General features: G+C 44.9%; 3 protein-coding genes and 1 pseudogene across 21 annotated transcripts in view; 2 read left to right on the forward strand and 2 right to left on the reverse strand.

The window, feature by feature from the left end:
* The window catches only part of YWHAH (tyrosine 3-monooxygenase/tryptophan 5-monooxygenase activation protein eta), a 10,038-nt gene extending 6,615 nt beyond the window's left edge, over positions 1-3,423 (reverse strand). The window contains exon 1 of the mRNA XM_066370443.1: positions 3,153-3,423. Within this exon, the coding sequence (XP_066226540.1) occupies positions 3,153-3,239 (87 nt within the window). The 5' untranslated portion in view covers positions 3,240-3,423. The remainder of the gene's footprint in view (positions 1-3,152) is intronic.
* A 34,891-nt stretch (positions 3,424-38,314) lies between these two features.
* On the reverse strand, positions 38,315-149,692 carry DEPDC5 (DEP domain containing 5, GATOR1 subcomplex subunit). Of its 9 annotated transcripts, none has more exons than XM_066370427.1 (42): positions 149,656-149,692; positions 148,683-148,800; positions 144,173-144,260; positions 142,582-142,628; positions 140,148-140,233; positions 138,904-138,987; positions 137,248-137,297; positions 128,982-129,051; positions 123,258-123,336; positions 122,142-122,203; positions 116,349-116,418; positions 115,967-116,039; positions 114,308-114,411; positions 113,953-114,027; positions 112,201-112,335; positions 111,331-111,392; positions 111,108-111,181; positions 105,294-105,363; positions 103,185-103,221; positions 102,543-102,663; positions 98,592-98,812; positions 96,587-96,790; positions 94,807-94,942; positions 92,483-92,580; positions 86,307-86,372; positions 83,745-83,928; positions 83,111-83,271; positions 77,798-77,915; positions 76,787-76,954; positions 75,828-76,047; positions 73,814-73,947; positions 67,784-67,892; positions 58,233-58,387; positions 56,045-56,122; positions 55,100-55,232; positions 53,577-53,685; positions 52,083-52,307; positions 46,742-46,911; positions 44,131-44,302; positions 41,307-41,367; positions 39,236-39,318; positions 38,315-39,066 (listed from the first exon to the last, which is right to left on the reverse strand). In XM_066370427.1, the coding sequence occupies exons 2-42, from the start codon at positions 148,738-148,740 to the stop codon at positions 38,774-38,776; spliced, it is 4,743 nt and encodes a 1,580-aa protein (XP_066226524.1). In that variant the 5' UTR covers positions 148,741-148,800; positions 149,656-149,692; the 3' UTR covers positions 38,315-38,773. The 9 variants fall into 9 exon arrangements, 7 of the variants coding, with proteins under 7 accessions (XP_066226524.1, XP_066226525.1, XP_066226523.1 ...); XM_066370428.1 differs by lacking the exon at positions 149,656-149,692 and adding an exon at positions 149,488-149,631 and having other exon boundaries at positions 83,745-83,901; XM_066370426.1 differs by lacking the exon at positions 149,656-149,692 and adding an exon at positions 149,488-149,631.
* A 5,183-nt stretch (positions 149,693-154,875) lies between these two features.
* On the forward strand, positions 154,876-204,731 carry PRR14L (proline rich 14 like). Of its 11 annotated transcripts, XM_066370415.1 has the most exons (10): positions 154,925-155,079; positions 156,804-156,926; positions 167,172-167,691; positions 177,698-177,770; positions 185,674-190,807; positions 195,137-195,208; positions 196,408-196,579; positions 197,147-197,253; positions 199,875-199,946; positions 200,447-204,731. In XM_066370415.1, exons 3-10 carry the CDS (start codon positions 167,221-167,223, stop codon positions 200,721-200,723), a joined length of 6,378 nt encoding a protein of 2,125 aa, XP_066226512.1. In that variant the 5' UTR covers positions 154,925-155,079; positions 156,804-156,926; positions 167,172-167,220; the 3' UTR covers positions 200,724-204,731. The 11 variants fall into 11 exon arrangements, with proteins under 11 accessions (XP_066226514.1, XP_066226519.1, XP_066226512.1 ...); XM_066370417.1 differs by lacking the exon at positions 156,804-156,926 and having other exon boundaries at positions 154,876-155,000; XM_066370423.1 differs by lacking the exon at positions 167,172-167,691.
* On the forward strand, positions 160,174-161,266 carry LOC136393339 (transcription elongation factor A protein-like 8; annotated as a pseudogene).
* Positions 204,732-209,380: the final 4,649 nt, after the last annotated feature.

Below are 209,380 nucleotides of genomic sequence, written 5' to 3' on the forward strand. Positions count from 1 at the left end.
CAACCACAGTTTGGTACACCTCAAAATCATCTTTAGCTCTGCAACACAGGTTCTGTCTCAGCCACGGCACCCGGCCGTGCTTTCCTTTTACACACCACCTGCTCATTTCCCCACTTCCCATAATCTCACAGCTGTTGGAATAAGAGCCCTTTGCCACTGGCCGGGCCAAGTGCCTCTTCCTCTCCGATTGCCGTTTCCTGAAACTGCATTTGTTTCCCGCATTTAAGATTTCTATACATATACAAGTCCTTCAGATGTATTTCTGTCCAACCTCTGTTAGTTCTAAGAAAGACTTGGAGTTCCAGAATCTTTCAAAGTTTCTTCCCACTATTATAGTCTATGTAAACTACTAAAGAGATGAGAGGAGCAGAGCTTAAAGATATGCTTCTATTTCATCTCAGAAACATTTCTTCCCTCTTCAGATTATGGAGTGAGGCAGGGAACTACCGATCTCGCCTGAGGTGAGACAACACCATTGATTACAATACGCAAGATTTTTCTTATAGCTTACCGACACAGTCCTCCAGGTGACGCTGGTAGCATAAAAAACACCAATCATTACCAGCAGGCATTATTATTAGGTGACAGTTTAGATTATAAAGAAAAAAAGAAAACAAGTTAGAAGAATGAAGACTGAAAACCAACTGGACAGTAACACCAACATTACTAGTTTTACACTGCAGTGGTCCCAAAGCCGAGATGTACATTTCAAGGTCACAGAATGATGGCATCAGAACACCCCTTCCCTCAGGTATGCTGCTCCGTCCTCCTTAATGCAGTCTACTTACATGCCCCAAAGAAAACTCACATAAATCCAGAGGGTTACTAGAATTCCCTTTTTCCAAAAGCTCTTAAGGACTGTAATGTTAATAAAATGAAGACTGAGTCTTCTCAATCACATTAAGAATTCAGCGTACAAACATCAACTTAGGTTTCCAACTAACCCCTGCCAAGTCTTTTCTATTAAATATATTCCATTAATTTAGATGACAAGGGAATTTTTTAATAGAAGAAACAGGCATATTGACCAAAAAAAGTTCTTATTTTTTAACAGGAGTTACCTTGAGGAGGTGGTTTATCACAATTCTGAGATGACAGGATTATAGTTGGGACTCAGTTTTCAATGCTGGATGGCTTATTTCAGATACAGATATCAGATTCCCAACACATGGAGGAATCCATTAGTTTGCAAAATGCTACTACCTTAAAAGCCTCAGTGAAAAACCACAAAAGTGGCTACAGGAAAGCATTTTTTCAAGCCTGCATATAAAGTACAGAAAGTCATTTTCTTCTCTCCCCACACTGTATTTTTTTTATTCTGGTTACATCTCCCAATTCTTCCCTTACTTCCCATTTTAGGTTGCCTCAGGTTTCCGGAACATACCTTCTAGTCATTCTCCTTTAACCTCAATTCACCTTTCTTCAATCCTCATCCCTTCATTCCCCAAAGGGATCCTAAGACTCACAGGGTGAGCAAGGGCCTCACTATAATGTCCAGAGAAGACGCATCCTGCCTAATCCCACTCAGTTACCGCAGAGAAGATGCTCACTCAAGTAGGACTTGCTGTGTGGACAGAAGTGGCTTCATCACAAAGAAATTAAAGCTCATGACCTCTTCCAAGGAAACAAGTTTCCACAGTTCTGTTTCTGAAAACTTCCAAATTAATATATTTTACCTTTTTTTTTTTTTCCTAAAGAGGGCCTCCAGAATTGCCTAGACTTCAGTACTAAACCTAGATTGTCCCTGATTTGGATGAAAACTCCTATCTAATCCACACCATGCCATGTCACCCACTGAATCAACAAATGGGTTGTGGTGATACTGGTGGTTTCCAAACACAAGTGTTATAAGAACACCACAGGAAACACAACTCTTCAAGTATTTTTCTTACCTGGATAATCCTAAACATTGACCTCAACAACATACTTCATATGATATTAATATCAAAAGCCTTTAAAGGAGCTTTTCAAATAATTATGGAATGCTATGACACCTCGGGATTTGTAGACAAGGCTAGCAAAAAGGGCAAATGGGTATAACCCTGAGAAGTAATTCTAAAACTTAAGCCCCCTAAAATTTGTCATGAGAGCTGGTTAAAATGCAGATTTTGGGGTCCCATCCCCCAGTCTCAGAATTTTTAGGTCTAAGGTGGGGCTGAGACGGATCCTCCCAGGTCTCAGGAGGTCATACAAGAAATGAACATAGGTATGTTGATGGTCAAAGTTGTAGCTCTACCACTGAGTGACCTTGAGGCGGAGAGAAGTAATGTGTATTTCAAGAAAATGTAAAAAGGTTAAGAAACAGGGACAGTAACAGGATAACCGGAACTCTCAGAAACGCAGGTGGTGTCTAATCCACTGCCACTTGCCAGGGTGTGGCTGCCCCCCCCCCCCCCCCCCCCCGGTCTCCTCCACCGGAAATCAGGCTGCAGAATGGATCTGTGAGGGTCTCGGGAATGCAAAGGCACACTGGCTTAGAAGTCACGCCTCATTTTAATCTCCAGGCAGATGAGCACAGACTCGAACCTGGCAGTGGGGCCCCACGCCCGCCGCCTTCCCGCCCGTGTCCACGCCCAGACTGCAGGTTGGGGGTCTTTGCACACAAAGCCAGACCTCGAACGTGGGAAGATGCAATGAGCACGATTCGGGCGAGCAGAGCAAAACAGACTGGTATTACAGACCTCAGTTCGTGGCAGCAAAAACCAAGAGAAACAGGGCACCACTAACTAGGTGATTCTTTATTACAAGCTGGGGTACGGAGGAAGACAGGAAGGGAGTGAGTCCCAGGTCTGGAAGAAGGAATGTGTCTGCCTCACGTTTCCTCGGGTGCTCCCTCCCCCAGGAAGGGCTCCGAGATAAGATGCGGAGGCTCTCGCCCGCCCGCCCGCCCGCAGGGGATACCGTCACCCGCCCGTCCCAGCAGGGCTGCATGCGCGACCCCGAACGACTCCCTCCCCGGAGACCCCACCCGGGTCCGGCCGCAGGAAATGGCGGGGCGCCCGGCGAACGCAGGAAGCACGGGCCACGGGCAGGCAGCCGCGCCCCGCGGGGTCGCGAGGTCGCCCGGGCCAGGAGGGAGACGCCGCCAGGCCGCCCATCCCTCCCCTACGTCGGGCCCCCCAGCGGGCCGCCCGGGCTCCCGGCGCGCTCACCGCCTTCATGGCGGAGGCCATGTCGTCGTAGCGCTCCGCCTGCTCGGCCAGCCGCGCCCGCTGCAGCAGCTGCTCCCGGTCACCCATGTCGCTCGTGGCTCGGCCTCGCTTCGCGCCGCGCACCGCTCGCTCGCCCGCCGGTCCACTCCCCTGTCGCCGAGGAGGCCGACGCCGCGCACGCGCACTGGCTCGCCGGCCGGCCCAACGCTCAGGCTACAGACGGCGCCTACGCTCGCGCCCTCTCGCTAGCTCGCCCCGCGCGCAGTGGCTCGCGCCGCGGACGCCGCCGAGGGAGGAGAGGCGGCCGTGCTCCGGGGGGAGGATGCGAGGACTAAAGAACGCCTGCGCAGTGGGAGCGGCCGAACAGGGCGGTGAGGAGCGGCGGGAGTGGAGGGTAGGGAGGGCGGGCCGGTCCTAACGGTCTATTTCAAGGTGACGTCACCTACTATAAATAGCTGTCGCCGTGGCTCCGCCCAGATCCGCGCATGCGGCCTGGGGGTGCTGCATTTTACCGCCGCAGAGGTGGAGGTGGGAGTGGGGAGTGTGGGGTGGGGACTGGCGACGGGGGGCTAGAGGAGGGGGCGCGGTGGTGGCAGCGCCCTGGCACAACCCCGCTCAGGAAAGCTCCTCTGATTCCAAGTTAGAGGTCTGGCTTGAGAAGGACCCAAAAAGCAAATTTAAAATGCTTAGAGAATCCCGAAGGCCGCGTGCCCCGAGGGGTGGGTCGAACACGCCCCAACCCCCTTGGGCCTGCGCTCCGCAGGACCACGCCCTGCACTGGCCTCGAGCCTTTGACACACACACACACACACACACACACACACGCACACGCACACGCACACACACGCACACTCGCTCACTGCCCCACCCTGATAAGTGGCGTTAGGCATACAGTGCCTTTCCTTGAGAGATGGGACACACCTACTAGGAGTCAGCCCAGTGCTATGCCTTTACAGGTATAATTCTATTTAATTGTCATAACCCACCGTGCAGGTGGACACAGGTAGGTTCTCCATTTTTTTTTTTTAATAAGTCTAATTTATTAATTTTTTTTTTTTTAGAGAGAGAAGAATGAAGAGGGAGAGAAACGTGGATTTGTTGTTCCACTTATTTATGCATGCATTGGTTGATTCTTGTATGTGCCCTGACCAAGGATCACACCTGCAGCCTTGGTATATTGGGACAAAGCTCTAAACAACTGAGCTACCTGACCAGGGCTTTTTTTTTTTTTTTTTTCAAAGCCAGGTGAGTGCTTTGCTCAAGGTTACACAGCCTATAAGTGGTGGGACCAGCATCTGAGTTCAAACTCAGGCTGGACTTCCTCCTGTGGCAAAGAGAGGAATGAAAGGCTGACTGGTCACTAAGCCCATCCCAGTCCTGGCATTGGATACTGAGGGTGCCCCGTGCCAGGCCCCAGGCTGGGCCCTGGACAAGCTAAGAAAACCCCAGTGACTAAAAACAGGCCCTAACTTAAGTACAACATGCCAAGGACAGCAGAGGACAAGGGGCCTCAGGCTCTGAGAATTTTACTGAGCGCCTACTGCATGCTCAGCACTGGGGGGAAGAGTAGCTACAAAATAAGTAAGAGATAGCCCTGCCTCAGGAGCTGAGATCTAAATACCTGTACACAAGAGCTCAAGTAAGCTGGACCTAGAAGGACGTAACAGTCAGGGAAAGGGTGTTAGGGACGGGTTCAGCATGGGCAAAGTCTTGCCAAGGAGGACAGAAACAAAATGGTGAGAAGAGAGGCCTCGCCATTGGAAATGAGGTGGGGTAAAACAAGATTACTTAGTGTTTTAAATGATAGGCTGAAGATGTGAGGCATTGTCCTTAGATAATGGGGACTCGCCAGAGTTGTGAAGCAACAGGAATCTTGCTCTGAAAATAAGATGCATTAGAAGAGAAAAGAGAGTTACTGGAGAGTGGGTCTTTTAGCATCTGGAAATTGGACTTGGAAGGACTGTTAAAAGCACTGTAGAATAGAAATCTTGGACTGTCAAAGCTGACAGGGCACTTAGAAGTCACTACTGTCCCATCCTTTATCCTGCATAAAAGGAAACAGATCTGAGTGAGGGTGGCCCCAGTTTGTACAGCAAGAGAACAGAGCTGAGGCCTCCATATGAGATCTCCTGTATCCCAAACCATCTGTAAAGCCAGTTGCCACAGTCACCATGACAGCCACCTGGCCCATGCAGGTTCGCATTGGATTCGGACAGTTGGTAAAGAAACAATGGAGCCAAAAGCTGGTTGGCCATCATCTTTAATCCTAGCTTGCACCTGGTGGGCAAGTAAAAACACACACTGGGCTCCAAAACCCACTCATTCAGTGTTCACAAAGCTACTGACTTATCCGAGTTTCCTAAAATCAAAGGTTTCTAGCTCACCAGACTTATTCACCTCTGTTCCCCATCTCCCTCTTTCTCCCTGCACAAACTCTGCACAAACTGGCTTCTCACTCAGCATTCCACCATCTTGGCTGCTTCTCCTGTCCTCCTCCACGTGGCCTTTCCCTGCTCTCCTATCTAATGCTAATAATCCCAGGAACCGCCTGACCTGTGGTGGCGCAGTGGATAAAGCATCGACCTGGAACACTGAGGTCGCTGGTTCAAAACCCCAGGCTTGCCTGGTCAAGGCGCATGTGGGAGTTGATGCTTCCTGCTCCTTCCTCCTTCTCTCTCTCCACTCTCTCTAAAAATGAATAAATAAAAAATAATAATAATCCCAGGAACCGAGAGTGCAGGCTCCCGGTCTGCCCCACTTTATAGTGCAGAAATCAAAAACCTTTAATCCAATATACAAATAGGGAAGTCTCTAATACAAAGTCACTTATCTGAGGCATGATGGGATTGTACCACCCCACATCAAAAAAGGTGGGAAAGGCTTAGTCCTAAAACCAACCCCCAGGCTACAAGGATCCTGCCTGCCCACAGCCTGCCCCCAACACACATTAATATCATCTGGGCGACGGCTTCCACGTGGACAGCAGTATCTTTAACAAAGTGAGCATAATATATTTTATCTGCCCAACACCATCTTCTTGTTATGATGCTAAAATTCAGACCTCAGTATCCATGAAATAGGATTTGAGTGTGGGTCTGGGAAGAGGCCCCTACCCCAGGCTTCACCATGCTTTGAAGTCACCTTTGTTAACAACAAGTGGAAATGAGGTTAACAAACCAGGATTATGTTTCTCCTAGTGAATATCTTTAAAGAGCCTGATAGATAATAATTGTCCACCACCAGCCCTGCCCTCCTTGAAGATAAGGTTCCAGTGAGAGGTAGGAGGAGGAGCAGCACTTGGGGGATCTCCACATTAGTTCCAACTCTTAACGAGGATAGAGCCCTTCTAGTTTTTCTAATCTTGTTGGACTGAGATTGATTTCAAAACAGTGAACATTAGGTAGACTGGAGCATTCTAATCAAATTTAATTCTAATTGATTTTGACAGTCATAAATGTCCAATGGGAGACACTTTGGTTCTTCCACAAAGCTTTCTTCTCACCAAACTTCACTGCCTCCACTGCCTCACCTTCTACCCACCCCTCAGCCCAATACACTCTGGTGCTGCCCTCACTCCACTCTTCTACTGTGGCCACTAGTGGGTCCTATTCTCAAATTCAAGGTTGCTTCATAGTTCTCCTCTTCTTGGCCCTGTTAGCTTCCATGACCTTGCACTCTCCTGCCTCCCCTCTGCTGCTCTGGCCACTCCTCTTCTGTCTCCTGTGTGAGCTTGTCTTCTCAGGCTACCCCCAAAATGCTGGAGTTCCTCATGGCTCAGCCCCAGGCCCTCTTCTCATCTACCCTATCATGGGTTACTTCATCCACACTCACTAATTTTTTGTGTATGACAGAGACAGACAGAGACAGAGAGAGGGACAGATAAGGACAGACAGAAAGGGAGAGAGATAAGAGGCATCAATTCTTTGTTGCTGCACGTTAGTTGTTCATTGATTGCTTTCTCATATGTGCCTTGATGGGGGAGTGTTGGGGGGGCTACAGCAAACTGAGTGACCCCCTTGCTCAAGCCAGCATCCTTGGGCTCAAGCTGGTGAGCCATGCTCAAACCAGATGAGCCTACGCTCAAGCAGGCAACATTGGGCTTTTGAACCTGGGTCCTCTGCATCCCAATCTGACACTCTACCCACTGCACCTCTGCCTGGTCAGGCCATACCCACTCTTGAGGGGAAGGCAACGTCTACCATATTCCCAGTATGGGCAAGAAGATTTGCAGAAATAGGTATGTTGATTTCCTCAAGATACCACTGTAAAATAGGCACAGTTCCCATTCCCATTTTACAGATGAGGAAACCAGTTCAAAAAGTTCCATGACTTGAACAAAAGTCACACAGTCAGTAATCAGCAGAGCCAGGATTCAAACTCAAGTCTGTCAGACTCCAAAGCCTGACAGCCTCACAGTGCCCTGTAGCATTAGCTGAGAAGGACTCCCTTTGGAGGGTTATTCAGATTGTGAAAAGCACACACAAACCTCCCCACTTGTAGCCTACACACTCCTAGTAGCACCCATCTTTTTCACCCTTAAGAGAGACCTGCTAATACCTGATACCTCACAAATAAAGACCAGGGCAACCACCTCGGACAGGTCACCTACTCCCATCATTCTAAGTCTCATCAAGAAACATGGCCTTTGAACAACTCCAAAGAGCTGACTAATGATTAAGGTCAAATATGCTGTGTTGCCACAGAGCTCAGATCAGGTCCCCAGTGCCCGGGCCAGGTCTGCTGCATCTGCTCCTGGTACAGGTCTCAGGGAACAGAGTAAGCCCCCTTGGCTACCTGAGGATGTGTGTGATAAGAGAGAATCATCTGGATTTGGGTTGGAATCCTGCTCTACCTGTTACCAGCTGTGTAGCCTTGGGCAAGCCACTTGCAGAATGGGACTAACCACACCTATTTCTTAAGGCTGGAGATCAGCAATAGCATGTTTGTACCGCGCCTGCTTGGTGCCAGCACATGGGAGGCACCAGCCATTACAGCTATATAATAATTCCTTGCTGTGACCCACCCTGAGTCAGTGGTAATGACAGCTCCTCACACGGGACTGGATTTCTGAAGCATTGCCAGAACCCTCTGCCAGAGCCCAGTGAATGGGTGACCCAGAAAAGGCACGTTCTGTTATATCTCTCGGGTACTCTATGACACTCTGAGCTCCCTGAGAAATCTGGACACCAAGGGACATATTACAAAGAAGACTAAGTATTGTTCTGGAAGAGACAGTGTTCATATTGTTGGCATGGTTACCATCTTGAGCAGGAGGGGCCAGCTGCCCACAGAGTGGTGTCACCCAGATAGGATTTGATTTTTTTTCCCCCCAATACAGGTCTTCTGCTGCCCAGGTGACCTTGCTGATCCCAAGCCAGTGATACCACCATCAACAGCAGCTTAGTTGATTAGTCAATGGCTCTCTGCCTGGCGTGGGGGTAAACACTTTACCCCCATATATCATCTCACAACTCTTGGATACAGATAGTTATCCTCATGATATAGATGAGGAAAATGAGACCTGGAAGGGTCAGGCACTTGCTCAGTGGTCAAGGCAGTCACCCACAGCCCTCCACCCATGCCCACTTCCTGCCACTTGCTTTGGCCCCACTGTCCTTTTGCTGGTACTAAATTCCACCCCCTGTGTCTAAGATCAGCCCAAGAGCACAGATTTCAGGATCATCTGCAGGGGTCTCAAACTCAACTCAGCATGTGGGCCGCAGAGCAAGATCACAGCCGTTTGGCGGGCTGCACTAGGTCTACAAAAGGCAACTGTTATGCAACACTTTTCTCACTGCAGTTGAAAACAAAAAAAAAAATCAGTACAACAAGCACAATCGTACATGCAGTTTACTCAGTGTCACAAAACGACCAGAAACTGTAGTTCGCATCACAACTGCTGTTAACTAAGCTAATATCTAGCTAGGATGCTAGAGAAATGAAAAATACAAGTAGGCCCCTAGGCTTACTTAATTTTATCCAAAATATTTTGAACTTCGTGGATTAGTCTGCGGGCCGCACAAAATTGTTCGGTGGGCCGCATGCAGCCCGCGGGCCGCGAGTTTGAGACCCCTGATCTAGATGGAGCCTTCTACCACTCTTTCAAAGCCTGCTTTGGGAGCAGATTGGCTCTCAAAGCAGCTTGTGGCACTACGAAGTGTGAAATGTCCTGGTAACTGCAATCTGTGAGCTGGTGGCGCTCAGAGCCCTGTTCCCAGCACCTGCCCCCCTAAAGCTCGTTCAGAGGAGCTCAACTCTGGGGGAGAAGGCAAAGCTGTGGGATCTCAGTTAAAACAGGTGAAAAGACTTTTGCTTCAGTTCTACAGATGGTCAAGGAGCTTGTGTTTCTTAGCCAGAAATTTCTAGATCCTTTGGCTAGAATCATCAGGATAATTCCTACAAGGTGGGCCCAGGTGGGAGGGGCCGTGTGGTCCTGGAAAGATGAAGGACAGGGCCTGAGAATGCTGTGACTTCCCGTCTCTGAGCCTCAGGTTTCTTATCTGTGAAATGGGAGGCTGTGCTGCGGGTGGCAGAATTATTTTCTTTTTTCCAGCCCTGACTGATATTTCACTATTGGCAGTTCAACAAACTCAAGAGGATGAACGGGGATGCACCACAGGACCTGTGTTGGGATCATGTCAGTACATGGAGTGAAGGAAGGGGACAAGCACCTCCCCAGAGCAGGCTTTGGGGCAGCGGTTTGCCAGTGAACTCCCCGTTAATTAAGGTAAGGTTAGTATTATTGTTTCAATGTCATAGACAAGGAAACTGAGGCCAGGGGAAGTTAAATGTCTTGCACAACTGCAGCACAGAGAGCAGGGGGCAGGAAGCAGAATCCAGGCGAACTCCACCATTACTGTTCTTTCCTCTGCTGCCCCTGACCTTCTGACAGCCTGAGAAAAATGCTTTTGGTTGTTGAGCTGTGAGCATAGCTGTCATCACCCGCTGCTTAAACAGTACAAACTTGGGAAGTCAGGGGAAGGGAGAGGGTCACTGAGTGTTCACCAAAGTTCCCTGCCAGGCAACTGTGCAAAAAAACATCTTTTTCCTCCCAGTATGTGCGTAGGAGGCAAGCAGATTGCCATGGCCTTCTGCCTCCTTCCAGACAACAGTGATGGCTGGCCCCAACTCTGGAAACAAAGGGATCTGGGAGAAACAAAGCCACAGGAGAAGGCTGACTCCAGGGGCTGGCCTCTGCAGACTGAGCTGCCGCTGGGGTCCTAGGCAGGACCTCTGAAAGATAAAAGTTCCTCCTCCTGGCCCTTCATAACCTGACCTGGCTCACCTTTCCAAGCTTAGCACCTATCCCTAGATATCCTAGCCCCACCAGCGTTCCGAGACACACTGCCCATGAGTTTCTACCAATGTAGAAATGTAGGATGTCCTTTCTGATTCCTCCGCCTCTCTGTTCCTTAAGTCCTTTAATGCCCAGCTGAAATCTTACCTCCTCTAAAGAACTTTCCCAGTTCTCCATCAAGAAGCACTCTCCCCTTCTGCCCACTCCCTCCATAACTCTGATATTTACCATCTGCATACAGTTCTTTTGGTAGGATTGGTGTTTGCTGGCCAGCTACTAGGCATCAAACGCTATGCTATACAATTTAATCTAATATATGCTGTCACTTAGTCCTCATGAAGACTATCAGGTAAGGATCCCTCTCATACCCATAAACAGAAGGGGGAACTGAAGCCCAGTTACCCCAGATCATGTAGCTTCAAGGTACAGAGTCAGGATTTGAACTCGTTATTTCTGACTATAAAACTCGCACTCTCTCTTATATAACTTGCTTCCTGCTCTCTTGGGAAGCTGACATTTCCCTTGTAGAATGTAAACACCAAAGGATAAAGCCCGTGTTTCTTTCATCATCAACTCTCCAGAGTATACATCTCCATGGATGCCAAATTAAATCTGATCATACCTTGTGCACATTGCAGAAATGCCACCACGAGAGTTCTCTGAATGGCCAAGGTCTTTCAGAAGCAGGAACATTTAAAATGGGCTAACAGTTAACATTAATTGACAGCCGAATGGAAGATGGGACATGGGAGGGAGCAATGGGGAGGAAGGCAAGATGGCAGGAGTCAGGAGGGGGTTGAAAGGAGGAGAAAGACTCCAGGTTGAATTTGGCCACCTTGCAGTTACTCAGGTCAGACCCTGCCCAAATCACAGCTCTTCCACAGTAGCTGGGGAAGCCTGGGCCAGTCGCTGCACTTTGTCTGACTTTCAGTTTTCTCATCCATAAAATGGGCATATTGCAACAGTGCTTGCTGTTCCCACCAGACCCCCTTGGCTGCTGCCAGGAGCAATGAGGTTGTATCTGAGGGAGAGCGTAGGTGCTGCCCACTGGGCTCTTGTGCTGTTACTTCCCTTAAATGGGGACAATTGGAGAATCAGCCCAACCTGAAATGTTCTTCCCATAATATCACTGGTACCTGAAGGTTGGGAGACAGCAGGGAACTCACAGATTCATAATAAGGATCTTGGAGATCACTCAGCACAGCATGGCAGACCGATAACCAGCTCTGCCAGCAACCAGGCCTAGCTCCAAATCCAGCTCCCATTTGCTGTGTAGCCTTGTGCCTGTCACCTTGCCCCTCTCAGACTAGTTCCTCATTTTTAATATGGAACCAAAAATTGTTCCTTTTCCTCAGCTCTGTTGGGAGGATCAGAGATCCAGGCAGTGACAGCTGGTATTATTAGTATTAAGTATGGTGAACTGAGGTTCAGAAAGGGAAAGTAATTCACTCATAGTGACCCAGCAGGTTAGGAGCAGAATCAGGTCTGTGCCCAGGCTTCCCAAAGTCATAGCCTGGGCTTGTCCTTGGACAGCTGCAGCCTTACCTTGAAGAAGGCTGAGACCACCCTTGAAAATATAGCCAAGGACCTCATACTGAGCTCGCTGGTGGAGTCTGTGTCCAGCTGAACTGAGGCAGCTGCTTGGATTGCCTATGGCTAGAGAAGGGCAATAGGCCCAAGTCAGAGCCTGAGGTTGCATGCCCAGCATGGGATCTAATCCACAATATAACCGTGGGCATGTCAGGTCGCTTCTTTGAGCCTCAGTTTCTCTGCTCACCAAATGGGGATAGGATTCTTGGCAGGGCGAAGGATTTATATAAAGGCACAGAGTTCTTTTAATTTGCCTGACCTGTGGTGGTGTAGTAATGGATGGAGCTTTGACCTGGAATGCTGAGGGCTCCTGTTTGAAACCCCAGGTGTGCCCGGTCAGAGCACATACAAGAAGCAATCAATGAACAACTAAAGTGAATAACAGCCCCCATGCCTAGCTCTCACTGTGCATCAAGCCCCGTGCTATTGCTACCCATGGCTTCGCTCAGTTCTCCTGGCAACCCTGTGAGGGGGGCCCAATTTGCAGATAAATGGCTAGGAAAGGGTGTAGCCAGTATCTGAGCTCTGATCCTGTTCTCTCTGCCTGAAACACTTCCGTGCCTGTTACCATACCTAACTCAAACTCCTTCTTCAGGTTTCAGCACAACCCTAACCTCCTTTGGAGGTATCCCTCAGCCTCAGGCTGGGTGGGCACAGCGTGGGCTTTCCCTTCCGCATCCAAACTACTTCTCCATCTCATCTGACAGACAGGGAGTCTCATGATGCAAGGGTCTCATCACACTCACAGCCGTATCTCCAGAGCCTAGCACTGTGCTTGGCACTCAGCAGGTGCTCAGTAAATACTTCCCAAGTGACCGAGTGAATGCGCTGTGTAAGCATCAGGAAGCCAGCAGATGCTGAGCGATCCAGGGAGATGGGAGAAGAGCATTAGAACTCCAGCCACGCCTTACATTAGCAGTCTCTTCTAAGCCCTGACAGCCAGGCCCCAGGGATGCCATTTGAGCCAGCTGAATTCCAGTCACTGCCTCACCTTGGAAAGGCAGCCACAGTCCTTACCAAGCAGCCCAGTAACTGACGTCACCGTGGTGCCAGGAGCTGCCCTGTTAATATTTAATGTGGCCTTCACTGCAGCAAAGCTACAGGCTGAAAGAGCTGTAGGGGGCCGTACAGAGTCTCTATGGGGTCGTGAGGAAGGCACAGCTGGGAAAGAGCTTAATAAACCGGAAAGCCCCCAGCAGACGAGCATTACACCCACCCATTTTAGCCCCTGGATTAACTTAGAAAAAGCCAGGGCAGCATGTGCCTGCAGTGGGACAAGGATACTGCTGACTGAGCCCAAGTGAAAAATGTATGGGGGATTAGGGGCTCTGCGGGGAAATTTCCTGGAGACAGTGGGAGGGCAGAGCAGTGGCACTAGCCAGACCTGGACTCCACTCCAGGTTTGCACTGTGCAGCTGTGTGACTTGGGCAGCAGCTGTACCACTACTGAGCATCAGTTTTCTGATCTGTGAAATGGGTATAATAATATCTTTCTTGAGGGCTGCTGTGAGGCTTAAATGAGTTAAGTGATGTAGAGCAGTGGTCCCCAACCCCTGGGCTGCGGACCGGTTCCGGTCCGTGGGCCATTTGGTACCGGTCCGCAGAGAAAGAATAAATAATTTACATTATTTCTGTTTTATTTATATTTAAGTCTGAACAATGTTTTATTTTTAAAAAATGACCAGATTCCCTCTGTTACATCCGTCTAAGACTCACTCTTGCCGCTTGTCTTGGTCACGTGATACATTTATCCGTCCCACCCTAAAGGCCAGTCCGTGAAAATATTTTCTGACATTAAACCAGTCCGTGGCCCAAAAAAGATTGGGGAACACTGATGTAGAGGACCTAGCTCAGCACATAGTGGGACCTCAGCAAATGCTGAGTCTCTTCTTCCAAACCAGGCATGGGTCCTGAAGTTGGAGAGAGGGGACATGAGGGTACCACACACATTCATGAGCCAGAGTGATAGTGGAGGGGAAGAAGGAATGAGGGGGCACAAGAAGGGTGACACTGAAGCCAAACATCTAGAGTTTGGACTTGTCATCATGGTGGGGCAACACCTAGGAGAGGTGTCAGAGAGAGAATGGACAGAAAGCCCAGGATAGCGGGAGCAGAACAGCCCTCATGGACCATCTTGTCTGATTGACCCCTTCGTTCAACAGATGAGGCTGCTGAGGGCCCAGGAGGGAGCAGATCAGCCCAGAAGCTCCCACAGTAGAGCTAGAGTCTGACCTGGTCTTTAGTCACCTGTATGAGATTGCATCAGCTGAGGGATTTATCCAAGCCTGCCCACCAGGGCAGGGAGGCAGGTGGCATGATGAGATACCCCATTCCCCAGTGGCAACCTCTGTTTCTATGGACAAAGCAGGACCCTCATCTTCCTTCCTTCCTGGCTCTTTCCAGTTTGTTTCCCATAAATCCTGGGAGCTTCCCAAAATGTAAATCGGACCGTGTCATTCTCTGTTTAAAACCCTTCTGTGGTCCCACACTTAGGGATGCCAGAGAAAACACAGGAGACCCAGTTAAAACTGAATTTCAGATGAACGATTAATAATTTTTTAGCATAAAGATGTTCCAAATATTGCATGTACATAATTATACTAAAAATATTACTCATTGTTTATTTGCAATTCGGAGTTAACAGGACAACCTGTGTTTATTTGCTAAATCTGGCACTCCTATGCAAACCGCCTTCAGGAAAAAGGTCAGTGTCTTTCACTGATCCCCAAGGCCCGTCTGGGGCCCAGACTCATCCTTTCCCTCTCTTCTACATGACCTCTATCTCAGACACAGCTGTCTGCCTTTACTTGAAAATCCCAAGTTCCTCTTCCCTCTGGCCTTGCAGATACTGTTCCTTCCACTGAGACACTCTCAGTACCTCCTACTCCTCCATCTACCCCACTGCACTTGACCTCACTCATCCTTCAGGCCTCTGAAGTGTTATCACTTCCTCCTGGAAGTCTTTCTGGCTTTCCAGGCCTAGGTGCTGCCTCCTCTGAATTCCCACCATGCCATGTCTGTTCTGGTCACTTAGTACAGAGTAGGGGTTCAGCAAACATTTGTTGCATTAAATGACTAAATATCACAACCACCTGTACGTGCCCTGTCAACAGTTTCCCCTCCTTCAACCAAAACCCTATGTGCCCTGCAAAACCCTATTGAAATCACACCTCCTCCAGGCCTTCCTGGGGCCCACGGTCCTCCCAGCTCCTCACCATCCTGCTCAGCAAATAAGCAGCTCTCAATTGTCCCGTGACCTGCAGTGCTCTGCACTGTACTTTCCTCCAGATGGTGGTCCACAAGCACTAGTGAGCTTAGAGGATGCCAAACCGAGCTCTGTGTTTCATTCTCCTCTCACTCAGTGACTGTAAGCAAAATCCTAACCCTGCCCTGAAGCAAAGCCTCCTACATCCTGTATACCTATAAAGGAGGCACAGGGGCAACCTCAGTGCCCATTTGACAGAAGAGGCAACCGAGGACCTGGAGGAACCCCCGTTGGTCAAGGCTAAGGTCTCTGGACCCCATTCTACTTCAGGGCCTTTGTACCTGCTCTTCTGTCTGCCTAGACTACTCTTCCCAAAGATCCTCCATGGATGATGTGCCAGGTTAAAAACGGCCACAAATGCTTTGCCACAACCTCCCCCCATCAAAAAGTGATGTCTCTTTCCCATAGCCCTTGAATGCAGGCTGACCCTGTGACTTGCTTTGACAACAGATTGTGACAGAAGTGACCCTTTATGAGTTCAGGAGTCTAGCAGCTTCTGCCTTCACCCTCCTGGGGTGCTCCTACCCCTTAACTGCCACGTAAGGCAGCCAGCCATTCTGGCTGGCTAGAAGATGCGGGCCTGGAGGACTGGGAGCTGAGGTGCCCCAGCCAACAGTCAGCACCATCTTTTAGATGCAAGAATGAGGCCTTCTTGGACCTTCCAGCCCAGCTGGGCCTCAGGCTGCATGCAGCTACATGCGTGGCTGGGAGAAACGGGAATAGGACCCACTCAGGCCAAGCACAGACTCACGGGAAATACATAGTTGTTGTAAGCCGCTAAGTTTGGGGGTTTATTACACAGTTTTGGTTTGTTACACGGCCACAGATAACTGATATAACTGCCTCTTGCTCATTCAGGTGTCTGCTCAGATGTTACATCCTCAGAGAGACATTTCCTGACCATCCTGGCTAAAACAACACCCCCTCAGTCCCCACTGCTAACCACTCTCTATCCAATAACCCCGTTTCATCCTGCACAAGGCATTTATCTATCTGAAATCATGACTTTTTCACTCGTGGACTTATTGTCCATTTTCTCCACTAAGCAGCAGATTCCATGAGGTTTGTTCCCTGCCTTCTCCCTAGCACCTGCATGGTGTCTGGCACTGGGAAGATGCTGAGAAATGTTGGCAGTGGTGAAATTGTATGCCTGCCTCTTGCTGGCATGGCACTTACGGAAGCAGAGTGGCAGGTGAGCTCCCACCTTGCCGCATCCTCCAAAACCAGTGCCCTTTGGAGGGGGGCCTAACCAGTGGCAAGAGCTTCAGGGAGCCCGAGTGGAGCAGGAAGGAAAGGAAACTGCCAAAATGTCTATTTCATCTGGATTCTTGCGCCTCCACATCTACTGCCAATTATCAGCAGCCCAGCCATGCCTTCCTGAAGGATCCCAAAGCTGAGAAACTAGGCCATGTTGGGGACACTGAGTCACTCCTCAGGGCCAAGGATTTCTAAGTCCCTAATACAAAGCAGATCCTTTGAGTCTGCTTTTTTTCAGTGCCAAAAAATAGGTCTAGCCACAGCCTCAACTGAGGATAAAATGCACAGCCAAGAACAAAAGAATCTGCCCTCAGATGCCTCTTCAAGCCACCATTCCACATTCTATGGGAGCAGCGAGTGTATCACCTCTGTTCCAGGCAGCTTGCTTTCAAGTCAGGCAGTCTGTGTTGGAATTCTGGCTGCGCTGTTATCTATGTGACTTTGACCTGTGGCCTGACCTTCCTGAGCACCAGTTTCTGCATTAATACACAGTGGACAATGGAGATCTAATACCTAAGGTTGTGATGGGGACTCAGTAAGCTCCTGAATGCTCAGCACAGTTTCAAGCACATAGTAAGACTGATTACAGTTAAACTTATAAATATTTCTCCACTCATCGGTGTATTGGGGCTGGGGGTGGAACCCAAGGTTTTCAGCAAAACACAGACCCTTCCCAGAGCCACATTTAGGAGTTGCCTGGCAGGAACTAGGGTTATAGCGTAAAACCCTTGGTTCACATTAGAATGCCTGATTTTACTTGGCATCATTCTCTAAACAGATGAGAAGATGCCTCAAAGCAGCCCCCAACCCTTCTGGATGGCTCCTGGTATAGATAAGTCAATGGTTTGAAGTTAGAGCCCTGACAAGAATTCAGGAGGCTGGGGTTGGCAGTCCAGCTCTGGCATCAATATGCTGTATGACATGAAAAAAACTACTTGCCCTCTCTGGACTCTGGTGTCCTCCTCTAAAAAATGAGTCATTCATCCCTGACTTACCAAACCCATAAGGTTGTTGGGAGGATCAGATAACAATTCAAATGAGAGTGCACTTTGGAAAGCTTTAGCTGTTTGACTAGTAAAAGGAAAATTAAAATGAAAAGCAACCAATTGGAAAGCTCTGCCTTCTGCTCAATTTTATGTAAACATAAAATTGCTCTAAAAAATAAAATCTATTTTCAAAAAAAGACCCCCTGGATCCTCTAGCAAGACCCTCTAAAGCTTTTAAGTCAGGCCTTATTATATGGGTTCAAATACTGGCTTGCAACTTATATGACTTTGGGCAAATAAGTTATCCTCTGCCAGAGGCTTGATTTTTCTTCTGCAGAGACAGGAACCCTGGGGCAAGAGAAGGACTGGGAAGATGCTACAAGATATAAGATAGATGAGATGAGAAGCCCACCAGCCTGGGCAACCAAGTGGAAGAGTTCCCCACATGACTGTGAGAGGAGGTGGGGGCTACCTATTCTTCTGTGCATCCCCCTCCCTTATCTACAAGCGGCCTCTCATCTCTGCCTCAGGTAGTTGGTGACTCAAGTCGTTCTGCAGAGACTGGTCCCTCTGCCCCTGTTGCCATGGCGCTGCAGTACAGCCTGACCAATCAGGAAGGAGATGGGTATCTGAGCCTTTGTTGCTAAAGCCGAAGCAAGATGCCTAGCCAATGGGAAAGGCGGCAGAGTGGAGCCACCATGGAAACCTCAGCCCCGAGGTTCCAACCAGGATTTTGTTGTTTGCAGGGGGTAGGCTGGATTTTCTGCATTCCTTTGCTTGCAAAAAAAAAAAAAAGTGTCTTGCAGCCCAGGAAGGACATTCAGGAGTCACAGCAGGGGTGCATGACAAGAAGCATCTTTAAATAGTCAGCAAGAACTCAGCTTCACAGGGCAAGGCTTCAGATGTCCCCTTGATTATTCTTCCCCCCAGATGCTCAGCATCATCTTTGTCTATGATCTTAGTCCATCCCCTCAGCTCTACCCAGCCCCATCTGTCCTAAGAAATGGCTGTAGGATGCAGAAAAATCCCCACCTCTAAAGAAAAGGAGTGTGGAGCTCACCTCCAAGTGGTACTCTTCTACCCTTTAGCTTTGTGACTTTGCACAGACTGCCCCACCTCTCCTACCTGCAGGGTAGTGCTGGAGCATAGAGATAAAGGACAGATGCAGGTGCTTCCCTCTCTGTAAAAGTCAAAGATGGAGCAAATGGGCTCTGTGATTCCTTTCAGATCTCACATTCAAGACTTAATGCTGTCTTAACCTTCAGGCTCCGGATAAAGTGGATCTACAAGGAGTAAATTTCCAAGGGGAAGCCCTCTTAGTAGTCCAAAGGACACTAATAAGACTCAAGGTGCTTTTGCCCTTAAAATGCCAGACCAGCAGGGCTGTCAGTTTTAGGGTGGAGACCCAGATGGATGAAGCTGTCCCAAGGTCACACAGCTCCGTGGCTGGGGAGCCATGACTGGAAGCCCCTAGTCCCAGGCCCAGCTCTCCAGCCGGTAATGTACAAGTTCCTCCAACCCACCTTCTCACGCTGGGGTAGGCAATCAGGGCACTGTGCATGCCCACATTCTCAACACCCCTGATTTTGCAAACCCCTGATAATAGCAACTGCAAGGGGAAGTGTGACCACCCCTTCCCAGCTCTCTCTTGGCTTCACTCTGTTGCCTGGCAACAGTTCTATCCAGAAACTTAGGTGTTATCCTAGACAACTCCCCCGTCCTCATTCTTCCTATCAAACACATTGCCCAGTCATCTCCATTTTATCTTCTAGATGGCCCTCAAATCACCCCACTCCAACTGTCCCCATCACTTCCCCAGTCCAAGGTTCCATCATGGATTTCCTGGCACACTGGCTTCTCAGAAGCTTCCTGCTTTTACACGTGCTCATCCCATCCCTGGCTTCCATTTTTTATAACCACAGCCAGACAATCTTTTAAAAATACCATCTGGGCCCTGGCTGGTTGGCTCAGCGGTAGAGCGTCGGCCTGGCGTGCGGGGGACCCGGGTTCGATTCCCGGCCAGGGCACATAGGAGAAGCGCCCATTTGCTTCTCCACCCCTCTCCCCCTCCTTCCTCTCTGTCTCTCTCTTCCCCTCCTGCAGCCAAGGCTCCATTGGAGCAAAGATGGCCCGGGCGCTGGGGATGGCTCCTTGGCCTCTGCCCCAGGCGCTAGAGTGGCTCTGGTCGCGGCAGAGCGACACCCCGGAGGGGCAGAGCATTGCCCCTGGTGGGCGTGCCGGGTGGATCCCGGTCGGGCGCATGCGGGAGTCTGTCTGACTGTCTCTCCCCATTTCCAAAAAAAAAAAAAAAAATACCATCTGATCATGTCACCTGATGCTTGCTTAGAACCTTTAAAGATAAAAATTTTTTGAATTTGTTTTTCTTATTATAGTGTACATTCAATATTAGTTTGTATTAGTTTCAGGTGTTCAGCACAGTGGCCAGACAACCATACATTTCACAAAGTGCTCCCCCCAGTATTTCCAATACTCACCTGGCACCATACATAGTTATTACAATATTATTGACCATACAGTATTCCCTATGCTGTAGGTTACATCCCCATGACTTCTGGTACGGCCAGTTTGTACTCCTTAATCCCTGCACCATTTTCACCCAGTCCCTCAACCCTCCCCTCTGGCAACCATCAGTCTGTTCTCCTTATCTATGAGTCTGTTAAACACCAAAAGTCTTAACAAGCTCAGGTGGCCCTGCATTGTCATGCTGACACCTTCAAGTTCATATTGCCCTGAATATGTTCTTCCCTCACTGACTGGAACATTCTTCCAGACCTTTGAACAATGTGGGTTTTAACTGTGGGACTCAAATGAACTGTGGTCATTTGGGAAAAAAAATCATGTGGAAATGGACCCACAGAATTCAAACCTGTGCTTTTCAAGGGACAGTTGTACTATGTGCCAGAGACTACTGTCTGCTCTTTTCCTAGGAAGCCCCCCACTCCTTTTTAGGTGTTGCCTCCTCCAAGAATTCTTTATGCCTTCCTTTATTTAATCTTTATATTCATTCTCTGAGGTGGCACTGTTATCATCCCCATTTTACAGCTGACAAAACTGAGGCACAGAGGAGTAAGGTAACTTGTCTAAGGTCACACAGCTTGATAGTAAAGCTGGCAGGTGAGAGACATATAGAAATTACTGTCTTAAGTCATAGGACAGGGAAATGCTGTCCTACCAAAGAGTCTGGAGACAGCAGCCTAGAATAAGCTTGATTGGGAACTCAGGCCCTTGGTCCACATCGTGGTTCTCTGAGCAAACACTCATTAGTACCTACGTTAAGCACACTGTGGTAAGTACTGAGAACATGGCAGGGATAAAGTCTTGGAACTACATGTCAATGAGAAGAAAGGACAATGCACAGTGAGCAATAATGCAGAAGGTTTCATGTGGTGACAAGGGCTGTGAGAGAGGGGCAACAGAGATCAAGTCATTCTTTGTCCACCTTGGCACTCCCAGGGCTAGCCAAGTGTTTGCACATAGGAAGTGGTCAATAAATACTCAATGAATGTGGGAATGAGCCTGACCTGTGGTGGCACAGTGGATAAAGCGTCAACCTGGAAACGCTGAGGTTGCTGGTTCAAAACCCTGGGCTTGCCTGGTCAAGGCACATATGGGAATTGATGCTTCCTGCTTCTCTCTCTCTCCCCTCTCTATAATGAATAAATAAAATCTTAAAAAAAAAAGAATGTGGGAATGAATGAGTGGTGAGAAAGCTCTTGGGTTTGGGGGGGTAGCCCCTCAGGTCAAGCAGAGAAACCCCCTAAGACAAAATCTACTGCCTGTGCATAACCAACTGGCTTTAGGCCATGGAGCTGGAGCAGCTCTCCTGACCTTTCCAGTGGGTTCCACTTGTTAACAACATAGCCATGGGCGGCCCCTGCCTGCTGTGCTGTTTTCACAGGGAGTCCACAGACACATGAGCAGGGAAAGCCTTTGTTCACCTAAGCCAAGATAAAAACTGGACATAAAGCTGGGACACGATGGAGAAGCCTACCTCACTTCCTGAGCTTGGCTGTCTCCTTGCCAGACACTTTCAGAGAGGGAAGGCCCCTTTCCTTCCCTCTCAGAATAGGGTGACTCCAGGGTCCTGCTGGCGGAGTGCTCTGCTCTGGTTTTTCTGCCCAACAGTGTTTGCTTTTTTTTTTTTTTACAGAGGCAGAGATAGACAGGGACAGACAGACAGGAACGGAGAGAGATGAGAAGCATCAATCATCAGTTTCTTGTTACGAGTTGTGACTTCTTAGTTGTTCATTGATTGCCTTCTCACATGTGCCTTTGACCATGGGCCTTCAGCAGACTGAGTAACCCCCTGCTGGAGCCAGTGACCTTGGGTCCAAGCTGGTGAGCTCTTTGCTCAAGCCAGATGAGCTCGCGCTCAAGCTGGCGACCTCGGGGTCTCGAACCTGGGTCCTTCCGCATCCCAGTCCAACGCTCTATCCACTGCGCCACCACCTGGTCAGGCCGGTGTTTTCTTTATTGGTTGGAGCAGAGGTCCTTGTAGGCTACAGCCCTGGGTTGATCCTCCATAGTCTGCATCAGGACACGGCAGAGTGAGAGGAATCGGGACGATGTAGGGAGTATTCATAAAGCTCAATTAATTCTCAGATTGCCCTACTTTTTGTGTGTCGGGATGCTCTTTCTTTTATGAAACATCGATGATGGGAGGTGGTGATAGGTTGGGTTTTTTGAGGTGGGGGGGATGTCCTTGCTTGTCAAATCACCTACTTTTTTTTTTTCTTTTTTTTTTTAAGCAAGAGAGATAGAGAGAGGGACAGACAGGCAGGAAGGGAGAGAGATGTGAAGCATCAATTCTTCAATTGCATCACCTTAGTTGTTCATTGATTGCTTTTTCATATGTGCCCTGGTCAGGGGGCTCCAGCCAAGCCACAGTCCCCTTGCTCAAGCCAGCAACCTTGGGCTTCAAACTAGGGACAATGGGGTCATGTCTATGATCCCACACTCAAGCCAGTGACCCCACGCTCAAGCTGATGAGCCTGTACTCAGCCAGATGAGCCTGTGCTTAAGCCAGCAACCTGGAGTTTCGAATCTAGGTCCTCTGCACTTCAGGCCAACACTCTATCCATTGCGTCACTGCCTGGTCAGGCCACCTACTTACTTTCTTTTGAAATGTATTGGTCCATGGACAGCAGCAGAGCCAGGAGAGAACCAGGTTTCTAGTTCAGGTTAGCACTGTCCACTCTGCAGCCCCCCCGGGAGGAATAACATATAAGGGAGACATGAGAGCTGGCTGTAAATTATTGACAGGCTGCCATGTGGAAGAAGGGACATGCTTGTTCTGGTTGCACCCCGGTGACAGAATTTGGGTCACTGGGTGGCATTCTCAGACAGGTAGGTATTCAACAATGAACCGGCTGTCCTCCTCCTACAACCCTCCCCTCCGCAGTGTTCAGATACAGGTGGAACGACTACATCCAGGGCCACTGGATTAACTATTGGGGCCTGGGGTACCAATGAAAGATTTTGCTCTTAGATTCAAGCCGGTTTCACCATAAGTTTCACCATTTACTCTCTGTATGACCTTGGAGAGATCAGTTTCCTTCTATTTAAAATGGGGATCATCCTGCCTTCCTGAGGGTCCTATGATGATTAAAAAGGGGTGTGTGTGTACAGTGTTCAGTTCACAGGCCTACCCATGGGACGTGAAACCTGTCCCCAGAAGCTTAGAGTCTGGTGGAGAGTGAGAGTCACAAAGAATAACATGCAGTGGCCATGCGATAGGCAGTGACAGGCAGAGGGGTTGGTGATGCTTCTCTGGACAGGGTGGTCAGAGAAGGCAACAAATGACACCAACAATGAGGAAACAACTGGACACAATCTTGGGAAGAGGATTCCAAGAAGAGAGAAGAGATGTGCAAAGGCCCTGAGGCAGGGGCAAGCTTGGGGTGCTCATGGAATAGAAAGGGGAGATGTGGCATCATTCTGAGTTAGCAGGAGCAGGTGAGAACGGAGAGGGAGGCTTCCAGGAGCCTTCATGGGCCATGGCAAGGAATTGGAATTTCACCTAAACTGATGGGAAATCACTAAAGGGTTTTCAAGCAGGGGAATGATGCAACAAATTCTGTGTTAAAAAGAGCTTATTGGTTGCTATGAGGAAAATAAATTCTTGAAAGCAAAAGAGAATGCAGGAGGACAAGTTAGGTTGCTGTTGCATCAGATAAGAGTGGAGATGGGGAAAAGGGTCGGGTTGCAATATATTTTTGCAAATAGATTACGTGTCGGGGTTGAAGGGAGGAAATATAGGCTAACTCCAAGACTTTCAGCCTGAAAAATGGGGGAGCTGTTGGTATAGTGACTAAAACGGTGAAGGCTGTGGGAGAAGCAGGTTTGTGTGGGAGCTGGGAGGACATAGGTAAAGCAGAAAGTGTGTTTTCGACATATCTGGTTTGATATCCTCTTAGATTTCTAAGGAGAAGGCAGCTGGACAGACAGGTTGGAGTTCAGAGGTCAGGTCAGGGCTAGAGATCTCAGGTTGAGATTCATAGGCATGCAGATGGTAATTAGAACCATGGGACTGGGTAAACTAAGGAATGAGGTGTAGAAAAAGAGACCTGGGGTCCACAGGGTGGGATCCTCCAATGTGTGGAGACGGGACAGAGGTACAGAGGCCAGCAAGGGAGTGTGGGAAAGAAGGCCAGCAAGGGGGCCAGAGGCCAGTCTGGCCTGGCCCAGCTCTCTGCTGACCAACTCTGTAACCGCAGGCAAGTTGCTCCCTGACTTGAGGCCTCAGTTTTTTCTCTGTAAACAGGGATGGCCCCACCCATCACTGAGGTGGCTTCAGCTGGATCATTCTGTGACATTCTGTGGCCACTTGCCAGATGAAGAAATCAAAGCTCGGGTTTGCCCACCTTGTTTCCAAGCCTTCTACAAATCAACTCGCATTGGATGAAATAAAAAAACACAACAAAACAGAGCCCAAGGCCTGCCATTGAGGGTCGGGCAGCAGTACATCATGATGGTAACCGAGAGCAGAATCCAGACCCTGCTATTTGTTATCTGGGTGACCTTTGATGACCTCAATCTTCAGTTACCTATCTGTAAAAAGTAGCCAACAATACCCATCATCAGGGGTTGTTGCTAGAACTAAGCAAAGTAGCAAGAAAGGCACCCAGCACAGCCCCACGCATGCACGTGATCAATGGCAGCTTCTTCTTTTGGAAGATTTCTTCCCTGAATCAGAAGAGTCCAGGTGGCTCTACCCTTTCAGAAAAATGCAGTCCTGCTGCAGGTCAACCCCCAGGCTGCCAGCTCTGTGTCACCCTGTCTCTCACTTGCACAGCACATGGCTACCTTTGAAGTCATCAGGAGACTGCAAAGACTGACTAGGTCATGGAGCCCTAGCCAGGAACACTACAGGGGGCTGGCGGGAGGGAAGGAAGCGTCAGCTTCTGGGGCTGACCACAGCTGCGGAGCGGGGCCTTTCCCAGGCTGCATTAACTTGGCTGGCAGAAGGCAGTGATGACAGCAGAGAAATGCTTCCTCAGAGAGTGAGTTGAGCCGGGGCCAATGCGGTCAGCCCTGATGACAGCACCTGGCTCCATGTCTCCTAGAAGCGGCCCTGGGGGAAGGCAGGAAATGCAGAGGCAGCCGCTGCAGGGGAAGCTGGGCTGGGAGCCCCGATTCCTCGTCTGGCTCGGTGACAACTATTAGACTAATGGCTCAATTTTTCGGGCACCTTCACCATGCCAGCTGCCATGCTAGTGTACCTAAGGGCTCTTCAACAACCTTGCAAGGATGGCGAATGTGTTCCTATTGAAAAGATGAGGAAACTGAGGACAAGGGAAGAGAAAGGCTTACCCAAGGTTACCTAGCCTCCCACACAGCAGGCAGGACCCCTTACGTAGTCTGCAAGGTTTTATGTGATCGGTCTCTGCTTCCTTCCTCAGCTACCCTGGCCTCAGCCTTCTCCCTTGGTCCCATCAAGCTGCTTTCCAATCTCAGGGTCTCAGGGTCTGCAGAGTAGGAGCTCCCCCCCCCCAATTCTGCCCTTTGCAAACCCTGTCATCCATCAGAAATGCCCTGGGCCTGGCCTGTGGTAATACAGTGGATAAAGCCTCGACCTGGAATGCTGATGTCACCAGTTCGAAACCCCAGGCTGCCTGACCAGGCAGTGGTACAGTGGGTAGAGCTTTGGCTTGGGACGCTGAGGGCCAAATTCAAAACCCCAAGGTCACTGGCTTGAGCATGGACTCACTAGCTTGAGCTCAGGGTCTCTGGCTTGAGCAAGGGGTCACTGGCTTGGCTAAAGTCCCCCAGTCAAGGCACGTGTGAGAAAGCAATCAATGAACAATTAAGGGGCCACAACTATGAGTTGATGCCTCTCATCTCTCCCCCTTCCTGTCTGTCTGTCTGTCTCTCTCTTTAAAAACAAACAAACCCCGGAGGACCCGGGTTCGATTCCTGGCCAGGGCACACAGGAGAAGCGCCCATTTGCTTCTCCACCCCTCCGCCGCACTTTCCTCTCTGTCTCTCTCTTCCCCTCCCGCAGCCAAGGCTCCATTGGAGCAAAGATGGCCCGGGCGCTGGGGATGGCTCTGTGGCCTCTGCCCCAGGCGCTAGAGTGGCTCTGGTCGCAACATGGCGACGCCCAGGATGGGCAGAGCATCGCCCCATGGTGGGCGTGCCGGGTGGATCCCGGTCGGGCGCATGCGGGAGTCTGTCTGACTGTCTCTCCCCGTTTCCAGCTTCAGAAAAATGAAAAAAAAAAAAAAAAAAAAAAATGAAAAAAACAAAACAAAACAAAAAAAAAAAACAAACAAACCCCTGCCCTGCCAAGGCACATATGACAACCAATCAATGAACAACTAAAATAAGCAACTATGAGTTACTTCTCGCTCCATTCCCCTCTCTCTTTGTAAAAAATCAATAAAAATCTTTTAAAAAAGAAAGAAATAAAGAAATGCCCCGGAAGGCTCCCTGATCCCTAAACTAGGTTGGGGGACCCAATCATCTCACAATGACTTCTCCTTGGCCTTTGGAGCACTCTTCACAACTATATTATTTCACAACCACAACCATAGTGGTCTGCGTTCATTTGTGTCTGCAGTCCTTCTCCCTCATGTACTTGCACATAGATGGTTCTTAATATAGTTGTTGATGGAGAACAGTGAGTGAGCGAATAAATCATAAATGAATCCCCTCTTATAGTGATGGGCTAGCTGTGGTTCTGCTGGGAAATTGTGTGTGTGTGTGGGGGGGGGGCTTATATAAAGGGCTGCTTCCCTGAGAGTCTAAATCATAAAACCTGATAGAAACAGTAAACAGTATCTTCCAATCACATGGATGCCAGCCACAGAGACGTGTGTGAAGAGGTGTTGCCCAAGATGTGTGTGTTAGGAGGGGACATGGGTAGGTTCCCCAGACTAGACCGGCTTCTCTTTGTCATCTCCCCATTTCAGACTCCAGCTGTGGCAGCCAGCCTCCTGGTTCCTGCAGGAGACGGTAGCAAGGGGATAGTGAGACTTGCCTCCTGGCTTGCAAGGGGAAGTGTGCCCCGTTTCACTTCTGCTTTGAGGTGAGACACATCCTGTGTGTCAGACGACCCCAGGAATGCTCCTGTCCTCCTGTGCCAACCACCAGCCACGGCCAGGGTGGTGATCAGGCACTGCAGGGCCTTTGGACTTGGCCCTCATCGTTGTGCAGGAGCTCAGGCCCCAAGCCCTACTACCCTCCCTCCTTTCCAGATGCGGCTCCCCCACTGTGGAAACCACTCACAGTGTGCTTCTTTCTCCCATTTCCCAACTCCTTCTCTCCAAGGAAAGAGCCCTGGGGTGAAGAACCCCTGAGTTAAAAGCCTTCCTTTGCCATGTGTGTGCTCAGTTGCCCTGAGTAGTTCCTCCTCTTCCCTGAGGCTTGGTTTCTCCTCTGAGAAGCAGGGGTGGCATCACCCACCCCTCCCTCAAGGCTGTTCTCAGGCTTGAGTATGACAGTGGGGCATACTTGCATGGGTTACATATAAAATATAATATAATACATATTATATCATAATATAATAATACCTTTCTTCTGCTTGCTTTCTCTCCCTCCCCAAGTTTCAGATCAGCTGGTGATATACCAGATTCCTAGAGGACCTCTTGGCACATTCAGAACAGAATGTTTGGATGGCCTCTGTCAGGGAAGTGTTTATAGTGCTACCTTAAAGTTATCCGTGGAGACACCTTTATGAAGCTGATGTTATTGGATCCTCACCATGACCCCTTGAAGGATGCAGAAGAAGCACCAACCATTCACCCACCCCTAAACTTGAGGTCCAGTGAGGTGAATGAACTAGCACAGGACCATACATGTAGTTGGCGCTAAAGTCAGACGAGAACAGCAGGGACTCCACCTTCAACTGTGCAGTTTGGTTCTCAAATTGTTCCAAATTCTCACACCCATCGCCTCAGGCTCAGTGCAGTTCCAGGAGTGTAGCAGGGGAAACTGGGAGCAGGGATTATGGTTCCCTGAAGAGAAAGGGGGTGAGGAAGAGGCATCATTCCCAACCAGCCAATCCCCTTGGGGTCTGGGTGTGTTTAAGCCTGTGTTGTACCCAGTCTAGGGCCAGAGAAAGCAAAGCTGGACAGGTAAGCAATGTGTGTCCCTTACCACCAGTGATGTGACCCCAGGGCCCCAGCTGGCTCAGGGCTCCAAACAATGGCCTGTTTGTCACTGTGCATCCTGGAACTTGACAACATTCACCTCTCTCTGGAAATCAGTTATTGAAAATGCAGGCTGGGTGGGGCAGGGCAGGTTTGGAGAAATCTCTGAGTTTTCTCTCTTGAGTTCTCAGGCTGTCACCTTCTCTTGTTTGGTTTAGTTCCAAAGCCCTTTAGCCCTCCAGAATCCCCTTCTCCACCCCTTCCTTCTTACCAGCCAGAACTCTTATACAGCCTTCAAATCCCAGTCCAAATGCCCCTTTCTCCAGTCTTCTTCCCCAGCTCCCTTTGGCAACAGTAAGCCCCTCCTATATTCCAGTGTTTCATGCACAGCCCTCACGAGGCCTCTCCTGAGCGCCACAGCTACTCTGCTTGTCTGTTTCCCTTCACCAAGACAGCAGCACCCACATTGGTACAGCTTTGTGCAAGTATTGGCTGAATGAATTCAACCAATTCTGCACGAGCACCTCTGTGTGACGGGCACTTAGGGTGGAGGATACAAGGATGAACAAGCTGTGCTTTCTGCCTTCAAGGAGCTGATAGACAATTGGTGAAGCAGCCTGTGCATACAAAGAAAAGAGAAATACTGCTTCGTTGTGAAGGAAATGTTTAACTCATGTTCTTTTCTTCAACTAATTCCCAACCCCCTTCTTTTGGGTACCTCCAACCAGGGAGTAGTATGAGAAATAACTAACTTGTTTACCAATCCCTCAGCCCCCCTTGTCTGGTTATCCGGTTTTTGTTCTTCCGACTATTCCCCAACCCCCTTACCTGGTTAATGATATCCCCATCTCTCCCTTCCACCTTGGCATGATCATTTAAACTAGCCAATCGAGAAAAAATAAGATTGTATGGCCTGACCTGTGGTGGGGCAGTGGATAAAAGTCAACCAGGAGCTCTGAGGTCACCAATTCGAAACCCTGGACTTGCTGGTCAAGGCACATACGGGAGTTGATTCCTGCTCCTCCCCCTTTCTCTCTCCTCTGCAAAATGAATAAATAAAATCTAAAAAAGAGAGAGAGAAAAAAAACATATAAAAGATTGTATGGTCAACACTCCAGCCAATGGAGCGAGACCCAGTGTCCTAGGGCCTGCGTTAGGGATAAAAACAGAATTTACTCTCTGCCCGCATATTTGCTGGCTAGCTTTCAATAGCAACAGCACGCCCTTTTGCAGAAAAAAAAGTTATTAAAGTTGCCTTGCCGAGGTATTTTGTCTCCACGAGTCTTGCTTAATTCCATCTCTTAACATGTGTGAGCCCTAAATATCACCAGGATTCAAATCCCAGTTCTATCCATAACTTGCTGTATGGCTTTAAGCAGGTATCTTAGCCACCCTGACCTTGGAACCTAACAATAGTAATTACTACCGGGCTGGGTAATTCAGTTGGTTAAAGCATCATCCTGACATGTCAGGTTGCAGGTTTGAACCCTGGTCAGGGCACATACAAGAACCCTGGCCTGACCTGTGGTGGCACAGTGGATAAAGGATTGACCTGGAATGCTGAGGTCGCCGGTTCAAAAACCCTGGGCTTGCCTGGTCAAGGCACATATGGGAGTTGATGCTTCCTGCTCCCCATCCCCCATTCTCTCTCTCTCTAAAATGAATAAATAAAATACTTAAAAAAAAAATCTACCAATGAATACATAAATAAGTGGAACAACAAATTGGTATTTCTCTCTCTCTTCCTTCCTTTCTCTCTAAAATCAATCAATACAATTTTTTTTTTAATTATTGTCTGCTTATAAAAAAGAAAAGGTTCAGACCTCCACAGTCAGGGCAAGTGGCAGGTTCCTCTTCCTCTAAAGTCACAGAAGGGAGGGAAACTCTTACCTAAACAGAATTTTGTTCAAGATGTCTCAACATCAATACTGCTGACTTTTGGGGACGGATAATTCCTTGTTATAGGAGCTATTCTGTGCATTGTAAGGTGTTTAGAAGCGCCCATTAGATGCCAGTAGCGCTTCTGATAGTTATGCCAACTAAATGTCTCCAGATACTGCCAAATGTCCCTCAAATGGGGATCAGAATCGCCCCCTGTTGAAAACCCCTGGCCAGCTCCCGTTCTCCCCCAGTACTGTACCCAGGGGCCTGGAAAAGGGTGGGGGTGTTTTAAGACAGTGTCAGGACAAAAGTTTTATAGGTTTGCCTCTGGCAGAGCCCTGCCCACCCCCTCGAGCTTGTCATTCAGGTTCTGAGGACACACAGCTTGAGAAGAGGCAGGACATTTCACCTTTAACATGGGCCCCCTTCGCAAGACAGCATCTGAGCATGCCAACCAGATGCTCAGACCGTGGGGAGGACCCAGAAACGTGAGCTATGAGGATTGGATGCACATCAAAGGCACAAGGAAATGCTTCTCTCTTGGGATGCAATGGGCTGAAAAACAAAATTTTCTGTCTCTTCAGAGAGAACTGAGGATTAAAGGGGAAACTGAGCCTGGATAAGCAATCTGGTAGAATTCAAAGCACACAGAATGGAGACTCAGTTCCTGTCACACTGCCATGTGCTGCCTGAGATGGACAGGGACTCTCCTGTCCGTCAAGAAGGCAAAAAGTCTGAAATCTTGTGGCCCCCAATGTTTGTCCCAGACTCACTGCCAGTTGAGTTCAGATGAAAATTCTGGGGCTCGCCCTGGCCGAATAGAGGGTTGGTTAGAGCATTGTTCTGAAGCACAGAGGTTGCCAGTTTGATCCCTGGTCAGGGCACATGCAGGAACAGATCAGTGTTCCTGTCTCTCTCACTGCCTCCCTTTCTTCTTCTAAAATCAATAAAATTTCAGGGAGAGGGAAGGGGGAGGGGGAGGGGCACAAAGAGAACTAGATAGAGGGTGACAGGACAATCTGACTTTGGGTGATGGGTATGCAACATAATTGAACTTTAAGATAACCTGGACATGTTATCTTTGAATATATGTATCTTGATTTACTGATGTCACCCCATTAAAAATAAATACAATAAAAAAAATAAAATAAAATCAATAAAATTTTAAAAAACGTAAAAAATAAAAAGAAAATGCTGGGGCTCGGATAGAAGGGGGTTTGCTGGGAGTCACATGGCAACCCCTTACGTCCCCTTGCCCCCATGGGGACAAGATTTTCTTCTTGGAAGGACTATGTGCTGATTCACTGAGAAACAGATGACTCGCTGCAGTGAAGAAGCAGATAGGAGTCAAGTCTGAAGGCTGGTAGGACTGAGTTCTCTGCACCTGCTTTGCCCCCACAAAGGCGTAGGGCAAGTGTGAAGGCTCGGAGCTGCTGGGAGCACTCAGGAGCACTCCCGGGCTGACAGCAGGGACTGTGGGCCAGAAGGAAAGAAGCAGACAGTGCATTCGGAAGGAGCCCAGGGGAGAGGAAAGGCCACTGGCCCCAACCCAACCAGTGACTCTTCACTACCAGAGGGCCTGTATGTGAGATCATGTCCACGTTACACAGCACCTGTACCCCAGCAGGGCTATACCACATACGGACCACAGTCCACTGAAATGAATAAAAAGGTTCCCCAGCCAGGGCTCCAAGACAGAGCTGCAGGTAGTGCCTCACTGACTCAGCACCACTAAGAGGTAAGGGACGTCCACTGGCAAGGCTCTGTGGTCCCATAGACCTGATTTCTAGCTCTGCTGCTGGCTTTGTGGCCTTAGCTCCACCTCCTGGGGCCTTTCACCTCTCATCTGGTATGATGGTGGGTGATAAGTTTATATAATGAAAAGGCACGTAAAGTATGCTACATGCCCAGACCAGAATGCAGGAAACATTCAAAAACTGGAGCAACCATTTCAATCTTTGGTCAGGACACATACAGGAACAGCTCGATGTCTCTTTCTCTGCCTCTCTCTCTCTAAAAAAAGGAGCAACCATTATTCATGTACCTGAAATTTTCTGGGTTAAAAGGAGGCCGGTAATTGGCTTCTATTCAGCTTTCTCTCCTACTGTTTCCTATCTACTTGAGCAAAGTCTCAGATTTTCTTAGTGTCTAAAGTGTATCATGTACAGTGACCCTCAAATATTTGTTTCAAGATATATATTTTTTTTCTACAGAGACAGAGAGAGTCAGATAGAGGGACAGATAGGGACAGACAGGAACGGAGAGATGAGAAGCATCAATCATTAGTTTTTCATTGCAACACCTTAGTTGTTCATTGATTGTTTTCTCATATATGCCTTGACCGTGGGCCTTCAGCAGACCGAGTAACCCCTTGTTTGAGCCAGCGACCTTGGGTCCAAGCTGGTGAGCTTTGCTCAAGCCAGATGACCCCGTGCTGAAGCTGGCAACCTTGGGGTCTCGAACCTGGGTCCTCCACATCCCAGTCCGATGCTCCATCCACTGCGCCACTGCCTGCTCAAGCGACCCTCATATTACAGGTTTGAACTGAGGTCAATTTATACACAGATTTTTTTTCTTCAATAAAATATACAGTCAGCCCTCCACATCCCAGGTTTCACATTAATGGACTCAAGAAACTGGGATTGGGAATCCACATGAGCTGAGGACTGACTTAAATTATACACAGAATTTTTTTAAATTTTATTTTAGCCTGACCAGGTGGTGACGCAGTGGATAGAGAATCAGCCTGGGACACCGAGGACCCAGGTTTGAAATCCCAAGGTCGCCAGCTTAAGCGCAGGGTCGCTGGTTTGAGCGTGGGATCATAGACATGACCCCATGGTCACTGGCTTGAGCCCAAAGATTGCTGGTTTGAGCCCAAGGTCACTGGCTTGAGCAAGGGGTCACTTGCTCTGCTGTAGCCCCCGCTCCCCCCCCATCAAGGCACAAATGAGAAAGCTATCAATGAACAACTAAGGTGCCGCAATGAAGAACTGATGCTTCTCATCTCTCCCTCCTGTCTGTCTGTTCTTGTCTGTCTGACCCTGTCTCTCTTGGAAAAAAAAAAAAAAAAAAGTTATTTCAGAGATGAAGGGTAGATAGATAGAAAGACATCAACTTGTTGTTCCACTTATTTACGCATTCATTGCTTGATTCTTATCTGTGCCCTGACCAGGGATTGAACCTGCAACCTTGGCATGTCATTTCACTCTGCTGTCATGTTCTCTGCCTCTATGTTGCCTTCTAGTTTGCAGCTTCTAGCCTGCTTTGGTCTGAAATTCAAGACTTCCAGGTTGGTTAGAACTGCATGGATAGTGGGTAGGAAGAAGCCCAGAGGACTCTGGGGCAGGTTGCTCAAATGGACCACCGACAGCAGAATCACTTGGGTGCGTCTGTTAACATGTAGAGCCCCAGACCTCCTGAACCAGAATCCTGGGGGAAGGCTCTGAAAGCTGGAATTTAAGCGAGCTCTTGGAGAACCACAGATGGAGAACTAAGACAGCTACCTCTCCAATTTTGAGGCCTTTCTGGCTTTTTTTTTCTAGTTCCTTTGGTGAAGGGACATGTTACCCTATTTTCTTTTCCCATAATGGTGGGGTTGTTTTTTTTTTGCATCCCACACACCCTGTGTGGTTCCTCACCCCAGACTCATTTCTAAGTTCGGGAGGCTGACTGGTGCTGCCCCAGGTGTACCTGGGCCTGTATGCAACCCCAAGCATGACCACAAGCCCGAAAAATGTCTCCAGAGCTGCCTGGCCTCGGGCAACAACCCTGTTCACCAGGGGAAGCAGCCAAGGCAATGTGGCCAGGAGGGCCTTCTTCCTGCTCTTAGCAGCAGGGTGCCTCTGCCAACAAATTTTTTTTTTTCGAGAGAGAGAGACAGAGAGAGGGACAGATGGGGACAGACAGAAAGGGAGATGAGGCCTGACCTATGGTGGCACAGTGGATCAAGCGTCAACCTGGAACACTCACGTCACCAGTTCAAAACCCTGGGCTTACCCGGTTAAGGCACATATGGGAGTTGACGCTTCCTGCTCCTTTTCCCCTTCTCTCTCTCTTCTCTAAAATGAATAAATAAATAAAAATAACTTTAAATAAATAAGTAAAAATAAAATATTGTTTCAAAAAAGGGAGCTGAAAAGCATCAATTCTTCATTGTGGCACTTCAGTTGTTCATTAATTGCTTTCTCATGTGCCTTGATTGTGAGGCAGGTGGCTAAAGCAGAGTGAGTGACCCCTTGCTCAAGCCTGCGGCTTTGGGCTTCAAGCCAGCAACCTTGTGCTTCAAGCCAGTGACCTTTGGGCTCAAGCCAGCGATCATGAGGTTATGTCTATGATCTCATGCTCAATCCAATGACCTTGCGCTTAAGTTAGTGAGCCCACACTCAATCCGGTGACCTTGGGGTTTTGAACCTGGGCCCTCTGTGTCCCACACAAATGCTCTATCTACTGCTTGGACCCAGAAAAGCAGAATGGACATAGCAGCTACAGGAGACCAGCCCTCCAGCCTAAGTCCAGACATTGGGCTCCGCCTCTTAACCACTCTGACTCCTACACATCCCACAAAGCCCAAAGCTACTTCCTCTTTAAAGACTATCCTGTCCACTCTGGCTCTCTGTGGTTATTTCCATCATCATAACAGCCAATGTTTAGGAAGGGGTCACAACCTTCCAGGTATTGTCTTAGCTCTTTACCGGCATTCTCTCATATGATTTTCATGGCCCTATAAGGTGACATCATCATCTTATTTTACAGATGAGAAAACCAAGGCTCCGAGAGGTGCAGTAACTTACTCAGGGTCCCACACTGGAAAGCGGTCCTGCTGGAATCTGAATCCAGCCACCTGCCTTCTGAGCCTGCCCTCTTAACCACCATGCTAGTGACTGCAAGAGAATGCCTAGAAAGGTGCTGGGCTGGGAGCCAGAGGCAGGTACTCTGTGTCTTTATCTGGGAAAAAATGAAAAGGTTGGACCAGATCTCCAAGAACCCCTCTGCTCTAAGGTTCTTGTCATTGGACCTCCCTCATGTCCACCCGCACCGGGGTGATCCAAGGCATGCCACGCACATGGTTTGGCCTTGATGGCCTCATTTCTCAGTATGAATATGTGCCTTCCATGATTTGATTTAGGGAGCAAGACTGGGTTATCCCATCAAGTTCTTTTTTTTTTTTTTTTTTTTTTTTTACAGAGGCAGAGATAGACAGGGACAGACAGACAGGAACGGAGAGAGATGAGAAGCATCAATCATCAGTTTCTCGTTGCGTGTTGCGACTTCTTAGTTGTTCATTGATTGCTTTCTCACATGTGCCTTGACCATGGGCCCTCAGCAGACTGAGTAACCCCCTGCTGGAGCCAGTGACCTTGGGTCTAAGCTGGTGAGCTCTTTGCTCAAGCCAGATGAGCCCGTGCTCAAGCTGGTGACCTCGGGGTCTCGAACCTGGGTCCTTCTGCATCCCAGTCCGACGCTCTATCCACTGCGCCACCACCTGGTCAGGCCTTTTTTTTTTTTTTTTTTTTTTTTTTTTTAAATCATTTTAGAGAGGAGAGGGAGACAGAGAGGAGATACAGAGAGAGAGAAGGGGGGGGGAGGAGCTGGAAGCATCAACTCCCATATGTGCCTTGACCAGGCAAGCCCAGGGTTTCGAACCAGAGACCTCAGCATTTCCAGGTCGACGCTTTATCCACTGCGCCACCACAGGTCAGGCCCATCAAGGTCTTTTTTTTTTTTTTTTTTTTTAATTATTTTATTTATTCACTTTTAGAGAGAGAGAGAGAGAAGGAGGGAGGAGCAGGAAGCATCAACTCCCATATGTGCTTTGACCAGGCAAGCCCAGGGTATTGAACCGGTGACCTCAGCGTTCCAGGTTGATGTTTTATCCACTGCGCCACCACAGGTCAGGCCAATCATCAAGGTCTTTCTTACAGCTCATGTGTCCCTCCTACATGCTGGGCCCAACTCCTACACTCCCACCAACTCATTCATTCAACTCATTGACTGAAGAGTGTCCTGCAAGAACTTCTCAGCCTAGGGAGCTGAAACTGGTCAGCAAATAATTTCAGTGTCACAAGATAGAAGAACAATACTCTGAAGTATGTGTGCAGGTACGTGTGTGTGTGAGAGAGAGTTGGGGAGAAAGCTAAGACCACTTCATTTCTATGTAATAGGTTACAAAACAGGCTCAAGAGACAGCACTATCCTAGTTCTCACAGCTAAGAAATGGCCGGGCTAGAATTTAAACCCAGGTACTCTTGGGCCAAAGCCTGGTGTTTTTCTCTCTTTACCAAGGAACGGTGTTCACATCTCCATGTCTGGGGGGTGGGCTTGCAATAAGCGCACACACATGCTCCATGTCTAAGCAAACCACACACTCCCTGAGGGCCGGGCTCTGCAGCCAGGTGCAGGGATGGAGGGAGGTGGGCAGTTTTCAGGGAAAGGCAGGAAGCATAGGTGGAGGACTGGATGAAGATGGAGGAGGAGGACGAGGATTGAGCTGGACTCCCAGATTCTGGCTTGGACAAGTGGTCAGAGAGAGGAGGAAGGCGGGGGAGCAGCCAGCGGGGGCTCTGGGGCCCGAAGGCATGTACATCTCAGGCCCAGCTCTGAAAGATGGTGACCCAGCATTCTAACTTGTCAACTACCTCTTCTCCCAAATCATTCTTTGAGCCTTTTTCTCCTGGCCCATCTTTGCAAGAGGGAAGAAGCCCAAGGTGACTGCTGGCTTCACACGCAGGGTACTGAGTATCACAGATGCCTGTGAAGGGGGTTCCTGGATGGGAATGTGACAGTAGCCTGTCTGTTTACTGCCTGCTGGCTAGCAAGTCCTTTCATATACATCTGTCTTTTGATCCTCCAACCACCTTGAAACAGCCTCCCAATTTATAATTGAAGGATATTGATGCTTAGAAAGAAGCAAAGATTTGTCTGAGAGAAGGCAAGGTGAAAAAGGAAAAGAGAATGGATTTTTATCAAGGAGGTGCTCCATGCCAGGAATCAACCAGTATACTTTCACATATATTAACAGGCCTGTTCTCTCAAAATATACGTGCAGCATCAATAGTTGAATTTTACATATTGAGGAAATAGCCTCCATAAGTAACTTAGGAACCCAGCTAGCTGGGGAGAGATTCAGATCTAACACCCAGTGCCCGGCCCTCGAGCCCAGAGATCACTCTTCAATCCACGCATTCAGCCAACAACCATTTTCCCATCATCTGTTATTACCAGCACATTCAGGAACAGAGATGAACACAACAGGCAAGCTTCTGACTGGCTGAGTGTCAACATGTGTTGAGGGAGAAGTCTAAGGGCTCTGGGAAGATGTCACAGGGCATTCTCCTGTGCTTCTGTGAAGAAGTGACATGAGCTAAGAGCTCATGGATGACGACCAGGAGTAGCGGGTGTGGAAGGAGGAGTATTCTAGGCAGATGGAACAGCTTGAGCAAAGCGCTGAGACACTCAAGAGTCTTGGAATGTTCCAGGGGGCTGGAGAAACAGTCCAGGACAGATTGTGCAGGGCCGCATCAAAGATTTTTAACATTCAAGCCATCAAAGAAGTCTAAGTAAGTGGTGGGCACCATTAGAGTAGCTTTTAAAAAAGACGCTGAGTGCCAAGCGGGGAACAGCCTGGAGTGAAAGCAGAGCTGAGGCCAGGGGCCTTCCCAGCCAGCCAAGAGGAAGCTGAGGAGAAAGAGGTCTGGGCTGGGAGTGGCAGCAGGGGGCCTGGGAAGAAGTGGACGGACTCGTAAGCTACTGAGGTCAGTCATCAGGGTTGGTGACTGACTCTGAGTGGAGAGATGGAGAGGGAATCAGTGTCAGGGACTGTGAGGTGCTGCTCTGGCCTGCAGCCCTGTCCCACCCCCAGCATGTTAGGCTGGGCGCTAAGGTTGGGACACCATGCTGAGCTTTACCCTGTTAAACCAGGTGCTAACACCTGATTAGAATTAAGGCTGCCTTTCCTTTGATTTTTTGCAGAATGTCATGAGGTCTGTATGCCACAGCTGGGCTCACCCACTTAGCTGGATGCACCTCCAACTACAGAAGCCTGCAGTTTCCTGGTTCTGTTTGCTCTCCAGGCCTGACCAAAACTTTCCTTGTTCCAGTCCACGGACCTGGGATAAGACATCTTTTAGTAGACTCACATTGAGACCCTCCAAGACAGTGAATTCTAAAGTCCTCCTCACCATCTGTGGCTACCTCACCAGCCAAGACAGCCCCAGGGACCAGGCACAACTGCCCAGCTGAGGATGGGACAGCAGACACCAGGCTGGGGCAGAGATGCCACCCGTGGCATTTATTCCAGCTTCTGATATGTACAGGTATATACAGTTGGTGTGAGCCTATGGTACATTATTTCACAAAATTATCTTACATCCCGTGAATACTTCCGAGTGGGAGGAGGCAGATTCTGCTCCGAATAGCCCACTGATGGTGGAGGGCAAGGACGCTCCAAGGAGCCGCCCCCTCTCTGAGGACATTCATGGGGGCTGCCTGTCCTCTTCCCCAGTACTAAAGCCCTCCCACAGGCCATCTGGGCCTCCCACCTGCTCTGGACGCTAGCTGCTTCCAAAATCTTTCTCCCCAAGGGAGAACACTGGTGGGGAAGAGCAGCGGCAGTGGCCCCCACTCGCTGACAGCGGCAAACACATCTGACGCCCAGAGCCTTACTGATCCTATTGAATATCAATAGCAGGACAGGAACCCTCCCCATCCTCTGAGCCCAGCACAGCCTGGTCTCACGGGGCGCTGGCATGCATTTTCTCCAGGCAACTCGTCCAGAACGTGACCAGCCGGTTGTCACGATTAGTGCAGAAGTCCATGAAGTCCTTCAGCAGCCGATCGGCAAACTTCTCATCCCCCGTGGCACTGGAGCGCCAGGTCTTGGTCAGCATGGTGTTGTAGGCCCAGTTGTAGCCAATCCGCTCCTCGCAGAACAAGTTCTGGCTGGTGGAGCTGGTGGAGTTCCTCCGCCGTCGCGGCTGCCCGGAGAACTTGCGCTTGGAGTAGGGAAGCTGCAGGAACACTGTTCCTGAGGGGAAAGTGGGGGAATGGGTGGCAGCCACCAGGAGGGTGCCTGGGTTTGGCTGGGGTGGGCCTGCAGCCACAGGCTTGGCTACGAGGGAAGAACCCTTGTGCATGGGGCCAGGCCGTCCTGCCACAGGGACCCATCCACCCACTTTCTGCCCGGAGCGCCTCACCTGTAACATGGATGTACTGAGGCTTGTTCTCAGCCGGGAAGTTAAAAGCAGATGCAGAATATTTATCTTGCACAAAGCCAAACCTAAGGAAAGAAAGGAAGGTGTACTGATTAAGGCCCCTACAGGGACAAGGGGAGAGAGCGTGGCTAACAGGACTCTGACAGCCTGGGCTAAAGGGGATCTGGAACGATCTCTTTCAAGGTGGAATATTCAGGCTACCCACTCTTGTCCACACTACATCTCGCCTCCACCTCTTCAGTGGCTCACCAGATCACCTCTGGACTAGCCTCCTTTCGTCTCTGGGGTGGTTGAAAGCCCTCTCACCCACCACACTCTCTCATCCAGCCTTCATCTCTGCCCAGCTACCCCCTCCTCCTCTGCTCACCAGCCATCCCATTAGACCTTCCCACTGTGGCCACTCACATACTTGAGACCGTCAGGTCCTCCAGAAAACGGCCCTACTCTTTATTTACCTAAGCCACACCTTTCTCCCTTTCCTCGGTGTCTCCCACAGCAAGCACACAGTAGGCCCTCAATAAAGGCTTTGAAGTGAAATGAAGTATCTTCATTGAAATTGTTCTCCTAAAAGCGAGGAACACCAGTCTGGGGCTCTCTGCTTTGCTGCGCTCTGGCAATGGGCAGGAGGGGCCATTTCTCATCTGTGGCTGTCCTATTCTGCTTCTCGACTATGGCTTGATCTATTCCTGGGTTTTCTATTTTCATAGAGCCCATTTATTACAACTTTACCTGCTAAGTGCTGTAAAGGACATTTCATAGATGTGGCTCCTGCCCTGAGTCTAAGGGGTTTATGTAACAAAGGCAGGAATACAGGTAGATCTAAGGGGGTAAAATGAATGTCTCTCTCCTTTCCTGGGCCATGTTCCTCAGAGAGCTGCTGTGTTGTGGTCTCTACGTAAACTGCCAGCTTCACATTGGCATTTGATGATTATTTACTGAAGGATACACCAGATATACAAATTAAATGGATCGGCTAACATGCACCATACCATCTACATGCTGATTTGATCACAGGTAGAAACGGTCCTGTGCTTTGCCTTTCTTCCTCTCTACTTTCAATCAAGGTCATTTATTTCCTCAGCATGGACCAGCCTGACCAGATTCCTGCTTCATCTCTTCCTTGTCACCAGGAAGGACCTTTCATTTTTAACCACATGGTCCTTGGCCCCCTCACTGTCCTCTCAGATCAAAATGAGGCAGATGAGCCAGGCCTGTCTGCTTCCCACGCCAATGCCCTTTCCACCAACCACTGTACCCCCAAACCGGCACCCCCTCCCACTGGAAGGAGGACACTAGCTGGCCTGGCATTCATTCTACAGCCTTTACTGAGCATCAGAGCTAGGTGGAAGAAGAAAAGGCCAGCGTAAGGTCTAAGGCGGGGGCCAACTTGGGTGAGGGGAAGATGAAGTCTGGAGCTCTTCCTACGGCTGTGAAAGGCCGTGTTCATGGGGGGAGGGTAACAGTGGAAGGTGCTTGAATAAGGAGACAATATGATACTGAAGAAGGTTGCAGCAAGAGGATCTGAAGCAGAAACAGAGAAGGCTTTGCCTACACCATTATTAATAAGAAGCAGCAAGTGGACACTGAGTGATGTTCAGGAGACAGAACTGTACTGGCTCGAAGGATGGACAGGCTTTCCTTAAAATACATATTATGTGCCGGTAAATACCTACTGACTTATCTATTGCTTTTTAACCACTGATTATCTTTTCAACATGTGTTAAGGGACTCGAGAAATTTCAGTGTTTTATTTCATGTCATCTCCTAGATAGCTTGTCTCAGGGTCTTGTTGGAGGCTAAGGAGGGAGCGCTCTGCTCTCCTCTCAACTGGAAGAAGACAGAAATCAGGTCTGAAAAACAGCCACAGAAACTGGAGAGGTAGTGCTTATCTTTGAAACCAAGGCCCGACCTATCAGAGATAAGCAGCGAATCAGTCATTGGTGGACTAGACCTGTTTCCCCAGAAATGAAACAAACTGGATTTTGCTTTGGTAACTGCTATTCAAGACCAACATGAACGTCTTCCCACTATTCTCTCTTGCTAAGGGACAAACCTGTGTGCAATGGCTTCTTGGAAAAGGTGCATTCGATCCCAGTATGTTTCCGGTTCAAAGCCTGAAAGGAAAAAAAAGAATAAATGCTGAGTTGTGATCCCTAGGTATGTCATTCTCCTGGGGTCTGGCCTTCTGTGCCCTTCTCTACCCTGGGCAATTCTTCCCCCTTGGCCACAGGCTCTGCTGTTCCACACTACCTGCTTCCAGAAAGACCAGCCTCACCCTGGCCGGTTGGCTCAGTGGTAGAGCGCCGGCCTGACGTGCGGGGGACCCGGGTTCGATTCCCGGACAGGGCACATAGGAGAAGTGTCCATTTGCTTCTCCACCCCCGCCCCTGTCTCTCTCTTCCCCTCCCACAGCCAAGGCTCCATTGGAGCAAAGATGGCCCAGGCGCTGGGGATGGCCCCTTGGCCTCTGCCCCAGGCGCTAGAGTGGCTCTGGTTGCAACAGAGCAACGCCCCGGAGGGGCAGAGCATCGCCCCCTGGTGGGCAGAGCGTCACCCCTGGTGGGCGTGCCGGGTGGATCCCGGTCGGGCGCATGCGGGAGTCTGTCTGACTGTCTCTCCCTGTTTCCAGCTTCAGAAAAATACAAAAAAAAAAAAAAAAAAAAAAAAGGAAGACCAGCCTCTATCTCAAGGAGGGATATCCTAAAGAAAGTGACAGCTATACATTCTCACCATTCCTTCCCCTAAGCTCTATCAGGATCTATAAGGGGGATGACTATAAGTCCTCAGAAACCAGTGTGAGCGACCAGACCTTGATATGACTCATCCTAACGCCCTCCTATGCCAAAGGCGGAAAGGAGCATGATATTAAAGTGCAAACAGAAGATAAGCTTTAAATGCATGTTATCTAATTCTAGAAATAAAAAATAAATAAAACAATGTTTTTTTAATTACTGATCTTCTATTTCCCTATAAGGAAAGGCAATATTATAAGCTTCACTTTAGGGGTGGGGAAATTGAAGCAAATAAATACAAAATGATTTTGGAAAAGTGATCCCCTAGGGCCTCACTCCACTGCTCCTCCTGCGGGGCTGCTGTGAAGACCCCGGGTGGGAGGTGGGAGGGCCGAGCAGCCTGTCACACAGCAACAGGCCACGGGCCAGGGCTGCTCTCGGGACCGAGGTGCTGAGGGCTGGAGCAGCAACTGCACAAGACATCCCAAAGGCCACAGGTGCCTGCGGGGGCCTTGTTACTCCTTCCACATTTGCAATCTACTATCTAGACCAGCTTTGAAAATTCTGGACACTAAAGAGCAAGGAAGAAGAAAGACTTTGGCTTTAATAGTAAAACACATGCACACAGCAGATTCTTGTCAGATTCCTAAGGTTCTGACTTCACCATTATCAGAAGGAGTGATAACAGGAAGAGAAGCAGAACAGAAGCAAGAAAATCGATTTTTAGATTCAAATCCTTATTCTTTGAAGCTACGACTCCTTTCGTTCAACTGTAACCATGGCAACCAACAGAAGAGGCTGGTCTTGAAGACTGGGTTATAACTGGCAGGGAAAATCATCAGCTCACATAAAAATGTTCTGCAGTGCCAGCCCCTTAAGCAACCTTGTGCTATTTCCATGAAGGTGGAATACCCCAGAAGAGTCTCTGATGGTGTGAGGGACGATCTCTCTGTCCCCTCAACATATTAAAAACAGCACCATGAGGAGCGTGTGTGTGTGTGTGTGTGTGTGTGTAGTGCTTTATAAACTCTAATAATCACTCAATCACTGTGGGGACCTGCCTTAAACCCCAACTGTCACTTAAAACATTGTGTCTCTATCAAAACGTCCCCCAAAATATAAACAAAGAATATACAGATGGGCCTTTGGAACGAAAGTTGTTTTTACCCTGGAGCAGCTGCCACAGGAAAAGCGCAGGGACACTTAGCTTGGCCTCACCAGGCCTCTCACCCTCGGGGCCAGTCCTCTGCCACCAACCATGATGCAGACTTATAAGGGCGCAGGAAGAAAGCATCTTCCTTACATCCAAAGTTTTTTCTTTCACATTGTTTTAACTTTGGTATCTGAGAAACGAAAGGGGCTCCAACTGATTAGCAGCAACTCTAGCTTCTTCTGGTTTTAAAATGTTCACCTGTGAGCTCATCGAAAGCTCTGGATTTCAAGCTATTTATGTTCATCACAATGAGCAATGGTGATAAAAAGTTCCATCCTATGTGAAGTAAGATGCATCCTTCACGGGTCCCACACCTGCCCTCAGAGTTCTGGTGGATCAGGGTGGAGCAGCAGGGCGGGGTCACCCCCTGTGCTCTCCCTTTCGGGCTCTGTCGGGTCCTGCCACCCTCCCGTGAGCCTCCTCCTGCTCTGTCTTCCTTGAGATGCAGGACTCCAGTCACACTCAGAGTTCCAGGTGCTGACACACCACAGCTCTGCACAATAGGACACTGTTTCCTGTCTGCTTTCAGCGCCTCCCTTTTTAGCATTTCTGCCTGGAACAGCAGATTCAAGCCTCCAGTGAGGTTCAATTCCTGCAGCCCAAACCAGTTCGGTTGGAGCACAGGAAGGACGGTGTGTGGAGAACACCAGGCCGTTTGTGATCTATAGAGCGTTGCACCCTCTCCCAGCCATCACTCTGCTCTGGGCCTTTTGAGGGGCTTCCTGAGTTGCAAAGCAGCTCTAGCCACCCTTATTTTAGGTATAAAGAATTTGAGGCTCAGAGACATTAAGTGACTTGTCCAGGGTTGCCCAGCCACTAAGTGAAGAATGAGGGTTAAGATCCATTCGGCCCCCTGTCCAAAGACTCCCTCTGTGTAACAGCCTATGTGGCTACCAAGAGGGGTCCTTGGGGGAAAGAGGAGTGTCTCTTACTATCAAACAGGTGTTCGCTGCCTTCCTTGAGCAGACAGCTGATGTTGAGTGGGATGAAGAGCTGGGCGCGTAGCGGATCGCCATACAGGTAACTGGGCAGTGCAAAGGGGCCCTCCAAAACCGGGACCAACAAAAAGCCACAGGAAGTAGCTTTTCGATGCCAACCTTGGACCTGGTAGAAAGCACAAAAACAAACAGTGTCACCCCCAACTTCATCCAGATGAGAAAACACTGCTGGAGGAGCAAAGCTGCCAGAGTGGCGTCATGCATTGGTTGGCATGTTCATTTATATTAATAAACTGGCTCTGAACCAGTCCTGGGCAGCAAAATGCACAGTCTAACCTCCTGACAAATACTCAAAAATCTGTAAGTGAAGCAGTTCCTCTTTACAGCCCAAGCTCCGGCAATTTCCGTGTTTCTTTCAGAAGGAAGAGATCGGAGGGAGCTATTTATTGCCTCCTAAAAACCCTTCTCATCCTATAGGATGTTGGAGGAAGGTCACAGGATATAGGTTAAGCCCTTCTAATTTTGTCCTTTATCAAAAATTTACTAAGTCCAGAGTATCAAATAGGAAAACAATCCACTCAAGCTGGCTGAGTGGGACATGATGCAGGGTGCAAGATGACTGTGGTGGCCTCTGGCCAAAGCGATAACCCTGACCTGGCGGAATGAGAGCTGCTCGCTGGCAAACTCCCAGCAGCTGTCTGTCTGAAGACTGACCAAGAACAAAAGCTACTTCGGTGTAAAGAAAAACCTTTCCCTTAATAACATTTTTAGGAACAGTAGCAATGTTCTGAGTCATAATTTTCCTTTTTAACCATAAAACTGACAAACATACATACTTTTTAAGGCTGATGCATGTGGCTCTGGCATACAGATAAGATTTCTGTCAAATACTGTATCAAAAAACTACAGTTGGAGCCCTGGCTGGTTGGCTCAGTGGTAGAGTGTTGGCCCAGCATGAGGAAGTCCCAAGTTTGATTCCCAGTCAGGGCACACAGGAGAAGCAACCACCTGCTTCTCCACTCCTCCCCCTTGTTTCTCTCTTTCTCTCTTTCTTCCTCTCCTGCAGCCATGACCCGAATGGTTCGAGCAAGTTGGTCCTGGGTACTGAGGATGGTTCCATGGTCTCGCCTCAGGTGCTGAAATAGCTTGGTTGCCAAGTAACAGAGCAGCCACCCCAGATGGGCAGAACATCACCCTGTAGTGGGCTTGCTGAGTGGATCCTAGTTGAGGTGCAAGCGGGAGTCTGTCTCTCTGCTACCCTGCCTAACCACCTCTCATGTAATTTAAAAAAAAAAAACAACTACAGTCTGGGCCATCTCGATTAAACAAATACACTTATGTTAAAAACTAAAGGGGACCACTCTTAGTCTTCCTAGGAACATTTATAACAGTAACAGCAGAACAGCAACATAAAAACTAAGCTCTCTGTTTGACCAAATTAATTTCTAAGGCTTAGTCAATAACCTTTTTTAATTTTATGTAATAGTTATCCTAATAAAATCTGATTTATAATAATTTTGGAAATTTCCTTAAAATAATAATTGACATGTACTAGAGACTTATAGAAGCTTTAAATAATGATAAAAGGATTAGCAACTTGCATTGGGTTTCTTATGAATTGATATGAAAAGTACATTTTTAATTTTTTTAGAGAAAGAGAGAAAGGGAGGTAGGAAGAAAGAGAAAGAGAAATATTGATTTGTTGTTCTACTTATTTATGCATTCATTGTTTGATTCTTATATGTGTTCTGATGGAGGATTGAACCCGCAACCTTGGTGTATCAGGACAATGCTCTAACCAACTGTTCTACGTTGCCAGGCCTGAAACGTGTATTCTGAAAAGATAGTTGCTAAATTCCTCTTAGCAAATATACTGCTCATAAAAATTAGGGGATATTTCAAAATGAATATGAAGCTATAAAATATCCCCTAATTTTTGTGAACAGTGTAAATACTCTTCTTCTGGCTAAATGGTAACTATAAGTGTGTGAATGTTATGGTTGTGTTGTTATGAGACAGGCTTGTCTGGTAGGGCTTCCAAGGAGAAGGCTTAGCCGACTGGGTAGAAAGGGTTTTAACGCTGACTGGAGGGAGTGGTCATCCCAGTCAACCAGCTGGGGAAGAGCTGGTGATCTCTGCAAGCTGAGCAAGACAGGGAACTGGGCAGTCTTTTTAAATGTGGACCTTAAATATGTTCCTGTGATGAGAATCTCTCCTGGGGAGGGGTGCTCAAAGGTGTTAATGTTCCCTCTCCCTGGGGACATGTGGCAATGTCTGGGGACATTTGGGGCTGTCACAAGGCAGGGGTGCTACTGCCATCAAGTGGGTAGAGGCCAAGAATGTTGCTCCACATCTTACAACACACAGGATAGCCCCCAACACAGAGAATTACACAGTCCTAGATGACAATAGTGCCAAGGCTGAGAAATTCTGATCTACACCCTTTCTGACTGCTTGGATTTTTTACTATTGTTTAAATTTTTTAAAGAGGTTATTGTAATAATAGGAAGCATGAACTAAAAAAAAAAAAAAAAAAAAGGTACCATGAATTGCTACTAAGCATCCACCACGTCCTTCTGCAAGGTGAACCAAGGCCCCATCTTACCATCTCAAAGAGGACCGCAGCGGTCACCGCCATCCAGTGGAGCTTGATCTCGAAGGCTGCATTCAGGGAGAAGTTGCCATGGTAATAACAGCTGCACCACTCCAGCCGGTCTGTTCGGTTGTTCACATCCACGTCCAGGGTCACAGTCCTCTGCTCCGGGACAGTGGCAGCTATGTCAGCATATAGAAGGGGCCCCGAGAGGGAAAAGGAGTGAGATGAGGAGGAAGAACAAATACCAGATATGAAACTGCAGAATTACCTAATAGAAAAATCACAGATTCTAGAAGCTTCCTGGAAATCATCTAGTCCAGGGGTTGGCAAACTTCTTCTATAAAGGTCCAGATAATAAACACTTAAGGTTTTGCAGGCAATATGGCCTCATATGGAGACTGCTTCAACTGCTCAACTCTGCTCTTTTGGTACAAAAGCAGCCACAGACATTACACAAATGATGGGCTTGGCAGTGTTCCAATAAGACTTTATTTACAAAATCAACTGGGTTTTTAGGGTGGTGAAACTACTCTGGATGATACTATGACGGTGGGTACATGTCATTATACATTTGTCAAAACTCATAAAAGGTACACACCAAGAGTGAACGCTAATGTAAACCACAGACTTTGGGTGATAATGATGTCAATGTAGGTTCATAGAACATAACAAATGCCCCACTCTGGTGGGAGATGTTGATAGTGGAAGCTGTGTGTATGCTCATTGGGGCAGGGAGTATATAGAAAGTCTACTTTCTGATCAATTTAGCTGCAAGCCTAAAAGTGTTCTATAAAAAGTATTAATCTGGCCCTGGCCGGTTGGCTCAGCGGTAGAGCGTCGGCCTGGCGTGCAGGGGACCCAGGTTCGATTCCCGGCCAGGGCACATAGGAGAAGCGCCCATTTGCTTCTCCACCCCCACCTCCTTCCTCTCTGTCTCTCTCTTCCCCTCCCGCAGCCAAGGCTCCATTGGAACAAAGATGGCCCGGGCGCTGGGGATGGCTCCTTGGCCTCTGCCCCAGGCGCTAGAGTGGCTCTGGTCGTGACAGAGCATCGCCTCCTGGTGGGCAGAGCGTCGCCCCTGGTGGGCGTGCCGGGTGGATCCTGGTCGGGCGCATGCGGGAGTCTGTCTGGCTGTCTCTCCCCATTTCCAGCTTCAGAAAAAAAAAAAAAAAAAAAAAAAAAGGTATTAATCTGCTCACAAAAATTAAAAGATATTTCAAGATGAATATGAAGCAATAAAATATCCCCTAATTTTTGTGAGCAGTATATAAAACAAAAACAAACAAAGAGATAGCAGGCCAGATTTGACCAGTTAAGCCATAGTTTACCTCCCCCAATCTAATCCAACCCTCTCATTTCTACATAAGGAAACAGAAGCCAAGATGGGTGGTAAATACCTTAGTCAATATCACAGAGTCAGACCCTCAGCCGGCTGGACTCCTGATCTTCTGATTCTAGTGACCCACAAAGGGATACAACTGGACTAGCAACCCAGACCACAGATTAGAGGAACTCAAGTCTCAACTCAGGAAGGCAGCAGTTCTATAATCTTTTCTCAAAAAATGAAACTACATAATGAAGCCTAATGCCCTGTTCCATCAACTGTGTGTTGCTAAAAAATTCCAGGTCAGTATCAAACACTAGCTCATCCTATCTGGGACTCCTGCTCAAAAATCCTACACAACCTAGAGAGGGATATTTTAGAGACGGATCATAAAGTCAGGTTCCTGACCAGACTAAAGGCCTATAACAGGCTCAGAAATACAGAAAAGAGCAGGGCTCTGCTCTGCTTGGCTGGGCACTGCCAGACCTCAGGTTGCTATAAACATTTTTTTTTTTTAATTTATTGTGTTGACATGGTTTCCAGTTCTATAAATTATTATCAGTCCCTGGTTCTCCCCTACCTCTCTCCAATGCATTTCTTAATCTTTTTTATTTGTTTGTCTTTTTGAGAGAGAAAGGGATAGACAGACAAGAGATGAGAAGCATCAACTCAGAGTTGTGGCACCTTAGTTATTCATTGACTCTCATATGTGCCTTGACCAGGGGGGGCTCCAGCCAAGCCAGTGACCCCTTGCTCAAGCCAGTGACCTTTAGGCTCAAGCCAGTGGCCTTGGGGTTTTGAACTTGGTTCCTTAGTGTCTCAGGTTGATATTCTATCCACTGTGCCACCACTGGTCAGGCCCTATTTCTTTATCTTAAGGAGTCAGCTTAGTTCTGAGTTCTGCAGGTAGAAGACCTCAGTGGCTTTTATCATTGGTAAGGATAAAATAGCTCCTTAGCAATTTTAACAAACTATTATTGGGAGGCAGGAGAGCTATGGCTGGGATGCTCAATGGCATCCAGGCAGAAGAAAGCCAGCTGCGTGGGGTACAGTTGACCATTCTCTCAAAAGCAGAACATGCAAAATGAAAAGCATTCTTGATTTGCAGTCAGAACTAAGCTCTGCTTTTTACTGACCATGTGCCCTTGAGAATATGGCCTTAGCTTTCCTGGTTCAGCTCCTTGTCTGCTGAGATAGTGCCAGCCTGGCTGCTTCAGAGGGCTAAGGATCAATGAAACATGGATGAGAGCTGCTCTGTTCTTCTCTAGCCACCCTCACATGTTAACTCTCCTTTCTTCCTATTCCTGTTTTTCTTCCTCCCAGCTTAAGCCATGAGCTCACCAATGCTCATTCCAAGGCCTGTCCATGACTCCTACAGACACTACTTAGAGCTGTCTGTGATACTTAAGGCTAAGTAACTTGGTGGCCCCAATGCTAAGAGTTTCTTTTAAACTGGTTTCTGTCTCTGCCTTGTGTTCCTGAAGCACGATGCTGTCAGAGTAACCATTTATTTAGCCCAAATCAAAGGAAAAAAGCTTTGCTCTCTGATCTTGGACACTGTGTATTCCTCTGCAGGTGAAAAGCCTCTGGTCACAAAAGAAAGGGCACCCAAAACACCAGCAGTGACCTTGCACATCTCTTCTCTTCCAACTAGCATGTCAAGTTCAGAACAGGCTGGTCTGAGGAAGCCCAAGAAAGTACACTGCTCAGCCAAGTGCTTAAGATGTCACTGGCTTCCTGCTCAGGAGTCAGACCGGACAGGGCGATGCTGCCAGAAGCTTGTAATGTTGACAGAAGAGTAAGCCCAGCTGAGCTGCAGCTTTCAGTGAGTTCCTTGAGTCACTACTGGAGTTCCATGAGAACCGACCTAACTCACCTTGGGACAGGGAGATACGGAGAATCCAACAAATACATGACACATGGGGGTGTAGTGGCGGATGCCACCAGCATCTAGTGGGCAGCTATCTGAGGTGCTAAGCATGCTGCGATGCACAGGACAGCCCCCCACCACAAAGAATGGTCCAGTCCAAAACAGCTGTAGTGCTAAGGTTGAAAGCCCTGTCTATGGTTTTGCACATTCTACAGGAAACAGACATCAGAATAAGTCCTTTCAGTCAACACTTTAAAGGAAAGAAGTTTACTAATTAACTGTTATTCACCCCCCTACACACCTAAAAAGAGCCAAAATCTAACAGATTTGTTCTGCCAAACATTTTTCTAAAATGTGTTATGTTAGTACATTTGCTGCCATCGGGGGCCCCTAATTACCTGCTTCTAATCTGAGGTGTACTTGATTATGACATGTAACCAAATTAGTAAGAGCCTAGTAACAGCAAACAGCTCAAGGTCCTGGTCTGAGGGACACTCACTATAAGAGGTGACACTTGAATTTCTGGCATTTATTTGGGTTCTTTGGAAATCTTATGTGCTTCCTTCAGCTCTCAGGTAAATAAAGTATCACTATACACAGTCCAATATTTATTTAGAGCAACTCCTTGTGCCTCTATCTTAGAAAATGACCTTGAAGAGAGTGGGGTGCTGACTTTTAAACTATCTCTTCATATGCTTCTAAAACCACCTAGCTTTTAGGCTTGTTCTTTTGAGCAGATGAAAATTCTTAACTTTTAACTGTAAGGCAAAAGAGGGCTTTAAAATGTGGCTAGTAAAAATAAGCTTGATTTGTGGGGGGGCAGGGAGGGATGGTGCAAAACTTAGTTTCTTGACAAGCTTCCCATATGTGATGCAGCACTAGAAATGAATGACCTTACGAGTTCTTGAGCTTGTTATATGAGTACTAGGTTTTCCAGACTCCATCTTTCTTTGTTGTTAGACTATTGGCTTTTGCTTTCCACTGGCATCAGGTTACCTACCATTTTATTTGCTGCTTCTAATGGGCTGCTAGGCCCTTTTGTGGCATAAAATGCACCAGCTTGCTGCTTTGCCCTTCTAGGTGAACAAAGACCTTTGGTATCAAGCCCTGGGTGGTTTAGGCTGGAGGTGACCATCCCAGGCTAACAGGGAGTATATGGCCTCTTTGGTCCAGAAGACTTCAGGGAGGTGGAGAGTTAGAAATATAACAGGGAGGAGAAGATGCTTTTCTCTCGTGGGTGGCTTTGTTCCCTCCACCTGCCTCCACTTCTCGCATGCAATCCTGGACACACTGGCAGGAGGGCATAAGGCAGGGTCAAAACCACATCTGGATCCAAGTGAATCTGAGGATCTAGAAACCATTGCACCAGCTAGGTAGCATTCCAGTTATCTGGGCAGTTATAAGCTAACTAACTAGAAGGTGGAATTTCACTGGAGTTTAGGCTATTTAACTTTTGCATCCTTCTTCCCAGAAGGTTTTCAGGATCTCTCCAACCTGACTTTGAGATAAATCTCATGCTGCCTTGCCCAAAGGATGCATTTTTTGAAGATGCTCATATCTCAGCCCCTCATGCCATCCTTGAAGTAGCGTTCTCCATTTCCTGAGGTCGCCATCATTCAGTAAGTAGGGGTTCACCCTTACCTTACAGCGGCACAAGGCGAGGAGACGAGGAACGAGTCCTAGTTTACATCCCTTGATGGGGGAAGCACATTTGGAGAGGAGGAAGGGCAGAGGGAGATTCATGCTCAGCCTGAGTGTTTGGAAAGAACCACCTTTGAGGTCCCTTCCTCTTCTGAGGTCCTAGGATGCTGCAGTCCTGGGGAAGGCCTTTGACAGGAATGAGACCAGCTCACATCCCCTGATGTGACAAAGGGGCCACATTGTCTACTGTTTTCTGTTCGTGCAGGTTCAGCACCATGCCCTAACATAAGAACTGCTGAACACTGTTTGTTGGTTGGCTGGGACAATAATGAGCTATATCCGCTCAGAAAGCAGAAGCTAGCACAGGAGCCCAGATTGCCGACAGACAGAGGGTCAGTGCGATAGCCATCACGGCTCTAATCCTGGTTCCCAGGCATTGTTCCCTTGGCTGGCGGCCACTCTCCCTCAGCCACCCACCAGCGCGGCCCCAGGCCCTATCTGGGTCGGAGACCCACCTAAAAGCGCAGCTGCCTGGCTCCGTCCCCCAAAGCTGCGGCTGAAGGAGCTGTGCCTGCTTGCGTAGGAGGCCGGCCGGCTGGGCAGCCAGGGCAGCAGGAAGGCAGGAATCTCGGAGTGCAAGAGCTCCTCAGCCACAAAGGCCACCTCAAACCACTTGCGCTGGAAGCTGGCGAAGTCGTCCACCGCTGTCGTGTGCCAGGTGGTGGGCTGCTGCATGGCCACTGGGAAAGCGAAGGGGAGGGAAAGCACCTTCAGCAAAAATGCCTATTTTCTTACTGATGCGGGCTCCGTGGATTAACCTTGAAAACATTATGCTGAGTAAAAGAAGCCAGACACAAAAGGCCACATATTGCATGATGCCACTTAAATAAAATGTCTAGAATAGGCCAATCTTTAGAGACAGACAGCAGATTGGTGGTGGCCGGGGGGTGGGGGGAGGAGGAGTTTGGGACTGACTGCAGATGGTGCAGGGTTTCCTATCAGAGTGATGGAAACAGCCTGGAGCTAGACAGAGTGGTGGTGGCACATTACTGTGAATGGAGTAAATGCCACTGAACTGGTCACTTTAAAATGGTTCATTTTATGTTATGTGAACTTTACTTCAAATTTTAAAAAATCCTTTATTCTCAGTTTCAGACCTCTCATTTCACAGCATATAATGGTAACCGGGACTTCTCCAACTTGAAGGTAAAATAGGTACGTAGTGGCCAAACTTAAAATTTCAAGGAAGAGGTGGCAATGGACACACTAGTGGTTACAAGGGGAAAGACCTGCACAGATCCACTTCTGACAGCTCTCTGGATAAGAAAGCACAGCAAGTGGCACAGGCTGCCTCATCTGACGTACGACTCCTGAAACCCAGAGGCGGAGAAGCCATCGTCTGCAGGGTGGAAGTCACTGGCAGCCCTGTACGCTCGGGGTGCACTAGAGATACGTGTCTGAGTGCTGGCTGCCTCCAGCACTGTGCAAGCCGGCTCTGGCCATGCTAGAAATCACTTTCCTCTTAGGAATTACTTTTTCTTATTAAAAAAAAAAAAAAAAAGCCTTAAAATATGTCTTGGAAAACCTGCTAGGACTTGATAGTCTTCCTAATGGAAGAAATGGGAGTCTGCAGGCCCAGCAAGCAGAAAGTGCTGTTATAGGTTAGAGTCCGTCATGTCATACTCAGAAACACCTGCACTGAAAAGGGGGGTGAGTGTATGGAATGGGGACGGGGTGCTACAGTTAAAAACCTCTCACCAGGTCCCTTGGCCTCTTTTAGGTTTATCTTTCATCCACACTGTTCTCACCAAGAACAAACGGTAGCTTTAAGAAACCTTGTCACTCCAGTTATCCTTAAATTAAATTCAAATGCTCAAGGAAGTTGACAGATCTGTCAACTTGGAATACAAAGCAACACAAAAAGCTCAAGAAGCAGCGTCACTGGAAAGAGCAAGTCACCAGGCAAAACACCAGTCGCTGTGGGCAACAGCATATGCCTCATCTCTGACCTCGGTCGGGCTCTTTGTCCATGACTATCTTGTAGAAATAGAAGCCGTAGATGAAGGTCCGCCAGACTTCACCAGATGCGTGCATGATGAGCTGCTCTTCCAGCATTTTCTAGAGGGAGAAACATTGAAACTCTGAATGCCTGCAGAGGGAAATCTTAGAGGTGCAGCCCTTAGTCATGTGCTGGAGTCAAGGGAATGAAAAGGGCACTAAGGAGACCTTACCCTCCACCCTCATCAGCCATAACCACATTATGCTTAATGTTGTGCCTGGTGCCGATTATACTATAAAATATAAATGCATATTATGATATCATCAAATATTTCAAACATACATAGAAGTATAAAAATCCAGTCATACCACCATCCGACTTCAACGAATCTAATATTTTGCTACACTAACTTCAGATCCTTTTATTAAAAAAAAAAAAAATCTTCATGTACTCCAATGTCCCAGTCCTCTTCCTCTCTCTCCAGAAATGAACGGTAAGTGTAATGTTATTCTCATTCATGTTTTAAATAATTTTATTATCTAGACATGTGTTAATAAAGAATATGAGGTATTTCACGGGATTTTAAATTCTAAATAAAGGGTGTAATACCATTATCATTTTGTGAATTGGATTGTCACCCAGCATCATGCTTCTGACATTTATCCATGTTGGTACGTGAACCTCCAGCTTGTTTAATGCTATAGCAGCATTCCTTGTGCGAACAAGGAAATACAATTCTCAGGGAGATGGTAGTATAAAGGAATCAGGCAAAGGCTACGAAAAACAGCCTGCTGAGACCCTCCAAATGAGAACTGAAGATCCATGTACTTATTCAAATCAGTTACATCTGAATAATTGAAATGTGACTTCACATTTCAGTGAGGACAACCCAGCTGGTCAGCAAATGGTACTGATTTCTCTGTGTGGGCAGGATGGTGAGGCTGCTTCAGCAACTCAACCTTTCCATTCCTCGCCTCTGGAGTTTAATTCCAGTTCTGCACAGTGTAATTAAATTCGGCAAGCATTTGCTGAGGGCTCTGTACAAACTACACGGCAAGCCTTGGTGACACGGCGATGCACAGGAAAATGTGGCCCTCGAGGAGCCTGGTCGAGGTGGGCGATGAACGAGAGGCACACAGAGTCTTCACTCTCTGAAGTGCAGGGCGCCAGGAGGCCCCTGCGCCACAGCCTTAAATCCAGCCTTGAATCCTGAGCAAGCAGGGGAAATCGGGACTTGGAGTCAGAGGGACGGCTTTCCCGGCAAATCTTTCACAGAGATTCCTCCCAGGTTCAAAAGTGCAGATTCCTTCCAGAATATTTCAGTTCAGACAATAAATTCTGCCAGATTTTTAAGTCAAGGTATGTGTCTTTCAGAGCAAGACCTGCTTTTTCATCAATTCCAGACAGTCCTCACACTTATTAAAAACAGATCCGCACCCCCACCTACAGACCTCGTTTCTGGAAAGGGCGGCTCCTTCAGAGACAGGCCCCGGTTTCATGCAGGCTGAGCGGATAATTCCGTGGCCGTCTCACCTGCATGATGTCGATGGCCATGGCCGGCGTCTGGACCCCCTCCACGTTGTTCACCAGCCAGTGCACCACCTCGGCGCTGATGAAGCAGCACGGCGAGAGGCCCTTCTGCTCAGACAGCAGCTGCACTCCTGTCCTGAGTTCCAACACAGTGGGCGGGGAGCAGGACACGCGTGTGCACGGTGGCAACCGGCAGAAAGAGAAGATGACAAACAAGGGACTTGTGCTAAAGCACTTAATATCGGAAGTGAGGGTCCCCATAGTGCAATTTCTCGGCACTATTTCTAGACCCAGAGAAATCCCCATGACAGAAAGAAAATGGTGTAATGGGGGGAAAGGAGAAGGGGAAGGAAAAAGGACCTGACATTTAGAGAATATCTATACTTGTCAGGTCTTATACTAGGTAATTTACATAGTTATTTTATTTAATCCTTATATCAAATCTGTGATTTAGCCACTATTATCCCATTTTACAAACAAGGTAAGTCTCAGGGATCAGAGAGGTAGCCTGACCAGGCGGTGGCACAGTGAATAGAGCGTTGGACTGGGATGCCGAGGACCCAGGTTCGAGACCCCGAGACCGCCAATTTGAGCGCGGGCTCATCTGGTTTGAGCAAAGCTCACCAGCTCGAACCCAAGGTAACTGACTCAAGCAAGGGGTTACTCAGTCTGCTGAAGGCCCACAGTCAAGGCACATATGAGAAAGCAATCAATGAACAACTAAGGTGTCGCAATGAAAAACTGATGATTGATGCTTCTCATCTCTCTCTGTTCCTATCTATCTGTCCCTATCTATCCCTCTCTCTGACTGTGTAAAAAAAAAAAAAAAAAGAGAGAGAGAGAGAGATCAGAGAGGTCAAGTAACTTGCCCAAGGTCTCACAGCTAGTGAGTCAGGTATTAATCCCCCAAACCACACTGCCCAGCATCGTGTGTGCTAAGCCACTTACGAGGGGTGCTTCATGGCTTCCAGGATCTCTGCTAGAGTGGAGGATGATGTCAAGGTGCTCACCACCAGCTGCTGAGAGCTGCAACACAGAGTGGTCAGCAGAGCTAAAGGGCACACACATGGTCAAGAGCACAAATCTGAGGACCTTTACTTCTGCAGAGCTAGGAACTTTGACAATACTGATACTAAAGGCATTCTAGCAAACTGTGGATAGATACATCCTGGGGCTAGATTACAGGGGGGTTCTACTTTCAAAGTGTGTATGTTAAAAATAAAAGAAATTCAAACTGGTTTTATGTTCACAATTGCTTATTTTTAATAGGCACCTCTCCTTTTAATAATCTGCCTCAGGCCTGACCACTTCCAAGAACTCTCCCTGGACTATTCTGGGTTTGCCCCAGAGGCCTTTCACGGGAGCGCCAGGTAAGGTCTAAGAGCATGGCGATAGCATCCCTGTACCATTACCTGCCAGCTGCAGGGCCTCTCTCTAGCTTTTCTCAGCCTTAGTTTCTTCATCCGGAAAACAGAGACCATACTATTCCTGTCTTTCAGGGCTGCTGTGAGGTTACTGTGTATAAAATACTGAGCATGGGACTGATACCCACAAAGTCCAAAATGGCAAACAATACTAAACATAACAACAATAGCATCAACCCTTTGGAACTCAGATGTTAAAGAAACTGGTGAAGATCAGAGAGCTGGGCAGCATCAGCCTCCCAGATTCGAATCCAGGTCTGTCTGACTCCAGAGCCCACAATCTTTCTATCTCTTGCTGCCCGAGTTCTTTCTCAGTGGTATGCCAGTCTCTTAAAACATGCTTAACAGTCAGCAACTGAGCCCAGACCACAGAGCATAGGAGATAATACGGCCACCTCCCAGACCAAATTGGGGTTATCTGGAATCTCCTCAAACTCCTTAAACCTCTCCCTTTCCAGGACCTTCCTATTTGGAGGGTGCAGGTCCCAGAAGAGCACTTCAGAATCTCAGGGCTAAAAAAAGCCTTTAAAGACCCTGGAAGTGAACTTCCTTCTAATGCCTGAGCCCCCACTGCAGGGGTCTGGAGAGGAGGCTGTCCCAGCGTGTGAATATCCTTACAGGCACAGAACCCTGCTCCTCTGCAGCAGCCCATTTCCCTGGGGGAGCACCAACTGCTAGTGAGTTCTTCACCATGAAATGGAGCCTGTTCTAACTTTCAGTCATTGATCCTGATTCCTGTCATTTTTGGTCTTCTCATCTCCAGCTTAAATATCCCCAGTTCCTCTTTTCTTCCAAAAGCAGAAGAAAACCTGCCACCCTACCTTGGTGAGCAATGGGGAAGCGGAGAAGCGCACTCCCTTCCTGTGAACCAGGCAGCCCCTCCAGTCTCCTTCATGGCTCAGTGGGGATTGGAGCCTGGGAAGACGACAGACTAGAGAAGTCCAGGCCTGCTTGTGCCTCTGAACTGATCATCTCTACGGGCCAGTACGAATGAGGTACAGTGCGTGAGACCTGGGAAAAACCGGCACCCAATGTGCGACAAAAAGGAAACCAAGAGACTACTGACAGCCCCAGGCACGCTGCCGCAGAGGCCCTCTGCTCTCAGGGCAAGGTATGCAACAGAGGCTTCTTAGACCACCTGGCCAAGGGCTGCTCAGTCAGTGCAGTCAGGAAACAAGGACAGACTGGGCAGATTATTATAAAACAAAGAAAATAAAAAAGAAGTCTCTCAGGTTTGTCAACAGGATAAAAAGCCATGGCACTTCCTCAAGCAAATGAGGTCCAGCTTCTTTATCCTCCGGATTCTCAGCAGTAGGAACAGTATGGCTCTGTTTGGTCACAAATAGTGACTCACTCACTATTTGTTCATTTCCACAAGTGTTATCTACTTAATTTCACACTATTACAGGCAAGGCCTCATGACAAGGGGGTCACGTTGAACAGGTCAGACTGGGTCTGGGCCCCCTTCCCAAAGCCCACCCCTGCATGGCGACTGACACTGCTCTGCGCCTCTGTGGGAACCTCCTCGCTGTCCTGTGAGGAAGGCAGGGCAGAGAGCATTAGCTCCAGCAAACGGGTACTGGTAAGAACTGACTAGCCACAGCTCACAGATATCACCCACAGCAGTCAGTACTCCAGCCTCCCAGGCTCTGCAGACTCTGAGGTTAGACCACCGCCCACCCAGGGGCACAGTTAGCCGTCCTGAATCTCACCTGCTGTCACTGGGGTTTGCGGAGATGAAGCTCTGTTCCCCTGAGCTCTGGGAGTTCCCAAAGGTCTGGCTGTTGCTTCTGTCCACGGATTGGCCCGTGCTTATCCCCAAACTGCTGCTGTCCAACACCGGGATGGCCGTCTGGTCCACAGACACCTATAGGAGATTTTAAAATTGAAACAAACAAACAAAAAGCTCTAAGGCTATTTACATTTGTGGTCCTTTCTGTTCCTCTCTCATGCCCAGTTCTGGCTGGTCCTCAGTGGGGATCTAGGGACCATGCCCAGCTGTGGAGCTGCGTTCTGTCAGAGCAATGGAAATACTGCGCTCTACACCAAGGCTGAGAGGCCACCATCCACAGTAAATGCCCAGACCAGACAAATAGCTCCGGCACCTAACTCAAACCACAAGATTTACACTAAAGAAAAACCTTCATAGAAAGCAAAAAAGTCACAAGCATTCCTTGTGAGGGGACTGGGAGGAGGGAGAGAGAACACAATTAGAGACAAACAGGTGAGTATGGCAGCAGGCACCCTCCGCTTCCCAGGGCTCACCCTGTCACACCCAGTCCTCACCTGCGGTCCATCTCCAATTTCATCTTCCTAAAGGGCAGTTCCAATCCCATCGCTCTGTTACTCTGAAATCTTTCAATTCTCCCCAAAAGAACAACTCGCAGGACTCTGAGGGTCCTGCACAAACATCCCTGACCTATGACCTTGCTGTACCACCCACCACTCACACATGTGCACATTTCTAGCCAAACCAAACCCTGCATGTTTAATCCTGTCTATATGCCCCACCACCCTAAGATTCCTTTCCCCAAAGTTACAGGCTAAACACTCATTAGTCTCAAAGGGCCATTTCAAATGCTGTTCCCTTAGTAAAATGTTTCCTGAATTGCTCCGCCCCAGCCCCCCAAACAGAAGCCGTCTTTCTCTCCCGTTTGGACCTCTATGACCCTCTCCTGTAGCTGCTGGATTTTGATGTCATATCTGTCTCATTCCCTTTATAGCTCCCGGAGGGCAGGACTGATCTGCTTACTGGGAAAGGCGCACCCACAGCAAATACCTGGAGAGAATGGTAAGCTTTCCAGAGCATTCCTGGAAAAATTTGACTCCTAGTCCCTCTTATGTGGGACTTACCAACATTTACATCACTCCTGCAGTTTTATTTTAGTAGAGATGTTGTTAGGAGCTCTCCTCTTAATCAGAAATTGGCATTTTCCATAAAGAATCCCTCTTATGTGGGACTAGGAGTACTTGAGTACTGCCAGCACGAAGACTTATCAGATATTTTGTTAGATGATGTAAAAATTGCTCCTTCTGTGACAAGGTGTCTCAACCTCAGCACCATTGTCACTTGGGGGCAGATAACTCTGGATGGGAGGTTGTCCTGTAGAACAGTGGTCCCCAACCCCCGGAGCCGCGGACCGGTACCGGTCCGTGGGCCATTTGGTACTGGTCTGCAGAGAAAGAATAAATAACTTACATTATTTCAATTTTATTTATATTTAAGTCTGAACAATGTTTTATTTTTTAAAAATGACCAGATTCGGCCTGACCTGTGGTGGCGCAGTGGATAAAGTGTCAACCTGGGAATGCTGAGGTCGCTGGTTCAAAACCCTGGGCTTGCCTGGCCAAGGCACATATGAGAGTTGATGCTTTCTGCTCCTCTCCCTTCTCTCTCTCTCTCTCTCTCTCTCTCTCTCTGTCTCTCTCTAAAAATAACTGAATAAAGTTAAAAAAAATTAAATAGAGTTCTTTAAAAAAAAAATGACCAGATTCCCTCTGTTACAACTGTCTAAGACTCACTCTTGATGCTTGTCTCGGTCACATGATACATTTATCTGTCCCACCCTAAAGGCTGGTCCGTGAAAATATTTTCTGACATTAAACCAGTCCGTGGCCCAAAAAAGGTTGGGGACCACTGCTGTATAGGATATAGAGCAGCAGCCTCAGCTTCTACCCACAAGATGCCAGTAACACTCCTCTTATTACTCCCCCTACTCAACTTGTGATGCATAAAACTGTCTCCAGATATTACCAAATGGCCCTTGGGAAGCAAAATTGCCCCTACTTCTGAAAGAACCACTTTGCTCTCCCGCAACAGGCTCAATGTTTTGAAGGAAAAAAACCCACAGAGACTCTGCTAGCACCATAAATACATGGAGAAATACAGCAAGAGGCAGCATGAAATTACCAATCACCATCTGCTTCTAACCAGTGAGACTCAGAACGGGTACCACACTGCAATTTTAGATTAGAAAAAGTTAATGGGGGACTGAACCCAGCTCTTAGGCACAAAAGAGTGGCTCTCCCATGCTGCCTTCTAGATCCCTGTAACAGGGTTTTCTCTCTCATTTACTGCACCCTCAGAACTTCCCCAACAGCCTAAACTAAAAGATGTTACCAACATTTACATCATTTCTGCAGTTTTATTTTAGTAGAGATGTTGTTAGGAGCTCTCCTTTTAATCAGAAATTGGCATTTTCCATAAAGAATCAGATAGTAAATATTTTAGACTTTGTGGGCTGTACCGCCTGTGGCAACTACTCAATTCTGCAGGAAAAAGCACAAAAGCAGCCATAGACAATGTAAACAAATGGGCATGGCTTTGTTCCAATAAAACTTTATTTATAAAAACAGATGGTGGGCCATATTTATCCATTTCCTGACCCCTGCTCTCTATCACATAATGTCCATCTTTCAAGAGGCTGCACAGAAAGGCATTTTGTTTAGATCTTCATAGCAGGAAAAGTTATGCTTCTCCTGGTAAACTGGTTTATCTTCATCTTAAGAACTCTCTGAATCCTGCAACAAATGTTTTCTACTTTTCTTCGGCTACCAGGAAGTTTAGGGTTAAATTTAGCATGAAACTCTAGGTATTTTATGAGACCTCACATATGTTCTATTATATTTTTTCTTTTACTGAATTTCCCCCAAATGTAAAAATCTAGTCACATTTTTATTCCGAGTTTGTGTTTACTTTCATAATTCACCTGAAGTAACTTTTTGAAATAAGACCAAGCCTGACCTGTAGTGGCGCAGTGGATAAAGCGTCGACCTGGAAATGCTGAGGTCACCGGTTCGAAACCCTGGGCTTGCCTGGTCAAGGCACATATGGGAGTTGATGCTTCCAGCTCCTCCCCCCTTCTCTCTCTCTGTCTCTCTCTCTCCCTCTCTCTCTCCTCTCTAAAAATGAATAGATAAATAAATAAAATAAAAAAATAAAAAGAAATAAGACCAGTGGAAAACAGAGACAAGGAAGGCTAGATGGACAGCATGGTAGTCTTCTCACACAGAGGCCTGGAAAAAGCCAAGTGGAGGAAGTGTTCGGTCTAGAATGCATTTCATCTTAGAAACCTTGTTTATGATCTTTCTCACAGAGGATTTGATTTAACCTATGCAATACAGTACTCCCTCTTCCAGGAGGAGGGTTTAATCTCCCCATCCTCTTGTGAGTGGGCTAGATTTAATGACTTGTTTCACTAAAGCTAGTATAGATTTCAATCTAGTATAGAAAGAGAAACATAGTAACTTCATATTGGAGAAAACTGGCAAATATTATATCACCAAGTGATGAAGATTTATGTCACCAGTGATGTGTGAGCCTTGTGTACCCCAAATACAATGTGACAAGATGTACTTCACCTCTGAGGTGTTCTTTTAAAAAACCCATAATTCTAGTCTAACCATGACAAAAACATCAGGCCAATCTAGATTTGGAGAAATTATACAGTATATCTGAGCAAAACTTCTTATGACTATCAAGGTCACAAAACACAAGGAAAGACTGAGAAACTGTCACAGATCAGAGAAGACCGGAAACATGACCACTAAATACAATGTGGGGTCCTGAACTGGATCCTGAAACAGGAAATGATTAAATACTGGTGAAATCTAAATAAAGTCTGGCAGTTAGTTAATTAGACAAACAAACTCTGACCAGCAACACCAATCACCAGTCTCCTCCCACTTTCCCACACGCACAAACTGGGAGAGGGTGAGGGAGGGGGCTCTGCCAGGAATACTTTGGAGATGAGCACCAATCACAACAGGCACCCCCAAGGGCCTCCAACCTGTGTGCCTGCAGAACCCCATTTTCTCGTGCTGGAGGACAATCAGCCACCAGGAAGCCAGATCTGCCAGCCCCGTTCTCCAGCTGCTCCTTGAGGCTGGTAGACAAATGGTAAAAGGACTTGTGACAGAATCCCACATACTTTGTAGAGCTAGAGAGCTCAGGAATAACTCCCAGTCAGATAGCAAGGATGTTTTCTAAGATGTATAGTAGCAGGGAAGGATGGTATATCATTCCAAATCAAAGCCCTCCCTCTGTCCTCATGGAGTTAGCATCTAGGGGAAGGGAAGGAAAACAGACATTAAACAAGTAATGTCCTTAAAGCGTTGTGGTCACCCCTATATCGCCCACGACACTTGGCACAGCTTCATACCCAGCAGGTTCTCAGGATCTGTGATCTCAGTTGACCTGAATTTTCTCCACAGGTTGAGCCTTCTTCCTATGATCCCTCCTAACCCTTTATTCTGAATGATTATTATATGCTTATATCTTATTTCATTCCAAAAGATATGAGGCTATCGATAAACAGACAAATAATAAGATAAAACAAATACATGAGAAAATCCAATAAACAAGGGTTGAAAAAGTGTGAGAAAAGAGAAAAGAAGCTTAGGGAGTGTGTGAAGTTCTACAGTCTAAAAATGTATATTAATGAGAACATTTCAAATGTCTAGAGCTGTGCATTGCAATATAGTAGCTTTTAGCTATATGTGGTAGTTTAAATATCAATTAATTATGTTAAATTCTAATCTAAGCCCAAGAAGGTCTGTTGTTAGGAAGTAAAAGGTTAAAAAGTCTGACCTGAGATTGTTTTAAATTAAAAACAGTCTCCAATACTGAGAGATCAGTTTCTTGGATTAGGACTCAGAGACTCAGAGCTGCCAGCAGGGACCTGCCCAGAGTCAAGCAGCACCCTGGGAAGAGGTAGCGCTGACCTCTGAGGACCTGCAGGCAGATGCAGCATCCTCTCAAGCCGTCAGAAAGGAAAGACTCCAAAGTTAATAAACTCCTTTTTCTCCCATCATGGTGAGCAGGACGGTGCCAGGGCTCAGCCATTCACTAGTTAAATGCTTTTTGACCAGGTAACATCTTTAAGCTTGTTTCCTCATCTGGAGAGTGGTGTGATGATACCCGCTCCTCATACACAGTTGTGAAAATTATATTTGCAGAACTCACCACATAGTAGCTTGCAGAGAAGGTACTTAATCAGTGTTGGTTTTCTAACTCCCACCAGATAAGGATCCTTTAACCTTTACCCTTAAATCTCCCAAGTCCCACTCTCCTTAGCTTGCTGCTCTACGTAAACCTTGTCAGCTCTTTCAAAATCTCTGTAACTAAGGCAAGTTCATATATGATACTTAAGGGTCTTGATGAAGGGCTGGGAGCCCAGTTTATCTTCACCTAGGACCTGTAAGAAGAGTAATTGCTAATGCTAATTACAGAGCAGGGGGCACATGAGTCAAACCTGTTGATCCTAGAATTAAATCCCAGCTCAACACCACACCGTGTAAAGCACAACTTCTATGTCCCTCAATTTCTCCACTTGTAAATCTGCTATAAAACTTCTACCTAACTCATAGGTTATGGCATGAGAATAAAATGAGATAATACTGCGTGCTTGGCACATAGTAACTGAAGAATGTTAAGGTCTGGAAGGCCCTTGGAGACCTGGTCCAAACCCTTTATTTGACAAATGTGTTAAGGGAAGTCCAGTGGCTAGACAAGCCTGCCCAGGGCCACACACCATTAGTCTCTGACAAAGCACATGCTTATTAGTAAATGTCTGCTTGTTTCTTTTACCACTTCCTGTTTTTTATCACACTACTATAATTTTATCTGGTTATATTAGGAGGAAAAAGTTAAGTGTTTATTTCTGAAGTAAGCATACTTCAATTTGCTTATGTTACATGGACAAAATCACCTAAAAGGGAAGAAGGCAAAGATTCAGTGGCAACTATGTGAAACAGAGAGGCAGAGACAGGAAACACGTGAGTCAACACTGATATGACCATTTGTTTTCTTACATTAATCATTTCCATCCCCCTTTGCCATGGCCAAAACCACGGATGGAAATGTATACCTCTGAGACAAAATTCAATGTCAGCTGCCCTTGAAACGCAGTTGCAGCCCAGTTCCATCTATTCAGAGCCAAGCAGAAGGCGTCTGCTGACAGGACAGGCATGCATGGGCTGCAGAGTTTGACTGACCTGCGGGTGGAAGGCAGATGACGCTGTGCGCGGGCTATGGACAAACTCCATAAAGAAGGCCCCATCCTGAAGTCAGAGGAGGAGGAAGCAGTGGCAGCAGCAGGTGCAAGAGAATGAATGAACGAAAATGTGGACCAGTGGTGAACCATCAGGGGAAGGAGAGGGGTATGAAAGAGAAAAATAAAAACAAGGAGGGAAGGAGAGAAACAAGGGCACATGAAGAGAATGGGAAGAGAGAGAGAGAGAGAGAGATCCACCCAGGAAGACAATATCCAAATACAAAGCATTAGCAGGAGGAACTCACACCTTCTCGGGCAGAATATCCCATCATGTGGGAGCAAGCTCCTGGGTTAGAGGAGGTGGGTCCAAGCTCCCTCAGGTCTCCTTAGAGCTGGCTTGGATGCTTGCACCTTCCCACATAGCTCTGAACTTCCTTCAGACCTATGCTAAGGGGGAGGGAAAAGGCCAAAAAGCAGCTTGGAGGGGGTGGCAGGGAAGATGCTTTAGGCTACTTCTTGGCCTCCTGCCTGCCAGGGTGACCAGGAGCCCTCTTAGAGACATACACAGAGACTTGGGGCTTTCACTTCTGTCACTAAACATGGCAGCCAGATGGGAGAAGAGGATTCAATGCTAGAAAAGTTCTTGCTTAATTTTCTGAGCAAACAGGGAAAACAGAAGCAGCAATCCCTTCTCCGTCACAGGTTGTGTAACAAAATCACTGAGACAAAGGTAGTATCAGCTATATATGCACTCGTGAGGAGTTTCCTGGAGCTGTCTTCCTCTCCCCAGCCTATACTTGTAGGGTACAAGTTGCCATGTATTTGAAACAAAAATGACAGAGGACTTTTCCAAAGACCCCACCTTCCACCTTTCTTAAGGTCAAGAAGGTCTCTCTTGTCCCATCAATGTGTTTTTACTTTTTATGCATTATCACTGAAATTCAGAAATGGTACTTGATAAATCTGAAGGCCTCTGCTTGCCTACAACTTCTAATTCTATAAGTAGAAGCACTGAACTGTTTGGCTGTTTTAGCAATACTGCTGCATTTTTCCACACGCTGCCATGAACTCAAGTAACAAACCATGGAAACACGCGGCCATAGAACTGCAGATCCAGGCGCCCTTCCACACATCCCAACACAAGTGTTGACTGAAGACACTGCTGGTGCTTTGGAGTATGTCAGCCCGGGCTCTTCCCTGTGGCCATCTCGTCACACTCTGCTTCTCCATGACTACGTGGGAATCTACATCGGCATGGCTGAGGGCCATCCGGCTGGATTTTCGTGTTCAGTTGGAAGATCAGGACAGTGTTCTAAATAGCAATCTAATATTGGGTTGCTGGCACATTTTGACCTTAATACTTAAGGCTCTAAAATGTCTTTACTTTTCAGTCCTGTCCCTGACACTGTTTCTAATCCTCAAAGATGACAATGAGCAGAGGCCAAAGCTAGGATACTTATGGCTTCTCACTGTCCATCTGTGTCCCTTCTCTGCCACAACATACAGAAGCCAAGAAACTAATACTGCTGAGATTGATGTACATGTAAGTGAGCACAGGTGAGAGGTCTCTTCCATGACAAACAGATCATTCTTTATGTACAGAATATCCTTAAAACTGCACCTACAGTCACTGCCTGGCGTTGGGTCAGTGAACTCCAGCCAGCAGGCCAACTCCAGCCACTGGTTCATTATGGCCTGTGAGCTGAGAGTGAGTGGGTTTTTGTATTTTTCCTAAGTGAGAAGCGGGGGTACAGGGGTGGGGGGTGGGGGTGGGTTGGGGAAGCTGACAGACTCCCATATGCACCTGACCAGGATCCACTCGGCATGCTCACCAGGGGGCGATGCTCAGCACCTCTGGGGCATTGCTCTGCTGCAATCAGAGCCATTCTAGCACCTGAGGTGGAGGCCATGGAGCCATCCTCAGCACCCTCAGCACCCGGGCCAACTTTGCTCCAATGGAGCCTTGGCTGTGGGAGGGGAAGAGAGAGAGAGAAAGAGACAGAGAGACAGAGAGAAAGGAGAGGGGGAAGGGTGGAGAAGAAAATGGGCACTTCTCCTGTGTGCCCTGGCTGGGAATCGAACGCGGGACTTCCACATGCCAGGCCGATGCTCTACTGCTGAGCCAACAGGCCAGGGCCTAAGAGTGGGTTTTAAATAGCTATGGAAGTACCCACACAAAATTCCTGATCCGGCCTCTTAGCCCGCAAAGCCTGTATTATCAAGGTTTGCCAACCCCTGATCTATAGATTATATAAGTTACCTAAAGCCTCAATTACACTTTTCCTCAGATTTTAATCCGTCCATCCTTAAGTCTAATTCTACTAATTTATCCTAAAACAATAATCAGAGAAGTGGTCAACTAATTACCTGAAAAATGTTATTTGCAGTATTATTGATAATTATAATGCATCATAGAATAATTATAAAAAGATATGGAAGAATTATCAACTATTTTTACAAACCAGACACTAATCTACATATTGAATCAAAAAAGTCAGTTATAAATGAAGGTGTATCCATATGATGAAATATATAATTATTTTTAAAAAGCATTCTTTTGAAAAATATTGCATGATATGGGAAAGTTTTCATAATATGGAAGTAAAATAAATAAATATATAGGTGGATATACAATCTGACCACAATTTTGACAAGAAAATACATCTATTGAATCTCCTTTATTTCTTAGTAATAGAGACCAGGTAAAAGAATATAGTCAGCTCACCTACCACATCAGAATGATCTCAGATTCTGAATTACCAGAAGAAGCTCACAGAGCCACACCTCTGAGTCTTAAAAGATATAAAAAGCCTGACATATAGAGTTTCCGGCCCCTCTGCTATATTTGCTATTCTGTATAGAGACCCAAAGCCTCAGGTTTGTTTGTTTTTTCAGGAGTCTAAGCAAACTGATGAGAATTTCATTATCAGAGAGTGAGCTCTCATGGAAGATGCTTCAGTAGCTTCCTACCTACCCTCCAAGAAAGCCAGAGATGTGGCTAAAAACCAGATGGCCTATTTCAAACCTTAAGCCAGATTTTGGGCCTTGATCAATACCATTTAGCTTGACCGTTTTATATTTGCATTTATCTAGCAGTTAACATCCTTAGAATTGTGAGCAGGAAAGTTCCTCCATAAAAATAGCAAGCTTAAGAAGGCCTGGGGCAGAATTCAGCCAAATCCTCAGTATTTAATCCTAGACTCGAATGGCTATCCACTCCCCCTTTCATATCCGGTCTCTGAGAGCACGTTCCCTGCAGCCTCCTTTACCTTTCGTGGGCTGTCCACATAGGTGGGAGTCATGGCAACACTGCTGCTCTCGGCTGACTGGGCGGAGCTCTTGCCACCATGCATGGCTGCCTGCTGGTCTCCCAGACACCTAAAAGGAGGAAAAACGCATGACTGTGGTTCACTCAGAGCTCCTGATGGACCCGTTAGTCAAGATAAAATGATGACAGCTCTGCTGCGTCATCTTTGAAACACACACTTTTGTTCTCTCTTTTGGACCTTATATGATACCCTTATTTTCATTCATCGCGAGCCCTCTATGGTGAATCAGAAAACAGCCCAATTTAAAAAGCATCTTGGCAGCATCTGGTGCTTAAGTATCACTTTGAAAAGGCAAGTGACATACATGGTTTCAGTGACTTCCATCCACAAATATCACCTTTTTAATCAGCTGGGAAAGACTTTTTCTCAGTTTTTATTAAATATACCAACAGAAGCACATTCTGAAAATTAGGGCTGCATTCAAATGCAGCACACACTAAACAGGGGAAATGTGTTGAAAATATACATTTTGAAGGCCTATATGTTAAAATTTCAGACATACATATTTATATCCCTCCTACTCAAAGAAAACCACATATATCTAACAGCCATTATCTCATAGCACCAGACAACTATGGTTTTCTGATCACATCTCGTTCCATCCTGGTTCTGATGTCCATAAAGCCATACTTTCATGTTTATTTCCCTAATTTTTTTCAGCACTAAAGTTAACTATGAACTAGTATCATTTAAATGTTCCCCCAAATAGGATTGTTTTACTTTACCAGTGAATTTTTATTTAGTAAGTTTCAGAAGACTCATATTATAGTCTTGAAAGCTTCATTATGATTGCAACATATACTTCTTGTGGTGGACACTGCGAGGTGCCACCCAGATCCCTCTGCTGTGCCCTGCTGTCACAGTAGCTGGGCGTGTTGTCCTGGTGGCTCTGCTGTCAGCCCCTTCAGGGACAGCCCCAGCTGCAGACCAGCCTCATGCAGAAGCTCTCTCCCTCCCCGGGCTACCCACAGACAATGATCAGTGAGGGGCAGCCAGGCCTGGCCATGTTGGTCCAACCTGCCTCATCTCTGAAGGCTGTTCCAAGCTTCTGGGCTCGAGTGAGGTGGACCGAGGTGTCACGGCCTTTCAGGCATATTAGCTTCTTTCTCTGTCCACTCCTGCTTCTTCCCCTGCCCTCCCATAGGTGCTGAGCCCAAGATGTTCCTTAATAAACATCCTACATGTTAAACTCTAATTCTGTCTCTGCTTCCCCAGGAACCCAACCTGTGATATTTCTCTAGCCTTAAATTCTGACATTTTTTTTAAGGTGAAGTAATATCATACCAGAAGTTAAAAACTGGTTTCCACAGTACCTGTTATACTCTCTTTTCTAAAGTTTTAATTATAAAAATTTCAAACATATACAAAAGTAAATAGGATGATAGAATAGAACCCTAACTATCACAAATTATTTACTTAGAGCCAATCAATTTTTTTTTTTTTTCATTTTTCTGAAGCTGGAAACAGGGAGAGACAGTCAGACAGACTCCCGCATGCGCCCGACCGGGATCCACCTGGCATGCCCACCAGGGGCGACGCTCTGCCCACCAGGGGGCAATGCTCTGCCCATCCTGGGCGTCGCCATGTTGTGACCAGAGCCACTCTTGCGCCTGAGGCAGAGGCCACAGAGCCATCCCCAGCGCCCGGGCCATCTTTGCTCCAATGGAGCCTTGGCTGCGGGAGGGGAAGAGAGAGACAGAGAGGAAAGCGCGGCGGAGGGGTGGAGAAGCAAATGGGCGCTTCTCCTGTGTGCCCTGGCCGGGAATCGAACCTGGGTCCTCCACACGCTAGGCCGACGCTCTACCGCTGAGCCAACCGGCCAGGGCGAGCCAATCAATCTTGTTTCACCTATACCCCAACCATCTACCTTAATTATTTTGAAGCAAAACTCACAAATATTATTTCATCCATAAACACTTCAGTATATACTGTATCTCTAAAAGAAAATAAGTTAAAAGAAAAAACCACAATTCCGTCACCACACTCAAAAATATTTTTAAATTTTCTAATATCAAATATTTCTCCAATCATCTCCAAAAAATTTCTTTGCAGTTTTGTTTGTTCAAAACAGAATTCAACTAAGGTCCCTACATTGCCATAAGATGTGTCTCTTAAATCTCTTTTAAGCTATAAACTCCTTCTAATCTCTCTATATCCCTGCAATTTATTTGTTGAAGGAAGTAGCTTGTTCATCCTGTAAACTTAAACAGTCTGGATGAGCTGATTATATCTCTTTATTGCTCATCATGTTCCTCTGTGCCCTGTACTTGCTGAGAACTAGAAATCATATTGAAAGGTTTGAGACTTATGTTCAATTTGGGGCAAGAATTCTTCCTAAGCATGTGTGTACTTCGGTCTGGAGGCCTATAGTGTCTGGTGGTCTCTCTCTGGTGATGGCAGCTGCCACTGATGGTCTCTGCTAGATCTCCTAGTCCATTAGAGACCACACATGGTAATGTTCTATCATCCTTCTATACCTATTAGCTGGAATACTGTAAAAAGAAAAACTTCCCCACACCAATTACTTGGTTACTCTGTGGTGTAATTCATACAGGAAAAGCAAGATAAATGCTTCATTTTTTCCCTTGTCCACTTACACCTCTCTCTCTCTCTCTCTCTCTCTCTCTCTCCTCCCTTATCGCAGGGTGTTTTCCTGAGCCTCACACACAATCATATACTCTGACATTCTCTTGCCCCTCCCAAAGGCCAAGTGGCAGGCCATGAATGGAGAGCAGTGGCAGGAAGTCTTGGTTACCCCTCAGATGTGTCATCTGATGCACCTGTCCATCCCCATTTACTGAGCTGCTGTGCTGACCCCTGGACTAGAAGTCAGGGATTCAGAGACCCTGTCTTTGCCCTTGGAGGCTCCTTGTCTAATGGCTCAGGGGAGGGAACTGCCACAAAATGACCGGTTATTTGTATTGTACATGTATATGCATGAGAACTTACATAAGGCCACACAGCCCGTGCCAGGAGGGGTCACCAGAGGCAGTAACAACTAACTGCCATGTGGAGGTCTCTCTGCTCTGACTCAGTCATCTCTGATTATCCTCATCTAACAGGAGCAGTGAAGCCCCAGACTGGTACCTACTGCCCGATGGCTCATGGCCATGCTGCTAATCGGCACGAGGCCAAGATCCCAGGGGCCATTCTCTTCCAGGAGAGCCTGACTGACTGTAAACGCGACAGAGACTGGCTGGAAGGGAAGGGGAAGAAATAAACACAGTTACGGTAGGGTGGCAGGACTATAGATGGCATTTAAAAAAATTCTTTTTCATATTGTTTCTCCCAATAACTAAAATTAGATCAGCTTGGTGCAGAAAAAAAAAGCACACAAATTAAAAACGTCATGTGAGCAAACACTATACAAAGGTCTGCTCCCTCTGCTCTAACTCCAGCGTTGAGAAAATGTACCACGTCACCTAGAACAGTCACGGGGCAAGGAGTTCATCTGCCTCTCTGCCCTGCCTCTTGCTCCGGGCTAGCTGAGTCTCGCCCTCACACGGGACACCACCAGCCAAGCCACCCTCCCTCTCCCGGCCGAGCAGAAACAGGCTCCCTGGAGCGTACTAGATGATGATTCACTGACAAATTAAAATAAGATCTCCCCACCCCCAGCTTCACACCCTTCCTAGCAACATATGTTCCTTGTTCTTTTTCCAACAGGAAAGGCCTATGATTAGTTCTTGGGAGAACCTACCAGGCAGAGTTCTGGGGTCTTTCCTTGGGCACACGAAGATATTTTTTGAAAAGGACCCGGTGCCCTCAGTAATGAGCCCAACTCTCTCCTCTCATTTGCCCCCCAGTGCTCCCATTATGTTCTTCTCCTCTCCTTCCCATGTCATTAACTCCCTCCATCCAGCCTCTGTAGCCGCCTGCCTGGACCAGAGAGAGCCCACCAATGAGTCTCTGCCTCCTGGGCCCACCCACCAGGCCTTCGTATACACATGGGGCTCATCCCTGACAACACCACTTCTGGCAAAAGAGACTGAATGGATTATTTCATGATGTTAAGAAATTGTAACTTTTTATGTAAATGATGGTATTATGGTTTCACTTTGTTCATTTTAGAGTACTTATCTTTCAGAGATACACATTGAAATGTTACAGATGAAGGGATATGATGTCTGGGACTTAATAAGAAATAAAAAAGGAAGATTAGAGCAAGTAGGATATAAATGAAACAAGACTGGCCATGAGATGACAACCATTAAAGCTGGGTGATAGGTACACAGGGATTTATTACACTAGTTCGTCTACTTTTTTAATCTGTTTGAAATTGTCCATTAAAATTAAAAAAGCTTCCAAGGGATCGCTCTTGCTGTGAGAATGCGTAAGGACGGCCTGAACTCGGCCTCCCAGGCAGCCTTGTAACCACCTCTCCCACTGTGCTCGTGCTTCCTCCACATAACTTTCTGGAAGCGGAGCGTGTGCAGGCTCCTGCTGGGCATACCGCGGACCCTCACACCAGACAGGCATGCCTAGTCTCCTCCAACATCTTGTACAGCGACCCTCCACACCCTTTGTCCATCACTCACATCTATTGTCCACCTACTATGTGCCAGACACAGCCTCCACCCTCAGAGCACAGACAGTGAGTCGGGAGAAGGTAAGTAAACCAGGCGTGGCCCTTACAAGAATACTGACGCCATAGGCCCAGGGTGCTGGGCAGCACAGAGGAGACTGTGGCTGGGAGACTTAAGGGGACAGGGAACGCCCCCCCAGAGCAGGTCCCACCTGCTCATGCCAATGTTTCTCCTCTTCCCCAAGTGCCTCTTCCCCTCTATACAAATGTGTCCCTTCCTACAAGGCCAGTTTAAATCCTACCTCCTGTGGCGCTGTCCCTGTCCTGCCACCAGTGTCCTAGGACTATAACATTTACTGTTTATAAAGGGACCACACACTCAAATGCCTAGAGAAGTTGTTCAGGTAGCATGACTGAGGTTGCAAGACAAGTCCAAGAACAGAGGGCACACTGCTCTTACGGTAAACCAGAGGGCACATGCCCATTCTAAAATTCTAAAGTGCTAGCCCACTTGCCCTGGCTGGGTAGCTCAGTTGGTTAGAGCATTGACCTGATACACCAAGGTTGTGGGTTCGATCCCTGGTCAGGGCACATACAAGAATCAGACAATGAATGCATGATTCAACAACAAATTGATCTCTCTCTCTCTCTTCCTTCCTCTCTCTCTAAAATAAATCAATCAATAAAAATTTTTTAAAAATTAAAACAATAAATAAAGTGCCAGCCCACCATGGCTGAGTGGACTGTGGTTCCAGTATTATATAATTTAACCATGCATCTTGTTATGTACTAATATTTTTTCATATAAAAATTCATGTAGAATCCAGATTTTTAAATAAAATCTTCAACTAAAAAAAAGTTTTGGCTCAAATATTTAAAAAAGATTACATGTTCTCAGGGCCAGAAGCTACTCTAACAAATTGTCTAAACCACAGAATGTAAAACACCAAGAAGGAACTGTGATGTAAATGAACTATGGACTCTGGTGGTTACAATGTATCAGTGTAGCTTCATCTGTTGTAATAAATGTGCTGCTGGGGGGAGGGGGATCTTGATAGATGGGGAAAGATATATATATGTGAGGACAGGGTGTGTATGGGAAATCTCTTACCTTCCACTCAATTTTGCTTTGAATCTAAAACTGCTCTAAAAAATAAAATCTACTAAAAAAAAAAACCAAAAAAACCAGACCTAAAAAATCACTCTGTGGGCCAAACCAAATGTTCAATTTATGCCCCAGACTACAAGTTTATAACTTCTGACCTATTTCATGTTATTCAACACTTACCACGTATTAACCAGCTTTCTGCTCTGTATGTATATTTTTGTATAATATAGGCTCCTTATTAATAAAAATCATATTTCAACCCAATCACAACAGTGGGGCACTGAAAATCCTCAGGGTCTGTGGGTGGGGACAAGTCTCTCTCCCCCCAGGCACTTACTTCTGACTGGCCTCCATCTCCAACAGGGCAGACAGAGCTGAGGTCCCCTTCTTCCCCACCGGGGGGCCAGTTGACTCGAGGGAGTGCGTGGAAATGGGTCCAGTCATCTGTAAGCCTTTCATGGCGGCCCCTTTCTGAAGCAGAGAAAAGACAAGGCCATATGCCTGAGTGGACACCTCAGTGGACGCCACTCACGCCCCTGCACATACTGCTACATACTTCAGGCTCTGGGAGTCCCCTTAACCGAGGACATAGGTTCTCAGTATTCGGTAAATGCCAGAAAACCGCTCTTCACTTGAACGGAAGCTCCCAAATGCCTGTTGACAAACTGCCTCTTTGAGGTGGTTTGCACATATCATCTCATGTTGTTCTCATCACAACTCTAGGAAGTAAATAACGTTACACCTAATTTACAGCAAAGAAACCGAGTCTCAGAGAATTAAACTGCTTATCCCAAATCCCATTTGACCTGGAATTCAAACTCCAATTACCCGACTTCAAAATTAAGGTTCTTCCCACTCTCCCAGAAATGAGGCTGTGTACACTCATAAGTGATGCTGGTAGAGAAGGCAGCTAGATGTGTTAGAGCAGTGGTTCCCAACCCCTGGGCCGCGGGCCGGTACCGGTCTGTGGGCCATTTGGTACTGGTCCGCAGAGAAAGAATAAATAACTTACATTATTTCTGTTTTATTTATATTTAAGTCTGAACGATGTTCTATTTTTAAAAAATGACCAGATTCCCTCTGTTGCATCCATCTAAGACTCACTCTTGACGCTTGTCTCATAAGTTCGACAATTATATTTAAAAATACCACAGTTTTTATGCTGGTCACACAATTTTATTTTGTGTATTTATCCGTCCCAACCTAAAGGCCGGTCTGTGAAAATATTTTCTGACATTAAACCAGTCCGTGGCCCAAAAAAGGTTGGGGACCACTGGGTTAGAGGACACTGAACTTGAGGTTAAGAAAAGAAAAGTAAACACATGGCCGATGATGGAGGGCTACCCAGCAATGAAAAGAAATGAACCACCGGTGCAGTTACAACTTAGATGAAGGTTACATGTTGTATGATTCCATTCATATGACATGTGGAAAAGACAAAAGTATCATGACGGAGAACAGACCAGCACCTACCACGGATTAGAGATGAGGGGAGAGTGTGGCTACAAAGGGTGGCATGAGGGAGATTTTTTTTTTTTTTTACAGAGAGAGAGTCAGAGAGAGGCATAGACAGGGACAGACAGGAACAGAGAGATGAGAAGCATCAATCATTAGTTTTTCGTTGTGCATTGCAACACCTTAGTTGTTCATTGATTGCTTTTTCATATGTGCCTTGACTGTGGGGCTACAGCAGACTGAGTAACCCCTTGCGCAAGCCAGGGACCCTGGGTCCAAGCTGGTGAGCTTTGCTCAAACCAGATGAGCCCGCGCTCAAGCTGGCGACCTTAGGGTCTCGAACCTGCGTCCTTGGCATCCCAGTCCGACGCTCTATCCACTGCGCCACCGCCTGGTCAGGCGAGGGAGATTTTTTTGAGTGATGGAAACTATTCCATATCCTAATTGTATGGCGGTTACATGAATCTGTACATTTATAAAACTCATAGACCTGTATACACACACAGCTGGGTGTCCTCAGATATATCATATAACCAACACGGGCCTCAGTAAACTCACTGGGTAGCATGTAGTTCAATGAATAAATGCTCAAGGGTGCTGGGAACTCTAAAAGTAATATTACTGACATTAAGCTAAACACTGAGGCCCCCTTGGGAAGCACGTGAAGGCCCTATGTCCTTAGGTCACCCTATACCAGAGAACACTGCCCAGTGGCTGACTGCCCAATCTCTCCCTTCCTCACCTTCCCTGGAAAAGAACACACTGTTTGAGAGTTAAGATAAATGCTGGACAGTGGTGAGTAAACAACCCAGCCCGTGAGAGGCCTCTGAGATAGGAGGAGACAGCTCCTGCACCCCAGACCGAACACAGTCCCCCGGGGCCGACAGAACCCTCACCCGCATCATGCGGTCTGAGCGATGGCGCCTGCGGATCCGGTTCAAGCCCTCCACAAAGCGGATAAAGCCATCCAGGAGCTGCCACTCCTCCTCGTCTGCCCGGGGCCTGTCCCCATAGATATCACAGTGGACCTCCCCTTCTGTAATGCGCTTGGTGGCAGTGACACAGGCTGGCAGCAGCAGGAAGCGGGTCCTCCAGAACTTCAGAGACTCAATCAGGCTGTGGAAGGAACAAAAGGAGGCGGTGGTGAGAAAAAGCAGATCATGAAAGCACCACCAATGCATATACCATCTCAACCCTCTCCGGGAGGCTGGCGTGTGAGGGTTTCTCTCCCCATGATCTGCACTCAAAACAGAACCTCACTGTATGTCAATGATCATTTAGAAATAAATTACTAAAAAAACAAAAACATAAACACAAGCTCAGAAGGAAGAATTCAAAGACTACATTTACTTTACATCCCCAAGATGCTAGAACGCTTCTGTGCACCCAGGCCCAGCAAAGTTGTGGCTTTTTAATCATCACAATCGTAAGTCACACATGGAAACGAAAAACAAGACACCACAAGTAGTGAGGAAAATGTTAAGAATGTGATCAAAAAAAAAAAAAAAAAAAAGAATGTGATCTGCACTGACATTCCAGCACAGAGCATATCACCACCAAGTTTTTTTTGCTGTCTGTTTTTATGCAGTAAAATACACATAACAAAGTTTACCACTTAAATGATCTCTAAGTGTATATTTCTATGACATTAAGTACATTCATACTTGTTGTGCAACCATCACCACCATCCATTCATCTCATCACTCAGTTATTAACCCAATGCAGATGTGCTTTTGTTGTTCCATGTTTTTCTGAAACAGACATCATTTTGTAATAAGAAAAAAAGGGCTGGAAGTGTTAAAATATGGCTACACCCAAGGCAGTCAAAACGGAACACCAAAGCACACTTTCTGACCTGAAGTCCTCAGAGCCAGCGGAACAGATGTACTGGTCTAAGTAATTCCACTTGTACTCCTCCAGCCGTTCATGGGAGAATTCCACCCAACAGGACACAAACTCCGAGTCTGAGTGGGAAGGGCAGAGGCTGTAGGTATAGTGGATCTGGGCAGATTCATAAGGGTACCTGAAAAAAAACCCCACAAAAACCATGTCCAGAAGTCCAAAAGAGAATCTTCCCTGATTCTTCACCTTTTCTGTCTCAAAACACTTAGCACCATATTTGGCATTCAACTCTCGACTACAGTAACCAACTCATCCCCAGTGACTGATAATGAGATCTCTCAGATCTTAACTTTCTCTCCTCACATTATTTATTTATTTATTTATTTATTTATTTTTATATTGAGAGAGAGAGGGGAACAGACAGGGACAGACAGAAAGGAAGAAAGATGAGAAGCATCAACTCATAGTTGCAGCACCTTAGTTGTTCATTGATTGCTTTTCCATATGTGCCTTGACAGAGAAGGCATGGGTGCTATAGCTGAGCCTATGACCCCTTGCTCAAGCCAGCAACCTTGGGCTCAAGCCAGCGACCTTGGCTTGAAGCCAGTAACCTTTGGGCTCAAGCCAGTGATCATGGGGTCATGTCTATGATCCCATGCTCAAGCCAGCAACCCCATGCTCAAGCCCAATGAGCCCATGCTCAAGCCAGCAACCTCAGGGCTTCAAACCTGGGTTCTCAGTGTCCCAGACAGACATTCTATCTACTATGCCACCAACCTGGTCAGGCCTCACATTCTTTATTTTTACTTGGCTTGTTGAGAATCAGGCTAAACATTATAAGCTAAATCAAATTCCATATGGAAGTATGGGATTATAACCATAAAATAACCATAGAAACAGAACAGTAACTTCAGAAGAGAAACCACTCAACCTCCTCAGTCTGAAATCTGTGTGACACACATAATTCAGCATGTGGGCACAAGTCAGGACAGTAGCTGAAAACCTTAAATATCCAAAGACTCACTTGGGAAGGTATCGTGTCACTGTGATCATCTTATCCTTCAGTGTCACTTTGTGAAAAGTTCTGCCCATACTCAGCCAGTACTGGTCCTCCTCCTCAGGGCGGTTTCGGGAAATAAGGCCTAATAGAAAGAAAAAAAAAACCATTCCTGCCATTAGGTTGAAGGTCATTTGTTAACAGGCAATTGCTTCTCTTCCATGTAGATTCAGAAAAAGAAAACCAAGCCTGACCGGTGGTGGCATGCTGGATGGAGCGCTGACCTAGGATACTGAGGACTCAGGATCAAAATCCCGATATCGTTGGCTTAGTTGCAGGCTCACCAGCTTGAGCATGTGATCATCAAAATGATCCCATAGTTGCTGGCTTGAGCCCAAGGTCACTGGCTTGAGCAATGGGTCACTGGCTTGGCTGCAGCCCCCCTAGTGAAGGCATATACAAGAAGCAATCAATGAATAACTATAAGAGTGACACAACTACAAGTTGATGCTTCTCATTTCTCTGCCTTCTTGTCTCTCTCTCTCTCTCTCTCTCTCTCTCTCTCTCTCTCTCTCTCTTGCTTACACACATGCACACACACACACACACACACACACACACACACACAAAGAAAGAGATAGATAACTTAAAGAGGCAACACTTTCTTTTGAGTAGCAGTTTCATGGAAAAGTGTTATCTATGGTAAAAAAAAAAAAAGTCCTTAAGTTGGTGGATTTTTCTGTTACTGACTAACCAGCAGCAGATCAGAGGCTGGGGCTGCAGATACTATCTGGACAACATACTCAAAGCTGAACAACAGCCTGATGCTGTTCTGGAGATGTTAATAGGCTGAGAGACAAAATGGAACTCAATTCCACTCAAGTATATGTTAGTACCCTGGCACATTTGAGGTCCTTACCCCAGGGTGGCAGCCAACCTGGATTTCTGGCCTTAGCTCCTACAACTACCAGACACCCACACCATATTTCAGTCTTAAAAGACCAACTTATTTATTTGCTATAATTTCTTTCTCCAAACATTTGTTCCTGTTGCTTTCTTTGTCTTCTCTCCTGGACCACCATCAAAATCCTATGAATCATTTAAGGCAGCGGTTCTCAACCTGTGGGTCAGTCACCACCCCGGCGGGGGTCGAACGACCAAAACACAGGGGTCGCCTAAAGCCATCAGAAATACATATTTTATTTAAAAATGTATTGTATAATAAATATGTATTTTCCGATGGCTTTAGGCGACCCCTGTGTTTTGGTTGTTCGACCCCCGCCGGGGTAGCGACCCACAGGTTGAGAACCGCTGATTTAAGGTAACCATCAAATGCCACTTCCCCTAGAAAATTCTCAGATCCTATCAGCAATTCTGAATTCTACCCTGTATGTAGCTTCTTATATGTGTGTCTCATGCCCTTACAAACTAAAAGTTCCAGGAGGCCAGGGCCCAAATCTTTTTTTTTTTTTTCAAATCTTTTTTGTCTTTGTATTTTCTGTAGCACCTGATAAAGTGCCATTCCCACAAAGGATATTCAAAAAATATTAATTGAATTCAGAACATTAAAAAGGAAAAATAATGAAGAATCAAGAAAAGACGAGCTTTTCTACAAGAAATGTGTACCTGAAACCTATGTACTCTAATTGATCAATGTCACCCCATTAAATTTAATTTATAAATAAATAACATTAAATAGTATTAAAAAAAAAGGAACACTACAATCTTTACAGAGAGTAAAAATAGCTCCTCAGTGAACAACTGAGCCAAGACAATTCCCGTGATATAGAAATGAAACAGACCCCTTGTTCGGCTCCGAGAGACAGTCACACAATGGCAGGCAGAGTGGGAGTTGCCAGAAGACAGGATGGCAGAGGTCTAAAGGATCTTCACTGTGAATGTGATTTCCCAGATGACAGTTGAGGCAGGCAAGTTGCATGTAAAAGAGGCCAGGTTTTGACTCCACGCACCCAAATTAAACCCCAGCACTTTCATTCATCAGCGGTGTGATCTTGGGTACAAATCTAAGTCTCACTTTCTGTACTTGCAAGCAAGCTGGTCCCAATCCCGGCATTTCATGCAACAAACACCCAGCTGGTCATCAGGAAGACAGTGTAATGGGATAATGGTCATGACCATCTTGCATGGTACCTATATCCTATTCCTAATTAGGTAAACCACTGTTATTCTTGTTTTTATCCTGCATGGCACTCTTCATAATCTGTGATCAAATATACACTTGGGGTTTATTACTCGAACATCTGTCTTCCCCAGAACCCCAGTAAACTGTATACTCCAAGGACAGCACCGATGCTATTCTATTCACTACTGGTACTGGGTCCCCGCTCACAATCAGTTTTTAATAAATCTATGATCTGTGAGTAGCACAGGTCACTTATGGTGGCTACTTTTCCAGTAATTATAATTATAATGGTACCATTTCTGTTGCTATAGAAACAAAAACAATTAAATTTTTTTTTTTTTTAATTTTTTTTTTTTTTCAGTTTTCTGAAGCTGGAAACAGGGAGAGACAGTCAGACAGACTCCCGCATGCGCCCGACCGGGATCCACCCGGCACGCCCACCAGGGGCGACGCTCTGCCCACCAGGGGGCGATGCTCTGCCCATCCTGGGCGTCACCATGTTGCGACCAGAGCCACTCTAGCGCCTGAGGCAGAGGCCACAGAGCCATCCCCAGCGCCCGGGCCATCTTTGCTCCAATGGAGCCTTGGCTGCGGGAGGGGAAGAGAGAGACAGAGAGGAAAGTGCGGCAGAGGGGTGGAGAAGCAAATGGGCGCTTCTCCTGTGTGCCCTGGCCGGAATCGACAATTAAATTTATTAAAGAAGAAAGATTGCCAGAAAGGGTACAGTTAGGTGAGTAGCCTAACTAGCCATGACATGAGAGTCACGATCAGCCAAAACAGAACTGGATGCTAGAGGAATTATGGACCACTAAGGTACATCAATCAGCTATTCCAGAGAAAAGCAAGTAGGCCAGGTTGGGACCATTGACACTAATGGCAAATTCACTCCACTATTCTTGGGATAAAAAACAAAATCCTTCACATGATCTTATAAGGTCTGAGTCTCCTGATATTAACGGCCACATCTCTGCTTACTCCCTATGCTTCACCAACCAGTTTTCTACTTGGTGCCCAGAAAGTGTCATAGTGCCTCCTGCCTCGGGCCTTTGCATAATGCATCCCTCTGCTTGGTATGCTCTTCTTACCTGATCCTGTCTTCCATCCCCACCTGGTTCCCTTACTAATAACTCCTGCACATGCTTCACATCTTAGCTCAAACATCACCTTCTCAAGGAAGCCATGCCTGCTTTCTCCAGACCAGATCAGGTCCCATATTAAATATTCTCACAGCCCTTTGGTTTTTCCTCACAGTTTTTATCACAACATGAATTATATTTCAGAGTTTTTACTTTCCCCCGCTGGCCTATAAATCCCCCACAAAGCAGGAGGTTCAAAAAAAAACTGCTGAATGAATGAACAGATGACTGAATTCATATATTTATCAACCCATATTGTTGTATGCCAGGCACAGTGGTAGAAGATAAAAAAATGAAGCTAAAATAGTCCCAGACCCTGGTCGGTTGGCACAGCAGTAGAGCGTTGGCCCAGCGTGTGGAAGTCCTGGGTTCCATTCCCGGCCAGGGCACACAGGAGAAGTGCCCATCTGCTTCTCCACCCCTCCCCCTCGCCTTCCTCTCTGTCTCTCTCTTCCCCTCCCGCAGCCAAGGCTCCACTGGAGCAAAGTTGGCCTGGGCACTGAGGACAGCTCCATGGCCTCCACCTCAGGCACTAGAATGGCTCCTGCCGCAGCAGAGCAACACCCCAGATGGGCAGAGCATTGCCCCCTGGTGGGCATGCCGAGTGGATCCCAGTTGGGCACATGCGGGAGTCTGTCTGACTGCCTCCCCGCTTCTAACTTCGGAAAAATACAAAAAAAATAATAATAATAATAAATAAATAAAATAAAATAAAATAGTCCCGGCACTCAGAAAGGTTACTATTCAGTAAAATCTAGGATATGAGAAGACAGCAACATGTGATAAATATCACAAGGAAAATCCAGAGGGAGTCCAAAGCTTCATCCTAAACAATGGGACCTGGACCAGAGGACCACTGAGCTCCCTCTAACAAAACCTCACTTCTCTGGTCCTCTGGCCAGAGGAGTTTTAATGAAGCCAAAGATGACCTGAGATCTAGAGCTGGGTGCTTAGGGGAATTGGGAGTCTCATTAGCTATAGGGAAGAAGCAGAAGATTAACGGTTGCTCATTGATTGTTCCAGGAAGTGAGTGCTGCTTGCAGACTCCAGGCACCCACACTTAATTTTCTCTCCCTGAATTATTGCAGAAGAGCTTTCTAGAGCCTGGCTCTAACTCAATCGGCGTCACCGAGTCTCTGTCACCTTAGTAGTCTCTGTCACTCACAGATGACCCATTCTTGCTCCAAGTCACTAAGCTTCAGTGACAAACAACAGATGAATCCAGAATAGGAAAAAAAAAGTATAAACTTCATGTTTTAGGTAACATCTGAGAACCTGCTGTGTGCCAGGGGCTGTGTTAGAAACAAATACAAGTTTCTGGGTCTAGAATATTCACTATGTGCTCTGACATCTCTGTCATGGCTCAGCTGCCCACTACTCCAAGAACCTGCTCATATTCTCTTCCTTAAAAGGAGAGTTATAGACCAAAGAGAGTTTTAAGATAAATCTGTGCCTGGTGGAGACTTTATTCCTCCTATAAAATAAAATTTAAAAAGAAAAATTTTGTGTTAAAAACCAATTACTCGCCCTGGCCGGTTGGCTCAGCGGTAGAGCGTCGGCCTAGCGTGCGGAGGACCCGGGTTCGATTCCCGGCCAGGGCACACAGGAGAAGCCCCCATCTGCTTCTCCACCCCTCCGCCGCGCTTTCCTCTCTGTCTCTCTCTTCCCCTCCTGCAGCCAAGGCTCCATTGGAGCAAAGATGGCCCGGGCGCTGGGGATGGCTCTGTGGCCTCTGCCTCAGGCGCTAGAGTGGCTCTGGTCGCAACATGGCGACGCCCAGGATGGGCAGAGCATCGCCCCCTGGTGGGCAGAGCGTCGCCCCATGGTGGGCGTGCCGGGTGGATCCCGGTCGGGCGCATGCGGGAGTCTGTCTGACTGTCTCTCCCTGTTTCCAGCTTCAGAAAAATGAAAAAAGAAAAAAAAAACAAAAAAAAAAACAAAAAAAAAAAAAAAAAAAAAAAACCAATTACTCCTAAATTTATCTATCCTTTACCATCTTTAGAGTCTACTTGCACAAATTTAGTAAAAATAAACAATAGAAGGCCAAGGAGAAAAGCTCACCTCGGCTGTATAGGGGACTGCTGCTCAGCGGGGGCGGCACCGCGGGGCTGGGTTTCTGCACCTTGGGCTGCACTATGATTTGATAGCCCTGCATGAGACGCTGGCAGATGAACTCTTCAAACACCTGCTGGGCTGTCATCTGCACACCCTCTTCGTCCCTCCTGAAAAAGCAAACAATTGTCCACATGCATGTGCTTGGCCCAGGGCAGAGTGGCACTCAGAGTCCGTGGTCCCATCCTCTCCTTTGCTTCAACCCCATTAATTGTTCCGACCCTACAAGTCAGCCCTGAGAACCATTCTGCGGTGGGTCAGAAATTTGTAAACAAGTTTTGGGAGAAATTATCAGTTCAAGAGTTAAAACAAGGAGGCAGGTAATTGGATGGCCAAATGGGTGATCTTAGAAAAGAAGATCAGATTTGTGTGCCCAGAACAACTGTCATAGAAAATATGAGAAAGGATTAATGAGGAGAAATGGTTAAAGGAGGTAGGTCAATAGAACTCCAAAGAAAAATAAACAGTTGTTACATCATAAAATTTCCTAAATGTAAGAGGGCACGGGTTTGAAAATGCGGTGTTTTGATGCACACCTGGCCATACCTGGACTCCCTGCAAACACCCTTCCCCTGACACCAACCTGTCCATGTCCGCTTCTGGGAGGAGGTCATAACAGCCCTCTGTGTAGTCATTCTGCAGACCCTGGCGGTCGGGGAAGTAGTCGGTGGTGAGGGGTAGGCACGCCGGAGTAGTGAGAGACTTCCAGTCCACTCCAACTGTGCAACAGAAGCCTGGCACTACAGGGGGAGCAGACAGTGTCAGAACTGCCTCGTGTAAACAGGGGAAAGGTACATGTGGTCACCACGGCAAGCGTGGAAAGTGGGAGGTGGGAGAGGGAAAGGAGGGGAGGGTGGGGGAAAACAAAATTCATGGTGAAAGGTGACAAAATTTCCAGGCAAGGGGATGGGGAGGGAGGAAGAGAAAGAGAAAGAAACAGTTTGTTAGACAAGGCAATGCGCGTGCTTATCCAATCCCATCATGCAAATGGGATTCACAGCTGATACTTTTCATTTTCTGCTGATCGTGAGCTACAAGCTGCAATGCCAAGGAGGTTACCGCAGGGCAGGCAGAGTTACACATCGAAGCAAATCACATTCCAAAAGCAGAGGAGAGCTCAAGCTGGAGCCTCTCCCGAGGACTGCAGAGCGGCTGGGTGGAGAAAGGAGGAGAGCTCAGCTGGATTTTGGAGCAAACAGCACACAGTAGCAGAATTTAGGAATACTTTCAGAATTGTAAAAATAAGTTACAGATCCAAAAGTGGAGGAGGAGAAACCAAGGATGTCTGGGAAAGTTATAAGGCAGAACTTTAAGAGACTGAGTTTAACAATCTAGAAAGGTAGAGTGGGCCTAACCATACGGGTCTGCCCAAAATTGCCTGCTCTTTGGTTAAAGCAGGGTTTCTGCACCTTGATATTACTGAGGTTTTAGACTGGATAATTCTTTGTCGTAGTGGGGGCTGTCCTGTGCATTGCAGGACGTGAAAACAACATCCATGAACTCTACTCACTAGATGCCAATGGCATCTCCTGATGGTAAAAACTCAAAATGTCTACAGACATTGTTACATGTCTGCTGGGGACAAACTCATCCCCAGTTGAGAATCCCCAACTGAGTTAAAATATTAGGGTGATTATTTCTTTAAAGTACTTAAATGAAGAATATTTTACAAATATTTACACAAGAGAATGATATGAAACAGAAACACTCCACCCCTTTGCCTCTGAATCACAGGTGAGATCCTCATACACCTTATCTCTGCAATGTGCTGTGTGGCTTTGAATGTGGTATACCTCTGTTATCTCATCAGTCCTCACTGATGAGAGGACTGATGCCTTCTTGGGAGCAGGTTTGCTACTTTTATCAACCCCTTTCTACAGTTGGCCAAGCCAAACTTCCCAGAGGTTACAGGATCAGAACCCTCTCTGTTCAGGAATCTTTCCACCATATAGACACATACCAACCAGCACAATAGAGTCCCACTGAACCTGGAGTTAAAGGGCAGGAAGAGGACTTGTGTGCTCAGTCACAGCGGGAAATATGCCCTATGCAGCACACTGCCTCAGGAAAGATGATCTGACCTGCAACAGGCCTAACTCCATTGTCTACACAGGTCTTGGGGTGATTCTTAGTCTGTTTGTTTGAATTATATTATGGTAAGAACACTTAACATGAGCTCTACCCTCTTAACACGTTTTTAAGTGTACGATACAGTATTATTAACTGGGGCACAATGTTGTACAGTGGATCTCTTGAGTTGATTCACCATGAATAACTCAAACTTTATGTCCATTGATTAGCAGCGCCCCCTTTCCACCACCCCCTCAAGCGTCTGGCGACTACCATCCCACTCTTTGATTCCATGGCTTTGTCTATGCTCAGGTCTTGTTAACTCATTAACATTTTAAGAATTCAAAACATAGCCCAGATGGCCTAATTAATTGCCCCAATTTCTCTACATGGCAGGTGAGGGGGTTGAGCATATTCCTACTTCCTGGTTAGATATCATAGCAGAAGGAAGCTTTTCTCTAGCTTACCTTATTGTAAGAATATAGTACATAATACATATATAAAACGTTTTAATTGACTGTTTATTAGTAAAGCTTCTGGACAACAGTAGGCTATTGATAATTAAGTTTTGGGGGAGTCAAAAGTTATATGTGGATTTTTGGTGCACAGGGGCCAGTGCCCCTGACCCCCATGCTTTTCCAGGGTCAGCTGTAATCAGTTGTCTAGCTATTGCAATAGAAAAGGATGATCAAAACAAACGTCACCCAGTCAAACATTTTCAGCTACAGGTATATAAACAGTTCCAGTTCTTATTACTTCTTTCCAGCTTTTCCCCAAAGTCATCATTAGGTATTGAAGGCTAAGGCCCACTCGGGACCAGCACAAAAGCCTCATGAAAATTCTGTTATCCTTCCCATGTTCCTCTGAATAATATTCTGGTTGTTTGGCCACTCCCCTCTCATTTTGCATCTGAGAGGCTGAAGTCTTCCCTCACCACCCTGCCGGCAGGTATCCCAGAGCCCTGTGGACTTCCAGACCATTCTCTTCCCACAGGGCTCCCTCTTGCTTCCTCAAGCTCGGCCCCCTGCAACCCCCACCTCCTTTCCACCTTCCCCAGTCAGCCGCCCCCTCTTACTTGGTTCTGGAGAGGTAGAAATACTGTCCTCTAGAGAATCTTTATTCTGGGTCCTAGGATTCATACCTATGGAAAGATGAAAACAGCTTGTTTTAATGAGGCTCATTCTTCAAAAAAAAAAGTTCTGACCAGTGTGGTTTAAAAATCCCAAAACTAGAGCTAAAACGAAAAATGTAAACCAAGTACAAAATCTGTGCTGAGTATTTCCCACAGCACAAAGATTCAATCAAAGAAAGACGATCCCTCTAAAACCTGAGAGTGAGCCAGAACTTTACTCTGAGGTTATCAATACTATTCTTCGCCTGATGAGACCTTGCAAAAAGCAACTTGCCACTTATAGTAAGAAAAGGGACATATTTCAAAGTCATTTTAACTAATTGAAGCAATCTTTAGCAAACATAAAATGACCCATTTAAATTTAGTCCGCTCAACCGTCATCTTCTCGAATTTTCTTCCCCAAATCATGGCTTTCTGAAGTATGACACCAAACTCACTAAAGAGAAGAAAATGATTTTACCTATAAGTAGGCTGAAAAAAACAGAAAGATTCTTTGAAATGCAACTTATTTACTGAGATGTAACAGAACTAATTTTAAAACATACATATAAATATTTAAATGCCCCTTTCAAAACATATATATTTACTAGAAAGTTACACTGTAGAAAAGATTAGAAAGACCCTAACCGAACTGTCAACAGTGGCTACCTCTGAGAAGAAAGCTGGAGGAGGCAGAAGATAAATGAGAACTTGTGCTTTTTACTTAAAATACTTCATGTAACCTGAATCTTTTATAACAAGAACGCACATTTATAAATCCCTTGTGAAATCTTAGAGAAGACAGGACAGGCTACAACCTGGGAAACAGCATCTGCAAATCACATATCTGGCAAAGGACTTGTTTCCAAAACATATAAATAACTCTGAAAACTCAAGAGCAAAATAACACCTGATGAGAAAATAGGCAAAAGATTTGAACAGAAACTTCACCATACAACATACATAGAGCGCAAATAAGCACATGAAAAGATGTTCATCATTATTAGCCATTAGGGAAATGGCACATTAAAAGCATAGCGAGATATTTCTACATGCCTCTTTGAATAGCTAAAATGACAGGTCACCACCAAGGGCTCAGAGACTGCGGAGCAATGGAAACCTTTATCTACTGATGGCAGAAATGCAAAATGGTACCCCACTTTGGAAAACAGATTTGCAGTTTCTTTAAAAGTTAAACGTACATTTACCATTTGACCCAGCAACCCCACTTTGTGGAATGTACCAGAGAGATGAAAATTTATGTACGCACAGAAACCTGTCATGTAAATGTTTAAAATGGCCTTATTCACAACTGCCAAAATGTAGAAACAACCCAACTGTCCTTAAGTCAACTGGCAAATATAACCAATGAAATATGACTGAGCAATAAAAAAGTAATGAGCATTACCATTGATGCATGCAACAACTTAGATGAATCTCAAAAGCATGATGCTGAGTGAAAGAAGCCAGGCTCAAAGAGCCACATACTGTATGATTCCATGTGCATAACGTGCTGGGAAAGGCAAACCAAAGGGAGGCAGAACAGACACCAGTGGTTGCCAGGTGATGGGGGAGGGGCTGACAAAGGGGCAGCACAGAGGAATTTGGGGATAATGGAAACACTGTTTCTTGATGTGTTTGTTGGTCATTATTACTAGGAATTTGTCAAATCTCATAGACCTGTACATTGAACAGAGCGAGTTTTACTATATGTAAATTTTAAAATAAATATATATATTTTTTAATTTAAAATGATGATGTCACTTGGCCAAAACAATTTTTTAACTTCTTTTTTGGAACTGCCTTAAGCAGATTTTTACAATTTACTAATCATCATAATAAGAAGATACAAATTATTAAGTCAGACAATGTAGCATTTCATTTTATTCAAACCCACACTGTGAGGCAGACATGGTATGGGTATTATCCCCTTTCTACTGATAAAGAAACAGAGGCTCAGAGAAGTTAATTTAGTGAGAAATCACCCAGGAAGTAGGTGAAACCTACACTGAAACTCTTCTGCTTAAGTCTACAGATGCTCTATTTCCTGCCCACCCATCTGGGGAACCAGTTTTCAGCTATTGAAAATGTCATCTGTTCTTTGTCAACAAAAGCCATTTGGAGCTAAAGTTTCTGGAAAAGCTAGCTCAGTTGATTGCATCCATTTTCACGAAAACACAAAGCAATGAGGTAGATTTTCTCGTTCAGCCTAAGAACTGGTATGAAGGCAATTACAAAATTGGCATTCTTAAAACACTCTGAACAACAGAATCATTAAAACACATCACCTCACAGTTTTTTATGCTAAATTCGAGTATTAGATCACTTTTTCTTTTAAGAAAACCCCATCCAGACTTGGTCTATAGGAACTGAATGAAATTCTTAGACTAATAAAGAAACAGTTCAACTTACAATTGCACAAGCAATAATTGTTTGAGTTTAAGGAGCCAACCAATAAAAGGGTTCTTAGAGCAGCTTTGGCTCCTAGGCCAAAAGTAGACTTGTGCCATTTTTAATTGATACAAGCACATTCATGGCCACCAGGTGCCTTGTATGTTACATACACACACACACACACTCTCTCTCTCTCGTTCTTATTTTATTTTAAAGGAATAGCAATGAAAAAAATGAAAGGAATACATATTTTTAGGGCTTCTGCTAAGCTTACACACAGCTTGGTAATTCCCTGCCTCTCCCATGAGCTCTGTCTTTGGGGCTAACTTTCAGTCACAGAGACTTGCTATTCTCATGTAAAGATCCCCAACAACTGAGAGGACAGACATGAGCCCTCCTGGTCAGTCAGCTACACTCCAACCCCATATCTGGGGATGATTCTCTCACTGTCAAAGTTCAAAGCAAAAAGGGTGATCAGTGTGGGCCTTTGGGAGCCGGTTCCAGGAGGTATCTACAAACCTGTGCCTGGGGCAAGTCCTTTCTCCTTTTTGGGCTGCAGAGATGGTGCTTACCCTTAGACAGCCCAACCTGCCTGGGTGGGTGAGTCTGAGTCCCTGTCTTCTGGTCTCAGTGTGCTATGATTTACTGTCTACTTTAGTTCTCAGGCCACATCTGCCTGAGACAGTACGAATACCAGCTTGCAGCTTCTGGACCCCAACCAAAGAGAAATAAAACTTGGTATTGCTTATTTTCTTTTTCAAAATTATCTAGAGCACTTATGTCCGATGAGGAGAATGGCGCTGACTAACAAGTTATACACTGGTGCCCAGTTAAAGAAATAGAGGGATAAACATTATCTGCCCAGGCCAGCAACCACTTGGTCCCTGCTGAGCCGCATGAGAAAAACAAATGAACAGTCCAGGTGTGAGGCCTGAGCCAACAAGGTTCAAAAGGAACCTTGCCAGGGCCAGGAGGGAAACCCACAGAGACACCACTCATGTGAATTCTGAATCGTGACTCATGTACGGATTAAGTCCAAGTGCAGGAGAAAATCTGAGTCATGCCAGAGTGCCTGCAGATGGTACAAACTGTCAAGACCGGGAGGTGAAGGTGAAGTCACAGATGAGGTCTTTTATTTTTTTATGATTGAAATGTTAGCTAGTTGTTTGTTTAGACCCCATCTTGTCCCAAAACAAGAACCCAGGGCGACATTTTCCCTTTAGGCAACCCAACCTACTTTTGATCCTTACAACTTTGTGAGGCAGGTAGGCAGGTGAAGATCTTCATGTCCATTATACAGATGAAGAACTTGAGGCTCAGCAAAGGCTGAAGGCTAAACTCTAAAGACCATGAGGAGAAGAGCTGGGTACTTGGTTCCAGTCATTTTCATCACAGCATGCTACCTTATCTACCATATTATAATTTAGGTCACACATTCCAATCACATGGTAGCAGTGGAACCACTCACAGTCCAGCTCCCCACAAGAGCGCTGACCTTTCGTGGCTGTTACCCCACATGGAACTGCTTCAAATAGAACTCCAAGCCAGAGCTCCCTGAGGTGAAAAGAATCAGTCTCTTAATCATTTTGTTTCTTCTCAGGCTTTAGCACAGTGCCTAAAGTTCAAGAAGTATTTCTGGCATGAACAAGGGTTTAGTGGGTCTGAAGGAAGCAAAACATATTCTTTGGGGATTGAGGACGGCTTGAAAGGAGTCAATTCCAAACCGAGACAGCCCGACACTTTGAGGAAAAGAATCCAGTTAATTGTTCTGGAATGAGTACTAAAGATAATGAAAGAGAAGGAAAACATTCGCAGAGTGAGAAAGCTAACCGTAGAAGGCTTTAGCATTCATTAAACTGTCTGATATATGCCAGGAACTGTCTTAAAGTCCAGAAACACAACCATAAGCAAACAAACAAAAGAATGAAAGAAAGAAAAGGAAAGCTCTCTGTCAGGTGGTACTATGAAGAAATATTAAGCAGGGAAGATAGGTGGGAATTGCCAAGGTAGACAACGGTAATTCAAGTAAGACCTGAAGGAAGAGAACAGGAAGGGTGGCCATACACTTTGTCATCTAATCCAGAACTCTTCTGAGAGAGAAAGGAGGTAACGGGAGTACTATTAAAAATCATATAGAACAAGGAATTTAAACCAGGACTGTCCTGGGCGAACTCAGATTGATGGACCTCAGCCACGAAGCTCTCTGGTATAAGGGCACAGCAGAGGATAGAGCAAGAAAATGGACCCAGATTCTGAGTGGGCTTGATATTTGGGGAACCGCTGGAGTGAAGTGAGAGGGCGAAGGGACCACATGACGCAAGGGGCTCTGTTGGCTACTGCAATGCCAATAATGGCTTTTACTCCGAGTACACTGGGAAGCCCTTGGAGGATTCTGTGCAGATAAGTTTCACAATCCGGCTTCCAGTTTTGAAGGATCATCTTGAATTGCTGTGCTGAAAATAAACTATATGGAAGGGCAGTTAGCAGGCTACTGAGATAATTCAGGCAAAGGATGATGGATACTATGTTGGACCGAGCTAGGACTGGTGGAGGTGATGACACATGGAAAGAGTCCAGATAGATCCTGAAGATAAATCTGACATTAATTGGTTATTGCACATGGTAACAAAGACATTACTTGGTTATTGCACATGGTAACAAAAATTAGAATGATTTTGTCTAATTTCTTTCTGTGGCTGGCTAACACATTTGATCAGAAAGCACAAAATCAAAGATGGGAGTTCAATTCCCATGAAGCCAATGCTACAGACCACCTCCTGATGGACCCCTGGCCCCTGTGAAAACAATGCTACTGGTCATAAAGGGACTGGGCAAGAGTAAGGATGACCCCACTTAACTACAGGACCTTGACTAGAAAAAGAACCCAATACCTTCTCTAAGAAGCTAAACATTCTAGGACATATTTATGTAACTGAACACTTGTACACCAATTAGAATAATTTTGAGGTCAGTAAGATACTTCTCACATACGGCAGCTTGGTCTTGAAAGTATAAGTTCATTTGTCAATAGTGTGCTAAACAATTTGGGGATGAATCAAGAGAAGCTCTTTTAATCCAGTGGAGAGACAAACATGGAAGCAGTGGGGTCAGGGTGTGCCAAGTGGCACAACTGGGTTTCTCTACGTGCGTGAAGCTGTAGAGAGAAGTGCCTCACGTCTCCTGGGAAGGGTGGGGAGCAGAGAGAAGCACCAGACAGGGCTTCAAAGAAGAGGCATTGTTGGAGCTGATGCATAAAGAGTGGGCTGAGATCTCCCAGGCAGAATCAGGGACTGAAGCTAGAGAAAAAGCATATTCTGTACAGTGAGACTACTCTATGCAAAGAAGAGGACAAAGTACCACACTGTTCGCCTCTGGGCCTCTCCTGTTTCTATGGAGGTGGGCTTGCCCCCGCCCCCACACACGCAGCTGAAAGCTCTTCTGGAGCAGAAATCACTCCTGCTCTGGCCCTGGTGTTGACCTCAATGCCAAGTTCATAAGACGCCCTCAATCACGACTCACAGACTGATGATAAATGTGGCTTGACCAGCATGTTCCCGGCTAAAAATGTAACGTTTAGCCCATTTATAATTCTATGCATTTTAAAGCACTGCTTCTAAATAGGTCACCCAAAATTGTGGCTGAAATGATCCCAAAATAGACGTGGCCCTTCTTTTCTGGTCCCCGGACAGTTCTAGATGTGAGCCTGCTCTGAGCATCCCAAGTCTGTTACCTCTTGGACTGGTTACCTGCACCACTGTTGCTAAGCAGGTTGACCGAAAGCTCTTCTGTTCCACTGAAGTTCAAGAAGGACATGCTGTCGCCAGGCTGGCGAGGAGTGCTGTGCCTGCAGAGAACAGAGCCCAGCCTGGCTTAATGCAGATTCACCTCTTTTATCCTGCTCACCCTGTATTCCGGGGGGTTTTCACAAAAAACAGGTCTGACTACTCAGGCACACAGGCTGGCAACCACTGGGACCCACAGCACAGGCTCACAGGCCGCGGCCCTCGGCTCGTGAGCCAGCTCTGGCCTCCTGTGACCAGCTCCTCCTGCCCTTGCACCTTAGCTGCCATTGCCGTGCTAGACCGTCGGCCCTTTTTGTCCTAAGCCTCCCCTACTAACACCGACAGGAAGATGTGAGGTGACTGAACGGAGGTACCAAGTGAATCTCGTAAAGATGGTCACATCTGTCTGTATCCCTCATCCGTCCCATGGTATGGTGGGGTGAGAGAAAAGGGGGCCAAAAATTGCTCTTTGAAAAATGTTTCCTAAAAGAATGACAGTGAGCCATGCTTGTCAAGGCTTAAATGATTTTCTTCCTGTACTGAGTCTCAGCATGCTTATAACACATTCAGAATTCTGGTTCAAAAGAGTTACTTTTAAAAACACAGGCCTTTTGGCCCTGGCCGGTTGGCTCAGTGGTGGAGCGTCGGCCTGGCGTGCAGAAGTCCCGGGTTCGATTCCCGGCCAGGGCACACAGGAGAAGCACCCATCAGCTTCTCCACCCCTCCCCCTCTCTTTCCTCTCTGTCTCTCCCTTCCCCTCCCGCAGCCGAGGCTCCACTGGAGCAAAGATGGCCCGGGCGCTGGGGGTGGCTCCTTGGCCTCTGCCCCAGGCGCTAGAGTGGCTCTGGTCGCGACAGAGCGACGCCCGGGAGGGGCAGAGCATCGCCCCCGGTGGGCAGAGCGTTGCCCCCTGGTGGGCGTGCCGGATGGATCCCGGTCGGGCGCATGTGGGAGTCTGTTTGACTGTCTCTCCCCGTTTCCGGCTTCAGAAAAATACAGAAAAAAAACAAAGACAAAAAAAAAAAAAAAAAACACAGGCCTTTTGCCTGACCTTGGTGGCGCAGTGGATACAGAGTCAACCTAGAACGGTGAGGTTGCCCGTTTGAAACCCTGGGCTTGTCTGGTCAAGGCACATATGACAAGCAATCAATGAACAACTAAAGTGAAGCAACTATGATTTTGCTTCTCCCCTCTCTCAAATCAATAAATAAGATCTTTAAAAAATAAAAACAAAAACGAAAAAGGCCTTTTAGCCCTGGCTGGATGGTTCAGTTGATTAGAGCATTGTCCTGAAGCACAGAGGTGCTGGTTCAATCACTGGTCAGGGAACATACAGGAACAGATTGATGTTCCTATCTCTTTCTCTCTCTCCCTTTGTCTCTCACAAAAATCAATAAACATTGAAAAAAAACACTGATCTTTTCCTTTTTTCTTTTTAATTTTATAGAGAGAGAGGGAGGGTATGAAGGAGGGAGGAAAAGTGGGAGGAAGAAGAGAGAGACATAAAATTCTTGTTCCATTTATTTATGCATTTATTGGTTGATTTTTGTTTTAAAGACCTAATTTAGTACTCTGTAAGCATTTTTTAGATATTTTATTTATTTATTCATTTATAGAGAGAAAGGAGAGAGAGAGGACGGGGGAGGGGGGGAGCCGGAAGCATCAACTCCCATATGTGCCTTGACTGGGCAAGCCTAGGGTTTCGAACCAGTGACCTCAGCATTCCAAGTCGACGCTTTATCCACTGCGCCACCACAGGTCAGGCTATTGGTTGATTTTTGTATGTGCCTGACTGGGTATCGAACCCACAACCTTTGTGTATCAGGACAATGCTCTAACCCACTGAGCTACCTTGATTTTCACTGTGTTTAGCATTAACTTATTCTAAACTCAACAGTGAAATTTCTCAATGACCAAAATGACAGAAGTCATAGACTGACTGCCCCAAACACACATCATGAACCATCTACCTCACCACCTGTTTTCACCCTTGAATGAGGATTAGAAGTAATTCATGTGTGAGGTTTACAAGTGTGCTCTGAATGACACGTCAAACTAAAACAGGCCTACGTAACATTTCCGGCAAAAATGTCAGGCTGTTTGCTTTGCACTTGGCCCTCACTGACAAAGGAAAGGAATGACACTGACTGACAAAGGAAGACCCTGATCTCACACTGTCTCTTCGAGTCTTATAAACACGACATTTTGTCAGCAGTCTGTTCTGCACATTGTCTTGGGTGCCGAAGAGTGTTCTCAAGGTGCCATCCAGAGCCCTGTGCACATCTCACCTTCCAGCAGCTTCATGATAGGCTAACTCCAGCAGCTCTGCAGAGGAGTGAGTTGGGTCCCTCTGCCTGCTGCCCTGCAGCTCCGCCATATTCTGCCGGGTCTGGTGATGGATCTGGATGGCCTCTCCGGATGGTCCTACCCAGACAAAGGTCCACTGAGCATCGTTCCCACCCGACAGCTAGTGCTGTGCACTTAGCTTCACTCTTCCTCCCTCTGGCTGCTGCGATACGGGTATTGGAGAGATCGAAAGAGCACACCACAGACCACACACACAGAGGAACATTTATACATACATGTTACCCTCTGGTTCCCACACAGGACATCTCCTCTCCCGAGCCGAACTCATCCTCCTGTGTGGCCTCATGTTTGTCATCCTGTTCAGCCGAAGATATTTAAGAACCTCTGTCTCATGCATGCAACCGAGACACCATAAATATAGAAGTATAGGACGCAAGGCCCCTCCCCAGGAAGGTTAACACAAACCAAATGAAAAGGAACACACAAGTGAAACACCAATGGCGCTGTCAACCTGTAAGAGAGCAACAACTGTGACCAAAGAAGCAGAGAATACCAAAGTGCAAAAAAGACCAGTAGGAGATAACTCAGAATTAGTCAAGGCTAGGAAAAAATGCTTCCTAGAGAAAGAGAGTTTCAGAGTGTTACAGTTAGCAGGGGTTGAGGGAGAGGGTATCTGGGTAGGGGAAACGATTTGACTGAAAACCCAAGCGTGGAAGAGGCGAGACCCCCAGACAAGCTTGGGAAAGAAAAGAACCTCTGAGCATGTCGTGAGGAGACAGAACATGGGGGGGCAAAGGAGGGCCTCAGCAATTAGGGTCCCAGGTGGGCAAGAAGCTGCAGTTTTGGAAAATATGGTTTCCATAAAGTGTTCATAAAGTGTTATGTGTTGAGTGTTTGGAGAGGCACAGAAGCAAGAAGAGCAGAGAGTTGTGGAAGAAACATCAGATGTTCTCCTGAGAACCCAAAGGGAGCTGGGGGGTAACAACCGAAAGAAAGAGACACAGAAAGAAACAAGCCATGTGACTGATTATGGCACAGACAAAGAAGGCACAAGGGGTTTGAGAATGACCCCCAATCACAGCCAAAAGAACCAGATTCATTGCTCACTTATTTAACTTTTAACTAATGCAAGTACAAAATAATAAATTATAATAATAGACATTTCTAGGCATTAGGCAGAATGGCTTCCATAAAAAAAAAACCCTGGAGTTTAATGCGTCTGTTCCTTCCCAGCCCAGTAAGAGCCCATTAACTGAAGTTTAATTTTAGCCACAGCTTTATAAAACCTCACTGTCATCTTTAGGATAGAATACAGATAAAAAAGAACAGAAAAAAGTGAATTTGGAGAAAAAAAAAGTTCTCTCAGAGACCCTTGAAGAAAACAAAGGAACATATAGCTGTGTGACCAAAACAGTAATATCAATATACTGTTGATATCGCCAGGAAAGGAAGGAATACAGAATACACAAGAATGGGGGACATCAATCTTAGGAAAGAAAGCAGGAAGCAAAGCACAGTGTCTTTCAAACAGAATAATGAAGCCCTCAGGTTGACGCAGCTAACTGCAGTTACAAAGTCCATTCTTAAGTGTATCCTCAGGATGTGCACAGGAATCCCCGAGGCAGGCAAAGTGGGCATGGTTATCCCCATCCTACTGGCAAGGCAGGGGAGGTGCAGAGAAGTTTGGGTATTTGACCAAGGCCACAGGGTTGATTAGTGCTGAGCTCCCAGACAGGGCTCTTTCCTGAGCCATCAACTTACCCACAGGAAAAGTGTGCATCCAGCGCCTTCTGTTGGATGTGAGCTTCATGGGCATTCGTGAGGGAGCAAAGGGGTTGATCAGCGCCCGCTGGGGTGTGTATCCCCCAGGTCGAACATGGAGCATGGATTCTGCACTGCCCACATGGAACCGCCCTGGTGCGCTGGAGTCTCGCTGTGGTGGCTCCATCATGTTCTCCAGGACATCTGCCAGTCACCAAGAGAGAACACAGAGCCACAATTAAACCAGAACTTGGCAGACTGATCAGCCAAGGCTGACAAGAATCTTAGACATCATTCATGCTCATCAGTGAGGGAAATGAGTAAAATCACTAAACTAAGTTTTGGTCCCCAAATGACTGGCCCAATGAAACCACACCCAAACTTGATAGGAAGGACCACACATTGCCTAGAGATCCTGAACCTTAAGCTGTTTCCTGTGTTACACTGAGTGGATAGATGGGTGAGAATCCTTAAATAAAATAAAGAAACAAGAAACTAAGGGATGTACTGCCTTATAATAGTCCAGTGAAATGCTTTCTGTCTTTTCTAATAAACTCCCAAATATCTCTAAAGGATGTTGAAATCAATTCTACTATTCAGATCATTTTGAAGAAAACTTTGCAAAGCTACTTGGAGTAAGACCAGCATTACCTTCTCAGAGGAGATCTGGCTTGTAGAATAGGAAGGGTTTTTACAGGATTAACATTTAGTTGAATTTAGCTTTTTCAACAGATTCTTCTAAGAATATTTTCAGCAAAATGGGAGTCACTGTCACGTAAACTTAGAAATTTCCAGAAAGTGGGAAAAAGCTAACCCAGAAATTGTCAAATGTATTAAAATTCTTTTCAATACTAACATGAATTAATATAGGAAATGTAAGTTATTTTCTATAGTCATATAATTAAATATCTTCTCCTTTGTCTTTCAGAATTCATTTTTATAACTGTACTTTGAACCAGTAAAAAAACAAACAAACCACATTTTTCTCAGCAGCCAAAAATGTTCCTAGGCCCTTGGCACAGTGCGTATTGTGCTAAGCCTTAAGGGATAAAAATCTATCCTGAGGCCACACTGATGGCTTCCCCTTCAACATGCTGGGTCATGGAAAACACTCCTCGCCATCTGGGAATCCTTCCAGGGCAACAGGAGATGGCTGGGTGTGTATATAACATGCCTAAGTCACTGACCGAGTAAGGAGGGGTATGCTTCAATTTATATGACATTCTTGAAATAACGAAATTTTGGAGAAGGAGGGTAATTAGTAGGAAGGCGTAGCTATAATGGGGTACACGAGGGAGCATGGCAGTGAAGTAATGACTCTGGATTTGAACTGCAGTGCTGGTTACATAGAACTACACATGATAAAACTGTGTGCGCAAGAACACTCAACAATCTCTGTGGATTACACCAATGTCATTTTCCTGGTTTTGATACTATACTCTAGTTACACAGGCTGTCACCACTGGGGAAAATGAATGAAAGGTACACAGGGCCTCCCCATATTTATTTTTTGCAATTTCCCATGTAGCCATAATTATTTCTAAATAAAAAGTTTAAAAAGTGAGGAGGGGTCTGTGTACTGCAGTTGTTGGTTCTGATGAATAGGCAAAATAAGATACAAGAAAAACAGCACTTGTGTTCCCTAGTGCGAGACAGGTTAACAGGTAACCATGAGGACAAATCTTGAAGTGGAATATAGGATAGAGGCTGTTTAAGTATGGCACAAGTGGAAATAATACGGAGATAAGCGAACACTTTTGACCTGAGGCCCAAGAAAAGCTCTATATTAACACACAGAAATATATGAAGTTATAGGGACAGGGGAAGAAAGGGAAGAGACAAAATTAATTTAACATACACATATACAGACAGCTCAGGTGATTTGTTCTCATTGCACTGACATGGAACTGTTTAAAATGTGGGGCTTATACCCCACAGCTGGCCACAACCCCACCCCCTCCCTTACTACAGGAAGAAAGCTATGCCGGAACTTTGGCTCTCTGACCTCGAGTGCTGGTGTAGCCCAAGGAGCTGCTGACTTCATACTGGTGCAGGTGGGGCAGTGGGATCATGAGGATGTTGGCGCTCCTGCCTAGGGAGCTGTCATCAGAAGCCTGGCTCCTCACTTCCTCCGCGGGCAGCGCACGGCTGGGCACGGACGGGCTGGATGAGACGTCACAGGAGCTGGCACTCTTTCGACTGTGGTTTTCCCGCTCTCGCACCGACCTGACCCGAGAGAGACAACAAGTTACCACCAAGTAAGGCAAGTTGCCCACCTAGATTAAAACACCAAAACCTGTCACCAGCCCAAGCTACTTGAGAAACCAATAACCAAAATCTCCAAGGAGATCTACAAGTGGGAAATAATATAGCAGGTACTTTGTCCAGAGCAGCTTGTAAGAAAGGGGAGAAGTAACTGATAGTTCTCAAATGGCTGAAGTCCTACGATCATAGCTGTAAAGAAGTAATGGTTCTGGTCTAATACCACTGATCGATTTCATCACTGACACTAGACATCACACAACACGATGCAAGAGGAAGTATACAACGCTACCTGAGGAGTCTTGTTGCACCCAAAACTGAAACTATGTCTAATCAAGCCTCTGGAGGTAACTGCCGGTTTATAAAAAATTTAGAGAATAGAGGAAAAGTTCAACTTTATAAAGAAACAATCAGCCAAATAAAAAAAGAAAAACATTCTATGGTCATAGAAAAAAAATATTACAACCAAACATGACTAGTGCATTTTCTTTGGATCCCAATTCAAACAAAACAATTGTAAAAACATAGTTTTTAGTCAATTAGGAAATCTGAATATGGACTAGCTATCAGAAGATAATAAAGAATTAATGTAGCCTAACCAGGTAGTGGTGCCATGGATAGAGTCTCAGACTGGGATGCAGAGGACCCTGGTTCAAAACTCCAAGGTGCTGGCTTGAGTGCGGGGTCACTGGCTTGAGCATGGGATCATAGACATAATCGCGTGGTCACTGGCTTGAGCCCAAAGGTGGATGGCTTGAAGCCCAAGGTTGCTGGCTCGAGCCCAAGTTCACTGGCTTGCGTAAGGGGTCACTTGCTCTGCTGTAGCCCCCGGTCAAGTCACATATAAGAAAACAATCAGTGAACAACTAAGGTGCCACAACGAAGAACTGATGCTTCTCATCTCTCTCCCTTCCTGTCTGTCTGTCCCTATCTGTCCCTCTCTCTGTCTCTGTCACACAAACAAAAAAGAATTAATGTTATTTGGGTATCAGTGATATGGTACCATTTTGGGGTGTTTTTTTTAATCCTCATTTGTTAGCGACATATATTGAAATACAGATGGAAAAAAATAGAATGTCTAGGGTTTCAGAATACTCGAGCAAATTTAAAATGCAGAGAAGTGATGAAACAAGACTGAGAACATGCTGACAACTGTCCATGACACCAGTCTCTCTATGTGAACATGTTTGAACATTTCCTTAATAAAACTTTAAAAAACAGTACACCCCGATTACAACATAAAACTCCCTTAGGGAAAACCTCTGGAAACAGTAGTTGGAAGGATCAGGAGAGATGCCCAATGAGTAGGAGAATCCACAATGAGTCAGCAACCATTCATAGGGCTGTCCCTCCGGCATCGGAGAGGTTCTCTTTCTACCTGGAAGGATTCTGTTTTAAGTAAGAGCCTGAACAGAGCTTGAAAATAGATCCCAAGGGTTGACTACATGTTCACTATTTCAACAGTACATATCTGAGTACAGTATATGCCCAACCCTGCATGACAGACAAAGCAAGATCTGGACCCTCAAGGACTACACAACCTGGGTGTCTGAAATGCCAGGTCTTGCCATCTTTGATTAGAGAAAAGAAAACCACAGATTTTAGACTCTAAAATCATTTTAAGATAAGCACTACTGAGCCCCTAAGCAGAGTCTAGGTGTACATGTTAATAGCACTTGTTGTAAGGGCCAAACATTCTCTGAATGAGACAATAGGGCAGGATGAGGGAAAAGGACAGAACACAATCATGTGTCCACTATAAGCTCATTTGTCACAACGTGAAGAGACAATCTTGTTACAATCAGTTGTGCTTAGATCAAGTTTGAATATTAAAGAAATCTGGTAAATTTGGTCAAGTAGGAAAAAAATAAGTTAGATCTCTGTTTCACCCATTAATCATAAACTTCTACATAATGAGCTAAGCCCCAAATCAAGACAATAAAGTATTAGAAGAAGGTGGGTACTAGACTTTACTTAACAGAGGAATCACTTTGGAAGTTTTATAAATGTCTAACCACTATGTTATACACCTGAACCTAATAATATTGAATGTGAACTGTAATTGAAAAACATTTTTTTAATTTTTTAAGTATTAGGAGGAAATATAAAATATATATCTCTAATCTTACATAGGACCCAGAAATGAATACACTGGTAAATCGGACTATATCACAATTACTATATTTCCAAAATACCATGGAGCAAATTTAAAAAGCAAGAATAAGCCTGATCAGGTGGTGGCGCAGTGGATAGAGCGTCGGACTGGGATGCAGAGGACCCAGGTTTGAGACCCCGAGGTAGCCAGCTTGAGTGCGGCTCATCTGGTTTGAGCAAGAGCCCACCAGCTTGAACCCAAGGTCACTGGCTCCAGCAAGGAGTTACTCGGTCGGCTGAAGGCCCGCAGTCAAGGCACATATGAGAAAGCAATCAATGAACAACTAAGGTGTTGCAATGTGCAATGAAAAACTAATGATTGATGCTTCTCATCTCTCTCTGTTCCTGTCTATCCCTCTCTCTGACTCTCTCTCTGTCTCTGTAAAAAAAAAAAAAAAAAAAAAAAAAAAAAAGCAAGAATAAAAAAGAAAAAAAAACCTGACTAGGCAGTGGCGCAGTGGATAGAGCGTCGGACTGGGATGTGGAAGGACCCAGGTTCGAGACCCCGAGGTCGCCAGCTTGAGTGCGGGCTCATCTGGCTTGAGCAAAAAGCTCATCAGCTTGGACCCAAGGTCGCTGGCTCCAGCAAGGAGTTACTCGGTCTACTAAAGGTCCCTGGTCAAGGCACATATGAGAAAGCAATCAATGAACAACTAAGGCGTTGCAACAAAAAACTGATGATTGATGCTTCTCATCTCTCTCCATTCCTGTCTGTCTGTCCCTATCTATCCCTCTCTCTGACTCTCTCTGTCCCTGTTAAAAAAAAAAAAAAAAAAAAAAAAAAAAAAAAAAAAGTCTCTTGCCCTTTGGGAATAAAAAACCTAAAATAAATTCTAGGCCCTAGGATATAGATATATTAGTGGTGCCCTGGCCAGTTGGCTCAGTGGTAGAGCATCGGCCTGGCGTGCTGGAATCCCGGGTTTGATTCCCAGCCAGGGCACACAGGAGAAGCGCCCATCTGTTTCTCCACCCCTCCCCCTCTCCTTCCTCTCTGTCTCTCTCTTCCCTTCCTGCAGCCAAGGCTCCATTGGAGCAAAGTTGGCCCAGGTGCTGAGGATGGCTCTGGGGCCTCTGCCTCAGGCGCTAGAATGGCTCTGGTTGCAACAGAGCAACGCCCCAGATGGGCAGAGCATCACCTCCTGGTGGGCGTGCCAGGTGGATCCTGGTCAGGCACATGTGGGAGTCTGTCTGACTGCCTCCCCGTTTCCAACTTCGAAAAAATACAAAAAAAAAAAAAAAAAAGATATATTAGTGGCAGCCCAGTGAGAAAATTCCAGAACTGTGAATTGCTTTTCTTGGCTAGAAAAAGCAAAATAATGCTCTCTTTGTTTGGGGACAATACTTCATGGCAAATATAGTTACCAAAATGGCTGATCCAGAGATCCTTAAAACAAAATTATTAATGACCTGTATGGTATGGCTTCTATTAGGCTAATTTTAATTTAAAACATTTTCAAGGTTGTTCTCATAAAGGTCCCTGCAGGAGCTCACATTTTCCTAAGCAATTTTTATATCCACCCCCAAGTGAATGTGGCAGAACCTGCAGGTGGCGAAGCGCTGGGCCCGGGAGGGGCCTGGCAGCCTGAACACCTGAGCATCGTAGGCGTCATAATCCACTTGGATGGGAAGGGTGTTCTCAGATTCTTTTGGAGTCCCAAGAGCTGAAATACACAAATAATATGAATTGTCATCAAAGCAGACTGCAGCCACATGCCTTCAGAGGGTCCTCATCAAATTCTGCAGGTGATCATCATCACCATCTCCCCATGGGAAAAAAAATGGGATAATAATAACCCATTTATCAGGCTGTTGATATAAATGACTTATGTCAAAGGAGGGAGAAAGAGGATAGTACTAAATAAAGGCAAGGTGATAGCAGCATTTCATTCTGTGATCCCACTTTTAAAGTATCATTTTAATATATATATGTTTAGTACTTTGAAACTTTCTACCTGACCCCTACAATTGACCTATGGAAAAGAAAAACAAGGTTTTATTATCATCCATTTTGTAGTTGACAGGACAAAAATACACAAGGTGGTTAAGAAAACTTCCAAAGGTCCCACAAGGGGAACTCAGGTCTCCCAACTTGGCTGTGAACTTTTTATGTGACCTCACATAATCTTGTTGCCATGGGTTGGCTGACTCTTTCTAAAAGAGACAAAAGAAGAAAAATACTCACAAGTATCACGGCCATTTTTGGCTTTCTCAGAGGCAGGCTGTAAAATCAAATAGAGAATTAATCATTCCCTTCTCTGCTAGAATAGAACTTATCACAAGGCAAAGTGTGTAGGCGGCTGCTCCCCAGGGCAGAGACCATGTCTGGTCCTCACTGTAACCGATGGAAGGCAGAAGCTAACACCAGACACCTACATACCATGGTGTCAGGCCCTGCTAGGTCCTCTACTTCCCATGTCACATCTTGTTCACTCGTTCACTCTCACAATTCTATCCAGTGGGGGCATGGACCCCACTTCACAGGTGAGGATATTAAATTCTAGAGAATAAAGGACTTGTTCAAAGTCACACAATTAGCAGGTGGCAGAGCCAAAATCCAAACTCAGCTCTTCAGACTCTTGGTCAGTCAGTCCACTGTTGTGCCTGTCCTATGATGACTAGGCTTCTCCCAACCCCAAAGCCTGCATGCTTTTCCCTTCACCACAGCCTTCTCACCTGCCTGCTTACCCCCATAGCTGAGTACTCAGTAGATCACCCAATTTGATGGAGTACAAAGGAATAGGAGAAAGAGGAGAAAACTAAAAGAACTATCACTTTTTTTTTTACAGGGACAGAGAGAGTCAGAGAGAGGGATAGATAGTGACAGACAGACAGGAACAGAGAGAGAGATGAGAAGCATCAATCATCAGTTTTTCTTTGCAACACCTTGTTCATTGATTGCTTTCTCATATGTACCTTGACCGCAGGCCTTCAGCAGACCGAGTAACCCCTTGCTCGAGCCAGCAACCTTGGGTCCAAGCTGGTGAGCTTTTGCTCAAGCCAGATGAGCCCGCGCTCAAGCTGGTGACCTCGGGGTCTCGAACCTGGGTCCTCCGCATCCCAGTCTGATGCTCTATCCACTGCGCCACCGCCTGGTCAGGCAAAGAACTATCACTTTTTTTTTTTTAACTATCACTTTTTAAAAGTAATTTTTTTTCAAGATCATTGAACTTTCCATAACAATACTCATTCTTTCTTCTTTAAAATGATGGTGTCGCAGAGAAGTTTCTCCATGTCCCGCTTCGCCGAGAATGGCTGTGGTGAAGGCATAAAACCTCAGCAGGCAGGAGAAGGACCTTTCTGGGAAGAGTCCCATTCTCCTGGCACTTCTCTACTAGACATGGCCTATTTTAAGAGTTTTCATATTTCCAAATTAATATTCTCCTTACTAGATGATTAACCACCCCAGGGAAGAACTGATCCCGATACTACTAATGTAATAAATGGGGAAACTTGGAAACTTTTAGAGTTCAGCTCTGCTAGAAATAGGCAGATGGATGGGAGCATCCTAGTGTGGAGCCTTTGCACATAACAGCCTGCTTTCTCTTCATATGACATTAACAAGGCCTTTTCAGATTCTTAAAAGTGGCCTTTTTATTGGCTGCAAATATATTCCATCAAGTGGATATTTCATAGTTTAGTTAGCCATTTCCTTATCATTTTCAACTTGTCACTATTACGAATAAAACTAGACCAAGATCTGTGTGGATTCAATATCCTCAATTATTTCCTTGGACCACATGGTCCAAAATGAAATGATCTGGTCAATGGCATGACTGTTTTGCACTGTTCTTGGTATACTAGACTTGCTTTTCATAAGAAGCAGACACTAACCAGGTTTTCAAACACCAATTTCACCACACTTTTCAATATGCTTATGAATATGTTTTAAATGTTTGGTAACCAAAAACTGAATGCCCTTTCCTGTTTGAATTTGCCTTTCTTTTAACTACCTGTCATTTTCTCATCACACTTCCCCTTTGCTGCGACATGTGTTGGTGTCTCTGTCCCAACCATGTCTGAGAGATCTCAGTATCTGAATAAACCGGTCACATCATACTAAAACATAGTTCTTTTGTTATTAAAAAACTAAACATAGTTCTTTGTCATATTTTTGCCAAAGATATTTCTTACATATCAGGATTTACCTTGTTATCTATCTATTTAATGTGGAAATTTGTAAAGTTCTAAAACAAATTCATTATTACCCGGGGGAAGGGGAATGTCTCAGGACCAAAATAACCACATAGGTGTGTGACAGTCCCTGAAGGCTCTGCTGGTTGCCAATACCTACCTTTTGTCCTGCCAGTTTTATCCGTGGGGTAAAACTGTTACAAAAGAGCTGGCTTTTGGATGTGTAGAAACTGTAAAAGAAATAAACAAGTTCACTCATCTATACTTTTTTCTTTTTTTGACAGAGACAGAGAGAGAATCAGAGAGAGGGATAGATGGGAATAGACAGACAGGAAGGGAGAGAGATGAGAAGCATCAATCAGTAGTTTTTCATTGCGACACCTTAGTTGTTCATTGATTGCTTTCTCATATGTGCCTTGACCGTGGGCCTTCAGCAGACCGAGTAACCCCTTGCTTGAGCCAGCGACCTTGGGTCCAAGGTGGTGAGCTTTGCTCATCCAGATGAACCTGTGCTCAAGCTGGCGACCTCGGAATCTCGAACCTGGGTCCTCCGCATCCCAGTCCGACGCTCTATCCACTGTGCCACCGCCTGGTCAGGTGACACCCCTTTTGTTTTACAGCTCGAGACACAGCTGAAATCCCAGCCACAGATCAGCCTTTTCATAAATACCTGTCTCACTGGTCTTCTTGATTCTAACCTTTTTTAGTAATTACTAAAAAGCAGTGTTCTATTCTCCCCCTACATAAATTGTTTCATGGTAGGTCCGATTCCTAAGTGGATTAGAATCCCCTTCTAGGGCAGACATAAATCTATTTACACCTCAATACTTTTTCACCTAGACACCTGGCATGATCCCTGATTGATCAACACTGAGTGAGCAAGAATAACCCAGGCAAAAAAATAAAAAGATGGCAGAAACCATCAAGTCTCAATCCCTCTGAAAATCATACTGTAATTAAGTCATATCCGGCCTACAGAAAAATTGGAAGCCTGGCCTTGCCCTGGGTACCTGCGTATGTTGAATGAATATGTGAATAAAAGCTGTACAGCCTTTTCTATTCCTTAGGCATCTCTATGTAGTCTTTTTTTAATCTACATTAACCTGTGGTAAAGAGGTTTTGAATATTAACTAATCTCTATCTTGAATCATAATTCTGATCATAAGAATAAAAAAGCAGTATCAATAGATAACCAATGGAGTGTGGAGCAATCCTAGTGCCATATTAAGTGCCTAAGAACATTAAGAATATTGCCTGCGCCTGACCAGGCGGTGGTGCAGTGGATAGAGCGTCGGACTGGGATGTGGAGGACCCAGGATCGAGACCCCGAGGTCACCAGCTTGAGCATGGGCTCATCTGGTTTGAGCAAAGCTCATCAGCTTTGCTGGCTCGAGCAAGGGGTTACTCCATCTGCTGAAGGCCCGCAGTCAAGGCACATATGAGAAAGCAATCAATGAACAACTAAGGTCTTGCAACGAAAAACTGATGATTGATGCTTCTCATCTCTCTCCGTTCCTGTCTGTCTGTCCCTATCTATCCATCTCTCTGACTCTCTGTCTCTGTAAAAAAAAAAAAAAAAAAAAAAGAATATTGCCTGCAATCAGACCTGGAGTCGTACTAACGCCTGAAACTTGGCCTCACAGTGGTACCAAGAAAGATATCAAGAAGAGGATGCTACTTTTTTTCCAGACATTAACTATAAAAGATCCGAGTGGGGAAGTGAGGTCAGTCAGAAGAATAGGTTTCTATTAGATTGAACTATATGAAGACAATTTGATGATGCTTAGTAGGGTCTCTGGTCTTACTACGATGGGAACATTTTGTCTGCTTCTGAGGAGGCTTTGCTAATAGGCTGAGAACAATGGTCCCTGTGAGCAGCCATCCATCTCAGGCCAGGAGTCCTCTTATTTCTGTCCCCTTTTTCCTGTCCCTGAGTGGCTCAGGCAAACAAGGCTCAAAATGAGCTGGGAAAAATATGCTTTGAGTCCTCTTAGCTCTTAGACCCTGAAGCCCCTCAGATATAGATCCATCCTTCATCTTAATTGGAATCACAGAGTCAATTTAGGATAAAAAACAAAGTAACAAATCAGGATACTTTCAAGTTATTAGGAAGTAAAGTTTGAGGAAATTATAATACTTAAAATCAAATACAATTTTGTTTGTGCTATAATTACTTTTTCCCTTAATTATTTCCTAAGCCAAACTTAAAACCAGGATATATGGTATAGAATTAAATAGTAGCTATTTTCTTATTGGCAAAAGAATTTGAATGTCTATTCAAAGACTGAAAATCCAAAAATAATCAGAGGGCTGACAAAAAAGAAGATACTTTCATCTCTGAAATACATGAAAATGAAAGAAGCACAAAATACTCTTATTTTACCTGAATGGAGTTTTTAAAGTAAGAGTAACATAAACACAAGATGAGGAAGATTCAGAAGGCATTTTATTATGAAGTGGTCACTTCTTTTTAAGATGACTTCATTGGGAAATACAATGACAACTTTCAAAATTGAACATCATTAAACAGTCGCATATACATATATGTAAAGGAATAACATGGATGACCAGCCACAGAATATCTCACTGGGCCCCCTGAGAGCATGAGACATACTTTTAACAGGATAATTACAATGTGACCACTCATCATTATGTGCTGGTCAAATGACTATTCCTAGCTCATGAAACTGGTTCCTCACTTATGAATGATTATAACTGACCAGTAGCAACCACCATACCAGGGCAATGTGGCCCATAACAAAGATAAAGAAAATACAACAGGCTGAAATCAACATTTATGATTAATTTTCAAGCTGGTCTCCAGCAAAGATATGCAACTAAACAGAAGCCAGAACTGAAGGTTATGGTGAATGTAAGGCACGAGCCAAATGGTCTTCAGGCCCTCATGAGTCCTGCCTTAAGACAGACAACCCAGCTCTGGCCGGTTGGCTCAGTGGTAGAGCGTCGGCCTGGCATATGGAAGTCCTGGGTTCAATTCCTGGCCAGGGCACACAAGAGAAGCACCCATCTGCTTCTCCACCCTTCTCCTTCTCCTTCCTCTCTCTCTCTTCCCCTCCTGCAGCCAAGGATCCATTGGAGCAAAAGGTTTGCCCGGGCGCTGAGGATGACTCCATGGCCTCACCTCAGGTGCTAGAATGGCTCCGGTTGCAGCGGAGCAACACCCCAGAGGGGCTGAGCATCGCCCCCTGGTGGGCATGGCGAGTGGATCCCAGCCGGATACATGCGGGAGTCTGTCTCCCTCCCTTCTCACTTTGGAAAAATATAAAAACAAACAAACAAAAAAGACAGACAACCCAGAGAGGAGTAGAATGCTCTGTGAACACTGAAGGAAAAGCAGCTATTGGCTCCCAGGGGCAGCGCAGGAACAAGAGAGATGTTGGGGCTGGTTGTTACAGGATAAATAGGCATCTGGGAGGGAAGAGGCAAGTGGCAAGCCCACTAGGAAGAAAAGCTCAGATGGGTGAGCTGTGGGTGTGTGCCAGGCAGAATATAAGAGGGTGAGTGTTGAAAGAGAAACCTCAGGTGGCAAGTGCTTTAGTCTTTATTAAGCCGCATGAGAAACCGGAGGAAAAAAGCCATAGGATTTGGCTCTTCTAACAAAACAAAACAAAACAAAACAAAAAAATGACAGGCTGAAATCAACATTTATGATAAATTTTCACATAAAAATGACTCTGGCAACCAGGTACAGCGGTACTTGGCAGACACTGGTCCACAGGCCCCCGGAATTCCTTGTTGTTACATCAGGGCCTGCCATGCGAGGGCAAGGAGGAACACTAATACTTTTTTGCTTTTATATGCTTGGATCCAAGTAAGACTTTTACTTGAAGAAAGGGCCCTGTTGCCGAAGGAAGAAAAAAAACTTCAAAGGAAAAAGAAAAGTGATGATCTAAAGAAGGGATTCTCAAAAAAAAAAAAAAGAATGGATTCTCAATAGGCAGGCAGGAGCATTTTATCATCCAGGGGACATGTGGCAACATCTGCAGACATTTAAAAATTATTTTTTAGCCCTGGCTGGATAGCTCAGTTGGTTACAGTATCATTCCAAAGTGCAGAGGTTGCCAGTTCAATCCCTGGTCAGGGCACATACAGGAACACTGATATTACTGACTCTCTCTCTATATATACATTCCCCTCTCGCTAAAATCAATAAAGAATTTTTTAAAATTAATTCTTAGTCCCTTCGTTGTTTCCAATGGTTTCAAATGCATTCTTCATAAACCTGCAGTGATTTTTTAAGAATCACAAAACATTAAAAAGAAGTGATATTCCAAATCTTTCCACTTTTGGCAGGTTATTTCAGAACATCTAGTTCTCATAATTAGTTTCCAGAAGGTAAGAGCTCTCCTTCCAGTGTTTCCAAGGAAGAGTTGAACTTTCTGTAGGATTTTGATAGGAAAATTCACTCAGCCACTGTTTCTGCAAACATTTTTGGTTGTCACAACTGGGAGTATGTGCTGGTGGTATTTAGTGGGTAGAGGCCAATCAACATCCTACAATCCACAGGCCAGCCCCCCAAAAACAAAGAACCATCTGGCCCAGAATGTCAGTAGTGTCAAGGTTGAAAAACCCTGGTCTAAAGGATGGGCTGAAGGAAAGAGATTAAAAAAACTTCAAAGGAAAAAGAAAAGTGATGATCTAAAGAAGGGATTCTCGCCTGACCAGGCGGTGGTTCAGTGGATAGAGCGTCAGACTGGGATGCGAAAGACCCAGGTTTGAGACCTCGAGGTCGCCAGCTTGAGCGCAGGCTCATCTGGTTTGAGCAAAAGCTCACCAGCTTGGACCCAAGGTTGCTGGCTCGAGCAAGGGGTTACTCGGTCTGCTGAAGGCCCGCGGTCAAGGCACATATGAGAAAGGAATCAATGAACAACTAAGGTGTTACAATGCACAACAAAAAACTAATGATTGATGTTTCTTCATCTCTCCCCGTTCCTGTCTGTTTGTCCCTATCTATCCCTCTCTCTGGCTCTCTCTCTGTCTCTGTAAAAAAAAATAAAAATAAAAAAAATAAAGAAGAGATTCTCAATACAAAGATTATTGCAGTTGTTAAAACCAATGAGGATCAGGATAAGGTAGCGGCACTGGCAGACGGATGGGACACCGGCCCTGAGCTGGAATCAGCAGGAATGCAGAGACCACCTTCCATGTGAAGAAGAGGTGGGGATTTTTCTACAAACAGAGGAGGCAGGCACAATGTTGGTCTGTTATGGTCTGTGGGAATGGGAGATAATAGGAGCTGGGGACAGTAACAAAAACAAGCCTCCTAAAATTTGTTTTTATTTTATTATTTTTATAGGATTTAAAAAAATATTTTATTTATTCATTTTAGAGAGGAGAGGCAGAGAGAGAGAAGGGGGGGAGGAGCAGGAAGCAGCAATTCCCATATGTGCCTTGAACTGAACAAGCCCAGAGTTTCAAACCGGTGACCTCAGCATTCCAGGTCGACACTTTATTCACTGCCCCACCACAGGTCAGGCCTATTTTTATATATTTTTTAACTGTAGACTGTTCTTACATTACTGCCATTGCTTTGCACATAGAGAAGCTATAAACAAATGTGAGAACTTTTGGTTGCCACACCTGGACAAAAGATTTTTTTTTTAAAATGCATTCAAAGCTCTCAGCTGCCGCTCACAGAAGGTGTATATAGTTTTATTTATTTATTTATTTTTTAGAGAGGAGAGGGAGAGAGAGAGAGAGAGAGAGAAGAGACAGAGAGAGAAGGTGGGGAGGAGCTGGAAGCATCAACTCCCATATGTGCCTTGACCAGGCAAGCCCAGGGTTTCGAACCGGCGACCTCAGCACTTCCAGGTCGACGCTTTATCCACTGCGCCACCACAAGTCAGGCTGGACAAAAGATTTTATAGTAAGAACTTAACAGGAGTTGAAAAGAAAATGGCTTGAAAATTATTCAAAATTCTTATCAACTACCATAAATCCAAATCACACCTACCTGTGGTTGATCCAGTGAGGAATATTATAGTCATCACCCAGATGGGAATCACGAGGAGCGCTCCGATTATGCAACTGAAAGGGGACAAGTCAGGCACAGATCAGCTGAAATAACAAACAGGGCATGGAACTGATCCAACTTCTGTTTTTAAAATGAAAACTATTGTCAAGATCACACTGGCCCTGGAAGCTGCCCTTGAGTAAGCAATCCGAAAGCGAATTACCTTGAACAACGGGACAGCATGTAACGGTTGCTCCCCCATACACACCAGGTCCACACCAATTCCTAAGAGAGAAATGACGAAAGGGTTTGGGTAGGGGTCAGAGATAAGTGCTGCAATCTGTTATCGATGTTATTTCACTGTGTCAGGGCCTGAGGCAAAGCCAACTTACCATCCAATGATCTAACCTCCTCAGTGCTGCCTATGCAGCAAAGAAATAAATGTTCTTTTGTTCTTCCTCTTTACCAAGTCCTGTCACACCTGCCACTGCTCAGTGCTTGACAGTCAGCCTCTGACTGCCTTGCAGATCACAATTTGTCAAAAAGACAACTGAGCCTCCATTACTAGTGTCAAGGCCAGAAAGGAAAAGGAATCTTGTCATCTCAGTAAAAAGCAAAACAATGCACATCATTTAACAGAGCTTCTTTATTGGCAACTAGGATTTACTCCCCAACTCCATCTTGTTGTTGAAATACAGATTAATGGAGGTCCGAGGTGCGAGCTGGGGAAGCATGGCCCATCACAGAGGAAGGGCTGGACTAGACGATCTAATGGTTCTTCCCAATATGGGCTAATGGACACTGGTTCTTTGAAACAATTTTCCCAAAAAAGGGTTCTCCAGTGTCAAATATGTTTGAGAAATTCAGAGTACCAGTTAGGCCCTTTAGAGATAAACAGGATACACTAACACATTAAAATCTGCAGTTAGGGAATGGGCCTAACTATATATATGACCGAACATCTCCCAAACAGATTTGACCATGGAATTCTTTTTGTCACCTAATTGCATGTATATTCCCAGGCCTGCAATGCCCAGAGCCAGAGAAAGCTCAGAGTTCTAAGTGAAAGTAAGCATGAACCAGGGGGCATTACCGTTATCTATCATCCGCTGCTTGGTCAAGATCATGAGTAGACGGTCCACTTCGAACACACCCACCCCAGGCGTGATCACCACGGACATCTGCCCAGTTCGGTCAAAGTTTCGGTTGATATAGTGCTTGTCAAACACTTGAAACAAAGCAAAAAGTCCTCCAATGAAGATGTTACAGCTCTTCAGAAACCAGCCACTGGCAAGCATCTCTGTGCTCTCGGAGCACTTTATCCATATTTCTGCTATAGCAACTGCCATATTCTGACTTGATTCCTACTTAGGTGCATGTATTTCCCCTTCTACATTAAGAATTGCTTCACACAAGACTATGTTACTGTCACCTTTGTTAATCTCTCCCTGTTGATACTTGCCTTGAGCAGCTTTAAAGGCTCACATTTCATGGCATTAATTTCCATAAATGAGTCAGCATTGAAACTTATAAGGATCAAATATCAATTTCAGACGATATTTAATAGAGATGGACCAGAATCTTAATGATGACTTAATAAATTTGAAAAGCTAATTTTTATTTCTAGCCTGTGTAATTATTCCTCTGGAAAAATCAGGGATGTTTAAATATTACAAAAATATTTACTAATAAAAGACCTCATGCTCTAGAATCCTAGCACCTGAGTACACACACATGGGAAGGTGATACGCAGTGAAGTGACCTCACATGATCACTTCCGCCACTGGCCAGTGCCGGACAGATGCCTAACTGGAGCTGGTCCAATCAGATGCTCTCTGCTGGGAACGTGGCAATCTGAATAGAGCAGAGGCAGGGCTGCTGGAAGTTCTAGGGCAGTGGTCCCCAACCCCCGGGCCGCAGACCGGTACCGCAGAGAAAGAATAAATAACTTACATTACTTCCGTTTTATTTATATTTAAGTCTGAACGATGTTTTATTTTTAAAAAATGACCAGATTCCCTCTGTTACATCTGTCTAAGACTCACTCTTGATGCTTGTCTCGGTCACGTGATACATTTATCCGTCCCACCCTAAAGGCCGGTCCATGAAAAGATTTTCTGACATTAAACCGGTCCATGGCCCAAAAAAGGTTGGGGGCCACTGTTCTAGGGAATCCTGCGGCTGTGATTCCTGGAGCCACCCTGGTCCACACATTCTTCAGCATAGTGTTCAAGCCTTTCCTGGCTGCCCCACTGAGCTCCTGTATCCTTAAGAGTACATTTTCCTTTCTGCTTAAATGAATTTAATAGGTTTCTGGTATTCGCAAACTAAGTATCTCAGCTAACACATAAATATTAGGGACAAACATTTGGAAGATATCACACCATACTCTTAACAATGGTCTCTCTTGGAAGGAGCCTGATGGTGGAAGGGGCAGGGAGATGCTCATTTTTACTCAGTACACCTCTCTATTACTTGAATTCTAAGCATACAGGTCGTTTTTGCAATTTTTTAAAGAAGTAGTGTGAAAAGAAATTACCTAGAAGCAGTTAGGGGATGGGGTAAAAAAATAAGACGAACATAGTTTAGTAAAACAAGGAGCCCAAGGAAGGTCCCTCTTCCCCTTTTTACTCTCAGCTACCATGAGACACAGATTAGAACAGTAGGTTAAATTCCCAGCAGAAGACCTAAGAGTGAGATGTTGGCCATCAGTAGTTACTGCTTTCAGTTAATTTGGGGGTAGGTGGGTATAGACATCATCACTAGGTCTAGGTCATTAGTAGACAAGTTCATAGTCACGAGGTCAGCACGATACATGCTCACCATGGCTGGTGTCCTTACTCACCATTGAACGATAGATTGATGGCCTCTAGGTAGTTACCCTGGGCTGAGGTAGAATTGTCTCCTTGAGGAAAGCCCTCTTGCAGCAAAAGAAATAAGAGAAGGAAAAACAGCTCATAACAGATAAATTCTTAAAAAGCATGTAAGTGGTTCCTGGCTCCACAGGGCCACCCACCCTGTAGAAGGGACATTATTGGACTAGCATGCGTAATGAACAGTTGGACCCAACCAGAGAGAGAAACCGGGCAGAAGCAGACTACACACAGCCCTGGAAGAGGAACAAGCGCAAACCTGTCCCCTCCCAGCCCCGTCCTGCCCTGCCTTTCCCGGCTGCGCCTTCTACCACGTGGATGCAGTACCTGCCTGTTCCAGCCGCACCAGCACTGGATACTGGATGAAGAGTTTTTTAATGGTCACCAGGAGTGAAGTCCACTCTTCCCGCCTCTCGTTCTGCACCACCACTCTGAAAGGAGTGTTATCATAAAATAGGTATCGAGCAGCTCTGGCACCCCGGACATCAAGTCCCTTACAGGGTTGCAAGAAAAGGAGAAGACAGGATTCCCAAAGTTAGGGGAATTTATCATACGATCATATAATTATAAGTGATCAAGTCAGATACATTTAAAACAAACATTAACAAAAAAATGGAATCGCATCAATAGTCACATAGATTGAAAATAAGAAAATATTTTAAAATTGCCTTGACTCTAGGATGGGGGCCATATTACCATCGTATGCCCAACTGGTGCAGAGCCTTCCCTTCAAACAGCCAAATCGCATCAATAGTCACATAGATTGAAAATAAGAAAATATTTAAAAATTGTCTTGACTCTAGGATGGGGGGCCATATTACCCTCGCTTGCCCAACTGGTGCAGAGCCTTTCCTTCAAACAGCCAAAATTTTGACTGTTTGGGCCTGATCAACTCTGCAGGTCTCAGCCTGGTGACTCCCTGACACCGTGCTCTGCCAGTGGGTAGCAGCTAGACTTGGTATACCTGCCGAGTGGCCTCAGCCCCAGCACTGCCACCGAGTTTGAGCCTGTATCAATCTGGTGAATAGCACTTGCCCCTACCTGGTGACTCACTGAGGACCTACCTCATACCCCTGGGATACTGCTAGAATCTCGTTCAGTAAGTGAGCCTAACAGACAGCCAGAAGTGGTGGCAGATCTTAGGGTGCCTTGGGAATTTTGCTGACCTGTCCCTGGGCCTGGTAAAAGCCAGCCTTAGTGCCCAGTTCGGTCCTTCCCACATACACTCAGGCCCAGTAGAGGCAACCACAAACTGTAGATTACTTTGAGCTCCAAACACGTTGCCCAGGGCCAATCACAGGCCCTTAACAAGACAAAACAAAAAGTTGTTTTGGAGACAATCAAGGAAATCTGAATATACACTAGACATTGGATAATATTATAAAATTACTATTAATTTTGTTAAATGTGACTATGGCTATATAATTGTGGTTAATTATGTGGTTATCTTGTGATATATATGAAAATGTCCTTACTCTTTAGATATACATAGGAACAAAATGTTATCATAGCTATAATTTGCTCTCAAACAAAATTAAGCCAAAAAGAATGACAGATGAAGTGAATATGGCATAACAACTGCTAAAACCAGGTGTTGGGTGTATGGGTTCATTAAATTGTTCATTTTTCTTTGCTGCAAGTTTGAAATTGTTCAGAGTAAAAATTTTGGCAAGTTATTGCAACGTAGTATCCTAGATCGGATCTGGGGACAAAAGAGTACATAAGTAAAAAAAATGATGAAATCTGAGAAAAGTCTGAAACTTAGTTAATAATAATGTTCTTGTAGTTTTGACAAATGTCCTTGGTTATGGAACGTTAACAGGAAAAAGTGGGCGAAGAGTATACAGAAAGTCTGTGGATTATCTTTACAACGTCTCTGTAAACATAACATTATTCTAAAGTAAAAAGATCATTTTTTTTTAATGTTAGGAAAGAAACTACCCAAAAAAGGGGAGGGGGTGTGCCTAGTGAAGGACGCAAACATACTTATAAAAGTCTTCATAGAAGCGTCCCTTGTGATCCTGTCGGATTGAGGCTCGATTTACTTCAGGAAATTCATCTGAAACAGAAAACAAAGGACATAGATCAGATTGAAAAGAGAAACTAATGGTTTCTCTGCTCCCTCTTCTGGGCTGAACATTTGCATCGCATAAATAAATAAATATAATTATATATCTATGAAGTCGGTTTTAAGATGACTCATTGCCCACAGACTTCTTGCAGCCACTAATGGGCTGTGCTATTTGCTATGTTCCCATCCACATAACAGGAAAGGTAAGAAAGATGGAGCAGTGCAAAGGGAAGAAGACAATAAGAAACAGATGGGGGGAGGGGCGTGAGAAGCTTAAAAAATAACTAGGAGACTTACCCAAAGACTTTGCATCATAGAAAGTTCTAGAAAATAAGACCACTGTCACTTCATGACTACAGTTCTTCTCCTAGGCATGAGTAGAGAAAAAGAAAGCTCAAGGTTATTATGTTTACTTTAATATGAAGCAGCTTATATGAACATAGTATTCTCAATTCTAGGAGGCATCATGGCAATATATAGGATTAGATGACATCAGGTAATTGTAGGTCACATAATGCAATGAACAGAGCACTGCTGGGAGTCAGAATACCTGGATTCAGTCCAGGCTTATCACTATGTGACCTTGGGCAAGTTACCTAAAGTTCCAGGATATGGTAAATGCTCTTTTTTTTTTTTTTCTTTTTTGAGACGGGGGTGTGGGGGGAGAGAGAGACAAAGACAGAGAGAGAAAGAAGTAGGAAGGAGCAGGAAGCATCAACTCCCATATGTGCCTTGACCAGGCAAGCCAGAGGTTTCGAACTGGTGACCTCAGCATTCCAGGTCAATGCTTTATCCACTGCACCACCACAGGTCAGGGTAAATGCTCTTAAAACTGAAAATCCCTAAAGTATGAGTCCTTGTCTCCAAGCTCTTGATTTGGCATGAAGTAGATGAGCCCAGTGTTGGAGGATCATGGTGTTGGTATCCACTTCAGTGCTTTTTTAATTTCTACATACGTGTAGTTTAGGGAACAAGAACAGAACTGATGGTGGTGGATGTAAGAATCAGAGACACTCCCATATTCTAGTACTGTCATAAGATGAGGACTGGGGGCTGCTCAAGATGCAGGGGTTAAAGCCAAGGCAATGAATTACCTTTGAACTGAGATAAGGACTAGTGAGAATAAACATTTCCATGGAGTATGGAGAGCAATGTTCTGGAAGTAGAGTGTTTACAGATGGCATGAAATTTGGCTTGTTCCAGGGAGCCAGCAAGCTCAGTTTCAGTTCCTCCTGAGTGTTTGAAGACAACAGCCTATATTGACTAACCCCCTTTCTAACCCCAACTTTACTTACTGCCTACACAATTCAGCATTCACCCTGAAGGTCTAGAACATGGCCTTATATTTTTCCTTGGATACACAAGTAGACAGAAATTCCTAAATGTAAAGCCACAGTACCAAGAGCAGGGTGCTACAAAAGAGAAGATCTATATCTTTTTTGTTTTTTGCTATAAGTGATAGCTAGGAAAAATGCCTTACAACAGGCTGGTGTGGACATATGAGCTTCTAAACTCACATGTAATGGGAAGATAATATACAACAGTGGTGACATAGACAGGACAGCACATAAGTTATGGTTTCAGGCCAGCTCTGGATGAATGGATGGAACAAGATTAGAAGCCTTAGTCTGTTTTTATAGACTATTGATCATGGATGAGTTACCTAACCTCTTAGAGGTGTACTTTCCATACCTAGGTATTAGGAACAAGAGAGTTAAGTGAGATACCATGAGTGAAACACCATGATACCTGCTATGTCAAAATAACAAATATTAACTAGGACTACTACTATCACCTCCACCACCTAACTATGTGCATACAATTTAAAACACCTTGTGAGGTAGGGACTAATATTATCTCCATTATGCAGAAAACAGAGGCTCAGACAGATTGAATACTTCTCAAATATAAAAAGCTAATCAAAACAGAACCATAATTTAAAACCCAGTCAGTGTGTTTTAATCCAGACTCCATGATCTTTTCTGCTATATTTGTGACCTCAAATACTTTTTTTTTTTTTTGTATTTTTCTGAAGCTGGAAAATGGGGAGGCAGTCAGACAGACTCCCGCATGCGCCCGACCAGGATCCACCCGGCACGCCCACCAGGGGACGATGCTCTGCCCATCCGGGGTGTTGCTCTGTTGCGACCAGAGCCACTCTAGCACCTGGGGCAGAGGCCATGGAGCCATCCCCAGCGCCCAGGCCATCTTTTGCTCCAATGGAGCCTCGGCTGCGGGAGGGGAAGAGAGAGACAGAGAGGAAGGAGAGGGGGAGGGGTGAAGCAGATGGGCACCTCTCTTGTGTGCCCTGGCCGGGAATCGAACCCGGGACTTCCACACGCCAGGCCTATGCTCTACCACTGAGCCAACCGGCCAGGGCTCAAATACTTCTTGATCTAGTTGATGTGTCCATGTAAATCAAGGTAGGATAACTGATTCCAGTAATTTTTGGTGTTTTTCTAAATTAAGGTAAAACACATATAACATAAACCTCGCCATTCGTGACATTTAGTACATTAACAGTATCGTACAACCATCACCACTATCAAGTTCCAGAACATTTTGATCCCTCCAAAAGGAAACTCCATATTGATTAAGCACTCATTCCCCATGCCCAGCCTCAGGCAGCCACTAATCTATTTTCCATCTCTATATACTTTCCCATTCTGGACATTTCATATAAACAGGATCCTATAACATGTGGTGCTTTGTGTCTGGCTTCTCCACATAGCATGTTTTCAAGGTTCATCCATATGATAGCACTCCTCTTTATTACAGTCTATAGATAACACCACATTTTGTTTATCCATTCATTTAGCTGACAAACATCTATATAGTTTCTACTTTCTTGCTGTTATAAATATTGCTGTTATGAACACTCACATAAGTTTTTGTGAGAACATATTCTTTTTTTTTTATTTTTACTCATTGATTTTAGAGAGAGGAAGGGAGGGAAGAAAGGACAGAAACATTGATCTGTTTCTGTATGTTCCCTGACCAGGGCTTGAGCCAGCAACCTTCGCACATAGGGACCATGCTCTAAGCCACCAAGCTATCCAGCCAGGGCTGAATATATTCTCAATTATTTCAGGTATCTATCCAAGTACAGAACTGTTGGGTCATATAGTAATTCTGTTTACCTTACTGGGTGCCACCAAACTGTTTTCCTCAGCACCTGCACCATTTTACATTCCCAAGAGAAATACAAAAGGATTCCAATTCCTCCACAGCCTTTCCAACTTTTGTTATATCCCATTTTTAAAATTATTATTATAGTCATCCAAGTGGGTATAAAGTGGTAGATCATTGTGGCATTAGTTTGCATTTCCTTCATGACTAATGAGCTAGAGCATCTTTTCACGTGTTTATTGGCCACCTGTATAGCTTCTTTAGAAAAAATGTCTATTCTAGTCCTTTGCCTATTTGTTAATTATGTTCTATTTTTGTTGCTGAGTTGTAAATATTCTTTATATATTCTGGATAGTAGACTCTTATCAGAGAGAGAATTTCCAAATATTGTCTCCTATTCTGTGTATTGTCTTTTCACTTTTTTATGAGTGTCCTGTGATATACAAAAGTTTTTAATTTTAATAAAATCCATTTATTTTATTTTTCTTTTGTTGCTTGTACTTCTGGTGTTATATGTAAGAAACCCTGATGAAGCTCAAGTCAGAAAGATTTTTCTTATGTTTTCTTTATGATTTTTATGGTTTTAGTTCTCATATATAGGCCTTTAATCCATTTTGAGTTAATTATTTTTACATGCTGTGAAGTAGAATCCAAATTCATTCTTTGGTGTATGGATATTTTTTTGACTCAGAACCATTCATTGTTGAAGAGACTATATTCTTCGCCTCATTGAATGGCATGATATCCTTGTCTAAAATCAAAAGTATAGATGTATTGGTTGATTTCTGTACTCTCAATTCTATGCATTGATCTTTATATGTTTATATGCCAGTACCATGCTGTTTTGAATACTTTTAACTTTGTCATAAGTTTTAAAATGAGGAAGTGACAATTCCCTCAACAATCTTTTTTCAAGATTGTTTTGGCTATTCATGATCCCCTGCAGTTCCACATAAATTTTATAATCAGCCTTTCCATTTCAGGGGAAAAAAAAGAAAAAGGTCACTGTGATTTGATAGGGGCCGTACAGAGCTGAGCAGTAGCCTACTTTGGGTAGTATTGCCATTTTAACAATATTAAATCATCCAAACCATGAACATGAATTAGTTTTCATTTATTAAGGCCTTTGTTAATTTCTTTCAAAACAGCAATGTTTTATAGATTTTAGTGAACAAGTCTAGCACCTCCTTGGGTAAATTACTCCAAAGTATTTTATGCACTCTGATGTTCTTACAAATGGAACTGTTTTTCATTTCTCTTCTTAAATTTTAATTACTTGTTTCATTTTATGTTCAATTGTACGTTGCTGATGAAACATAACTGATTTTGTGTGTTGATTTTGTATCCTACAACTTTGCTGAATTCATTTAGTAGTGCAAATAGGTTTTTAATAGATTTTCTAGGATTTCCTACATATAGGATGTCATCTGTCTTCTTTTCCAACATGGATGCCCTCTAGTTCTTTTTCTTACATAGTTGCTCTGTCTAGAACTTCCAGCACAACACTGAATACAAGCAGGGACAACAGGCATCCTTATCCTGTTCCTAACCTTAAGAGAAAAAGTTTTGAGTCTTTCATCATTGGGTATGACATTAAATATGGATTTTCCATAAATGCCCTTTATATAATGTTGAGGTGATTAAAGTATTTAAATCTAGAGTCTTGTCAAGTTAGTCTTTAGCTAAGATACCTCAATTAAATGCAGCTTAAGGCCCTGGCCGGTTGGCTCAGTGGTAGAGCGTCAGCCTGGCGTGCAGAGGTCCCAGGTTCGATTCCCGGCCAGGGCACACAGGAGAAGCGCCCATCTGCTTCTCCACCCCTCCCCCTCTCCTTCCTTTCTGTCTCTCTCTTCCCCTCCTGCAGCCGAGGCTCCATTGGAGCAAAGATGGCCCAGGCGCTGGGGATGGCTCCTTGGCCTCTGCCCCAGGTGCTAGAGTGGCTCTGGTTGCAACAGAGTGATGCCCCGGAGAGGCAGAGCATCGCCCCCCGGTGGGCAGAGCGTCGCCCCTGGTGGGTGTGCCGGGTGGATCCCGGTCGGGCGCATGCGGGAGTCTGTCTGTCTCTCCCCGTTTCCAGCTTCAGAAAAATACAAAAAAAAAAAATGCAGCTTAATAGAAATAATGCATTCTTTAAATCTGCATTGAGCCTGACCAGGCGGTGGTGCAGTGGGTAAAAGCGTCGGACTGGGATGCGGAAGACCCAGGTTCAAGACCCCGAGGTCGCCAGCTTGAGCACGGATTCATATGGTTTGAGCAAAAAGCTCACCAGCTTAAGCCCAAGGTCGCTGGCTCAAGCAAGGGGTTACTCGGTCTGCTGAAGGCCCGCGGTCAAGGCACATATGAGAAAGCAATCAATGAACAACTAAGGTGTTGCAATGTGCAATGAAAAACTAATGATTGATGCTTCTCATCTCTCCGTTCCTATCTGTCTGTCCTTGTTTATCCCTCTCTCTGACTCTCTCTCGCTGTCTCTGTAAAAGGAAAAAAAAAAAAATTAAAAAAATAAATAAATAAATCTGCATTGAATAACGTTTGCTCAGTGAGATTTAGTGCATAAGAAGAAACATACCGCCCTGGCCAGTTGGCTCAGTGGTAGAGCATCGGCCTGGTGTACTGGAGTCCCGGGTTCAATTCCCAGCCAGGGCACACAGGAGAAGTGCTCATCTGCTTCTCTACCCCTCTCCCTCTCCTTCCTCTCTGTCTCTCTCTTCCCCTCCTGCAGCCAAGGCTCCATTGGAGCAAAGTTTGCCCGGGTGCTGAGGATGGCTCTGTGGCCTCTGTCTCAGGCGCTAGAATGGCTCTGATTGCCGCAGAGTGACGCCCCAGATGGGCAGAGCATCGCCCCCTGGTGGGCATGCCGGGTGGATCCAGGTCAGGCGCATGCGGGAGTCTGTCTGACTGCCTCCCCGTTTCCAACTTTGAAAAAATACAAAAAAAAAAAAAAAAAAAGAATAAACATACCTTCCACTTGGTAAAGAGATCGGCAAGGAAACCATTCACAGCTTTCTCAAAATATAGATCCCCTGTAAAGAAACAAGAAGAGGTGAGGATAATCTATATTTCTTGCTTACAATTTCTTCTCTCAGTAAAGTTAACAGGATGGGTCTAGACAAAAAGAAGGTGGGTTCTGCTATATCCTAAAACAAGATCATAAAAGCCAGATAGATAAAAGTGGTTTGCATCTTCCAAATGAGGGAAAATCTAACTTTTGAACATGATTATTTTCATAGTGATGTTTCCAGTCTGTTAGAAGATGATCTGGTATACCCTGGGCATTCACTGAATTACATTTACAGTTCCTGCTGTTTTTGAGTGACCTTGATGACCTACAGCAAAAATTAACGTATAGTTTTTGGGGGTTTTTTTTAGATTTCTTTTTTTAAACTTTTTTTTTATTATTCATTTTAGAGAGGAGAGGGAGAGACAGAGAGAGAGGAGAGAGAGAAGGGGGGGAGGAGCTGGAAGCATCAACTCCTATATGTGCCTTGACCAGGCAAGCCCAGGGTTTCGTACCGGTGACCTCAGCATTTCCAGGTCGACACTTTATCCACTGCGCCACCACAGGTCAGGCAACGTATAGTTTATAATAAATACAAATTTGAATTCCATGCGCCATGAGGTCTGGTGGTTTGGACACAGTATCCCCACCTCATAGCAACTTTATTGTTCTCTAGTTATTGTGTAGTAATTCTATTAAAGGGAGACAAATTTAGTGATTTCTGTGATGATAGGATGAGAAATGAAAGCTATAAAAGAAAGTCTTGGTTGCTAGCCACAGAGTCATTCTCTCTATGACTTTGGACCCTGTAATAACACAATAATAAAAGATCTATTAGCATTATGAGTTGATTGTGCTTTTTTCTGGTTTATCTTTTTGTTTACCTTCTAATACTTAACCACATGTCATGTAATTTACTATCTATATAAAATGTTTGTTTATTTTAGCATCTGAGGATTTGTAAAAATCTTAGGATACATCATTAAAAATGTCAAGAGCTTACTGCAAATGACAACAACTTGGGAGAAACTAGAAACTTCTCCCCATTAGCAGCTACAAGCAGCATTTAGGAACAGTACCATAAATATCAAAATCCCACATTTCACAGCTCATCTGAATAAATATGTAAACCATAGCCGACGTAGAACGAAACACCACCTGAAATACATAAAAACATAATCACATTAAAAAAGCAATGATGTCGAGTTTTAACTCTGCAAGATGGAAAAAATGCTGGGGAATCTGTTTTACAAACAATGTAAATATACTTACTACCAAACTGCACACTTAAAAATGGTTAAAATGGTAAATTTTACATATTCGTTTCCCACCAACAACAAAAAAGGTAATGATGGACAATTTCTCTTTTTTTTTTTTTTTTTTGGATTCTTTTTTGACAATTTCTCTTAATTGTGACATGAGTCTTCTAAAAGCAAGCTCTCTCCCCGGCATCACAGGCCTTCAGTAGAAGATCCTGTTCCTTTATCCTCTACTATAAGCTCCCACTAGGAGCTTTATAGTAGAGGATAAAGACATGCAAAAGATTGCAACATATACAAACATTCCATGAAGCTTTCTACTAGAAACATTGGAGAAGCAGCAGGAAATCTACCTGGTAAAGTCAAGGAAACCTCATTATGGAAGGAGAATTTGGACTAAGACATGACAGTTGATGAGTTGCCAAGTCTAATAAATAATTCACATTGTACCCCAACTCCATACCCAGACCGCCTCCAGAAAAAGTCTCAGTGGTTTTCAGGGCCAGTGTGCTTTATCACAAAGCCTTTTATCCAGCCCTTCCCTCCTCCACAAGGCTCTAAAGACATCTGGAAAGCAAAATGTAAGTCTCTGACACTCAATTAGTTCACAGGAGACCTTGCTTTTTAAAGACAGAAGCATATTAACATTCACTTCCCAGGGCCTTCCATAGTCTCTGGGGCATAATAGATACCACTTGATAAATTCACTCTCCCTCTCTAACATATAGAAATGCAAAGCCTGAAAGAAAATATACCTTTCAAAACGCTGTGATCATCTCTTGGTATTGGCATTATGAGTGATTGCGATTTTTTTTGTTTATCTCTTCATTTACTTTTTAAATTTGAAATATTTCAGAGAAACAAACAGAACGATATACTATCTAAATTTGTATAATAAATATGCAATGGTTTTGTAATTAATTAAGTTCTTTTTAAAGCTACTTTTTTAGGCAAAATTATTCTAGTGACAGAAGTAGATCAATGGTTGCCTGTGTGTATGGGGGGTCTGACAGCCAACGGGCACAAAGGAACTTTGGGGGTGATGGAAATGTTCTAGATTTAGTTATGCTGCTATATACATTTGTGGTATATACATTTGTCAAAATTCATACTATACAGATATAATGGACGTGTTTTACCGTATGAAAACTATAATTATCCTCCTAATGGTCCTTTTTTGTTTCGTTCAGATCTTTTTAAAGATAAAATTCATATAACATAATAGTGACCATTTTTTGTGAATTTGGTGGGTTTTAGTATATTTACAATGTTATGCAACCAATTAGCACTAATGTCAGAACATTTTACCACTCCGAAAAGAAACATCATACCCAGTAGCAGTCACTCCCTACTACCCTCTCCCCGGCAACCACTAACCTATTTTCGGTCCCTATGGATCTGTCTCTTGTGAACACTTCACATAAGTGGAATCGTAATATGTGATCTCTCGTAACTGGTTTCCTTCACTTAGCATAATGTTTTTGTTTTTTCCAAATTATAAGAGAAAGTGTACTTAGAAAGTTACAGAGGTAGTAAAAGTGAGCCATCTGGGCTGTTCAGGCTCAGGAAACAAGTTACAGAGGCAGAAGAAAAGCCCCTGGAGCTCAGGAGAGAGAAGAGAGAAAGGCAAAGGTAATGCACCTGGGGGTGGGGATTTAGAGAAGGGGAGCATTTGTGCTAGAGAGAGAGAGCACATATCCCTTAGCATGTTTTCAAGGGTTAGCCATTGTGTTGTATGAATCCTCAATTCTTTTTTTTTTTCAATGCATCTTGTTTTCTTTTTAAAAACTTTTTTTTCTTTTTAAAAAACTTTTATTTATTTATTTTACTGAGGGGAGAGATAGAGAGAAGAGGGGGAGGAGCATGAGGCACCAACTCTCATATGTACCTTGACCAAGCAAGCCCAAGGCTTTGAACTTGTGACTTCAGCATTCCAGGCCAATGCTTAATCCACTGCGCCACCACAGATCAGGCTAATTCTTTTTTTATTGAGTAACGTTTCATTGTATAGCTACACCATATTGTGTTTATCTGTTCATCAGCTGATGGACATTTCTAGTAGTTGTTTCCACTCTTTTAGCTATTGTGAATAATTCTGCTACAAACATTTGTATGCAAGTTTTTATGGGAACACATTTTCAAGTCTACCAGGCATATACCTAAGGGTGTAATTACAGAGTCATTTGGTAATTCTCCATTTAACCTTTTGCACAACCACCCAATTGTTCCACAGTGGCTGTAACATTTTACATTCCCTCCACCCCCAGAAGTGTATGCAGGTTCTAATTTCTCCACATCCTCTCTAATGCTTATTTTCCTTTTTAAAAACTTTTATTTTTATTATAGCCATCCTAGTGGGTTTGAGGCAGTATCTCAGTGTGTTTTGACTTACATTTCCCTCATGACTAATAATATTGAGCATATTTTCATGTGTTTATTATCCAATACATCAGCAAATTCTGTGGACTGTACCCCAAAATGTATCTCAAATCTGCCCATGTCTCTTCAATGCTGTAGCTCCTACCCTAGTCCATGCCATCATCTTCTAACTTGTCCTTATGCTTCTACTCTTGTCCCGACCAACAACTCTCTGCACGAGAGCTGGAAGGCTACAGTAGGTACTATGGATGCCTATCCAAAATCCTTTCTTCCTGAGAAACGAGAAGCTGATTCTATTCTGGAAGGCAAGGGATCCGACCAAAAGACTAAACCTCCCATCCTCCTAAGCAGCTACACACAACTAAATTCTGTCCAGTAAGATGTAAGTGGGAGAATGCACCTCTCTTCCCTTTCTTCCCTTCCTCCCTCCTTGGCCTGCAATATGGATGTGGCTACAGCAGCTACAGATGGATCATGAAAGCCTAATCCTGAGTATGACCCAACAGGGAGACAGAAAGGAGCCTTAGATCACAATAACTGAGACACTGTCATAGCAGCCATGAATTGCTTACCCATGTACTTCCTTTACAGGAGAGAAAAAAGTGGACTTTTAAGCAGTTAGCCACTGTTATTTTGGGTTTTTTGTTCAACAAAATCCAACTGAATGGGCCCTGGCCAGTTTGCTCAGTGCATAGAGCATCAGCCCAGTGTACGGATATCCCAGGTTCAATTCCCAGTCAGGGTGTATAAGACAAATGGCCATCTGCTTCTCTCCTTCTTCCTCTTCCCCTTCTTTCCCTCTTTCCCTCCTACAGTGAGTGGCTCGATTGGTTTGAACATCAGCCCCAGGCACTGAAGATAGCTCAGTTGGTCTGAGCACATCAGCCTCAGATTCTAAAAATAGTTCAGTGGATTCAAGCATCGGTCCAAGACAGGGTTGCTGGCTGAATCCTGGTTGGGGAGCATACAGGAGTGTCTCACTATCTTCCCTCCTCTCACTTAATAAAAAGAAAAAAAAATCCAACTGAACGAATAAGTGAACTTTTGAAAACATAATTCATATATCATACCCACACTTAAAATCCTTCATTGGGTTCTAATTGTCCTTAGAAGAAACAGCCCTCAAGGTCCTGCATGAATTGGCTGAAACCTGTCCAGCTCCTTACCAATATCATTCTTCCTACTTGTCTCCTATGTTTCTGCCACATTCGCCTCTTCAAACTGTTCCCTCTACCTGGAAAATTCTTTGTCTCAACCTCCATATGCTGGCTAAGTCTCCCCTTTCCAGAACCTTCTCAGAGAGCCTCCCTTGCCTACCGTTGTAAAGGGTCTCCCGTTTTTCTCTATCTCAATGCCCTGTTTCCCTTAGAATTTTTCATTTATCTGTTCACTAAGGAGGCCACCTTCAGTTAGTCCTTCTCATTACCCAATTAATTTCCTTTGAAGTTCTCATCATAATCGGTAATTACCATATTTATGGCCTGAGTGTCTAGTTACAGCTGTCTCCCCACTTGGGTATAAACTCCTTACCAGGAGGGATCTTGTCTGTGCTATTCACCCCTGAATGCCCAGGGAATGGGGATTCCCTGCTTTGAATTCCACTCTAGAATGAAGGTTGTTCACTGATAATGTTCTGCACATGTATTTTTTAATAGAGGAAAAAGCAAAGTAAATGACACATATAAAGTTCTTCTAGATTATTTGTTAAATAAATGAATGAATGAGGTTGAAGAGGTAAGCAAATGTCAAATTATCATGATCTTTGTAAACCATACTTAAGAGTAAATTTCTAGGGGAAAGAAATCAAATTAAGGTCACTATGAAAATACCAACTTATGCCCACTAGAATTGCAGAAACTTTAAAAATTTAAGACAAGGTATTAGAATTTTTTTTTTTAATTCAGGAGATTTTATACATTGCTACTAGGAATATAAACTGGTCCAAAATATTTGAAAAACAATTTGGCATGACCTTATAGAATAGGACCTATGACCCAGCAAATAGACTGCTAGTTATAGATTTAAAACATAGTATTGAGTACAAACAAGCTAGCTCAGAAAAAGAAAAAAGACTGCATACATTTTTATTCCATTTGAATAAAGCTAAAAAAAAAAGCAAAACAAGTAATATATTACTTAGAGTAAAACATACAAGGTAGACAAAAGTAGTTTTACAGTTGTGAGTACACAAAATAGTTTATTCTTGTATTATTTATTAATTTGTATTTTCCCAGGCGAAGAACTGTAAACCTACTTTTGCCCATCCATATTATTACTACTATGTAAACAAGGAAATTACAAAACTGAAATTCAGATAGTGGTTACCTATAAAGGCACTGGTTCTCACTTGGAGCAATTTTGCTCCCTCAGAGGACATCTGGCTATGTCTGGAGATATTTCTGGTTATCACGACTTGCTGGGTGGTAAGTGGAGGGTGTTATTGGCATTGAGTAGGTAGAAGCCAGGGATGCTGCTAAATATCCCACAATGCACAGGACAGCCCCCCACACACACACACATTATAGCCATTGGGGGCCAAATATTTCTTTATTGGCTGCCCTATACATGAAGCGTGTTTAAAAGCACCTTCCTAACATGCCCAGTTATGAGAACCAAAAATGTCTCCAGACACTGCCAAAGGCCCCTGGGGAGGCAATATCACCCCCAGTGGAGAACCACTGCTCTCAGGGGAGACAGGCGTGAGAACAAAGACAAGCAGGTGGGTGGTTGCCTACCGTGGGTAATGTTCACAGGTGTTAAGTTTGGATTTTTCCAACCAGAATAGACAGCAGAAAAGGGGGTTCCCTTGCAAAGGGCTCTCTTCATGTTTACCAATGCAGTCAGCTACTGTGTCTAACCTTTGCTGTATACTTGTGGGCAGAGAAGCCTGCAAGTTAGACACTAAATCTCTATGCCTGATATTAAACTGACTTCCTTCAGAAGAAGAAAATGAACATCAGTCCCAAATTGAGAGTTCCAACTATAAAACATTAGAATCTCAGGAGTCCCTGATGATATTACAACATAGTCCACCTGAGAGGGCAGACACACAGTGGCCATCATGAGATTATCAGTTTTTGCTTGTTTCTGTTTTGTTTTTGACTTTAGGACTCAAACATAATGATATGAGGAAACAAAACCAAAAAAGGAGTTTATCAATCTTACCCTGGTATCTTCACTGATATAACCGCACATGACTTTCTCATTCTTGACCCACAGCTCACCAGCCTGTGCCCTGAAAGAAAAACACACAAGTTATTACAAGTCTTCCATAAACAACGAAGAAATGATGGTGACTTCAGGGTGGATCACTCCACTCTGTTACTTATCCCCAAATGACGGAGCCAGGTACAGATTTTTAGATAGTGCCATGTACAAATTATACAACATCAAGAATTTTTTTTTTTTTTTTGTATTTTTCTGAAGCTGGAAACAGGGAGAGACAGTCAGACAGACTCCCGCATGCGCCCGACCGGGATCCACCTGGCACGCCCACCAGGGGCAACGCTCTGCCCACCAGGGGGCGATGCTCTGCCCCTCCGGGGCGTCGCTCTGCCGCGACCAGAGCCACTCTAGCGCCTGGGGCAGAGGCCAAGGAGCCATCCCCAGCGCCTGGGCCATCTTTGCTCCAATGGAGCCTTGGCTGCGGGAGGGGAAGAGAGAGACAGAGAGGAAGGAGGAGGGGGGTGGAGAAGCAAATGGGCGCTTCTCCTATGTGCCCTGGCTGGGAATCGAACCCGGGTCCCCCGCACGCCAGGCCGGCGCTCTACCGCTGAGCCAACCGGCCAGGGCCAACATCAAGAATTATTAGAGCAAGGCTCCTTACCCCAAGGTTGCAAGTTCGATCCCCAGTCAGGGCACACGCAAGAATCAACCAATGAATGCATAAATAAGAGAAATCGATGTTTCTCTCTCTCACCTTTTCTCTCTCTAAAACCAATAAATAAAATAAAATATAGCCTGACCTGTGGTGGCGCAGTGGATAAAGTGTCGACCTGGAAATGCTGAGGTCTTCGGTTCGAAACCCCAGGCTTGCCTGGTCAAGGCACATATGGGAGTTGATGCTTCCAGCTCCTCCCCCCTTCTCTCTCTCTGTCTCTCCTCTCTCTCTCTCTCTCTCTCTCTCTCTGTCTCTCCCTCTCCTCTCTAAAATAAATAAATAAATAAAATAATATAATAAAATATAATAAAAATAGAATTCTTAGAGCATACTGAACAAGTACAACAGGAATTCTTAATTTGAGAGTCCCTAGGCAACATGTGGGTCCAAAAAGGGGCATCAGAGAACCCAGGAACCCTCTGAAATACTGCAAAATTTTCTGGGCAGACTATTACAGCTTCTGTCAAATCTTAAAAGGGTTCATGTCACAAAAACCAACTAAGAAGCACTGATAAAGTTTTGGTAACCCCAGTTTTAAAACAGTGAGTTTCAACAGAAACAAAATCCATCTTAATATCAGAGTTAGAAGACAAGTGGTTAGGAAGCATGAAGGGACAGGGTTCCTATTCAACAGAGCCCATTCTACTGAATAATTTTCATGGCAACTTGCTATCATATTTTAGGGCTTGTTCCTAAAATATGCAACTTCTTAAGATTATGAAATGGATAGTATAGTTCAAAGAGCATGTCCTTCAGAGCTGTCCAGCCTGAGTGTATCAGGTCTAAGGATCAATCTCAACTCATGGCCTACGGGGAAATAACTCTGTGAGCTCAGTGCCCTTATCCTAAAAAATGAGATAATGATACCTCCTTAGAGTTGTTTTGAGAATTAAAACAGATAATCCAGAGAAACTGTTCAGGACAGTGCCAGGATAGGAAATGCTCAATTAAAAGTAGTAGTGGCTATGTGTATTAGAAAGAACTGTAGCCTGACCAGGCGGTGGCACAGTGGATAGAGCGTTGAACTAGGATGCAGAGGACCCAGGTTTGAGACCCCGAGGTCACCAGTTTGAGCGCGGACTCATCTGGTTTGAGCAGAGCTCACCACCTTGGACCCAAGGTCGCTGTCTTGAGCAAGGGGTTTACTCAGTCTGCTCAAGGTCCACGGTCAAGGCACATATGAGAAAGCAATCAATGAACAACTAAGTTGTGGCAACTAAAAACTGATGATTGATGCTTCTCATCTCCATTCCTGTCTATCCCTTTCTCTGACTCTCTTTCTGTCTCTGTAAAAACAAATAAATAATTTTTTTTAAAAAAAGAAAGAAAGAACGGTAACAATGGGATACAGGTAACACAAAATGCTATCCCACAGAGGAAGTGGTAACTATTACCCGAGGACCCTATAATTAGCTCTCAGCCAACCATGTGTGCCCTTCTCTTCTACCAAACCCAATGCAGTTGCCTGCCTGGCCCTAAGCAATCAGATAAGATAAAAACAAGGAAAATGCTGTGTACCATTAGTCACAGCTCAGCCAGCCAACATGAGAAACAAGACCACAGTCTTCAAATACACTGCTCAGGGTCTCAGCTGTTTCTGCCAAGAGGAGTGCTTCTTAGTACTCCTTCGCTCAAGTGTGTCTGTGAGTGGACAACTGCAGCAACTCTGACCTGAGAAGGGACTTACATTTCTTTAACATTACTAGGAAGGATTCAATGGTCCCATGATCTATGAGATCTGTTAGCAGGAAGTACTATACATACAAGCTACCAAGCACCAAAATAACCAGACCTCTAAAACAAGCTTGTTGTTAGTGCACTCACCCACCAACTTCTACCTGTATAGACAAAGTTTTACACAATGCGAGCTTAGATTCTTGTGCCTCTGCTCCTTGTGGTCAAGTCATAATCTTACCAAACTCTAGTATTTTTACAGAATCAATGTTTTTTGTTTTTTTCTTAATAAATATGGTTAAGCCTGACCAAGTAAGTAGTGGCGCAGTAGACAGAGCGTTGATCTGGAAAACTGAAGATCCAGATTCAAAACCCCAAGGTCACTGGCTTGAGCGTGGGAACTAATAGATATGACCCCATGGTCCCTGGCCTGAACCCAAAGGTCACTGGCTTGAAGCACAACTTCACTGGCTTGAGCAAAGGGATCACTGGCTCATCTGGAGACCCCCGTTTAAGAGAGAGACAGTGAAAAAGAGAAAGAGAGAAAGAGACAGAATGCAGTCCTGACCTTTGCTAAAACTAAAGCCCTTGCCCTAACAGGAGCAGAGAACGGCCCGAAGGCAACATCTCCTCTTTTCTACTGGTTCAACAGAATGAGAAATTCCACTGATGAAGCAAAGGCCAAATCCATATCGCCCAGAACACAACCCAGGAGCACAGAGGTCTTCCCACAGGAGAAACAGACTGGCACACTGCTAAGCCCTAGACCAGGATGAAGGTGACCTGGGGCGCAGGTCCTTGATTATGATCTTGGGCAGGTCACTTTCCTCTCTTTCTCTATCAACCAAGCTGTTGGGGATCAGTGATCTCCACTATCCTTTTTCAGCTAAGTGTCATCATTCTGTGAATAAAGGGTTAAAATGAATGCAAAGTATGGTCACTGTAGTGTTATCTGAATCACACAGCTTTGAACACCTAAATGTCTAGCAGTGGCAGGCCAGTTAAGTAGATTATGTTGTATCCAGACAACAGAATATCATAGAACCATTAAAATAATGTTTACATGGTGTTTTAATTCAGCAGAAATGCTTATATGCTTTTAAGTGAAAAATGATACAAAATAGTACACAGTATCATCATCTAAAAAACATGTATGTAAGTATGTGTATGTATGCAGATAAAATACTGGAAGATCACACCAAAATTTGATAGTGCCCTGGCTAGACAGCTCCATTGGTTAGAGCATTGGCCCGAAGTGCAGAGGTTGCGGGTTCGATCCCTGGTAGGGGCACATATAGGAACAGACTTATGTTCCCATCTCTCTCTCTCTCATACCCTTCCTCTTTGGCTAAAGATCAATAAATAAATAGATAAACTTAAAAAAAAAGATTTAATCGTAATTATCTGTAGGTAGTTGGCTTATATGTCATTTTAAATTTACTTATTTATACTCTGTATTATCCAATTTTCTAGAATATATATTTTTTGAATTATGAAAACAGAGTTTTGGGATTAAAACAAATAGTATATAAAACTGTACATATTATATGATCTCAAACCAAAAGGGAAATAAAAGATGTACTATTTTAGGCCCTGGCCGGTTGGCTCAGCGATAGAGCGTCGGCCTAGCATGCAAGAGTCCCAGGTTCGATTTCCGGCCAGGGCACACAGGAGAAGCGCCCATCAGCTTCTCCACCCCTCCCCCTCTCCTTCCTCTCTGTCTCTCTCTTCCCCTCCCGCAGCCGAGGCTCCATTGGAGCAAAGATGGCCCCGGCGCTGGGGATGGCTCTGTGGCCTCTGCCTCAGGCGCCACAATGGCTCTGGATGCAACAGAGCGACACCCCAGAGGGGCAGAACATCGCCCCCTGGTGGGCATGCCAGGTGGATCCCGGTCGGGCGCATGCGGGAGTCTGTCTGACTGCCTCCCGTTTCCAGCTTCGGAAAAATGAAAAAAAAAAAAAAGACATACTATTTTGACAGTACTAGGTCCAATGCTAACAGGGGTTGCTTCTGAGTAGTAATATTTTGTTTCCTGCTTCTTTATTCTGCTCTTTGAATTCTCCACAGTGAGCAAGCATTATGTATAAAAATACTTAGCACATTGCTTGGTATATAGCATGTGCTGAAAAGTAGTACTTAATAGTATTAATTCTGCCAAGGTTGCAGGTTCAATCCCCAGTCAGGGCACATACAAGAATCAACCGATGACGGCATGAATAAGTGGAACAATGGATCAATGTTCCTCTATCTCTGTCTCCCTCCCTTTCCCTCTCTCTAAAAATCAATAAATTAAAAAAAACTTTTTAAATAGTATTAATTCTATAGTGAATTAATTAAGAGAATGGCCACTATAGAAACAGAGTTCAAGTCAGAGAAGATCCTAGAAGATCCTCTGCACTGGAGCAGACCCAGCAGGTAAACACCGAACTGTGGCTCTCCTCCACACAGTTCTGTCTATTCCTGGACAGCTGAAAAGCGAGGGCCAGAAATTATTCAGTGTTGTTCCTCCTGGAGTGTGAGTTAGAAAAAACATTTTTTTAAGTAAAAAAAAACCCAGCTAGTTGGCAGTGCCAAAAACTATATCTGGGAAAAAGAGATCTATTTATAAAGAGATAAAAATAAACTAAATGTCTAAGTTCAATATTTTTAAAAAACAAAACGCTAATGGTTAGAAGGTAAGATTTAGGTGCAATAGTTTTCTTTTGAAATTTTCTTTACTTTTCTTTTAAATACTGATTTTTTATTTAATTGTTTTTTCTTTTTTTTACAGAGACAGAGAGAGTCAGAGAGAGGGATAGATAGGGACAGACAGACAGGAACGGAGAGAGATGAGAAGCATCAATCATCAGTTTTTCATTGCAAGACCTTAGTTGTTCATTGATTGCTTTCTCATATGTGCCTTGACCGCGGGCCTTCAGCAGACCGAGTAACCCCTTGCTCGAGCCAGCGACGGGTCCAAGCTGGTGAGCTTTGCTCAAACCAGATGAGCCCGCGCTCAAGATGGTGACCTCGGGGTCTCGAACCTGGGTCCTCCGCATCCCAGTCCGACGTTCTATCCACTGCGCCACCACCTGGTCAGGCGATACTGATTTTTAAAAATACATTTTAAAGAGTGCATGAGAAATTTACTCAGAGAAAATCAAAATGTTTATCTTTAAAAAAAAATAATGTCTCAAAGGCAGGTTTCAAGGTAATAAAACTCATCTATTCTTAATTACTGACTAAATGACCAGGTTAAAAAGGCTAAATTACAGAGAAATTCCTTACTGATTTATTATGACTTTATTTTTTTTTATTATTTTTTTTTTTTTGTATTTTTCTGAAGCTGGAAACGGGGAGAGACAGTCAGACAGACTCCCGCATGCGCCCGACTGGGATCCACCCGGCACGCCCACCAGGGGCGACTCTCTGCCCATCAGGGGGCGATGCTCTGCCCCTCCGGGGCGTCGCTCTGCCGCAACCAGAGCCACTCTAGCGCCTGGGGCAGAGGCCAAGGAGCCATCCCCAGCACCCGGGCCATCTTTGCTCCAATGGAGCCTTGGCTGCGGGAGGGGAAGAGAGACACAGAGAGGAAGGAGGGGAGGGGGATGGAGAAGCAAATGGGTGCTTCTCCTATGTGCCCTGGCCGGGAATCGAACCCGGGTCCCCCGCACGCCAGGCCGATGCTGTACCGCTGAGCCAACCGGCCAGGGCCTTATTATGACTTTATACAAATGACTGTACTTTTTTTTATCACATGAGGCCCAGAGCATCTTTTTCTTTTTCTCCACGCCTTCATGTGGTTAGGAAAAATGGCCTTTGATTCACTATAGGAAGACTATAAGTATTCTGGAAAAATAGAAGATTTATGGTTTACATTTAACCATGAATGAATAAGCAAAATATCAGGTAGATGTTTAAAAGTATAAAACTGCTTTTATAGGCATTTGCTACTAGAGCCTGTCTGCCCTCTACATCCCTGAGGGCATATTGTTTCTTTTCACCCCAATAAATCTTGCCACCACACTTAAAAATAAGTAAGTAAATAAATAAATAAAACTGCCTTTATGCCAGTGTCTGTATTTCTATGTCTAGTACCATCCATATGCAGGCATTTACATTGTGAAACAAAGAATTTAAGAATTCATAGAATCTGGGCCTGGCCGGTTGGCTCAGTGGTAGAGCGTCGGCCTGGCGTGCGGGAGTCCTGGGTTCGATTCCCGGCCAGAGCACACAGGAAAAGTGCCCATCTGCTTCTCCACCCCTCCCCCTCTCCTTCCTCTCTGTCTCTCTCTTCCCTCCTGCAGCCAAGGCTCCACTGGAGCAAGGTTGGCCCGGGAGCTGAGGATGGCTCTATGGCCTCTGCCTCAGGCGCTAGAATGGCTCTGGTAGCAACAGAGCAACGCCCCAGATGGGCAGAGCATCGCCCCCTGGTGGGCATGCTGGGTGGATCCCGGTAGGGCGCATGGAGGAGTCTGTCTGACTGCCTCCCCATTTCCAACTTCAGAAAAATAAAAATAAAACACCTCTTCATGGAAAAAATAACTCCTTCATTCTTTCTTTCCCACTCAAGTAGTTCAGACTAATCCAATAACTCTAGTTGCTGGTAAAAGTTCTTTTCAAAACAATTATGGCTAATAAAAGTAGAAAAAATGGGCCCTGGCCGGTTGGCTCAGCGGTAGAGTGTCGGCCTGGCGTGCAGGAGTCCCGGGTTCGATTCCTGGCCAGAGCACACAGGAGAAGCGCCCATCTGCTTCTCCACCCCTCCCCCTCTCCTTCCTCTGTCTCTCTCTTCCCTCCCGCAGCCAAGGCTCCATTGGAGCAAAGATGGCCCGGACACTGAGACTGCCCTGTGGCCTCTGCCTCAGGTGCTAGAATGGCTCTGCAACAGAGCAACGCCCCAGAGGGGCAGAGCATCGCCCCCTGGTGGGCATGCCGGGTGGATCCCGGTCGGGCGCATGCGGGAGTCTGTCTGACTGCCTCCCTGTTTCCAGCTTCAGAAAAATGGAGAAAAAAAAAAAGTAGAAAAAATGACTGAATTAGAAAACTACCATCTTGCAACCATCATTAATGGATAAAATCATTAGGTAAAATATCGATGGGGCTACACTACTGGAAGCCACCTGTCAATCTCAGCATCATTAAATGAGTCAACCAGAAGCAAACATGCTTTTATATACAGTAAATTTCAGGAAAGACAGTTTCTCCTAAGGAGGATTTTTTAAATTAATTTTATTTATTTATTCATTTTAGAGGGGGGAGAGAGAGAGAAAGGGGGAGGAGCAGGAAGCTTCAACTCCCATATGTGCCTTGACCAGGCAAGCCCAGGGTTTTGAACCGGCAACCTCAGCATTCCAGGTCGACGCTTTATCCACTGCGCCACCACAGGTCAGGTTCTAAGGAGGATTTATATTCCATTATATACCTCTTTGTACAGACAGCTTTACTGTGTGGATGTTACACTTTTTGAATTTAAAGGGGAGTTCAAAAAGTCCCATTTTCTCTTAAGTTGAAATATAGAAATAATTTTAATAAATCAAGAGTAGTTCAATACAGTTAAAAAGGCAGCAAATCAGAACTATTGTCCTAGTCATCTATGTCTCCAAACTTATTTTCTAATCTGTAAAACAAGGTTTGATTAAATATGTTCATCTAAGGCTTTTTCCAATTCTCAAATTATGAGTCTAGACCTTCTCTGTTACAGAACAACAGGAGGCTTCAGCAACTTCCAGTACTCTAAGGCTTTTTGGTTTGTTTTGGCTACAACAACTTAATATTTTAAGCTATTGTGTATTTTATTATAGGGACATCCATATATCTCAAACGCTGTTTGTAGCCCCATTTCTGCATTAAATCCCACTCACCCTTACTAGCAGATAAGAGTCATGTAATATCTACCTGATGCCAGCAAATTCCACCTTCTGCGTGATATAGGCACATGTGCTGACCTAAGGGAAGAGAGAGAGATTCAACAATACATCTAGGCCATAAAAAGTCAGAAAGAAAGTCTCCTGGCTTTCTAGTCTCCTCTAACAAGCCAAAGTTCAATTAACATGGGAGTAATAGATTTATCCCATTCAAAAACCTGCTGGGGCAGGTATAACAGTAGGTTCTTAAGAGTTTAGCAAGTTTAAACAATATTAAACACCAGGTGGATAAGGGGCCAGCTTCACCAATATAATTATCCTCACATATGTTTGCATACATAGCTGCATTTACATACTCACTTAAATACAGAACATTTATTTCTCATTTTAGCTCTCATTTTAGCAAACAGAACCCTCCTTCTACCAGTAAACATGAGCAACGACTTTCTTTTCTGAAAACATACACTCTACGCAAATTCTACCTTTAATTTGTTGTTTTATATTACTCAAAAAGTCCAGTAAGGAGAACTTTTAGCACCACACCCACAATTTTGATGAACTCATCATTTTAAATGGAAATTTTTAATTAAAATCAAGGAAAATGGGAGGAGGGTACAGCAAAAGCAGTCCAACCTGGAAGCAGCAAGATCTGGATTTCAGTTCAGTGTTGACTGCTTACTAGTCCTGGACAATCACTTACCTTCTCAATCTCCATTTCACAGCTATAAATTAGGGGTACTAAATACCTGTCCGCAAGGAGGAGATGTGAGGTAAAAATAAAATCAAGTGAAAATTAAAACTAGAGTTTTATTCAAAAGTAAAAAAAAATAGTATTAGGCCCTGGCCAGTTAACTCAGTTGATTAGAGCATCATCCTGATATGCCAAGGTTGCGGATTGGATTCTCAGTCAGAGTACATGTAGGAATCAACCAATGATTTCATAAGTAAGTGGAACAACAAATCGACATCTCTCTCTCTCTCTCTCTCTCTGTCTTCCCCTTCCTCTAAAATCAATAAACATAAATATTAAAATATATAATTTTTCATTCAAACCAAAAATGCAGAGTAAAAATCTGACAATAAATAAGCAAAACAGGCCCTGGCCGGTTGGCTCAGTGGTAGAGCGTCGGCCTGGCGTGTGGAAGTCCCGGGTTCGATTCCCAGCCGGGGCACACAGGAGAAGCGCCCATCTGCTTCTCCACCCTTTCCCCTCTCCTTCCTCTCTGTCTCTCTCTTCCCCTCCCGCAGCCGAGGCTCCACTGGAGCAAAGATGGCCCGGGCGCTGGGGATGGCTCCTTGGCCTCTGCCCCAGGCACTAGAGTGGCTCTGGTCGCAGCAGAGCGACGCCCCAGAGGGGCAGAGGATCGCCCCCTGGTGGGCAGGGCGTCGCCCCCTGGTGGGCGTGCCGGGTGGATCCTGGTCGGGCGCATGCGGGAGTCTGTCTGTCTCTCCCCGTTTCCAGCTTCAGAAAAAAAAAATAATAATAATAATAAAAAAATAGCAAAACAAAGCTCAAAATATTATGTCAAGAGAATAGAAGATCATAAAGTGTTTAGAATTGTCTGTGATGCTGTGATTTGAAATGATCGTAAACTCTCCTCCTTTACTAGATTTCCTAATGTCTATGAAAACACAAATTATTAATATAATGGAAAAAGTCATAGACTTCTTAAAACTCGTATCTTACCAAACTTTTCTTCAGTCGCCACATATCCCCACGGCCAATATATTGATCCTTAAAGGTTAATTCCACTAGATCAAGGGTCACATCCTAAAATAGATAATCAAATACATCTCTCTGCATTACTCTACATACTTTGTAGTTATAAGATAATGCCCACTCCCATGGAGAAGCCTTTTGGCAACAAAGAACTACTGAAAGACCATTCAGTAGCAGAACCCTGACAAACATATTTTCTCCTGCCCGAAAAGCCTTTGAGAACAGATTTTATAGCAGCTGTATCATGAGTAAGTTCAAAGAGGACCAGAGTACTAATTTTATGTTTTAGTCTTGTTTTGTTTTTCTGGTTGTTTTTTTCCTTTTTATTGAATTTATTGGGGTGACCCTGGTTAACAAAATTATACAGGTTTCAGGTGCACAATTCTACAACACATCATATGCCCACTGTATCGCGTCGTGTTTTTGTCTTGGTTCCGGTACACAAACATGACATTGAGCTGTGTTCTTTATTTCCCTAAATAACTAGGTAAGTCAGTAATATCTCTTAGATCAATGTATTGTATAATAAATATGTATTTTCTGATGGCTTTAGGCGACCCCTGTGTTTTGGTCGTTCGACCCCCACCGGGGTCGCGACCCACAGGTTGAGAACCGCTGTCTTAGATGATGTTTTTTACCTATTATAGCTTTGTTTCTAGACATGTGAGAATATGTAAAGGAATTTAGTACTCTAATTAAAAATTTTACATTTAGCTTCACAATCACACATACATATATATACAAAATCTTTAAAAGGGGGAGGCAAGTCCTGATTGGATAGCTCAGCTGGTTGGAACATCGTCCTGATACACAGAGGTTGTTGGTTCAATCCCTAGTCATGGCACATACAGAAACTGATTGATGTTTCTGTCTCTCTCTCTCTCTCTCTCTCCCTTCCTCTCTTTCTAAAATCAATCAATAAAAAAAATTTTTAAGGGGTGGAGCAAAAAAAAAAAAAAATACATACATACATACATATATAAAGTTAAAAAGAAAGACTGCAGCCTTACAGAAAGAAGGGCAAAGGGGGGGAGCCCTTTAAATGTAACTTCCATACAGTACTACATATAATCCAAATGACCTGCATATGACTACATATTTAGTAGTCTAACACTGCACACTTACGTAATTTATTATTTCCTTTAAGACCTAGTCTTGAGGAAGGATGCTAATCATCTCCAAAAGAGAGTCAAGCAGAGAACAAAATATACCTTAGGGTCTACTACATTCACATAAACATCTTGATAAGGTCTGAGACGAAACACTTGGGTCACGGTCTGGTCCACACTGATAGTTTCTGAAACAGAGAAGAAATCTAACAATACATTCTGGAAAAAAGCAAGTATATATATTCTAATCTATAAATACTCAAAAATTCAACAAGCAATAACACTGAGCCTTTGCCATGTGCAAGGCATGTTCTCTGCCTCCCAAGAGCTTAAAATTTAGAATTCTCTGCTTTCCAGGTGATACGAGCAGGTAAAATAAGACCTGAGCCGAAGCAATTAAAATAATGAGAGAGAGAAAGCTATAAGACACAAAGAGAAGGGGAAAATAAAGAATTTAAAACTCTGGCTAGTTAGTTCACTTGGTTGTGTCATCCTGAAATACCAAGGTTGCAGGTTTGATCGCCAGTCAGGGCACATACAGTAATCAACCAATGAGTGCATGAGTGAAACAACAAATTGATGTTTCTCTCTCTCTCCCTCTAAAATTAATTTTAAAATTTTAAAAACACCCCTGGCTGGTTGGCTTAGTGGAAAGAGCATCGGCCTGGCGTGTGGACCTCCTGGATTTGCTCCCTAGTCAGGCACATATGAGAAGCGACCATCTGCTTCTCTTCCACTCCCTCTCCCCCTTCGCTATCTCTTTGCCTCTTGCAGCAGTGGCTTGATTGGTTTGAGCTGAGGATAGCTCGGTTGGTCTGAGCGTCAGCCTCAGGAACTGAGGACAGCTCAGTTGATCTGCGCATCAGCCCCAGACAGGGTTGCCGGGTGGATTCCAGTTGGGATGCATTCAGGAGTCTGTCATTTCTCCTCCTCTCACTTAAAAAAATTTTTTTAAACATAATATTTAAGAAAGCATGCTTTGGAGAAGACAAGATGGCGCTGGAGTAGGCGGACATAGCAACATCCACCTCCCAGAACCAAAGTAGATTACAAACTAATTTTAAGAACTATCATCTGGAAAAACCAACTTTGGACTAAACTAAGAGGACTCTTCAACCAAGGAACACTGAAGAAGCCACACCGAGACTGCTTAGTGTATCCCAAGGTTCTCTTTACCATGCCACAGTCGCAGAGCTCCAGGGAAAAGCAACCTGGCCTCATCTCTCCAGGCAGAAGAGAACAGAAGCTCCATCTCCACACATGCTGCAGATGGCTTTTCCAGTCTACCTGAATCATTACCAGCTAGAAGCAGCAGTCATTGGGACTTGGATGTGAGCTGCAAAGTATAGAATTGTGACAATAATTCCAGTGCCCTGCGGACTTTTCCTGGATGTGGACTTTTCCTGGACTCCTGCTCCTTGTGACAGCTCATAACAGACTGAACTGGGGTTGGGTTGCATTTTTCAGGGATTTGGCATGGTGTCGGGGCCAACTTGGACTTGGTGAACATGTTAAGGACACTACTCTTTTATGGATTCTTGCTGTATTGGCCAAGAGTTTGCTTAAAGGCTTTAATCACTGTAAAAAGAAAAAAAAATAGAAGACTGGATAAAGAAGATGTGGCACATATACACCATGGTACACTATTCAGCCATAAGAAATGAAGACATCGAATCACTTGCAACAAAATGGTGGGATCCTGATAACATTATACGGAGTGAAATAAGTAAATCAGAAAAAAACAAGAACTGCAGGATTCCATACATTGGTGGGACATAAAAACGAGACTAAGAGAAAAAAAAAAAAAAGAAAGCATGCTTTGCCAACAATTATTTTGGAGTTAAGTGTAAAGTTCACCTCTTCAAATTAATTTTCCTCCTAAGCCCTGGCCGGTTGGCTCAGCGGTAGAGCGTCGGCCTAGCGTGCGGAGGACCCGGGTTCGATTCCCGGCCAGGGCACACAGGAGAAGCGCCCATTTGCTTCTCCACCCCTCCGCCGCGCCTTCCTCTCTGTCTCTCTCTTCCCCTCCCGCAGCCAAGGCTCCATTGGAGCAAAGATGGCCCGGGCGCTGGGGATGGCTCTGTGGCCTCTGCCTCAGGCGCTCGAGTGGCTCTGGTCGCAACATGGCGACGCCCAGGATGGGCAGAGCATCGCCCCCTGGTGGGCAGAGCATCGCCCCTGGTGGGCAGAGCATCGCCCCTGGTGGGCGTGCCGGGTGGATCCCAGTCGGGCGCATGCGGGAGTCTGTCTCACTGTCTCTCCCTGTTTCCAGCTTCAGAAAAATGCAAAACCAAAAAAAAAAACCAAATTAATTTTCCTCCTGACACTAAATTAAGATAGTTTCTTCAGTGCCAGATGCTGACAGTGAGATTCATTGGCAGTTTTGATAGAGGAACACATTTTACAGGAGAACACAATTTGATAAGGAGAGAAGTACTGTGCCCGCACTCCCTGAGATTGTGAGAGAGGTTACTTGCAATTTCTGGGACAGTAAAGTGTAAAAATCCTAGAGAAGAGAGATGGACTTCTTTCTTACCTTTCTGTAAATCTTCCTTAAGTGACTTGACCTGCAAAAGTAGAGGGCTAGGGAAAAAAGGCAACAAAAAGATGGGATGCTATAAGCAGAAATTAACTAGTTTTCCTCACCACCCCTTACCCCAAAGGCAAACAGACCACTCTGGACATACTGTCACTTGCAGCACAACAATGGGAGAAAGTGCCCATAGAAACAAAGAAACTCTGCACTTATTCTCAAGGACATGAAAAAAATGCTACAAAGTTTTCATAAAGTTGTTATCTCTGCTTTAAAATAAGAAAGAATTGCCCTGGAGATAGCTCGGTTGGTTCAGAGTATTATCCCGCTGCGCAAAGGTTGCCAGGTTGATCCCTGGTCAGGGCACACACAGAAACAGATCAATGTTTCTGTCTGTCTCTCCCTTCCCCTTTCTAAAATCAATAGATAAAATTTAAAAAACACAGAAAGAATGTATCATTTTAAAAAAGATTATTCGTTTGTCCTGGCCCGGTAGCTCTGTTGATTAGTGTCATCCTGATATGCCAAAGTTGAGGGTTTGATCTCTATTCAGAACACATAGAAGAAGGAACCAATGAATGCACAACTAAATGTAACAACAAATCATCCTTTCTCTCTCTCTCTCTCTCCCTCTCTCTTTCTTTAAAATCAATCAATAGCCCTGGCCGGTTGGCTCAGTGGTGGAGCGTCGGCCTGGCGTGCAGAAGTCACAGGTTTGATTCCCGGCCAGGGCACACAGAAGTGCCCATCTGCTTCTCCACCCCTCCCCCTCTCCTTCCTCTCTGTCTCTCTCTTCCCCTCCCACAACCATTGGAGCAAAGATGGCCCGGGCGCTGGGGATGGCTCCTTGGCCTCTGCCCAGGGCGCTAGAGAGGCTCTGGTCGCAACAGAGCGACGCCCCGGAGGGGCAGAGCATCGCCCCCTGGTGGGCAGAGAGTCGCCCCTGGTGGGCGTGCCGGGTGGATCCCGGTCCAGCGCATGCGGGAGTCTGTCTGACTGTCTCTCCCCATTTCCAGCTTCAGAAAAATACAAAAAAAAATCAATCAATAATTTTTTTTTTAAATTTCAGGCCCTGGCCGGTTGGCTCAGTGGTAGAGTGTCAGCCCAGTGTGTGGATGTCCGGGGTTTGATTCCTCGTCAGGGAACACAGGAGAAGTGACCATCTGCTTCTTCACCCGTTCCCCTTCCCTCTCCCCCCCTCCCACAGCTATGGCCTGATTGATTCGAGAGAGTTGGCTTCGGGTGGTTCCGTGGCCTCTGCCTCAGGGGCTAGAAAAACTGCTCCGTTGCTGAGCAATGGAGTAATGGCCCCAGGTGGGCAGAACATCACCCCTAGTAGGTTTGCCAGGTGGATCCCAGTCAGGGCACATGCGGGAGTCTGTCCCTCTGCCTCCCTTCCTCTCACTAAAAAAAAAATAAATTAATTAAAAGTTAAAATAAATAAAAATAAACTATTATTGGTTTACCGAATCCTAGAGGACAGGAGCATTTTTATCCAAAGACAAAGAGCTGTCTTGCCCTTCAAGCCCCTTAAACAAAATATCATCTGGAAACAGCCACCCAGTTAGCTACCTTATCCTAGTCATATACTCACCTGTATTCATCGTTGGGGTGAGCAATCTCCACAATGTCTCCAAGCTTGATGTGAGGAAACACTTTGGGGTTCACAACCAGCTCATCGTCTGAAAGATTCAGCAATCCCAAACAAAAAGTACACCTCACTTAGTGACAGGTTGTGGAGTATGATCTAACATTGGGCCCTCACAACCCCATCAGGCTGGTGTTATAAGACAATCTCTTATACTTATCCAAGATTATCCCAAAATACTGTCTTATATGACCCTCACAATAAATCTTTGGATCTAGCAGAAATGAGGAAATAACCTAGAATAGGTTAAGGATAGACAGCTAGTCAGAGTGCAGCCAGGACTAATGACTGACAAGTCCAGAGCTCCTTCTACCTAAAGCCCACCACCTCTCATATGTCATAAAAATCAAGCCCAGTAAAATGCTCTGGACTTTGGAGAACAGCATCTGATCAGGGAAAAACTTCAGATACCAGTTCACATTAGAAGCCAAGGAGACCATTAAAATAAAAGGACATAGTTTCATATTTTACCCCTGCCACATATTGAGGCTCGGGGAGAACTCTTTCAAATATTCAGACCACAAAGATGGAACGATTTATTTTCCTCTTTTGATTTTTGGGGAAAGACATGGCCTTTAGTTATGTTAAAGTAATCACAAATGAATATATCTAGATTTCAAATACAATTGGACCCAATCTAAATTCAGTCTGGGAAAACAAAGCACTTGGTTAATCCCAAATTTTATTTGGTATATTGTTCCCATGAATAGTTTTATGCCAAATCTTCTGTAAAGTCTTCCCCTAACGTTCATAGTCTGAATTAAGTAAGCTCTGTGACCATGTATTCCGTTCAGCTTCCTTTTATCATTTCCTTTTTGCACGTCTGTTTCATCAAGCTGAATGCCCCTTAGGGACAAGGGACATTGTCATATTCATAACCTTTATGTTTGTTTGTTTTTTTGCTTGTTTGTTTGTTTTTTGTATTTTTCTGAAATTGGAAACAGGAAGGCAGACAGACTCCCACATGCGCCCGACCGGGGTCCACCCGGCGCACCCACCAGGGGCAATGCTCTGCCCATCTGGGGCGTCGCTCTGTTGCGACCAGAGCCATTCCAGCGCCTGAGGCAGAGGCCACAGAGCCATCCTCAGCACCCGGGCCAACTTTGCTGTAATGGAACCCTGGCTACGGGAGGGGAAGAGAGAGACAGAGAAGAAGGAGAGGAGGAGGGGTGGAGAAGCAGATGGCGCTTCTCCTGTGTGTCCTGGCTGGGAATCCAACCCGGGACCCCTGCACGCCAGGCCGACACTCTACCACTGAGCCAACCGGCCAGGCCTGTTTGCTTTTTGACAGAGACAGAGAAAGTCAGAGAGAGGGACAGATAGGGAGATGAGAAGCACCAATTCTTCATTGTGGCATCTTAGTTGTTCGTTGATTGCTTGTTCATTGATTGCTTTCTCATATGTGTCTTGACCGGGGGCTACAGCAGAGCAAGTGATCCCTTGCTCAGGCTAGCAACCTTGGGCTCAAGCCAGCGACCTTGGGCTTCAGGCCAACGACCTTTGGGTTCAAGACAGTGACCATGGGGTCATGTCTATGATCCCACACTCAAGCCAGCAACTCTGCACTCAAGCTGGTGAGCCGGTACTCAAACCAGGGACCTCGGGGTTTGGAACCTGGCCCTCCGCGTCCCAGTCTCACACTCTATCTACTGTGCCACTGCCTAGTCAGGTTCATAACCTTTATGTTTGGCACAAGTAAGCACTTAATATCTATTGGATACATTTTTACTTACAGTCTTGCAGGAAACTGGTTACAGCACTTAACTACCTTTGTCTCATGGACATGAAAAAGCAGGCTTGTATACATTGTACATATTACTATATATACTATATCCTTGTATCCTTCCCTCTACCAAAAGTTATTTCTGTTGGCTATTCAGTTCTTCTTCACCAATGTTCAGGCAGCATCAACTGTATTCCAAGTATAATTTTAATCACAGACTGTGTGTTTTAGCAGAAATTGTTTTAAATATAGCAGTGCTTGGTACATCTTTGTCCTGGTAATTATAGTGGTTACATTTATTAAGCTGCACTAACGAGCCAATGCTCTGCTAAATACTTTACATATATCATCTAACTCGATCCCCATAACACCTTATGACATGGAAACTATTATTTTTCCTTTTTGGCAGTCTTTGACTTTGGAGCAAATGTATACTAAAATATAATTTTAAAAAGTCTCATTGTGTTGGCCCTGGCCAGTTGGCTCAGCGGTAGAGCATCGGCCTGGCGTGCGGGGGACCCGGGTTCGATTCCCGGCCAGGGCACATAGGAGAAGCGCTCATCTGCTTCTCCACCCCTCCCCCTCTCCTTCCTCTCTGTCTCTCTCTTCCCCTCCCGCAGCCAAGGCTCCATTGGAGCAAAGATGGCCCGGGCGCTGGGGATGGCTCCTTGGCTTCTGCCCCAGGCGCTAGAGTGGCTCTGGTTGCGGCAGAGCGACGCCCCAGATGGGCAGAGCATCGCCCCCTGGTGGGCAGAGCGTCGCCCCCTGGTGGGCAGAGCGTCGCCCCTGGTGGGCGTACCGGGTGGATCCCGGTCGGGCGCATGCGGGAGTCTGTCTGACTGTCTCTCCCCGTTTCCAGCTTCAGAAAAATACAAAAGAAAAAAAAAAAAAAAGTCTCACTGTGTTAATTCCAATTGCTAAAGCAAATAAGATTGTTAGGACAGAAGGGAAAATTATTTATTTACAGCCTGACCAGGCGGTACGCAGTGGATAGAGCATTGGACTGGGATGCAGAGGGTCCAGGTTCGAGACCCCGAGGTCGCCAGCTTGAGCGCGGGTTCATCTGGTTTGAGCAAAGTTCACCAGCTTGGACCCAAGGTCCCTGGCTCGAGCAAGGGGTTACTCGGTCTGCTGTAGCCCCCTGGTCAAGACACATATGTGGCCCTGGCCGGTTTGCTCAGTGGTGGAGCGTCGGCCTGGCGTGCGGAAGTCCCGGGTTCGATTCCCGGCCAGGGCACACAGGAGAGGCGCCTATCTGCTTCTCCACCCCTCCCCCCTCCTTCCTCTCTGTCTCTCTCTTCCCCTCCCGCAGCCGGAGCTCCACTGGAGCAAAAAGATGGCCCGGGCGCTGGGGATGGCTTCTTGGCCTCTGCCCCAGGCGCTAGAGTGGCTCTGGTCGCAACAGAGCGACGCCCCGGAGGGGCAGAGCATCGCCCCCTGGTGGGCAGAGCGTCGCCCCCTGGTGGGCGTGCCTGGTGGATCCCGGTCGGGTGCATGCGGGAGTCTGTCTGGCTGCCTCCCCATTTCCAGCTTCGGAAAAATACAAAAAAAATAAAAATAAAAATAAATAAAAAAATAAAAGACACATGAGAAAGCAATCAATGAACAACTAAGGTGTCGCAACAAAAAACTGATGATTGATGCTTCTCATCTCTCTCCGTTTGTCTCTCTGTCCCTATCTATCCCTCTCTCTGACTTTCTCTCTCTCTGTTAAAAAAAATATATATTTATTTACAAAAAAAAAAAAAAATTGTAATACTGTGTCATCCAGTTCTGCAGATTTATAGAATTAAGATATAAAGAGAAACTAAAGTGCATGGATTTGTAGATATGGGTAAACTAAGGGCTTGCCATTGGGAACGTTAGAGGCAGAGCTGATACTCTGGATTCTGGTTTAATCTAAGACAACATGCTGTGTTTCTGTCCTTTCTCACTGTGCCTCAGAGCCAAGCAAAGGTTCATACTTTGATCATACCTATGCATATCTGCTATTTCTCTCTCACTGAATGTAAATTTCTCTTTTCTGCCAAACCAGTACAAACTGGAATTTTATGGAACATAAATAAGTAAATATGTAATACAAAATATAAACAAATGAAAGGCAGTAAACTGGCAATATTCACAATGTTCCTTAAAAGTCAGAAGAAAAATGCTTTTAGAAAAGGCCTGTGTTGCCTGACCAGGTGGTGGCACAGTGGATACAGCATTGGACTGGGATGCAAGGGCCCAGGTTCAAAACCCCGAGGTTGCTGGTTTGAGCATGGACTCACCAGCTTGAGTGCGGTGTCGCTGGCTTGAGCATGGAATCATAGACATGACTCCATGGTCACTGGCTTGAGCCCAAAAGTCACTGGCTTGAGCAAGGGGTCACTTACTCTGGGGCAGTCCCCCCCACACCCCCACCCGCGGTCAAGGCACATATGAGAACACAAACAATGAACAACTAAGGAGCTGCAATGAAGAATTGATGCTTCTCATCTCTCTCCCTCATCATCTCTCTCCCTTCCTGTCTGCCTGTCCCTCTCTCTGTCTCTGTCAAAAAAAGAAAAGAAAAGGCCTACACTCTCTGCTCCTATTGCCCTCCCACTACTGTGTTATACTTGCTGCTTCACTCAGACAAGTTGCCTGTCTAGCCTCACATTGCCACATGAGCCAGTGTGTAATTTCCACAGCACTGGACATACCAGAAACTCAGCCAACTGACACAACTCCCAAATACCAATCAATACTGACCACTGCCCCCAAAGCCCTTCTTGTGGATGACCAGTTTGTAGACCTTTGTTGTTCTCATCTTGTACTGTTGTTTCCTTCAGCTGTTCCAAGCCTGGAGGAGAGAAGTCATCTTGCCTCCCTGTCATTGAAACACAAACAAAAAGGCTGTCAGACTTTTCCTTGTAATTGCTCTTCATTTTAAGCTCATAAAGATACTGGTGTTGCTCAGCTAAGAGGTGGCACCAACTCGGATGAAATCATTACTCCAAGTATAAGGAGAGATGGAGAACAAATAGAACCAGAGAATCTGGAAACAAAGGGGATTTCGGGCCAGGCTCTCCTCCAACATCCAAGAAGACATTCTCTCTCTCACACTCCTAAAGGGAAAACTTGGAGTGAATGAGGCATTCATTACTTTGTTTCTATTTAAATAAATAACACTCAAATAATAGAGATCTCAAGAAGTAAGCACATTCATTCTGTAGATGAGAAAATCGTGGGTCAGAGCAAGTGACTTGGCCAAAGTCACTCAGGCTGAGAGGAATTCCCACAGTTCAAGTTTCACAATCAATGTTTTGGGCAAATAGAGTATAAATGGAGGAAGGCAAAAGGGTTCAGTCCCCAAACCTCCGTCTGCATAAACTCTCAGCGGTTCCTCCCCACAGTCACTCATTTCACAGCAGAGGACACTGCGGTTCAGAAAGGTAAAGAGTCTTGTCTAAGGTCACACAGCGGGTTGGGGGTGGGGTCAGGATTTGAACTGAAGCCTGAGGCCCCCTTCCTTCTTGTTCCGCAAACCCCGGCCCCGGCTGGCAGCTCCACTCACCCGCAGCTCCGGAGCCACTTCCCGCTTCAGGCCGGGGCCCCGAGATTCGGTACCTCTCCAGGCCCCCCGCGCCTCCTCGGGACGCCCTCCCTACGCCCCGACAGCGGTGCAGCTTTCGTGCCGGAGCTCTAGGCGCCGATCGGCCCGCCCCAGCTAAGGAACGCTCACCTGAGAACCCGCGCCGCTCCTGTGGCTCCGCCCCGAGGCTCCGCCCCCTTCCCGCCCACCTGTCCCGGGCCTCTCTGGCCCGGCCTCCTCCTCCTCTCGGTGTCCGCGCCACTTCCTCATCCGGGGCTTGCGGGGCTTGTGGAGTCTTGTGCGGCCTCCAGCTCTTACTGCCCTCTGCATTTTTTGCTTGCTGGCCAGAGGGCCACCAGCCCCGAAGAAGAAGTCCTTTATCTTCTGGACGTTCCTAAATAGGTCTGTTTCCGAGATCTTTGTTTCCAATTTAGTGACCCTCCAGCAAGGCGAACTCGGGAGTCTCCCGGGATCTCTAAATGGAATGTTATAGACCCTCGTCTGGCGTTATAGCGCTACTGAGAGGTGCAAAATAGTTTCTGGGAGAACTTTTTTTAAATGCAAAAGACTGAGCACGTGCGACTTAGTGCCATAGCCCCTTTTGGGAAATAATCCGTTTTGGAGGGCTTTTCAAATCCTTCCAAACACCAAATGACGTTTGTGCCTGTCTGGCATTAATAATAAGTAACTACCATAGCTTTCACATACACCCTTAAGTAGTCACATCCCTATCAAGTAGCAGATACTGTACTATCATGTTTCGCACAAGGAGAAACAGGCTGGGGACACGAAATTCCTGGGAAGGAAGCAAGGACGGATCCTGACCTTGTCTAGTCCAATTTGGCTCCGAAGGCTAAGCATTTTATCAGCATCTCCCTGTCATACCCAAGGGCTTATTGGTGGGGCATTTTTGTCTTATTCCAGGAGAAAATCAGAGCTTGTATGTTGTGCCTGAAACTGGCCAAAGGTTCCTGACAACTTGCCAGCTCCATCTGATTGACATACGGTTTTGGGAAAAATTCTGAATACCGAAAGAAAAAAGCAATCATACCACAAGGATACTTGGGAGTGGCAAGACAAATAAGAGCTTTCTTAAGCATGCATGCTTTTACTTTAGAATTCAGAAGTTAAAAATTAAATCATTGTCATTTTTTTTTATTTTTTATTTTTTTGGTATTTTTCTGAAGCTAGAAACGGGGAGGCAGTCAGACTCCCGCATGCGCCCGACCGGGATCCACCCGGAACGCCCACCAGGGGGCGATGCTCTGCCCATCTGGGGCATCGCTCTGTTGCAACCAGAGCCGTTCTAGCGCCCGAGGCAGAGGCCACAGAGCTATCCTTAGCGTCTGGGCCAACTTTGCTCCAATGGAGCCTTGGCTACCCGAAGGGAAGAGAGAGACAGAGAGGAAGGAGAGGGGGAGGGATGGAGAAGCAGATGGCCACTTCTCCTGTGTGCCCTGGCTGGGAATCGAACCCGGGACTCCTGCACGCCAGGCCAACGCTCTACCGCTGTAATATTTTATATTTAAAGGAAACATATAATCAAGTAGACTGCAACAGTTACAAAATTTTTCAAGGACAATACGTTACAAGTGAGAGTTTTAATGTTGCCAATTCAGGGACAAACCCAGATTCCCCCAGGCTATTTTCGCTCCTTAGCAGTAGTGGTTGATGGGAAGTCCTTTCATTCCGGGGGTAGCTAATGAGATTCTCTCTCCCTGAGCCTCAGGAGAATATGATTCCTTCTCCTGAGAGATGTCCATACTTGGTATATATATATTTTTTATTATTATTATTATTTTTCACAGGGACAGAGAAAGAGTCAGAGAGAGGGATAGACAGGAACAGACAGAGAGGAACGGAGAGAGATGAGAAGCATCAGTCATCAGTTTTTCGTTGTGACACCTTAGTTGTTCATTGATTGCTTTCTCATATATGCCTTGACCATGGACCTTCAGCAGACTGAGTAACCCCTTGCTCAAGCCAGCAACCTTGGGTCCAAGCTGGTGAGCTTTTGCTCAGATCAGATGAGCCCGCGCTCAAGCTGGCGACCTCAGGGTCTCGAACCTGGGTCCTCTGCATCCCAGTCTGACGCTCTAGCCACTGCGCCACCGCCTGGTCAGGCCATACCTGGTATATTTTAGAAATCAAATATCCCACTTTTTAATTTGGCAAAAACTTGTGAAACACCTTGACAAGTTTTGAAAAAAAATTATTTTTTGAGAGAGAGACAGATGGAAGAGATGAGAAGCATCAACTCATAGTTGTGGCTCCTTAGTTGTTCATTGATCGCTTTATCATATGTGCCTTGACTGGGGGGCTACAGCCAAGTCAGTGACCCCTTGCTCAAGCCAGAGATCTTGGGCTTTAAGCCAGTGACCATGGAGTCCTGTCTATAATCCCACACTCAAGCTGACGACCACATGCTCAAGTCAGTGACCTTGGGGTTTCAAGCCAGGGTCCTCAGCCTCCCAGGCCAATGCTCTATCCACTGTGCCACTGCCTGGTCAGGCAAGTTTTAAGTTTTTTGTTGTTTTTTTTGTTTGTTTGTTTGTTTTTTAGGTGAGAGGAGGGGAGATAGTGAGGCAGACTTCCGCATGTTCCTCCCACCTGGATCCACCTGGCAACCCCGTCTGAGACTGATGCTTAAGTACTAAGCTGTTTTCAATGCCTAAGGCTAATGTGCTCAGACCAACCACTGCTATTCTCAGTGCCCAGGGCCACGCTTGAACCAATTGAGCCACTGGCTGCAGCAGGGAAAGACAGAGAGAAGGGGGAGAGGTAGGGGTGAGGCAGATGGTTGCTTCTCCTGGGTACTCTGACCAAGAATTGAACCTAGGATGTCCATATGCTGGGCTGATGCTCTATCCACTGAGTTACCAGCCAGGACCAGCTTTGAGATTTAAAAAAAACTTGTCTAAAATTGGTCACGGTAAGGGGAGATGCTCTCAGACTGGGAATCCAACAGCCTTGGTTGTACAACCATAGTGTTATAACCACCTACATGATGTACCCAAAAGCTCAATGAGCAAGATAAACAATATTTATTTAATGCAATATTTTCAAATCAACTAATACAAAAATCCATGGTGTAGGCCCTGGCCAGGTGGCTCAGTGGATAAAGCATCAACCTGGCACACCAGAGGTCGTGGGTTTGACCTGCAGTCAGGGCACATAGGAGAAGCAATTGAAGAGTACACAACTAAATGGAACAAGTAAGTGAAACAACAGGTTGATGCTTCTCTTTTTCCTTCTCTTTCTCTCTTTCCCCCAAACAATGGAAAACAATTAAAAATCCATGATGTACAAAAATAATCACATTTTAAAATAAAGACAAGATCAATAATTGTCCTGTGTAGTCATGTTAGATCCTGAGGCAGAAGGACAAACCAGTAATAACTGAGTTTCTCAGATCTCCTACAGTGAAATAATTGCCTGAGGAAGTAGATTCTATAAATGTAGAAATATTTTTAAATGATTTTCTAGTTAATTTATCCCAATAGCTTCTGTAGTAGCCTATAAATGAACTGTGCAGGTATACAAACAATATATGGACTCAAAGGTTGTAAATAGTAGGGTTAGCATTTGGGTTTGTATATCTCCAGTCCTAATTAAAGCTGGAAAAACCATTAGCTCCACCAAAATGGTCCACATGTTGGCTGGCTCAAAGATATCTTGATCAGAAAAGGGAGAATTAAAGTCTCTCCCAAACTTTCAAACCTGTAGCTGCTCTAAAGTCCAAGAAGCAACAGATTTCTGTTTTAAACACAAAGCTGTGTTATTTGGGGCAAGTTGATTGCATTCTCAGGACCTCCTCAATTCCATATTTGATGAAGATTATTTTCTCTCTTTCAAATGTCTGTTGAACGTCTGTGTATGTAGGACACCACTAGGTGCTGAACAAAGAATGAACAGAACACACAAGAGTGCCTGACCAGCGGTGGTGCAGTGGATAGAGCGTCGGACTGGGAAGCGGAGGACCTGGGTTCGAGACCCCGAGGTCACCAGCTTGAGCTCGGGCTCATCTGGTTTGAGCAAAGCTCACCAGCTTGGACCCAAGGTCACAGGCTTGAGCAAGGGGTTACTCGCTCTGCTGAAGGCCCTCGGTCAAGGCACATATGAGAAAGCAATCAATGAACTACTAAGGTGTCGCAATGAAAAACTAATGATTGATGCTTCTCATCTCTCTTTGTTCCTGTCTGTCTGTCCCTATTCATCCCTCTCTCTGACTCTCTCTCTCTCTCTGTCTCTGTAAAATAATAAAAAAATTAAATTAAACACACACACACACACACGGGTGGAAAGGGACAAGAACAGTCAAGAAAGAGATGGAGCATACTCTTTGGAGCATGCCTCTCCCCACTCCCTTCCTCTAGGGCAGGGGTCTCAAACTCAGCTCAGCATATGGGCCGCAGAGCAAGATCACAGCCGTTCAGCGGGCTGCATTAGGTCTACAAAAGGCAACTGTTACGCAACACTTTTCTCACTGCAGTTGAAAACAAAAAAAAAAAATCAGTACAAGCACAATCGTACATGCAGTTTACTCTGTCACAAAACGACCAGAAACTAGTTCGCATCACAACTGCTGTTAACTAAGCTAATATCTAGATAGGATGCTAGAGAAATGAAAAATACAAGTAGGCCCTTAGGCTTACTTAATTTTATCCAAAATATTTTGAACTTCGTGGATTAGTCTGCGGGCCGCACAAAATTGTTTGGCGGGCCGCATGCGGCCCGCAGGCCGCGAGTTTGAGACCCCTGCTCTAGGGGCCTTGTCTTTGCCTCTCTCTCTCTTAAGTTCCAAGAGCCCTTCTTTTTGCCTCTGTAACTTGTTTCCTGAGCCCGTTTCTTCTCCAGTTTACTTATTCTACAGCTGTGACTTTACAAATAAACTTTCTCTAACAGTTTGAAAGAGAGAGAGAGAGAGATATAAAACACAATTTCAGCTGGTGTTAAAGCTGTGACAAAATTAAAACAAGATGCCTTGCCTTGAAGGACTGGAAGCAGAGAAGTGCCATTTAGATTTAGTGGTCAATGTGATTAGAACAAGGAGGGGAGTAGCATCACATAAAACACTGATTCCAACTATATATAAAGACCTCTTGGGCTGCCACACTGAAAGGCGGAAGGCCCATACAGTTGCAGCACTCAGGCCAGAGAAATGGTGGACTGGACCAGGGTGTGGGCGGTATAGACAAACATTAGGCCCTTAGAGCTCCTCAGGAGCTGGATAAAAAGGTCCGTTTGCCTTTAAAAGTACGGGCCGCAGAGGCGGTGCCGAAAGAGACGCAAGGTAGCGTAGGGCGGGAGTCCGACGCTGGACAATCCGCCCTTGGGAGTTGCGCGCGCACTGTGAGGAGGCGGGACTTGGGTGAGCCCGCATGGTTGTCTTCGGCCCCGGATGAGGAAGTACGAGAGGAGGGGGGAGGACCATAGAGACGAAGAGGTGGCGGCGGCCGGAGCGCCCGTGGGCTCTCTTGGCTTCGTAGGCTCAGGTAGACTTGACGGCGGCGGGGCTGCAGCTGCAGAGGCTGGGCTGGCGGGGCGAGAGCGGGCCGTGGAGCAGGGCTCAGGGTAAGAGGCTGGGGGCGGGAAGGCTTCGGGCGCAGTCGCCCCGCCCCACTCCACCCCAAGAGGACCATCCGCCGGGAGGTGCAGGTTGAGGGGGAGCCCAGTCCCCCGCTCTCGGGGTGCTGAAGGGGACTGAGGCTACGCGGCGTGCGGCAGAACGACCTGGGGAAAGGGAGGAGACCAGGCCCTGCGTCGCGAGGGCGAAACGGCTTAACCGAGTCATGGCTCCGGCGGGGGAGATACTCTTCTTCAAACTCGATACGGCAGGAGACCCCCCAACTTCCTTCGGGGAGAGCGACGCCTTTTTCCGTGGGCGTACGCTCTTCTCCAGCTCCCGTGCGTTTATTAGCAGAGCAAGACCCGCTCCCGGGGTGCGAGAGGGTGATTCTGAACTTATTTTAAGGAGGGTATGAAAGGTAACCCCCAAACAAGACCTCCCCCCCCCGAATTTGGTCAGCACAGCCCCTCAAGTGAAGAGCGAGGCTCAACTTGCCTAAAAGTGACAGAGATCTCCCTTCCCTGTAAAAGAGACTTAACTCCTTTATTTTTCACCTTTACCCCGAGATATAGGGAGGAAGACTCTGAATTTACCTCTTGGTATTACAAGTCAGTTTTTTTTCCCTTCCCCCAGTCACGTCCACAGAAGGAGCCTAACTTCTCTCTTAACCCCCGTCTCTCGGTGTGCAGTGAGCTCCTTTCTTTGCACGATTGGCGTTTGGAGTGTGATATTTGCAAGCCTTGTCTCCCAGTTCCCGTCTTTGTGACCTTGACTAATAGCTTAACCTTCCTCACCCAGCCCATCTCTAATTTGGGTACACTTTTCATGGAATTGTCATAAGGGCTAAAGAAGAATTTGTGTGAGTGATTAGTACATAGTAGTAACCTTTTGGTCAATTCTTGCTATTACTGTTACTTAGTTTGTTTTTTAAAGGAAACTAATATCTAATACAGGAAACAGATTTTTCTGTGCATGGCTCCTTTCATCACCCTCACCTCAGCCTCCACCCCATAGCCCCCATCGCAAGTATTCAACCCAACCTTTCTAACTGGAAAGAAGGCTTTCCCCCCTGGGGTACAGAAAGAGGCACTTCTAATCCTCTTAGATCCTACCATACTTCCCCAATTAACAAAAAGGGCCTCAATTAGAATTATCAGGAAAATAGACTTCGTTTTTGGAAACAAGTCTGTATTTCAAGAGGTAAGGAAACCTGATTTCAGAAGCCAGCCTTTTCTTTGTTTACAGAAGCTATCACTTCCTCACTGGTTAGAGATGTCCTCTCCCACGAATACCTACCTCTACTTGCTCTAGTGACCAAAGAGCTTCCTAATAGCTACATATCCCCTCCCCCAAAGAGGGAGATTCCAGTTTGTTTCTCTTGCTCTCTCAAGAAAAATACCTTTGAGAGGAGGACTCTTTCCTGCTATATGTTTAGAGCAACGCAGATGGTTTCTTTTCTCTTCCTTTGAAAAAGAAATTAGTCTTTCTATGCTGAGAGTCTGTCAGTAGAAATCAGGAGCATTTCACTCCACTCCTCCGGTGAAGACAGGGATCCTTTCTCTGCATGCTAATTAAGGAACGAAAAGAGAAACAGTGTTTGATGCTTTTGAGAGTCCCTGCACATTCCATGTTGAAGAGTTGGGACCTATTTAGTATATGGGCTTCCCTGCCCCACTTTCAGTTTGTCTAGAGATCTTATTAAAAGATTCTTCTTTTTCTGTCTCTTAAGAAGGGCCTCTTCTCCGAATTCCCTCATAGAGGGATTGGTTCTAGTGTCTGGATATTTGGAAATGAAAGCCCTTTTCTCAAGGTGAAAGGAGTGTTGTGAACTTCTGAGGGCCTGATCATTATTGTGAGTATTGTCAGTGTCCAGTGTTATTAACTATTTTTCTTTTCACTAAGAGCAGCCCCTTTGCTTTGGAATTAAAGGGAGGGGAGACCTTCAGAGTCAGGATTATTGGGGCACATGGTTTTTTGTTCTTTTGTTTTCTTTGTTTGATTTCCCCCCTATTTTTTCTTAGTGCTACAAACATTTTACTCCCAGGATTTTTGTTTTAGGGACTGTTTGAACGACTTAAGTAAAAATTGCCACTTTGTCACGTTTTTAGTATTATAAAATGTATTCTAAGGAGATCTAGAAGTGCAATGTCATCTTTCACTGGTTGTCATTTTCCCCCCTCGCTTTTATTTGGTGGGATAGAAATAAACACTGCCAAGTTGCCTGAAGACACGTTAAAAGCTTTCTATCTTTTTTGTTTAAGTGTTCTTAAATTACCTCTTTGCCCTTGAGTACTTGTAGTGGGAATTAGTTTGAGTTCTCTACCCTATTGTTGATGTGTTATAGTTGTGCTTTGTTGAAACAGTGAAATAGAAAAGTTTTACTTAGAGTCAAAAGATTTTTATGGGTGGCAGGACCTTTGAGATTATTCTGTTTAATTTGTTAATTTTGCATGTGAAAAACTAGCCTAAGCGAGTTAAGAGACACATTGCAGGCCTTGCAGGTAGTAAGTGCATGATAGAATAGGGACCCTGGTCTCCCCACAGGGAAACCATCATCTAGATGCTTCCAGCACTGCTTCTGCATTTGAAACACAAAGATCTGGAGATGATTGTTCTCACTTCAAAAGAATGCCTTCTTTTATTGGAAGTACTACCTACTCTCTATAAATATTTTTCCTCAAAGAAAAAAATTAATTCTCCAGTCTAAATCTTCATTGTATTATAGTAAACAAGACAAGCCAAATAGCAGCTGGCAAGAGTTGGCTGGGAATCTCTGGGTTGTTTCTTGCTTATACTTCAAACTAGATAATTATCACCCAATTGGTTGTTTATACGTTATTAGCAAGAATTAAACCCTAAATCCTTGTCTACATTTTATAGGCATGTGTTACTCTTTTTTTTTTTACTTGAAGTTTTAACATTTAATGTAAAGACTTATGATTGAGGCAGAGAGCTAACATTTGGGAAGATAATGATAGATTTTTAATTTATTGATTGATTTTTTTTAGAGAGAGAGAGAGAAGCAGAAAGCATCAACTCATAGTGGTTGCTTCCTGTATGTGCCTTTGCCAGGCAAGCCCAGGGTTTCGAACCAGGGACCTTAGTGTTCCAGGTTAATGCTTTTATCCACTGTGCTGCTGCAGGTCAGGCACAGTTAGTTATTCTTTATTGTTACATATTTGGATCTTGGGAAATAATGTTTAAAAAATTTTTAACATATGTGCCCTGGCCAGGTAGCTCAGTTGGGTAGAGCATAGTCCCAACACGCCAAAGTTACAGGTTCAATCCAGTCAGGGCACAAGAATCAACCAATGTATGCATAAGTAAGTGGAACTACAAATCAATGTCTTTCTCTTTCTCTCTAAAATTGATAAGTAGATATAATTAAAATTTTTTTCAACATATGTAATACATATTCCTTGTAAAAAAAGAAAAAAGTAAAACGTAAAGATAAGCCATTTGGGGGGGGTATTTTTCTATTTTTTATTAATTATTTTTATTGATTGATTTTTAGGGGGGGGAGAGAGAGAGAGAGAGAGAGAGAGAGAGAGAGAGAGAGAGAGAGAGAGAGAGAAAGGGGAGGAGCAGGAAGCATCAACTCCCATATGTGCCTTGACAGGGCAAGCCCAAGGTTTTGAACCAGTAACCTCAGCGTTCCAGGTCGACGCTTTATCCCACTGCGCCACCACAGGTCAGGCGAACTTAATTATTTTTATTATTTTTTTAAGATTTTCACTCTAGCTGTTCATTGGTTGCCTGTCGTATGTGCCTTGACCGGGCAAGTCCAGGGGTTTTTTGTTGTTGTTGTTGTTGTTTTGTTTGTTTGTTTGTTTACAGAGAGAGAGTCAGAGAGAGGGATAGACAGGGACAGACAGGAACGGAGAGATGAGAAGCATAATCATTAGTTTTTCGTTGTGCATTGCAACACCTTAGTTGTTCATTGATTGCTTTCTCATATGTGCCTTGACTGCGGGCCTTCAGCAGACCAAGTAACCCCTTGCTTGAGTCAGCGACCTTGGGCTCAAGCTAGTGAGCTTTTGCTCAAACTAGATGAGCTCGCTCTCAGGCTAGTGGCCTCGAACCTGGGTCTTCCACATCCCAGTCCGACGCTCTATCCACTGCACCACCACCTGGTCAGGCAAGCCCAGGGTTTTGGCCCAGCAACCTCAGCCTTCCAAGTTGGTGTTCTATCTACTGTGCTACTATAGGCCAGGCAAGTTTATATCTTTCAAACATTTTCCTATATGCTATATATTTTACTAAGAGTCCTGATGTTTATGTAGTTTGCTAAAATTTGGGTGTTTTTTTCTGCAGTCTTGGTGGCATCACCAATATCTTGATAGATGGCAATTATTGAGAGAAGAGTTTAGTGATGCAAGCTAGTGAGCTGAGAATAATTTTAGGTTTGCATCTAAATATTACTCCATCCTTACACTTGATCTTAGCCAAAAGGCTGAGAAGCAATAAAATATTACTCCATCTTTGAGGGTTCCAGCCAAGGCACTCAGCTATTCTTGGTGACTCAACTGCAGATGCTTCTGAGAAACTTAAGGACCCAGAATGGGCTGGGAGAACAAGGAGGGTGTGTCTGTTTTGCTTCAGCAGCCAATGTGCCTAGTTGTTTTCCAGGTTGAGAATTATGACTCTAGCAAACAAGAACATCAAGAGATGGTGATAGCTTTGTGGTGTTTGGTTTTTGTAAATTGGAAGTTATCTTTTGGTGACCAAAGCATTTAAAATTTTATTTTGGCAATGATGTTTACAATGTATGTGGAGGCATAGGAAAGGTAAAGCTACTCTTTTCCCTGAGGAATATTTTGAGCCATTTTATGTGATTATCAGTATTGCCTCTTTGCGATAAAGATGTTTAGCAAATTTGTATTTTTGCATGAATTTGTGTTCAGAACAAAACCTTGAATTAGAACCATGGGGATGTTAAGAAGTGGCATTTGTTAGACACTGCTGGATTTGTGTCTGTGGGCTACCAGTTGCTAATTAAAGGTCATATAGTTATGTTTGGGGAATCAAGTCTGAGCTCTAGGATAATGGAGATCATTACTGAGAGAGACAATTGGATCAGAAATAAGCGTGTAGGCCTGTTTCCCTGTAGCAGCTCTGTATCGCTGGAGGAGAGAAGTGTCCGGATCCTTTCAGGACTCCTGGTCTGTTGGGCGCGACGCAAATCGAGTGAGGGAAGAAGGAGAAAAATCTCCCGGATCCCTACAGGATTAATTTATTTAAAAAGGAAATAATAGAAAAATACTCAACATGCAGACGTCTTCTGAGGAAAATGAAGGAAACCCATAGAGCGTGCCAAGGGCCGGCCAAGAGCACCCTTCGGAGGATGTACCCCAGGAGGCAGGAGGGGATCCTCAACCTCCCCGGGACGGAGTGAGGCAGGAAGCAGCAGGAAACCTTCGAGGCGGGCCCACTCAGCCGGTCCAAGAATTTAAAGAGGACACTCCCGTTAGGTATTTGGACCCTGAAGAAATGCTGAGAGGAGTAGATGAGTTGGAAAGGCTTAGGGAAGAAATAAGAAGAGTAAGAAACAAGTTTGTGATGATGCATTGGAAGCAAAGACATTCACGCAGACGTCCTTATCCTGTGTGCTTTAGGCCTTGAATTCTTTTTTAATCTGATAGTAAAATCTGGCCCCTGCTTTCTTTCTGTTAGCATTTTCTGACATATCTTTTACCTTCCTTTTACTTTTAATCAGCTGGTGGAATTTTGTTTTAGGCAGTTATTACCAGCATCTTACTGGATTTTGTATTTTGATCCATTCTCCAGGCCTTATTTTTCAATTGGGCAGTTTCACACAAATGCATGAAAATATGTTAAGTCCATATTGTGTAACACATAACAAGTTACAAAGCAGTATATTTAGTATCAGCTCTCAAATGTAGGATAAAAACGCAAACGGTGTGTACGTGTGTGTATACATACATACATCCAAAACTTAACTGCATATTTCTGTGTGATGTGAGTTTTCCTTTTGCTTAATACGTATTTTTTAATGAACACGTGTTGCAAACAATTAAAAATTTTTTTAATAAGAGAATCAAGTAATTTGCAGCCAGCTTATAAGGGCAATGGGGGCACCTAAACTCTTGATTGAAGTAACTATTAAAATGTAAACCTCAAATTACCTCTGGATCTCTTAAACAGAGGAATAAAACTGGCAATTATTACAGACAAAAAAAAAAAAAAAGAAATAAGCGTGTAAGTTTACTGAGGGCATCTTACTCATTCCTGTAATAAGGCTCATTCTTCAGATTGAATAGGTTCTTTCTTAGGTTTGGGGGGATGCCATCCTTGTGAGTAAAACTGGTCAGGAACTTGAAAAAAGGTTAAGGCTAGGGTTAGATTTCTCTTTTTTTATATTAACTTTATTAAGATATAACATATATCATACCATTCAAGAACTTAAATTATATGATTTAGTGGTGTTTAACATGGTCACATACAGTCATCACTATAATAAATTTTAATTTTTTTTCTTCTTTTCCACATGAGAGACAGACTCCACATGCGCCCCAACTGGGATCCACCAAGCAATTGCCATCTGGGGCCAATGCTCTGCCCATCTGGGGCCCTTGCTCCATTGAAACAGGAACCATTTTTTAGTGCCTGAGGCGGAGGCCAGGAAGCCATCCTCAGCACTCAGGACCAACTTGCTCCAATCAAGCTTTGGCTGCAGAAGGGGAGGAAGAGAGAGAGAGAGAGAGAGAGAAGCGAGAGGGAGGGGTGGAGAAGCAGATGGGCGCTTCTCCTGTGTTCCCTGACTGGGAATCAAACCCAGGACATCCACACACTGGGCCAACAATCTACCACTGAGCCAACTGGCCAGGGCCAACAGCAGTCTTTTTAAAAAGCCATTTTAATATGTGTATAGTGGCGTATCTGTTATTTTAATTTATGTGATTCCCCAATGACATATGATTTGAGCTTATTTTCATATGCTTGTTTGCCATGCTCACAACCGAGTTATTTTTAGCACCTAAGGTAGAGGCTCCACAGAGCCATCCTCAGGACCCAGGGCTGATGCCCTCAACCCAACTGAGCCATGGCTGTGGGAAAGGAAGGGAAGAGAGAGAGAGAGAGAGAGAGAGAGAGAGACGGGGAAGGGGTGAAGAAGCAAATGGTCACTTCTCCTGTGTGCCCAAATTGAGAATTGAACCCAGGACATCCACAAGCTGGGCCAGTGCTCTGCCATTGAGCCAGCCAGCCAAGGCCTATAATCAGTTTTAGAATATTGTTATTGATCCCAAAAGAAACTCGATAAGTAGCCGCCTCCTATTTCTCTACCTCTTCCAGCACTAAGGAACTACTAATCTACTTTCTAAGTCTGTGCTTATCTATTCCAGACATTTCATATAAATGGGATCACATGATATATGGTCTTTTGTGACTAGCTTATTTTCCATAACACTGTCAAGATTCATCCATCTTGTATCATAAGTTAGTACTTTGTTTTTATAGTTGAGTAGTATTCCGTTGTATGGATAGACCACATTTTGTTTATCCATTCATCAGTTGATGGACATTTACATTATTTCCACTGTTGGCTCTTATGAATAGTGGTACTATGAACACTTGTGAAAGTTTTTGTGTGGTTATATGTTTTTGGGTATATAACTAGGAGGGGACTTGCTGGGTCATGTGGTTACCCTATACTTAGAGGGACAGTTTCAAGTTATCCTCATAGCAGAGAGCTGTAAGAAAATGTGAGGTCATCTAAAAAGTGAAGCCTGAAAAGAAAGGTATAGCAGGGATTAAATTTTGGAGAATGCCTGACCAGGTGGTGGTGCAGTGGATAGAGCATCGAACTGGAACACAAGAGGACCCAGGTTCGAAACCCTGAGGTCACTGGCTTGAGTGCGGGCTCATCCTGCTTGAGTATGGGCTCACTAGCTTGAGCGTGGGGTTACTAGCTTGAGCTTGGGATCATAAATATGACCCCATGGTCGCTAGCTTGAGCCCAAAGGTCACTGGCTTGAAGCCCAAAGTTGCTGTCTTGAGGAAGGGGTCACTCTCTCTGCTGTAGCCCTCTGGTCAAGGTACATGTGAGAAAGCAATCTGTGAACAACTGAGATGCTACAACAAAGAATTGATGCTTCCCATCTCCCTTCCTGTCTCTCTGTCCTTATCTGTCACTCTCTTTGACTCTCTGTCTCTGTCAAAAAAAAAAAAAATGACATTTTATTATTGCCTTGGCCGGATAGCTTGGTTAGAGCATCATCCCCAAGTTCAGAAGTTGCCGGTTCAATTCCTGGTCAGGGCACATACAGGTGCAGGTCAATGTCCCTGTCTCCCTCTCCCTTCCCCTCTCTCGCTAAAATTAATGAAATAAAAAAGATGAAATAGCTTTTAAAAAAGTGTTTGTTTTTTTTTAAGAACACCACACTTTGGTGGCATACAGGGAGAAGAGCTCTTGAGCATAAGCAGGTGTACAGACCCACAGAGCCGATCTCCATCAACAAACCTGCTCTTAGTGCGGTAACCTCCTGTCCTTTTATACAGGGTGGGGCAAAAGTGGATTTACGATTGAAATACTTTATTATATTATTACTATTAATTATTGTATTATTTTCCATATGAACAACTATAAACCTACTTTTGCCCCACCCTGTATGTTGTGACAAACAAAAACTGGATTTTGTTATTGGGAAGGAGAAACTGAACCAAATTAAAATTGAGCACTTCCTACCTTTTTTTTTGGGGGGGGGGCTTCAAATAGCAATTCCACTATATCTCTGCTAACCCCTATATGGTCACGTGCGCACGCACACGCGCCCCCAGAAATACGCAGGAGATAGAGGAGAGGGAAAGGCTGTAGCTCCAAAAAGGGTGCATTTCTCTAAGCACTGTGTGAGTCTCATTTGATTTTTTAAAAAATTTTCTATTGATTTGAGAGAGAAAAAAGAAGGGACAGAGAGAGAGAAAAGCATCAACTTGCCGTTCCACTTGGTTCCAGTTAGTTGTACACTCATTGATTGCTTCTCGTACATGCCCTGACCAGGGACTCAACCCGCAACCTCAGTGTGCCAGGACAACACTTTATCCACTGAGCCAGGGCTGGATTTAAGTTTATCAGCCCTCCTGTATAACCTAAACTTTATGGACCAGAAGCCTGATTTCCTATAATTTCTAGTATTTAAGTAAATAGTGGAGTATTATATCCTTTTATCTTTGAATGGGGTTTCTTTTTTTTTTTTTTTTACAGAGAGAGAGAGAGAGAGTCAGAGGGATAGACAGGGACAGACAGACAGGAATGGAGAGAGATAAGAAGCATCAATCATCAGTTTTTCGTTGTGACACCTTAGTTCATTGATTCCTTTCTCATATGTGCCTTGACCGTGGGCCTTTAGCAGACCAAGTAACCCCTTGCTCGAGCCAGTGACCTTGGGTCCAAGCTGGTGTGCTTTGCTCAAACCAGATGAGCTCTCGCTCAAGCTGGTGACTTTAGGGTCTCGAACCTGGGTCCTCCACATCCCAGTCCTACGCTCCCATCCCACTGCGCCACCACCTGGTCAGTCAAATGGGGTTTCTTAAATACACTAAGGGCATCCAGTGAATGAAATCATAGGAACATGAAGAAACTATCCACCATGGTTTAGAAAGGCAGAGTGGTCCACAATGAGAGGACCTGTCATCTGCCCTTCCTCAGCCACCAACTTGGGTCCAAATAGCACAAGTGAAAGGATGGGATCTTTTGTGCATGGAGGAATGATAGTCCAAGAGTATTCAGGATGAGTACTTCTTCATGAGGAAACTGAGCATGTGCCTTTGTGTAAGTGACATCTGTGGGCTTCCCCCCACATAATCAGGTAGGAATAGAGACAGGGACCGAGGAAGCTGAGTTGTACAGATTGATGTGGTGTGTTGGAAAGTCCCTCCTGCTCAAATCTAGTCATAGTCAGTGAAGAGAAGGTGGGATGCGTCTTTGAATAGCCAGCCCTGGACTTCACTTATCTGGGGGGAATACTGGACTTCAGGAAGTGGTAGGAGTGGAAATCGGCTGGTTTTCTGAAACATCCTTTCCTGTGTGCATTTTGACCAAAGGGATTTGCCATCAATACCTCCAGTAAGTCCTTGTTACAAACCCTGAGTTGCTGAATATTTCTTCTCTCTCCTTGTTTAGGATTAGGCAAAACAAGAATGAAAGCATGCAGAGTCTTATCTGGTTAACCAGTTTCCACCTTGGTCAGGTCAAACTGAATTTTGTGGAACCTGCACATACAGTGTGTCCGTAAAGTCATGGTGCACTTTTGACTGGTCACAAGAAAGCAACAAAAAATGATAGAAATGTGAAATCTGCACCAAATAAAAGGAAAACCCTCCCAGTTCCTATAGGATGATGTGGCAGCATGTGCGCATGTGCAGATGATGATGTAACACTGTGTATACAGCGGAGCAGCCCAGGCCATGCCAGTCGAGATGTGGACGGTACAGAGGAAAGTTCAGTGTGTTCTGTGGCTCGCTAAATTTGAATCTGTGACCAAAGTGCAACGTGAATATCGGCGCCTTTATAATGAAGCACCACCACATAGGAATAACATTACTCGGTGGGATTAGCAGTTGAAGGAAACCGGCAGTTTAGTGGAGAAACCCCGTTCTGGTAGGCCATCAGTCAGTGACAAGTCTGTAGAGGCTACGGGATAGAACCCTAAAAAATCTGTGCCTGAGCCCACATCAAACTGCATTGAATAGGTATGAAACTGGGAGAGTTTTCCTTTTATTTGGTTTAGATTTCACATTTCTGTCGTCTTCTGTTGCTTTCCTGTGACCGGTCAAAAGTGCACCATGACTTTTCGGACACACTGTATTATTGCTAGACTAAAATGGAAAAGTTACCAATCGGGAAACCCTGGTCGTGAGTGTACCATTTCCTAGCTTGGTGTGGAATGAATGAGGTGTGTGTGTGTGTGTGTGTGTGGTGACTATTTTAATCATACAATATTATAAACTACCTAGATACATTATTTCAGTAAATACGCTGTGTTTCCATCACCCTATGCAAGAAATTAAACATTCCCAGTCCCCTGGGTATCCCCTTCTGTCCTCTCAGATAACCATGTAATATTTTAAGCAGGTCATTTTAACCTCTTCAGGTGTGATTTAAAGATCTATAATGGGCAAAGAAAACCAGTTAGAAGGTAACGGAAGACAATTGGACTTTGGGTGATGGGAACGCAGCATAATCAAATGTCAAAATAACCTAGAGATGTTTTCTCTGAAAAAATAAAATCTATAATGGGAAGATGATAGCGGCCCTGCTTAGCTCAAAGAGTTATGAAAATCAAATGAGTGATGTCTGTGAAGGCACTAAAGAAAATCTCAAGATGCTGAATAAAAGTCAGGAAGGATCCTGGTGAAGAGCTGGTTTAGTAGTGTCTTGTGCCCGCCGGCGTAGATCCTAGCTTAAGGGTTCGGTAAGCACTGAAGGAATGGAATTCTGTTTTCTATCTTTCAGAAAGTATCTTAATGAATAAAAGCCAGTGAATCAAATCCTTCAGAGTCCCTTAGTATATCTGCATTCAGCAAATATTTACAGAGTACCTACTGTGTGTCATATGCCTATTCTAGGCAGTGGGAATATAGCAGGGAACAAAATGAGCAAGGTTCATGCCCTGAAAACAAGTAGAAAACTGTTTTGATCTTCTGATTTACAGATCTATCCCATGGCTGCTTAGACATGTCTTATTCCTACTAGTATTTAAATCTGGCTTTCCAGATTTAAATGGAGAATATTTCATAAGGCAGTATTTGACTTGAGATTAGACAGGTGTCTATTAAAACTTTAAGGAATTTTTCCACAAATTCAGGCTCATTTTTTATTGAATTTATTGGGGTGATAGTTGTTAATAAAATTATATAGGTTTCAAGGCTACAGTTATATAATTCATTACCTTTATATTGTATTGTGTGTTCACCACCCCAAACCCACAAATTCAGTCTATTAACGACAATTTTTTGATGCCAGATAATGCCAGCATTTGAGGTAGAATTTATTGTCCTTGTTTTTGCCAATTTGAGCTGAGACAACTTTCTTCTACCCTGCCAAGTTTTAAACTTTTATCCCTTTGATTTGTGTCAGGGTGAACCGTTTGATGTAAGACTTGACTCCATAATCTCCATCTGCCCTAATGCTGTCATCCGGAGTAGAGACTCAGCCAGTTCCACTTGATTCCTCCATGTCTGCCGTGGTGCAGGAATTATACTCTGACCTCCCAGTAAGTGTCTCCAAAGAGCTTCATGCTGACCCTGAGCCAAGTGTGATTCCAGATGTAAAACCTGGAGCCTCAAGCTCTCTTGTAAATCAGAGTAGGGCAGTGCCTGTGGAGCTGCAGAGGACTCATGTGGAAAGTTGTGAAGAAACCTCTGAGACCTTGCGTCATGGGGGAGAGCCTGGGAGGTGTGGGCTGGTGGACTCCACAGCAGGAGTTTCTTTGGCTTCTGAGATCTTGGCTAGGGAAGAGAAAACCAAGAGCATGGAACTAACGGTCTGCAGAGATCGAGGGGACCAGGTGGAAATTGTAAGAGACCCCTGTGGGGCAGCAAAGGAAGACCCCTGTCAACATTCCACAGCTGCTGGAGAAAAGATCAGCCCAAGTCAGGTAAGAAATGACATCTTGATTCAGAGGAGTTGAGTATGAATGATAGTTCTCCTGAGTAACACTTCACATGATAAAGGACAGATGCTGACAGGTAGCTTATGATCTATTCTTGAAACATTTTCAAAATGTTGATTTTGGTGTTAACTTTTTTATTTTTTTGGCTTTTTTGAAACACATGCATCACATTAGACATTTGAAGAGAGAAAGTGCTTATTTAATGACAAAGTGTCACTTCTCTGAAGCAGCTACCGTACATGAAATGTTGAGTGTCTTTGTGATAGTGATGTGGTATTGCTGCATCCGATGTTAAGGAATGATGTGTACTTGTTCCTTAAGTTTGGGTAGAATCATTATTAGTGATAGTATCGTGGAGTGAGATGTCCCAGAGGTGTCATTGAGGGAGGCTGTTGATTCAGGTAGGGCTTCATAGAATGGATGGATACCCCGGAAGTGTTGCTATATTTTTGAAATGAGTCCTTAGCTTTACAGGTCCAAAAACTTGACTTTTATTTATTTATTTTATATCAGAGGTAGTGGTCTCCAAAGGACTGACCCATGCTAACCCACGTCATGAGAGGCTGAGGTGTAAGCCAGAAAGCTAGTTCTTTAATTAGTACACAGTGAAAAGTGTGATTATTACTTGGTAGGAAATAGGAAATCAAATCTCTCTTTGTGAGTTTGAACTTAGAGTAAGAGGGGTTAGTTTTGTGAGACTAATGGTTAGTGAGCTCTGATGGACCCCAATTCCTAAAGGAATATGCCTGCCAATTAATTGGACTAGAAAACTTACTTTCTCCCCTCGATGGTGCCTTAAACCAGGAGTTAACAAACTTTATCTGTAAATGGCTACATAGTAAATATATATTTCAGGCTTTGCAGGACACATTATATCTGTCGAAACTACTCAACTCTGCCGTGATACAGTTGTAAAGTGAAAGTAAGGAAGCATAGACAATATGCAAATTGATGAGTGTGGCTATATGAATAGAACTTTATTTATAAGCACAGGTGCTGGTCTGCAGGCTATCATTTGCCAACCCTTGCTCTAGACCAGGGGTCTCAAACTCAACTCAGCATGTGGGCCGCAGAGCAAGATCACAGCCGTTTGGCGGGACGCACTAGGTCTACAAAAGGCAACTGTTACGCAACACTTTTCAGTGTCACAAAATGACCAGAAACTGTAGTTCGCATCACAACTGCTGTTAACTAAGCTAATATCTAGCTAGGATGCTAGAGAAATGAAAAATACAAGTAGGCCCCTAGGCTTACTTAATTTTATCCAAAATATTTTGAACTTCGTGGATTAGTCTGCAGGCCGCACAAAATTGTTCGGTGGGCCGCAAGTTTGAGACCCCTGCTCTAGACCCAGTAATAAATTTATATTTTCTGGACTTTCTGGTCTCAGCTCCATTTCCCACTTCATAAATACATAATTTCTTTACACAGGGTATCAGTCAGTTGATTGTTTTAGTGGGTCTGTATAATACTAACTGTAACTAGGAATGAATTAAGTAACAGTTGAATATGATAATCAGATTTTATCCTGTGGCAATCTACTCTTAAAAATACAGTTAAATGAGTGAGGTAACAGATTCAGGGTCTAAAGCAGGGGTCTCAAACTCAACTCAGCATGTGGGCCACAGAGCAAGATCACAGCCATTCGGCGGGCCGCACTAGGTCTACAAAAGGCAACTGTTGTTACGCAACACTTTTCTCACTGCAGTTGAAAACAAAAAAAAATCAGTACAACATTGTTTGGCGGGCCGCGAGTTTGAGACTCCTGGTCTAAAGGTTTCTTCTTGATACGGTGGGCCGAATCTATCTAACAGGATGAAAGTTAATGTAATATTCAATATAAAATAAAAGGATGCATATATAAATTGTAAAGTATAATAGTGAACACAACTTATATACATCTACACATGTGTGTATATACCACCTAACCAAAGAACTAGAAGATTACTGTCTCTTTTTTAAAACCATCCCTTTCTCCCAACTCTACTATAGGTAAATACTATGATTTTTGTAAGGCAAAATGAAATTTAATCGATACAAGATTTTGTACTTGGCTCCATAAATTGAATTCCACAAGTGAAAAAAAGTATGGAGAAACAAGATCTACAGGTTTTTGCTGGTCACTTAGAATTAACTTTGTGGTATGGCTGCCAAGGAAAGCCAATTTGCTTTTAACATACATTAACAGAAATGTGTTTTCTGGACTGAGAGATGGTGTCTGTGCTCTGTTGTGTTCTGGTTAGCCTATGGTTAGAGTAACATACTCACAATCTCCTCCCCCACAGCACTCAGATGAGTTCAAGATGCCCCTGGGATTGGTGAGAGAGTAGGGTGAGAGGGGAAGCCAGAAGAGTGTCAGTATTCCTGGCCAAAGAGGATCCTGTCCCCTCCTCCTGATGCTGAGCCTGGAGTCATATGTAGAAGGACTATAGAAAACCAGGAATGTACTCCTGGATAAAATTCATGTTAATGACACAACCTGAAAACACACCATTGGAGGCTGAGTTGCTGGGCATGTCTTCCTAAGAAAGAGAAAAATCAAGAGAAGTGAGAGAAGCCTTCAGGAATTTGGGGGCTGTTAGTTAAAAGTAGTTCTGTTGAGCCCTGGCCGGTTGGCTCAGCGGTAGAGCGTTGGCCTGGCGTGCGGGGGACCCGGGTTCGATTCCCGGCCAGGGCACATAGGAGAAGCGCCCATTTGCTTCTCCACCCCCCCTCCTTCCTCTCTGTCCCGTCCCCCCCCCCCCACAGCCAAGGCTCCATTGGAGCAAAGATGGCCCAGGCGCTGGGGATGGCTCCTTGGCCTCTGCCCCAGGCGCTAGAGTGGCTCTGGCGCGGCAGAGCGACGCCCTGGAGGGGCAGAGCATCACCCCTGGTGGGCGTGCCGGGTGGATCCCGGTCGGGCGCATGCGGGAGTCTCTCTGACTGTCTCTCCCCGTTTCCAGCTTCAGAAAAATACCAAAAAAAAAAAAAAAAGTAGTTCTGTTGAGCACATTTGGGCTTGTGGAGACATGGCAGTGATAGCTCCTAATCATTTTCAGGTCACAGAACCCTTTGGAAATCTGAATGAATGCTGCAGACCTCTCAGAGAATCAGACATACCATTTCCAAAGGTTTGCAGAGCCTTGACATCCTTGGATCTCAAGATGAGAACTCTTGCTAGATTGGCACAACACCAATAGTCAGAAGACACTGGAGAACATATTTAAACATATATCACAGATTAAAGGGCTTGTATCTTTAACGTATAAAGAATACCTTAATTGAGAAGTGTAAAACCCAATAGAAAGATGGAGGAAAGACTCGGATAATTCAGTGTGTGTGTGTGTGTGTGTGTGTTTTGTAAACACATGAAGAGACAATCAACCCCACTCATAATTAGAGAAGCAAATTTAAACAACATGTGATACCACTTTTTACTTAAGAGAATGGTGAAAATGAAAAATGATGACAGCATGTTTGGTTGACGGGTATTCTTATGCATTGCTGGTGGGAATATATACTATAACCTTGCTTGGCTGCCCCTAGCAGACCTACATATGACCTGTTGACTAAGCACTCTTAGTTCTAGGTATCCACCCTGGAGTTACACCTCTAACAATGTGAAAATACATATATACAAGGTTATTCTTTGAAGCATTATTATTGAAAAATATTGGAGGTAATCTAAATGTTCACATACAGGAGAGCAGTTGAATAAACATATGTAAACATCCATAATGGAGTGCTATGCAGCTGTAATAAAGACTGAAGGTCTCGCCTGACCTGTGGTGGCGCAGTGGATAAAGCGTCAATCTGGAAATGCTGAGGTTGCCGGTTTGAAACCCTGGGCTTGCCTGGTCAAGGCACATATGGGAGTTGATGCTTCCTGCTCCTCCCCCCTTCTCTCTCTCTGTCTCTCTCTCCCTCTCTATCTCTCTCTCCTCTCTAAAAATGAATAAATTAAATAAAATAAATTAAAAAAAAAAAGACTGAAGGTCTCCATATACAGATGTGTCAGGGGTCCCCAACACCTCTAGGTTTGATGATTAATTGGAACTCACAGGACTCATGATTATATTCACAACTAAGATTAATTACAGTAAAAGAATATAAAGTAATCAGGAAAAGAAAGAGGGGCATGGGGCAAAGTCTAGAGGAAATCAGATACAAGCTTTGAAGAGTCCTTTCCCAGGGACATCACACACACTTAACTTGCCCCAAGTGCGAGTTGTGACAGCACATGGGAAATGTCTGCCATGGAAACTTGCCAAAGCCCAAGGCTTTTACTGGGGCTTGTCACATGGGAATCCTCTGGCTAGCACACAGGACAATTCCACACCTTCAGAAGGAAGGCAAGGGTTGTGTAGGTGCCGTGAGCTATTCTTTTTTTTTTTTTCTTTTTTGTATTTCTCTGAAGTTGGAAACTGGGGAGGCAGTCAGACAGACTCCCGCATGCGCCCAACTGGGACCCACCCAGCACGCCCACCAGGGGGCGATGCTCTGCTGCAACCAGAGCCATTCTAGCGCCTGAGGCAGAGGCCACAGAGCCATCCTCAGCGCCAGAGCCAACTTTGCTCCAATGGAGCCTTGGCTGCGGGAGGGGAAGAGAGAGACAGAGAGGAAGGAGAGGGGGAGGGGTGGAGAAGCAGATGGGCGCTTCTCCTGTGTGCCCTGGCTGGGAATTGAACCCGGGACTCCCGCATGCCAGGCCAACGCTCTACCACTGAGCCAACAGGCCAGGGCCTCCTGTGAGCTATTCTTATTTAGGAAATAGTGGAAACTCCTGAAACCTAGGTTCCCAATTGGAAGTCAGGAAAAGCTGGATGAAGACGACAGAAAATTTTTGAACATTTGCAAACTTTTGTGGGGGGGGGGGGAGGGAGGGAGAGAGAAGCATCAATTCCTGTATGCTTCACTTTTTTTTTTAAGATTTTGTTGATTTTAGAAAGAAGGTGGGGGGAGTGGGAAACAACTCATTGTTGCCCCCCTTTTTTTTTTTACAGAGAGTGAGTCAGAGAAAGGGATAGATCGAGACAGATAGACAGGAACAGAGAGAGATGAGAAGCATCAATCATCAGTTTTTCGTTGTGACACCTTAGTTCATTGATTGCTTTCTCATATGTGCCTTGACTGTGGGCCTTCAGCAGACTGAGTAACCCCTTGCTCTAGCCAACGACCTTGGGTCCAAGCTGGTGAGCTTTACTCAAACCAGATGAGCCCGCGCTCAAGTTGGCAACCTCGAGGTCTCAAACCTGGGTCGTCTGCATCCCAGTCTGACGCTCTATCCATTGCTCCACCGCCTGGTCAGGCTCATTGTTGCTTTTTGTATGTGCCTTGACCAGACAAGCCCAGGGTTTCGAACTGGTGACCTCAGCATTCCAGGTTGATGTTTTATTCCCTGTGCCACCACAAGTTAGGCTCATGTATGCTTCACTTTAGTTGTGCATTATTTGCTTCTCATATGTGCCTGGACTGGGAATGGACCTCGGGTTCAAGCCAAGACAGCAACCCCTTGCTCAGGCCAGCAATCTTTGGGCTCAAGCTGGTGACCTTGAGATCATATTTGTGATCCTGTGCTCAAGCCAATGAGCCCATGCTCAAGTGAGCAACCTTGGTGTTTTGAACCAGCAACCTCAGCATTCAGGTTGATGCTCTATCAGTCAGCCTGCAAATTTTTTTTGTATGTCTGAAAGAGATTCTAAATCAAATGTTTAAAACATTATTATTATTAAGTTGGAGGCAGAGAGACAGACTCCCACATGCACCCTGACCCCGGGGCCAACTTGCTCAAATGAGCCATGGCTGCAGGAAGGGGAGAGAAAAGAAGGGGGGGGGGTGGAGAAGCAGATGGTCGCTTCTCCTGTGTGCCCTGACTGGGATTGAGCCCAGGGCATCACATGCCAGGCTGGCGCTCTACCACTGAGCCAACCAGCCAGGGCCTAAAAACATTTAAAAATTTTAAAATATAATGCTAGATGTCTGACCTGTGGTGGTGCAGTGGATGGAGTGTCCACCTGGAATGCTGGGGTTGCTGGTTCGAAACCCTGGGCTTGCCTGGTCAGGGCACATACAAGAGACAACTACTATGAGTTGATGCTTTCTGTTCCTGCCCCCCCTTCCCTTCTCTCTTCTCTCTAAAAATATCAATAAATAAAACCATTAAAAAGGTATATGTAATGCTAGAAGATGACAGAATTGAACTCAATATGAGAGGTACTTATTAGGTAAGTCTAGAAATGGGTTAGGTTGCACAAGAAAGTCATGTTTATGAAGAGGCTGAGTGACTATGTCAGGAGTATAGCAAGGGGGATCTAGTTTGGACAGGCGACCTCAGAGGTGTTCTTTTCCATCCTGACATGCTATGATTTTTCCAGTAGTCTTTGACTTGCCTTTAGCAGCACTCCATGAAGTTTTCCTTAGCCTTCCTTCAGTTCCTCATCTCAAACCATGTTATTTTTTTTTCCAAATACATGTTACTTTCAACTTCTTTTTAAATGTCTTATATTTTGGCCCTGGCCGGTTGGCTCAGTGGTAGAGCGTCGGCCTGGCATGCAGAAGTCCCGGGGTCGATTCCCGGCCAGGGCACACAGGAGAAGCGCCCATCTGCTTCTCCACCCCTCCCCCTCTCCTTCCTCTCTGTCTCTCTCTTCCCCTCCTGCAGCCAAGGCTCTATTGGAGCAAGGATGGCCTGGGCGCTGGGGATGGCTCTGTGGCCTCTGCCTCAGGCGCTAGAGTGGCTCTGGTTGCAACAGAGCAACGCCCCGGATGGGCAGAGCATCGCCCCCTGGTGGGCGTGCCGGGTGGATCCCGGTCGGGCGCATACGGGAGTCTGTCTGACTGTCTCTCCCCGTTTCCAGCTTCAGAAAAATACAAACAAACAAACAAACAAAAAGTAAATGTCTTATATTTTATTTTTGAGAGAGAGGAAGGGTGTGAGAGAGGGACAGACAGAGAGAGAGAAGCATCAACTCGTACACCTATTGATTATGTGCCCTGACCGAACTAAACCCCGACCCCAGGACTGAGCCAGCGACCTCGTCTCTCCGAGTTGACACTATCCACTGTGACACAGGCCTGGGCTTTTTTGCTTTTTTATTGTGCTAAAATACACAAAACATAAAATACACCATTTTAATTATTTCTAAGTGTACAGTGTAACTGTCACCACTGTCTATTTCCAGAATTCTTTTCATCTTCCCAAAATGAAATTATACCATTAAGCAATAACTTACCTGATGTTTCCTCATGTTAGACTATGCATTCTTGGGGCAGGAATGTACAGAAGTGATCCTGGTTCTCAGTGCATCCTCTCAGGAAAGCAGATGACATTGGGGTACCTCATTCCTGGGGAGGTAAACTTTCCTCACTTGGTTCTGGTAGGTTACCAGGTTTCTTTACTGTGAAGTTACTATTTTCCCACTTGTAATTAAGTATCTTGTGGGAAGATACTTTGAGACTATGTAAATATTTCTGTTTCTCAAACTTTTAACCAATACTTTCAACACCAGTTTAAATACCTATTGATGAGGTTTTGAGATAATTATTACTGTGATTGTTGCCAAATGGTGATTTTCTAATTCCATCCTTCTGTAGTAAGAGCTTTCTCTTCTCCCCATTTACAAATAAAATAAGTTCAGTCTGGCATCATGCTTGAATTCATTTTGTGTACATGGTAGTGTTATGCATATGTTACCTGGAAGATACTTGTTTTTTATTTCATGCTCTGTGAAAGCTTTACACACTAAAGCTTCACTAGAAAATGAAAGAATAGTCTGCTTTATATATGATAGGCCATGCCAGTTCTCATCTCTGTTTCATCATGATTCATTTTTTTAAGATTTTACTTATTTTACAGAGAGACGAGAGCAAGAGGGGTGGGGGAGTTAAGAAGTATCAACTCATAGTTGCTTCACTTTGGTTGTTTATTCATTGCTTGTTGTATGTGCCTTGACCGGGCAAGCCCAGGGCTTCCAACCAGCAGCCTCAGCATTCTAGGTCAACACTTTATCAAACACTGTGCCACTGCAGACCAGGCTCAGTGATGATATATATTTTTTAAATTTTATTTATTTATTTTTTACAGAGACAGAGAGTGAGTCAGAGAGAGGGATAGACAGGGACAGACAGACAGGAACGGAGAGATGAGAAGCATCAATCATTAGTTTTTTGTTGCACATTGCGACACCTTAGTTGTTCATTGATTGCTTTCTCATATGTGCCTTGACCGCAGGCCTTCAGCAGACCGAGTAAGCCCTTGCTGAAGCCAGCGACCTTGGGTTCAAGCTGGTGGGCTTTTGCTCAAACTAGATGAGCCCGCACTCAAGCTGGCGACCTCGGGGTCTCGAACCTGGTTCCTCTGCATCCCAGTCCGACGCTCTATCCACTGTGCCACCGCCTGGTCAGGCTCAGTGATGATATTTTATTTCTGCTTGTGTCCCACAAGTATTTGCCATTGTTTTTATCTTCTCCCCTTCATGAGTTCTATTTCCATCATAGAACTTTGCTTAGAATCCAAATAGCTTTTGCTTGTTATTTTTGTTTTGTTTTGTTTGTAGGGTTTAAGTGTTATAAAAATTATCAAGTTTTTTTTTTTTTTGAGTCAGAGAGAGGGATAGATAGGGACAGACAGACAGGAACAGAGAGAGATGAGAAGCATCAATCATCAGTTTTTCGTGGCGACACTTTAGTTGTTCATTGATTGCTTTCTCATATGTGCCATGACCGCGGGCCTTCAGCAGACCGAATACCCCTTGCTCTAGCCAGCGACCTTGGGTCCAAGCTGGTGAGCTTTTGGTTTAAGCCAGATGAGCCCACGCTTGTGACCTTGGGGTCTCGAACCTGGGTCCTTCCACATTCCAGTCCAACGCTCTATCCACAGCGCCACTGCCTGGTCAGGCAAAATTATCAAAAGTTTTAACAATGATGTCACCATCTGTAGATTTAAATGAATGCTATGTGAGAATCTTGTGCTTACCAATTAAATCACTGTGAAAAAAAAAAGTTTTAATCTTCGGGCTGGGAAAAAGAAATGACTCAGATGGAGTTTAATGTGAGCAGCCATCTTTGGTCTCTCAGTGTCTCCCAGCTGAACCTGATAGAGCCCTAACCTTCAGGCCATCTACTGCTGTGCCATGCACATTCTGCCATTGCCCCTTCCCAGTTTTCTGAATTCCTTCTGTAGGAGAACACTGGTTGTTATTAGTAGTGTTTTCCCTTATCCCCTCCTATGAAGGGGGATGAAATGAAAAAAATAGCTTTTCTAAGAAGTTTGGGATGAAACTGGGGAAGAAAATTGTGTATCTAAAATGGTTAAGGATTGCCTGACCAGGCGGTGGTGCAGTGGATAGAGCGTCGGACTGGGATGCCGAAGGACCCAGGTTCGAGACCCCGAGGTCGCCAGCTTGAGCGCGGGCTCATCTGGTTTGAGCAAAAGCTCACCAGCTTGGACCCAAGGTCGCTGGCTTGAGCAAGGGGTTACTCGGTCCGCTGAAGGCCCGCAGTCAAGGCACATATGAGAAAGCAATCAATGAATAACTAAGGTGTCGCAATGCGCAACGAAAAACTAATGATTGATGCTTCTCATCTCTCCGTTCTTGTCTGTCTCTCCCTGTCTATCCCTCTCTCTGACTTTCTCTATCTCTGTAAAAAAAAAAAAAAAAAAAAAAAAGTTAGGAATTGATACCAAATTTCCTGCTATTTTCCTTTTGAATAAAATTTAAGACTACATTGCTGCAATTTGTTTCTTGATTCAGAAGGTATTTGTAGGGTTTTGTATAGATCTGCAGGCCAATATTTTAAACCTCTATTATCCCGATCTTGGGAAACTTCGCTTTTCAAGCTCAAATTCTAGAGAAGTGGAAATTTTTATTGATAATATTTATTTAAATTTGAGGTTTCCTTTGTGACTGCTAGTAAATTTCCAGGGTCAAAAAGAAGTCTCTCAGAGGATAATATGCATTCATGAGCTCAAGTATCTCTGAATCTTCCCTGACCACTGATTTTCTCACTGCAGGAGGACCTCCTAATGCCATCACACAAAGAACTTATATGTATGGACCTCCCTGGAGATTGTCTGAGGAGCAAAGGTATTCATTTTTCTCAAATCTTTTCCTTTTTCACTTATACACAGTTTTAGTTCACACTTCCCATTTTGTATTGGGAATGTAAGGAGCATAGGCCCTTGCGAGATTGACTTAACTAGAGAAGTCTTAATATAGCCTGTGGGCATACTTGAAGACCCCTGGTATTATCGAACAGTGCCTTATTTTTTGACAGTAGTTTACTTTCCACTTTTTCTATAATGATTCTTTATTGACAATGTGTTGAACCTTAACTGCTGATGTGTAATCTTTTATTTGAATTTACAAAATGAAACTGCCTGTTTGGAAGGGTTAACATGGTCAGGGGAGGAATCCACCACCACAGTTCCACACTGTTGCAGCACCTCTGTTTTTGTCTTCCTAGGCAGGGATGGGAGAAGGTGTTCTTGCCAGGTGATCTTCCGAGTTTTGAAAGCCATTTCCTTTCCACTACTTTATTTTGCTCCTCAAAACAATGTTGGGCTATAGGCATCTGAGATAATGTCTTTAGTTTGTTTGTTTGATTGATTGACTAGGAAGCTGAGATTCAAAAGACATACTTAGCCAGGATTCTTCTTCCCCCACCCGAGGCTGAAAATAATCTTAGGTATTTCAGCGAGGACTACATGCATATATCATATAATTAAGGTTAATAATATAAAATAATCAGAACTAAAAAAAAAAAGTTGATACAGCAAATGTTTTTCATTATATTTCCCTGTTGTAATATCAGATTTGACTGCTTCTTGGCAGCCTAGACAGAAAAGGAAGTACAAATCGACATTATGAGAAAAGACACTTGTCCCAGTTTATCACCCTGCTTCCTGCTGCTGGACATTTTCTCTAGGCTCAAAGGCTTAGCTGTCCAGTATAGATGAAAAAAAGCTCTGAAGATGAGAAATGTTGCTTTGTGCATAAGTCCAACCCAGTTCTCAGATCCTTGCAAGGGATGCATTTAGTGCCACTCCCCTTACCCCTCGTAAGATCTTTTTAGTGGGACTCGAGTATTACTGTACTGAATCTTTGGTATATTGGTATATTTTTACCCACAGCTTAAGCTCAAGTTTACTCTGTGTGTTGTTTGTTTGTTTTTAGTGACAGACAGAGAGAGGACAAAGAGGAAGGGAGAGAGATGAGAAGCATCAATTCTTCATTGAGGCACCTTAGTTGTTCATTGATTGCTTTCTCATATGTGCTTCTACCAGGGGGCTACAGTCAAGCCAGTGACCCTTTTCTCAAGCAGCAACCTTTGGCCTCAAGCTGGTGAGTCCACACTCAAGCTGGTGAGTCTGTGCTCAAGCCAGCAACCTTGGGGTTTCAAACGTGGGTCCTCTGCGTCCCAGGCTGATGCCCTGTCCACTGTGCCACCACCTGGTCAGGCTTACCGTATGCTCATTTAACAACTGAACTGGCCTTTTATACAGGAAAAGTTCTTGGACTTAACCCAGTTACTGTCCCCTAAAGAACTGGCCCACATTGAGCCATGGATAAGCTGAGCTCTTCTGAAAAAGATTATCTCAGATAAACTATTTTATGACACTTTTTTCCTGTCCTAATAAAACCATTCCTCTTTAATGACTTAAATTGATAAAATGAATTATTTTTCTCCCCCAAAGCATATGCGAGGTTCTCAGTTTGAGATAGGGTTTTACTAGTTTTTAGCAGCAATGACCTGGTGCCTGACTGTTCAGTCCTCCGCCTTCCATGGTGTCCCTGTGTTACGTATGAGGAAACAAGGTTAGCTGTTCAGAGTCCCAGCCAGTCAGAAAGGAAGATTCCATGAAGGCAGATCTGTGAAAGAATTGAGCCCTTGGGAGCACAAAGTTAGGCCATGCGGTCACCATGGATCTGAATTAAACAGACACGTGCTCTAATGTAGTGCAGTTAGCATTTCAGCTTGCTTTGCCAAGGTCCAAACCAAGCATCTACCAACCTCTCATTTACTAGTGAATTGAGAAGTAAGTGAGTTTCTTAGAAATCTAGTGTAGCCTGACCAGGTGGTGGCGCAGTGGATAGAGCGTTGGACTGGGATGCCGAGGACCCAGGTTCAAGACTCCAAGGTGGCCAGCTTGAGTGAGGGCTCATCTGGTTTGAGCAAAAGCTCACCAGCTTGGACCCAAGGTCGCTGGTTTGAGCAAGGAGTTACTCGGTCTGCTGAAGGCCCGTGGTCAAGGCACATATGAGAAAGCAATCAATGAACAACTAAGGTGTCACAATGTGCAACGAAAAACTGATGATTGATGCTTCTCATCTCTCTGTCCCTGTTTGTTCCTCGCTCTGACTCTCTCTCTGTCTCTGTTTAAAAAAAAAAAAAAAAGAAAGAAAGAAAGAAAAGAAATCTAGTATATACTCTCTCTAGGGACCCAAGTTGCCAAAATTTTCACTCTGCCCCAATCATAGCTGCTAGTCCTGAGCATATTATATTTAAGTTTTCCTGATGAAAATATCTTTGCTACCTTTAAATGGCTGCACTGTTGAGCACCATGCAGATTGCTTTACTAGTTTCATTTCTATTATGTTTGTTCTTAATGGGGGCATCTTGAAGGTCAGTGTTCTGCAAAAATTTATAAATTTTCTGAGGAATGAATTGGGATCCCCTGCACTGAGTTGTTTAGTCAGTGAACGTAGGCTGCTACACCCTCCCCATTGTGCATTGGTTTTCCTTCTCTATAAATATGTCCCATTCATAGTACTCCCGAGTTAGCATGGGGTTTTAGAATTTTGAGACCCTTTATAATCATGTACATCATTGCTGTAGCTCATTTAGGTGAAATGAGAAGAAGCTTAATCCTTTTAAAGGACTTCTGTGTTGACCTTGACCACGTTGGTTAGAGCATGGTCCCAATACTCCAAGGTTGTGGATCAATCCCTGGTCAGGCCACATATAAGAATCAACCATTCAGCCTGACCAGGTGGTGGCACAGTAGATAGAATGTGGATGCTGAAGACCTGGGTTTGAAACCCCAAGGTCACTGGCTTGAGCTTGGGCTCATCCAGCTTGAGCGCAGGCTCACCAGCTTGAGTGTGGGATCATAGACATTATCCCATGGTCCCTGGCTTGAGCCCAACGTCACTTGCTTGAGCAAGGAGTCAATGGCTCAGCTGGAGCCCCCGGGTCAAGGCACATGTGAGTAAACAATCAATGAACAACTAAGGTGTTGCAACTATGGAGTTGATGCTTCTCTTCTCTCCCTACTTATCTGTCAGTTGGTCTCGCTCTTTCTCACTAAAAAAAAGAATCAACCAATGAATGCATAAGTAAGTGGAACAACAGATCAATATTTCTCCTCTTCCTCCCTTCCCCCTCCCTTTCCCCCTTTCTATTTCTCTAAAATCAATAATTTTTTTAAAAGGGACTTTTGTGTGCCTGACCAGGCAGTGGCGCAGTGGATAGAGCGTTGGACTGGGATGCGGAAGGACCCAGGTTCGAGACCCCGAGGTTGCCAGCTTGAGCGCGGGCTCATCTGGCTTGAGCCAAAGCTCACCAGCTTGGACCCAGGGTCCCTGGCTCCAGCAAGGGGTTACTCAGTCTGCTGAAGGCCCGCAGTCAGGGCACGTATGAGAGAGCAATCAATGAACAACTAAGAAGTCGCAACGCGCAATGAAAAGCTGATGATTGATGCTTCTCATCTGTCTCCATTCCTGTCTGTCTGTCCCTGTCTATCCCTCTGACTCCCTCTCTGTCTCTGTAAAACATAAATAAATAAAAGGGACTTTTGTGTTAACCAAAAGGAGTCTTTAATTGATAGGATGCTATTTAGCATTTCATTCCTTATTTCTTTTTTTGTTCTGCTTTGGGCACCTGAACAGGGACATTCCTTATTTCTTGACTGCTGTAGGACAAACCTAGGAGAAGCAACATGGGGGAGCAGTGATGGCTATTAGTTGAGGGGTCATTTTACAAAGCGAGTGTGTCTTCTTGTCAGGCACTCTGGTACCTCTCCCTTTCTGCCATTCTGAGTTTTGTTTAATATTTTTAAAAGCTGGCATTATCAAATTTTGTTTTGTTTTCAGAAAGTTTCTTGTAACTGGGCTTCTTTGGGAAGGTTGTATGTAGAAGAAAGATGAAATGGGCACTAGGAATAAAAACAGTATCAGTTCCCGCTAATTACTGTGGGATTTAGTTCCCACAGTACCAATCTCCCTTAAAGCTTATTTGGGAATTCTGATATAGGAGAGTCACCAGAAATTGGAATAGCATTATGGGAATACATTTTGATGCAGATGTGAAAGCAATGAAGAAGGGGAAAATTGCCTTATATATAGTTCTGGAGTCTAAATAGTTTACATTTTTTTTTAAATTTTATTTATTCATTTTTAGAGAAGAGAGAGACAGAGAGGGAGAGAGAGGAGAGAGAGACAGAGAAAGAGAAGGGGGGAGGAGCTGGAAGCATCAACTCCCATATGTGCCTTGACCAGGCAAACCCAGGGTTTCGAACCGGCGACCTCAGCATTTCCAGGTCGACGCTTTATCCACTGCGCCACCACAGGTCAGGCCAGTTTACATTTTTTTAAATAATTAAAAGTTGAGCTCTGGCTGAGAGGCTCAGTTGGATAGAATGTTGTCCCAGTGCAGTGAGGTCACGGGTTTGACCTCTGGTCTGGGTATGTACAAGAAGCAATCAGTGAGTACAAAACTAAATAGAACAGTGAGTTGATGCTTCTCTCTTTCTCTCTCAAATCAGTGGGAAAAATTTTTTAATTTTAAAAAAGACTTGGCCCTGGCCAGTTGGCTCAGTGGTAGAGCGTCAGCCTGGCATGCAGGAGTCCCGGGTTCGATTCCCGGCCAGGGCACACAGGAGAAGCACCCAAGCTTCTCCATCCCTCTCCCTCTCCTTCCTCTCTGTCTCTCTCTTCCCCTCCCACAGCCAGGGCTCCATTGGAGCAAAGTTGGCTCGGGCATTGAGGATGGCTCTGTGGCCTCTGCCTCAGGCACTAGAATGGCTCTGGTTGCAACAGAGCAATGCCCCAGATGGGCAGAGCATCGCCCCCTGGTGGGCATGCCGGGTGGATCCTGGTCGGGCGCATGCAGGAGTCTGTCTGACTGCCTCCCCGTTTCCAACTTCAGGGAAAAAAAAAAAGACTTGAATCCAAAAAAGAAGCAAAGAGAGTAGAGTGAGAGTTAAATGAGACTCATACAGTGCTTAGTGAAATGCACCCTTTTGGGAGCTACAGCCTTTCACTTTCTCCTCTAGCTCCCGTGTATTCCTGGGGACACTTTAAATTTTAGGCCAGTGTGTGTGTGCGCGCGCACATGCATGTGCGTGCACGTGTGCATGGAGGGGTTAGCAGAGATACAGTAGAAATTGCTATTTGAGGCCCTTGAAAGGAAGGAAGTGCTCAATTTTAATTTGGTTCAGTTTCCCCTTCCCAACAACAAAATCCAGTTTTGGGTTGTCACAACATACAGGTTTACAGTTTGTATGGAAAATGATGTGATATATGTATGTAAATAATATATGTGTGTGTATTTTTTACCCATTCATCTACCGATGCACAATACTTTGTTTCCATGTCCTGCCCACTGTGAATAATGCTGTAGTGAACATGGGAGTGCAGATACTTCTTCAAGATAATGATTTTGTTTCCTTCAGATGTATACCCAGAGGTGAAATTGCTGGGTTGAGTACACCTAATACTTTTAACAAATTCCCTAATCTAATCCCTCACTTAGCCAACTCTATTATTACCGGCCGTATGCCAAGGTTAGTGTCAGGTACTGCATCCATAGCAGTCATTAGGATACAGTTTCTTCCCCTCAGTAGCTCCAGTCGTATAGAGGTAATATATTAAACAATAATTGAGTAGCAGGATTACAGAGGTTTTTATAGAGATGTTGTGCAAGGGAGTGATATCCAAGGAGTGGCTAGCACTAACCAAGCATGGACTCTGAAACAGAATTCTAATAACTTGATGCATATTAACTTATCTAATCTTTACAAGTCCTGTGAAATAAGTACCATCTTTCTCTACAGCCTTTTGAAAACTTTTTAATTAACATGAAATTGCCCCGAACTCTTCTTTAAAGTTCAAGAGTGGGCAGAGTATCATTTTGTTTTCAAGCTAAACACAAGGCTTCTTCCCCACCCCACCTCCTGTCACACCACCTGGGAAATGGCTGCTGCCCTACATCCTCCCCAAGATGCTTGACTAAGTGGAGAACGGGCACTCTTTCAGCAGGTAGGGGCTTTGAGGGAGAGTTTTACACAGTGTCTTGCATAGTAAACAGTTGGGGGTGGGGTGGATGAAGGGTTTTAGCATTTCCCTGAGCAGGTATAATGAGGAATACAAGAAGGATGTTGCAAGAACAGGGTGGGAAGATCCAGAATATACATGAACAGTTTGATGAATGCTATAACATTCATTGGAGAGAGATAATAAAACCATTTGGAGTTTTTCATGCTTAGAAATCCATACATAGGGTCTGCTGTGATAAGGAAAGTAGGCAAATTTTAAAAAGCTATATATGGTGTGGAGTGTTAGGATGTCAAGGCTGCCTTTGTCAATGATTGGTGTGTGTATAACTTTACCAATTCTAGTATACATGTATCCATTTACTATTTGCTGACTCCAAGTATTTTTAAACACTGTGTCCTAGCCTAGTTACTAAGTGTATCATTTTAGCTATTCTCAGGTCCAGTAAAATAAAAATCATAGAAAACAGAGCAAAGGAAAGCACCTTTCCTTTCAATGGCTATTTACTGAGTGCTGTTATGTACCAGGTGTTATGCTATACTCTAGTTAAGAGGCAAGACCAGGTCATGGAGCTTACATTAATTTCTAAAAAGGGAGGAGGGATGAAATTTTTTCTGTAGATTAACAAGCCTGGGGAACTTTTTTTTTTTCTTTTTTTTACAGGGACAGAGAGAGAGAGTCAGAGAGAGGGATAGATAGGGACAGACAGACAGGAATGGAGAGAGACGAGAAGCATCAATCATCAGTCCCTCGCTATGACACCCTAGTTGTTCATTGACTGCCCCCTCACACATGCCTTGACCGCAGGCCTTCAGCAGACCGAGCAACCCCCCGCTCGAGGCAGCAACCCTGGGTCCAAGCTGGCAAGCCTTTCACTCAAGCCAGATGAGCCTGCGCTCAAGCTGGTGACCTCGGGGTCTCGAACCCGGGTCCTCCACATCCCAGTCTGATGCTCTATCCATTGCGCCACTGCCCGGTCAGGCGCCTGGGGAACTTCTTTATACTGCATCCTATACATGTGATATCAGAGAAACTCTGTACAATAAAAGTCTTTATGAATTGAATTTAGATTCTGCTTAGAAAGGTTTATTTTTTTTGTCTTTTAATGTTTCATAATGGAAAATTTCAAATTTATCCAAAAGTGGAGAGCATACTAAATCACTCTTTGGTGATTACTAGCTCATGACCAGTCTTGTAGGGAAGCAGTTATTTCTAGTAATTGGGTTTGAGATTAATATTCAACTTACAAATTAATCTTTTACAAATAAGGTTTTTATGTATAACAGTTCTTTTTCAAAGAGCTAACTTATCTTTGACTTATTTAGTATTCAAGTAAGAAGGTAGTAGTCTAATAACATAAGCTGTAATATTGTGAGTCTGCCTTGTTAACATTTTAGAATGGAAGTTTCTTAAGACTGAAATAGTCGTACGTCTCCATGTTGTAGTCCTTTGTCCAGCTAAGTAAGTACATTTAAGTACCACTCAGAGAAAGGCATTTGTTCAAAATTACCTGTTTCCGCCAGGTACACTTTTGGCCCTCTGTCACATTCCACAGAGAAGAAGAAAATCAATGGTATAATGAACTAACTTTGCAGTTCTCTTTTTGGGTTGGGCATTTTTGTTGTTGCTGTTCATTGCATGATTAAATTCATGAAGGTAGAGCAAATGATTTTTTATGATTACATGCTGATTTGGATTTATTTCTCTTGTACAGAAGGAAATGTAAAAATTGCAACTGAAACTTTGCTAAGATCTACTGAAGAAGTACAAGGTATGAAGGTCAGTGGGACTAAGACGGATAATAATGAAGGACACAAGAATGGCAATGTGAGTAAAGGTCTCTCAGCCGGGTGCAGCGATTACCCACAAGTAGACAGGATCATGACCAGTGGTGAGGTTTCAGAAACCAGCACATTAGTTTCCCTAAAGCCTTTAAACTTTGTGGACCCTGGATTAACAGAAGCAACTCCTAAAGAAAAAGAATGTGAAGAATTAAAAACTTGTTCTTCTTGGTTGTCATTATTACCAGGGAGCAGTGCCATTTCCAAAGTGGACAGTGGGAAGGAAGAGTTGTGTAAATTAAGCCTTGTCTGTGAAGCAGATGACAATCACCATCAGATTCTTGGCCACCATAATGAAAACCACCTAGAAAAAAATTCTGAAGTTTCATATTTCCAATCAAGTTTACCTGGTCCAGGATCCAGAACAACATCCTTAGAAAAATGTGGTTTTGAAGGTGATGCCTTGCTAAAGAGATCTGCTGAAAAGACAGACAATTCCTCTTTTTGTGGGGACGATCAATGCAAGAACTTGGCTTCTAGAAAAGAAAATGAAGGACAGTGTTTGAACCCCAGGAGTGAGAGGGGGGAACCCTTTCTTGTTAATGCCAGGCAACCAGAAGAGGATGCTAGTGAACACTATTCTGGAGAAAAAAAGACTGTTGCCTTCCCAAAAGAAAATATTTACGGTAATGATTATATTCAAGGCAATATCCATACAGACGACTCTAGTTCTTTAATGCCCAATTCTTTTACTGAAGACACAGAAGTAAAGTTTAAAAAAACAGATTTAAAAATCAATTTAGATGTTCAAGGTAGCTTAACAAACCATGAGGACCATAGAGAACCTTCTGTTAATATGAGCCACCCAGGCAGACACTGTAAAGAAAGCAGTTGTTCCTTGACGCAGATTGGAGAGCCAGAACAGACAACCACTATCGAGTTCGCTATGTTAAGTGAAAAGATTTACAGTAAAGACCCAAACTCCTTAATCAGCACTCAGAGACATCTGGAAGGCAGCACCCAGTTAAATGAAGCATCATCTAATGAATTTATGACTGAAAAAACATCCCTGGTGACTTTAATGCTGGAGGACCAGATAAGTCCTATAAATGAGGAATCAAAACCCAAGAAAGATATTTCTCAGTTATCACCATCCCTAGACTTCGGTTACAGACCTGAGTCAGAAAATGCTGTAGAAGCCTCTCAGGACAATGTGCCACATTTAGATGAACAGAGCATTGCCTGTGAGAGGAATGGGCTTCCTTGTATGGATGAACTGGTTCTAAACAAAATAGAAAGTGAATGTGTTTTAAATCAAGTGTCCCTTAATTCTCAAGACCATGCAAAGTTGCCAACTGACAAAGAGATGCCTTTAGCAACAAGTGAGGATTTTCAACAGAGCCATCAACCTCCATCAGAGGATGGAGCCAGTGTCACTGCTAATACCCAAACCATTTCCATGAAGACAAAAATGAAAGACATCTCTCCACCAGGTGACAAAACCTGGGGTGCCTCTTCAAGCAATCCCACCTTAAATATCAAACCGGGAAGCCAAGAAAGAAAAAACGAAATGGCTGGTTCAGGAACAGAAGATCTACATTCCAGACTTCCCTCAAGTAAGAAAGAATCAACAATCTTTCCTCCAGTGGTCTCTGTCATGGAATGTGAAAGTGTTCAATCTCAGGATCTTTCTGGCTGCCATTGTGCGGGGGGAAATGCATCACAAGAGAGTACGTGTTTCACGCATGCTGCTTCTGAGTCCAGCAGAATCATCCTGGAAGTTGAAAACTCTTTGATAACCAAGTGTGAAAATGCATTTCAGCACAGCAATCACCACTCCGCAGGAAGCAAAGACTCCATGGCAAGTAGCACTCATAATGTGAGTTATACATCAGAGGAAAATGAACCTAATGGAAGAGAAACCAAAGGCAGCCTTCCAGGAGATAAGATCAGAAACGAAAAGACAGCAGGTATGTTAAATAATGAAGCTTCAAACAAAACCATTCACACCACAAATCATATTCAACTCAGTGAGGAAGGGCTAGAATTAAAGGAACAGGATATACCCAAAGAGACTATGTTTTGTAAATATAACATCTCTGATTGTGCTACACAAGAACTAAATCAATCTGTAAACATTCCAAATCCTGAAAAACTGTTGGACCAGTCTGCTGCTACTGAGTTCTCCAGTTTTAAAATCATGAACCAAGCAGTTAAAACTCTTGTTCAGGAGACAGATGAAGTCCTTGACTGCCAGAGTAACCCAGACACTCCCGATGAATGCAGAAGTGAAGGTAAACCAGCTAAGGAGACACTAGGTAGTAACCAGAGACAGACCATCACCGAACCTGACACAGAAGTAAGCCACAACCAAAAGGATCTGCCATTTAGTTCAGGCAGTAATGACTCATTGTCTGGCAGTAGTCTGAAAAAAGGTTATTTGAAAGGAGCCTTTGAAAGGATTTCCAGTTGTGAGGAGTCCACAGATGGTATGGTAGACATCATCTACACAGACAGTAGTAATGAGCCTCCAGAAGGGATGTTGGACATAAGAGCATCTAGCACACTTGATGGTGGTACATGGCAAGGTAAACGGGCATTACCTGAAACCTCAAGGACTACTTCGTCTCCAAGAGGCTGCTTGAATGCGTGTACAGGAAAGAACGATCAGGATTCAGATTTCCCAGATGCTGCTTCCTCTGCAGTGGACTCCCTTGAAATAAAAAAATCACGTGAAGAGACAGTCTGCAGATCATTAAAAGATTGTGAAATGGAAGTGTGTCCACACTCTTGTGCCAAGGAGATAGAATCTGTTGCAGATCATGAATCAAATATCAGAATATTGGACAGAGTAAATGTGTCTTTAAGTCATATTCACCGTGAACAGCTAGTTAAAGAAGTATCTCTGAGAGAAACACTAGGAATGATTGAAAGGTCAAGACTAGAAATACACTCTGAGTTTGACAAGGAAAATATCTTTGGAATTTCTTCCAAAGAGTTGATGTCTTCTAGACACCACGATAAGAACTCTGTTCCCACAGAGAGTCTGAAATCCATTGAGACCAAGCCTTTTTATCTGTTGTCTCAAGAAAATTCAGATGCTAATATTAACAGTGAAGAAATTGGCCTGAAACATACTTTTAAACCAAAAGATGGTGAAATGCTCTGTGATAATGTGGAGGAATTTTTGCCTGAGAAGAAGGAAGGAGCACTAAGGAATGTGAGTAATCCTGGTGACGCAAACAGTGTTGACAGCAGTGTGAAAGTTCTGCCTTTGGTGATGGAAACAGAAACTAAAGTGAAAGGAAAAGAAACCGAAGAACATCAGAGGGGACCACCGGATCACCTGACTGTTGGGGAGGTGTCTGAGGAGATGATTACCAGAAAAGATGGTCATGGTGATCATACGAGTGAGCATTCTCAGACACACTTGAAATCCCTGAAGATGCTCGGTGATGCTGAAGAACATCAAAGCCAGAGGGATTTGGACTACATGTTGCAGAAGGAAGAGGAATCAATACATCAAAAAGAAGCACATACTATATTGGAACAATGCACATCATCTAATATGTTGTCAGATGAGGTGCAAAATAAGAACCAACCTAAGGATTACAAATACGAGTACACCATGATGAAAGAAATCACCCCAGCAAAGCTGGCCACGGGTGACGTTACTGCACAGTTTCAGAGGTTGAAAGACCCAAGGAAGGAAAACTTATGTCATCCATTAAAAAAGGACATTGAGTTGTGCATAGGTCCTGTCCTTCGTGGTCCCTCCCAGAAAGCACAAGACCCCAGTTCTGCTAAGTGTGATGAAATATATGGTGCCTTTGGGAACACTTCACGACGGAAAAGAGTGCTTCCCTTAAAGAAGCAACCTCATCGGACATGTAAGAAAGTCTCCTGTCGGGAGCAAGTCAACATGGGGAGAATGATAAGTAAAATCAGAAATTCTGCCTTCTTAAAGAGTTCCTCTGAAACCATCCCCACAGAAGCACACAGATTTCTCAGTTCACATGCTATGTCTGCACCCATACGACTGGAACCCGAAATAGTACCTACCAGGAGCTTAGTCAGCCACATACCAAAGCAGAAGGCTACTCCGTGCCATCTCTTGAGGAGGCTGAGTGTCAGAAAGCCTACCAAAGAATCAACCTTACTCAGCAAGCTATCCGTCCTCGCCTCCAAACTGGCCCCCGCCACAAAGACCCAGAAACTGAGGTATCGGCGGTGTTCCTCTGAACTTCTTCCAGTAGCTAAAAGCTACAAGCGGCTCAGATATAAAAGGCTCCTGGATGGGTTTTCTTACAACACAATGCAGCTGAGTCCATATATGACAGCTAGTGGATGGGATAAGAGGCCTAACAGTAAGTCCTTGACACTTTATCCGATTGAAGCTGTCAAAATGAGCTTCATAGATTTGAGCAACAAGATGCCATTGCTGCTGTTTGGTTCTGAAATCTTGCCAGTATCCTTTCATGTGAAATCAGGCCCAGAGAGCATAAACGAGTCCCTGAGGACTTTTCCTGAGCACTGTGCTCCAGCGAGGCTTGCCTTAGGAGAGGCTGCCCAGTGCTCTTCTCAACCTCCCAAGTGGACCTTCTCTTTCTTCTTGTCCCACGGTTGCCCTGGGGTGGCCACATTCAGGGAAGACACTGGCCTCCATGCTCAGGCACATGCCCAAGCTCCTCCACAGCCTCCAAGTCCCCTCCAGGACTACGGAGGCACCGCCATAGTCCAGACGAGAGCAGGCTGCTCTGTCCTTGGCCTTCACACACTCCTAGCACTTTGTTCCCCGGGATGTTACCGAATCTGGACAAAAAAACGTAGCTTTTCCAGTCACATGCCTGCCATGCAGAGGCTCTTCATGGCCCAGTTTACACAGGGCTTGAAGGGGTTAAGGTCTCCAGCCTCCATAGCAGACAAGATCTTCTGTTCTCTGCCCTATTCTGTGGGCCGAGTGCTATCCATTTGGAGCCAGCATGGGCCTTCTGCCTGCCCCTTCGAAATCTCTGCTCTTCATTCAATCCACAGCAAGCGACAGCCAACTCTGGGCACCACAAACAGGTAAAGTCTGTCTCATTCTTTGCAAATGTCCCACCTTTGCATCCTGCCACTGGGGAGAGGACTGGAGCACTATTGGAAATTCAGGGCTATTGGGAGTCTTTGTCTGCATTTTGTTTGTGTCTTGCCAGATCTCTGCTGAGAAAATGCAGCAGTAATTCTGAACTGTAGACCCCTCTAATTTCCTGCAGAACCTAGATTTTCTGCAGAATCTTTTATTTAGTATCAGTCTCTGTTCTGTCCATTCATTCTACAAACCATCAAATCTTCTGAATCCCTTTTCTCTGCTTGTCTTGACCTTGCAAAGAACAAACACCATTACAAGTTAAAGACCTTTTTTTTTTGTGACAGAGACAGAGAGAGTCAGAGAGAAGGACAGATAGAGACAGACAGACAGGAAGGGAGAGAGATGAGAAACATCAATTCTTTGTTGCGGCTCCTTAATTGTTCATTGATTGATTTCTTATATGTGCCTTGACGGGGGGGGGGGGGGGGGAGAGGAGGGGGAGGGGCTACAGCAGACCGAGTAACCCCTTGCTCAAGCCAGCGACCTTGGGCTCAAGCTGGTGAGCCTTGCTTAAACCAGATGAGCCTGCGCTCAAGCTGGTGACCTTGGGGTCTCGAACCTAGGTCCTCTGCATCCCAGTTCGACACTCTATCCACTACGCCACCGCCTGGTCAGGCTAAAGACTCTTAAGTAGTGACAAATAATGACTGTTAACTACAACTTGTTCATAGAGTGTTACACAGCCAGCACCTAATTCAGAGTTTGGTATATAAAGGCTACAGAAGAAATACTTTTTAAATAATTATATAGGCATCACCAAATCTAGTTTATAAACCTTTGCATTTCTGCCTGACCTGTGGTGGCACAGTGGATATAGCATCGACCTGGAACACTGAGGTCGCCGGTTTGAAACCCTGGGCTTGCCTGGTCAAGGCACATGTGGGAGTTGATGCTTCCTGCTCCTCCCTCTTCTCTCTCTCTCTCTCTCACTCTCTCTCTTTCCCCCTCTATAAAATAAATGAATAAACCTTTGCATTTCTTTCTGGAGCAAAGGGGCTTTGAAAATTGGCATTTACATACTGTAGTTGTAGAATTTATAAAATTTTAAGTGAACTTGGAAAAGAGTTCTTGTGGTTTGACCACTAAAAAAAATAATTTCCCCAGTATCATTTTACCTTCTAATTGAACATAAGAGAAGAAAAAGAATTTGAGTTATATCCCTAACATTAAAAAGCTGCTGGTGCAGCCTGACCAGGCAGTGGCGCAGTGGATAGAGCGTCGGACTGGGATGTGGAGGACCCAGGTTTGAGACCCCGAGGTCGCCAGCTTGAGTGCAGACTTATCTGGTTTGAGCAAAAAGCTCACCAGCTTGAACCCAAGGTCGCTGGCTCGAGCAAGGGGTTATTCGGTTTGCTGAAGGCCCACGGTCAAGGCACATATGAGAAAGCAATCAATGAACAACTAAGGTGTCGCAACGAAAAACTGATGATTGATTGACTGATGCTTCTCATCTCTCTCCATTCCTGTCTGTCCCTATCTATCCCTCTCTCTGACTCTCTCTGTCTCTGTAAAAAAACAACAAAAAAAACCCCTAATGATCGATGCTTCTCATTTCTCTCTCTGTTTCTGTCTGTCTGCCCCTATCTATCCCTCTCTCTAACTCTCTCTCTGTCCCTGTAAAAAAAAAAAAAGAAAGCTGCTGGTGCAGCCTGACCAAGCGGTGGCACAGTAGATGGAGCGTTGGACTGGGATATGAAGGACCCAAGTTCGAAACCCTGAGGTCACTGACTCAGAGTTGAGCCAGAAGGTTGCTGGCTTGAGCAAGGGGTCACTTACTCTGCTGTAGCCACCACCACCACTTCTCCCACTGCCCGCCCCTGTCAAGGCACATATGAGAAAGTAGTCAATCAACAACTAATTAATGCTTCTCATCTCCCTTCCTGTCTATTCCCTATCTGTCCCACTCTCTGACTTTCTCTGTCAAAAAAAAAAAAAAAAAAAAAAAAAAGCTGCTGGTGCATATTGTGAAGTTCCCAAGCATGTTAGTAGAAAACTAAATAAATAAATGGGTTTCAGAGAAACTCCCCTCCCAGAACCTCAAAGTGGCTGATTGAAATTGAAAGATGAATTAATATAAGTTCTTGTCCCGTAGTTAATAGAAATGTTCGCTTCTTATAATGCAGCCATAAAAATACATTAGAATGAATCAAATTGTTTTAAATGATGGTGTACTACTTTTACTGTTTAGTTTGTTGGTATGCTCTCTACTCTGTGTCTGTGAAACACAATTTTTAATCATGTTACCTCCTTTAAACTGTTCATTCCGGAGGTTCATGTAGAGGGAGAGGAGTTACTTATTTCACCCTGGGGATGAGTGTGACCCCTTTAGTGCTTTCTCCTCTTCCAGAGCTTGGTCCCACCTGAAATGTCTGTTTCCTGGTACCTTCTGTCTCCCTTGCTTCCTGTGTCTGGCATTTTATTTAATTTTCTAATTTAATTTTACTTTAATTTTGAAAATTAAATTAATTTTATTTATTTTTTAATTCAGATGGAAGGTGGAGAAGTGATGTTTATAGGGACTTTTCTTTCTCATTGTCTCTAAAAGGGCCTTAACATCATATTCTTTGGCTTTGAGTCTAGAAGTTTTCTGTTTTTCTAAACACACTTAGAAATGGTAAAAATGGTAATTGGGTAGCCTCAGAAAGCAAGACTAAAATTAATGAAGATTAAATGGATTTACTTCGGTAGCATTTTTCTTATTTGAACCTTATTCTCTAGCACCATATAATATAGGGGGAACAGGTATCCTTTTTTGCCTTTTTTATAGATGATGAGCCTGAGGCACATGGTTTTTCTAACCAGAGCACCTACCTAGTTAGTGTTTTAACTGAGCTGAACTAGAACCAAGGTCTCCCAATTTCTGATTTTGTCAGCTTCTCTCCCTCAGCCCCAGTATTCCATCCTCCTTGCTTTCCTTTTATCTGTACTTCTCAATCCTGAGTCGGTGCGAAACATTCTGAAAATCAGAATTATATATGCTTTTTCTAGCTATTGGACAGATTTCTAAGAGGAATTGGATTGTATGGTCATCATACAAATGTCTTACTGATTGAAACCTGTACTATATTCTAAATTAAGTAGAAACTGATTCAGGTTTTACTTTAAGAGGCACAAGAAGCTCTCCAACATTGTGTATTAATGTATCTTTAAGTGATTATTAATACTATTGTTTAATCTATGAAGGATTCATTATTAAGAGACCAGCCATCCTGTTAACAGTTTTCTTCTACGTAGCCATGTTTCTGTGGAACTTGGCTTTAAAGAAATAAAGATATCTTCACAATTTTGTAGGTTATAGAAATTGGCAGACTTTATTTAGGGCAGATTTTATTTTAATAGAGTTAATACAGTGCTGAATATAGTATAAATTTTTATCTATAAATTTCTAAAAATCTTTAATATACCTGTTCAACAACTTTTTCAGAAGGAATAAGGTCAGAATTAAAAAAAAGAATCAAAATTATTCTTGTGTCCCTCCTATCTCTTACTGTCCTCTTTATTTCTATTTTGTGTGTGTGTGACAGACAGGGAGAGGGACAGAGACAAACAGGAAGGGAGAGAGATGAGAAGCAACAATTCTTCGTTGCAGCTCCTCATTTGTTCATTAATTGCTTTCTCATATGTGCCTTGATGGCGGGGGGTGCTACAGCAGAGCTAGTGACCCCGTGCTCAAGCCCTCGACCTTGGGCTCAAGCCAGCGTCCTTGGGCTTCAAGCCAGTGACCATGGGGTAATGTCTGTGATCCCACTCTCAAGCTATCGACCCTGCACTCAAGCTGGTAAGCCCACTCTCAAGCCGGTGACCTTGGGGTTTCAAGCCTGGGTCCTCTGCATCCCAGTCTGATGCACTATCTACTGTACCACCACCTGGTCAGGCTATTTCTACTTTCTTTCTATTTAAGGTAGAAAACAACCTTCCTACCTGGCCTGTGGTGGCGCAGTTGAGAAAGTGTTGGCCTGGAATGCTGAGGTCACCGGTTCGAAGCCCTGGACTTGCCTGATCAAGGCACATGTGGGAGTTGATACTTCCTGCCCCTTCTCCCTTCCCCCTTCTTTCTAAAATGAATGAAAAAAAAAAGAAATTAAAATAAAAAAGAGAACATCCTTCCTGTCAGCATGCCTCCACTCTAGTGATAGGCACATAAGTGTAATTCTGAGAGGTTTTCATCTTTCTGGGTAGCTGTCATTTCTTATCTTCCTAGGCTCTGAGTGTCATGTTGTTCCACTGCCCTAACCTGTTGCCCTTGTACTTTTGATTCACTTCAGCCACACCATGTTACCGTTTGTGCCTCTTCCAGGCATGGAAGTTACGTCCACCATCAGCGGCAGTCAGTTGAGGTAAATCTCCAATGGTACCTGGCATAGGAGGGTTTGCAGAGTGAGAGAGAGAGAAAGAGAGAAAAGAGTGTGAGAGAGAGACGGGATGCTAGTGGGTGGTGTGGATCAAGCATGGTAGAAATGAAGAAGATGAGCTCTTGTCCTCCTAAACCAGACTGAATCTTAGATTCCAATGTACTTTATGATAAGTAGCACCTAAGTATGTGTAATCAATACCAAATATGGGGCAGTGTCAGAATCACTTAGCCAGCTCTCTGTACCATAAGATTCTTCTCAAACTATTTGTTGGTCATTTGGCCAACTTCATTGCCTGGATGGGAATAATCTCACCTGTGTACATTTCATTTGTTTGGTTAACTAAATGCCTACTCCCTTCCAAAAACTCAGTTCCTTTTTACATTTTTCCATATTCATTACATTTTCCTTATTTCATAGCTCCGTACCAATGAAATCATATTCTGTTAAATGCTTACATAGGCAGACACAGGCTACATCCAAGCAGAAGTGACTAGAGAACAGGTGGAGATGTCATTGCTGGAAAAAGGCTTCAACCCTAGTCTGGGTGTTAAGTTGAATGTATAAGGTCTACTGGAAAGTTCTGTCCATCTCTATCACAAGTTTCGACATGTAAGCACATGTTTATTTGGCGCATGTGTGCCTCTCTATTTTTATCACTTAATGTATACATATTGACGTAGCAAATTAACTAAAACAAAGTTGATTCACGTTAGTCTTATGTGTGAAGCGATAGTGTACCCATGGCTACTGATAAAGTTCATTTACACCACTGTAATTTTTATGAATTTCAACAAGGAAGAAATGCTAGAGAAGCATGTCTGTCACATTCACCATATTCCCCGGACTTAGCACCCTCCAACTATCACTTGTTTTTGTCCTTACAAAATTTTTTGAAGGACAAAAAATTCAAAAATGAAGAAGATATCAAACAAGCACTGGTTCAATTTTTTTGCATCAAAAGATAAAACATTTTTCAAAAATGGGATATACAAATTGCCCTCACGCTGGCAAGAAATCATTAATAATAATGGCAATTATATTATTTAATAAAGTTTATTGACGGTAAGAAAAATGTGTATTTTGTTTTATTCCAAAAATGGACAGAACTTTCCGGTAGACCTTATATTTGAGGTAGAAAGTAATTCTGCTGATATTTTCTTCTGTTTTTCCCCTTCTGCTAGGTTAGAGCCTCCATTCCCTGCCTTGGTACCAAAGTCTTGCTTGGTAACAGACTCCACTGTCAGCAAGCTCCTGCTTTCAGCCTCTGAGTTCCAGGTTCCTGGGTTAGATGAACTGGATGGTGTGACAGCAGTATGCCCCCGTCCACAGAGTAGCCCCCCAGAACAGAAGGAGGTGAGTGTAAAGTGCTGCTGGGGCCCAGCGACAGTGGCACTCGGGCTGTCCATTGATGACTGCAGATCACATGATAGGTATAGATGGGCCCCTGACTGTCTTTACCACCCTTAGCTGCAGCTGGGTACTGGAGATTACCAGACAGGAGGTTTCTGTGTGGGCGCTCTAGGATAGCCTGGGGCTCTTCATCTGCATTGTTTTCCGGGTCCTTTTTTCTTGGTTACAGAATTTAGCAGTGTTTACAGAATTAGAATTAGACCATAGAGCTGCTTCATGCATTCAAAGAGGATGAATGAATGATGGTGTTTTTCAATTTTGCAACATCTACTGTCTCTGACAGATATTGAGAACTCAATATCTGAGCTGAATGTACAGTTCTCTGTCAATAATATAAAGGAGGGTATTTGCTGAAAACACTGGTGGCAGGAGTAGGAAGGGAAGCTTTGTCATAAACCACTTATTAGAGCTAAACTGAGGAAGTGGCATCTTGAGGGTCAAGAAAAGGGACTTTATATAATATTTAAAATGTCTTACAACTTCATCTTTCTTTTTAACCCTTATAAATAGGTTGAGCCCGAGAAGAGACCAAAGAAAGTCTCACAGATTCGTATCCGCAAAACCATTCCTAAGCCAGACCCTAATCTTACTCCCATGGGCCTCCCCCGCCCCAAAAGGTGAGCTCTTTCTCTAATACATATAGCTTTACTATTTTTTTTAATTTTATTTTATAGTGAGAGGAGGAGAGGCAGAAACAGACTCCCGCATGCATCCCGACTGGAATCCACCCGGCAAGCCCACTAGGGTGCAGTGAATATAGCTTTACTTTTTTGAAAATAGATTGTAGCACATCAAATATGTTTAAATCCAATAGTTTGTAATGATACTTTTTTCTTTTTAAGTAAGTGAGAGGCAGGGAGGCAGACAGGCAGGCTCCTGCATGCACCCTCCCTGACTGGGATCTACCCAGCAAGCCCCATACTAGGCAATGCTCTGCCCATCTGGGGCTGCTACTCCATTGCTCGGCAACTGAGCTATTTTAGTGCCTGAGGTGAGGCCATGAAGCCATCCTCAGTGACTGGAGCCAACTTACTCAAACATTTGAGCCATGGCTGCAGGAGGTGAAGAGAGAGAAAGGGAAGGGGGAAGGGTAGAAAAGCAGATGGTCGCTTCTCCTGTGGCCCTGACTGGGAAACGAACTCAAGACTTCCATATACCAGGCCAACACTCTACCACTGAGCCAACCCACCAGGGTCATAATGATACTTTCAAGTAAAACTTAATGACTATATTTGGACAATATTAGAGAATCAATGAGTTGTGGAAATTGGTACATAATGGGAAAGACCCAAGCATGTGACCTGCTTTTACTGTGTAAACTGTCCCTTAGGGTTACCAAAAACTTGATGAACATGAAGTTTCTATTTATTTATTTTTTTGAAGTTTCTCTTTAGGTAGAAGAATTCTACTGAATGAATAAAGAATGAATGATAGAATGTGTATAACCCTAAAAAAATAATAGATATAATCATAATAAAATAATAGGTATAGTGTTTGTCAGTTGGCTATTCATATCACAAAAAAAGGTGACAACAGGGATCATGTTCCTTGAGATGGAATCAAATATCACCACCTGAAAATCTTCCTATCAAGCCCTGGCCAGGTAGCTCAGTTAGAGCATTGTCCCGATGTACCAAGGTTGTGGGTTCGATCCTGGTCAGGGCATATTCAGGAATCAGCCAGTGAATGCATAACTAGGTGCAACAATAGGTCAGTGTGTGTGTCTCTCTCTCTTTCTCTTCCTCTCTCTTCCTCCCTCCCTTTCTCCTCCCCCTCCCCCTTTCTCCTCCCTCTTTCCTTCCCTCCTTCCCTTCCTCCTTCCTCTAAAATCAATCAGTAAAAAAATTTTAATAATAATCTTCCTATCAAAACAGACATCTATAGCCTGACCAGGCAGTGGCATAGTGAATAGAGCGTCAGACTGGGATGCGGAGGACCCAGGTTCAAGACCCTGAGGTCGCCAGCTTGAGCGCAGGCTCATCTGCTTTGAGCAAAGCTCACCAGCTTGGACCCAAGGTCGCTGGCTTGAGCAAGGGGTTACTCGGTCTGCTGAAGCCCCCCGCCCCACCCCGGTGAAAGCACATATGAGAAAGCAATCAACAAACAACTAAGGTGTCGCAACAAAGAATTGTACTTCTCATCTCTCTCCGTTCCTGTCTGTTCCTTATCTATCCCTCTCTCTGACTCTCTCTGTCTCTGTAAAAAACAAACAAAAAAGCCCTTAGGCCCTGGCCGGTTGGCTCAGTGGTAGAGCGTCGGCCTGGCGTGCGGAAGTCCCGGGTTTGATTCCCGGCCAGGGCACACAGGAGAGGCTCCCATCTGCTTCTCCACCCCTCCCCCTCTCCTTCCTCTCTGTCTCTCTCTTCCCCTCCTGCAGCCAAGGCTCCATTGGAGCAAAAGATGGCCCGGGCGCTGGGGATGGCTCCTTGGCCTCTGCCCCAGGCGCTAGAGTGGCTCTGGTTGCGACAGAGCAACGCCCCCTGGTGGGCGTGCCGGGTGGATCCCGGTCGGGCGCATGCGGGAGTCTGCCTCCCCGTTTCCAGCTTCAGAAAAATACAAAAAAAAAAAAAGCCCCTAAAAATCCAGACATCTATATCTGTTCATGCCTCTATATCTAATTGCCAATCTATAGGAAACACCTATAGTATTTCCTATATGTTTAGATCAAAGGAACATGTTAAATGACACCATATAGATGTAATCGAAATAATCTCAACTGGGGACTCCACAGGCAAAATGACCTGGTTTCTTCAACAAATAAATTACATAATAAAAGAGGAGACAAAATAGAACACTAATAACACAAATTGGGAGAGTATTGATCTGACTTTGAAGTTCCAGGGATCTTTTGTTGTTTGGGAGAAGGGTAAAAATATTGATGCACTTCAGTTTCTAAGTTCAATATGCTCATAAAATTCTTGCCAACCACTAAAACAATATGAGAGTATATAATTTCCAAGCCAGGAGAGGAGGGTAAGGGAGTCAGAGAGAGGGGGCAGTCAGTTAAGGAGAAGCAGCTGTAAAATAAGATACTGACATAAAGTCAGCTATATCATTCCTGATACAATACAAGTGGACTTCATTTCATAAAGTTGGAGAATTGTGGCCTGGAAACGGCAGTCCAGTACATGCTGTTCACCTGGGACACATCTAAAACATTACGGAAAGATTGCAAATACGAGATCGTGACAAATCTCCTATAAGAGAGCGTGACATATTTATTTCATTCTCTTTTCAGGTTAAAGAAAAAGGAGTTCAGTTTAGAAGAAATATATACCAACAAGAATTATAAGTCTCCTCCTGCAAACAGGTAGGTACATATGAGTAGGAAATAATAGGGCAGGCTTCTGAAATGATCTAGGTAAATCTCTTACTAACTACAGAAAGGGTATATTCAGTTCTTCCAATATTGGGTCTTGGAAAGTACTAGAATTGATATTTTTAGTTCCTAGTACTTAAATTGGGGTAGGTGTTGCGATAGGGAAAAAAGGTGTATTAGGTTAGGTAGATACAGAAAATGGGATCTCCTTTTAGTTTGCACTGGAGTTTTCATTAAATATGCTGGCCATCTTCAGGACTGGTAATCATTGATCATCAGATGTGATTCTAAACACAAATACAGAAAAGGTTTCACTTGGCTGCCTGTGAGTCTGAATTCAGTTCAAGTCATTGACCATTTAAATTCCTGTTTTTGGCCCTGGCTGGTTAGCCCAGTTGGTTAGAGCATTGTCCAAACACTCCGCCCCTGTTGACTAGAAGTGTTGCCATGTGAGTCCATGTGTTGGTGACTGTTTTCTGTTGTACCCTTAGGTGTTTAGAGACCATCTTTGAGGAACCTAAGGAACGAAATGGTACGCTAATCTCAATCAGCCAACAGAAGAGGAAGCGAGTTCTAGAATTCCAGGATTTTACAATCCCACGGAAGAGGAGAACGCGCAGTAAGGTCAAGGTGGCCGGCAGCTTCACCAGAGCACAGAAGGCAGCACTGCAGAGTCGAGAGCTGGATGCCCTTTTGATACAGAAACTAATGGAACTGGAGACCTTCTTTGCCAAGGAAGAGGAACAGGAGCCCTCATCTGGTTGTTGAGAAGCAATTTGGTTTGGTAGTCTCCACGTTAGATTTCCTAGGCCTTCTTGGAAGAGGATGCCTAATTTTGCCCAATGCCCAAACCACTCAAAAATGCAGTCCATGGATTTTTACCTGTTTCAAGGTACAGCCTTTTCAGATACTGGTGAAGGAGGGTCCTCTACTTCTACTGCTGAGTATAGAACCTCAGGAATGCTCCCTTTCTCCTGGAAGTGGTCCTGAATGACATCTGGCCTCCTCTTCCCACCCTCTGCCATCCGCAAGAGGGAGTCACAGCAAACCTTCAGTAACACTAGGATTCCAAGGATTCACAGCATTTGCACGTCCGTGTGAAAGTTCCACATTGTTTACGGTGGTGCTAGACCAAGGTTATTTAGAGACATTGCCTAGGGAGGGGGATCTGGCATCCTGTCCTGCGTGGTCTCACCGGCTCATTTCAGTAGATGAGGAAAGATGAGCCTGTGGTGTTTTCTAATTTTGTGAGTCTGTCTGCCCAGAACCTGGTGTGTGTGTGTGTGTGTGTGTGTGTGCGCGCGCGCGCACATGTGTGTGTGGCTTATCCCCATCATTTTTTTTCTCCCTCTGTGACTGTGGGTCACTAGTGCCAGAGGAGCCCGTCCAGGCCCCATTCGAAGTAAGTTGCACTTTTTAATGTTGTGGTGTTATTTTCATTTATTTCCTTTTTTATTTTTAATTGCTGCATGTTTGGAGCCTTTAAATGTGATTTGAAACAATTTTTTTAAGACATCGAGGAGAAAGACAACACGTCTTCAGAATAGATGGTAGACATTTGACCCAGTTCATCAGTGCGCGTATGGGACAGTGGAGAGACACTTTTCCATTCGCGTGTTTTAAGCAGTCCCTTCCCCATCTTCACCTTCTATTGTAATTCATTAGAGGGAGCACTTTTTTCATATGGGTTCTCGTTCTTACCACTTAAGTGGATGTATTAATTTTAATGATGGAAGTAAGGCAGAGTTTTCTCCCAATCATTTAAAAGTGTGAAGGTTGGGTGTGGTCTGGTCTTCTAATAGTTTTTATCTGAAATGGTGGTGTGTGACAAAGTTGCGTACAACAGCATGGGCGGTGATAAAGGCCGGCCCAGAGCATTTGCAGCTGTCAGAGCAACTGGCTCTGAGGGTGGGGAGAGGTGACGGGCTGATCGAACTCCGTGATGCGGTGGGATCACGAAATTCTACGGCCAGCCCTCCCAAGGACACCTCATTGTACTCTGGTCCCGTGTCTCACCTACTGGAAATGTAAAATGCCAGAGTTTGCTGCCCTTCTCCTTTTGTGCCCACAGGAGTCTGGGCAGAAGGATGCAGTGTGGGGTAGCAGGCCCAGAGGGTCATTCCTCTTCCACTAACCCCGGTGCGCCCTCACCCCGCTTCCCCTACCTTCCTTCCTCTGTGTTTTATCCTTGTTTTCTCTCTTTCAAAACAAGGGTTCAGAGAATTACCATTCCTTGGCTGGTGAATGGGATGCTAGACCCAGCCTCAGGACACTGGTCACCTCTTCCCGTCCTCCTAGGAGCCACTGCTGGGAAGCAGCTGCCAATGGGAACTGTCAGAGCTCCAGAGACATTTTCAAGTCAGTCTGTTAGGGGAGAGTGAGTGGTGCCGTCCTGGAATGTGTCTCCTGGTTTTTGTTTCCCCATTGGTTAGCGGGTGGGGAGGTGGGGTGGGTGGGGGTCTCTATGTGCCTTTCCTTTGCAGGTTGACAGTCTGTGCCACACTGGAGCAGAAAAACTGACATGAGCAGGAAAAAACAAAGTGCCACGTCTGTCTTCTCAGCCCATTGCCTCAGACTTAGTGTTTAGTAAGTTAAACACACACCTGGTAATCCACAGAGACTGCTAAGGCCACGGCCAAATAGCATTAGAAGAGAGCTTGTTTCCACTCTGGCTCTGAATGACGTGATCAGATTCTGCATCCACTTTGTCTAGACTGTGTGGACATGACCTGTTTCACCTCAGTACCTCTCCCTTCCTGGGACGGGGTCTGTAGACACTAAATGCTTCTCTTTTTGCTTTAGGGAGTGGGATCAGTAATATATTGTGCCCTTGGACAAACGTTTGTAGGGAACTACTGCTGGACAAGCTTGCAAATTCCCAGTGAGTCACCGGGTTTGCCAGCTCCGTTGCCAGTGTAGACGAGTCAGTGACATGGCAACCGTGTCATCCTGCAGACTAAAGTTGAGCTGGGCACAACTGTGATGTCACCAACATTAACGAGATGTAGGCATGGCATTTTATGGGCCAGGAGCAGTGGTTTGGAACATTGGCGTCTGGGAAGGAAGAATTGGAGGCGGTGGAGACCTGGGCTCCTTCCCTGTCATGTCCTGAGAAGGAGGGGGCAAAGCTGCTCTGAGGCCTACCCTGTCCTTCCGGGAAGTTCTCGGCATGCCCTCTGGCTAGGGCCTTTCCCCTGCTTCAAAGTTAAGAACGGGTCCCCACTGCAAACTTGAAATTGCTTACCTGACATTGATAGACAGGTTCTAGCCATGCTCAGCCACACCTATCTTACATCTATTTCTGCCATTGGCCTGACCGCTGCAGCGCTGTCGGTGGCCCCCAGAGCCTGCGGTGCCTGCCCACGACAGGAGTCAGCAGTCAGCTGCTGGCACGCCACCTGCCGGAGTGGCAGGGCTGCTCCTGGGTGGGAGCCGGTACAATTTCCGAGTTTGAGGACTTCCCACCGAAGTGGTAGGAAGTTATAGTTGACTGTAACTTACTCAACTCTGGTTAAATGTTATTAACATGAGAAAGAGAAGAAATCTCAGGTCCATTCGGGGTTCCGCCCATCAGTTTTTCACTGAAACTGAACTATGGGTTTTTCATCTTTTATTTTATGGTTGTATTTGCCTCCCCTGCCTATCTTCTTCCACTTTTTTTTTTAATCTCCTTTCCGGCTTCATTCCTTCATACCTCATCACCTTTTAAACCAGATTATGTCCACGTTTTCTGACTGACCTCACTCTGAGAGCTGCAGCTGAGAGAGGTCCAGTGCAAGGACACGTAGTGTTTGCCTTACTGGAGCCTGAGAGCTCAGAAACTCGTGCTGTGAATCCCAGAACTGCGCTCCTCCGAGAGCTGTGAAAATCATGACACTTGTCACAGTTTTGCCTGAAGGAGTCTTGAGTAGGTGCCAGAGCCAGTCTGAAGTACAGTCCAGATTCCATCCTCTGGGCTGGACCCCTGCCCCCACGCTCCTTCCCGGCCCGCCAGGCCTGGGGCAGCCTTGCGGGGCAGAGCCAGCGTCGTCGCCAGGCTGGCATGCCACCTCATGCTCACACCACGCACATCAAGATCCGTGAAAGGCCAACTTTGAGGCAGTGATCCTTTTCTCCCGGTCTTTGGGGGTGGGAGTGTATGCAGTTGGTGCTTTTTTTTTTTAATTCCCTTGTTTTGTTTCTGTAAGCTTTTCCCCTGGTATCATGGAAAGGACCTCTTAAACACCACATTGTGGGTGCTGTATCCAAAGTCTGAATAATTGGCCAGGTATGTGGAGTAACCTTTCCTGAATTCAGGCAAGGGAAGGGCTCCTTAACCACAGCTGAACTTCTTAGGTTAACAGCTGGCAGAGGAGGGAGGCTCAGTTTTACAAGAATCAAAATTTAATAATACCTAACCACAAATTGAGCAGCAAAGGCGATTTTGATTGTAAAATGAGGGTCTCCATGTCGTGCATCATCTAGCACAGCATACTGCAGATTTTGATGCCTGTTCATTGTGTGTCTTCACGAGTCCCTCTCTGGTGCTGAATTGGGTTTGAATTCTTGTTGAGAGGCCTCAGCATCTCCTTGGGCTGGTCTGGGCCAGTAAATAGCTGCCTGAAGTGTTTCTATATTATCATGGTCTATAATAGTTCAGTGAAGTTTTGTACATTTTTTTTTTTTGGTAACATTGGCATACATGATGCCCCTGCAGTTCCTTTTCTGTTTGGTAGTTTGTGCCTCTAAAATTTCCACCGTTATGTGTGTTAATTTATGAAAATAAAATTTTTGAAACCTTTCAAATAACTCTCATGGCTGTTACTTTATTCTTGTGGTTTGGCATTAATATGTTACATTTTTACCTATAATGTCATGATGTTGGTTGTTGTTTTTTTAAAACACACATTGCAAAGCTATAACCAAAGGAAGCATTTTCGCTTCCAAAGTGGTCACCATGTTTTGAGAACTGTCCATGATAAAACAGATGGTACATCTGCCAACTCAAAGGGAATTGTTATTAAAAAAAATTTTTTTTAATTATTTGTGAGAGATACACACAAGAACATGATTCTATTCCTATATGTGCCCTAACTGGGGATCAAACCAGCAAACTCTGCACTCTGGGACAAAGTTCTAACCTATCAAGCTATCTAACCATGGCTCAAAGGGAACTTTTTTTTCTTTTTTTATTTTCTTTTTTAGATTTTTCTGAAGTTGGAAACGGGAGGCAGTCTGACAGACTCCTGCATGCGCCCGACCAGGATCCACCCGGCATGCCCACCAGGGGGCGATGCTCTGCCCATCTGGGGCGTCGCTATGCTGCAACCAGAGCCATTCTAGCGCCTGAGGCAGAAGCCATAGAGCCATCCTCAGCTCCTGGGCCAACCCTGCTCCAATGGAGCCCTGGCTGCGGGAGGGGAAGAGAGAGACAGAGAGGAAGGAGAGGGGGAGGGGCAGTGAAGCAGATGGGCGCTTCTCCTGTGTGCCCTGGCTGGGAATCGAACCCGGGACTCTTGCACGCCAGACCGACGCTCTACTACTGAGCCAACCTGCCAGGGCTCAAAGGGAACTTTTTTATTTAGTTATTTATATATATATAATATATATTATATATAATTTAATATATATATATATATATTTTTTTTTTGGTGACAGGGACAGTCAGGAAGGGAGAGAGATGAGAAGCATCAATTCTTCGTTGCAGCACCTTTGTTGTTCATTGATTCTTTCCTCATATGTGCCTTGACCAGGGGCTACAGCAGACCGAGTGACCCCTTGCTCAAGCCAGCGATCTTGGGCTCAAGCTGATGAGCCTTGTTCAAACCAGATAAGCCCGCGCTCAAGCTGGCAACCTCGGGGTTTTGACCCTGGGTCCTCTGCATCCCAGTCTAACATTCTATCCACTGCACCACTGCCTGGTCAGGCTCAAAGGGAACTTTTTAAAAGAATCGGCCATCTCAAAATGTTAATAAGATTTTTGACAGGATTAAGTCGTCTGAAATAAGTAAGATGAAGACTTATATACTGCTAAAGAATTCCTTTGAAAATAACAGTAAAAGAATATAAACTTTATTCTCACATTGTATGTACAATATCTAAATTAGAAGTGCTTTCCTAGTGTGTATTAGTGAGATATTGATGCCATATTGCTGCATAACAAACTGCTCCAAATTCAGTGCAGTATAACAGTGAGTTTTTGTTTTTGTTTTAGAGAGAGAGAAGTGAAAAGCATCAACTCACAGTAGTTGCTTCCTATATGTGCCTTGACTGGGCAAGCCCAAGGTTTCGAACCAGTGACCTCAGCATTCCAGGTCGACGCAGTGGCTCCACCACACATTTTATTTTCATACAAGCACATTTAAGGCCTGTGCTTTCACATCTCAAAATGCTTCATTGAGCAAAGCAAGTCATATGGCCAAGCTCAACATCAACAGGGCAGGGAGAAAATACCCTACCCATAGTAGGAAGAATTGCAGAGCTACATGGGAAGGAGAGGATGAAGAATTGGGACAACTGGGGAATAATTTGTCTTTCACAAAGTGTAAATAAGAAAACAAAACTGGAAATAGTTATGGACAGACACAGCCAAAACCGGCTCTGCCCGAGACCTAATGTCATGAGCTGGAAATAATCCTTTTTTAAATTTGCTTTCTGTTCTAAAGTTATTTTACTCTGTCAGAGTTCCTAGCCCTAGCCTCAAAGTCACAGAAATGAAAATCTTAGCAGGAACCCTTGGAATTTCTTCCAGGGACCACATGCTACAAATAACTCAGATGTTCTCTTTATTATTTGTTTACTTACTCTTTTTAAAGAGAGAGAGAGAGAGAAGGGGGGAGCAGGAAGCATCAACTCCCTTTGCACCTTGACCAGGAAAGCCCAGAGCTTTGAACCACCGACCTCCGTGTTCCAGGTTGACGCTTTATGCACTGCGCCACCACAGGTCAGTCAAATCACTCAGATATTAAAGCTCCTGAATCACTTTCTTGCAAAAATGAAGAAAATGTGTATTTGCTGAATGGGGTTAAATGCTTTTGGCATTCCTATCAGGCCCTCTCCACCTTAGCCCTGGATTCAGTTACAGCAACAGAGTCCTGCTGTTACTTTTCAGTACTCACATTGTCCCAGTACACTTTGGAAGGCACAGGTGTCATAAAGTCATCCTGAAAACCTTTGGACAATCTGGATGAAATGGAGTATCCAGCCCAACCATTTCACTTGCTGACCCTGTGAACCTCAGAAAGTCATGACCTCTCATTACCTTTAAAATGAAAGGTTTGAACAAGAGTGATCAATCCATAGCCACTCTTGTTCTCCCCTAAACCAATTCTACATGGCAGACAATGAGACAGAAAATTTGGACACAAAAAGACACCAGAAGTGTGCACACAGAGGAAAGAATTGTGAGGACACAGTAAGAAAGCCATATTAAGCCAAGGAGAGAGGCTGCAGAAGAAACCAAACCCGCTGACAACTTGACCTTCAACATCTGGCCTCCAGAACTCAGAAATAAATTTCTGTTGTCTAAGACACAAGTTTGCAGTATTCTGTTATGGCAGCCCTAGCAGACTAATACAACTTAAAAGAGGCACAGCTAAGACTCACATACTCCCAATGCGCAAGCTTCTCTCATTGTGTCACAAGTGTTGGCATACTCTCCCATCACCACCCACGGCCACCTTGACCAGTAGGCTCAGTAGGAAAAATGCTAGAGCACAGCATCATTTTAATTTTAATGTATTTCAAGTAAGACAATAAGTCTGACCAGGCAGTGGCACAGTGGACAGAACATCAGACTTGGACGCGGAGGACCTAGGTTTGAAGCCCCAAGGTCGCAGGCTTGAGCGTGAATTCATCTGGCTTGAGGGCAGGCTATAATGGCTTGAGCACAAGCTCACCACCTTGAGCACGAAGTCACTGGCTTGAGTGTGGAATCATAGACATGACCCCATGGTCGCTGGCTTGAGCAAGGGGTCACTAACTCTGCTGTAGCCCCCTCCCTGGTCAAGGTACATGAAAAAGCAATTCGTGAACAACTAAGGAGCCACAACAAAGAACTGATGCTTCTCATCTTTCTCCCTTCCTGTCTGCCCCTATCTGTCCTCTCTCTCTTTTTTTTTTTTTGTATTTTTCTGAAGCTAGAAACGGGGATAGACAGTCAGACAGACTCCCGCATGCGCCCGACTGGGATCCACCCGGCACGCCCACCAGGGGCGAAGCTCTGCCCACCAGGGGGCGATGCTCTGCCCCTCCGGGGGGTCGCTCTGCCGCGACCAGAGCCACTCTAGCGCCTGGGGCAGAGGCCAAGGAGCCATCCCCAGCGCCCGGGCCATCTTTGCTCCAATGGAGCCTTGGCTGCGGGAGGGGAAGAGAGAGACAGAGAGGAAGGGGGGGGGGTGGAGAAGCAAATGGGCGCTTCTCCTATGTGCCCTGGCCGGGAATCGAACCCGGGTCCCCCGCACACCAGGCCGACGCTCTACCGCTGAGCCAACCGACCAGGGCCTCTGTCCTTCTCTTTGTCTCTCTAACACACACACACAAAAAGAAAATTAATATAATAATGTACCAGGTCTGGAATCTATTATCTTTATATCAACACTGTTGTAAAATACAATTTTCAATTTTTTTTATGGAGAAAGGGGTTCATTAAGGCAAACATGCATAGGACCACAGAAGCCATAATACAACTCAGCCACCACCATTCATAATTTGTAGAACTGCTATGGAACTCAAAGTTGAATCCCAGGGAATAGCATGCTGGTTCTTAAATCCTAGGCTAAATCTGCCCCCTAGTGGCAGTAGGGAAATTTCAGAAGAAATTAATGTCCAGTGCCTGTTGGATAATTCTCACCTACCAGAGTACAGTACTTTGAAATTGTTCTGCATGGTTACATCCTCACAGTTCCATGAGGTAAGTGACATCCAATGTCCAGATAAGTCACTGAGGATCAGGGTAGTTTAGTCATTTAATCAGGGTCACTTAACTAGTTAGTGGAGAGTTGGTTGTAAGTCCAGCCCAGGTCTACAGGGAATCCTGTTAATCTGGATTTTCCCATTGTTGAGATGGATCCTCAGGCAGATGAGACAACTTAATGCTCCACATTTTCCGATTTGAAGATAAAGCAGAACCTTTCATGCTGTCTGTATTTATTCTATTAAGATTTTATTTATTGCCTGACCTGTGGTGGCGCAGTGGATAAAGCATCGACCTGGAATGCTGAGGTCACTGGTTCAAAACCCTGGGCTTGCCCAGTCAAGGCACATATGACAAGCAATCAATAAAAAACTAAAATGAGGCCCTGGCCGGTTGGCTCAGCGGTAGAGCGTCGGCCTAGCGTGCGGAGGACCCGGGTTCGATTCCGGCCAGGGCACATAGAAGCACCCATTTGCTTCTCCACCCCTCCGCCGCGCTTTCCTCTCTGTCTCTCTCTTCCCCTCCCGCAGCC

The sequence above is a fragment of the Saccopteryx leptura genome, chromosome 2 (assembly GCF_036850995.1).
Source record: "Saccopteryx leptura isolate mSacLep1 chromosome 2, mSacLep1_pri_phased_curated, whole genome shotgun sequence".
In the NCBI taxonomy this organism is placed as follows: Eukaryota; Metazoa; Chordata; class Mammalia; order Chiroptera; family Emballonuridae; genus Saccopteryx; species Saccopteryx leptura.

Bases quoted from the DNA above. Each gene is read 5' to 3' on its own strand.
- DEPDC5 (XM_066370427.1), bottom strand. From the start codon at position 148,740: ATGAGAACAACAAAGGTCTACAAACTGGTCATCCACAAGAAGGGCTTT. The intron at 129,052-137,247 runs GTAGATATTACA...TTTTTCTTTCAG, and splicing joins GTGGAATTTGCTGGCATCAG to GGCACAGGCTGGTGAGCTGT. The intron at 76,955-77,797 runs GTGAGTCTTTGG...GTTTTTTTTCAG, and splicing joins GTGACACGATACCTTCCCAA to GTACCCTTATGAATCTGCCC.
- PRR14L (XM_066370417.1), top strand. From the start codon at position 167,221: ATGCTGTCATCCGGAGTAGAGACTCAGCCAGTTCCACTTGATTCCTCC. The intron at 196,580-197,146 runs GTGAGTGTAAAG...CCTTATAAATAG, and splicing joins GCCCCCCAGAACAGAAGGAG to GTTGAGCCCGAGAAGAGACC. The intron at 199,947-200,446 runs GTAGGTACATAT...TTGTACCCTTAG, and splicing joins AAGTCTCCTCCTGCAAACAG to GTGTTTAGAGACCATCTTTG.